This window comes from Dendrobates tinctorius, unplaced genomic scaffold (genome assembly GCF_039654945.1).
Source record: "Dendrobates tinctorius isolate UK_male_01 unplaced genomic scaffold, ASM3965494v1 ptg000009l, whole genome shotgun sequence".
NCBI classification, from domain to species: domain Eukaryota; kingdom Metazoa; phylum Chordata; class Amphibia; order Anura; family Dendrobatidae; genus Dendrobates; species Dendrobates tinctorius.
The window spans coordinates 6,217,647-6,506,004 of NW_027361677.1; the positions used below are offsets into that span (position 1 = coordinate 6,217,647).

A 288,358-nucleotide genomic window follows, 5' to 3' on the forward strand; every position below is an offset into this window, starting at 1 on the left:
CCATTCTCCCTGCTCTGCCGGCGAGCAGGAGAGAATGAATGAATGAATGAATGAATGAAAAACTGACCTGCTGTGACCTCAGGACCGTCGGAGAATGCAAGTGATGAGGTCACGGCAGTTCAAGCTCTGACTCAGTGACCTCATCACTTGCATTCTCAGGTCACAGCAGGTCAGTTTTTCATTCATTCTCCTCTGCTCGTGCTGATTGTGGCAGAGCAGGGGAGAATGGATGACAGCCGGCTTCAGCACCAGCGGCTTACAGTAGCGCTACTTCCCTGGCGGCCGTCCGTGTTGTCCTTATGGGGCACACGGACATCTCCGGTACTGGAATATCAGGACATGTGATACTGGCCTCAGATGTATAGTTACGTCTAAGGTGGCCTCCTGTCTGCTGCAGGCTCCGGCGATGAGCCCGTAACTTTTCCGGCATATGTCAGCTGATTTCATCAGTAAATATCGGACGGCACTCGCATGGCCCATCTGCCGTCCTGATTTTTTTCTCGCACCTGTTGTCTTGCATTGGTGAGTCTCGCCCGGCAGCATGATGCGATTTTTTATTTTTTTTCCCCTCAGTCTGATTCCAGCTGAGTAACAAGGCTCGCGGATGAGCAGGGGCGCGTAGATTAACATTAGTGCGAGTACAATCCAATTTTTTTTTATCACATTGCGCTCGGCGTATTTATGTGCAGACGTGAGCGAATCCTTACTTTGCAGATACAAGTAGTGTGAATATCAAAGTGTTTTTTTTTTTTTTTTTAAAGAAAACTTTGATCTTTTCATACTGAGGGAAGATATTTACTATTCTAAGGGTACCGTTACACCTAGCGATGCACCAGCGATATGACGCGGTCAGGATCGCTGGTACATCGCTAAGTGGTTGCTAGTGAGCTGCCACACAGGCAGATCTCACCAGCGACATCGCAGGGGTCGGGGGTCGCTACTTACCTGTCAGACGCGGCGATCCTGCGTCCTCCCGCCCGGCTCCACGCGTCGCTCGTCGTCACAGCAGGAAGCGCCGTAGGAAGCTGACGACGAGAAACAGTCCTGGACGTTCTCGCGCGATCAGCAATAACCAGCGGGGGAGCCGGTCGGAGGTAAGTATCAGACACAGCGATATCGCTAGCAATATCACTGCTGTGTCACAAAATCGGTGACTTTACAGCGATATTGCTAGCGATATCGCAGTGTGTAACGGGGCCTTAGGCTATGTGCACACGGTGCGGATCCGCAGCAGAACTGCAGGTGATGTACAGTACCATTCTAGCCTATGGAAAATTGAAACCGCTGTGCAGACAGTGTGGATTTCCCCTGTGTTTTTACACCTGCGGATTCCTATAATGGAGCAGGTGTAAAACCGCTGCGGATTCCGCACAAAGAATTGACATGCTGTGGATTCAAATCCGCAGCAAATCTGCGTGGAAAAATCCACAGCATGTGCACAGCAGCTTTTGTTTTCCATAGAATATAATGGTACTGTACACCACAACAGAATCTGCTGCGGATCTCCAGGGCTGGATCCGCAACGTGTGCACATACCATCAGGCTTGTTCACATGTTGCGTTTTGCACAGGAAAAAAAAACGCAGCTCTTAGCCTAAGTGCACACATTGCAGAAGATTTCTGCTCAAAAACCCGAATCCCTTCCCAGAAACAGCACCTATTTTTCCGCGGTGTTTTTTGCGCGGTTTTGATGCGTTTTTTTCCGCAGCAGTTTCTAAATGCATGGAAGAAGCCAAAACCGCGGAAAAATCCGCAAAATTAATGTGCATGCTGCGTTTTTTTACCGCGATGCATTTTTTCGCGGTTAAAAACGCATCAATGTGCACAAAAAGTGCAAAATGCATAGAAATGATTGTGCAGCTTATTTTTAGCGGTTTTATAGTGAAAATCGCGGTAAAAACCGCTAAAAAAAGCTGTGTGTGAACACAGCCTTAATAGCACCAGAAATGAGAGCGCATACCCAGATCTATGTAGAGCTGGCTCCCTCTAGTGGTGGCTGGAGGAATAATGTACTGAGTTCTATGGCAGCCTGCAGGCAGACTGTGTGCGCCGGGTTGCTATGGACAACTGCTCTAGTTTTACGCTACTCCCGGCCCCCAACGAAGACCTCCTGTCAGACCCGGTCACCCTGAATGACAGCCGCCAGCACCCCCACCCTGCTGGTCACGTGACGGCCCCTCCACGCCTGCAGGCTTGTTTTGACACGTGGTTAGGGCGCTTTCTGATGACGTCATGCAGGCTGATCGGCAGCCAGAGCTGTGTGCGCCCGGCAGAGCGGCGGAGGGAGGAAGAGGAGCGGACCAGCAGCGCAGACTTCCGTGCGGGGCTGACGGTGCCTTTCTCTATGTACCGTAGTGGCCGCTCCTGAGCCCCGACCCTGCTTACAGGAGCCCATGTTATAGCTGCTGCCCGCTCAGGGGGCAGAGGTCAGTGTGCAGGGGGCAGCATGCTGCAGCTGAGGCAGAGCCCGGGTGTAACGTCAGCCTTGTAGCCCTGTGCACCAATTATAGAGCGTCCATTACCCCTGTATACCCTCTATAGAGCGTCCATTACCCCTGTATACCCTCTATAGAGCGTCCATTACCCCTGTATACCCTCTATAGAGCGTCCATTACCCCTGTATACCCTCTATAGAGCAGTCATTACCCCTGTATACCCTCTATAGAGCGTCCATTACCCCTGTATACCCTCTAGAGCAGTCATTACCCCTGTATACCCTCTATAGAGCAGTCATTACCCCTGTATACCCTCTATAGAGCGCCCATTACCCCTGTATACCCTCTATAGAGCAGTCATTACCCCTGTATACCCTCTATAGAGCAGTCATTACCCCTGTATACCCTCTATAGAGCGTCCGTTACCCCTGTATACCCTCTATAGAGCGTCCGTTACCCCTGTATACCCTCTATAGAGCGTCCGTTACCCCTGTATACCCTCTATAGAGCGTCCGTTACCTCTGTATACCCTCTATAGAGCGTCCGTTACCTCTGTATACCCTCTATAGAGCGTCCATTACCCCTGTATACCCTCTGTAGAGCAGTCATTACCCCTGTATACCCTCTGTAGAGCAGTCATTACCCCTGTATACCCTCTATAGAGCAGTCATTACCCCTGTATACCCTCTATAGAGCAGTCATTACCCCTGTATACCCTCTATAGAGCAGTCATTACCCCTGTATACCCTCTATAGAGCGTCCGTTACCCCTGTATACCCTCTATAGAGCGTCCGTTACCTCTGTATACCCTCTATAGAGCGTCCGTTACCCCTGTATACCCTCTGTAGAGCAGTCATTACCCCTGTATACCCTCTATAGAGCAGTCATTACCCCTGTATACCCTCTATAGAGCGTCCGTTACCCCTGTATACCCTCTGTAGAGCAGTCATTACCCCTGTATACCCTCTATAGAGCGTCCGTTACCCCTGTATACCCTCTATAGAGCGTCCGTTACCCCTGTATACCCTCTATAGAGCGTCCGTTACCCCTGTATACCCTCTATAGAGCGTCCGTTACCCCTGTATACCCTCTATAGAGCGTCCGTTACCCCTGTATACCCTCTATAGAGCGTCCGTTACCCCTGTATACCCTCTATAGAGCGTCCGTTACCCCTGTATACCCTCTATAGAGCGTCCGTTACCCCTGTATACCCTCTATAGAGCGTCCGTTACCCCTGTATACCCTCTATAGAGCGTCCGTTACCCCTGTATACCCTCTATAGAGCGTCCGTTACCCCTGTATACCCTCTATAGAGCGTCCGTTACCCCTGTATACCCTCTATAGAGCGTCCGTTTCCTCTGTATACCCTCTATAGAACGTCCGTTACCCCTGTATACCCTCTATAGAGCAGTCATTACCCCTGTATACCCTCTGTAGAGCGTCCATTACCCCTGTATACCCTCTATAGAGCATTACCCCAGAATAGCTTTGATATAACATGACCCCTCTATATGCTATAGCCCCCTGATATAGCATTACCTCTGTATACCCCCTTTATAGTATTATCCCTGTATACCCTCTATATAGCATTGCCCCCCTACATACTATAACCCCTGTATACCCTCAGTGCAGCATTACTGATGGGCTGATTACTTCCATGTAATCCAGCCATTCTTCTCCCCCCAGCCCTCTGTGCTCAGTGCAGGGTTACATTCCATGCATATTGCATGGTCCCATCACCTGCAGCCTTAGATTAGCTCTGTAGACCTTGTGTATAGCATAGAGCCCCCCTTCTTCTGCCTCATCTGTTCCTGCAGCCTGTACACCAGCCAGTGTCCATTGTGAACATTGCATTCCTGTCCTGTGACCTGTCACACATCCCTATATTCTCCCACCATTCCGGCACAGCTGGACACAATCCATTCCTCTACTACATATATGACCGTTAGAGGGAATTCCTACCTGCATCGTCTTCCAGATCCCACCACTTCCCGCTCTATATCTGGTGGATGCAGCCCGCCACGCTCTAGGACTTTGTATTACTTGCTGTAGCTTTATTAGAGATTACTCCCATCCCCCTATTGCCCCAATTCCACCTTCCGTTACCAAAAATGTCAGAGACAAACTCCATGACAGTCGTGTCAGATCCCCAGCATGCTATTAAACTTCTTCGGGCTCTGGGCTGTTTTCGGGAAGAATCTGACTTCTGCGATGCCGTCCTGGTGGTCGAGGAGCAGGAGATCCCAGTACAGAAGAATATCTTGGCAGCTGCCAGTCCCTATATAAGGTAAATCATGGTTTCGGTGTGATGTTGGGAGTAGTAGTCCGGCGCGCTGCTGTCTTCCTTCCTTAAGCGGCCACTGTCGTTTTCACAAACTGATGCATAGATTAGGATAGTGTGAAACTTTGTAATGTATGTTCTCATAGAAATCTTATGAGCCTCTGCTCCCCCTCTCGTCTCAAGAGGTGAAACGAAGCAGAGCTAAAAAATAATGGGCACAGATAGTACTGCTTTCTTATACATTCGGGAACACCGCAGAAAAGGTAAATCCAAAACGGTTGGCTACAAGTACAAAGATGACTCAACGCCCCCCCCCCCCCCAATCAAAAAAAGTAGTATACAAAATTAGAGAAGAGCAGCACTGCAGAGAATAATCTCAGTGGTTTATTGCATCAAATCCTTCCACGACAAAAAAAAGGAGCATCGTTTCAGTTCTTCAGTAGGGCCAAAATTTTCTCTTGTGTTTAATACTACTGTTTAGTGCTGGATTCACAGCAACACTGCTCAATACTAGTAAGGTGCTTGTTTAGCTAGCATTGGCAGTGAAGCCATGGGGCCATATTTACAGCAAAGTGAGCATGACGAAGGAGTCGTGATCAGCATTGATCACAGGTAAAGGGGCTGGATGACAGTCTTGCAGGAGTTACCATGTGACCCCGACGGGGTGCAGATTGCCTTCACATTTTTAAGGATTTTGGCTCAGATTTTTCTGTAAAATTCCAATGCATATAACTGGGTCTGGTTAGGAAAAAATGTGGCTAAACAGCACCACCTCTGACCTGAGGTTGTTCGTGGTACTGTACCTCATACCAGACACTATATAGTCAGGGGTGCGGTGCCGTGTCTGAAAGAAAGCAGCCATGTTTGTCAAATTTTGAACAACCCCTTTAAACTGAAGGAGAATCGTCGCCGATGACAATTCAAGTCTGTGCACATCCTATAATTATAATCAATGTCCAATTTCCTAGCTACAGAATCAATCTAGGATGTTACCGTCCAGGTCAATAAGGAGGACGGACGTGTTTTGTTAAAAAAAAAAAGTCACTTTAATCTTCAGTAAAGAAAGTGTCTGCCTCCTCTTAGATCAGCCCTCTCCCATTTCCTACCTGCAGCACAATGGTGGCTGACGCAGCACAGAAGCGAATCCGGATTCCTCCCTATCCAGTGACTCATCAGGTGTTGGGTTCTGAGTAACCCCGCTGGCTGTGAAGTGGTTAAGCCTGTAGCTAAAAGTGGCTGACATTGCAAGTATTCAGAACAGGGAGTGTCCGCAAGAGCGCCCCTGCAGGGCGAGCCCTGGGCCGTGCAGAGCACCGTCTCCAATGTCAAGCTTTCTCACTCTTGTGTTACACACAGTGCAGTGTTGTTTGTTCTGTCGAGTTGTTACATTTTGCAACAAATTAACTTTTAAAGTTACACAGGGCAAGTCACTGTCTCTGGGGAGGGGGCCAAAATCACCACCTTAAAAGGAACTTGTTATCTGGTGCCCCCAGTGCAAAACTTGTGCTGTCCCTTTATTACTCATCGGGCATACCCTAGAAAAGTGCTTTTATGCTTCGGCAAGCAGTCCGAACGGTGGGCTCCGTGCACCTCCACCACCTCCAGGAGGTCAGAACTATGACTGACGTGGATGATGTCCCCCTACTAGCTCTAAACCACAACTCTAAAAAGTGCAAGGTCTACTCCTGGATTTGGGTGATGTTGGGACACGGCAGAATAGCTGGCTGTAGGTGCCAAGGGTGGTCCGGACTCGCCTTTTGGACCGGTGACATGCATCATCTTTCCATGCTATGCCAGACTCCAACTTAGAGAGCTGTTCAGGCGTCTAGCGAAGGGGAGACTTGGAAAGGCAAGAGTCACCCATTAATTTCAGTGGTGTAGTGGAAGCAGCTATCATGCCTCTGAGTATTTTTGGGGGGGGTTCTTCCTCTCTTGGATGAATGATCCGCACTTCAAGAACCCCTTTAGAAATGAATGGCACGTCCGCCTTGCTTATAAAGTTGCTTCATACATCGGCACCAGGTAATGACTGCTTTCAGATCTCCGTCCAGGGCAATTACAGCGCAGAGACTCACACGCTCAGCCCCAGCAGGGTGCGGCTCCCGTGTAGCTTCCAGATTAACCCTGGTGCTACTTTAGTAGAAGTTTGTCCCTGGTGTTAATTAATAATTGGCGTTATTTCTGTGCATTAAGCAAAAATCTGTCCCTGGGTGGCCGAGTGTCGTGGAGGGACTCCGGACCCTTGTGAGATGGCCGCGTCTCTGCTCAGAGACTCTCTGAACCCTAGATTCCTCCAGGTTGAGTCGTTCATATTGCTCAGGCTGGATTTTTTGCATAGTGTTTCTTTGCAATTTTCATGAATTTTTTATTTTTTGAAAAATGTTGTAGCGTTTGTTCCACTTTTTGGAGCAAAAGGAACAGGAAAGATGGACAGAATACCAGCAGTGTCGTGTTTAGGAGAAGACACCGTGTGTGAAAAGCGCCCTGACCATGTCTTACTGTTGTGTCTTGGGTTGGGTGTGTGTTTTTAATCGAGAGCTCCCTTCCCAGGGCAATAGAAATAAGCAGCCGGCCAACACCCCGACCTCAGATCTCCTAATCCAAGGTGGAGCGCAGAGAAAGAGCTTCAGTCAAAGGGAAATTGACAAGTGTTTGTCAAAAGTTTTCATGCCCCGTTAAAGGGGGTTGTCCCATCTCGTGCCCACCGGGTCATCAGTGACCATTATCTCCTGCAGTCTCTGCGAGTATATTCATTTATATCCAGTGTTCTAGCTCCGAGTCTTGAAGTCGTCCTTGGACAGATACCAATAATTGTTTAATTTGATGCATTTTTCTGCGGCGCTGCCAAGCCTTTGTTTATGTCATGCGCCCGGGCTAAACATAACTGATCTGCGAAGGGTGTCCCACCCGATGCGAAAAGACTGGACGGAATAAGGAGCTTCCCTCCTCCCCAGCAGGACCACGTGTCTCTGGCTGCATTGCTAACAATGAGACTGTCGGAGTCCTGGCTGCTCCCTGGGGCGTATGACAACACTTCCGGTCACTGCTCCGGCCCTATTCTAATGGTTCTCTACACACAGAACCATTAGACGACCACCAGTCGGCTTGCTGTCGTTTATTGGATGCAGTCGGCTTGTATAAATTAGCACTCTGGCTCTTTTATAGGGAATGTTAATATTTCCCTCAGAAGGGGACATAAACCGCAGTAGGGAAGAAGAGGATAAACTGCTGCAAGACCCCTCTGTTACGCATGCTATGACGTCAGTGGATGGGGCATGTTGAAATCCAGCATGCCTGATCGTTCTTTCTCACAACGTTTGTCATCGGGAGTCCCCCATATGCATTCAATAGACGTCCAGTCCCTCTGAAATTGACTGATTTGGCTATGGTTTTCTCCACTGTTTAGGGGCACGCTAAGTACTGCCGGTATTACTGTAATTAGGACTATTGGGGTTAGAGGGGTGCAGTTTCTCCTACACCTCATGTTTCCCCCAATGATTGGCTCAGAGAAAAGGATCTTCGGTGAGTACACAAAAATCCCTATTTTCTGACCCATCATAGCTTTTATTTGCTAAGAATTTTCCCTGAAAACGGCAACCTCATTACATAATAAGATGTGACACCGGACAACGATTCATTCTTCGTCTGACATTACCCTGCTTTTTTTTTTTTTTTTTATCATTGCAGAGCAAAGCTGAGCTATAACCCTCCCAAGTGTGACGGCTCGCCATACAGGATTGACATGGAAGGAATATCGGTGTCCATCATAAAGGAAATTCTGGATTACATATTCAGCGGACAGGTATTACATTAATGAGTGTGCAGGCTGCTTCCTAACTAGCAATTTGTGTCTTGTCAATTTTTGCATAGGAGGATAATATCTTTATTACAGAAATCTGCTTCTTTCTCCTCCTGGACTGATCACAGTTAAAATCTTCAGTCAATGTGTAATTTCCCATTACTGAGATAGGAGATGATAGTTGGTGCTCATAAAGTTCTATGGAACTTGCAGTAGCTCCTTCCCCCTCCATAGAATATCAAAAGCACCAACTGTCATCGCTATAATGAGAATATCTGTATTCGCTGATTACAGGTTTGACCGCTTTTATCCGTGAATTGAGACTGAAAGTAAGATAAAGTTTCTAATTTTCAGGAGTACTATTGATATATTACATATTAAAACGACTGGCTCTTGATCTAAAACCATGTAGAACGTGTATCATTTAACTCTTGCAATGCGTATAGAAATGTCGTCTTTTCTCTTCCTGGGTAGATCAGACTGAGCGAAGAGACGATCCAGGATGTGGTGCAGGCCGCCGACCTCTTGCTCCTCACCGACCTGAAGACCTTGTGCTGCGAGTTCCTGGAGGGCTGTATTACGGCTGACAACTGCATCGGCATCCGAGATTTCGCCCTGCATTATTGTCTGAACCACGTGTATCATCTGGCCACAGAGTACCTAGAAACCCACTTCAGAGACGTCAGCAGCACAGAGGAGTTCTTAGAACTGGGGCCAACAAAGCTGAAAGAGGTCCTGTCTCTGGAGAAGCTGAACGTGGGCAACGAAAAGTACGTGTTCGAAGCCGTGCTCAGGTGGCTTACCCATGACATCGAAGTGAGAAAGGTACGGGGCTAATCTTTACATCCTACACCCTTCACCTGATGGATATCCTATGTATAGGCCAACTCTTTTTTTTTTTTTAAATTTTGGAAAACCCATTTAACGTGTTTAATATTACAACAAACTTAAAGGGGGTATTCTAAACTAGAAAAAAAGTGATTTCCCCCTCCTCCTATTCACTGGAGAGGTGATAATTGTTAGATTGGTGTTAGAGCTTCACAGAGCTCCAGATCAGGGTGCAGTACTCTGGTCTTCCCTGCTCCTCTGACTGTGACCCTCCAGAACAAGGTACGGTATGCAGGTGTCTTCTGGCCATGACCCTCCAGAACAGGGCATCGTACACTGGTCTCCTCTGGCCATGACCCTCCAGAACAGGGCATGGTACACGGGTCTCCCTCTGGCCGTGACCCTCCAGAACAGGGCATGGTACACGGGTCTCCCTCTGGCCGTGACCCTCCAGAACAGGGCATGGTACACGGGTCTCCCTCTGGCCGTGACCCTCCAGAACAGGGCATGGTACACGGGTCTCCCTCTGGCCGTGACCCTCCAGAACAGGGCATGGTACACGGGTCTCCCTCTGGCCGTGACCCTCCAGAACAGGGCATGGTACACGGGTCTCCCTCTGGCCGTGACCCTCCAGAACAGGGCATGGTACACGGGTCTCCCTCTGGCCGTGACCCTCCAGAACAGGGCATGGTACACGGGTCTCCCTCTGGCCGTGACCCTCCAGAACAGGGCATGGTACACGGGTCTCCCTCTGGCCGTGACCCTCCAGAACAGGGCATGGTACACGGGTCTCCCTCTGGCCGTGACCCTCCAGAACAGGGCATGGTACACGGGTCTCCCTCTGGCCGTGACCCTCCAGAACAGGGCATGGTACACGGGTCTCCCTCTGGCCGTGACCCTCCAGAACAGGGCATGGTACACGGGTCTCCCTCTGGCCGTGACCCTCCAGAACAGGGCATGGTACACGGGTCTCCCTCTGGCCGTGACCCTCCAGAACAGGGCATGGTACACGGGTCTCCCTCTGGCCGTGACCCTCCAGAACAGGGCATGGTACACGGGTCTCCCTCTGGCCGTGACCCTCCAGAACAGGGCATGGTACATGGGTCTCCCTCTGGCCCTGATCCTCCAGAACAGGGTACCGTACACGGGTCTCCTCGGACCATGACCTTCATGAACAGGATACGGTAGACAGGTCTCTTCTTACTGTGACCCTCCAGAACAGGGTATGGTACATTGGTCTCATCTGGCCATGACCCTCTAGAACAGGATACGGTAGACAGGTCTCTTCTTACTGTGACCCTCCAGAACAGGGTACAGTACACGGGTCTCCTCTGACCATGACGTTCCTGAACAGGGTACAGTAGACAGTTCTCTTCTTACTGTGACCCTCCAGAACAGTGTACAGTACACTGGTCTCCTCTGACCATGACACTCCAGAACAGGGCATGGTACACGGGTCTCCTGCCCGTGACCCTCCAGAACAGGGCATGGTACACGGGTCTCCTTCTGCCCGTGACCCTCCAGAACAGGGCATGGTACACGGGTCTCCTTCTGCCCGCGACCCTCCAGAACAGGGCATGGTACACGGGTCTCCTTCTGCCCGCGACCCTCCAGAACAGGGCACGGTACACGGGTCTCCTTCTGCCCGTGACCCTCCAGAACAGGGCACGGTACATGGGTCTCCTTCTGCCCGTGACCCTCCAGAACAGGGCACGGTACACGGGTCTCCTTCTGCCCGTGACCCTCCAAAACAGGGCATGGTACACGGGTCTCCTTCTGCCCGTGACCCTCCAAAACAGGGCATGGTACACGGGTCTCCTTCTGCCCGTGACCCTCCAGAACAGGGCACGGTACACGGGTCTCCTTCTGCCCGCGACCCTCCAGAACAGGGCACGGTACACGGGTCTCCTTCTGCCCGCGACCCTCCAGAACAGGGCACGGTACACGGGTCTCCTTCTGCCCGTGACCCTCCAGAACAGGGCACGGTACATGGGTCTCCTTCTGCCCGTGACCCTCCAGAACAGGGCACGGTACACGGGTCTCCTTCTGCCCGTGACCCTCCAGAACAGGGCACGGTACATGGGTCTCCTCCTGCCTGTGACCCTCCAGAACAGGGCATGGTACACGGGTCTCTTCTTACTGTGACCTTCCAGAACAGGGTATGGTACATTGGTCACCTCTGGCCATGACCCTCCAAGAACAGGGTATGGTACATTGGTCTCCTATGGCCATGACCCTCCAGAACAGGATACGGTAGACAGGTCTCTTCTTACTGTGACCCTCCAGAACAGGGTATGGTACATGGGTCTCCTCTGACCATGACCCTCCAGAACAGGGTATGGGACACGGGTCTCCCCTGCTCCTCTGACCGTGACCTGGAGGCATTGATTAGTGCATATAATTGCACATACCCACTGCTCCAGTGATGACACCTAGGCTAGCACTCTGCGCTGGGTACCCTATGTCAGTGTCCTCTAACTTCTGTTGTCCAAAGAGCGGATATTACATTGGCGGCTTAGGTGCAGCTTTCTATGGTCTGTCATTAATTGTCATGGAGGCCATGCAAACTATTTCTCAAGGATAATGGTGTGACTGTCTTTCGTTCTTCAAGTGATGTCCGCAGACCAAGGTATAAAGAAGAACCCAGTCACTCACAGACGAGGCTGACACAATGGCTTACGTTTCCTTCTCTCACCCAATAAGTTCCTCCGCTCTTATTTCCGCAGGTTCATATGAAGGACGTGTCCTCCGCCTTGTGGGTGAATGGCCTGGATTGCAGCTACCTGCGAGAACAAATGCTCAATGAGCCATTGGTGCGGGAGATGGTCCGAGAATGTAACAACATACCCCTGAGCCAGCCGCAGCAAGGAGAAGCCGTTCTGGCATCTTTTAAACCGAGGGGCTACTCTGAATGTATTGTGACGGTTGGAGGAGAGGAGAGAGCGTAAGTCGTCCATTGTCTTGTGTGGAGGCTGAGCTGAGCCCACTCCATACCGGGCAGATGCCGGCTGCGTATCGCACCCAGCACCGGCCTCCAGCAGCAGCGATCGGAGCGATCTCTGATAGCTGCCGTATAACCATTTAAAGGGACTCTGTCAGCACAGAATGACTGTTCAAACCAAGCACAGGTTCTCGATGCACAATGGTGGGACCAAACATTTAAGTGCACCTTCCCACTATCGCAAACCACCTTTGATTGACAGCTCTAGCTTAAAAGCGACAGAAAAGGTCAAAGATTGATGAAAAGCAAGCAGGATGCACTTAAATGTTTGATCACACCCCAGCGCACCAAGCGCCTCTTCTTGGTTTGAGCAGTCATTCTATGTTCCCTTTAAATGCTGCTGTCGATTACTGACAGCAGCATTTAAGTGACTCGCCATCTTGAACCTGATTCTGGCCTGATAGAATGTCAGTCACACTATATTCTGCAATACTGTGGTATTTACTTTGAACAGTTGAATCGCAGGGTTAAGTCCCCTATGGGAACCTTAAAAAATACAGTAAAGATTTAAAAAAATTGTGAAAAATATTAAAGTTTAAAAACACCTTTTTCCCCATTCAGAAGTAAAAAAAAGAACATATTTGGTATCTTTGTGTCTTATCTATCAAAGCATAAAACTATTTCAGCAGTACACAAAAAAGCATAAATAGCCATTTTTTTTTTTTTTTAAGGATTTGATAAAAATGCAATAAAAATTGATCAAACTTTCAAAACCCAAAATATAATTTTAAAGTCAATTTTACAGCACAATGTACGCCATAAAAAGAAAGCATTAAAAGAAATAGAATTGCATTTTTGTTTCACTGCACATGGAATTTTTTTTCCTGTGTTTTTTTTTTTTTTTCTTTTTTTTAGTACAATATATGCTAACATTGAATATACGGTGGTCATGCAAAACAACGGTTTCACCCTGGGGAAAAAAAAGCCTTCAAATGTTTGAAAAAAAAAAAGTTATGGCACTTGAAAAAAGATTAAAAAAAAAACAAAACACTAAAACAAAAAATTAATAGGTTTTAAAAGGGGTTAATAATGACCAGAAAGGACGGGTTACTGAAAATGCCGCAGTACATGAATTCTATGTAATGGTGAACAATGGTGCAAATGATAAACCCTTTTGCTTGTAGATCCCGGAAGCCATTGGCCAACGTTCGATGTATGTGCCCACTTTATGATAGAAATAAACAGTTATGGATCGAGCTGGCCCCTCTCAGCACTCCGCGGATCAACCATGGCGTCCTGTCTGCAGGTATGTTATAGTTGATTAATTTAGATTAAATAAGTAATTTAAAGACCATTTAAAGGGGTACGCCTGCCGCCTGCGAGCGGGATGGGCCTGCCGCACATTTCGCCATGTAACCCCAGCCTAAATCTTACCCGTATTTTGCTTTTTGAAGGTTTCTTCTTTCCCTGTATGATCACAACACTCCTATAATCTACTGTGTATAATTTGGTCCGACTCTGTCCTATCTGCAGAGGGCTTCCTGTTCGTTCTCGGAGGTCAGAATGAAAACAGTGAGACGCTAAGTTCTGTTGAGCATTACGATCCAGACGCCAACTCTTGGAGCCCGCTATCACCGATGCTGGAGGTAACCTTGTATTGCCACTTGGGTATTTTGTCTTTTTAATGTTTAAATAAACTTAGGGGAAAAAAAAAACCCTTTCTCTCATAGCAGCTGTTAAGTCCTCTAGAACAGGGAGGGTCTGCAGCCTGAGACGCTTACTGATTGCACAAACCTAAGGGCAGAAGTGGTCGCTTATTAGTGAGTAGACCTATAGACTCACTGAGCGCTTCTACCTCTTCATAGGAGTCTCGGGACCTAGATGGTTACCGATCCCTGTACCAAAAATATTTAAACAGTCACCATCATTTTTATTTCAGAAATGAATAGTGCACATGAAAATAATCAACTTTGTAATAGATCTTATCAGAGATTTTAACTTCTTCTGTTCCTGGATTGTCTCTTCATTCCCAATTCATGGGTAAAATCTATATTCTGTGAAGATAAACATTCCTATTACTGAGATGGGAGATGACAGTTGGTGCTTCTAAAATTCTACGGTGAGAGGAGGAGCTAGAGGCGGACACTGACATTCTAGTGCAAGTTCTATAGAACTTTATGAGCACTAACTCTCCTATCTCAGAAATGGGAAAATCTGAATTTACTGAGGACAGATTTTACCCATGAATTGTGAATGATGAATTCAAGAGGAGAAAGAAGCAGCTTTCTCTGATTAAAATATATTACAAATTCTTGTATTCATGGTATATGTGTTTGTGTGTGTATGTGTGTGTGTGTGTATATGTATATATATATATATATATATATATATATATATATATATATATATATTTATGTGTGTACTTAACTTTGGATTTCCTGTACTATAGAGGTCCCTTATGTGTTCTCTTTAGGCACGGCACAGTTTTGGTGTGGTGGAAATTGACGGTGTCATCTATGTTCTGGGAGGAGAGGACGGGGATCATGAGTTGCTTTCTATGGAATCTTACAACATCTGTACAAAAACCTGGAGCAAGCAGCAAAACATGACTATGGTCAGAAAGGTACGTGTCTGCTCAATACACTGGGTCACGCTGCTATATATATGTTTTTTTTTTAAGAAGTAATTTCAGATCTATCAGGAACTTTAATTGCCTACGGATCCATGGAGGTCTGGGTCCCTGAGACACCCACCAATCGCTCCATAGACCCCCGAACAGCCGTGTCTACGAAGCCTGTCTCCTGAGGGTCTATTCAGTTTGGAGGTCTATTCAGTGATGCGTCCTGGCGATTTTGAGCGCAATCGCCGTCGGGTGTCAACTGATTTTGACAGCTGACACGCGTCACTCCCAGGGCTTTATCCCCCTAAATGCTGCAATTGATATCGATCACAGCATTTAGAAGCCACGCAGAGGAAGGGCGCCCCCTCTGCCCTCCAATCAGCACTCCCACGACGTCATCAAGGAGGTCCGATCGTTGCCATAATGGCCCTATGTCGTCCTGACTTTTCTAATGCATAGCAATGCTCCTTCATTTAAATGCTTTATAGCGGTGATCAGATTGCAAAAAGTGAGTGTCCAACTATGGGACTAAGTAAAAAAAAAAAGTTGTAAAAATATTTTTTAAAAAATAATAAAAATATATCGTACCCATAAATAAATATTTTTATGTAAAAAAAAAAAAAAAAATGCACACGAGTTATCACCGCGTCCGGAACGACCCAGCCTATGAAACTGTCTCACTATGGCTAGGTTCACATTTGCGGATGGGCGAGCTGCGGAGGTCTGCGAACTTCGTGAAGCTCCGCCCACTGACGCACCTCCTCCGGTCAGCTTCGCCTATGTACGCATACTTCTGCATGCGGCCTGCGTACCCTACCTTTAACATTGGGTATGCAGGTCGTGCGGATGTATGCGGATGCCTCCACATGCGTCGTTTTGACGATGCGGCAACCGCATCAAATTCCATCCTCAAAACGACGCATGCTGAGGCATCCGCATACATCCGCATGACCTGCGTACCCAATGTTAAAGGTAGGGTCTGTAGACCTCCGCAGCTCGCCCATCCGCAAATGTGAACCTAGCCTTACTGTTCCCCTTCAGTAAACAGCTTAAAATAAAAACCACTATGCTTTTTATCATACTGCTGAACAAAAAGAGGAATAATCACTATCAAAAAGACGAATGTAAATAAACATGGTATCATTGAAAACGTCATCTTGTCTTGCAAAAAAGAAGCCGCCATATAGCTCCATCACCAGAAAAATAAAAGTTATAGCTCTAAGAATAAAGCGAAGCAAACAAAATTTCATTGTTTAAAAGCACCATAACAGGAAAAAAGGTATTTGTTCATTCTGCCTCCCAAAAAATAGAAATCAAAAGCGATCAAAAATAAAAACATCAACTTTTCCCACACGAAAAAAACCATCACGGGAATCTGTTGCTAGAAATATGGAAAAAATTATAGCTCTCAAAATGTGGTGATGCAAAAACTAGTTTTTGTAATAAAAAGCATCTTAGTGTGTGACAGATGCCAAACATAAAAACTCAGTATAAATCTGGTATCGCTGTAATCGCACCGACCCGAAGAATAAAGTCCCCTAATCACTTATACTGCACGAGGAAAGATGTAAAAAATAAATGAAACCAATTCTTTACCTGCTGTTGATTTGTTCATTCTTCTCAAAGATCGAATTAAGGCTCGGCACACATTTATTCTTCGCTGAGCGCTTTTGTGTTAATCTATGAAATATGCGATTAATAGGGAACCCCCAGCTGAAGATTCCCTATAATGCGGCAGATCGAGGCACTGTGGACGCCGTCTGACCTGTGATCCAGCGGTGTCCGTCTTTTTAGGAATGCATAAAAGCGCGGTCCACCACAGTTTTGTGCATTTCTGAAAAGGACAACACTTACAGAGACCAGCCGGAGTCCAGAGTAAGTCTGCTGCCTCATTATAGTGAACGGATCCCTCGCGGGTTTCATCTGAATCATGTCACTCAGAGATTTAGATGGAAATCCCGATGTAAGCGCTCAGCGTAGAGCGCAGGATAAATGTGATACCAAATATTATGTAAAATGTTCCCAATAAAAGCTTCAACTCAATCCACAATAAAAGCAAGTCCCCACTCAGATCTGTCATCTGTTAACAGAAATATACGGGGATTCCACGTTATTGGTAGCACAAAGGCTCTGGAAAAAACACATTCAGCAGAAATTTGGGGACAAGTTTTGGTGACATTTTTGCCCAATTCCCCTTATGAAAATGTAAAATCTGGGGCTAGAACTAAATTTCTCCTTCGTCTCATTGGGGGACACAGACTGTGGGTGTGTGCTACTGCCGTCTGGAGGCCGACACTAAGTATACAAAAAACAAGTTAGCTCTTCCTCCGCCGCATACACCCTCGCCCCGATAGCGGGCGGAAACCAGTTTTTGCTTAGTGTCTGATGGAGGCACACGCAGTCTGGGTCTCTCCAGACTATTTTTTTTTTTTAAACATTTTCTTACTATGAAGAGGAGACAGGGGCGACGGACCCTATTGAAAGGGTCCGATCTCCCCCAAACAACAACGGGCGAGCACGCGCGAGTATCCCTCCGCGTATCCTTTCCCGCACCGAGGAACATCTCTGGGACTTTTCCCCAGACATCTATTTTTTCTTTTTTATTTTAAAGAAGATATGACAGGGGCAACGCATCCTATTGAAAGGATCCGATTTCCCCAAACCATCAACGGGCGACCACGTGCGAGTGTCCCTCCACGTTCTGTCTCCCGCGACGTGGGACAATAGGCCAGACTTAGCCCTGTCCACCCCTAGGTAGCGAAACCATGGGCTTGCACAGAGGCACAAGACTAGTCTGTGCGGCCCCACGGCTACACCAACGCCAGGTGGAGGTACTGCGTGGTGGCGGACGGTCCCTCTCCTCGCCCAGCCAAGGCGGACGGAGCTTAGGGTGCCTGCACCGTCCGAAGATATGGGTTACCTCAGGGTAAAGGTACTGTCACACTTAGCGATGTACCAGCGATCCCGACCAGCGATATGACGCGGTCAGAATCGCTGGTACATCGCTAAGTGGTCGCTAGTGAGCTGCCACACAGGCAGATCTCACCAGCGACATCACTGGGGACGGGGGTTGCTACTTACCTGTCACACTAGGCGATCCTGACGTCCTCCCGCCCGGCTCCACGCGTCGCTCGTCGTCACAGCAGGAAGCGCCGCAGGAAGCTGACGACGAGAAACAGTCCTGAACGTTCTCGCGCGATCAGCGATAACCAGCGGGTCGTAGGTAAGTATCACACACAGAGATATCGCTAGCAATATCGCTATAACGTCACTAGTTATAGCGATATTGCTAGCGATATCTCTTAGTGTGACTGGCCCTTAAGCAGGGCTCCTGGGCAGCGGGAGGTTTCCAGGCCAGGGCTGCGGCGTACTCTCCAGGGGCTGGAGTGGCTCCCCTCTCCTGCCTGCAGGCAGAGCAGGAGGGCTTCCTCAGCGCGGCAGGGGCAGCGGCGTGTTCCCCTTCTCCCTTGCCACGGCCGTCTACAGTGGCCGGGCTGGGGAAGGAGCGCACGTGGCTGAGTAGACGCCATTTAGAGCGCCAGTTCCGGGGCGAGGTAGGCCGTGGGGAAGAGGGCTCAAATTTAGCCCACGGCTTCGGCCTAGGCCGCGGGGGAGGCCCACCCCCCGGTGCGGCGGGGAAGGCCCGCCCCCCGGTGCGGCGGGCGGGCAGGGCCGAAATTTAGTCCGCGGCGTCGGCCTAGGACGCAGGGGGAAGGCCCGCCCCCCAGCGTGACGTCAGATCCGGCGCCCGCTCCCCGACGTGACATCAGATCCGGATAAAATGGAGGCCCCGGCGTCAGAATGGGATAGGCCGCGGTCAGGACGCATCACAGCCTACCCAGGGAGACCAGCAGCTGGGAGTGAGCAGCAGCAGCACGGGGAGACAGCAGGAGCTCGGGTAAGTGCGACCCCATCTTGGCCACACTAGGGCAGGTTGTCCTCCTTCTCATACCCCTGGATGCCGTAAGAAAAAAAAAAAATAGAAAAAGGGTTTTTTTCTGGCCGTTTGTTCCGCAGTATGTCTGGAAAAGGGAAGAAACACACCTTCCTTTATACCGCATGCGTTTCCTGTGGGGCTGTGTTCACGCGAGCGCAGACTATTAAGATATGTGAGGCCTGTAGTTCCGAACGCACCCAGGAGCCCTCCCCGCTAACGTAGCCCAGGGGGTCGGAGCCCCCGGAATGGGCGTTATCACTGTCTCGGTCTATGGCTTCACTTACGAAGGCGATCGAGACCCTTCAGGCCCCGGATAGGGGTAGAGACAACGGCTCTCCGGTTTGGGAAGGTTCATCCACCTCACATGAGCCGCCGGCCTGCAGGGGCCGTACCCTCTCTAAGGAGACGTACAGGGAAAGAACCCATATGGCGTCTCCGGGCCCCTCCGGTGCTTCGGCATCTGTGAGTGCGGCGTCTCGCTCTCCATCACCATTGTCTGAGAGCGAGCAGAGTTCGGATGAGGACAGGCAGGAAGCCTTGGATCTGGATATACCCGGGTGTCGGGAGACAGTAGACAGTCTCATTGAGGCCGTCAATCAGACTCTTGGTATTGAGGAGGACGTCTCCCTGACCGCAGGGCATAAAATATCTTTTAAAAAGGCCAGGCGCCCACATAGGGTGTTTAGCACTCATCCAGAATTCGAGGACACGGTGCAGCGGCACAGGGAACGCCCAGACAAGCGTTTTTCAGGGCAGAAAACGCTAGAGACAAGGTACCCGTTTGCACCAGAGTTCTGTAAAGAGTGGGCTGAATCTCCGATTGTGGATCCCCCAGTGTCACGCCTGGCTTCAAGATCGTTGTTATCGGTGCCTAGTGGTTCACGCCTGGCTTCAAGATCGTTGTTGTCGGTGCCTAGTGGTTCTTCCATTAAGGACCCACGGATCGGCTCATAGAGGGTCTAGCCCGCTCGGTGTATGAGGCATCGGGGTCAGCGCTTTTGTCTTCGTTCGCAGCAACATGGGTGGCCAAGGCCATGATGTCGTGGTCGGAGTCTTTGAACAAAGTCCTGCAGGACAGAGACTTGCCGGTAGAGGTGTCTGAGATAGCAAATCAGATCTCGATGGCAGGAGACTATCTAATTAATGCATCCTTGGATGCGGCTAATTGCGCGGCGCTAGCCGCTGCAAACGCTATCGCCATTAGGAGAGCCTTGTGGCTAAGGCTATGGCGGTCCTATTCGATTTCTAAAAAGTCGTTCACATCTCTGCCTTATCAGGGTAATCGGCTTTTTGGAGAGAAGCTAGACAAGCTTATTTTAGATGCCACAGGGGGAAAGAGTAGCTTTCTCCCACAGCAGAAGAGCAGACCGCCCTTTCGTCAACCACAGGTGCGCTTTCGAGCATTTTGCGCCCCAGGATGGGCATCAGCGGCCGGTTCTACTGCCCTGGCTCGTCACAACCAAGACAGAGAGCGCCAGGTCACGTATAGAGCCAACCCGCTGGGGAGGATGCGGGGCCGTCCACCCAGGTCAAGGGGAGCTAGGTCCCAAAGGCCCTCTACAAAATGACTTGAGGCATCAGGTACCCGAGGACAGCAGAGTAGGCGGTCGTCTGCTCAGGTTCCGCCACATCTGGGTCAAGGTGGCACACGGCGCATGGGTGGCGGAATTGGTGTCATTCGGGTACAAAATAGTTTATCGGACACCCTCCAAGGAGATTTTTTCAATCCCATCTTCCAAAATTGCAATCCCGGGCAGAGGCATTGCTAGGGGCCATCAGGATTCTTCTGTACAACAGGGTCATTATCCCGGTACCAGAGGGCGAAGAGGCCCAGGGATTTTATTCCAACCTGTTCGCAGTCCCCAAGAAGGACGGAACAGTAAGACCGGTTTTGGACCTAAAGCTCCTAAACAGGTTCATCAAGGTCAGGCACTTTCGGATGGAATCCCTCCGGTCAGTGATATCGGCCATGGAGCAGGGAGAATATTTGGCCTCAATCGATGTTCAGGATGCCTACCTGCACATCCCTATTTTTCATCCGCATCAGAAGTTCCTTCGTTTTGCGATAAATGGCCGGCATTTCCAGTTTGTGGCTCTGCCGTTCGGGTTGGCCACGGCACCCAGGGTTTTCATGAAGGTGATGGTGGTCGTTATGGCCATTCTTCATTCTCGGGGCATAGTAGTGCTGCCATACTTGGACGACCTGTTAGTGAAAGGACCGTCTTTTCAGGCATGCGAGGAGAATGTCGGCATCACGCTGGATACCCTATCCCGCCTGGGATGGTTAGTCAATGGGAAGAAGTCATGTCTTACCCCGGCTCAGAGGATTCCATTCCTAGGGATGATTTTCGACACTTCCCAAGGGTTGGTAATTCTCCCACAAAACAAGGCCCAGGCGCTCCGGCGGGGGGTTCGGAGTCTTCAGCGGCCAAGCCCTCACACGATTCGATTTGGGATGAGGGTGCTAGGGAGGATGGTAGCAGCAATAGAAGCAATCCCGTTTGCGCAGTTTCATCTTCTCCCCCTGCAGCATGCTCTTTTAGCAGCATGGGACAGGAGTCCTTTCTCCCTGGATCATCAGTGCAGGTTGTCCCTTCAGGTCCGGCGGGCACTGCAATGGTGGACGCGCGACTCCTCTCTCCTTCAGGGGAAACCCTTTCCTCCAGATCAATGGCTGGTGGTTACAACCGACGCAAGTCTTATCGGTTGGGGAGCAGTGTTTTGTCATCACACAGCACAGGGGCAGTGGTCTCCCCAGGAGGCCCTTCTGCCGATCAACTTGTTGGAGATTCGAGCAGTGCGGTTGGCGTTGCAGCATTTTCAGCACTGGCTAGTGGGTCGCCCAGTCCGGGTCCAGTCAGACAACGCCACGGCAGTGGCGTATGTGAATCACCAGGGAGGCACGCGCAGCAGGGCAGCCATGCGCGAGATAGAACACGTACTCCGTTGGGCCGAGAGGCACCACTCAGTAATTTCAGCGGTCCATATACCAGGCGTGGAAAATTGGGCAGCAGATTTCCTGAGTCGGCAGGGGGTCGTGGCCGGAGAATGGTCCCTGCACCCCGAGGTTTTCCAGCAGATTTGCCAACGGTGGGGAACTCCGGACGTGGATCTGATGGCTTCCAGAGAGAACGCCAAGGTAGACAGGTTTGTTGCCCTGTCTCAGGACCCGCGAGCGATTGCAGCGGATGCGTTGGTTTTTCCATGGAGCCAGTTTCGGCTCCCGTACCTGTTTCCCCCTCTGCCTCTTCTCCCGAGGATAATCAGGAAGATCAAGAGGGAGAGGGTTCCGGCAATTCTGCTGGCCCCAGACTGGCCCCGTCGAGCCTGGTACGCGGATCTGGTACAGCTCCTCGCAGACGTGCCATGGCGTCTACCGGAACGGCCAGACTTACTGTCCCAGGGGCCGAATCTACCGCCTGAACTTAGGGGCCCTGTGTTTGACGGCATGGCCGTTGAGTCCTGGGTCCTGACCCAGGCGGGGTTTGGGCGTGAGGTGGTAGCCACGATGATTAACGCCAGGAAGACGCCCTCGGCGAGGATCTGTCATGGTACCTGGAAGGTTTTCTTTCTCTGGTGTCGAGAGCACGGGGTTGCGCCTTTGTCCTTCTCGGTTCCCAACATTCTGGCCTTTCTGCAGTCAGGACTGGACGCAGGGTTGGCTCCGAGTTCCCGGAGGAGACAGATCTCGGCCTTGTCTGTTCTGTTCCAGCGAAAGATCGCTAGCATTATGCAGGTCAAAAGTTTCATTCAGGGAGTCTCGCATCTAGTGCCCCCCTTTAGAGCTCCCTTAGATGCCTGGGACCTTAATCTGGTGCTGGGGGCCCTGCAGGAAGCTCCTTTTGAGCCATTGCAGGAGGTCGGATTGCCATACCTTACCAGGAAGGTCGTGTTTTTGGTAGCAATAACCTCTATTAGGCGGGTCTCGGAGCTGGCAGCCCTATCCTGTAGAGCACCGTTTCTGACCCTGTTTAAGGATAAGGTAGTCTTGAGACCACCTCCACCGTTCCTGCCGAAGGTGGTGTCCTCGTTCCATATTAATGAGGACATCGTTTTGCCTTCATTTTGTCCAGCTCCAGTACACAGAGTTGAGAAGGCGCTCCACACGCTGGACCTGGTGAGGGCCCTCAGGAGGTATGTGTCGAGGACAGCGCCTTTTCGCCAGACAGATTCGTTGTTTGTGATCCCTGAAGGGCGCAGGAAGGGGTTCGCAGCCTCACAGTCGACCATAGCCAGATGGATTCGCCTTACTATTCAAGAGGCTTACCGTATTAGAGGCACGCCGGTTCCACCTGGAATAAGGGCACACTCGACTCGGGCAGTGGGCGCTTCGGCATCAGGCTTCGGCAGAGCAGGTATGCAAGGCGGCAACGTGGTCAAGCCTGCACACGTTCTCTAAACATTACAACGTACATACGCAGGCTTCGTCGGATGCGAGCCTGGGTAGGAAGATTCTCCAGGCAGCAGTGGCACACCTTTGAACAGGTAGGCATGCGGTGTAGATTGATGAGTTGCTCCCACCCAGAGACTGCTTTGGGACGTCCCACAGTCTCTGTGTCCCCCAATGAGACGAAGGAGAAACAGGGATTTTTGTGAGTACTCACTGTATAATCCTTTTCTCCGAGACGCTCATTGGGGGACACAGCACCCACCCTGATAGCCAGTTGGCTTTTGTTTATTTTTGATGGGTATAAACCCTGATTTTGTAGGGTGGTCCTTTTTTTTTTTTTCAGACATATAATTTTCTGCGGTAGAGCTAAATTGCTGTCAGCTTTTCCGACGGCTTTGGCACTAAACTGGTTTCCGCCCGCTATCGGGGCGAGGGTGTATGCGGCGGAGGAGGAGCTAACTTGTTTTTTTGTATACTTAGTGTCGGCCTCCAGACGGCAGTAGCACACACCCACAGTCTCTGTGTCCCCCAATGAGCGTCTCGGAGAAAAGGATTTTACGGTGAGTACTCACAAAAATCCCTGTTTTGATGGTAAAAATGTAATTCTTTTTTCTTCAATGCCCAATGGTATAAAATTCTGTGCCGTCACTATGATCACTGCACCCCTAGATGAATTCATTGAGCAGTATAATTCTTGGTTCTATAGTGCTAGGCATTTTTTAAACTTCTGCAGGAGAAAAAAAAAGTCTCAAAAACTCAGCAAAGTGGTGGGTTTCCCATAGAAATAGGGAGAGTTGTCCATGCGCCATTGAAGCGATTTTTGAGTAGGATTTTGAATGAGGTCCGTGCAAAGTCGACAGTCATTGCTGACAAACTCCGACTTTGAGGAGGAGAAATGTTGTCAATTCAAAAATTTCCAGGAGGAATTAGAGTAACGACAAAGAAATAGCGGTCCAGAGTTATTCCATGGGGAATACAATCATTTACTACAGCAGAGATGCCAGGAGAGGTGACAGATCCTTTTTAACTCTGTCCAAACGCAAGTATTAGTACATCCTGTGTCAGGTGTACATGTATGGAGCGGGATCAGGAGGTGAGCCTGTAACAGCAGCAACCAGAGCGTGCAACTTCCTGCTGTTTAGCCATTTAAATGCCACTGTTCATCTCTTAGAAGGGCTGTGTCCCCCTTTTGGTGACTCTGAAATAAATGTGAATTTCAGACACGACAGACCTTGTTGTTCACTTTTTTGGGGGGCTTTTGTGGATTGATTACAGATCGGCTGCTACGCAACAATGAAGAAGAAGATCTACGCCATGGGAGGGGGGTCCTACGGGAAGCTGTTTGAGTCCGTTGAGTGTTACGACCCCAAAACTCAGCAGTGGACGGCCATCTGCCCCCTGAAGGAGAGAAGGCGAGTATACCTGAAAAATGACTTTGTGCCAGGTCGCAGATTCGTGTTCTGTTTCTCATAGTGATCTCTCGACAGGTTTGGCGCAGTCGCCTGCGGAGTCGGCATGGAGCTTTACGTGTTCGGCGGGGTTAGAAGCCGTGAAAACGAACAGAACAGCGAGATGGTGGCCTGTAAATCCGAGTTCTACCATGACGACTTTAAACGGTGCGGTGACACATTAATAAGTATTGTGCTTTCTTGTAGAAGTCTTTAGGGGCTCGGTCGCGTGTAGTGGTATACCGCCATCTAGTGTTCAGGACGGTCACTGGTATAACTTGGTGTACAATGTTATATGTAACCTCACATCGTGTCACACTTGCCAAATGCAAGAAGTGTTTATAATATTTATTACAGATTTATACAATTATTGCTCCACCCTTAAGTGTTTCTTTTTCTTTATCGCCTTATTGGGGGACACAGAATACCATGGGTGTATGCTGCTGCTGCTAGGAGGCTGACACTATGCAAAAACAAGAAAATTAGCTCCTCCCCGGCAGTATACACCCACCGACAGGCACCAAGCACCTCAGTTTGTGCTTAGTTTCTGTAGGAGGCGGACCGGGATCTCCCCAGATCCGCAGTTATTAATCCAATTTTTCCTTTCAGGGTTTAGTTTGAACTTTTTAATCCTTTCTTCTTTTATCTTTTAGGTTTTTTCCGTTGGGAAACAGGGTATACTTATCACCCTGATTTCCTATATCATGCGGCTGAGCGAGCAGTGTGGTGTCACCCACATCGCAACTCTCAGTACCGCAGGCAGGACTTTTCCCTATCACCTTCCGGTGATAAGGGTTGCGGACAGGTGGCTGGTCCTTGCCGAATCCCCCTCCTCACCCCTCTCTCGGGACAGGGCTGAGAGGAAGACGGCGATCGCAGGTGGTTCAAGCCGTCTTCTGCAGGATGCGGGTACAGAGGACTCCCTTCCCCCCAGCGGCCTGCCGTTTCCCCGTGGGCCCCTGTGGTCATCCTCTTCAGGGACGTCAGGTAAGTGCCTGTACGTTCCCTCCGGCCCCGCATAGGCTTCAGTGCATGGGAGAAGTTGGACCTTGGGATTACAGGTCCACAGATTTTGAATCTCCCGCCCTTTCTGCCTGCCGCGCGCTCACACAGCTGTTTGCGTCCCTTCCCCTTTTCTCGTCAGGGAGACTCTGGGGATCCCTTCACTCACCGCAGCAGCGTCGCAAGCAGGGGACCGCTGTCATATTGCTTCCTGAGCGCGGTATGTCGGGGTAGGCATGGGTTGCAGCGCCGTCACTTTCACTTTCCCTCAGCGAGGGGAATTTCTCTGCTCCCTCCTCCCTTCCTGAGCGCGCTCTTTTCAGCGCGCCTTTTCTAGCCCATCACAGGGCTTCTTTCTCTTTGAGATGCCAGCCTCCCCTTTCTGTCATGCCCTCTCCGTCGCTGTTAGCCAATCACGGCGCAGCCGCTAAGCTCCGCCCCCATCTTCCAGCACAAGGATTTCCTGGTTTTTCACTCCTTCCTGCGCTGCTTGGGGGACACTTCGGCGTTTCTTCTGCTGCTCGCACAGAATCTCTGTAGGCTCGGCTCTGGGACAGGGATTAGCTCTCCTCGGCAGTTATTCCCTAATTTCTGCGGCCAGTCAGTGCAGTTCACTTATGCCCAACCCTTCAGGGGATCTCTGCTTCAGGCCCACCGCTACCTATTACGCCTGTGCGCGCTGTAAAAAGAAGTGGGCATCGTGTCAGTCGTCCCCATTCTGCCCCCCCTGCAGTCCTTCCAATATGTCAGCATCTCAGGAACGCACAGAGTCCCGGGCGGAGGGCGCTCTTCCCTCCTCTCTCCCCCCGGAGTGGGCCGTTACAATGTCACAGTCTGTCTCTGACTTGACAAAAGTATCACAGTCGCTGGTCCAGGTCTTAGAACGATTACCTCAGCTATCCTCAGCCACCTCTGCCCCGACCACCTCTCGGGGTGAGTCGTCCGCACCTGACCGCGACCTTCAGAGAGACAGACAGGGAAGGACTTCTAGGAAGCGGGCTCTGTCCACTTCGTCTTCAAGCTCGCAGGGCCCTTCCGCTCCCAGGCCTCCTTCCTCGGATGACAGCCTTCAGTCAGGCGATGATTCTCATTCGGAAGCTAGCTCAGAGGGGAACAGCGTTTCTAAAACGCGGGACATGGTCGATAGTCTTATTGCAGCTATCTTCCAGACACTGAAACTTAAACAGGATGAGGCTCCAGCTCAGGAAAGCTCGGTTCTCCTTAGACGAGCCAGACCTCCGTCCCGAACCTTTCCCAATCACAACGATTTCGATACTACCTTATCCAAACACTGGGAGCGCCCTGAGCAACGTTTCTCAGGCCGCAAGTATTTGGACGTTCTGTACCCCTTTGACGCAGAACTGCTCTCAATGTGGTCCAAGGCTCCAGAGGTAGATCCTCCAGTATCCCGGATAGCCTCTAAAACGGTGCTCTCTCTGCCAGACGGGGCATCGCTCAAAGATCCTACTGACAGGCAGATTGAATCTCTGGCTAAGTCTATCTTTGAGGCATCTGGCGCCTCTCTCTGCCCTATTTTCGCATCCGCCTGGGTGGCGAAGGTCATTTCCGCTTGGGCAAAAATTCTTCGCAGAGGCATCTTAGCGTCAGCTCCTCAAGACGAATTGGCAGATCTTGCAGATCAGATTAACCAGGCGGGAAAATACCTTTTGGCCGCCTCCTTGGACGCGGCCGGCTGCGTAGCAAGGGCTAACAGCAACATAGTAGCTGTACGCCGAGTCCTTTGGCTAAAATGGAATGCGGACACTACTTCGAAAAAGTCGCTTACCAATCTGCCATTCCATGGTTCTAGGCTCTTTGGAGCAAAGCTGGATCAGATAATTTCCAATGCCACTGGAGGTAAAAGTACTTCCCTTCCCCAGTCTCGACCAAAACGTCCCTTCAACAGAAGGGGGTTTCGACCATTCAGGCCCTTTCGTCCCTTCTCTGCCACGGAGAGAGCCACTCAACAGGATCGGCCGCCTGCCACCAGGGAGCGGGATCAGAGGAAACCTTCCTACAAACCCGCTCCTCGCTGGAGATCTAGAGGACAATATTCCAGATCTGCAGGAGCCAATTCCGGCAGATTTTCGTCTAAGTGACGGGTCACCCCCACCTGGAATTTCTTCCAGGGTGGGCGGCAGACTTTCCTTTTTCGCGGATGCTTGGCTGTCCGTTGTAGACGACGCTTGGGTCAGAGAACTCGTCGCATCCGGTTACAAAATCGAATTTGCTTCACTCCCGAACAGACGGTTTTTCCGGTCTCGGCCTCCGCGACAGCGGGCCCAGATTCCGGGTTTTCTGCAGGCCATTTCCTCCCTTCTTTCCGCCGGAGTCATTGTTCCCGTTCCCTCAGACGAACGGTTTTCCGGGTTCTACTCCAATCTCTTTGTAGTCCCGAAGAAAGACGGCTCTCTTCGTCCTATTCTGGACCTCAAATTGCTCAATCGCCACGTGAAGATTCTTCATTTCAGGATGGAGTCTCTTCGGTCAGTGATTGCTTCCATGGAGCCCGGGGAATTTCTCTGCTCGGTGGACATTCGGGATGCCTATCTGCACATTCCAATATGTGTGCAACGTCAGAAGTATCTTCGATTTGCGTTTCAGGGAGACCACTTTCAGTTCACAGCTCTTCCTTTCGGCCTGGCTTCAGCGCCCCGGGTTTTCACGAAGGTGATGGCGACCGTCATGGCCATCCTTCGCTCCAGAGGGATCCTCATCATCCCTTATCTGGACGATCTTTTGATCAAGGGTTTGTCTCGCCAGGACTGTCTCCGGAGCCTTCAGATAACCCTGGACACTCTCAGCCGCCTAGGTTGGCTGGTCAACAAGGAGAAGTCCATTCTGATCCCCACCCAGCGTCTGACCTTTCTGGGTATGGAATTCGACACGGAGCTAGCCCGTGTTTTTCTTCCAAAGGAAAAATTTACAACTCTGTCCAAGGGCATCAGAACTCTCAAGAGGCATGCTCCCATTCCCATTCGGTTCTACATGAAGGTCCTGGGGAAGATGGTGGCCTCCATGGAAGCAGTGCCCTTTGCGCAGTTTCACCTTCGCCCCCTCCAGCTGTCTCTGCTTTCAGCCTGGGACAAGACCACGAGGTCCTTGGACCGTCCTATTCGGCTTCCTCTCAGAGTGAGGCAGTCTCTCACTTGGTGGCTACAGCCAGCGTCAGTCCTCCAAGGGAGGTCCTTCCTTCCGCCTCAGTGGCGAATCATCACCACCGATGCGAGCCTTCTAGGATGGGGAGCCGTGTTCCATCAGAAAGCGGCCCAAGGCCGCTGGAAGCCACAGGAGTCTCTCCTTCCAATCAATCTTTTGGAGATCAGGGCAATTTTTCCTGGCCCTTCTTCACTGGCAGCCCCTCCTCTCCGGCAAGCCGGTCCGTATTCAGTCGGACAACGCCACGGCCGTGGCGTACATAAACCATCAGGGGGGCACGCGCAGCAAACAAGTAATGTTAGAAGTGGCCAAGATATTCCGCTGGGCAGAACGTTACGTTCCGACGATCTCCGCCGTCCATATTCCAGGGGTGGAAAATTGGGCAGCCGACTTTCTGAGTCGCCAGGGCCTAGCGTCCGGCGAATGGTCCCTGCACCCCGCGGTTTTCTCTCAGATATTCGACCGTTGGGGCACCCCGGATGTCGATCTCATGGCATCTCGGATGAACGACAAGGTTCCGCAGTTCGTAGCCAGGTCCAGGGACCCTCTAGCCGTCGCATGCGACGCACTGGTGACTCCGTGGTCCCAGTTTCAACTTCCGTATCTGTTCCCGCCTCTGGCATTGATCCCTCGGGTGGTCAAAAAGATAAAATCGGAAGGCGTACCAGTGATTCTAGTCGCTCCAGATTGGCCAAGACGGCCTTGGTACGCGGAACTGGTCAACATGCTCGCGGACGTTCCCTGGAGGCTTCCGGACCGTCCAGACCTTCTCTCGCAAGGCCCCCTTTACCACGAGAATTCTCAGTCTCTGAGTTTGACGGCATGGCCGTTGAGACCGCAATTCTGAAGGAATCCGGTCTGTCCAGTCAGGTTATTCAAACTATGATCAGAGCCAGGAAACCAGCCTCTTCCCGCATTTACTATAGGTACTGGAAGGCTTTTTTCCGTTGGTGCGATGATAAGAGTCTTTCCAATGTCTTTTTCTATCCCGTCTATCCTAGGGTTTCTTCAGGCTGGGTTAGACGCGGGTCTGTCCCTCAGTACGCTCAAGGGCCAGGTTTCCGCTCTCTCTATCCTCTTCCAAAGAGAGATAGCTTCTCTACCACAGGTCAAGACCTTTCTACAAGGGGTTTCCCACGTGGCTCCCCCTCATCATTCGCCAATAGACCCATGGGATCTCAACCTCGTCCTTAGCGCGCTCCAGAAGGCGCCGTTCGAGCCTCTCCAGGACATTCCTTTGTCCCTTCTCTCTTGTAAGGTCACCTTTCTGATCGCCATTTCATCCATCAGAAGAGTTTCTGAATTGGCGGCCTTGTCATGTCGTTCCCCTTACCTCATTCTCCATCAGGACAAAGCCGTCCTCAGGCCCGTTCCTTCTTTTCTTCCAAAGGTGGTTTCCGCTTTCCATATCAATGAGGATATCGTCCTTCCTTCTTTTTGTCCGGCTCCATCTCATCCTCTTGAGAAGTCTCTCCACAAACTGGACGTAGTTAGAGCCCTGCGTGTCTATCTTGCCAGGACCTCTTCCTTTCGTCTGTCCGATTCCTTGCTGATCATCTCTGAAGGTTGCCAGAAGGGCCTTCCGGCTTCCAAATCCACGATCGCTCGCTGGATTCGTTCTACCATTCTGGAAGCGTATCGTCTTCAGGAAAAGCGGCCCCCTCCGGGAGTAAGAGCTCATTCCACCCGGGCTGTGGCGGCTTCGTGGGCTGCTCGTCACCAGGCCTCGGCCATGCAAATTTGCAAGGCTGCAACCTGGTCATCTTTGCACACCTTCACGAGGTTCTACAGGGTTCATACCCAGGCTTCGTCTGATGCTGTGGTTGGTAGGAAGGTTCTGCAGGTGGCGGTGGCTCACCGGCCGACCTGAGCCTTTCGGTTACTTTCGTTCCTTTTTGCTGTTCCCACCCTTGGGACTGCTTTGGGACGTCCCATGGTATTCTGTGTCCCCCAATAAGGCGATAAAGAAAGATGGATTTTTGGTTCTTACCGTAAAATCTCTTTCTTGGAGCCTTCATTGGGGGACACAGCACCCTCCCTGTTTAAGTTGTACCGTGTTGGGTCTTAGAGTCCCTTGTTGGGTTGGTACATATGGTTCGAGTTTTTCTCGTTGCTTCTCCTACTGCTTTTTCACCAACTGAGGTGCTTGGTGCCTGTCGGTGGGTGTATACTGCCGGGGAGGAGCTAATTTTCTTGTTTTTGCATAGTGTCAGCCTCCTAGCAGCAGCAGCATACACCCATGGTATTCTGTGTCCCCCAATGAAGGCTCCAAGAAAGAGATTTTACGGTAAGAACCAAAAATCCATCTATTATGATCACCCATAAAACTCATTGCTGTGCCGCCAACTCTCTTGTATGGTTTGCACCGTTGGTAGGAGTTCTCAGCTCCATGTCATGTCCATTTTTCCCACAAGAAAAAACTTGTGCAGCATCTTTTCTTAGAATTTGATTATTCACTGTTCCTCTGTTACTCCTATTGCAAATGTATGAATAACCTGACAACTGGGCGTTACTAGATAGAGGTGCCCTCCAAACTTTCCCACGGTCCAATCAGTGTTGACTGTGTAGGGATGCGCCCACTTTGATAAGTAAAGATGGTGATACCCACTTGTCAATTTTTTTTTTTTTTCAAACATTTCTAAAAAGAATAACCGAGGAGCAATGCAATCATCACATCTACAAACACAACTATACAGTCATGCCCAGAAGTATTGGCACCCTTGAAATATATATAATATAAGTGTTTCTCCCAGAACATAATTGCAATTCCACATTTTTTGTTATACGCATGTTGCTTTCCTTTTGTGTGTATTGGAACAACAGGAAAAAAAGAAAAATTAAACATTTCATACAAACAACAAAAAATGGTCCGGAGAAAATTGTCGATATCTTTCCAAAATTGTGGGTAAACAACTTTGTTTCAAGCATGTAATGCTCGTTCCAAATAACCTGTGGCAAGTAACAGGTGTGGGCAATATGAAAATCACCTGATACCAGATAAAAGGGGGTGAAGCAGTCACAATCTTTGCATTGTGTCTGTGTGAGCCACACTAAGCATGGAGAACAGAAAGAGAAGAAAACTGACTGAGGACTAGGGAATCAAAATTATTGAACAATATCAACAATCTCAAAGTGACAAGTCCATCTCCAGAGATCTTGATGTTCATTTGTCCATGATGCACAACATACTCAAGACTACAACCCATTCCACTGGAGCTAATCCCACCCACCCGACATGGACCACAGAGAAAAATTTAGCTTGTCAAAATGTACGGTAGTAATCAATTCTTCTGGGAAAAGTGTCTAGTGGACAGATGAAAACAAGATAGAACTTTTTGGTAAAGAAAATCATTCTACTGTTCACTGAAAATGGAATGAAGCCTATAAAGAAAAGAACACAGTACCTACAGTCAAATATGGTGGAAGTTAAAAGATGTTTTGGGATTGCTTTGCTGCCTCTGGCACTGGATTCCTTGATGGTGTGCAAGGCATCATGAAATCTTAAGATTACTGAAGGATTTTGGGTGGCAATGTAGTGTGCAGTATCAGAAACCTGGATTTGCGACCTAGGTCAAGAAAATGACCCCATACATACTTCATGAAGCCCCAGAAATAGATGGAAACAAAGCGCTGGAGAATTCTGAAGTGGCAGCAATGAGTCCGGATCCAAATCCTGTTGGGAGATCTTACAATTGCTACTGGGAGAAGGTGCCTCCAAATAATAGAGACCTGGAGCAGTTTACAAAAGAAGAGTGCTCCAAAATTCTAGTTGAGAGGTGTTAGAAGCTTATTGATGGTTACAGTTATTTATTCCAAAGGGTGCACAACCAAATATTAAGTTGAGGGTGCCAACAATTTTGTGCGGCACATTTTGGGGGTTTAGTGTGAAATTATCTTTAATTTGCCCTTTTTTCTTCTGTTTTTTTTGTGCTGTTTATATAGACACAAAGGAAATAAACCTGAGTATAACATAACATGTGTAACTGCCTGATCACTGGCGTGGCTGATAGACGGCATTCTGCAAATTGATTTGCACCAACTCGAGTACCTAATCTTTACCAATAGTGACTGTGGCCTATAAGCGTTTGGGAAGAGGGGAGGTGCCTCCACTCTTTTACTACCTTGTTTAATAGCTAATCATTCTAATTATTAGACCTACCCAGACTAGTAATAAAAAGCACAATATTTCTTATGGTCCGTTCTGTGTGATAAATACTCCTCTTCAGACGTGGCCAAAACTTTTGAGAATAACACAAATTTGGGATTTCACAAAGTTTGCGGCTTCATTGCTTTTAGATCTTTTGTCAGGTGTTTCTATAAAGTACTAGAAGGGGGTAATGTTTCTCCTTGTGTAGAGTGACAAGCCCAGCCTGGCATGTCAGTTTGAGGAGACTTGGAGGCCATGCATGCTCCTCTGGGATATTAAATATGGCAATTGTCTCTTCAGAGAAGAAGAGGACTAGAATTCAGAAGCAGCTAGAGTTTTAGTCCTCTTCCTCTCTGAAGAGACAATTTACATATTTAATTTCCCAGAGGAGCATGCATGGCCTATAAGTCTCCTCACACTAACATGCCAGGCATGGCTTGTCACTCTGCACAAGGAGAAATGTTAACCCTTAGATCATAGTTGTATTGACAAATATATAAAGTGTGTGCAAAGACTCAATATTTAAAGTGATGACCCTTAGGTTTCCAGATTTCTGCCCTTCATCCTGGCAGCTGGATTATCAGCTTCTGGGCCAAATCCTCACTGATGTCAGCCCATTCTTATCTTATCAGCGCTTGGAGTTGATCATAGGTTTTGTTTTCCTTTTGTCCTCCTGATTTTTGAGTATTGTTCACAGGTTCTCAATTAGGTTGAGATCTGGGCAGTTTTTGGCCATTGACCCAAAATGTCAATGTTTTGTTCACCAAGCCACTTAATTTTAACTTTTGCCTTGTGACTTTGGGCTGCGTGTTAGATCCCATTCTTTATTCATGTCAGATTTGTAAGGAAGCCCCTAGACGAGTGATCTCAGGAGGCTTTACTGTTGGCGGACACATGACACATGATGGTGCTCACCTTTTCTTCTTCGGACAAAAATTCAAAATGTCCCAAGCTGTTTTAAGGGGCTTTGTCAGAGAAAGTAACATTACCCCCGTCCTCTGCAGTCCAATCCCTGTACTTCCTGCAAAGTTACTTTCTCTGATTATGTCCCACCAGAATGTTTGGGACATCTCAAAGACTCATTGTTCAGAGAAGAAAAGTTGAACTCTGCCATGCCAACAGTAAGGCTGAGTTTACACGTTGCATTTTTTCCGCGTTTCCGCGGCGGTTTTAACCGCGCGATTTTGCCGCGAAAAATAAGCATCCCATGCATTCCTATGGGATTCCGCAATGCTGTGCTAATGCTGCGGTTTTTACCGCGGCGGAATCGCTTCGCGGTAAAAACCGCAGCATGCTCATTAATTTGCGGAATCGCGGCGATCCCGCACCCATAGGAATGCATTGTTCCGCTTACTTCCCGCATGTGGCTGTGCACACCATGCGGAAAGTAAGCAGAACAATTGCGGATGGTACCCACAGTCCGGAGGAGAGGAGACGGTCCTCCGGGCTTTGGGTACCATATCCCTGTAAAAAATAGAATTTAAAATAAAAAATATTGTTATTCTCACCCTCCGACGTCCCGCGCAGCCTTCCCGCCTCTCTCCACGCTCCGGTCCCAGTAGTCCTTTGCGAAAATGCTCGCGATGACGTCCGTTCTCGCGGGATCGCGAAGTCTCACGGTCATTCGCGCGACGTCATCGCGAATTACCGCGAGAACTGACGTCATCGCTGGCATTTTCGCAAAGGATTACTGGGAACGGAGCGTGGAGAGAGGCGGGAAGGCTGCGCGGGACGTCGGAGGGTGAGAATAACACCGTTTTTTTTTTTGTTTTTTTTTACATTCTATATTTTACTACTGATGCTGCATAGGCGGCCTCAGTAGTAAAAAGTTGGTCACACTCGTCAAACACTATGTTTGACGAGTGTGACCAACCTGTCAATCAGTTCTCCAAGCGATGCTACAGATCGCTTGGAAAACGCTAGCATTTTGCAAGCTAATTACGCTTGCAAAATGCTAGTTTTTCCGCGGGAAAATCGCGGGAATTTAAAATGCGATTTTCCCGTGGACTGGAATTCCGGAATTCTCGCGGTAATTTCCGCGAGAGTTCCGGTACGTGTGCACTTAGCCTAAAGCATCCTGACCCCACTCGTGAGAACTTGGTGTGGTTCGCTCATAATTTTGCCTAACCATACTATCATTAATGGAGGATATAATCATCCTTCAACTTCTCCAAACCATCCAGGAGCAACTTGGTGATGGACAATGCATCCTCCAGCATGATGGAGACCATGTCATAAGGAAAAAGTGGCCGGGAGAACAAAATGTCACAAGCTCCAGATATTACTATGAGGCTGTTATGCTCGGGTCTGGAGAGCCGCGGCCATCCCGTGCTCAGACCAATTTTGCATGGATATCTGCATGAGCCCTTAGGGCTTCCAATCCTGTAAATATCTCTTGATTTTGTAGGGCCTGTATGAACGATTATGTCCAATAAAGGATCTGTGTCTTTATTTTGTATATCTGTATGTTTTGTGTTCACTTTTTATACAGTCATATGTAAAAGTTTGGGCACCCCTATTAATGTTAACCTTTTTTCTTTATAACAATTTTGTTTTTTGTAACAGCTATTTCAGTTTCATATATCTAATAACTGATGGACTCGGTTATATTTCTGGATTCAAATGAGGTTTATTGTACTAACAGAAAATGTGCAATCTGCATTTAAACAAAATTTGACCGGTGCAAAAGTATGGGCACCCTTATCATTTTCTTGATTTGAACACTCCTAGCTACTTTTTACTGACATCCTGAAGCACTAAATTGGTTTTGTAACCTCATTGAGCTTTGAACTTCATAGCCAGGTGTATCAAATCATGAGAAAAGGTATTTAACGTGGCCACTTGCAAGTAGTTCTCCTATTTGATTCTCCTATGAAGAGTGGCATCATGGGCTCCTCAAAACAACTCTCAAATGATCTGAAAACAAAGATTACACAGGTCAACGAAAAAAAATTTTTTTTCTGGTGTCCAAAATATTTTAATGAATTTGGGGTATTTTTGGGGTGCTGATTCTGAATATGTCATCAGTTTTGCCAGATTGGCTCAAGTTTTTGAGATTTTTGGTATCTTATTTATAGCACTTGTTGGTAAATGCGACGCATCATCTCATTAATTTCTTTGGATTAGTACTTGAACTGAGCAGTTCTCAATATAGTTTTGTGTTAATTAGTGTTCTAAAAGTTTGTTCATAGCTTGATTTTTGCACTAACTTTATGTTGTTGTCTGTTTTCCAGTGAAAAGCATGAACTCATCATGAAGAAGTTGTCTTAACGATCCAGACTCATTCTGTTACATTTGTGGTGAATATACACTGCCAAAACATAGAAGAAACATAACAGACTTCGTAAAAAAAGTGTATTTTGCCTATTTTGGGGTTATGCTTGGGGACCAAGACAAGTTTTGGGCACCACACATAGTGTGCAAAGCATGTATCGAATTATTACGAAAATGGAGCAAAGGACAAAGAAAAAGCTTCAAATTTGGTGTTCCAATGGTGTGGAGAGAGCCAAAAAATCATCATGATGACTGTTATTTCTGTGCAGTGCAAGTGCAAGGATTCAATAAGCATAAGAAACGAAAATGGGAGTAACATGGAATCTGCAAGAAGGCCTGTCCCTCATTGTGAAGATGTGCCTGTACCTGTGTTTACCATAAATAACAGTCATCATGATGATTTTTTGGCTCTCTCCACACCATTGGAACACCAAATTTGAAGCTTTTTCTTTGTCCTTTGCTCCATTTTCGTAATAATTCGATACATGCTTTGCACACTATGTGTGGTGCCCAAAACTTGTCTTGGTCCCCAAGCATAACCCCAAAATAGGCAAAATACACTTTTTTTACGAAGTCTGTTATGTTTCTTCTATGTTTTGGCAGTGTGTATTCACCACAAATGTAACAGAATGAGTCTGGATCGTTAAGACAACTTCTTCATGATGAGTTCATGCTTTTCACTGGAAAACAGACAACAACATAAAGTTAGTGCAAAAATCAAGCTATGAACAAACTTTTAGAACACTAATTAACACAAAACTATATTGAGAACTGCTCAGTTCAAGTACTAATCCAAAGAAATTAATGAGATGATGCGTCGCATTTACCAACAAGTGCTATAAATAAGATACCAAAAATCTCAAAAACTTGAGCCAATCTGGCAAAACTGATGACATATTCAGAATCAGCACCCCAAAAATACCCTAAATTCGATGAAATATCTTTGGCACCAAAAATGCTGTTGACCAGTGTTATTCAACATAGCTTTTCAGGGGAAGGATACAAAAAGTTGTCTCAGAGATTTAACCTGTCAGTTTCCACTGTGAGGAACATAGTAAGGAAATGGAAGAACACAGGTACAGTTCTTGTTAAGCCCAGAAGTGGCAGGCCAAGAAAAATATCAGAAAGGCAGAGAAGAATGGTGAGAACAGTCAAGGACAATCCACAGACCACCTCCAAAGACCTGCAGCATCATCTTGCTGCAGATGGTGTCACTGTGCATCGGTCAACAATACAGCGCACTTTGCACAGGGAGAAGCTCTATGGGAGAGTGATGCGAAAGAAGCCGTTTCTGCAAGCACGCCACAAACAGAGTCGCCTGAGGTATGCAAAAGCACATTTGGACAAGCCAGTTACATTTTGGAAGAAGGTCCTGTGGACTGATGAAACAAAGATTGAGTTGTTTGGTCATACAAAAGGCGTTATGCATGGAGGCTAAAAAACACAGCATTCCAAGAAAAACACTTGCTACCCACAGTAAAATTTGGTGGAGGTTCCATCATGCTTTGGGGCTGTGTGGCCAATGCCGGCACCGGGAATCTTGTTAAAGCTGAGGGTCGCATGGATTCAACTCAGTATCAGCAGATTCTTGACAATAATGTGCAAGAATCAGTGACGAAGTTGAAGTTACGCAGGGGATGGATATTTCAGCAAGTCAATGATCCAAAACACCGCTCCAAATCTACTCAGGCATTCATGCAGAGGAACAATTACAGTGTTCTGGAATGGCCATCCCAGTTCCCAGACCTGAATATCATTGAACATCTGTGGGATGATTTGAAGCGGGCTGTCCATGCTCGGCGACCATCAAACTTAACTGAACTGGAATTGATTTGTAAACAGGAATGGTCACAAATACCTTCATCCAGGATCCAGGAACTCATTAATAGCTACAGGAAGCGACTAGAGGCTGTTATTTTTGCAAAAGGAGGATCTACGAAATATTAATGTCACTTTTATGTTGAGGTGCCCATACTTTTGCACCGGTCAAATTTTATTAAAATGCAGATTGCACATTTTCTGTTAGTACAATAAACCTCATTTGAATCCAGAAATATAACTGAGTCCATCAGTTATTAGATATATGAAACTGAAATAGCTGTTGCAAAAACCAAAATTGTTATAAAGAAAAAAGGTTAACATTAATAGGGGGGCCCAAACTTTTACATATGACTGTATATTAGTTGCTTTACAAAGACTCCTTTTCTTCATATCTGCAGGTGGATTTACCTAAATGATCAAAACTTGTGCATCCCAACCAGCTCTTCCTTTGTATACGGAGCGGTGCCCATTGGTGCTAGCATCTATGTCATTGGTGATCTTGATACAGGTAACGAGATAGATATATATATTATTTTTACACGTTTTAGCACATATAAATATGATCACTAGAACGGGGAGGATTGGATTGGATGCTGTAATTGTGCGTGCATTCGCTGCCTACCGGTCTGGCGGAGCGCCGCACTCTTACATCTCCGTCCTTAGATTTTAATGCCCTTTAAGACGCAGGCATTCACTCTCTGGAGTGAGTGTATATAAGCCCCCCTATCTTATTCCACATTGTATATCTGTAACCGAGCAAGCGCATGTTCCGCTCTACTAGTCTTCCCTGGAGACATCTTTCCAAACATTTTGACGGACTGCTATACTTTTCCATTTTAGTTTCGCGCTACCAAATGTCTCATTTAACCAATATGCCTACCTGAAGACCCCGCAGGCGGACTGCACGCCTGCATCTGTGTTCCCAAGTCGCCATTGCTTAATTTGCGGCCGATGGATATGATGCAGAGCGATTGCAATAACCTATACAGAAGAGAGCAATCAACCTACATATGACGACCATGTATAAATAACTCATGGGCTCAATATATGGAAAGTCATTTTACTACGCGCTAAAAGCTTGCACAATTATACACACATTCAGCCGGCTTCTGAACTCCGCATTATCGCCTCATTGCTCTACTGACATTTCTATGGAACGCTATGTTGAAATAGCGCCTCTCCTGTCCACAGTCTGCATCAGGAATTGCAGTATTACAGCATTCACCGGAGCAGGACAGATGTACAATGCCAGATTAATATTTCTGCCATTTAGTTTTTCTTTTTCTGGGAAACCCAACAAGTGTTCCCATCCACTCCAGATAAATGGTGGCCAGAGCTGTCGATTATGGCCTGATTGACTCAACCATTTAATGAGTATAGGAATGGCGTGAACTCCCCCCCCCCCCCCCCCAAACGTCAGACTTTGCGGGAAAGAAGGATCAGGCATGTAGGGCTTCAAAATGCCCAAAGCATTTTTGGCAGAGTTGTCTAGCCATGGCTTATTCCACTCTGCCCATAGAGAATGCACGCACACTTAGCCAAGCTGAGGTTCCTTGGGAATGGAGTCGGGAAAAAATTAACACTTTGACGGGCTATTTAAAGTTTTATTCTCCTGCTCATTAAATGGTTGCAAAAAGCCACTCTGCAATTAACTCTTTTATTTAAAAAAAATCATCTATTTCCTTGGGAACAGAGGGATTCTCAATTTTTTTTGTTACTTTGTCAATCAGTGGTGGCTGAACATGTGCAGCACTTAAAAGTTTTCTATAGAAAGTGTAAGCACTTTTCTGAAACGCGCATCGGGGCGGGTGCATCCTTGTATTATACTTTGCTTTTGGGTTATAACCAGGTATATATACTTTATCTAATAAAGCTTGACAATTTCTCTATCGCTTCATTGGGGGACACAGGAACCATGAGTGTATGCTGCTGCCACTAGGAGGCTGACACTATGCAAATAAGAAAGTTAGCTCCTCCTCCGCAGTGTACACCCCACCGACTGGCGCTCAGTTACTTAGTTTAGCTTAGTGTCAGTAGGAGGTGGACACGGGTCTTTCATTAGACCCTTATCTACCTCAGTGTGGGTCGTTTCTTTACAGGTTCCGGAGGAATACAGAGTGAATAGTCACATCTGTACTCCCACAAAGAGACTGAGTACGGCGTGTACTTCTACCCCGTATCCTCATGTCTGCCGGCCAGGAACACGTATGCGTGTTCGCCTTCTGTCTCTCACCCACTTGCCTACCAGAGAAATGGGGCAAGTCAGGAGTGCAGGAGGGTAAGTATCAGCAGGCTGAACCCCTCTCTCCTTCCCATGATAGAACAAAGAAAACCATAAGGGGGCACCACTGACTTGTACACAGGGATCCAAACCAGACCTATAAACAAGTCCCTAACAACAAATGAGATTGTACTTTTCTATAAACCCAGGGTCATTGTGATTATATGGTATGCTATTTATATAGTTATAGGGCCATCTCATTCAAATGTTTGGAGTGTTTAGCCAAGGGGGTGTGGCTCTATTATGAGCCTAGTAATTTGTGTATGTCACATGAGTGACGAATTTTAATGTTTTTAAATTTGTGTATGTCTGTTATTTGTGTCTCAATAAAGATTAATATGCTATATTTTTGCTAAATCTCGCCTTGGGTGATCCCCTATATGTGACCTATACTTTTCTTTCTTATTATACGCCTTCCCATGATAGTAATCCCCCTGGGCGGTGGGAAACGGGCAAGCTTCCTTAAGCATTACCTGTATTTAGCATTCTCAGCGCCGCAAAACTGCGGTTCTCTTTAGACCTCCGCGCCGCCCCGCGCTCTCCGGCGGCCGCCGTTTCTAATCCAGGCCCCGGCTTCAGTTCGGGCCTAGTTCTGAGGCGAGGCCACGCCCCCATTTTCAGGCAGGCTTTTTCTTCTGAGGAACTGTCCCGCCCATGTGGCGCCGCCCGCCGCTTCTCTGAAGGTGAGAGGCGTCGCAGGGGCCCGCCCACTCCTCCCAGTATAGGAGGGAGTGGCGTTTTCTTATGCTCCTAACAGCGGTTAGCTCCGCCCTCTCTCTGGTGAGCTGATTCCCGCCCACAGCATTCAGGAGCGCGTTTTTACCTCAGTTTTTCCTCAGCCTGTGAGCTGCTCGTCTCCGCTTCAGCGTGCTGTGTACACAGTTTCCGTGAGTAGCTCTGCGCTGCAGACTGACACCCTCCTCAGCTCTCCGTCCCCTAACCGTCTGGCACTGATAGTGGGTTAGCTCATAATGTCTAATTCTAAACCAATTCGCTCTGCTTCTTCCTCTGTGGTAGTCAGTCATTTTGCATGTTGTTCTTGCAAACTCAAGTTTCCATCAGGTCAGTCCTCTTCCCTCTGTCAGGACTGCAGCAAGCCCACTGAACCCACCGCCCAGGAGCCCCCGGTTGTCCCGAGTGACGTTGAGGCCCCTATTCCAGGGTGGGTTTCCGCTCTGTCTCAATCTGTGGCGGATCTCACCAAGGTGTCCCAGACCTTGGTGTCCGTACTGGATAAGTTGCCACTACAGATTTCTGAAGGACCCAGCAGGTCACAGGATGCTTCGGTCGAGCCTGTTAACATTAGCCGCAAAAGAGCCAGACGGGAGCACCGGTCCTGTTCCTCTTCCCGTTCCGCATCGCCCCATAGTCCGTCCAAACAGCCTCCCTTATCAAGATCTTCCTCCCCTGAGCCAGGCGAGACTTTCTCGGATGGACCCTCCGAGGATGTTTTGGAGCTGGACTCGGACCAAATCGCTGATATGAGGGATATAGTTCAGAGCCTCATTGCAGCGATTAACTAGTCCTTTAATATCAAAGATTCTCCTGTGGAACCCGCGGACCAGGAGGTTTCTTTCAGACGATCGAAACCACCTTCCAAGGTCTTCGCTCATCATTCGGAGTTCCAGAAAATTCTTTCCAGAGAGAGAGAAAATCCGACCAGGCGTTTTCAAAGAGGAAAACGCCTTGGGGTGTTATATCCTTTCTCGCCGGAACTCATTGCAGACTGGTCAGCTTCACCGACCGTGGACCTTCCGGTTTCAAGACTATCTAACAGCACGGTCCTTCCGATTTCTCGGGGAGCATCTCTAGTAGACACTAATGACAGTCATAGAATCTTTTGCTAAGTCAGCCTTCGAAGCGGCGTCTTCTGTTCTAAGCCCGGCCTTCGCTTTTACTTGGGCTTCTAAGGCCATAGCGAAATGGGCTAAGGACCTCCGCCAAGGCATTTTGGCTGGAGACCAGCCAGAGCAGCTGGCGTATCTCGCCAACCAAATTTCACATGCAGGCGAATATTTAGTCTCAGGCTCCCTGGATGCCGCATCCTGCACAGCTCGGGCATCAAGCAACTTGGTGACTATCAGACGCACAGTTTGCCTTAAGGCCTGGCAAGCGGACTTTTCGTCAAAAAAGTCCCTCACCAGTTTACCGTTTCAGGGATCGCTTCTTTTCAGCGATAGGCTCGACCAAATCATTAAGGATGCCACTGAGGGCACAAGCTCCCTTCTTCCCCAGTCAAAATCTCGTCAACCTCCTCCGAAACGTCAGTTTCCACCCTATCGGCCTTTTCGTCGCTTCACGACAGCAGATAAATCTTCCCACCAGCTGAAGCCTCAACCGCGCCAAGATAGGAAAAGAGTCTCCTTTAGGCCCACTCCTTCCTGGCGATCTCATTCTTCCCAGGGTAGATCTACCAGACCTAGACCTGGAAGATCTTCCTCCGCATGACTGGAATCAGAACACCGGAGCATACTCCCAGGTGGGCGGCCGTCGTCTTGCCTTCAGGGGCGTATGGCTTGCTTCAGTGGAAGACGCTTGGGTCAGGGAAGTTGTATCTTCAGGATACAAAATAGAATTTGTTTCTCGTCCTCAGGATCGATTCTTTGAATCCCGACCCCCGAAAGACCCCACCTTGGTTCCGGGTTTCTTTACAGCCATCGACTCTCTTCTCAAGTCAGGAGTGATTGTTCCAGTACCAGAAAAAGAGCGATTCACAGGTTTCTATTCGAACCTGTTTGTAATGCCGAAAAAAGGAGGCACGGTTCGGCCCATTCTGGACTTAAAACTACTGAACAAAAGGGTCCATCTGCGATATTTCAGGATTGAGTCCCTTCGTTCAGTAATCGCTTCCATGGAGGCACAAGAATTCCTGTGCTCCATAGACATTCAAGACGCCTATCTACATGTCCCAATCTTCCTGGGTCATCAAAAATTCCTGCGTTTCGCGATACATCAGGATCACTTTCAGTTTGTCGCCCTGCCGTTCGGGCTTGCCACCGGCCCCAGGGTTTTTACAAAAATCATGGCAGCGTTGATGGCCATTTTGAGGATCGGAGGTCTCGTGCTCTTCCCGTACCTCGACGACATCCTCATCAAAGCTCCATCCTTGCCCCAGGCTCTCGAAAGTCTGACCATTGTCTGCGACACTCTTGCTTGATTCGGGTGGATCATCAACACAAAAAAGTCCTGCCTAGTTCCAACACAACTCCTTGTGTTTCTAGGCATACTTTTCGACACTCGTCGGGCAAAGGTCTTCCTTCCCGACGACAAAGAGAGTAACTCTTCAGCGGGATGTTCGTTTGCTTCAGGGCCCCCGACTCATTTCCCTCCGATCAGCCATGAGAGTTCTAGGGAGGATGGTTGCAACGTCGGAGGCGATTCCCTTCGCCCAATTCCACTCAAGACCGCTTCAGTTGGCCATTCTGTCGCAGTGGAACAAGTCTGTTTCCTCACTGGATCTTCCAATTCGACTCTCATTTCAGGTCAAGCTGTCCCTCAATTGGTGCCTAACATCTCCTCTTATCGCCCAGGGCCGATCGTTCCTTCCGGTACATTGGCAAGTGGTGACGACAGACGCCAGTCTTCTGGGCTGGGGCGCAGTGTTTCGCCATCTCACAGTACAGGGCTGTTGGTCAAGGCAGGAAGCGACTCTTCCTATCAACTTCCTAGAGATACGGGCTATTTTCCTGTCCCTGATTCATTGGGACAAGCTGCTCAAAGGTCTGCCAATCCGGATTTAGACGGAGAATGCCACAGCGGTGGCATATATCAACCACTAGGAAGGGACTTGGAGTTCCTCGACGTTGGCCGAGGTATCCAAGATACTTCATTGGGCAGAAATGTCAGTCCCAGTGATATCCGCCGTCACATTCCGGGTGTGGAAAATGAGGCTGCCGATTTTCTCAGCCGCAAAGGCCTTTTGGCAGGGGAATGGTCCCTGCATCAGGAAGTCTTCCAACAGATTTGCCTTCGTTGGGGTACTCCAGACGAGGATCTGATGGCGTCCCGTCTGAACAAGAAAGTTCCACGGTTCGTATCCAGGGCCCACGATCCCCTCGCGGTGGGCGCCGATGCTCTGACCATTCCTTGGTCACAGTTCGCGCTCCCCTTTCTGTTCCTTCCTCTTCCTCTTCTTCCCAAGCTGTTGAAGAAAATCAAGGCAGAAGGGGTACCAGTCATCCTCATCGCGCCGGATTGGCCCAGATGGTCTTGGTTCGCGGACATCGTCAACCTTCTCGCGGACGCTCCTTGGACACTTCCAGACAGACCAGATCTGCTGTCTCAGGGTCCGATTTACCACCCCAATTCTCGGTCGCTCAGTTTGACGGCGTGGCCATTGAGACCGCGGTACTGAAAAAGTCAGGGTTTTCAGATCGGGTAATTCACACAATGATTCAGGCTAGGAAGCCTTCGTCTTCCAAAATATACTATAGAACGTGGAAGGCATATTTTCGTTGGTGTGAGTCCAATCGCGTTGCGCCAATGTCTTTCTCGCTCCCTTCTATTCTAGCGTTCCTCCATGTAGGCCTGGACGGGGGTTTGGCCCTTAGTTCTCTAAAGGGGCAAGTTTTGGCGCTTTCAGTTCTTTTCCAGAAGACGCTATTCTCTCGGCCACAGGTAAAAACCCTTTTACAAGGGGCGACCCATGCAGTTCCTCCGTATCGGGCTCCAGTGGATCCCTGGGATCTCAATTTAGTCCTAGAGGCTCTACAAGGTTCCTCCTTTGAGCCTCTCAAGGAGGTTTCTCTATCCTCTCTTGGAAAGTGGCCTTTCTAGTGGCCATTACTTCCATCCGACGTGTCTCGGAGTTGGCAGCTCTTTCTTGTCAATTTCCTTTTTTAGTGATTCACCAAGATAAAGTTGTTCTACGACCTCCGCCGTCCTTTCTTCCCAAGGTGGTATCTGCTTTCTACTTGAAGACATCGTTCTACCTTCTTTCTGCTCCAGTTCATCCCCGGGAACTCTCCTTGAACAGACTGGACCTGGTCAGGGCAACGAAGGTCTACTTGGCTAGAACCGATGCGTTCTGGAAGACACACTCTTTTCGTCATCCCAGATGGGGCTCGAAAAGGCTTGTCAGCCTCCAAGGCGACTATTGCGCGCTGGATCAGATCGGCTATCTTAGAGGCTTACCGGATAAAGAACAGAGTGCCCCCTTCTGGGATTAAGGCTCACTCCACTCAGGCAGTGGGTGCATCCTGGGCAGTGCACCACAGGGCTTCTGCGATGCAGCTTTGTAAAGCTGCAACCTGGTCCTCTGTTCACACTTTTGTAAAATTTTTACAAGGTCCACACCTACGCTTCGGCGGATGCCAGCCTAGGAAGAAGGATCTTGCAGGCGGCGGTGGTGAGTCCGCTTACCTGATGGAAGTTTTGTTTCCCACCCCAGGGACTGCTTTGGGACGTCCCATGGTTCCTGTGTCCCCCAATGAAGTGATAGAGAAAACAGGATTTTTAGTTGCTTACCGTAAAATCTGTTTCTCGGAGCCTTCGTTGGGGGACACAGCACCCTCCCATGTTTTCAACTTCTGTACTTTGTTCTATGTAATATAGTTCTAGTTGAATTGTTGGTTTACTTTATTTTCTATTGCTTCTCCTACTGCTTTCTTACTAACTGAGTAATTGAGCGCCAGTCGGTGGGGTGTATACTGCGGAGGAGGAGCTAACTTTCTTATTTGCATAGTGTCAGCCACCTAGTGGCAGCAGCATACACCCATGGTTCCTGTGTACCCCAATGAAGGCTCCGAGAAACAGATTTTACGGTAAGCAACTAAAAATCCCGTTTTTTACCACCATTTTGGCCTTCAGTTGGTTTCTCTTTCTTATTTGGAGGTGCTAGTGGGCCCCCTTATCTCTTGGACCACTGCTCTCGATTACACTGTTTAGTACAACCATGCATCTGCTTTCTGCATTGGAGAGTTCGGGCCAGCAGCTTGACAATGCCACTGTCAATCGGGAGCACCCCAATCCCCAGCAAGCATGAAACCTGGGGTGTGATGCACTCCTGCAGAAGATGAGACAACCCCTTTGAAAACCTAATTTAGTAGTGATTTTTGAATTTTAGGTTTAATATTCTTTACATTTTTTTTAGAAAATATGAATGAGTGTCTGCCTCCAATGCCTAATCAATCTTCGATGTCCATAAATGTTTTTGTTTCCTGCCCCATACCCACTGTCTAAATCCTGTTTGTACTCATCAGGTACAAATTACGACTACGTGAGAGAATTTAAGAGGAGCACCGGCATCTGGCATCACACCAAGCAGTTGCTGCCGTCCGACCTCCGCCGGACAGGATGCGCAGCGCTGCGCATCGCAAACTGCCGTCTTTTCCGGCTCCAACTGCAGCAAGGATTCTTTCGCATCAGAGTCACACCCTCGTGATCGGCTGGTAGAGACTGCACGACAACCCAACCCATCGCAAGCCAGCCAGCTTCATTATGGGGGTAAAAAAAAAAAAAACGCACGAGAGAACCAGTGAAATAAAAAATGGCGCCTGCCATGCTTCAGCCTTCACATACAGCCGGTATGTAGACGTGGAGTACCGCTGAGACTCCACGCAGGTGCTGTAAAGGCTCGGGTGTTGGGGTCATTCTATATCCTGTCTGTACTGATATCTTGTATCACATTGCTTTATGCTTTCTGGGGTTTGGTAATTTAGTTTTTAAGCATGAGGCAATGTCCGTAGTTTAGCAAGCTTAATATGCACAATACCGGAGAGGACGTATATCAGCACAGCTGGAAAAGACAATCTCGTTTGCGTCGTCAACTGCACTTTTCGTGCCTTTAAAGGGTAGCGTCGTATTTTGTTTTTAAAGGGGAGCTCCTATTTTCTCCCCTGTGCTAGTTCAAGTCCTGATTGGTGGTTACAAGGTGTTGCGTCCCCACTAGAACTCTGGTAGGGAAGTGTTATCATAGGGACATGGGTGCAAAAGAAACTTTACTTTTGACCAGAATCGCATTTAAAAGGACATAGATTATAGGATGAGTTCCCCTTTAAGACTGCTGGATAGTAGCGGTAAGGGTTTAGAAGAATATCCTGCAACATGTTTTTTTTATTTTTCCTTTTAAATTCAGATTTTATTCTACTGTTTTTTTGTTTTCTTTGTTCTGTTTTTAATTCATATTTTATTATACTGACGAATCACAAAATCAATTCTTAGGGCTCGTTCACACTTGGCGTTTTTTTTTATAATATATATTAATATATGAGATTTCTGAAAACTCATTCACACGCCGCTTTATTTCCTTTGCGGGTTTGAACTGTCATTTTTCCTTTTTTTTTTTTTCCAAACTCACGACACGTCTTTTTTTTTTTTTTTTCAGCATTTTTTTTTAACTTGGTGCAGTACAAAAAAACATGGCAAAAATGCCACGTGTGAACGAACCCCTACTGTATTCCTCCGAGCTGACCACTTCATTGCTCGGAATGACTGCGACTAACCGATCCGCTCTTCAATTTTCCATTTATTTTGGGACTACAGAAATGGGGCCAAAATGACCTCCATGATTGGCGAATGGTGAAAATTACATGGCTACAAGATATGACGCTATGCGCGACACATAAGGGGGACTTCACACACTGCAGCGGCTACACGGTGCAAATGACGAGAGGTCACATCATCTAAAAAAAAATCGTTAAAACTAAGGCTGTCTGCAAAAGTCCAACCTATCAAAAAATATGATTATTTACATTCTGTAAATATTTTTTTTTTTCTAAAAAGTGCGACCATTCCTTCCTTAAAATGCAGGCGTCGCTGTCTGCTCCTCGACAGGTTACGTGCCGTTTTAAAGGTTGCTTCCTTTTGGAAACAGTGCCCCCTCGTAGCCACAGGCCATGTTTGGTATTGCAGCTGAGTCCTATTCCTCTGCATTGGACTGAACTCCAATACGGGTCATAAAAGCCCATAGAAAAGCATTTGTGGAAGAAAGCAGCCATGTTTTTCTAATCTGTTAATTTTTCCTTTTGTCTTGATTTTTAATATTGATATTATGATGGATTTTCTTTCTTTCCAGCTGCGTGTTTTGTTTGATTTGTCAGGACAAGTCGTCTCCCAGTCCTGATCTGGAGGCACATTTCTTATTCTGCGCCTGCCCCCGATGATTTATTTTATCAGCAGCGCCAGAAATAAATCTGGCGGAGTTGCATTCTTGTTTGCGATGCGTGTCCCGTCGGTTTCTGTATTCTTAGGCCTCAGGGTGAATTCTGTAGTGTCGAATACTGATTCAGGTATTCCACGAAAAGGAATGCTTGCGATCTTGACTATGAGGTGTCGGAGAGCTGTGTCCCCATTCACACTGTCTTGCTGCAGAGCAGCGCTCTCGGGCACTTGGCAATTTGTCTTTGTATCTTGCACTGTGATCGGTCGTCCTAAATCAGTCGAGGAGCTCAGAAAAAGTCAGATAAGTGAGTTATAAACTCTCTCCCACCAGAATGAGCTCACTGACAGATTCTCAGTTAACTCATCTGCAGACAATGTTAGATGGTGCAGCATAGTGGTTAAAGTAGGCAATCTGGCAAAATGTTCAATGAATTTTTTTTTTTTAGCCCAAGATGCCATTGCTTTAACCACCTTGCAATACGTAGATCTACAGTGATACAAATCTAGTCAAGTCGTAGAGAAAAATTCACTACAAAGTTTCCCTTTAGAATATTTTTTTTTTTTTTTAAAGTCGTTTTATTGAAGGATCCCGCAGAATTAAATTTTAGTAAGAAACCTAACAAGAGGGAAAGCGTTTCTATGAAGCCCTGGGGGACTGTAACAAAATGAATTCCTTACAAAGGACCGGCAGACCTTCATTATGTGTGGAGGAAAGGATTCTCTACAGTTAGAGCAGCATTCATTATGTGTGGAGGAAAGGATTCTTTACAGTTAGAGCAGCATTCATTGTGTGAAGGAAAGGATTCTTTACAATTAGAGCAGCATTCATTATGTGTGGAGGAAAGGATTCTCTACAGTTAGAGCAGCATTTATTATGCGTGGAGGAAAGGATTCTTTATAGTTAAGCCCCCGTCACACATAGCGATCTCACTAGCGAGATCGCTGTGTGTGACACTTATCAGCGACCGGGCCCCCTGCCGGGTATCGCTGATCGTCCTGGAATGGCTTGGACATTTTTTGATCGTTGGTCTCCTGCGGCCAGCACGCATCGCTTCGTGTGGCAGGCGGGATATCAGCGAGCTGAAGCTGGTAAGCAAGGTAAACATCGGGTTTCTAAGCACCGCACGGTGCTTAGAAACCCGATGTGTACGTTAGATACCAGCGCGCTGGTGCAGGGAGCTGGTAACCGCGGGTATCTTAACGTATACTGCGGGTAACTAAGCGACGTGCGTCGCTTGTTACCCGCGTGTCGCTGTCCTGATCGCTGCTGAGATCTGCCTGTTTGGCAGCTCACCAGCGATCATGTAGCGACACACCAGCGATCCTGACAAGTTCATATCGTTGTCGGGATCACTGGTGAGTCGCTATGTGTGACGGGGCCCTTAGAGCAGCATTGATTAGGCATGGAGGAAAGGATTGATTACAGTCAGAGCAACAATGATTATACGTGGAGGAAAGGATTCTTTACAGTTAGAGCAGCATTTATCATGGGAGCTGCATGCATTTCTTATGTGATAGAAATGGTTGAACTTCACGGACCTGGGTCTTTTTTTTTTTTTTTTTTTCTATCTATACTCCAGTATGGCTGACAAAGAAGATTAGGATCTTTGTTGGTGAACACAAGGAAAAACCCAGCATGCAGTTAAGTAATTTTACTGGCTATAAACAGAGTTCTGGAGGTAGTCCATGTATTGCTGTATAGGTGTTCTGCTTCTTGGCAGTATACAGCACAGTGCCTCATCCCGGGTATATAGTGTACAGTGCCTCCATTCTGTCCTCTCGCCTTTCTTCTGCACATACTCATTACTGTTTGTACTTTCCTATTCTTTACTCATTGGTAATGTTGCTTTCCTTGTCTCCCTGCCAGATTGTCTAACAAACCTATTCGTAGGATTACAAAAGGTTGGCAACAGACGGGAGACAGCGTAACATCGCTCCATCCTCCCAAAGGCCTATTCATTGTTGTTGGGAAGGGCTAAAAAGGCAACAAATATTTCTTTAACCCGAGCAGCAAACAATGCGGGCATTGATGAGGCACGAGGCTGAAGGGCATTTCTAGGTAGGCCACAGATGCCTCGCTCTTACGCCGTTCTGCGGAACACGAAATCCATATATATATAGGTTTTTTTTAGCCACCCTGAAAAAAAAATCCTAGTTTTGTTAATGTATTCTAACATACATTGAAGTAACATTATCAAATTGACTTTTTATGTGCTTTGCATTCTCGTGAAATGAAAGAAAGAGGGATTTAAAAAAAAACTTTAATGTTCCCCTAGACACAGCGCCACCTTTGTCCGTAGGTCCTGACTGGTATTGCAGTCCAAGACCATTGAAATGAATGTGGCTGACCTGATGAGAATATTAATTGTTGTCATTCTTATCATGAAGAACTATATATATGTCAAAACTATATACGGTGTGTGTGTATATATATATATATATATATATATATATATATATATATATATATATATATATATATATATATCTCTTTGGCATATCCAGAAAAGAAAGATCCATCTTTAAAGAAAAAAAAAAGTTGATACTTTACTGGGAGACATCTATGCTCCATGAACCCTTATTTGGTCACCGTGTGGTGGTTGTAATAAATCTTGCAGCCCCAAAATGGATGTGCTTGTAAAATAAAAATTCCAGTCGGGCTGTTACTGCTCTAAAATAATTAAATGACACCATATTCACCAGGTTAATCGCTCCCGGATCTTCAGTCACCGATTTTACTGAGGTCTGCGATTGGCTGCAGTGGTCAAATGCCTAGAATGGGCTGGCCAGCTAATGACGTCCCTTTTTAGTTAAGATCGACATAATAACCTGGCATGTAAATTTTGGAGGTGTAGATATACCGGGTGATTTGCTTCCTTCTCCCATTCTGAGTGCCTGCTCTTTTAAGCAATACTTGAGAAATATTATGACTAAAATGGTTGTCGTGTAATAATGTAAAAAATAGAAAACGGAACAATAAATGGAAATCAAAGTTTCAGCATAGATTTTTAATTGATAAAAAAGAGGACTCTAGTCTCTGTAACCCTCTGTATGACTATGTGAAATATTTGTTACTCTTGCCCGGCATTGAAAGGGTTGTGCCTTGGTTCAGTCGTTTCGCAATGGATACGGCTGCCAGAGTTCTGTCACCACCTCCTGACAGATTGGCAAATGTTTCCAATTTTCCTTACAAAGTCAACATACTGCGGCCTTACTACAGTCCTGGGTGCAAACACGAAGAAGCTTCACAGTATTATACACTTAATATACAGTATTAGTGGGAAGAGGTGGCTTTGGTTGAGGTCGCTGGGCTTTGGTTGAGGTCGCTGGGCTTTGGTTGAGGTCGCTGGGCTTTGGTTGAGGTCGCTGGGCTTTGGTTGAGGTCGCTGGGCTTTGGTTGAGGTCGCTGGGCTTTGGTTGAGGTCGCTGGGCTTTGGTTGAGGTCGCTGGGCTTCGGTTGAGGTTGCTGGGCTTTGGTTGAGGTTGCTGGGCTTTGGTTGAGGTTGCTGGGCTTTGGTTGAGGTCGCTGGGCTTTGGTTGAGGTCGCTGGGCTTTGGCTGGGGTCGCTGGGCATTGGCTGAGGTCGCTGGGCATTGGCTGAGGTCGCTGGGCATTGGCTGAGGTCGCTGGGCATTGGCTGAGGTCGCTGGGCTTTGGCTGAGGTCGCTGGGCTTTGGTTGAGGTCGCTGGGCTTTGGTTGAGGTTGCTGGGCTTTGGTTGAGGTTGCTGGGCTTTGGTTGAGGTTGCTGGGCTTTGGTTGAGGTCGCTGGGCTTTGGCTGGGGTCGCTGGGCTTTGGCTGGGGTCGCTGGGCTTTGGCTGAGGTCGCTGGGCTTTGGCTGAGGTCGCTGGGCTTTGGCTGAGGTCGCTGGGCTTTGGCTGAGGTCGCTGGGCTTTGGCTGAGGTCGCTGGGCTTTGGCTGAGGTCGCTGGGCTTGCGTTTATTACATTTACTTTTGCTCAGGGTCTTAAAATTTTACATACGGCCCATGACCTATTCTTTCTGTTTTGGACTTGGGCTCATTTTGTCTTTTACTTTTCAGATGTAAGAAACAGTTTGTATTTTGAGTGTGTTGACGATGATTAAATTGTCCTTTTTGCGTCACCATGGAGATGGGGAATTTCTGACTAGAGATCAAATGGTGCGCAGCACATACAAAACCGGGTGAGACGGGAACAATCACAATGCTCCCCACGACTGGTAGTACTAAGGAACACTTCACAAGGGCCATGAAATATATTTCATAGTTAGACCTTTTTATTTTTATTTTTTGTGAGGTAAAATCACTTATAAATCTACTAGGAATAAAATTAAGAAATAAAACATTAACTCGATTATAATGTTTTGTTTTTTTTGTTTGTTTTTTATAGGCTTCTCTTATTACCACTAGGCCCGAAAGCTCTCGTTGCCTATAGCAACCAGGCCTTTTCACAGGACCTGAAATGAAAGCTGAACTCTGATTGGTTTTCATAGGTGAGGTAGTGATTCAGGTTTTTGTTCATGGGGTCGACGGAGACATTCTGTCGGTCTCCATATTTGAGTAAAATTTATCAGACACGGTCTAACATAAGAACTGTCTTTCTCACCTACAGTAACCAATCACAGCGCAGCTTACATTGCACCACAGCAGTTAAAGAAATGAAAGCTGAGTGCCGATTGGTTGCTATGGACAAGGAGGTCCGATTTGAGAAATGAGGCCCATCTTTTTAACAGAATGTCACTTTACTTCATTCGGCAACAACCGTCGTCCTCCATTACATAGTCATTGGTCTGGAAAGAGCCATTCCGGTTTACAAACCCCTACTTTTTAATAAAAATTTTAGGGATGGTAAATTTTGCTCAAATTCCACTAAATTTACCAAAATGATGCACATAGTATTCAAATGTTCAGTCTTTTCTTGGGATATTTACACTTCTCTAAAGCTTTTTACCTGGGAGACCGACCACCGCTGCTAGGTAGCAGACTACGTACAGTGCTTACAAGCGCTTTAATATTGAGCTTGTAAGCACGGTTTTCAAGCTGGTTGGCCATGATTGCTGGTAGGCGCTGTTACCTCCTGATCACGGCCAGCTTCAGTGTGACGCTCACAAAATACACAGCAGCGGTGGTCAGTCTCCTGAGCAACCAGCTGTAAACAAAAGAAAAATGTTAATATCTGTAAATTTTAATAAGCGGTAAATTGCAAAAGTGCTTGGATTTACTTGCCCGATCCATCTATGAAGATGGGAATAACATTTTAATGGTTGCCATTCACCTGCTACAGCTCCGATCACATCAAGATGGTCCCTGGAAAATGGAGACTGTTAGCAGCAAGTAGGCTGTATTACTGAGGTACTCTATCCTAGAAGCTTTGCTGTAAAGAGGCATCATATAGCGGCACAGGCCCTTACATACTGTTGTGCAGTATTATAGGTACCTTATTTGCCTCTAGAGGCTAAATGCCCGTGGTTTTGTCGTGTACATGAAGCTCCATTGTGATAAATGGAGGACGTGTTCCTTGCAGTGAATTATTTAAAGAGAACCTGATGGCTAAGGCTATGTGCACACGCTGCGGGTTTTTCCGCGCGGATCCGCAGGTAAAACCTGCAGTTTGGCACCTGGACAATGGAATAGGTGCCAAACCGCTGCGGAATCCGCAGAAACAATTGACATGCTGCGGTTTGTAAACCGCGCGGAAAAAACCGCAGCGTGACCACAGCGGTTTTTAAAACCCATAGGGTAACATGGTACTGTACCATGTCTGCGGAACTGCTGCGGTTCCGCAGGGCCAAAAACGCTGCGGAAACGCAGCAGAATCCGCAACGTGTGCACATAGCCTTAATCTTGCCGTCTGAGCGATGGGAGGCATGAATCCGCTGTTAGGTTGCATATTCTTCCAGCACTGCTTAAATGCTTCTGGTCCTAGCACCTGCCTTAATATATGTTGTATTTATAATGCTGGGAGTGCGCAATATTCTTTATTTTATGTTGGCGTCAGTATTGCATTGTACTCACATCATCAGATCAGGGCTCTGGTCGTCTGATGTTTACCAAAAATGACAGCTGGAATTTAGCCGTAACTTTTCCCATTTTATTTGCACCAATGAATGGGGTTCTGGGACCCAATTTTGTCATAATCCTTGATGTTTATGGGCGTTAAAGAGGAACAATTCAGTACTGTATTTTTGATGTTTTTACCTTATGCACATTTATTTTAGATAGATGGAGATCGAGCAGCAATTGTCAACCAACAGTAATTTTCCCCTCATGCGTAACCTTCCCACGGCTTCTGCGTTCATGCACACTGCTGTTTTACAGCTCCATTTTTCACGGAGATCTAAGGCTACCTCCCCACGTTGAGCTTTTTGATGATGCTGATTTTCTGCACCCATTAAGTAAAATGGGTTACCTTTTTTTTTTTTTTTTTCCCAGAAAAACCGCTGTGTAAAAACTCAAACTTTGCTTAATAGGGTTGGAAGTGTCCTGGGAAAAAAGAATGGAAATAGGGAGTAAGGAGGGGTGCCATATGTAAAGACCACTGTCCCAGTGAAGGAGACAGGCGACAGCCACCCTTCGGAGCCTTGCCTGATAGAAAAATATTTACTTGCTAGCTAAACCTAGCCAAAAACAGCTCTGAAACTCAGACCGGTCTGCCTCCTATATGATACTAAGCTAAACTGAATATCCAGGTGACGGGAGGCCAGGTGTAGGCTGTTGGGGAGGAGGCAATGTTTTTCTTAAGATGTCGTTCCCACATCGTATCCGCAAGCAAGTGTATTTTTTTTTTTCATTGATTGGAAAGGGCTGGGATATAAATTGAACAATGTAATGCATTTGTGTGACGCACTTATACACATTCAGCACTTTAATTATTTCATCGATTCTTGAAAGCTATGTCACATGTCAAAGCCTATTAGATTACTACTGATAGTGTTACTGTTTTGACCGACCTCCTTTGTACTGAGTGGGTTTTTCTATACGTGGGAGAAAAAAAAAGTTGTAACCTTAACTTTTTGTGTATGCTAGAGAAGAATTGCGCTGTTTGTGCTGCGTGTCTGATTCAAAACTTGAAATCTTTCTAAAAGAGGTGCACACCAAAGTTTGTCTGTCCGTCTTAAAATGTGCTTTTTTTCATAAGAAAAATTAATAAAAATATTCACATTACACTTATGTTTTTTTTTTTTTTTATTATTATGAAGTGTCATTTGTTATATGGATATCAGGAAAAAAACATTTACGCATGGTAAGGCTATGTCGGTCTTTCTGAATCCCTTTGGTATTGCTCGGAGATATTGGTCCAGACAGCACCATCATTTTCCAGGATGATTACTAAACCGGAGATTTTCAATCACGGAAATTCAGTTATTTCAGGTTGTTTGTTCTTCTGCTCACGGTCATGTTAGGGGAGATATTCAAAAGGATTCAAGATTCCATTGTTGGGCCTTATTTGGACAGAGCATTTTAGCACCCATATTACAGCTGCAAATTCTGGCCTGATTCTGAGTCTACTGGCTGAAATTATTGATCTGTATGATATTACTAGTTCTGGTGATAAAACCCCTAATTATAATACGGATGCTAAAATGCACCTGTGTTACGGCACTCCCAATGAGGCCTTATTGGAAGTTTGTCAGCGCAAAATGACTGTTCACACCAAGCACACGCACTTGATACACCCTTGGCTTGGCTGATCAGCTCAATTATCTTCTCATCTACAGTGGCATGTAAAAGTTTGGGCACCCCTGGTCAAAATGACGTTTTTTGTAAACAGTTTAGCCCTTTTAGAGATCATTTCATCTTCAACTTGCTTAAGTTAAATGACACACATCCTCTGTATTTTAGGCAAAAAAATACAATTTTTTTTTTTTACATTTTAAAAAATAGAATACGGAGAATGGGGAGATGCAAAAGATTGTTGACCCTTGGAGAATTGTGTGCTCAGATAACTTTGACCAAGGTTTCAGACCTTCATCAGCCTGTTAGATTTATGGCTTGTTCACCATCATCATTAGGAAAGGCCAGGTAATAAAAATTTCCCAGCTTTATAAAAATCCAACTTCGTGCCATATAATAGCAGCCATGGATTCTTCTAAAGCAGCTGCCTAGCACTCTGAAAATGGTGGAGGCCTGCAAAGCGGGAGAAGGCTATAAGAAGATTGCAAAACGTTTTCAAGTTGCCCTTTCCTGAGTTCAAAATGGAACAGTGGATGTTAAGATAAGGTCTGGAAGACCAAGCAAAATTTCAGTGAGAGCTGTTAGTCGGATTGCTAGAGAGGCAAATCAGAACCCCCGCTTGACTGCAAAAGACATTTAGAAAGATTTAACAGACTGTGGAGTTGTTATACATTGTTTTACTGTTCAGAGACCATGCACAAATATGACATTCATAGAAGAATCATCAGAAGAAAACGTCTCCTGCGTCCTCCCCATAAAATTCAGTGTCAAAAGTATGTAAAAGAACATGTAAACAAGCCTGGTGCATTTTAGAAACAAGTCCTGTGGACTGATGAGGATAAACTAGAACTCTTTGGACACAATGATCAAAGGTATGTGTGGAGAAAAAAGGGCACAGAATTTCAGGAAAAGAACATCTCTCCAACCATTAATCATGGGGATGGATCAATCATGCTTTGGGGTTCTGTTGTAGCCAATGGCATGGGGAACATTTCACGAGTAGAGGGAAGAATGGATTCAATGACATTTCAACAAATTCTTGTTGCAAACATAACACCATCTGTAAAAAAAAAAAAGCTGAAGTTGAAAAGAGGATGGCTTCTACAAATGGATAATGATCCTAAACACACATCAGAATCCACAATAGACGACCACAAAAGGCGCAAGCTGAAGGTTTTACAATGGCCCTCACTGTCCCCTGATCTGAACATCATTGAAAATCTGTGACTAGACCTCAAAATAGCAGAGGAAGGAAGATGACCCAGGAATCTCACAGAGCTGGAAGAATATTCCATGGAAGAATGGAGGAAAATCCCTAAAACAAGAAATGAGACTCTTTGCTGTCTAGAAAAAGGGTTCACAATCTGTGATAACTTGATCCATTTTAGAGAACATTTTATCTTCAACTTAACTGTTCACAGTAACGGTAATTTTGACAAGGGGTGACCGAACTTTTACTTGCCACTGTACTTGTCTCCCCTCTTGTTATACCTTCCTCTCGCTCTTGTAAAGCTGAAGCTGTCAATGAATGAAGAGGGTGCTGGCATAAGAAGTTGGCTGGAAGGTGCCCTGAACTGTTTGACCACGCCTAGGGTGCACTGAGCGCCTGACCTTTGAACAGTCATTTTGTTCTGTCTGCCCAAACTCTGCCTTTTAAAGATCCATGCAGTATTCATCTGTAATATGAGGCCTGTAGCCTGCTCTGGACCCGTTTCGTACCTCCACATGCTTTTAATTTTACGTTGAACACATCCTGGGAACGTCGGATGCTTAAAAGGAAGCGACTCCCAGAACACCGATGGACCTCATGGGGCCTAGGCTTAGTGAATGTGGAAATGTACTGTAATTCCAAGAAAGCATGGAAATAATAGCATTTAATGAAAAATGATATAAAAAGAGTGGTTGCTCATGGCAATCAGATTCCAGCTCTATTTTTTGAAAGTTTTTTTGATTAGTTTGTTCTGCGTCGGTTGTAGAAGTTAAGTTTTTAGAAAGTTTCAAAACTTTATTTTGTTGCCAAAAAAGATCAATTTACATATAAATATTAAAAAAAACAACTTCATGGGTACTTCTCTACTGTGCTCAAGGCCCCTAAATGGATCAGAGCCTAGAAGCCGGACCGACTGTAGCGATCGCTCATTTAACATATGCGTTTGATCAGTCATCATGTGCTTTACTTGACAAACCCTTCACGACAATAGCCTGATAACTCATGGCATTCATGTCCTAATGATAGTTGAGACAAAATATGTGAAAAATGATTTCCAGGTGCTTTTTAAAGACCAAAAGTAACTGGTATTTCAATAACCTCCATTTAAGTGAATCTACGTCTTTACTCGCGGTTGATGTCGGAAGTGTCATATAAAACACATGTTCTGAAAGCTTAAACTGAACCTTCCCATCATTGACTTTAAATGAAACAGAAGCATTCTTGTTGAGGAAATGTCAGCCTACAACTTGAGAAAGCGTTTTATACCTCTCCGCAGATTACATGGGCTCAAGGAGCCATTTCCTTCAAAAGTCTTTAAGTGAAGAGCTTCTTTGCTTTTGATCAGCGAACAAAGAGAGAAGAGGAGAGAGAAACCAGAATCTAAAGGCATCAAATATTGGCCAAGGTTGGAGAACGTTGACTACTTAAAGGTTCCTCACGACTACTTAAAGGTTCCTCACGAGAGTTTAGCCTCCTACGAGCGGCAAATCTGTTAGTAATATGGTAAAACAATTTAACATTTATACTGGAAAGAGATTGTAATAATTGAGTCTATTCAGGTATATGAGCAAATGATTGAGATCCTCTGGTAAGTACATAAGATATTCTGTATTAATTAAGACAGTTTAGTATGAGTTTCAGGCAACCTGTCATACTCTCCAATCTTTATATAAAGTTTGACTATTCATTAACCTATTTATTACACTTTTTATTTAACTACTTCTGGACTGCCCATAATCTATAATTGTCTGCGCACTCCACACCTTTATCTGTATTGCCGTTCTAAAACGTCACTGCAGTGTAAAAAGCTTGCACAAGATCATGTGGAGGTGGGAGGAAGGCAGTGAGACTCTTCAAAGAGAAGAGAAATATGGTTTATTACAATGTTTACATTCTCTATCTGACTCTACAATAATAGCACTGAGCAAACCCTTGTGTATAAAGATTAGCAATCACTGACTGTGCTTCCTCCTCCAGACCCAGTGATTGTGATCGCTGGATGAAGGGAGGGAACCAAAGCTGCTAGGTTCTAGGACAGGAGAAGGGAACCGTTTTTTCTTCCAATGGTCATTTGGAAACTTCTACCATAATTCGGGGGTTGCACAAAATTATTAACTTGAAAATTACCCTACTATATTTGGTTAAACAATTAACTCACATCTAATGTGGTGGCTGGATCTGCTTCTCTTTGGTGCGGCTGTGATGTTGGGTGATATTGAGCATATTGCTTCTAACAACTGCTTGACCAGGTTTCCTTTGGTCTAGAACGTAGGCAACTCTTTAAGATAAGTTTTGTAAAGCAAATACATCACAGGAGACGCTGGGCCTGCTGTATATACATCACACAGGAGACGCTGGGCCTGCTGTATATACATCACACAGGAGACGCTGGGCCTGCTGTATATACATCACACAGGAGACGCTGGGCCTGCTGTATATACATCACACAGGAGACGCTGGGCCTGCTGTATATACATCACACAGGAGACGCTGGGACTGCTGAATATACATCACACAGGAGACGCTGGGACTGCTGTATATAGATCGCATAGTAGATGCTGGGGTTATATATGTCACTTAGGATGGCTGTGGGGCATAGACAGCACTGGGGATGATGGGGCTGCTGCTTTTTTATTCTGTAAGATGGGAGCGCAATCCTTCAATACATATGCACTCAGCGCAAGTGAGGGTCTAAAAGCCTGGCAGTCAGCACGAGCACTGCGGTTCCTGAGGTCTGCAGAAAATGTCATAGCGAGTTTCATATGGCCCATCACACCTGTCCTAGGAGAACCAATCAGCTCTATTATGAAGTCAGGAGTCCGAATTTCCCCTATAACTCAGTGATTTCCATAACTCTACAAGTTTCCCTCCTTGGTATTGCAATTTTGATGTTGAGGATTATATGTGTTTATATATTAAAAGAATTTCCTTTAATCTGGAGTGTAATAATCCACCAAATTATATAATTTGTTAGTTGTCTGCGATTTGCATTATTATAACTGGACCAGAATCCGAAGACAGAACCAAGGAGCAAATTCTAGTTGCTAAAATGGGGATAGCTGCATATTTGGCGTATTACTCTGTTTGGGTTCTCCACCCTTACAAGTGCTTTTATAGACTTTTCTTTACAGTCTGATAATCCAGCATCTGTCAGTTCCCAAAAATATAATTCCAAGTAGGAATCAAGACGAATTCTGCTACTGTAATGAATGGAGTAAGACTCCTACTACCAAGCCGTGCTGACACAAATGTCTTCTCCACAAAAGACAAAGATTCCTTTCTGCCCCGACGTGGTGTACTCACTTAGCTGATGAGTGGCAATCGCTGTTTGGATCATGTGTTGTTCTGAAAGCCTTCGAGAAAATATATCTAGCAGGAAATTTGTTCTGCCAGCAGCTGTCACATGGTCGCCTGATAATGACGACTCAATTCACATCCTGTTCTCCTGTGTGCAATTAAGAAAATAATGGAATAATAGCCAGAAGTGTGGTTCCTCTGAACTCCCTACGTGCGAGGGTGGACAATCCACCAAAAAGACAATGCGCTCATTAATTCGTACGTGGCTCTCATCAATAGGTAGAACATCTGACATCCGTACATGATGGCATCTTACCAGGGGAAAGTGGCGTTTTCTCACCTTTCTGGACTCTAAATCCTCAGTTACCAAAAAATCTACATAGCTTAAAACTCTACATACTCTTTATGGACAAAGGATTTGGACAATGACTTCAGGCTTTTCATCCAGCCCTGCTGGTCTTGATGTCTAACATCTGGCCCCCCACCACGTCATCTGCCTATACCAATATGTACGGACAGAAATCACTGATACCAGCGCGGGCCTGTACTTTGAGCAACAAGTCCGGTCTGGACATTTTTCCCCCCATCACCTGTGAGTGATATTACTGAGAAGTGGAAAGAAGAGCAGCAACTCGGCCATGAAGTGGAGACCCCGTAATGTTACAGGGTAGGGTCACCGAGTGTTGAGTATAGGGCAGAAGAGTCACCAATGCTCTGCTGACTCCATAACTGCAGAATCCAGACCTTATCTGGCAGTAACATCAGCACAATCACTGCACCCTCACCAGGAGCTTCATGGCCAAGGAGCTGCATGCAGCCGTACATCATCAACCACAATGCCATTTGTCGGATAGAGTGGTGTAAAGCGGCCACCACTGATTTCCAGAGGAAATGTGATCTGTGCAGTGACGGATCACACTTCTGTATCTGGCATCTCATGGTTAAGTCTGGGTTTGGTGAATGCCAGAACATTATCTGCTAGACTGCAATGTGACAACAGTACCATTTGTTGGAGAAGGGATGATGGTATGGGGTTGTTTTTCAGGGGTCAGCCTCAACCCCTTAGATTTAGTGAAGCAAAATAAGTGTTTGGACATACAAGACATTTTGGACAATTGTAGCTTCCAGCTTTGCTTGAACAGTTTGGAGAAGGCCCTTTTTATTCGGACTCCCATGACAGCACCACGAGAGAGGGGATCCGCCCCATAGGAACAGGAAACCTACAGATACAAAAGGGCGGTACCTCTCCCACGCATCAGTTGGTTTCCTGTTCCTGAGGGGACGGGATCCTACAGAAGAATGGGATCCCAGGCCGGCCAGCCGACACCGGTAGCGAGGGGGTCTCCTACCTCGGCTTGGTTCGGATTTTCTGGAAGACGCCACGGTGGCCCAGGATGGGTATCACGGCGGTGGCGTGGACAGCAGGGAGCGGCGTCCGGAGGATGGCCGTCTCCGGAATTAAGCCGCCGCCGGTAAGTATTTTCCCCCCCGGGATTCCCGGCTCCGGCGGCGCAGATAGGTTGCCAGCGCTGTGCAGAGGGCTGCGACCGGGCGCTGCTCCGGAGCTCCCGGGCGTCACGCGGAGCTTCCGGCGTTTCCGGGGTAGCGGTGACGTCAGGGGGCGGGCGGAGGAGGCGCTTCCGGGTCAGCGCGCTACTGCGCATGCGCGGCGATCCCAAGATGGCGGCGCCCATCGGAAACACCGATGGCGCGCGGTGGGGCGCCAGCTGGGGTAGGGAGATCCATTAAGGGGGGGGAGGGGCGCGGCATGGAAACTGCTGACCGGAGGAGGGGTATTTAGGCGGGACCCGGGCAGGGTGCCTTGCCTTGGCCACATTACTACATGCAGCAGTGTGCAGCAGCAGCAGCAGCAGCAGCAGTGGTGATGGAAAGCGATCGAGAGCAGCAGCGACAGAAGCAAGGGCAGCAGCGGCAGACATCACTGCCGCCCCTGGATGACCTTCGGCAGGTCAAACAGAAAAAGAAAGGGTCCCGTGACAGTAATGCGGGACGAAGTGACCAGTCCACTCGTAAAAGCTCCTCCAGGCAGACAGGAGTATCGGCTGAAAGAAATCCCCCTCGTTCTCCGGTACTTGATTGTGGCACTGGTAAGTGATCTTCGTGAAAGTTCACTCAGTGACGGGACCCCCCTTCTGTGTTTTTCTTTTTCTAGGGAAAAAAAGCTACAAATAAAAATAAACATAGGGAATGCGCACTCTGTGCATGCCCATTACCAGACGCGTGCCTCAAAAGATTGTGCCCCCCCTGTATTCAGCAGACGGTGGCAGAAGAGTCGCCTGCAGTAGCGGCGAGTTTGAGAGACATTGTCAGGGTAGAAATGAGGGAAACCCTAAAGTCCTTGTCTCAGCCGCAAAGTCTAAGGGGCGAGGTCCCGGCGGAGTCTGATTCCTCAGCAGAGTGGAGAAAAAGCAGAGACTCCCAGGCTTCATCTCCCTCGTCCTCTTCAGGAGAAGAGGACTCGGGGCGATTTTGTCTGCCTCTTGACCGGGTAGACAAGCTGGTCAAAGCAGTCAGAGGGACAATGGAGGTAGAGGAGCCTAAGCCCCATTTATCCATGCAGGATGTCATGTTCGGTGGGCTGGAACAGAGGAAGCGGAGAGTCTTTCCGTTAAACCAAAAGATACAGGATCTGATCCACAGAGAGTGGAAAAGACTGGACAAAAGAGGGTCGCTACCACCAGCCCTCAAAAGGAGATACCCCTTCGACGATCCGGCAGTAAGTTCTTGGGACAGAGCCCCCAAATTAGACGCTGCCATTGCGAAGGCATCAAAAAAATCCTCGCTCCCCTTTGAGGACATGGGATCCCTTAAAGATCCCTTAGACAGGAAAGCTGATACCTTCCTGAAAAACACCTGGGAGATGGCGGCCGGGTCCTTAAGACCAGCAGTGGCTTCAACGTGCACGGCCAGGTCCATGATGGTCTGGTTGGAGCAGTTGGAGTCACAACTAAAGCAGGGTACATCAAGACAAACAATTCTTGGGGCCCTACCGACCATCCAAGAGGGAGCAGCTTTCCTAGCGGATGCCTCAGCGGATGCAATGAGAATGGCCGCCAGAGCAGCAGGTCTCTCTAACGCAGCTCGCAGAGCCCTGTGGCTAAAGTGCTGGCAGGGAGACATCCAGTCCAGAGCAAAGCTCTGTGCGATTCCATGTGAGGGCGAATACTTATTTGGAACTGTCCTAGACGAGCTGCTTGAAAAGGCGGGGGACGACAAGAAAAAGTTCCCAAACCTTTCATCAGCGTCCTACCGTCGCCCATTTGGTAGAAGGAGATTTGGCCAGGGGAGAAGGCGCAACTCTTCACCTGTTAGAGATCGACCCAGATGGGAAGACAGAAGGAGACGAGGTACGGGCTATATGTTTACACGCTCGTCAAGAGATCAAAAGAAACCAAATCAATGACTAGCGGTTCCCGTAGGGGGTAGACTGTCATCCTTCCCGGCATGGTCGCAGATTACGAATAGTGACTGGGCGCGCAAGGTAATATCCACCGGGCTTAGGTTGGAATTTACCCAGATCCCGCGGGACACCTTTAAACTGACCCCCTTAAGATCTTCTCATCTTGAACAAGCGGCTTTAGAAGCGGAAGTCTTGAGCCTATGTCAGAAAAATGTTCTGGTAGAGGTCCCAGAGGCTGAAAGAGGAAGAGGGTTTTACTCTCCCCTGTTTCTAATCCAGAAACCTGATAACACATTCAGAACGATTCTAAACCTTCGTTCCCTTAACGAATTTTTGATTAATCATAAATTCAAAATGGAGTCCATTAATACAACAATAAAAATATTGTTTAAAGGTTGTTTTATGGCAGTCATAGATTTGAAAGACGCGTACTATCACGTACCTATCCATACAGACTTCCAGCAGTTCCTGAGGGTGGCAGTTTCAGTAGAGGGCACAGTACATCATTTTCAGTATAGAGCCCTTCCCTTTGGTCTCTCAGCAGCACCCAGGGTTTTTACAAAATTAGTGGCCGAAGTTATGGCTCACTTACGAGAGGTTGACGTCTTAATCATTCCATATTTAGACGATTTCTTGATTGTAGGAAAATCGATGGGTCATTGTAAATCCCAGATAGAAAAAGCTAGATCCAGGTTAGAAAACCTAGGATGGATTTTAAACTACGAGAAATCCCGACTCCAGCCCTTAAAAATACAGAAATTTTTAGGATTGATACTAAATTCAGACACTCAGCGGTGCCTGCTACCACTAGATAAATTACAAAAGATACAGGAGCAGGTTCTTCGGGCAATGGATAATCCATCGATGACCCTCAGACAGGCCATGTCCCTGTTAGGTTCTCTAACTTTATGCATCCCAGCAGTAAGGTGGGCACAGTTCCATACCAGAACCCTTCAAAACGACGTCTTGATTAATAGCAGGGCCCTTGGAGGCTCCTTACAAGGTCGGATGTGTCTAAGCCCCTCAACTGTTACATCACTAAGATGGTGGCTTCAGAGCGAGAACCTAGCGTCAGGGGTGCCCTGGATAGCACAGATAACCCGTATTATAACCACAGACGCTAGTTCCTTTGGTTGGGGAGCCCATATGGGGGACATAGTGGTACAGGGCCAGTGGGATTCTAATTCTGAAATCTCATCCAACCAGAGAGAACTATTGGCGATAGAGCGAGCAGTCAAGAAACTCATTATCTACCTGCAGGGCCATCATGTGAGGATACACTCGGACAACCAGGTAGCGGTAGCATATGTCAACCACCAAGGTGGAACCCGCTCCAGCGCTCTGATGCAGATAACAGAACGGCTCCTCCAGATAGCAGAGAGAAATTGTCTATCTTTGACAGCGCTCCACATCAGCGGAAAGGACAATGTAAGAGCAGACTTTTTAAGCCGCAAGGCTCTAAGACAAGGAGAATGGGCTTTGAACAAAGACATTTACCGCCAGATTGTCCGCAGATGGGGCCAGCCAGAGATAGACCTCTTTGCCACCAGAGAAAACAGAAAAGAAAGATTGTTCTGCTCTCTGAACCCCAGGGAAAATCCCCTGGCGGTGGATGCCCTACTGATAAGATGGGACTTTTCTCTGGCATACGCCTTCCCACCATTGAATCTTCTTCCCCTGGTAGTCAGGAAGATCAGAGAGGATCAGGCAAGAGTCATACTGATTGCCCCCTTTTGGCCCAGGAGGACCTGGTTCGCGTGGTTGAGGACCATGTCGGTAGGCGATCCCTGGGTACTACCGAACCTTCCGGATCTCCTCTACCAGGGGCCAGTCAGCCACCCACAAGTAGCGAGACTTCATTTGACGGCGTGGTGTTTGAAAGGTCACTATTAAAAAATAGAGGGTTCTCCAAGAACTTAATTGACACCCTCCTAAGAAGCAGAAAATTAACCACCACTAATATTTATGCTAGGACCTGGAAACGCTTCCTATCCACCTTTCACTTTGACATCAGAGATGGAATTCCCACGAAACATATTCTGGAATTTCTCCAGAAAGGTTTCGAATTGGGTCTCTCCACAAGTACGCTAAAAGTACAGGTTTCAGCCTTAGGGGCCCTGTTTGCAGCTGATATTGCAAAAGATTATTGGGTAGCAAGGTTCATCAGAGCAGCGGCCAGATCGAGACCTATACACAAAGACAGATGCGTACTGTGGGACTTAAACTTAGTCCTTACAGCCATGACAGAAAGTCCGTTTGAACCTTTAGATTCCGCCTCACTAAAGATTATATCCCTTAAAACAGCATTCCTGGTAGCAATAACATCCGCACGTAGGGTGAGCGACATACAGGCACTCTCCAGATTGCCTCCTTACACAGAGTTCTTACAGGATAGAGTGATCCTAAGGCCAGATCCAGCATACCTTCCCAAGGTAGCAACACAATTCCACAGGACACAGGAGATAGTTCTGCCTTCCTTCCTCCCTAATCCAACCAACCCTAAAGAGCAGAAACTTCAGGCATTAGATATTAGGCGGTGCTTACTGACATATTTAGCAGCCACGGATCCTTGGAAGAAGGAGAACGCATTATTCCTATCCTTCCAAGGTTCCAGAAAAGGATACAGAGTATCAAAACGCACATTAGCAGGGTGGATTAGGGAGGCTATCTCTCTTGCCTACACAGCAGGTGGCGGTCCGGCTCCACAGAACCTGAGGGCACATTCCACTCGGGCCATGGCATCATCCTGGGCAGAGAGATCTGGAGTATCAATTGATCAAATATGTAAGGCGGCCACCTGGTCATCTCCTTCCACCTTTTTTAACCACTATCGGTTAGACATGGGTGCCTCCTCAGACCTCACCTTCGGGCTAAGGGTGCTGCAGGCTGTAGTCCCTCCCTAAGTTAGTTTACATCTCTGTAATTCTCTCGTGGTGCTGTCATGGGAGTCCGAATAAAGTATTAAGTTACGTACCGGTAACGGTATTTTTCGGAGGCCCATGACCGCACCCTTAGTTCCCTCCCTTGTTCACATATAGGGGTGCACTCCTTAGAAGTTTGTTCATAGAATCACCTTATGTGGGAGATGGTATGAAATAATTCTGTTAAATAGGGTAGATAGGTTGTATATATCATATGTTGTGTACTAACCATGGTAGCCTCTCAAGCTCTGTAATCCAACTGATGCGTGGGAGAGGTACCGCCCTTTTGTATCTGTAGGTTTCCTGTTCCTATGGGGCGGATCCCCTCTCTCGTGGTGCTGTCATGGGCTTCCGAAAAATACCGTTACCGGTACGTAACTTAATACTTTCTGTTCCTCATGTCTGTGTCCAGTACCCAAGGTCCATACAGACATGGAGGGGGAGTTTGGTGGAAAGTACACCACCTCTGGCCACACAGAACCTACACCACTAGAATGGAGATTGTGAACCTGACCCTCTCCTCCAACATTGATGTCCGACCTCAAAAATGAAGGGGCAAAACTTCTCACCGTTACCTCCAAAACTGTTCTAGAAGAGCGGGACTCGCTCCATATTCATGTTTATGGATTCAGAATGAGATGTCATAAAAGCTCCTGCCGGTGTTTCAGTACTTTTCCCATATAGTGTACGTCCTGACTTTCAACAGCGTTCTTAAAGTGACCTTGGATGCTATTCCTCTAACTCGCCTGCGATGTCTTACAGGGTGAAATCCGCTGCAGACACGGGCAGACTTTGTCTTGGATCTGCGGAATTACACAAAAGAACCGTAAGGGAATGACACATGATCCCTATAGGACTATAATACGTACCTGTAGGGGCGGTGAGTGCCCGTACAGGTAGTTTTGTTCTGTACAGGACTTCTTAAAGGGGTTTTCTGGTTTTGGAATTTCGCTCTCCCCCTGGCATAGTTTGTTTAAAATACAAACTGCATCTTACCCACCCTCCCCAGGTCCAGCTCTAAGTCTCTGCCTCCACTCTGTGTCTGTAATGATCTGCAGTGCTGACGTAACATCTACAGTTGTGGCCAAAAGTATTGACACCCCTGCAATTCTGTCAGATATAATACTCAGTTTCTTCCTGAAAATGATTGCAAACACAAATTCTTTGGTATTTTTATCTTCATTTAATTTGTCTTAAATGAAAAAAACACAAAAAGAATTGTCCTAAAGCCAAATTGGATATAATTCCACACCAAACATAAAAAAGTGGGTGGACAAAAGTATTGGCACTGTTCGAAAAATCATGTGATGCTTCTCTAATTTGTGTATTTAACAGCACCTGTAACTTACCTGTGGCACCTAACAGGTGTTGGCAATAACTAAATCACATTTGCAGCCAGTTGACATGGATTAAAGTTGACTCAACCTCTGTCCTGTGTCCTTGTGTGCACCACATTGAGCATGGAGAAAAGAAAGAAGACCAAAGAACTGTCTGAGGACTTGAGAAACCAAATTGTGAGGAAGCATGAGCAATCTCAAGGCTACAAGTCCATCTCCAAAGACCTGAATGTTCTTGTGTCTACCGTGCGCAGTGTCATCAAGAAGTTTAAAGCCCATGGCACTGTGGCTAACCTCCCTAGATGTGGACGGAAAAGAAAAATTGACAAGAGATTACAACGAAAGATTGTGCGGATGTTGGATAAAGAACCTCGACTAACATCCAAACAAGTTCAAGCTGCCCTGCAGTCCGAGGGTACAACGGTGTCAACCCGTACCATCCGTCGGCGTCTGAATGAAAAGGGACTGTATGGTAGGAGACCCAGGAAGACCCCACTTCTTACCCCGAGACATAAAAAAGCCAGGCTGGAGTTTGCCAAAACTTACCTGAAAAAGCCTAAAACGTTTTGGAAGAATGTTCTCTGGTCAGATGAGACAAAAGTAGAGCTTTTTGGGCAAAGGCATCAACATAGAGTTTACAGGAGAAAAAAAGAGGCATTCAATGAAAAAAAACAGTCCCTACAATCAAGCATGGCGGAGGTTCCCTGATGTTTTGGGGTTGCTTTGCTGCCTCTGGCACTGGACTGCTTGACCGTGTGCATGGCATTATGAAGTCTGAAGACTACCAACAAATTTTGCAGCATAATGTAGGGCCCAGTGTGAGAAAGCTGGGTCTCCCTCAGAGGTCATGGGTCTTCCAGCAGGACAATGACCCAAAACACACTTCAAAAAGCACTAGAAAATGGTTTGAGAGAGAGCACTACAGACTTCTAAGGTGGCCAGCAATGAGTCCAGACCTGAATCCCATAGAACACCTGTGGAGAGATCTAAAAATGGCAGTTTGGAGAAGGCACCCTTCAAATATCAGGGACCTGGAGCAGTTTGCCAAAGAAGAATGGTCTAAAATTCCAGCAGAGCATTGTAAGAAACTCAATGATGGTTACCGGAAGCGGTTGGTCAGTTATTTTGGCTAAAGGTTGTGCAACCAAGTATTTGGCTGAGGGTGCCAATACTTTTGTCTGACCCATTTTTGGAGTTTTGTGTGAAATGATCAATGTTTTGCTTTTTGCTTCATTCTCTTTTGTGCTTTTTCTTTTAAGACAAATTAAATGAAGATAATACCAAAGAATTTGTGTTTGCAATCATTTTCAGGAAGAAACTGAGTATTATCTGACAGAATTGCAGGGGTGTCAATACTTTTGGCCACAACTGTACACCACTGCAGCCAATCGGTGAGCTCAGTAGCTTTGCTCAGAGCCGCTGATTGCCTGCAGCGCTGTCAATGTGATGTCAGCGCTGCAGACAATAACAGACTCTGGGAGCAGATCTGGACCCCTAAAACGAAATCAAACTTGGGGAGAGGGTTTTTCCGAAACTAGAAAACCCTTTTAAGGTTGACTTGCGCTTGGATCCATTCTTACGGTATGTTCACGCATGGCAGATTTTCTGCAGCATTTTCTTGCAGCAAAATCCACAGATTTTGTCGCCTGCATACTTTTTCTTCCGATTTTCTGCTGATAATTCCCAACTAAGAATTGACGTGTCGCGTGTCCATTTCCGTGCAGAAATTTTCGTTACGGTATTACGCTGCAGATGTTTCTGAAAAGCCTCAATGTCCGAACATCGACTTATGACAGTGCACCCTAATGCTAGCCTGTCCGAAGGAATTTGGGAACCTTGAGACGGATCTTCCTGTTAGATAACGTGTTATTTCTTCACAAAAGGTGATGTCCTGTGCCAAGGGGCGCTGTAAGCCGGACGCGCGTCGTGGCAGCCAGAGCGGTACATGCGCCCAGATAACAGCTGCAGCTGTGCTTCTTTAGTGCCCCCGCTATCTGTTCTGCATATGCGGTATCTAATGCAATCATTCCCTGTAAAAGCAGAAGAAAAATATTTATACAAGTGAATGGCCGGAGCGCAGGCGCTGCGGTTCACGGCTTATCTGAACGCCAAGTGGTATGTTTTGCTTCCAACAATACAGAAACAGTTCTCTCTGCGACAATCCTTGTGATCACATCCACTCCGAGTCACATTGCTCGAGCAGCCACGTGCCACATTAAAGTCCTCCTCTCCCCACCCTCCTTTGTGTTTCAGAGGGAAACTTGCCCGCGTTTTACGTCTTCATGTGCACAATTGATCAATGCGCTTTGTTCCGGCAGACGTGTTTCTGCCGTCGTAGTCCGCCGAGATGACCTAAAAGAAAAAAAAAAAATGGGAATTACAAAACTACGTGTTTTATAGGGAAACAAAATTGTGTTCATTGTAGGACACCGTGTACTTCATGGCAGGCAAATCCGATGACGATAGATCAGCAGTTTATTTTCTGTCCTCCCTTTACACAAAGTTCTTACTCCCGTCAGTCACGTCTGCAGCCAGCAGGGGTGGAATGACATTTTGGTGTGCTGGTGGGTGTGATAAGCATATCGCTCCTCCTGCCCGCTAAGGTGTCATTTGGACGTCCATTTGCACCACGGCGGACTGGCGTGAGACCTCCATTTGGACTTTGGTGGACTGGTGTAGTGCTGTTGTTTTTTTAATAAATGGGTGAAAGAGGAATTTTGTTGGAGAGGTGTTTTTTTTTTTTTTCAAACTTTTTTTTCTGTATTTTTTCAAATATATATTTTTTTGTCTTTTTCTCATTTTAGTTACTGTGTTAGTGGGCTTGGGGTGTCTGATAAGACACCTCTCCATTACTATCCTGTGGGTTTTATGTCAGTGGACATTACACAGCTGAAATCACCATATTCCCATTGCTCCGATTGCCACAGCACCAGGGCAATCTCTAAAAGCTGAGGCTAAGTACCAGGATTGGCACATCTAATGAATGTGACATTACTGGGGCGGCTGGGAAGGGTAAAATATCCATGGCACTTACCAGTCTATTATCAGTCCTCGGCTGTCTGCTTTGCCTTAGCTGGTTATTTAAAATATGGAACCCCACATCATTTTTTAGGGTCTCCCCATTTTTAAACCGGCAAAGGAAAAGCACAAGCTGTGAGTTTATAGTAATAGGCTGGAAAGGTCAATGGACATTGGCTCCTTCCCAGCATAAGACCTGCTCACAGCTGTCTCCTTTCCCTTGCCAGTTATTAGAAATAAGGGTGACCCCACATCATTTTTTCATTTATTTTTTTTATTTATTAACAAATACAAGATACTGTCATGTGACTTTCACTTTACCGAGCCTGTGCACCGAGGGCATATGGCTTAGTAGTACTCAGCCGACCATGTGTTGGTGTACAAATGTGTTGTGCACATTAAAAAAAAAAAAAACATCTTTCGGAAATTCTCAGTTTAAGGGTTTGCTGACAATGGGGTATAACACAGAGGAGTACAAGGCGAGAAAACATCACATTGCACTCTGACCAATGTTATTCAATGAGTCAGTGCTCATCTGCGAGTTTTTCCTCAGCTCTAATCATATGAGAAAAAAATCGCAGCATGCTGCGAGTGGCCGTGTATATCATATGGGACTTGCCAGTGCAAGTCTACAGGTGTGAGTCAAAAAATCGACAGCACACAGACCATACGTATGCCAAGCGACTTTTATGTACACATCTCAAAGGAAACCCAACATTTCATCAGAAAAGTACAGTAAATTCACTGCAAGAACCCTCAGAACAGAAGATATATAGATGTCCTGTAGATATGTCACAAGCCCTTACATATAATAAACTTGCACCCTTTACTGCCTTTCATGTAGCAAGTATGTTTAGCTTTATTTAACCCATTAAATAAATAATTTAAAAAAAATGATGTGGGGTCTTCCCTATTTTTGATAACCAGCTAAGGCAAAGCAGACAGCTGGGGCTGATATCAGGTTGGAAAGGTCAATGGTTATTGGGTCATTCCTAAAAAATACCAGCCCGCAGCCACCCCAGAAGTGGAACATCACATTAGATGTCCCAATTCGGGTGCTTTGCCCAGCTCTTCACGATTGCCCTGGTGCAGTGGCAATTGGGGTAATGGGAGTTGGGGTTGATGACAGCTGTGCTTTATCAAAAAGCACAACTGCAATCAAGCTCTGAGGTTAGTAATGGAGAGGTGTCTATCAGACACCCCCCCGATTACTAACCCAGTGATCAAAAACACACACACAGAAAAAAAAACCTTTATTAGAATAAAGACTCCCTCACACTATCCCTCATTCACCACTTTATTGAAAAACATAAGAAAATACCATGCTGGTCCGAAGTAATCCACTGAATCCGAAGTATTCCAGAAATGGATAGCTGAAAAACTTAAAAAGACACAAATAGAAACAAGAGTCCACCAGTTTATTACCAAAAATGTTGACACGAAGTTCCGCCGTAGTCCACGTTCTCCTATCCGCTCTGACGACTGTGAATAGCAGTAAAGTGACCTCTATTCACAGCCGCCCCGTAGTGACAATGCTCATCAGACCCTCCAGCTCAATGCTACTCTCAGTGACACCGTGCTCTCTGATGAGCGTTGTCGCTACCGGGCGCCTGTGAATAGCGGTCACTTTACTGCTATTCACAGTCGTCAGAGCCAGATTGGGGAATATGGACAACAGCGGAGCTTTGTGTCAACATTTTTGGTAATAAATCAGTGAATAAGGGATGATCTCTGTATTTATGTATTTTTCTCTTATGTTTTTCAGCTTTCCATTTCAGGACTACTTCGCATTGGGTGGATTATGTCAGACCTGCATGGGATTTTTTAATTTTTTTTCAATAAAGTGGTGAATGAGGGATAGTGTGGGGAGTTTTTATTCTAATAAAGTATTTTTTTTTCTGGGTGTGTGTTTTTATATTTTATTACTGGGTTAGTAATGGGGGTGTCTGGTAGATACCTCCCCATTACTAACCCCAGGAGTTGATGGCAGTTGTGATCACAGCTGTCGGCAACCGCAATTACCATTACCCCAATTGACCTGGTGCGGTGGTAATCATGAAGAGTCGGGCAAAGTGCCAAAATTAGCACATCTAGTGTGAGGCACCAATTCCGGGGCAGCTCCTGGCTGGTATTTTTAGGCTGGGAAGGGACCAATATCCATGACCTTCCCAGCCTGATAATATCAGCTCCCTGATGTCTGCTTTACCCTGGCTGGTTATTAAAATAGGGAGAGGGGTAAGGGTGACCGAAAATCATACCACACTCCTGGACGAGAAAGGGACTGATGTTTTTTATACGTAAGTGTGAGCGTACACTCAGGCTGCAGCCACACGAGCGTATGCTCTCCCATGCGAGAAAATCGGGGACGATTATGTAAATGACACTTGGCTCAAACTCTGCTGCAAGCGTGAGCCGAGTGTCAGTGCACTGTGCTCCGATCCTCACGCACGAGAGAATGGCAGTACAGGTGCGGAGGAGATGGAGAAAGTAACTTCTCCATTGCCGACGTTCATGGGAAATCGCACTACACTTGCACGACATCTGAGTGCAGTCCAATGTCTCACATGCACCAATAGACTTGTATGGGTGTGTGCGATCCGATTCTCAGATGCACTTGGAGATTATTTTCTCATAATAATGTGCATGCCCCATAGAATAACACTGGGCTGAGTGCAGTTTGATAAAACATTGCCTATCTCTCAGCTATGTTATACGGCAGTGTGAACGAGCCCTAAGGAGACAGTAAAAATTGGATGAGTGGTGTCTGTGGTTATAATATTCCATTGGACCGATCTGCACATTGGATTAAGTGTATAATAAAAACCGATACTAAGAAGTGCGCTGTATAATTGGGAGATATGTTGCTTTTCAAGGTGCAGTAGGGTAGAATTACCAGCAGAGGGCAGCAGTTTTGCTTAGTATCAGTCACTGTACACCAACACCATAGTATAGGGCGGCTGCACAAGTATAAAATCCATTTGTGCATTAAAGGCGTATATTTGCTGATAGCGTCAATAATCGCAAATACTGAACTTGTAGAGTCACTTCCAGAGTTCAGTAAACAGCTGCAAATGTTCAAGTGGCAGATTACTAAAAGGGTAAACAAATAAAAGCTGTATCATCGGGGTCCAGCTACTAGAACCCCTGCTATCACCAGGAGAAGCCGTGCTTGGCTGTGCCCTGGCCATGTACAGTGAACCATATACCGTACGGATTGGCTGAGCTGAGTTTATATAGGGAGACCCCAAGCTGAGGCTGCAGGATATAAGGACAAAGGTTCACGCCATAAGTCAGATTTAAAGGGAATCTGTCACCAGTATTTATGCCAGCTAATCTGAGTGCAGTACAATGTAGAGCCAGAGACCCCGATTCCAGTGATATGTCACTTACTGGGCTGCTTGCTGTAGTTTTGACACAACAATCACAGTTTTATCAGCAGGAGATTATTACTAAAGGACTAGTAAAACTGCTGCAACCCCTTCCCCCACTGCTGATTGGCAGCTTTCTGCCTGTGTACACAGAAAGCAGCTAATCAGGGGTGTGGGCGGGGTTATACAGAGCTCAGCATTCCAAGCTCTGCTAGATCTGCAGCAGAGAAAGCTATGACTTTATTAAAACTGCAGCAAGCAGCCTAGTAAGTGATATAGTTAGAAACAGGGTCTCTGCCCCTATATCATGCTGCTCTCGGATCGGGAAGCAAAAACCTGCTGAGAGATTCCACATAAGGAAATTGAGAAAGAGGCTTCCATTGGAAATGATCTAAAACCTCCGAGACGATGATTCACCGTAACTTCAGAAGTAATCTGACCGCGTAATAATCACACAGGAATAGGGAGAATGTCTGAGCAATATGTTTCTAGTTATTCTGACTATCGCTACGTTTCCCACACTATCAAACAAGTAAGAGATGCGACATCTGCAGTGCTCAGAAGCAACGTTAGTAGTCTACTGCGCGCTGCGTAAGGAAACAATACCTGCTGCTCTGAGAGTGGTCATTATTGGGTGGACCATAAGCAATTTTTCAATTTTTTTTCATTACCGCTGTGAGTGCTCACGAATAGTCATGTAGGCGGTACTACAGTGGGGACTAGTCACAGTCTTCACTGTTGGCACGTCCACTTTGCCTTGATTGACATCCAGCAGGCTTGTTGCCTCCCTTCTAGGACTTTTTTCTTTCTACTTACTCGTGTATTTTGGGGCTGAAAATCATTTTTGCAATATGGTTTCATTGAAAAGTGTTGCACCGTTTGCCTGCTACGGCCTCTGTATTGCTGACTGCAGAATGAGCGAACCGAGAACCCATCAGCGAGCTCCCTATGACGGTCTAACTCCTTTATCTGTCTTTTTCTGAGCTCTTCTCAGCTGATTGATGACCAGGCTCTACATAGAAGTCTTTAAGGAAAAATGCACCAAAAAAACCCCACTCGAGTTCCGCAGTATCCTTTTAACACAAGTTTTTAGGAAATTGCATCCACTTTGCATGCACGGTAAAATACAAAAACAATGCGGAAAATGCACTTTTTGAGTTTCTTCTGCATGAATCAGAGGGCTGTAGTTCACAGTCCGTCTACTGCCGCAACACCGGGACTCTCCGCAGGTTCCCTGACCCCATCAGACAACCTCCCATATCCCTGCGAGGCTGTAAATTCAGGTCAGGAGACTCTTGGTCAAAAAACACTTGAAAATCTCTTCCAGTTCATTTCATGGTTAGTCCTCCTTTGCAGTTGCATTTTTTTTCCCATTTTAGGAATTCCATTCCAATTCCACAACTGGCGGGAAAAAAAAAGTGCATTTTATTTCTTTGGAGCGGATTCTGATGGAAAATGCTCCTAAAAAGGCACTAAGGCTGCAAAAAAACCTCTTCCAAAATGCTTCAAAACTGCTTCCGGAAAAGAAAAACTCATCGAAAAACACAATAGGTTTACACCTGATTAAAAAACATCAGAAAATATTCACAACAACTCTGAAAATAATATATATAAGATATTAGGACACCTACCTTCACTACAATATTTCTGTTAGAAATCATCCTATCTCCATAGATAGATACTTGTAAAAATAGCCTTTTTATTCACTTTTTTTTTGGTTTACAGCTCGTTGTCTAGAAGATCGACCGCTACTGCTGCATAGCAGCGATGGCCGAAAAGGCAGAATACTTACAAAATTGTTTCTATTATGTTTGCAGTCTTTTGAAGTTGGAAAGGATCTTTGGAGTGCACTGTCACATTTGGAGGTCACTGTCACTTTCGGAGGTCACTCACTTTCACAATTGGAATGCACTGTCACATTTGGATTGCACTGTCACATTTGAAGCATACTGTCACTTTCATAATTGGAATGCACTGTCACATTTGGAGTGCACTGTCACATTGGAGTGTACTGTCACATTTGGAGTGCACTGTCACAATTTGAATGCACTGTCAAATTTGGAATGCACTGTCACTGTCACATTTGGATTTCACTGTCACATTTGGAGTGCACTGTTACTTTCACAATTGGAATGCACTGTCAGATTTGGAGTGTACTATCTGTCACATTTGGAGTGCACTGTCACTTTCACAATTGGAATGCATTGTCAAATTTGGAATGCACTGTCACATTTGGAGTACAGTGTCACTGTCAAATATGGATTGCACTGTCACATTGGAGTGCACTGTCACTTTCACATTTGGAGCGCACTGTCACTTTCACATTTGGAATGCACTGTCACATTTGGAGTGCACTGTCACATTTGGAGTGCATTGTCAGTCACATTCGGAGTGCACTGTCACTTTCACAATTGGAATGCACTGTCACATTTGGAGTGCATTGTCACATTCGGAGTGCACTGTCACATTTGGAGTGCACTATCACTTTCACAATTGGAATGCACTGTCACATTTGGAGTGCATTGTCACATTGGAGTGCGCTGTAACATTTGGAGTGCACTGTCACATCCTAGTCTTAGCTAGCTTTAGTGCAGTGCTTACAAGCTAGACAGCAGCTTTGGTCGGATTCCTAGGCAATGAGCTATAAACAAAAGAAAAGCGTAAATATAAAAAAAAAAGCTGCACTTTTTTAATAAACTGTAAAGTGCAAAAGTGCTTATTTTTACAAGCGCTATCCAACAATATCCATACACGGGCCGTGCTGTCAATATTAACGTTCAGTAAGGGATTGTTAGTTAAGCAATTGCTTCATGGCATTATGTAAGTGGCTGTTTTAGGAAAAGCTTGACGGATCTGCTGGCGCTCTCCCAGTCTGTCGAGAAAAGAACACAGCCAAAATCAAATCAAAGGTTATTGAAAAATTTACTAAACAAAAACCACACAGTGTAAGTGATAGACATCTAAAGTGCCCGCGCCGATGCTCCCGCCGGGCAAGAGATGCAAAACGTCAGCGCTGCGATTCAGAGACTGCTTCTAGAAATTAAATGATTCACACGATCGGGATAAACTGCGATTGTCAACATCGAATTGATCCGCGCTTCCTTTTGTGTTGGTCATGTCGGTGGTCGCAGCCCGGGAGACGGACCGTGGATTATGTGCTATTTACAAACAACTTTTCCCAAGAATAAACAAAGGGAAATGTTGCCATTCTCTTATATGGAGTCAATGGGAACCAAAGTCCTAAATCGCAGTCGTCGACTTCCAGGGAAAAGCGCGGCCCCCATTCAGGGTAGCACAGACCAGGCTTTATAGGTCGCACCCGCCCGGAGTATTTTAGGCTCTGCAATCTCCAGATGCCAGTCAGTCAAAACATAGGTCACACACCCGGAAGTCACGTGGATGGATCTATGTCTATTCCTAAAAGCGTCTTGGCTTAACCCTGAATACGCTGGGTTACAATTTACCTCGGCGTGGCGAAAAGCGAAATCGGAGATTATTATTTCTCAGCTGTCAAAGAAGTCTCACTTTGAAATGGATTAGAAAAACCTGGCTGCTTTATTCCAGAAACTGTCGCAAGTTGTTTGGGTTTTTTTTTTGGGGGGGGCGGCGTTTCAGTTCGACCCCAATTCGGTTGAGCTGCAATACCACACATAACCTATGGAGAGAGGTGGCGCTATTTCTAAAAAGCAGCCATGTTTTTTCTAAACTTGTACAGTCTCGGAGCACATGGAGATGGACATTGAAAGTGTTAAACATTCGCTGCCCGAACTGTGCGCTCTCCGATGCCGCCTCGGAGGAGAAAGGTGGTCGGTCCATGTCCGGCCACCACTGGTAGCCAGCATAAGGATACGTCGGGCCTCGGTGGCAATATCCAAACTAAATTATGCAGATTTTAAAGAGAGTAAAATCCATGGTGAAAATCCGGATTTTCTCAGCAGTGTGTGTGAAGTTTTGTAAAATTTTGCAAAATTTTGAAAAATGTCGTAAAATTTCATCCAAATGAAAAATCGGCCAAGGGCAAAACGGATCCATATGCCTTCCGTGAGCGGTCCGTGGCGCACAAACACCAATTATAGACTCATTTGAACGAGCTGTAGAAGATTTTCATCTGGATTTAAAGGGGTTTTCTCATTCTTCCCCCTCCACTGCAGTCAATCACATCACATGCGGCCCAAACGTACGTTTTGGTTGCCTCCTATCCTCCAGGGTTTGGGTGTTTAGTCACACCCCTGCAGCGTGAACTTCAATGGTTGCTCATGAAAGCAAAAAAGAGCTGAAATATTTCCCCAAGGCCACATTCCCACCATGAGTATTTGCTGAGGTTTTGATGTTGCAGATTTTTTGCACTTTTTTTTTAATTGTATTTTCTTGATTCTGTGATTTTTCTCTCTTTTTGATATGTCACGTTTCTCAATAATGGAAGTGGATTAGTACATAATGTCAATATCAAGGCGCAGACACCAACCCAAGGTAGATAACCCTTATATTATACAGCACTGTGTACTTACAATTGCTCATTTTGCCTTTCTACCCAGTAATTCTTCTCTGCTCTGTGTAGAAACAGGAAGTCTCTTGTCCCTGCATTTATCATCCCCCCCCTTCCCCAGCTGCTTCCTTCCTCCCCCCTGCCAGGGACTTTTACAGTGATGACTCATGCAGGGAAAATTGGCCTCCTGTTTCTACATAGAGCTTAGAAGGAGTCACTTATTAATCACGTGACGTCATAGCTCTAATGAAAAAGAATTACTGGGTAGAAGGCAAAATGAGCAATTGTAAGTGCACAGTGCTGTATAATATGGTGACTGGAGGAGGAGGACGGCTTTTTTAAGGTCAGCTGCAGACGACCATATGTTCCCCATAAACGGAAAAAGGTCTGATTATGCTAATCCCAGTTTGATCAGAGAAGGATAATTTTTTTTTCTTCGATATGGAGGATTACAAAAAAAAAAAAGATACGTTTGCTCCATCTTCTCCATTCTGGCAGTCCGTAAAAATCAGACTGCACTCAGATGTCATCCGAGTGCAGCCCAATGTTCTCGAAGGACCCACAGACACGAATGGGAAAGTGATGGAAGAAACTTGTGTCTGTTGCGATCTTTTGCCTCGGACATGAGCACGGCCCCATAGACAAACATCAATCCGAAACTATGACCCGAGTCCGAATCCGAAAAAAAAAACCCTGGAGAGGTTTTTTTTTGCAGCTTTACTATTGAACATTGACTGAATTCCATCAGACAAGTGACAGGCGCTGTTTTTTTTCTCCTATCCGGCGTTTTTTTTTAAACCTATTCCAGGGGGAACAAAAATAAAAAAGCGCTAAAAAAAAACCTCCTATGGACAACAAAGTGGACTTCCTATAGGAATGAATAGGAAGAGTTTTCGGATTTGTTTTTTTTTTTTGTTTTTTTTTAGAAGGATTTTGGAGCAGATTTGTTCTCCCCCCCCCCCCCCCCCAAAAAAAAAAAAAACTCACATAGCCTTATGGGGGTGATTAGTGGGAATGATAGGAGGGTGGGAACCACTTCTGGGGGGGGGGGGACGCTGAAGAAGTCCTCCTACGGACAACAAAGTGGGCTTACTATAGGAATGAATAGGAAGAGTTTTCGGATGGCTTTTTGAGAAGGATTTTGGAGCAGATTCGTTCACGTCGCCTTATGAGGGGCCCGCTTACTGGGAATGATGGGCGGGGAGGGGCTGCTAATGCATTTCTACTGGAAGTCTGCTACTACATGCTGCTAAAGGAGAAGAGCTGCAATCCCTAGGAGTCATAGTATTGCATGATGGCTATGGAATGCACACATATATATGCACTGTGCACACTGTATACCTGTGCCCGTGCCTTGCCATGGCCCTGGAGCCCTCAGGTGCTGTACAGATGGAGGCCTGGCTGTGCCCTGTCCCCAGCTCCCCCTCTCCTCCTCCTCCCCTGCAGCACACACACATGTATATATAAATATATATATATATGTGTACTGTGCACACTGTATACCTGTGCCCGTGCCCTACCATGGCCCTGGAGCCCTCAGGTGCTGCACAGATGGAGGTCTGGCTGTGCCCTGTCCCCGGCTCTCCCTCTCCTCCTCCTCCCCTGCAGCACACACACATGTGTATATATATATATATATATATATGTACTGTGCACACTGTATACCTGTGCCCGTGCCTTGCCATGGCCCTGGAGCCCTCAGGTGCTGCACAGATGGAGGCCTGGCTGTGCCCTGTCCCCAGCTCCCCCTCTCCTCCTCCTCCCCTGCAGCACACACACGTGTATATATATATATATGTAGCTGTGCACACTGTATACCCGTGCCTGGCCATGGCCCTGGAGCCCTCAGGTGCTGCACAGATGGAGGCCTGGCTGTGCCCTGTCCCCGGCTCCCCCTCTCCTCCTCCTCCCCTGCAGCACACACACATGTATATATATATATGTACTGTGCACACTGTATACATGTGCCCGTGCCTTGCCATGGCCCTGGAGCCCTCAGGTGCTGTACAGATGGAGGCCTGGCTGTGCCCTGTCCCCAGCTCCCTCTCCTCCTCCTCCCCTGCAGCACACACACATGTATATATATATGTATATATATGTAGCTGTGCACACTGTATACCTGTGCCCGTGCCCTGCCATGGCCCTGGAGCCCTCAGGTGCTGTACAGATGGAGGCCTGGCTGTGCCCTGTCCCCGGCTCCCCCTCTCCTCCTCCTCCCCTGCAGCACACACACATGTGTGTATATATATGTACTGTGCACACTGTATACCTGTGCCCGTGCCTGGCCATGGCCCTGGAGCCCTCAGGTGCTGCACAGATGGAGGCCTGGCTGTGCCCTGTCCCCAGCTCCCCCTCTCCTCCTCCTCCCCTGCAGCACACACACGTGTATATATATATATATATATATATATATATATATGTACTGTGCACACTGTATACCTGTGCCCGTGCCCTGCCATGTCCCTGGAGCCCTCAGGTGCTGCACAGATGGAGGCCTGGCTGTGCCCTGTCCCCAGCTCCCCCTCCTCCCCTGCAGCACACACGTGTATATATATATATGTAGCTGTGCACACTGTATACCTGTGCCCGTGCCTTGCCATGGCCCTGGAGCCCTCAGGTGCTGTATAGATGGAGGCCTGGCTGTGCCCTGTCCCCAGCTCCCCCTCTCCTCCTCCTCCCCTGCAGCACACACACATGTATATATATACAGTGGGGCAAAAAAGTATTTAGTCAGTCAGCAATAGTGCAAGTTCCACCACTTAAAAAGATGAGAGGCGTCTGTAATTTACATCATAGGTAGACCTCAACTATGGGAGACAAACTGAGAAAAAAAAATCCAGAAAATCACATTGTCTGTTTTTTTTTCATTTTATTTGCATATTATGGTGGAAAATAAGTATTTGGTCAGAAACAAGCAATCGAGATTTCTGGCTCTCACAGATCTGTAACTTCTTCTTTAAGAGTCTCCTCTTTCCTCCACTCATTACCTGTAGTAATGGCACCTGTTTAAACTTGTTATCAGTATAAAAAGACACCTGTGCACACCCTCAAACAGTCTGACTCCAAACTCCACTATGGTGAAGACCAAAGAGCTGTCAAAGGACACCAGAAACAAAATTGTAGCCCTGCACCAGGCTGGGAAGACTGAATCTGCAATAGCCAACCAGCTTGGAGTGAAGAAATCAACTGTGGGAGCAATAATTAGAAAATGGAAGACATACAAGACCACTGATAATCTCCCTCGATCTGGTGCTCCACGCAAAATCCCACCCCGTGGGGTCAGAATGATCACAAGAACGGTGAGCAAAAATCCCAGAACCACGCGGGGGGACCTAGTGAATGAACTGCAGAGAGCTGGGACCAATGTAACAAGGCCTACCATAAGTAACACACTACGCCACCATGGACTCAGATCCTGCAGTGCCAGATGTGTCCCACTGCTTAAGCCTGTACATGTCCGGGCCCGTCTGAAGTTTGCTAGAGAGCATTTGGATTGATCCAGAGGAGTTTTGGGATAATGTCCTATGGTCTGATGAAACCAAACTGGAACTGTTTGGTAGAAACACAGCTTGTCGTGTTTGGAGGAAAAAGAATACTGAGTTGCATCCATCAAACACCATACCTACTGTAAAGCATGATGGTGGAAACATCATGCTTTGGGGCTGTTTCTCTGCAAAGGGGCCAGGACGACTGATCCGGGTACATGAAAGAATGAATGGGGCCATGTATCGTGAGATTTTGAGTGCAAACCTCCTTCCATCAGCAAGGGCATTGATGATGAAACGTGGCTGGGTCTTTCAACATGACAATGATCCAAAGCACACCGCCAGGGCAACGAAGGAGTGGCTTCGTAAGAAGCATTTCAAGGTCCTGGAGTGGCCTAGCCAGTCTCCAGATCTCAACCCTATAGAAAACCTTTGGAGGGAGTTGAAAGTCCGTGTTGCCAAGCGAAAAGCCAAAAACATCACTGCTCTAGAGGAGATCTGCATGGAGGAATGGGCCAACATACCAACAACAGTGTGTGGCCACCTTGTGAAGACTTACAGAAAACGTTTGACCTCTGTTATTGCCAACAAAGGATATATCACAAAGTATTGAGATGAAATTTTGTTTCTGACCAAATACTTATTTTCCACCATAATATGCAAATAAAATGAAAAAAACCAGACAATGTGATTTTCTGGATTTTTTTTTTCTCAGTTTGTCTCCCATAGTTGAGGTCTACCTATGATGTAAATTACAGACGCCTCTCATCTTTTTAAGTGGTGGAACTTGCACTATTGCTGACTAAATACTTTTTTGCCCCACTGTATATATGTAGCTGTGCACACTGTATATCTGTGCCCGTGCCTGGCCATGGCCCTGGAGCCCTCAGGTGCTGCACAGATGGAGGCCTGGCTGTGCCCTGTCCCCAGCTCTCCCTCTCCTCCTCCTCCCCTGCAGCACACACACATGTGTAGGTATATATATATATATATATATGTAGCTGTGCACACTGTATACCTGTGCCCGTGCCTTGCCATGGCCCTGGAGCCCTCAGGTGCTGTATAGATGGAGGCCTGGCTGTGCCCTGTCCCCAGCTCCCCCTCTCCTCCTCCCCTGCAGCACACACACGTGTATATATATATATGTAGCTGTGCACACTGTATACCTGTGCCCGTGCCTTGCCATGGCCCTGGAGCCCTCAGGTGCTGCACAGATGGAGGCCTGGCTGTGCCCTGTCCCCGGCTCCCCCTCCTCCCCTGCAGCACACACACATGTATATATATATATATATATGTAGCTGTGCACACTGTATACCTGTGCCCGTGCCTTGCCATGGCCCTGGAGCACTCAGGTGCTGCACAGATGGAGGCCTGGCTGTGCCCTGTCCCCAGCTCCCCCTCTCCTCCTCCTCCCCTGCAGCACACACACATGTATATATACAGTGGGGAAAAAAAGTATTTAGTCAGTCAGCAATAGTGCAAGTTCCACCACTTAAAAAGATGAGAGGCGTCTGTAATTTACATCATAGGTAGACCTCAACTATGGGAGACAAACTGAGAAAAAAAAATCCAGAAAATCACATTGTCTGTTTTTTTTTCATTTTATTTGCATATTATGGTGGAAAATAAGTATTTGGTCAGAAACAAAATTTCATCTCAATACTTTGTGATATATCCTTTGTTGGCAATGACAGAGGTCAAACGTTTTCTGTAAGTCTTCACAAGGTTGCCACACACTGTTGTTGGTATGTTGGCCCATTCCTCCATGCAGATCTCCTCTAGAGCAGTGATGTTTTTGGCTTTTCGCTTGGCAACACGGACTTTCAACTCCCTCCAAAGGTTTTCTATAGGGTTGAGATCTGGAGACTGGCTAGGCCACTCCAGGACCTTGAAATGCTTCTTACGAAGCCACTCCTTCGTTGCCCTGGCGGTGTGCTTTGGATCATTGTCATGTTGAAAGACCCAGCCACATTTCATCTTCAATGCCCTTGCTGATGGAAGGAGGTTTGCACTCAAAATCTCACGATACATGGCCCCATTCATTCTTTCATGTACCCGGATCAGTCGTCCTGGCCCCTTTGCAGAGAAACAGCCCCAAAGCATGATGTTTCCACCACCATGCTTTACAGTAGGTATGGTGTTTGATGGATGCAACTCAGTATTCTTTTTCCTCCAAACACGACAAATTGTGTTTCTACCAAATAGTTCCAGTTTGGTTTCATCAGACCATAGGACATTCTCCCAAAACTCCTCTGGATCATCCAAATGCTCTCTAGCAAACTTCAGACGGGCCCGGACATGTACAGGCTTAAGCAGTGGGATACGTCTGGCACTGCAGGATCTGAGTGCATGGTGGCGTAGTGTGTTACTTATGGTAGGCCTTGTTACATTGGTCCCAGCTCTCTGCAGTTCATTCACTAGGTCCCCCCGCGTGGTTCTGGGATTTTTGCTCACCGTTCTTGTGATCATTCTGACCCCACGGGGTGGGATTTTGCGTGGAGCACCAGATCGAGGGAGATTATCAGTGGTCTTGTATGTCTTCCATTTTCTAATTATTGCTCCCACAGTTGATTTCTTCACTCCAAGCTGGTTGGCTATTGCAGATTCAGTCTTCCCAGCCTGGTGCAGGGCTACAATTTTGTTTCTGGTGTCCTTTGACAGCTCTTTGGTCTTCACCATAGTGGAGTTTGGAGTCAGACTGTTTGAGGGTGTGCACAGGTGTCTTTTTATACTGATAACAAGTTTAAACAGGTGCCATTACTACAGGTAATGAGTGGAGGAAAGAGGAGACTATTAAAGAAGAAGTTACAGGTCTGTGAGAGCCAGAAATCTTGATTGCTTGTTTCTGACCAAATACTTATTTTCCACCATAATATGCAAATAAAATGAAAAAAAACAGACAATGTGATTTTCTGGATTTTTTTTTTCTCAGTTTGTCTCCCATAGTTGAGGTCTACCTATGATGTAAATTACAGACACCTCTCATCTTTTTAAGTGGTGGAACTTGCACTATTGCTGACTGACTAAATACTTTTTTTCCCCACTGTATATATATGTAGCTGTGCACACTGTATACCCGTGCCTTGCCCCTGGAGCACTCAGGTGCTGCACAGATTGAGGCCTGGCTGTGCCCTGTCCCCAGCTCCCCCTCTCCTCCTCCTCCTCCCCTGCAGCACATACACGTGTATATATATATATATATGTAGCTGTGCACACTGTATACCTGTGCCCGTGCCTTGCCATGGCCCTGGAGCCCTCAGGTGCTGTACAGATGGAGGCCTGGCTGTGCCCTGTCCCCAGCTCCCCCTCTCCTCCTCCTCCTCCCCTGCAGCACATACACGTGTATATATATATATGTAGCTGTGCACACTGTATACCTGTGCCCGTGCCCTGCCATGTCCCTGGAGCCCTCAGGTGCTGTACAGATGGAGGCCTGGCTGTGCCCTGTCCCCAGCTCCCCCTCTCCCCCTCCTCCCCTGCAGCACACACGTGTATATATATATATATGTAGCTGTGCACACTGTATACCTGTGCCCGTGCCCTGCCATGGCCCTGGAGCCCTCAGGTGCTGCACAGATGGAGGCCTGGCTGTGCCCTGTCCCCAGCTCCCCCTCTCCTCCTCCTCCCCTGCAGCACACACACATGTATATATATATATATATATATATATATATATATATATATATATATGCACTGTGCACACTGTATACCTGTGCCCGTGCCTTGCCATGGCCCTGGAGCCCTCAGGTGCTGCACAGATGGAGGCCTGGCTGTGCCCTGTCCCCGGCTCCCCCTCTCCTCCTCAGCAGCACACACACGTGTGTATATATATATATATGTAGCTGTGCACACTGTATACCTGTGCCCGTGCCTTGCCATGGCCCTGGAGCCCTCAGGTGCTGCACAGATGGAGGCCTGGCTGTGCCCTGTCCCCAGCTCCCCCTCTCCTCCTCCTCCTCCCCTGCAGCACACACACATGTATATATATGTATATATATATATATGTACTGTGCACACTGTATACCTGTGCCCGTGCCTGGCCATGGCCCTGGAGCCCTCAGGTGCTGTACGGATGGAGGCCTGGCTGTGCCCTGTCCCCAGCTCCCCCTCTCCTCCTCCTCCTCCCCTGCAGCACACACACATGTATATATATGTATATATATATATGTACTGTGCACACTGTATACCTGTGCCCGTGCCTTGCCATGGCCCTGGAGCCCTCAGGTGCTGTACAGATGGAGGCCTGGCTGTGCCCTGTCCCCAGCTCCCCCTCTCCTCCTCCTCCCCAGCAGCACACACACGTGTATATATATATATATGTAGCTGTGCACACTGTATACCTGTGCCCGTGCCTTGCCATGGCCCTGGAGCCCTCAGGTGCTGCACAGATGGAGGCCTGGCTGTGCCCTGTCCCCGGCTCCCCCTCTCCCCCTCCTCCCCTGCAGCACACACGTGTATATATATATATGTACTGTGCACACTGTATACCTGTGCCCGTGCCTTGCCATGGCCCTGGAGCCCTCAGGTGCTGTACGGATGGAGGCCTGGCTGTGCCCTGTCCCCAGCTCCCCCTCTCCTCCTCCTCCTCCCCTGCAGCACACACACATGTATATATATGTATATATATATATGTACTGTGCACACTGTATACCTGTGCCCGTGCCTTGCCATGGCCCTGGAGCCCTCAGGTGCTGTACGGATGGAGGCCTGGCTGTGCCCTGTCCCCAGCTCCCCCTCTCCTCCTCCTCCTCCCCTGCAGCACACACACATGTATATATATGTATATATATATATGTACTGTGCACACTGTATACCTGTGCCCGTGCCTGGCCATGGCCCTGGAGCCCTCAGGTGCTGTACGGATGGAGGCCTGGCTGTGCCCTGTCCCCAGCTCCCCCTCTCCTCCCCCTCCTCCCCTGCAGCACACACACATGTATATATATATGTATATATATATATGTACTGTGCACACTGTATACCTGTGCCCGTGCCTTGCCATGGCCCTGGAGCACTCAGGTGCTGTACGGATGGAGGCCTGGCTGTGCCCTGTCTCCCCCTCTCCTCCTCCTCCCCTGCAGCACACACGTGTATATATATATATGTACTGTGCACACTGTATACCTGTGCCCGTGCCTTGCCATGGCCCTGGAGCCCTCAGGTGCTGCACAGATGGAGGCCTGGCTGTGCCCTGTCCCCGGCTCCCCCTCTCCCCCTCCTCCCCTGCAGCACACACGTGTATATATATATATATGTACTGTGCACACTGTATACCTGTGCCCGTGCCTTGCCATGGCCCTGGAGCCCTCAGGTGCTGTACGGATGGAGGCCTGGCTGTGCCCTGTCCCCAGCTCCCCCTCTCCTCCTCCTCCTCCCCTGCAGCACACACACATGTATATATATGTATATATATATATATATGTACTGTGCACACTGTATACCTGTGCCCGTGCCTGGCCATGGCCCTGGAGCCCTCAGGTGCTGTACGGATGGAGGCCTGGCTGTGCCCTGTCCCCAGCTCCCCCTCTCCTCCTCCTCCTCCCCTGCAGCACACACACATGTATATATATGTATATATATATATGTACTGTGCACACTGTATACCTGTGCCCGTGCCTTGCCATGGCCCTGGAGCCCTCAGGTGCTGTACGGATGGAGGCCTGGCTGTGCCCTGTCTCCCCCTCTCCTCCTCCTCCTCCCCTGCAGCACACACACGTGTATATATATATATATGTAGCTGTGCACACTGTATACCTGTGCCCGTGCCTTGCCATGGCCCTGGAGCCCTCAGGTGCTGTACAGATGGAGGCCTGGCTGTGCCCTGTCCCCAGCTCCCCCTCTCCTCCTCCTCCCCTGCAGCACACACGTGTATATATATATATATATATGTACTGTGCACACTGTATACCTGTGCCCGTGCCTTGCCATGGCCCTGGAGCACTCAGGTGCTGTACGGATGGAGGCCTGGCTGTGCCCTGTCTCCCCCTCTCCTCCTCCTCCCCTGCAGCACACACGTGTATATATATATATGTACTGTGCACACTGTATACCTGTGCCCGTGCCTTGCCATGGCCCTGGAGCCCTCAGGTGCTGCACAGATGGAGGCCTGGCTGTGCCCTGTCCCCAGCTCCCCCTCTCCTCCTCCTCCCCTGCAGCACACACGTGTATATATATATATATATATGTACTGTGCACACTGTATACCTGTGCCCGTGCCTTGCCATGGCCCTGGAGCCCTCAGGTGCTGTACAGATGGAGGCCTGGCTGTGCCCTGTCCCCAGCTCCCCCTCTCCTCCTCCTCCCCTGCAGCACACACACATGTATATATATATATGTAGCTGTGCACACTGTATACCTGTGCCCTGTCCCCAGCTCTCCCTCTCCTCCTCCTCCCCTGCAGCACACACACGTGTGTATATATATATATATATATATGTACTGTGCACACTGTATACCTGTGCCCGTGCCTTGCCATGGCCCTGGAGCCCTCAGGTGCTGTACGGATGGAGGCCTGGCTGAGCCCTGTCTCCCCCTCTCCTCCTCCTCCCCTGCAGCACGCACACAGTCACACACACACAATGTGCATCCTGATCTGCTGCTTGCCTCTGCCATTGACGTCATCGGGCAGTCACATGACCCTGGCTCGGCCAATCCCCGCGGAGGCGCTGCTGCAATCTTCTGGTGCTTGCTATTCTGTGGCACACACCGCTCAGCCCCATCACACAGATACATGCTGCACCCCGAGCCCGGCCGCCATCCCGGGGGCTTCTGGCTGCTTCCCCCCCACAATCCTTGTGGATAAAGTAATGGATTTAATCAAGTAGCAGCCACTGGCAATGCTCAGGACCCTGTGAGCTCTGGAATCCGGGGACTTTCTTTTTTGTTGCAGTTTCCTTCCTGGCTTCTTGGATTTTCTGTTGCATTTTTTCTGTAGGAGACAGAGCTGAATCTGCTATGGATTGTACTGACAGCTCCTGTGGGGAGAGCGATCACAGACAGATAGAGGAGAGCAAGCCCCTGCTGGGGGGGGAGATGTCTGCTCCGGAGGGGGGCAGGCTGGGGGCTGTGCCCTGCAGGAGGGCCATGCTGCACCTCAGCGGGATGAGGTACAAGCTGCTGCAGGAGGGCGACATCCAGGTCTGTGTGATCAGGCACCCCAGGACCTTCCTGAGCAAGATCCTCACCTCCAAATTCCTGAGGAGATGGGAGCCCCACCACCTGACCCTGGCAGACACCAGCCTCACCTCGGCTACAGTAAGTGCTCGTACACACTGGATGCGGCTTCTTGTCAGGATTGTCTGCAGCCATGTGTGTGCACCCTCTGCAGAACCTCTCTAACCCCGCTGTCAATCAATGGGATGATTGGCACTATGGCTTCCTAAGATGTTCCGCATCAGTGACCGAGAGGCGAGAGAAATCCTGTGCGGTTTTATTTTTTTGGCACCGTGGTGAAATGTGTCCGGTATCTGTGTTGTCCTGGTGTAGATGATGGGTTTTCATACATTGCGATAGGCCTCCGAGACTTATTACAAACGGGTGTATTTTATGTGGCCGGCGGGGCCTGTTGGTGGGCATTTATATGGTTAATGGTGGATCATCAGTGATGTGGTGTTGGTTTTGTCAGGAGTGTATGTGTATATATTATATGTATATATGTGTGTGTATGTATAAAATATATATATAGTGTAGTGTGTGTGTGTGTGTGTGTATATATATATATATATATCAAAAGAAAAAAATATATATACATACTTTATATATTTATTATTGTGTATGTGTGTTTCTATTGACCTTTCCCTGAATGTTTCGCCCCGGTGATGGAGCCCCCCCAGCTTGTATGTGCTGTACGGATCGGTCACTGCAGCACATTACTGTAGCCCCAGTATAATATAGCCACAAAGGATTCTGGGTACGGCACATTATAAGCCGTGGCGGTGGATGTAGTATGACGGTTACATGGACCAGATAGGTTGCAGTGTAATTATTGTGCAGTGTCGTCCTGTTCTGGTGGACCATTAGATACGATTTATTATTGTATACCGTGCATGGCTTTTCTTGCATTGTTACATTTCTGCCTATTGATAGGAGGGGGATGATTTACAAATAGATTTTTATTTTCAAGATAGTAAGATATTTTTTTTTTCTTAAGTGGATAATTGGCCAAATCTAATATCCTTGTGATTGTTCCTACACAGATGTGATGGACTCCATGTAGACCTGGTCCCCTCCGATCGGTAGCGTCAGTGACCTAGACCTGGTCCCCTCCGATCGGTTGCGTCAGTGTCCTAGACCTGGTCCCCTCCGATCGGTAGCGTCAGTGACCTAGACCTGGTCCCCTCCGATCGGTTGCGTCAGTGTCCTAGACCTGGTCCCCTCCGATCGGTAGCGTCAGTGTCCTAGACCTGGTCCCCTCCGATCGGTAGCGTCAGTGTCCTAGACCTGGTCCCCTCCGATCGGTAGCGTCAGTGTCCTAGACCTGGTCCCCTCCGATCGGTAGCGTCAGTGACCTAGACCTGGTCCCCTCCGATCGGTTGCGTCAGTGTCCTAGACCTGGTCCCCTCCGATCGGTAGCGTCAGTGTCCTAGACCTGGTCCCCTCCGATCGGTAGCGTCAGTGTCCTAGACCTGGTCCCCTCCGATCGGTAGCGTCAGTGTCCTAGACCTGGTCCCCTCCGATCGGTAGCGTCAGTGTCCTAAACCTGGTCCCCTCCGATCGGTAGCGTCGGTGTCCTAGACCTGGTCCCCTCCGATCGGTAGCGTCAGTGTCCTAGACCTGGTCCCCTCCGATCGGTAGCGTCAGTGACCTAGACCTGGTCCCCTCCGATCGGTAGCGTCAGTGTCCTAGACCTGGTCCCCTCCGATCGGTAGCGTCAGTGACCTAGACCTGGTCCCCTCCGATCGGTAGCGTCAGTGACCTAGACCTGGTCCCCTCCGATCGGTAGCGTCAGTGACCTAGACCTGGTCCCCTCCGATCGGTTGCGTCAGTGTCCTAGACCTGGTCCCCTCCGATCGGTTGCATCAGTGTCCTAGACCTGGTCCCCTCCGATCGGTTGCGTCAGTGTCCTAGACCTGGTCCCCTCCGATCGGTAGCGTCAGTGTCCTAGACCTGGTCCCCTCCGATCGGTAGCGTCAGTGTCCTAGACCTGGTCCCCTCCGATCGGTAGCGTCAGTGTCCTATCACCGATTATCATTCACGACTCGTCTTTAGCGGATTTCAGGTTATTGGACATCGGAGGAAGAATGTAAAATATCTATCCTCCTATGACTGTATCCTCTGACAATCCTGTAAGGCCCTCGCCCCGGTCTCTATAGGGTCTCTGCTATCCATGAGTCCATCGGTTGCCTTTTTCGCCGTTGCACTTGTTGTATATATGGTGGCATCGTGTCACGAAATATGGAAACTCCACTTAATGGAATTGCGCCTATTCCTGTGCAGAAAACGGATGGGGACACTTTGCCGTGACAGTTTCACTAACATTGTAAAAGAGAAAAAAGAAAGAAAAATTAAACTGATTGGGCATTGTAGTCTAAATCCGCTCCGCACAATGGTCTTCATCTTCGGGCCGTGTGCCGGCCGCCGCAGCTCTAGAATGCTTTACTAAACGGCGACCTCCATATGTCAGAAAGTTACCGCATAGGATGGCAGCCCCAGAAAACGTGACAAAAATTAGTTACCTACGAAACAATGTGGATCCTTCTTCTGGAAAAGCTGCTATTAGGCCACATGAGGCAGTCGGCAATAGTTATACCATGTCTAGTGTGAAAATGGCCTGGGATCCCATGGATTCTCGCCATAGGAGCTGTTATAGTTACTAGATTACTACAGGAATACGGGCATGAAGAAAATGGAATATACAACGTTATTTTAGTGTTTTAGAATGATCTTACATTTATTGGGCAGGATGACTTTATCTATTAATTTATTCTTTTAAATTCTCACCATTAAAAATGTATGTATATAATGTGTGTATGTATAATATGAATGTGTGTATATAATATGTGTGTATTTATATAATACGCGTGTGTGGATAATTATGATATGCATGTATATAATGTGTGTGTGTGTATAATATATATGTGTGCCTGCATATAATATATGGACGTGTGGGTGTGTATGTGTACAGTTTGTGTGTAATATATATATTCACTATCCAATGGACCGAAATAAATGTAAATGAACATGATATAGAATTAATTACTTTGGGAAAAAATGCCGTGTGTGAGGCTATAATATATTCCGGTTTCTGGTAATTATACAATACCGAGCCCACATTGCATGCAGTATATCACTATATGGCGCTGCCAGTTGCTCCAGTAGATTGGTAGCGGCATTAGGCTATGTGCACACGTTGCGGATTGCACTGCGGATTTTTTTCGCTCAGTTTTTGTGAAATCCGCAGGACAAAAGTCCTGCGGTTTATCTGCGGTTTTGCCCTGCGGTTTCACACCTCGTAATGATAAGGTGTGAAACCGCTGCGGAATCCGCACAAAGAATTGACATGCTGCGGATTGTAACCCACGGCAAAACTGCGCGGAAAAATCTGCAGCATCTGCACATCGGTTTTTGTTTTTCATAGGCTAACATGGTACTGATCACCGCTGCGGGTCCACAGGGCCGGATCCGCAGCAGAATCCGCAATGTGTGCACATAGCCTTAGTGTTTCACTAACGCCTTGATGTTTCTTCTAGGGGAATTTCTATAGGTCACACACATAACGTAAGGCCGGATTCACACATCCGTGTTTTGCGGTCTGTGCGCGCATGGTTGGGGCTACGCGTTGAATTTGGCAGCAACACATGGATCTGTAAAACAAAAACCATGACGTCCACATTGTATCCTTTTTTTTGTTGTTGCACCCTTTGTGTTTTAATTAGCGAGATTGAGCTGAAAACCGGATCAGACCAATGCACGCTGCCCATTTGTAATTATTTTTTTAGATTTGATTTGCATTGGTCAGTGTGTTGTCCGTCTACAGACGTGTCACCCGCCCGTCCTCCGCTGTGTCCTGCACTGGCAGGTTGTCCCTACGATGAAGGACCAGGGTAGTAGGAAAGTGCTTATTGTTTACACCGTGAAGCCATCATTGACGTTTGTTACTTGGTCGCGTTCACATCTGAAATTTTGATGGAAACAACAGAAAGTCAGTGGTGTCTCGTGATAAGATGTTCCATAGAACAAACGTTTCTTCACGTCCTCCTCAAAATTAGAGACATCTTTACTGTTAAACTCTTGTCACTTAGAGGCCCTTCCATGGTACAAGCCCTTTTTACCATCACATAGACCATATTGTATCCAATGACATTGGATTCTTAGAGATAAGGACTTCTTGCCTGCTGGACCACAAGTTCTATTCGGGCCCATTAGGTCACCACCGGCAATCGGAAGACAACCAGTGTTGGTCAGTTTCCTGCCTGTAAAATCGAGTCCCGGTGTGATATGGACAGTTCTTATACTCTTCTCTTGGATGTTTACCGTAGAACATGATGGCGGTACATAAGGAACGTTGGAGACATTACCTTGGTCTGATGAACCCTCAGAAGGCAAAGTTTCAGAAGTTATGATCTAGCGAATGTCATAAAAACTCCTTGTATGTCACATTGGGGACAAGTATTAAGGTGCCCACACACATTGGATTGGCGTTGGCCTAACGCAACGATTTTGGTAGGACTTAGCACGACCACCTGATTTATATGGGTGTGGCTTGACTATTACTCCAATGGCAGATGTTTGGCGAAAGAAGGGTTGGACATGTTGGATTTCAGCTGAGCATGAAGAAGATTGACTGCAAACTAAAGGCTATGGCCACCTTTATAACAGAGGTTTTGTTATTTAACAGCCTTCAGCTCAATCTCAAGCCATGGCGAATTGATGGGTGAATGATCTGTAGGAAGATCGATCTAGTGCAACCCTACATAGGTCCACCAGGGTCTTCTACTCTGTTATTTTGATAGTATCAAACCACTTTATAACAGTACTGTTTACAATTCAATGTCTGGCATCATGTTTACAGTGGGGAAAATAAGTCTTTGTTAGGCTAGTTTCACACTAGCGTTTATTCCATGCAGCGCACGGTGCCGCTAAGCCCCGCCCCCTGCCGGCTCCCTTCCCGCCCCATCCGGTCATCGCCGCCTACTATCGCACATGGACGCATGCGATCTGCGCACCCTAGCTTTAGCATAGGGTGTGCAGATCGTGCGCTGGCCGTGCGCTAGTAGGATTTTAGCGTGCGCTGCGCACTTTTGAAGGTGTGCCATGCGCACCGAAATGCAACATGCTGCGTTCGGCGCACCTTCAAAAGTGCGCAGCGCACGCTAAAATCCTACTAGCGCAGATCGCATGCGTCCATGTGCGATAGTAGGCGGCTATGACTAGATGGGGCGGGCAGGGAGCCGGCAGGGGGCGGGGCTTAGCGGCGCCGTGGGCTGCATGGAATAAACGCTAGTGTGGAACTAGCCTTACACTGACAATTTTGCACGTTTTCCCACCTACAAAGAAAGGAGAGGTTGGTAATTTTTATCATAGGTACACTTCACCTGTGAGAGACAGATTCTAAAAACAATGCAGAAAATCTCTTTGTAGGATTTCTACTTAATTAATTTGCATTTTATGGCATGCAATAAGTTTTTGATACAATAGAAAACAGAACTTGATATTTGGTACAGAAACCTTTGTTTGCAATTACAGAGGTCAGATGTTTCCTGTAGTTCTTGACCAGGTTTGCACACACTGCAGCAGGGAGTTTGGCCCACTCCTCCACACACATCTTCTCCAGATCTTTCAGGTTTCGGAACTGTCGCTGGGCAACATTGAGTTTCTGCTCCCTCCAAATATTTTCTCTTGGGGTCAGGTCTGGAGTCTGGCTAGGCCACTCCAGGACCTTGAAATGCTTCTTACGGAGCCACTCCTTAGTTGCAGTGGCTGTGTGTTTCGGGTCATTGTCTTGCTGGAAAACCCAGCCACCACCCATGTTCCATGCTCTTTCTGAGGGAAGAAGATTGTTGGCCAGAATCTCGCGATACATGACTCCATCTATCCTTCATTCAGTACAGTGTAGTCGTCCTGTCCCCTTTGCAGAAAAGCACGCCCAAAGTATGATTTTTTTTTTTTCCCCACCATGCTTCATGGTTGGGATGGTGTTGTTGGAGTTGTACTCATCCTTTTTTGTTCCTCCAAACACAGCAAGTGGAGTTGATACGAAAAAGATCTATTTTGGTCTCCTCTGACCACATGACCTTCTCCCATGCCTCCTCTGGATCATCCAAATGGTCATTGGCGAATCTTAAACAGGCCCGGACATGTGCTGTCATGAGCAGGTGGACCTTACGTTCCCTTCGGGATTTTAATCCATGATGGTGTAGTGTGTTACTAATGGTCATGTTTGATACTGTGGTCCAAACTTTCTTCAGGTCATTGACCAGGTCCTCAATTGTAGTTCTTGGCTGATTCCTGACCTTTGTCAGAATCATCCTTATCCCACGAGGCAAGAGCCTGCATGGAGCCCCAGACCGAGGAAGATTGAAAGTCATCTTGTGTTTCTTCCATTTTCTAATAATTGCTCCAACAGTTGTTCCCTTCTCACCAAGCTGCTTGCCTATAGTCCTGTAGCCCATCCCAGCCTTGTGTAGGTCTCCAATATTGTCCCTGGTGTCCTTACAGCTATTTGGTCTTGGCCATGGTGGAGAGGTTGGAGTGTGATTGAGTGTGTGGACAGGTGTCTTTTATACAGGTAATGAGTTCAAACAGGTGCAGTTAATACCGGTAATTAGTGCAGAGAAGGAGACTTCTTAAAGGAAAACTAACAGGTCTGTGAGAGCCAGAAATCTTGCTGGTTGGTCGGTCATCAAATACCTGTTTCATGCAATAAAATGCTAATTAATTATGTAAAAATCCTACAATGTGATTTTTCTGGTTTTCATTTTTAGATTCTGTCTCTCATAGGTGAAGTGTACCTACGATAAAAATTACACATCTCGCCATTCTTCGTAGGTGGGAAAACTTGCAAAATCGGTAGTGTATCAAATACTTAAGAAAAAAAAATGGAACTATAGTCGGCTCACCCTTCTGTGAAGTCTTCATTAGGCAGCTGGCACTCAGCACGGGTCCACAGAGCAAAAGTACTTGGGAAGAGAGAGAAAAAAACCAGCGAGTAGATCGCAGACTAAAATATAACCTTTAATCCATTAGGTTAAAACATGAATGGCCCAGGATTGCCAAATACTTATTATCCCCACTCTATTTGGCATCATAGGTTGTTAGACACAAATGTATGGCTTCCCTACATCCCTCCCTTGATAGTCATTACATCAGTTTACAATAACACCTCATTGAAGTCCTTGGGTTCCCAATTAAAGCTTCGTCTAAGTTTCCCAGTGCTTGAGGCCCAAGGCAAATGCTCCCCAATAGCCCGGCATTGAATATTTTCCCCCCCATCATAAGCAATCTTATGGAGTCCTGCCCCAACTTTTGCCTTTTTTACCCCAACATTGTATGTTCGCCCTTACACTTTACACTTCCTCCAAAGAAAACTGCGACTTATTCTCCCTTTTGCTGTGTGTGTCTCACTGATGCTAGAAAAGATTATCTGTGTATCTTGTTGATAATTCTTCATCTTGGTTTGACACTTTAGGTTCCAGTGTGCGGTGACTGGAGAAATAAAGCTAAATATGGTAACCCATCTACCCGCCATCACTTTACCAGCATTGATAGCCTGCGGCATCACTTGTTTCTTTGAATATGCAAAACACAAGCCGTGGAGACACCATCACATGTTTCTCAACGCAAGCAATGACCAGCCAGGTCTTTCGCCAGGAAGGAACAACCACGGGAAGGGCAGTCTCCAATGAAGGAAACCACCTATGCCAAAACATGGTATCCATCCACAGACAGCTGTTTCGGGGTGTTGCCCCTCATCAGTGTGGAGTAGGAAACTGGCCAGTAGGAGCAATGCCTAGTAGAAGACAGCTGTCTGTGGATGGATACCATGTTTTGGCATAGGTGGTTTCCTTCATTGGAGACTGCCCTTCCCGTGGTTGTTCCCTCCCGGGGAAAGACCTGGCTAGTCATTGCTTGCGTTGAGAAACGTGATGGTGTCTCCACAGTGTTGGATGTTGATCTCCTTGAGTTCATTCATCCTCATTTTTCACTTGTTTCTTTGAAGTCCTAAGTCCTCCATCTACAGGGGGCATTTGATGCCGGGTGACAACCATTGCATTGTGAGACCTAGAAATTTTAAGGGGGTGTCCTTTTTTTTTTTTTTTTTAAGAAAACTTTATGCTGTGTGCTGCCATAGTTCTTACAAAGAAAAAAACCCTGAGCATAACTTACTCTTCCTGAGTACTGTGCCGACTCTCCTGGTGTGTCTATCAGTAGTGGTCACTTGTTCCTTTTGAAGTCCTAAATCCTCCATCTACACCGGGCATACTTGACGCCGAGTGACAACACACTCCTGGTGTGTCTGTCTGTAGCGATGAAATCCCATGGACAGCACTGCAGCCATTCACTACTCGGGAGGAGCGGCAGCACTTTTGCCGGGAAGTCACCGCTGCCGGGAAGGCAACAGCGCTGTGGAAAAAAGTTAATGCCGGACCTGGGGAGGTTTTATTTTTTAAATAACGCTGCATGTAAAGTTTTCTAAAAGAGGGTGACCCTGTTAAAGTAGAAATTCACTACATTAACCCTTTCTCTCTTTGTAAAATGGTTGTATTCTTACCCTGAACCAAGGCGCTCCGGGTGATTTTAGAGTACGGGTTTAACACCTTGGTCCTGTCGCAAACTTTTGCATTTAATCAGAAGCGAATGCCCTAAAGCAATAGGAATAGGTTAGATACTCGGTCTGCCCAGCAATAGGAATAGGTTAGATACTCGGTCTGCCCAGCAATAGGAATAGGTTAGATACTCGGTCTGCCAAGCAATAGGAATAGGTTAGATACTCGGTCTGCCCAGCAATAGGAATAGGTTAGATACTTGGTCTGCCCAGCAATAGGAATAGGTTAGATACTCGGTCTGCCAAGCAATAGGAATAGGTTAGATACTCGGTCTGCCCAGGAACAGCATGGACGTAAGCCATTCCATGGCATCCTTGTATCTCTGCGCCAAGGTGTATAGTTAGAAATGTTCATTATTGGAAACAATGGCGGCATACATTATCATAAGATTGAATTTGGATCCTCCAGTTTTGTTCCACCAGAACCTCCGGTGAAGACGTGACACACAGCAGAAGCGATAGAACGGACGTGGCCACAATTATGGCTACATTTCTGCCAATCCTCTGTGATCCCGTGTTCTCTTCATACGTGATACCCGATGGTTCCAATATAAGCAAGTCTTAGACTTTTTAATTTTTTATTCTTTAGCACCCGGCGATGACATGTCACACAGGGACATCTGTTGTAAAATTAATTTTTAACCAAGGTGCTATGAGCGCAGATGGCAAACACTGTGATATACTGAAATGGCAGTAATAAAACCATCATTCCTCATGGTTTATGGCACTCGTTTCAGCACTGGCCATATTTATATATATATTATTTTTTTTTTTTAAGTATGAAGCCCAAGGGGTAATAGCAGTGATTAGTATAGCGATGGAAAGTGCTGTTTCCCTTTAGATTAGTCTGTCTCTACCATGCCTCATCAGTCAGAGAACAGTTCTCACTAAGTGGACCCAAGAAGTGCCATGCTCCTCCCCATTGACCCTTTAGGAAGACCTCATTCGGGGTCATGTGACATCTCTGTGTCTTGTTGACTGGTTGGAGAGCTACAAGGTAGTGTCATGTGACCACTCTCAGCCTGCTAAATGGCTGGAGAGCTACAAGACAGTGTCATGTGACCACTCTAAGCCTACTAAATGGCTGGAGAGCTACAAGACAGTGTCATGTGACTACTCTCAGCCTACTAAATGGCTGGAGAGCTACAAGGTAGTGTCATGTGACCACTCTCAGCCTACTAAATGGCTGGAGAGCTACAAGACAGTGTCATGTGACTACTCTCAGCCTACTAAATGGCTGGAGAGCTACAAGACAGTGTCATGTGACCACTCTAAGCCTACTAAATGGCTGGAGAGCTACAAGGAAGTGTCACATGACCACTCTCAGCCTACTGAATGTCTGAAGAGCTACAAGGTAGTGTCATGTGACCACTCTCGGCCTACTAAATGGCTGGAGAGCTACAAGACAGTGTCATGTGACTACTCTCAGCCTACTAAATGGCTGGAGAGCTACAAGACAGTGTCATGTGACCACTCAAAGCCTACTAAATGGCTGGAGAGCTACAAGGTAGTGTCATGTGACCACTCTCAGCCTACTAAATGGCTGGAGAGCTACAAGGAAGTGTCACATGACCACTCTCAGCCTACTGAATGGCTGGAGAGCTACAAGACAGTGTCATGTGACCACTCTAAGCCTACTAAATGGCTGGAGAGCTACAAGGAAGTGTCACATGACCACTCTCAGCCTACTGAATGTCTGAAGAGCTACAAGGCAGTGTCATGTGACCACTCTCAGCCTACTAAATGGCTGGAGAGCTACAAGGTAGTGTCATGTGACCACTCTCAGCCTACTGAATGGCTGGAGAGCTACAAGACAGTGTCATGTGACCACTCTCAGCCTACTAAATGGCTGGAGAGCTACAAGGTAGTGTCATGTGACCACTCTCAGCCTACTGAATGGCTGGAGAGCTACAAGACAGTGTCATGTGACCACTCTCAGCCTACTAAATGGCTGGAGAGCTACAAGGTAGTGTCATGTGACCACTCTAAGCCTACTAAATGGCTGGAGAGCTACAAGGTAGTGTCATGTGACCACTCTCAGCCTACTGAATGGCTGGAGAGCTACGAGGTAGTGTCATGTGACCACTCTCAGCCTACTAAATGGCTGGAGAGCTACGAGGTAGTGTCATGTGACCACTCTCAGCCTACTGAATGGCTGGAGAGCTACAAGGCAGTGTCATGTGACCACTCTCAGCCTACTAAATGGCTGGAGAGCTACAAGGCAGTGTCATGTGACCACTCTCAGCCTACTAAATGGCTGGAGAGCTACAAGGAAGTGTCATGTGACCACTCTCAGCCTACTGAATGGCTGGAGAGCTACAAGGAAGTGTCACATGACCACTCTCAGCCTACTGAATGGCTGGAGAGCTACAAGGCAGTGTCACGTGACCACTCTCAGCCTACTGAATGGCTGGAGAGCTACAAGGCAGTGTCATGTGACCACTATCAGCCTACTGAATGGCTGGAGAGCTACAAGGCAATGTCATGTGACCACTCTCAGCCTACTAAATGGCTGTAGAGCTACAAGGAAGTGTCATGTGACCACTCAGCCTTCTCAATGGCTGTAGAGCTACAAGGCAGTGTCATGTGACCACTCTCAGCCTTCTCAATGGCTGGAGAGCTACAAGGCAGTGTCATGTGACCACTCTCAGCCTACTGAATGGCTGGAGAGCTACAAGGCAGTGTCACATGACCACTCTCAGCCTACTGAATGGCTGGAGAGCTACAAGGCAGTGTCACATGACCACTCTCAGCCTACTGAATGGCTTTAGAGCTACAAGGAAGTTTCCAATAACTACTTGGTCTATTGAATGGTTGGAGAACTACACGGAATGTTCACATGACCACTCTCGGCCTATTGAATGGCTGGAGAGCTGCAGGGAAGTGTCATGTGACCACTCTCGGCCTATTGAATGGCTGCAGGGAAGTGTCATGTGACCACTCTCGGTCCATTGGATGGCAGACACAGCCTGCTTGGGTTAAGGGCACATGTGGCCCTTACAGTCCAATGCTTGGCGCTATGGTGGGCATTTTATTTCCTAGGGACAGTTTTTTTCCCTGTAAAGATGAGCATTGCGGTTGGTAGGTTCTCATTTGCTCCCCCCATTTTGGCTGTGGTACACACATGATCACTATCTGTCACGTTTTAATGTTTTTATATTTTTTTCTCCTCTTGATCGTTGATTCCTGCAGAAATTAAAATGAGCCTGAGAGGACGAGCGGAGCGCAGCAATTGTTAGGACAACGGGCACCGTCACCATAGCGATGCAGGCTTTCTGTGTAGGCCTTTTCAGGCCTTCTTTTATAACAGAGCCAGAGACCATATTTGCATTTGTTTGTGGAAGTAAATTAAATCTTTAACCCTTTTTGCTACCGAAAGCAAAAACCCATAGCAAAAGAATACCATAATAACCCCACTGTCCCTGGTAGTGCAAGGGAGACCCTTTTATGTAGGGGAATCAACAGGAAAGCACCCTTCTTTGTGTCCCATTAATTTGATAAAATATCAGCCAGGTGCCTTCCATAGAGAGACACTTGATACTGGAAGTGCCTGTGGCCCACCAGAGCTGTAGGGGACACACCTGTGGCCCATTACGGCTGTAGGGAGCATACTTGTGACCCACAAGGGCTGTAGGGGACACACCTCTGGCCCCCCAGAGCTGTAGGGGGCACTGTTGTGGCCCATCAGGGTTGTAGGGAGCATGCCTGTGGCACACCAGGGCTGTTGGGGGCACGCCTTTAGCCCACCAGAGCTGTAGGAATGGTCACGCATGTGTCCCACCAGAGCTGTAGGAGTCACGAATGTGGCCCACCAGAGCTATAGGGGTACACGCCTGTGGTCCGGAGGAGCTGCGGGGGGGGGGACCTCAAACACCATTGTGTACCCTGCATAAATGGGTGCTTCCACGTTGCATTTATGCACCCGTTTAGTGGCCCTGTCGAGACTTAAGTCAAACCCCCCTGACAGGGCCATAGACTATAATGGTTCTGACAGAGCGAATGTGCCCCCTGACATGCATGATTTTCGGTCATCTTCGCCTACTAGAGGTGGGCACTCGGTATTAGTAACCACAAGATGAACATTTAGCAACTGTATTTTTTTGTTGTCCCTTTAAATCCTTTAAATCCTGCTGGTGATCGAATAGTGACTGGGGACTGTAGGCGCTTACCTGATCCCTCGAACTAGGGGGTGCCCTAGTCTATCCCTGTCCCCTGGATTACGATGGATAGTGGAGATGCAGGGGGTGACATATCTTGTTATGCTCCTATCTTTGCCCTTATCTGTTCCCTACCCCACTGAGGGAGGTGTGAGGCCGAAGTGTATAGTCAAACCCTAACCAGACAGACTGGGATAAAAGAAAACCACAATCATACAAATACACTCACAGAACAACAGAGGGGAACACAGGGGAGGGAATAGTAGGAGAAACCAAATAAGTGAGGATAAGGATAAACCATCAACCAACCCCACTCGGCAATCTCCAGAACAACTCTCCAAACACAAACTACTCCTCCCAACACCAAACCAGGCAGAATGAGCTATCACTGGCAAAGTCAGAAGAAGGGAGGAGGGTTCTTATATCTGCTGGGAGTAACCAACTCAGAACAGCTGCTATAACCCAAAGCGGAGAACGCCAACTAAGCAGTTTAACACTTGCAGCACCAGAGCAAAGAAAGCCAGAAGAGCTAATAGGACGTTGAAGCCGCTGTTCTAATTGCCGCAGGTGTATGTGTCACCAGACTCTGCGATCGTCTGACCCCACTCAGTTGCAGACTCCCCCTTGACATCTACTTTAATGAATTGTGTCTGATACTCTCAGGTTTGCCTAACTCCTTCTGGCTGTAGAGGGGTTAAACCACACAGTTATCTTTACTGGCTCTCTCACATCCTGTTTTCATTGTCCCTGCAATTACAGCAAGTCCTCTGTTCTGCCCTGCAGATAGATAACACTCAGCCTCCAGGCTCTGTCAGGGCCACTGTCCCAATGGTGCCTTTTAATATTTGCAAACTCCATTTGCCAGATAACTGCTCTCTTGGGGACAAAACCTGATCCACTCCCTAAGGGAGAATGGGATGTTTGTTATGTCAACACAGTTAAAACGGTTACAGCACTTAAGTAATATCAGCTCAGCAGCCGCCATCATTGGATCCTGTTCGTTTTTTTGTTTTAATAAAAAATGTAGCTTAATGGGTCGTCTTTATGACAAAGAATGTCTGCTGGAACTGCTGCACCCAGCGACCAATCAGATCGCAGCTTTTATGTTTTTAGAGCAGGTTTGACCTAATTGGTTGTCTTTTGCACCGGTTTACATACTTGAGGCTCATTGTATATCTCACCTATACCTTTAAGCTATGTGTACATGCATAAAAGCTTGGCACTCCCTCAAGCCTCATATGACCGAAGTCAAGAGAAGAATACTTATACTCACAGTGATTTTTTTTTTTTTTAAATGGATTTTGAAGCTTATTCTCTTCAAAATCAACATTTAAAAAATGCTTCAAATGCTCCTTGGATACTCCTTGCTATGTATTCTGTAGCGGATCAGCTTTAAAATCCACTTTGAAGAAAAAAAAACCTCTCCTGATTCTGCCATACACTGACGAGGGTTGTTTCTGTGTTCTGTATGAAAGAGCCGCTGCCAGATTCCTTTGGCGGAGGCTTATGTCAAGGGAAAACAAAAGGATCGGGTGGGGAAATTCTATAGACTGGATCCGTCTCTTCTCGATGCATACACATGAGATTGTTGGCTGATCCTGTATCAATGGGTTCGGCCGACTTCAGTCTAATGTGTAAAGGGCTCTTAGTACAAACTTTATTAAGATTAAGCCACATTAGTTACTATTTTTTTAATAGGCTAGCATTTGCATTTTATATCATTTTGCCAATGTCTATTTTCATTCTTTCATGCATAGGAGAGAAAGGCATTGTAAAACAGCTCTGGTGGCAACTTATCTCCTCTAGGATCAAAAGGATTGGACATACTAAAACCCAATATGCCCAATCTGTCTTTTGGGATGACTAAGAAGCCTCATATGCATGGATGGATCAGCCAATCCTGCTGAACACAACGGTTTCCATGTTTTTTCTTTTAACAATTGGGAGTGTGATATTTTGGAATAGATTATTTTTAGCACGGTTTGGATATGAAGCGAGTTAAGAATCGTGCTCTGGACTTGGCAATTTGTATCATCTGAAGAGTTTGTATTTTCGGCAGAATGGCATTTGCTCTTAGGTCACATCTCTATTTCTGAATTATTAGTCTACAATTCCAAATCTGTAATAATGTCATTGACTCTGCTTTTTTGAGATTTTATCTGCCTAGGGTAAAGCCAAAAGATTGTATGTTGTCCCCACAGTAGACATGTCTGATCGTTTGTGATCAGGGAGATGCGGGTTCCCCAGTGCTGAGAATGTGTTTCGAACACCAGACACATAGAGGCCAAACATACAGTACGTAGTTATGATTTTCTATTGAGATAAGAATATTCCAGAGTAGGTAAAACTTTAAAATATGGAAAGTAAGTGTTCCCATTGTTCATCTTCAGGAGCTACTGTAAGCTTCCTAGTTTCAAGTGCAGTGTTAAAAACATCTAAAGTTGGACAACCCTACGGATCTAAAGTTCGACAACCCTATGGATCTAAAGTTGGAACAACCCTACGGATCTAAAGTTCGACAACCCTACGGCTCTAAAGCTGGACAACGCTACGGCTCTAAAGCTGGACAACCCTACGGCTCTAAAGTTGGACAACCCTACGGCTCTAAAGCTGGACAACCCTATGGATCTAAAGTTGGAACAACCCTACGGCTCTAAAGTTGGACAACCCTACGGCTCTAAAGTTGGACAACCCTACGGCTCTAAAGTTGGACAACCCTACGGCTCTAAAGTTGGACAACCCTACGGCTCTAAAGTTGGACAACCCTACGGCTCTAAAGTTGGACAACCCTACGGAACTAAAGCTGGACAACCCTACGGCTGTAAAGTTGGACAAGCTTACGGCTGTAAAGTTGGACAAGCTTACGGCTGTAAAGTTGGACAAGCTTACGGCTGTAAAGTTGGACAAGCTTACGGCTGTAAAGTTGGACAAGCTTACGGCTGTAAAGTTGGACAAGCTTACGGCTGTAAAGTTGGACAAGCTTACGGCTGTAAAGTTGGACAAGCTTACGGATACTATCTTCAGGAACTACTGTAAGTTTCCTAGTCTCCAACGCAGCTGTAAAATCATCTAAAGTTGGATATCCCTACGGCTCTAAAGTTGGACAACCCTACAGATACTCACATGTATAGAAAAGAGGACCTGGTACTAAAAGAAGGGAATCTATTGTAGGGACTAGTCCAGGCAGTACAAGTCCTATAGATAGAACCATGGTGCATAATCCAGTAGAGCTGACCACTTGCTCAGAAATCTTCAGAACTTTTAGAAAGTGATTGAACAACGCTCCATACTTAGCATGTTTACCTCAAAACATCCTTATTCATCATTTTGCTATCAATATACTTTTTTGTCAGCACAACATTTTGAGTCACAGATCCTTCGTTAGTCATGAACGAGTTGTGAGATACATCAAAAGATCATGGTGGTATCAATGAGACAGCATAGAGGGTTGTCCCCTTTCAGTTATTCTTAGTCCCCAGGTGCAATTTGGCATGTAAACAAAACCCAAAACAGGTTCTATTCACCACCCATGGTCCACCATCTAGTCTCTACTGCAGCTCCTGGTGCCTGGCAATGGCACGTTGACAATGCTGCCACCAATAAGTGAGCTCCGCAGCTCTGCAAGTGTAGATGGAACACGTTTAGAGCCGCTGAGCTTACTAAGAGGTGGCGGAGACCTGTTAAGAGCCGTTGAGCTCTCACCGAGAGAGGTGGGTGAGACTCGCCAGTGGACCCGGGGACAGTTAGTACAGCATATACATGCCAAAATGAAGATTAACTGAAAGGGGACATTGCCTTTAAGTCTCAGACCATGTAGAAGAAAAGATAGAGGGTTGTGGAAGTACTGCTAATACTCACATGTATAGAAAAGAGGACCTGGAACTGAAAGAACAACCGTTTTGGTATCATTTTTTGGTGATATGGAAACTGTCTTGCCTCCAAAAACTAGAAGATAACAACCAGGCGTGTTTATGTCAGAGAAGGCATCATTTTGGTGTTTGAAGTCCTGAGTTGCGTCAGAACCGAATTATCCATGGAGAAGCAGAAGTCCTTGGTTCTCTCTGCACTTGAGTTATGATAAGACAAGAGCTGTTTTGATGTAACGCTACGGCTTGAGGTTTCATGTTAGAGAGCAGACTAGAACAGCTGCATCCTGGAGACACGGTCTCTTCTCCTGTCCAAGAGGAAGTTGCATAGTGTAGATCTGTATTAAAGCATTTTCCCCTATACTCTAGTTACATATATACTATGAACTGTACACCACTTGGGAACCTTATAAATTCCCGTACCTGACGAGTAGTTGGGCTGAATGCACGCCTGATAATTTTTGTTAAGTTTTTGGGCGAACCAGAACCCTCACCACCTCCTGTGTACGAAGCTTCACAGCCATACAAGTAGGACTTATGTGTGGATGGATGATAGTCCTCCTTGGAAGTAATACTTCTAGACCAGAGTAAGACTTGCTTATCATGTTCAGAATTCTGGAGGAAAGAGATCATGAAGTTTGCTCTTGAAAAATGTTTCAATATCTCCACAGCCTTTTCTGGCCAAACTCTTCCATTTGGGTACCACTAAGTCCTCCTGAATTCCTTGGTCAAGGTGGTTTTGGGAGGATTTGGCAACTCCTTTGGCAGCTTACTAAACATTGCAGGATGGTTGACACAAATGGGAAGAATACTCCTATATATACTAAGTCCGATGGGACATGCCATAATTGTTTTATGTTGGACATTGGTGTCAAACCAAAGGTACAGTAGAGTTCTGGTACACCGCCATGTAAGCCCTAGTATGCTTTTGATGAAAATGGACCTGTACTATGGCCATGACTTCCCAGGTTAAAGCTCACAGAGTAAAGCTGGTCATAATAAGATGATTGTCAGTAGCAATTTATTGTTTTTCTTTTTTGCATATTTCCTAGGCCTCTTTCATATGTCGGCACTTTTTCTTGTACGCAAAGAACTGGACTGATTTTTTTCCTCCATGTGGTCATGGTGTCAGTTGGATTTGCCAGTAGTGTTTCGTGGCATCCTTATTCCACTCCTCGTTCAAGAGAAGGATCCGGCCTGTCAGTTTGAAAGTCCGATCCTTTTGTTCTCCTGGGAGAAAAGCCGCTGCCAGAGGATTCTGGCAGCTGCTCTCTTACGGACGACATGGGAGCACTCGGCCGAACGCTTCGTCGTTGAGACCAGTCATTTAGACTTTGGATGGTTGTTAGTGTCGAGCTGGGTTGGTCTTTCCGAGTATAATTGATATGTTTGTGCTCTGGTACGGTGTCCGTGCTCAGAAGCTGGTTTCTGGGAAGTGAACATTTTAATGATATGTTTATGTCAAGTAAAAATGTCATGTCCCCATCAATAAATATCTTCCATGAAATCTGTAGGACCGTGCGGCTCATTTACTACTCTGTAAAATGGTGGTCTTCTTTGAAGCTTTAAGATACTGTCATAACTTTGAGCTCTTGTATGAACTTGTGTCCAGGTGCCTTTACCGTGATGTGAAATTGTTATTAATGGTGTGAAAGTCTTGCATTGCTCTCTCTCTATGCAGCTGGTGTTAAGGCACCGTTATAGGGTACGGCAATGGATGTGTGTAGAGCTAAACCTAGTAGTAAAGCAGGATTGGCCGTACAAAAATTGGACATGCTGGATCCTTGTGAACATCATCTGTTTGGGGCCCCAATATACATCAAGCTTGGGTCACACCACTGTATTTTCTCTCATTTGAGAGAATCGGTCTGATTATGGTGATCAAGGGTGTGATCAAGGGTGTGATCAAGGGTGTGATCAAGGGTGTGATCAAGGGTGTGATCAAGGGTGTGATCAAGAGTGTGATCAAGAGTGTGATCAAGAGTGTGATCAAGAGTGTGATCAAGCTTAGTCGCTTTAGAAAGCTTGTTTCTCCTACCCCCAAACACAAGTATGCTTGACATAGATGTGTTCTGTATAGGGAAAGGAGCTTATCTCCTTTGTGAGCAAAGGATTGGGCATGTTGAACTCTAACAGGCCCCATCCCTCTTCTTTCATCTTGGACACTGCCCCGTACAAGTTAGGTGGTCGGCCAATGGACCACTCTACTTTCTCTAGAAAATAGCTTGTGTATTCACATACGTCACATTTGATGCAAACATCTTTGCTCCTTTCCTATTCATTAGATTTTGCAGAAATCCATGCACATGCTGCTGAAATTATTCACATGTAAGTAGATTACACAGTCACGTAAATTTCTACGTTTAATGCACCCATGCAGGGTCAGAAATGGATATTAAGGGGTCCCTGTTTGGACTGAACAAATTATTCGCAATTGAATTTCATTAAAAATTTGCCCCGTTTGCTTTCTATAGCTTTTGCGTTACACTGTCTGTTGCTGGCTGCAGAATGAGTTAACTGAGAACCCATCAGTGAGCTGGTCTGACTAAGAGTTGGAAAGTCATTGATGTCTTTTTCTGGGCTCCTCCTAGCTGATTTATGGCCACACACAACATTAAAATTAATCGTGCAGGGAAGTAAAGAGCCTTTAAAAGTCTAACGGTGCAACATTTTTAATGGAACCCAATTGCAAAAATGATTTTTAGCACCAAATACATGCTTTTGGGGGGAAATTACAAATTGTTCCCAAAAGGTGGTCAAACCCTTTAAGGGGAGCTGTTCTATATAAATGCATTAGAGTACCATTTGTATAAAATATGTCAAACCATAGGCAGAAAGCACAAAGATGCCCTCCATTGCAGTATGTGTTAAAGTCGTTCCCAATCTTTTATTTTATGGTTCATATCACCGTTGTTTCTTCTGCTGGTGATAAGGAGGTATGGAAGCAGAACTCCTATCGGAGGGGAAGTGTTACAAATTTCTGGCTCCTGGGGAAGTTGTCCCTCATAGGATGGTACCTGACGCATTCCGCCGCTATCTCGCTTTGACTTTTATTTTCTCCTATCCAATTTCCTCCATAAAATCCGAGTTATTTGTGAGTCCTGTTATATCACCATCTTATCATTACAATTAGTAGTAAATCGTTAGTGAATACATTTTTAAGATGATTACTCGGACCTATTTTTCTTAAAGGGGTTATTCCCATCATCATAAATGGGTATTGTCGGATAGTGCTTGTAGAAAGTAGCACTTTTGCAAGTTACAGCTTTTTAAAATTTTCAGCCGTTCTTAAGATATTAACCATTTTCTTTTGTTTACAGCCTTTTTGTCTTGGAGACCGACCACTGCTGCTAGACAGCAGAATATTTGCAGTGCTTACAAGCTCTTTTCTGTTGACCTTGTAAACACTGTATGGAAGCTAGGCAGGATCATTGGAGCGCACTGGTACCTTCTAGTCTCAGCTCTCACCCATCTTCACTGCTGTGCTTACAAGCTAGACAGCGGCGATGGTCGGTCTCCTTGGCAACAAACTGTAAACAAAAGAAGTGTTAATATCTCAAGAACGGCTGCAAATTTTAATAAAGATTAAATTGCAAAAGTGCTTATTTTTACAACAATACCCATCTATAAGTTATGGCGTTTGTAGTCTGGCCATAGTCATGTGCATCTCATCTCCATGCACTCATTGGGTGAAGGAGCTGCCTGCCATTGCATGCAATATTTAAAGGACTGGACTGGTGCGTACTGATGATAGCCTATAGGCTACCATTAAAAAAAAATAAATGATCGACATGTATAGCTACCTTAAGGCCAGACGATCATGGCCTTAAGGTAGTTATACACCGTGTCGAAACACTGTGAATTTTTTCCATTGAGATTACAGATGTTTGGGATTATATAAATCTCATCTATACTACTTTTTTTATCCTAGAAGTTGACGTGCCTTGCAGCTTCTTAAATCCATGTCAATTTTTTTGTGGGTTGAGTGTGGATTTTTCTGTGGATTACCCACTCAGGAAAATCTGCACATTTCGATTCAGATTTCATTTGTGGATTTATGTTGATTTTCTGTGAAAATATTGTAAAGAAAATCTGATTTGTGTTGACCTAGGTTGGCCATATACATTAGATGACCGTTGGTCGAATGATGCTTCATCCAATCATTTGGCCGACAGCCATCTCAGTTGACTCTCCCATATTCAAGAGCGCTCGTTTGGCTGAGCATGCCTGTGTTCTCGATGAGAAAGCCTCCGACTGACCCGTCGGCCGGCGGTGAAGGCCAGGGAGAAGAAAGACATCAGGAGTCCAACATCAGACATGCGTGATCGACGTCTCTCCTAAACCTGTTGACATTAGTGTAAGTGTGTATGGAGACCTTTAGCCTACAGTCCGGACCCCAATGCCTGGACTGACCAAGGCTTTCCCGTCCTGAGCTTGGTTATTTATTGTACTTGCCTATATATCACCATTAATTCCTGTTTGGGCTCACAATCTAAATCCGTAAATCAGTATATCTTTGGAGTATGGGAGGAAACTGGAGAACCCAGAGGAAACTCGCGCAAACCAAGTCCATTCATGTCCGCGGGGTGCTGTTGGAAGGTTATGGCACGCGGAAACTATTTTTACTGGAATTCATCTTAATTTGACGGAACAGAAGACGCAGTAATGGCTGTTTTTCTATGTTTGCGCCCCATTGGGTAGGGCAGCACTGATAGTTCCCAGTATTCCCAGCCCATTTAGAGACAATTGTTGGTGAATCCTGCCCTGTAGTACATCACTTCACATCGCTCCCAGGTCTTGTAAACAGTTCAGCCTAGGACTTTTTCCTTGGCACTAAAAGAGGATTTTGGAAGGTGTTAGATGTTAAAATACCTGGCAAGGAACCAGTTTACTTATCAGCTTCCTGAGTTTCCAGCCCTGCTTAGAATTTATTCAATCATTGCTAACTGGGTGCTCCAGATTTAGGTTAGATATTTCTTGTCCTTATATAATGCCCATCACTGTAAGAACCAGTCTTGGACAGGAGCGAGGCTCCGATATTGGACAAGAGTGCCGATCGTTTCTGTAGCCATAGCCCGGAGTGATACTGTAGCTTCGGTGGTTTTCATAGTAGAACTTTCGGGTTCTCTGACCCTCTTGTCTTGTGTATGGGACTGACTGAGGGTCCTCAGGTATAGGTAGGATATATTAGATTGGTCTTTTGGAGGCCAAGACATGGAGCTACCAACTTTGACAAATAGGTGATACATGTTTAACCAGATGATGAGAGATTTGTGCAGCAGTTGTTGGCTTTAGAAGTTAACCGGTGAAGTTGGACATGGACGTCTTGACACAAGTCTGTGAAATTATTGTCTCTCAAGTGAAAACTGAAAAGTAATGGGATCAACTCAAGTGTTTGCTGTGAAAGTTGAAAAAGATAAATCTTAACGGGAACCTGTCATCTCATTCACGTTGTCTGAAATACAGGTGGCACTGGCTCGGTATGTTTTAATGTAGAGTAAGAAAACAAGAAAAGTCGGCCAGGGACAATGTGTCTCGGCTGATTATTCCAAGGAAGGAACATGGTGGCTTCTCTCTTCTCCGATCCCTTTGAAAGGTCTTTCCGTATGCACTCACATTGGTCTAGTCATGGCCTACTCACATTCTTCAGCTATCGGGGGGGTCTCCAGAACAGTTGTATAAGGGTTATTAGACTCTTTCTGAGCTGTAGGTAACCATTACCTTATAACAATATTATTTTTTTTCTTTTTAGTTTCCTGCTTCAGAATTTTAAAGACGTTTTCCGATTTCTAAAAATCCTTGTCGCTCCGGCTGCAGTTTTTTAAAAAATTGAACAAATTGAGTGTTATTCACCCTCTGCGGGTCCGACACAGAGTCTCCGCTGCTGCTCTCTGTGTCTTTTGTTGTCTGCAGCACTGACGTCACTTCGACAGCACTTCAGCCAATAACTGAACTTGTGCCATCATCTTGGGTAGAGCCGCTAAGTGTGACGTTAGTGCTACAGACGGAAATAGATGCTGGGAGGCTCAGCGCTGTGGTCAGTAAAGGGCTTTTTGTTTTTTTACAAACTGCAGCTAGCCAAGGTTTTTCTGAAACCGGTAGCACCTTTAGATATTTCATCCTACAGGAGCTTTATTGTGAAGAATGCCGTTGGCTAAAACAATGCTTATCTAAAAGTTATAAGCCCCTGTGCCCCTTGAAACCATCTTTGACTTCCATCTACAGTCTTATTTCGAATTCCTTCCAGCTGGCATCAAAGTCTTATCTTTGAGCAGGGATATGGACTAGGTCTGTTTTTTCGTAGACCGTGCTCTTGAGCTTCCAGATTATGTTGGACAGTCGTTAGTTATTTCTTGGGTTGACATGGTCCATATTTAATGATGTTGATTGTTTTGTATGTACGTATGGTGGAGAACAAGGAAAGCATAGGGTCACGTGGAACCTAATTTCATATATGAAGACTTTTTGTTCGGGTAAAGAACTTGAATGAGCCTAAATCTCAAGCTGTTTTACATCATAAAGAAGAGGCAAGAGATGGTTCCATGGTGGAGACTAACGCAAACCAGATGTTTTTCATCTTTAACATTCCTTCATTATGTTCTCCCCACAAGATATTTGGTCTTAAGTTGTAGCACACGTGCCAAGTCTAGAAATAAAGAGAGATTTTTTTTTTAAGCTGATCTTAAGACATTTCATCTTAATCCAAACCCAAATAAAGCATAAGTGACAACCTCACGACTGTGCAGTCAAATTTTTCCTTATTCCATTCCTTCAAGTCACTGTAGGTCAAGCTTTTATTTTTTCCCAAAATCTCTTTGAGTACCAGTAATAGAGAGGCCTCTATAGCATCAATAATAAAACTATTTATGACCCTCTTTTTGGCTTTTTCTGGACTTCAGTTCTATATTCTATTTTAATACTTTGTAAAGTTTGGAGTATACAGAGAAGCCTCACTGGTGGATAAAGATCATTGTTGGCTTGTGGGTGATATTTATATTTTAAAATGTTCATTCAATTATCTGAACCCATTTCAATCTGATCCAGGCGTTCTTAGATTTTGGGAAGCCATAGTGATGTGCCTAAAGTATGTACTTCATTTCTGGAAATTTAAAACGAGTTCCGTAAAGTTTGACCTTTCCTTCAAGGCTTTTCTGGACTGGATTCCAATTCCATCCATGTAACTAAACACATAGCTCCTACACAGATCTATAATATTACCGATAAAAGAGCCCTTAAGGGACCTCAAAAGTCCATGTTTCCAACATATTCATTATTGAAACATCGTTATGGTCCCAGTTTATAACTAAAATTGCGAAAAATGAGTCACAGGACCCTAGGCATCTCCATGTCCTCCGGCCAGAGCCATGCAAATCCTCTACATTCTGACATCTACGGCTGCTCCTCTTCTATTTTTTAGGTCCGGTGCGACATTATCGTTGCAGAGTAGCGCAGGCATGAAGTCACAAAGGATCAACTAATCAAAACAGGAGTTGAGGATGTTGGCAGATAGGAGGATGTTCACAGGGCTCTCGTCCGGTGGTCATGGACAGTCTATATGGTTGTTGGACCAAGTTCCTATTAATAATTTCTCTCCAATCCTTTAATAACTAGAGTCCTTGAGGTCCCCACCTTACCCTATTAGGGTATGTAGACATCATAGAGAGGAGAAGTTCTTGCTTTGGACATTGCGAGTGGAGAGAAGATCATAAAGGGCAGCAGAACTTACAGTGCATCTCAAGGGAAAATGTATGGTTGTTGACGTCTTCTCACAACAACTGTTAGCCTTCAAAATCAGAACCATAAGCCTGTTGGCACCTTGCTCTTGATATAAAAATGGGTTGTCGGCAGAGTAACTACTCTTAATTAGACGGGCACCACAGAAAGGACATTTTTTTTTTAGATTGTCTTCTCCAGAAAGATGAACAACCTTGAATCTGAGGGTCCCTTCCACCTTCAGGCTGTACAGTGGCTGCTGGGGCTTTAGTCACGGCCATGCTCTAATCCCATGGTTGTCAGATCAATAGAATATTTCTTCATAGATGAAATTATATATTGTTGCACAATTCAAAGTTGGAGGATTTTTTTTGACACGTATGTTGGAGATTGTATTAATAGCTTCTTTGTGTAACGCCATGTATTTATAGCCTTTAACTAAAATAGCTAAAATACCATATATTTATTCATCTGTGCTTTGAAAATTCTTTTAAAATCTGAACGTTTGCCTTTTGAACACACAGGGGACACATGAACTTGCTAAAAATACATATTTAACTCCGCTGTATTTATCCGAGGCCTGTAGAGAGTGATTACGCTCTCGTCTCCCCCCATGTCCTGGTGACGTCTGTTGGAAGTATTCTAATTTGGCAGTCGAAGCTGCTCGCATAACCCTTCACTCTGCCCTCAGCTCTGTCTGTGCCATTGGTTAAACTCCATGGGTTTGAATAGACGATTCCATAAACTCCTCGTCTAGAGCTTCCAAAACCACTGTGGCAGATCGGTTGTGTAGTGACTAGAGGATTTTGTTTGCATTTCCTTTCACCTGTTGTCCTTTAGGGTGTGTTAGGTTTACGCATAACGTTCTCACTTCAGCTGGTGACCAACGTCTTCTGTTTAGACCAAGATTACTCATTTGACCTTTTTGCTTAGCATTCGTGGAATTTCTTAGCAAAAGTTTTGCCTGTTTTGACATTACAAGAAGCTCATAGCATGGTCAGGTGGTCCACCAGTGGTGGTTACAGGTTCTTCTATCATGCCAATGTCTGTGGAGATGACAACTCTACTTTTGACCTACCGTATTTCTCCACCAGTGGTGGTTCTAGGTTCTTCTATCATGCCAATGTCTATGGAGATAGCAACTCTACTTTTGACCTACCGTATTTCTCCACCAGTGGTGGTTCTAGGTTCTTCTATCATGCCAATGTCTATGGAGATAGCAACTCTACTTTTGACTTATTTCTCCACCAGTGGTGGTTCTAGGTTCTTCTATCATGCCAATGTCTATGGAGATAGCAACTCTACTTTTGACTTATTTCTCCACCAGTGGTGGTTCTAGGTTCTTCTATCATGCCGATGTCTGTGGAGATGACAACTCTACTTTTGACTTATTTCTCCAGCAGTGGTGGTTCCAGGTTCTTCTATCATGCCAATGTCTGTGGAGATGACAACTCTACTTTTGACTTATTTGAACAAATAACCTTTGCTGAACAAGTGAATCTGTTGTGTATAGTGAATAGACCAGCTTCTTGTGCAGATGTTTGCTTGATTTTCTCCTCTGTTGTCCTAAGATAGTCCAATCCAACGTCACTCAGGAGGTGTCTCTCCTTCACCTTAATAGCTTGTAATGCAAAGATCTCCATGACTGGGTATTGGTCTTGCCAATGCTTTAAAGTGAATCTGTCTGCAGGATTAAACCTCCTAAGCTATCTACATGGGCATGTAGGTCTTAGGAAGCTGACTAAAATGATACCTTCATATCTGTTGTCTGATTTATTATTCCTGAGAAATCCAAATTTTTCTTAATATGTAAATGAGCTGTTAAGATCTATGGGCCGGACATAGATCTCCCTGAGAATCTGCCATCAGAGCTTATTACCAGTGTGAGACATGTAGATCAGGAGAGCAGACTGTCAGTCATTACATGTTTCACACTGGAAATGCTCTATTTCATTTACAGTAAGCTTTGGAGTCAAATTCTCAGGGAGATCTATGTCCGGCCCATAGATCTTAACAGCTCATTTACATATTAAAAAAAATGTGTATTTCTCGGGGATAAGACATCAGATTGCAGATATCAAGGTATCATTTTATCCAGCTTTCTATGACCTACATGCCCATATAGGCGGCTTAGGAGGATTGAGGCCACAGGCAGATTCCCTTTATGATGTTGCATAGGTCCTAATGTAGGACTATGAAAAGTTATTTATGACCATTCAAGGATCCCATACACAAAGATGATGTGGTTAACAATTTTGGCATCACGGAATAACTAACGTGCGGGGAATCCTTCCTACTCTTCTCCACGAGGAGATTCCAATGCCCCTTTTCTTCTGTTTATCAAAGAGAGAACGCCTCCGCACATGCGCGCTCAGCTGAACGAGTGTGCACGTGTATGGGAGTGTCTTGCGGGATAGTTGTTGGCCGGACGCTATTGGTGTATGGATGCCTTTTATTGGACCCCATCATTCCTGTAAAGATGCTAGTACTAGGAATGGTTTGCAAGAAAGTGAATCCTTTATGGGGAAACTCACACTAGGGCGTAAAGATAATAGTAAAGTAAATATCACCTTGAGAATTGACGTAACTGAGCTAAATGTCATCTTTAGCGGAGGGAGATTACCTAGTTTTATGGAGGGTTTGTTTATTTCAGATACTTGCTGGGAAATGGAGACATAAAGCCAATGCTGAATATAGCTGTGCAAAGGGGCCGGTAACAAAGGTTATAGAAAGGAGGAAGGGGAATGGGTGACAACAGGTGGATGGGCTGAAGTGACACTTTTGTGTCCCCCGTTGTGCTTGTAGCTGGCGCTGGTATAAAGTATCACACCGGGTTAATGATAATATACTTCCTATCGATACCATATATGTATCAGATGGCTGTAGGACTTCTTGATGGAGGAAAGTGACACCCGCTACGGGAGCAGAATGGACCTCAGACCAGTTGTCATTTTTTTTTTCGGGAGCTGCTCTTAAAGGGGCATCCGAAAAATGAGATGTGCTGTTGATGTGATGTCATTTGGGGTTATGTGAAATCAAAACAGAGGGGCTTCTTTTTGCCCCTTATTAATGCTTGCTACGCTGGTATGTACTCCTGCTCTATTCTGAAGGGTATGACAGGTGCATGATACCTCCACAAGACCTGACAAGTGGTGGACGGGCACCTCTTTAAAGGGAATGTGTCACCAGGTTTTTGTTTCCCAAGAAATAGGGACTCTGATTCCAGTGATGTGTCAAATACTTGCTATTATTTTAATAAAATCTTTGTTTTCCCTGCTGCAGATCTAGCAGTTCTCTGAATGCTGAGCTCTGTATAACCCCGCCCACACCACTGATTGGCAGTGTCCAATCAGTGGTGTGGGCGGGGTTATGCAGAGCTCATCATTCAGAGAACTGCTAGTTGTAGCAGTAACAGTGTACACGGAAAGCTGCCAATCAGTGGTGTGTTATACAGAGCTCATAAATATGGAGGACTACCTAGTCCTCTAGCGATAATCTCCTGCTGATAAAATAGTGATTTTATCAAAACTACAGCAAGCAGCCCAGTAAGTGACACATCACTGGAATCACTGTCTATTCCCCTACTTCATGCTGCCCTCCGATTAGGTGGAAAAAACCTGGTGACAGATTCCCTTTTAAATAACTATTCGGGCAGATATTACGTCTGACCGCACTCACAATAACACAAATTCATACGTTTTCAGGAGGAATAACAGAGGAATAAGATGACACAGCATTCTAAGAACAGATCCCCCAGAAATTTATTTGTTAATACCAGTTGAGATGACCCGTTTCCTCAAAAGAATTATTGTAGGGGTTTTTTTTCCCCCCCATAAATCTATAATACACAAGAAAATAAGAAACTTTGTATATATCTAATGACAGAAATCCGTTTTCATTCTAGAAATTGTCAAGTCACAGGTAAAATGTGTCTTCCGTAAATACGGATTTTCCTATTCCTGAGATAGGAGATGGCACTTGGTGCTCATAAAGTTCTATGGAGATCTGTCTCCGCCTCTAGCTCCTCCTACCTCAATAGAATGTTATAAGCACCAACTGTCATCTCCTATCTCGGTAACGGGGAGGTCTGTCTTGACTGAATATAGATTTTACCTATGAGTTGAGAGATAAAGATCAGTCCAGGAGGACAAAGAAGCAGATTTCTCTGATAACATATATTACAATTTTTCTTATTTTCATGTGCACTATTGATTTATAAAATAAAAAAAAACTTACTTTTTAGTGTTTTTTTTTTTTTTTTATAATAAAAAAGACCACATCTGTATGGGTTAATTCAGTTTATTTTGCTTTATGGTCAAAAAATGCTTTGATTTTTCTTTTCTTTTCAAAATATCATACAAGGTGTGAATCTTCTTGAAAAAGGAGGCCCTGGATTTTGGCCTAAAAATAAGCTGGCATGTGTGTCTCATCGCTAGAAAAAAAAATAAGATGAGCTGTGCGGCTTTGTTTCCATGGCGACGATGGAAGATGTAGTTTCTATGGAAACAGAGCGCAGTAAAGACCAGGGAATGTATCACTGTTGCTGCTGTGTCTACGTCTGCAGTCCGCGCGGACCTGCTGCAACCTCTCGAGGTGTCATGTACGGCGCCCAATGATCCGGGGGATCTTTTTGACTCGAGTGTCCTATAAATGGCACTTGTAGGTCGCAAAGTGTGGGACGCCGGCTCCGGAGCCAAGAATGGAAATACTAAAGGGTTAATGTAAAATAAAAGCAGAGGGGCTTCTTTTGCCCCTTATTAACAGCTTCAGTCTTGTCACTTCTGACAATGCCCAGCCATTGCAAGTGAATGGGGCTAACCTGCAATACTAGGCAGAGCCAGTGGACAAGGATGGTGCTATTTCAGCAAAGGAAACAACTTTTTATTTATTTTTATTTTATAACACCCCCTTATTTTTTTATTTTATATACCATAACCCTATTATTTTTTTTTGTTATTTAACCCCCTTATTTATTTTTATTTATTTTATATAACCCCCTTATTTATATATTTTTTTTATTGTATATAACCCCCTTATTTTTTATTTTATATAACCCCATATTTATGTATTTTTTATTTTATGTACCCCACCTTATTTATATATTTTTGTTATTGTATCTAACCCCCTTTTTTATACTATATAACCCTTTATTTATTTTTTTATTTATGTAACCCCCTTATTTATATATTTCTTATTGTATATACCCCCTTATTTTTTTATACAACCCCTTATTTATATATTTTTATTGTATATAACCCCTTATTTTTTATATAACCCCTTATTTATATATTTTTTTTATGTAACCCACTTTTTTATTTTCATATAACCCCCTTATTTATATATTTTTGTATCTAACTCCCTTTACCCCTTATTTATTTTTTATTTTATATAACCCCCTTATTTATATATTTTTATTGTATATAGCCCCTTTTTTATTCTATATAACCCCTTATTTTATTTATTATGTTATATAACACCCTTATTTATTTTATGTAACGCCTTTTTTTTTTTAATAAAATCCCCCTTATTTTTAATTTTATATAACTCCTGTGGTGTAGTAACCACTGAGTCCACTAGGGGGCGCTGTGTGGATGTCCCAGGAGAAAGGATGAATGGCAGAATACTGAATGGCCATTGTGTATCCCAAAGTGGGTGGCTTTGGGATGGAGACTTATGTGTTGATAAGCAGTGATACTGCTGAGGTGTTGTTTCAATGTGTAAGGGAGATGTCTCCAGGTAACTAGAGAGATGGGCGGCCCTGGTTACCTACAAACCCACCCAGGGGGTGTGTTTAAAGCACTGTTGGAAAGAGTGTGTAAAGGCTTGAAAGGACCTGTGATGAGGTCAGTCATGTGACCCGGTGGGCGTGGCTATGAACCATATAATGTGGTGAGTGCTTGGACCCGGTTGGTCCAGTGTGGAAGATCCCGCTGAGATGGGGCTTCCTGCCTGACAGCACGTGTGGACGCTGTGAGTAATGGCTGCAAGTGCCTGAGAGTTCCCTGGAGGGAATGAATGTCTGCAGTATGGAGAAGCAGCCATGAGAGAACCCTGACGGGGTGAGATATAACTGAGGCTGAAAGCCTGCGTATTGAAAAAAAAAGGGGGAGACAGGGCGCTGATGCAAGAAGAGTCTGCTCACACTGCTGTCCATCCTGTATATCTGATCTAATATGTGAGATATCAGAAGTCCTGAGATAAGAGGCTGCTCACACTACTGTCCATCCTGTCTATCTGATCTAATACTGGAGATACCAGGAGAGCTGAGATAAGAAGAGGCTGCTCACACTGCTGTCTACCCTGTGTATCTGATCTGATACTGGAGAAACCAGGGTTGCTAAAGTAAAAAGAGGCTGCTCACACTACTGTCCACCCTGTCTATCTGATCCAATACTGGAGATACCAGGGGTGCAAAAGTAAGAAGAGGCTGCTCACATTGCTGTCTACCCTGTCTGTCTGATCTAATACTGGAGATGCCAGAGGTGCTGATGCAAGAAGAGTCTGCTCACACTGCTGTCCATCGTGTATATCTGATCTAATATGTGAGATATCAGGAGTCCTGAGATAAGAAGAGGCTGCTCACACTACTGTCCAACCTGTCTGTCTGCTGTAATACTAGAGATACCATGGGTGCTGAGGCAAGAAGAGGCTGCTCACACTGCTGTCCTCCCTAGAGTGGCTGCTGTGACCCATAGAACAATTTTAAGGTGACTTTTGGATGTGGTAGCTCTAGTAGTGGTTTATGTAAAATTACCATTGTGTAATTCAATTTTTAGAAGGATTCAGTGAGGGGTTTTCTGAAGATCGAGTGGATCATTGTATGTCTCCCAGAAATCAAGCTTAGCTAGTCGGAGCAAGTGTTTAATTTCCCTACAGCACCTCCAGAGGGAAAATTAAGCATTACACAATTCCTTTTGAAATAATGGTGCTGGGATAATTGAGAAAATATGTGAGCGGGAAACCAATAAATTTTTGCCATTTTTTTTCTTTTCGACTCATGTAGATAATTGCAGAAAGGAAGATGCTTGAATGTTCTAAATATGGTTTCCCTGTTAATGAATCCATGTGGTTAGGTCTGTAAAGCAGAGCTAAATGTGCGCAAATGGCATCGGAACTCGAAATGGCAACGATTTTCCAGGCATTTCCTTGTAAATAAAAAAAAAAATGTGGAAAGTAACTGCTGAGGTCCCAAACAATTTTTCTTATTGTTTGTGCGTGTTTTTCCTTTTCTAGTCCCTTGTCATGTTCCATATTTCCCATGTCTCGATATCTAAGTACAAGGAAGGTCAGTCTGACTAATCTGATCTGCTCTTTCCTTCAGTTTCCCTTCCATTGTATAAAAAGGCAAAAAATACCTCGTTGATCCAAAGCAATTAATCATTCTGATGTGCAGAATAAAAAAATTTTTTAAAAAGCCATGGCCGCTTTTATCTAGAATTTGTCCATGGGTTCTGTTAGAAGTTACGACTCAGCTCCCTAAGAAAGCGAATGGGGCTATGCTGCAATACCACACATGACCTGAGGACAGACGAGGGCGCTGTTTTGAAGAAAGATGTGTCCAACTCCTTTAATACATACATACGTTGAGTTTTGGATCCATCAGGGATATTACAGGGATGGATCTGGGGGACATTTATTAGGACTTCCGAGATTTCGTTTCCTGCACAGAAAGCTTAGTCATTGGGTACTAAAAGGTCCTGCACATTTCTAATACACTGAATGCATCGGTTAGATCTGTGCTTGCCATAATTCACAGGGAACCGCCATTGATTTGCTGTAACGGTCTATTGCATGATCCGACAGCTACGTGGCCCCAGGGAATAACCGCTGACTGTCTCTTTAAATGAGAGCGATCGGTGATCTCTGAGAGTTTACACATACAAGTAGGAAATTGCGTAACTTCTCATCGGACAACTTGCAGAAACCGCAAAACCCTGTTTTACGTCAGTCAACCACTCGCCCGCCTGAAAAAGCTGATAACAGAGAACAGTAGCGGCCATTGAACGCTGAGAAACGTTTCCTCTAATATGGCCACTTTTCCTGTCTAGTTATAGCTCGCTATATAATTGCTTAAAGGGATGGTCCATTTTTTTCCCCCCACAGATATGTTAGGGACGCGTTTTTGTAGCACTTGATAAGTATTAAAGGTTGCCCTTGTTTGTAAAGCACGGCCTCCTAGTTAGCGCCGACTTCCTCGCTGTTCTCAAAATGGCTGCTGATGGAGGAGCATGTGACCAGACATGTCATCAGCCTCCTCCAATTGGAAAACGTCATGTGGGAAGGCTGCTTTTCTATTGGAGGAGGGTGATGGGCAGGTCTGGGTCACATGCTCCTCCATTACTAGCCATTACGAGGACAGGAGAGCTGTGTAATCTGAATGGAAGGCCAGGGACATAACATTAGTGGTCACAGAAGGTGTGGACACAAATGGACCCATGCAGGACGTGGGCCTGCCAACACCTATTTCAGCTGGATGTGCGTCCAAGGAATGGGATGAGGATAGGGGACGTTATACTAGGACAAGACACGGGAGGGGGGAGGCATTATACCATGAAAGGACCTTACACCAGAATAGGGACATTATTTCAGGAAGAGGCTCATGATGGAGGACATTAAATCAGGAAGGGGGCAAGGATGGGGACATTATACCAGGAAGGAGCCCAGGATGAAGACCTTACACCAGAATAGGGACATTATTACAGGAAGGGGCTTATGATGGAGGACATTAAAGCAGGAAGGGGGCAAAGATGGGGACATTATCCTATGAAGGAGCCCAGGATGAGGACATTACACCAGAATAGGAACATTATTACAAGAAGGGGCACGGGGTAGGGGACATTTATAGTAGGATGTGGCTCACGATGGGGAAGAGTAAAGCAGGCAGGGGGCCCACAGGATGTTGGACATTAGTACTGGAAGCGGCCCAGGATGGGGATATTATTTTAAGAAGGAGCACAGGATAAGGGGACATTATAGTAGGAAGTGTCTCATGGTGGGGACAATAAAGCAGGTAGGGAGCCCAGGATGTTGGAAGTTAGTCCTGGAAGGGGCCCAGGATGGGGGCATTATTATAAGAAGGGGCACAAAAAAAGGGAACATTGTATTATAGTAGGAAGTATCTCATGATGGGGGACCATGATGTTGGACATTATTACTGCAAGAGGCACTGGATGTTGGACATTATTACTGCAAGAGGCCCAGGATGGGGGACATTATTACTGGGAGGGGTCCAAGATGAAGGACAATATACCAGGTAGAGGCCCAGGATTGGTGACATTAGTACAGGGTTGGGGACATTACTACATTATGGATGGGGAATAACACTAATGTCTTTAGAACTCTACAAGGGCCCATACATGTAACCAACATGTAGGTGGGGGTCCAGGTCCAAATTGTGCACTGGGGCCCTTTAGACTCTAGTTACGCCGCTGTGGAAGGCTGTACTAATGGGTAGGATCAGAACCTGTAATGCTAATGTATTAGTAAGTGCCACAAATCATGTCCCCAGTACATCTATCAAAATAAAAATAAAGTGGACAACCCCTTTAAGTAGACATTTTTTTTTTCCCATTTTGGACTGTCGGAAGCCTTTTTTTAAGGTAAAGGTATCTTCCAGTGTTGGGTATCTACATAAGTTTGTGTCACCATACAAGATGACCGCGCCGTGTACCCTCGGGTTCTCCTGCCTTTGTTCCTTAATGCCTGTTATTAAAGCCATCTATAAATTATAGTTGTGCGTCGTCGCTCTGAAACATTCGAAACCATATAGAGGAACTGCAGGAGTGGAATAGGAACAGTAAATTAGAGAACACGCTCCACGGATACCTTCAGACTTTGTTTAATCTTTGCTTTTTTGTCTTCTTTCCCTTGCTTTGATTGTGAGGTTGCTTAAGTGTTGGTTTATATTTGTTGGACAGGATTCCTCTATGTGATGAATGAGGCGCAGGGGATGTATGGAAAATTTGATACTGCCCCTGAATTTAACCCCTCCTTTGCTTTATCATTCACTTTTTTTTTTCTTCATAATATCCCATAATAACCTGATGGATGGGATCTCCTGCATAGGGTCACACACATTCTACATGGAGAGTGTGAATGCAGCACAAGTCTCTTCCCACACCCCATTAGGAGTTCACATTTGCTGTAGGAAAAGTTAAAGGGGATCTTTCATCAGTTTGAGCAGGTTTAATGAGCCACATCACGGTATAGTGGCTTCAAGAGGTTAATAAAAAAATTTTTTTTAAATTTCTACTCGCTGTTGCGAAGATATTAGCTTGTAAAGTTTAGGCTATAATTTATGATGAGCGTGATTACAAACACTTCCAGATATCCTCCCATGGTAGTCTGACTTTTTGGGGGGATAATACAGCTAATGTGAATGTGATTTTAAACCCTTCCGGATCTCCTCACACTGCAGTTAGTGTTGTGAGGGGGTAGGACATGATGACCCTGGAGGTACCTTCCAACTCTTAACATTCTGTGATTCCATGAATACAGCAGAGCTGAGTGTGATTACAAACACTTCCATATCTCCTCTCCCAGCAATATTAGTGTGGTGGGAGTCGGATACAGCAGAGCTGAGTGTCTTTACAAACACTTCCAGATCTCTGCTCACAACAGTGTTAGTGTGGTGGGAGGGGGATATAGCAGAGCTGAGTGTCTTTAAAAACACTTCCTGATCTCTGCTCACAACAGTGTTAGTGTGGTGGGAGGGGGATACAGCAGATCTGAATGTGATTACAAACCCTTCCAGATTTCCGCTCACAACAGTATTAGTGTGGTGGTACGGGCATACAGCAGAGTTGAGTGTCATTACAAACACTTTTAGATCTCCTCTCTTGATAGTTAGTCTGGGAGAGGATAACATAACCAATGTGAATGTGATTACAAACGCTTCCTGTTCTCCCCTCTCTCCATTCAGTGTGAGAAGAGAGAGAATACAGCAGAGCTGAGTGTGGTAACAAACATTTCCAAATCTCCCCTCACAACAATATTAGTGTTGTGGGATGAGGATACAGCAAAACCGAGTGTAATTATAAACACTTCTAGATCTCCTCTTGTGGTGGTCAGTGTGGGGGAGATTGAGAATACAGCAGAGCTGAGTGTGATTACAAACACTGTCAGATCTATTGTCGGGTCAGTCAGAGTGGGGTGGGGGTGGTACAAAAAAGCTGAGTGTGATTTACAAGCACTTACAGATCTCCTCTCACAACAGGATTAGTGATGGAATGGGGGGGATGCAGAGCTAAGTGTCATTGTAAACACTTCCAGATCTTCTCTCATGGTGGTCATTGCTGGGGAAGGGAGAATATAGCTATGCTGAGTGTGATTACAAACACTTCCGTGTCTCTTCTCACAACAGTTCCACAGATTTCACAATGTTTGATGACAGGGCCAGTGTAACATGCTGAAACTGGTGAAGGGTTCTCTTTAAAGGGGTTGCCCTGCTTCAGATTTTATTAGTCTGTAGACTTCTATTATGAGCTTTAACTCACCCTCCTTACTTCCAGTGATACCTCTTCAAAATTGCTCTGCCAAGTGATTGGCTGCAGCAGTCATGAGTGCTATAGACTTAATGTCACCACTGCAGCTGATCAACAAACACTTGAGCTGCGGTGGAGAGGCACCACTGAACCCGAGGAGGGTGAGGAAAGGCAAAGTTTATTATTTTACAAGAACATTTTTAACAGAACAAGTTGTTTAAAGGGAACTTGTCGGGATCCCTGACTACCCCTAACTATTACTACAGCATCATCGTTTCTTATTCCGATGTGTGTTTCTATTTCTCATACTGCACCTTTATTCTGTGGCTCACTCTAGTCCTGCCCCTGAATAATCCTGCCCCAGATCCTCTAATCACTCCTCCATAGGAGATATTGACAGTCTCCATATGATCTTTGGAAATCTCGCACGTGCGTGTGTCCTACCATACATGTGGAGTGTATGGAGGATGTCAGTCATGCCTAGGGGAGCATGATGAGAGGATCCAAGGTGGGAACTAATCTGGGGAAGAGACGCCCCCGCGGAACCCTTCATGCCTCATACCTTATTGGAATATGGACTCATGTTTCATACCGCCATCACGGTGGTTGGGAACAGTCAGGGCAGAGGCAAACATACCATTGATGCAACCCAAGAGGTAAGGGGACCACATCCACTTCCAAAACAGGAGAAATTGTGCATTATAATGAGCTTATTGGACAATAGAGGGGTCATTTTTCTGTCCTTGCACCGGGACCCTTCTCTGTTTGTGTCCGCCAGTGAATCGGGGGACCTGATGGGCTCCCTTTAGGGTGCGATCCGGTGACCATATTATATAGATGTGTACGGTCTGTGAGCACCATGTCCCATTATAGCCAATGTATCAGTGCACACGGCTGATTGAAAAGCAGAGACAGAACTGGTAGGTGAAGCATGGACGTCTGAATGAGGCTTTGTTCTGGAAAAGGTTCTTCTCCTTAAGTAAAGTGCTCTGTAGGTGCCCGGCGTGGAGGAATGTATATACCAGATGGAGCTGTATATTTCCCACTGTTTTATTTCTTGTTGAGTCTGCCACTTCTTCCTGTCCGCTGTTACGCCTTGTTACTTTCCAGACCCGGTCTTGATGCCATACCACATCCCAGTGATGTCACACGTATATATCGCTATTAAGTGGACCAAAGAAACGCCATCCTGCGGAACATAACATTTGTGTCGTAGGTTTATGCATGGAAATGTCTCATTAGCGATGTAAAAACATTTATCCGGAGGAATGGTTTCTAAGTAAAGAGCTTTATCTGCTTAAAAACAAAAAAAACTATTAAAAAAAAGCTTGTAATACACATTAGTAAAAGGATTGACCGGATATGCAGTCGGTTTTATGTAAAAGGGACTCCTGACTCTCTTACCCGTGCGGCACATATCGGGCGAGCATGTTGAATTTCAGTATGCGTAATCTTTTTCTTGGGGTAAGCTTTTTTTCCATTTTTAGCTCCCTTAGTTGAATGTAGAAGTTGCTTCTAGAGATGATGTCACACACAGTGTAGGAAAGACTAAGTGCAACACGAAGGGATGAGAGAAGGGAGTGGAGACCCCAGGCAGATCTAAAGTCACCCTGTCTGCCCTAAATGTCCCTATATCGGTTCTGCACCTATCGCCAAGCAGGAACCTAATCCCTGCCTGACTTTGGCAATAAGCCCTGCTTAGGGAAGGACTGGGTGAGCACTAGTCGGTCCCCACTACTATTAAAGACAGCTGGGATAGACAAAGAAGGTGAACATTTATCTTGAGTAGACTCGGACATGTAACACAGACGTTCACCAGCAACACCAAAGAGGAAGATGGCTGACTGCTATAGCTCCAAGCCTCAACTGGGCAAATGGAAATATCACCGGCAATTCCCAGCAGCAGGCTGGGAGTCTATAAACACCCAGGTCCAGGTGTGTAAATTAGAGCTGGAGAAAGGTTGCTACTGGGTCAAAGAGTCAGAAGGGTTAAGAAGCAAAGCCAAATGCAGAGACCTTCTGCAGCTATATGCAGTGCGACTGTCTGCAGCTTCTGACATACCCGTGACAGATCACTTTGTGTTGATGAATTGAGCAAAAAGATTACAGAACCCTGTTCCAATGGCCACTTTGGTAGACCGTGACTTCTGGACCAGATCCCTGCAAACCTCCTACTACCTGCGGCATGCCTCTTCTGATTAGTAGTGTCCATTTTACCCAGGCAGACCGCAGTTCAGATGTGCACAGAATGCTGTGTAATTAATCGTTCAGCGCTCATAAGCTGCCATTGCTCTCGACAGCACAGGTCCTGTCGATGTACGGTGATCATTTCACCCAATGAACGAGAATTTTGCTAGTGCGTCAGATGTCCGACAGCTTGTTTATCCTGCAGAATTATTGGGAAACGAGCTCTCCTAGAAACTGTGGTTCATGATCGGTCAGTGTAAAGGGAACTTACACTACGCTTTCAAAACTGTATAAAAACTGCTAGAAATTGACACCAATTTGTCATACTGTTATGTGCATTAAGTCTAAAGGCTTCTAATGTTTGCCTTTTTTTACGCATAGGAATTGCTGGTTAAGCAAGGTCTTTATATTCTTCATTTTAGAGTGCAACCTAGAATGTGCTCAGCTACTGAGTGTCACAAATGGCTGAAGACCCTGGAACATGCGCCCCCCTTTATCTAGTCCACGGTTGTTGTCATTGCTATTATTATTGGTTTGTAAAGGGCCGACTCCTGCAGCGCTCCTCCGCATAATATCCCGGGCCGGCTGTGACCACAAGAATGGTGGCACAATAGCAAATGTGTCTTTCCCTTTCTTGTTAGATGACACTTTGACCTGAAACAAAGGATGAGAAATAAGTCACGGACTTGTCTTCCTCCATCATATATAACATTTTATTCAATGGCTTCTTGGTTCTATGTAAATATTGGAAAGTTGAGGTGACCACCAATATGGCAGTCATCACATCCCCCATAGAGATTGGTAGCCAGTTTTCTCCAACTACTAGTTTTATGGCAATACATCCTGATTTCCAATATCCCTACATAACCGGTTCGATGTCCACCAGTAGTTTAGAAAGTTTGGGTATCAAATGCTATAGGACCTGTAGTGGACCCTACTGGGAGTCAATGAATGAATCGAGTTTGCTGAATTTAGGAACCCCAACTTTTGATAACCTTTTAGTGAATTCTGAGTCATTGAAAAGGAGGTTCTCTGTTAAGCCCCTCCATACACATTAGACTAACATTGACCAATATTGCAGGGTTCGGCTGACAGTCTGTGTCGCGGGAGTTAAGGATCTGGCGTGTCGTTTAGTTCTCTAAGGCCTCATTCACACATCAGTATTGTTCCATCAGTGTTTTTATGCCAAAAGCAGGAGTCTCAGAGAAGGTGACAGTCTTTCAATTATAGGTTTGGTTTTTTTCCGCTATAAGTTCTACTCCTGGCTTTGGCATATTATCATGGATGTAAAAATACTGACGTGTGAATGAGGCCTAAGGTTCTCTCTCAAAGAGAACATCCTGTGTACGGGTTTTGGGTGAGATTGCTGTCTGCCAAATCATCAGTCATCTAAGGTGTATGAGGGTCTTTAGTAGATCCTCATTTATTAGCCAGAGTGGAAAGTGGCTAATAGGTGAAGATGAATAATGAGAGTTCTTTGCTTTGGAGGCCCTGAAATATCTGTGGATTACATTTATACCATATAAAGTGTAATACTTCCTTTCACCTGTGGAGGCAGTGCTGTAAAGTTGAATACTTACTAATTCCCCATTTCAGCTGATCACTGGAGTTCACAGCATCTGGACACCCTTTGATCATTGTTTAAGGATAATCCTTCTCAAGGCCCCCATACACATTAGACTGGTGATAGTGGGATGGGCCGACAGTCTAATGGATTTTGAGGCCCCCTAGAGATGATGTCGGAGAAGATAAGGATCCAACATGTCTGATTTCTTTTTGTTTGTGTGTTAGGGCTGCAGGAGAGCAGCTTAGGGGATTCTATGAACTGGAAACCTATTTCTTTCATTTTAGTATGGAAATTCTGTCTTAGTGGTGGGCTTGTAGGGCTCCATATAAGCCCCTTTCTTGCTAAGCATTGGCTCCGCACTGTACTTAATGTGCTAAACACGAAGGCACAAAGGTCACGTTGTGTGTGCTGTATTTAATATACATGAAAGGACAAAGTGTGTCAATGTTTTATTGCCAGGGTGAGGCTCGGAGCGGTGCGATGATCGAGCTGTAATTGGCGTAAGTATTGTGCAGTGAACTCTGACAGCGCACACCTGGCTTGTGGGGTTTTATAAAACTACAATCTTCAGATCAAATTAATCTCGTAAATCTGAAATGCTCATTTCTTCTAGTAGCGTTATGTTCGGTAGAACCGTCGGATTGGTTGCGGATGGTTGGGCGTCTGCGATGATCACTGCAGTATGATGGACGCATCAGGCTGGTCTTTCAGTCTGGTTTTGGCTCCAAACACATATAGAAAAACTGTGGCAATGAACACAGCCTAAAACTGCAGGTTTAGGCTGAGGCTACGCGAGGACATGAAATCACAGGCCGGTGCCGGAGTGTTGCACAAAATGTCACAGTCAGCCATAGTTGTGCTTTCTTTATTTTGGGGCAAATGGGCATGAAGGACCATGAGATTATACTTTAGTTCCTTTTGCTTGAACCTTTCATGCAGGAAGCAAGTAACTTACGAGTATGTAACTACGGTAATTGTTTACGGTATACGGGATGGTGCCCAAATAGTAGCGCCATAGGTTGGCTGAACATTAAAGATGAGCAAATCACGAAAACAACCAGGAAAGAGGTTAAAAAAAGAATACTTTGCCCTTAACCAATTCCAAAGCCGTCCAGTCCTCCTGGAAGCTTGGTCTGAAATCCTCAGATTAGACCTTTTGCGTTACGGTGTGCGGCAACCGAGGCACTGATTTAAACTTTGAACTCAGAACATCGTGATTTCAGAAGACCACTCCGTTTCGGAAGATGCTGAAGGAAAGAATGGGTAAATGAGAGAAGAGTGCGGTGGATCCCGAGCGCTGCCGGAGACAAATATTAATCCAGACAGCAAGTATGAAAACTTCCAATTTATTGCAACGCGTTTTGCAGTAGAACCGTCTCCACTCTCAGTAGGTTCTACTTTTGAAATGCGTTGCAATAAATTTAAAGGTTTTTTTATACTTTGTCAGCGGCAACGCCCATGAACTCCTCTCTCCTTTACTTCTTATGTCCATTTGGTGTGAGTACAGTGGCCGGAGAAGCAACCACTATTGGATCGTACATCACTCTTCATGTAGTTGTGCCGCGCACAATCTGATCAGGTGAGTGACCAACGAACCCTCCGACTCGCCTTCACCTGTTGCCCACGGTGTTATACAGGGAGTACCTTTTTGTTTTTTAACTTTCTACAATTGTGGTATATTATAGTGATTGGAGCGGATTTTGGAGGAACCCGTGATGAGCAGGTAATGTATCACTCCGCAGGATCCTCCATTCTCTGACGTTAGCGCCCCTAACCCGGGAGGAGGTCACCGAACAGCCACAGTCACACCCTGCCCGATCACGTTAAATATTTTACTTGTTATTTTTATTTTTGCATATTTCGCAGGCCGGCCAAGAATCACATGATAAGTTGGGATGATTTTCACTCCCCGGTTAAAATAATACCCGACACTCCATAAAGCATCCCTTTATATCTCGCTACATATTTGCCTTTGTTAGTTTGCTCGACCTCTTGTTAAGTGATCACATGGCATATTCTGCCATTCCTAACCAGTCATGCCATCACCGTGAGTTACTAGCCTCAAAATAGTCTGCATTTTGTGCACGGTCTGGGATTTTGGCTGAGGAGGGACAGTATAGAGATTTGATGTGAATATGACTAGCATCATAGTGCAAACCCCAATATTAGAAATTGGGGTGTGCTTTTTTTATATAGAAATATTTCTTATACTTTTTTCTTCTCTGTTCCCATTGGTTTATAGTAGTTTTCTGTTACTTGTGACTCTCCAATAGTCTCAAAGCAAAAACTCCGGCTGACAACGCAACGGGTTAAACCCAACTTTTAAAACTACGCCGCTCAAGGTCCATCTGGTTTAGGGCTCGTTCACACTTCCGATTTTCACGTTTGTGGTTTTTATGGATCGCACTCGTACCTGTGATAATCCATGGGGTTGTGCACATGTCCAATTTTGGACCAAGTGGTCGGCGGAAAATGTAGGGGACATGTCTGATTTTGGGCCGAGTGGCCGACATAAAATATAGGGGACATGTCTGATTTTGGGCCGAGTGGCCGACATAAAATATAGGGGACATGTCTGATTTTGGGCCGAGTGGCCGACATAAAATATAGGGGACATGTCTGATTTTGGGCCGAGTGGTCGTCGACATAAAATATAGGGGACATGTTTGATTTTAATCTGAAGGGCGGTAGAAAATATAGGAGACATGTCTGATTTTGTTATGAGGGTCGGCGAAATATACAGGAGACATGTTTGATTTTGTTCCGAGGGTTGGTGGAAAATGTAGGGGACATGTCTGATTTTAGGCCGAGTAGTCGACATAAAATATAAGGGACGTGTTTGATTTTGATCTGAAGGTCGGTGGAAAATATAGGTGACGTCTGATTTTTTTTTTTTTTTTTTTGGTCGGATCAAAATCGGTAATGCAAGTTAATGGGTCCATGAAAAAAATTGGATCACACTTGGATTACATCCAAGTGGGGATTTTCACTGATGGTCAGAATGGAGAAGGGGGAAAAATTTTGGTTTTTTATTTCTCCACATATGCGAAAAATGGATGACAATTGGACCACACTCTGATCAAAGTTATTGATCCGTTTTTGAGTTGTTTGCCGCTGTTTTGTATTGTGCAGCGCTGCTACTTGGGCACTGTTTGGCGGCATTATTTTACAACTGTATTCCGTTTCTATTTATTTTAGAGAACCGTTTTGGATGTTTCACTCAGAATTTTGGCAACAGATGACAAAGCAGTTTATTAAGCCTATTACCAAACACATAAACCTCTTATTTGCCCAGGTTAAGAGGACAGGGGATTATATGAAATTCCAAGGAAAGAAGGTTTTACTGAAGCGTGAAAGTTCCTAATTGGACGGCAAACGGTGACTGGGGCGCGGCATGTCAGGAATATAAATCATGTGAACTTTCTGATCTGGGAGCATTAGTTCTTATGTAGTATGTAGTCACCGTTTTGGAATTTACTATTTTTTTGCATCCTTTGTATAGATATTTTTAGGACTTTTATTCCTTGTATATCCATTGTCTTACCCCTATGGGGTTGTGTATTCCGCAGTTGTCATTAAAGACTAGTGATGAGCGAGCGTGCTGGGGTAAGATGTTATCTGAGCATGCTCAGGTGCTAACTGCGTGACTTCTGTGTGCTCGAAAAATCTGAATGACAGCCCGGGTATATTCTCTTCATTTACTGTAAACTTTTTAATCTAGTGATAGGGAGAGAAGTTGTAGGGAGTTTAATGTCCCCTGCAGCTTTCCTCGCATATTACATGATGTATCCGAGAAATGCGAGTAGTAGGAAGATCTTGTCTGTGCAAGTTTGAATGGGTCGATCAAGTTAAGCCGTAGTAAGATTAGGAATTCCCGAACAGAGGCTAATTCCAAAACTGTGCCTCATTCAGACATCACATTTTCACAAACATGTTTGTCACCCATTTTAGCCTATCGAGCTCTTCACAGGTTTATGTCTTTTGTGCACCAAGAGTTCAAAATGCACCCGTTCTAAAACAGACCACACTTAACACGCCATCCATGGTCATCCTAGTGCTTTTTCACAGACCGTGGAGATCTGCCCACCTATCTGGTGCCACATTTCTCCTGGGAAATTAATCATTGGCATTTTTGAAATCCATCTAGTCTACAAATATCCGATATGTTTGGGCACCGGAGAAGAGGAGTTTTGTTTGTAAGAGTCGAGACTTTTTGCTTTTCTTTTGTATCGCTGGATACTTTATAATTTCTAAACAGTGTTATTTTCGGCAGCCTTTTCTTTCTCCTCTTGGATTGCCGCCGGTGTGTTAGGACCTCGTTTACCGATGAATGATGGCCAGCGCTGCTTACAGGGCACAATGCCCTGCAGGGATAGGGCAAGGGACCTCGCGATCTTGAGTTTGGCAAGGTTTCTTAAGTAGTAAGGAGGGCAGGTTGCCAGTAGACTTGACTCTCTTGCGCTTTCAAACAGCTGTGTTTAATGCAGGCAGGATGTCAAGGCTGACGCCATGGTCTGGATCAGTCTCCCGGACTTTTGCGAGGGGGTCGATCTAGGAATCCATTCCCAGACATTAACATTGGGCCGCAGGGTTTACCTTGTGATAACTTTTGTTTGTGTTACGTTAAAATCTGAAACTCTTGGGTCCAAGTAATTACACTTGTGCCCTTATTTATTTTTTTTTATACTGTGCCTTTGTTCATCCTGATCTTCCTGGTTCTTGTAAAAAAAAAAAAAATGTCCAAAGCTATCGGTAGCATTGTGACAAAAAAGGGCAAAGCTTTGGGGGGCGATAAATAATGTTGTACGGTTAAACGCATTTATCTTTGATCATCCTGATCGCCCTGGTTCATGAATAAAATGGCAGCAGCACTGTAAAGACTGACACAGGAGAGAGGCAGGTGATGAAATGTGGCTGTAACAGTAACGTAGATGTTGTTATAGTCACTTTTAGGTCTATCAAAATGTTTGTTTTTTTTTGTTCTCTGCTCCCAGGGGCTTTGTGATGGCTGCTATTACATGCATGTTGTCACCCGCCATCTATTATCCACATAGGAGATGAGCTACATAAAAGCTGCTATACACAATAGATTTATATTTCCATCTTACTTTTGGGAAATGCCTTTTAATTGTGAACACGATTTCCTACTGGAAATTATGAGCCTATGATGAGTCAGCCATGCCGCCTTTAGCTACTCCGGCAAGTTTCTGGTTGTGTCCAATGTCGTATTCAGCCCTGCATCATCTTCATGAGTCGTTGAGGGTGAAGGTGGGATCCATAAAATTGCTTCTAGTGAAAAATGTACATGGGTCCTGTATGACAGAACTTAAAGGCTATATGAAGCCGGTCCATTACCAAAGGATCCTGAAAGGCTCTGTGCCAGTGAGCAAGAGAACAAGGGGCTAAAGAGATTGTCATGGGGGACATTTTAAAAAATGTTTTAAAAAAGAGAAGACGTGATGGTTGCCCACACTGATCCGCTGCAGATCCCGTCTATGCCCATAACATGCAGTGAAAATGCCGCTATGTCAATCACTGGCTCAGAGGGTCATTGCCATCTGGTGAATTAGTTGTAAAGTTGAACAAAAAGCTTCACACTGCCGTAGTCCGGCATCCAATTCAGTCCACCATGGCAGCTGGACCAGATGTTGGCAATCCTGTACCGAAAATCCTGGGCGCCTCCGCCGCTTACTATGCCCCTGCAACACCTTGTCATCCTGGGGACCTAGGAAGCGGCACAAGATCTACAGTGTAGAGGTGAACGCTACCTTGGTCCAGCGGCCATGTAGGTCCAAACTGGACGCCACACCAAGGTAGTCCGACTTTTTTTACTGACTGGGCATTTCCAGTGTGTCGAAACCTGTCTAGCAAATGGAGATCATTGGGGAGCAACAGAACAAGATCACTGTAGGATCGATTTTCTCCTTTTTGTGTTTTTTTCATTCCATAAAAAAACTGATCGTCTGGTCAATCCCAATCTCTCACGAAAAGCCTGAGGTATATGGTTTGGAGATGATTTTGTGGTGTGAACAAGCATCTTTTTCTAGAAGAGTCCATTAAAAAGAATTGACCACTCCCATGGACGCCCCTTGCCCCGATGCTGCATTTCATTGGTACGGCCATACCAGCCTGCTAAAGCCGAATTATACGGTCCAGGCTTTACTACTTAGAAATTTTAAGGGTGCCGCCTCTGTGTACAGGGGAAAAAAAAACTCTTGTAGTCCATCTGTGCACTTATAGGGTTAAAAGGGAAAAAAGGGAACCAACAAAATGAGAAACATATTGCATTAGATAAGAGGGCTGAGCAAATATCCAAGTGGACTTTGAGGTCCTGTTTGTGAATAATTTGCCTGTCTCTCGGTATCTGCGCCCTGATAATGGCGGTATTGTATGTTCGCTCCTCGGAGATGCTCTGACCCAGATGTTTAGTTACCATATTTTGACCATTGACAAAGGATCCTCCGTTGCTCGGGTCTTGGTGTTTTGGCTTCTATGGTGACCTCAAGTTGGCAGTGCGCATCACTGTTGTAGCCAATCGTTTAGGTTGGCTGTACTGAACTATACTACACGAGCCACCAATTTCAGAGATTGGCCACAGCGGTGATGCGCACTGTCAACAATTACAGCCAAAACATCGAGAACTGAGCAGCATCGGACAGCCGGCGCTTGTCCTAGGGAGGGTGGAGAATAGCTTTGTTTGGTATTTTTGAACTTTTGGGATCCCGCTCTCCTGCAAACCATGCACGATTATTGTGAGCGAGCATTCCTGGGAAAGTTTGGTTCCCGACAACCATGCCTTGTAAACCCGTTGCCGATGGCCCTTCAAACCATGAAAACTCTTGTTCGTCGCGCAAAGTTATCTTTTAGCTTGTTCAAAGATCATTGTTCCCTGCAGCACATCATCCTATTCAGGTTTAGCACTATTATATCTCTCTTGATCCCCAATTAAAGAGCTGTGTGCTTAAAGGGGTTGTCCCAAGTACTCTTGGCAATTTTCAAAGCTACCATAGAAATGAAAAGAGCCGCCTCACCATTTCTGACCATGCAGATTGGGGGCCATCCTTGAGATGGATATGGGTCTCTGTGATAGGACCCACATTTGATTTCTACATCCCTGATGAGATCACCTCTTTGAGACCACTCTTCGTCTCACACTCCGAGTATGAGCTTCTAAGTCCAAACCGTGGGTCTCCTGACCCAAGCTGATGAGCCATATCTGATTACTTTGGGTTAGGAAACCTTCAGCCATCCAGACATTGCTGTTCGTACTCAAATTGCAAAAGTCAAATGTGTGAAACTGGCTATGTTTTCCTTGTCAGACGGTCGTATAAATCGGACCAAAATTGGACCACAATGCTAGGACTGGTCGGCAGTTCTACCTACCCGAGCGTGACCGCTTCATTTATTTCTATGCAACTGTGATGCTCGGGTCAGGAGAGCTGCCGACCATTCCGCGCCTTATGATCCAACCTCAGTCTGATTTATACGGCAGTCTGACTGAGCCCTGAAGGTGGCTGATGAGTATGCCACCAATACAACCACAACAACCGCTGCATCACGCCAAGAGCAAACATCACAAAAAGCTGTTGCATCATGCCATGAGCCGCCATCCCAGCAAAGCACGGCATCATGCTATGATCCGCCATCCCAACAAGCCACTGCATCATGCCATGAACCGCCATCCCAACAAGCCACTGCATCGTGCCATGAACCGCCATCCCAACAAGCCGCTGCATCATGCCATGAGCCGCCATCCCAACAAACCGCGACATCATTAAATGATCCGCCATCCCAACAAGCCGTTGCATCATGCCAAGAGCCGCCATCCCAATAAGCCGCTGCATCATGCCATGAGCCGCCATCCCAACAAGCCGCTGCATCATGCCATGAGCCACCATCCCAACAAGCCGCTGCATCATGCCATGATTCGCCATCCCATCAAGCCGCTGCATCATGCCATGAGCCGCCATCCCAACAATCCGCTGCATCATGCCATGAGCCGCCATCCCAACAAGCCGCTGCATCATGCACTGAGCCACCATCCCAACAAGTCGCTGCATCATGCCATGAGCCGCCATCCCAACAAGCCGCTGCATCATGCCATGAGCCACCATCCCAACAAGCCGCTGCATCATGCCATGAGTCGCCATCCCAACAAGCCGCTGCATCATGCCATGAGCCGCCATCCCAACAAGCCGCTGCATCATGCCATGAGCCGCCATCCCAACAATCCGCTGCATCATGCCATGAGCCGCCATCCCAACAATCCGCTGCATCATGCCATGAGCCGCCATCCCAACAATCCGCTGCATCATGCCATGAGCCGCCATCCCAACAATCCGCTGCATCATGCCATGAGCCGCCATCCCAACAATCCGCTGCATCATGCCATGAGCCGCCATCCCAACAAGCCGCTGCATCATGCCATGAGCCGCCATCCCAACAAGCCGCTGCATCATGCCATGAGCCGCCATCCCAACAATCCGCTGCATCATGCCATGAGCCGCCATCCCAACAATCCGCTGCATCATGCCATGAGCCGCCATCCCAACAATCCGCTGCATCATGCCATGAGCCGCCATCCCAACAAGCCGCTGCATCATGCCATGAGCCGCCATCCCAACAAGCCGCTGCATCATGCCATGAGCCGCCATCCCAACAATCCGCTGCATCATGCCATGAGCCGCCATCCCAACAATCCGCTGCATCATGCCATGAGCCGCCATCCCAACAATCCGCTGCATCATGCCATGAGCCGCCATCCCAACAATCCGCTGCATCATGCCATGAGCCGCCATCCCAACAAGCCGCTGCATCATGCCATGAGCCGCCATCCCAACAATCCGCTGCATCATGCCATGAGCCGCCATCCCAACAAGCCGCTGCATCATGCCATGAGCCGCCATCCCAACAATCCGCTGCATCATGCCATGAGCCGCCATCCCAACAAGCCGCTGCATCATGCCATGAGCCGCCATCCCAACAATCCGCTGCATCATGCCATGAGCCGCCATCCCAACAATCCGCTGCATCATGCCATGAGCCGCCATCCCAACAATCCGCTGCATCATGCCATGAGCCGCCATCCCAACAAGCCGCTGCATCATGCCATGAGCCGCCATCCCAACAATCCGCTGCATCATGCCATGAGCCGCCATCCCAACAATCCGCTGCATCATGCCATGAGCCGCCATCCCAACAAGCCGCTGCATCATGCCATGAGCCGCCATCCCAACAATCCGCTGCATCATGCCATGAGCGGCCATCCCAACAAGCCGCTGCATCATGCCATGAGCCGCCATCCCAACAAGCCGCTGCATCATGCCATGAGCCGCCATCCCAACAATCCGCTGCATCATGCCATGAGCCGCCATCCCAACAAGCCGCTGCATCATGCCATGAGCCACCATCCCAACAATCCGCTGCATCATGCCATGAGCCGCCATCCCAACAATCCGCTGCATCATGCCATGAGCCGCCATCCCAACAAGCCGCTGCATCATGCCATGAGCCGCCATCCCAACAAGCCGCTGCATCATGCCATGAGCCGCCATCCCAACAAGCCGCTGCATCATGCCATGAGCCGCCATCCCAACAATCCGCTGCATCATGCCATGAGCCGCCATCCCAACAAGCCGCTGCATCATGCCATGAGCCGCCATCCCAACAATCCGCTGCATCATGCCATGAGCCGCCATCCCAACAATCCGCTGCATCATGCCATGAGCCGCCATCCCAACAATCCGCTGCATCATGCCATGAGCCGCCATCCCAACAAGCCGCTGCATCATGCCATGAGCCGCCATCCCAACAATCCGCTGCATCATGCCATGAGCCGCCATCCCAACAATCCGCTGCATCATGCCATGAGCCGCCATCCCAACAATCCGCTGCATCATGCCATGAGCCGCCATCCCAACAAGCCGCTGCATCATGCCATGAGCCGCCATCCCAACAAGCCGCTGCATCATGCCATGAGCCGCCATCCCAACAATCCGCTGCATCATGCCATGAGCCGCCATCCCAACAAGCCGCTGCATCATGCCATGAGCCGCCATCCCAACAATCCGCTGCATCATGCCATGAGCGGCCATCCCAACAAGCCGCTGCATCATGCCATGAGCCGCCATCCCAACAAGCCGCTGCATCATGCCATGAGCCGCCATCCCAACAATCCGCTGCATCATGCCATGAGCCGCCATCCCAACAAGCCGCTGCATCATGCCATGAGCCACCATCCCAACAATCCGCTGCATCATGCCATGAGCCGCCATCCCAACAATCCGCTGCATCATGCCATGAGCCGCCATCCCAACAAGCCGCTGCATCATGCCATGAGCCACCATCCCAACAAGCCGCTGCATCATGCCATGAGCCACCATCCCAACAATCCGCTGCATCATGCCATGAGCCGCCATCCCAACAATCCGCTGCATCATGCCATGAGCCGCCATCCCAACAAGCCGCTGCATCATGCCATGAGCCGCCATCCCAACAATCCGCTGCATCATGCCATGAGCGGCCATCCCAACAAGCCGCTGCATCATGCCATGAGCCGCCATCCCAACAAGCCGCTGCATCATGCCATGAGCCGCCATCCCAACAATCCGCTGCATCATGCCATGAGCCGCCATCCCAACAAGCCGCTGCATCATGCCATGAGCCGCCATCCCAACAATCCGCTGCATCATGCCATGAGCCGCCATCCCAACAAGCCGCTGCATCATGCCATGAGCCGCCATCCCAACAAGCCGCTGCATCATGCCATGAGCCACCATCCCAACAAGCCGCTGCATCATGCCATGAGCCGCCATCCCAACAAGCCGCTGCATCATGCCATGAGCCGCCATCCCAACAAGCCGCTGCATCATGCCATGAGCCGCCATCCCTTTTTATTTCTTTCCATCTATGCTTTTTGAGACTCCAGTAAAGCTGGGCACACGGCTTCTTCATCGGTACGCTTAGTGGCTCTTTACTCCTGCACGTCACGTGAAGTCTCGGCGGTTGGAAATCTTCTGCGCTCAACGACAGTTTCTGCTTTTTTCTTCTATGTTATTTCTCTTAAAGCTGTTTTCTCGCTGGTAATTATTGAGGGGGAGGCTAGCGGCTGCATGATTTCTCTTCCTGTACAAAACAGTATCGGTACAAGCTGTTAAATGCCGCAGTCAGCTGCCACTGAGCGATCGCCATGTATGTACACGGGGTGGAGTATGCTGCGCTTAACCCTACACACGCCGACGCTGGACAACAATGCATCGCGTCAGGGATGAATCATAAGACAATCTCTCTCTCTTTATGAATCTGCTATATTATTCAATGTGTCACCCTTGGAAAGTCGCAAATTGAATACAAAACAGGCCGATGGCCTGCAGGTCTGGGAATAACTAATGAAATTAAAGGGGTTGTCTTGGCATATGATATGGAAAGGTCAATGTTTACATACGGCCACCAATTTGATACAGTATAGGTCATCAATATATGCCTGGACAACCCCTTTAAGGAGGCATTGCAGAATTTAACATATCTCCTTTTATCCAGCATTACCCCACCTCACCTGTCCATTGTTTGTTTGTTTTTTCATGATCGTATAGCTCATCTCCATTTATATAGCGCTGACCTGCAATACCACACATAACCTGTGGAATGGTGTGGCGCTGTGTTTTTGGAAGAAACTGGCTGTTTTTAAAGAGGTATTGCCTTCAAATGGTCTAAGTGATATGACTTGTCGTAAAAATGTTGTGGTTTTTGGCTGCTGGGACCGTTATGGTCATAAGTATGGGCCAGTTTTAGTCACGGCTGAAAATCACTTCAATAAAGAATGAGCTGCAGTACAAAAGGAGTTGTCGGATCCTTGAATGATGAGTAACTTATATGTAGATGTTGTAGCCACTGTAAACCACGGCACCAAAGTCCAAGAGCATCCTTGGCCCCTCAGATTAACCTTTTTTTTACACAGTCAATGAAATGATGTCTATGTTCTACTAGTTCGAAACTATAAGGGAAATCCTTGATGATCACCGGCGATCAATGGGGAATCTCAGCCGTAAGTAGTGGATTTCCCCACAGTGCCACAGCAGGATAAATTAAGTATTACACACTTCTCATAGAAATACATGAATGTGTTTGGTCATCCCACAGAAAAGATGTTCATTGGGGCCGATCTGGGTTGACCGGGAAACCCTTATATTGTCTCAGAACATCCTAACATAGTATTAGAAACTAGACAATCCCAATTAATTCTTGATGTTCCTCTACGTAGCATGATGTGTGGGACAATTTGTTTTCAGCCTACATAGTAAAGAGTGAAGCAGCGCAATAAATACCTGAGAAACTGATGAGAATGAAGCAGCTTATCGGAAAATAATCAGATTATCAGTGTTGCGTCTTTTGTGTTTGGCACCAGTTACATGTTAACATCTTCACCTAAAGAAAGGAAAGTTCTGAAGGATTTCCCCAGAGCAGTAAATGTTACACAGTGATGCTGTTCTTCCAAGATCATGGAATTATCCGACTTGTCTACGTCATAGGATCCTTCCTCAGCAATTAGGGAGGATACTGTGCGGAGAAACATTGCTCTGATGATACTTACCAGCTCTTGAAGGCCATGTGGAGGAGTCATTCTACTCTGTTCCGAAGTCTTAACCCTCTGTGGGAACGATCCTTTGGTTACAAAATAAATATAGTGCTCATGCCACGACCACAAAAATGATACCAAGGTTCCCGGATCCAAATACGCCTGACTTTATTCCATCCGTAGCCTATAAAGGACATTGAGGCATATTTGGACCTGGTGTCTTGGTAACTCTTTCTGTTGGATGGACTTTGTGGTTCATTTAGTAGAGAATTCTTCCAGCCGTTTACAACGGAAAAAAAATAAAATGTGGCTGCGGAAAATAGTCAATAGTTGGGTACATGTTTGCGAAGTAGGAGTGTTTTGTAATTCATTTTTATTATGTCGTCTGGAATTGATGGAGGTCGGAGTCAATGATGTTTCGGAATAATATAAAGGTTGTGAATAAGTTACAAAGAGTCATGGGCGTTGATTGGCATAACTCTCCTTGGGGACCTGAAGAGTAGATTGGGCAATACATGATGATGTAGAAGGACCTGTTTCTAAAGAAGGCCATACACATTACAGTTGACGGCTGAACGATGCCCTGGCCGATCCTTTGGCCAACAGCCGACTCTCCCATACACAAGACTGCTTGTTCGGCTGAGTGCTCCTGTGTTCCCAATGAGAAAGCCATTGACTAACTTGTTGGCCAGTGGCTTATCTCGAGGAGAACAAAGTGATTGGCATTCCAAAATTAGACATGTCTGATCGACATCTCCCCCAATCATCAGTTGGCCAACGCCACCAGTACGAAATTAGACATGTCCAATCGACATCTCCCCCAATCATCAGTTGGCCAATGCCACCATTACGAAATTAGACTTGTCCGATCGACATCTCCCCCAATCATCAGTTGGCCAATGCCACCATTACGAAATTAGACTTGTCCGATCGACATCTCCCCCAATCATCAGTTGGCCAACGCCACCATACACAAGGAGTGTCGGCCAAACCCATAGATATTGGCTGATTCATCCAACACTAGTCTAATATGTATGGGGGGGGTCTTTGGTCTCTGGTGCCAACCATTTGGGTCATTTCTTGCTCTAGTCATACGATTGTCTTGAATCAGATCGGAAACTTATGTTAATATCTCGTTAACATGGCTAATATCTAGAGTAGATGGGCTCGAAATACTGAAGCTAAACAGGTGGTAATCCTATCCATGGCTAAAACTGTCAGGTTCTTGTATAAACGGGCAACTCGGAAATGTTAAACTTATTAAAAATTATCTCCATTGTCGATGACTCTTTTGGACATTGCTGCAGCGAGGCCGAGCATCTACAGTGTTTACAGGCTCTTTTCAATAAAGCTTGTAAGCTCTGATGTAGCTTTAGTGTTGGTGTCCTTCTCCGATACAGCTGCAGCATCGGAGAGCGCACCGTTCGTACCAGCGGCTCAACCATACCTCTGGTCCAATCTGCCAATCTTGAGGAGTGCACCACCTCTAGCAACCAGGAAGCCGTGAGGCAGAGGTGACAAGTAAGAACAACCCTTTAAGGCTTCTTTTCATAGACTAATTAGCATTCCTAATCATTGGCCCTTGTCAACATGCCATCAGTCCTTCAACGGCCAATAGGGGTTTGCATGTTCGTTGGCTGATCTGATGTAGATGTTGTCGACAGCTCCTCCAATTAATAATCATTTGCTGTCATAAAATTTGCATTGGGCTTTTAAAGGATTGTTTTAAATTCAATGATCAGGAGCACAGCACTCCCCAGCTTCTTTCCCTTCCTTTCGGCAGGGAGCAATGTGCTCCTGATGATTGACTGACCCCAACTGTGTGCCCATGGATGCTGCAAACAGAAGTAGCTTTACCTCTGCAGCACTGGAGGAGTGCAGGTGCACTGACGCTACCCGGATCCAGCGGTCTGGCCAATTTTGGAGCAGTATTTACAAGCTCTATAGCAAAGAGCTTGTAAGCACTTTTTCAGACCGTAAAGGATTTTTATTAAGATGCTTTCACACTATGCAATTTTACTTATTTAAGAAGATGACATCACTTAAAATCGAATTCTTATCGGCCACAACATAGGCAGAAATCTACACATGTAAACCCAGCGTTGTCTTCTCTCGTGCTGCAGTTTTGACATTTTTCTATACTACACCTTTTCACGCATTCAAATTTATTTAAGTAGTGGACCATAAAAATGTTCTCTTGTCCGAGGTCTCGTTCCAGATGCAAACACTTTAGCTGCATCTCTTGCCGAAGTTCTCTTGGGGCTTGGCTTGGTGAGTGGCCAAGGCTGGAGTTTGCAAAGTTCGGGAGGAGACTTGGGGGGCACAGAGCGTGCACCTTCACTCCGTTCTCGTAGGCCAAGTTGATCTTACTTCTTCCTGTTCTGCCTTCTCACTTGTTTTCAATGTGGAACTGTTGAACAAAAGACGTGAAATAAAGGAAGTGGTGTGTTAATCTTTGCTGGGGTTGAGCCCATTGTTGATCCAGAGTTTGACATGGAGGAAGTGGGTATCCAAATTATTTTCAGTGTGGTAACTTTTCTGATAAAAGCATGTCTGTTTATTTGTGCTTTTATACAGCGGGCAAGACATTGCCAAGATATAGCAAGCAGACAGCGGGCTAAAAGCGATTGACGGGTGAGGCCCGCCATCCATATACTAATAATGGCTCCATGAATGCAGATCCAGTTAATCATACGATAATTATATGACACACAAAAAAAAAAGCAAAATCATATAATGACTGCACCTTGAGCAATAGGGAAAGTTCTTCACTCTGTTTAGGGCATAGAAAAACTCAAAATCATAGTAATCCATGGTAAAAAATAGAAATATGCACGGAAAATATATTTAGAGGCAATTTCAGGCATTAAAACTTAGGAGTATGTTCACACAGAGATTTTAGAGGCGTTTTTGGAACATAAACTGAGTGAAGACTCTCTAAACTCAGGATTTTATTTATTTATTTATTTTTAACTGCGGTCCTAAAACTGTTATCTAGCAGCTGGTTCTACCTGAGTGGTCACGGACCGCTCCTGCCGGCGATTCATCTGCACCACATTAACTGACTCTTCTTTCGATGGGGCCTGACTGCCAACGTTGTGCTGATTGGCAGGCAAGTCTCAGGGGTCCGGCTGTTAGTCAGCACAACGATTTGTCAGCAGAGCTGAGCGGAAGAGAAGCTGCCTCTCTGTCAATGTGATGCAGGCGTATGCTGCAGATTCGCCAGCAGGAGCTGTCTGTGACAAGTTGTGAGCCTTTAGATGAACTATCTTCCATCTAATATGTATGAGTGGGGGTTATACTCAGTGCGGGATCTGTGGGGGTGGAGCTTGACTCTGTGGAGGTGGGGAGTGACTCTGCAGGGGTGGAGCTGGATGGTGACACTGCGGGGGTGGATCAAGAATTAGGGATACTTTTCTTAGTTCTCGTTCATTTCTTTTGTCATGTTCCACCCCCTCTAGCCTGGAGAAGGTATAATGGCTCTGCATGAACTATTCCTTTAATTAGTTTTATATAAACTTGTGCATTGTCCGTATGTGAGAAAGGGAAATTTAAATAGTAAGCGTCACTACAGGCTGCGGCCGGTGTGAATGATTACATTCCCTGTACAGGAAGTTTATATATAGGTACATAAAGGACGACGATGATAATGATGATGATAAAAGTCTCTGTATCATTGTTAGTAGGGATGTGAGTCATGCTTCTTCACAAGTAGGACAGCATGAAGCAAGCAACACCTGAATCATTATTCTATGCAGACGGCGCAGGGATGAGTCGGTAGCATCCAATCACCTACCTCATATGACGTTTACATGGGTAACACCGAGCGGGAGAGAGATGCTCACTACTGGGAGTCCCTTCTTAAAGGGATTGTACCGCCATGAATACCCCTTTTGCTAAAGGTCGCTGACACTGCTATGAAATATAGGGTTCATTTTAGGAGAGGCCACCCTTGCCCATTAGCTCTGCACATGTCATTATTTACTTTTTGTGTGCTGTGCTATCAGTTTGTAAGTGGGTAGATAAATTGTTTTTTTTTATGCACTTTTTTTTTGCATGCGAGAAAATAACTTATGGTGAAATGTTGATGAAAATCAGTTTTTTTTTCTCCACCTACAACAAAAATCACTGAGCCCTTAAAGTGGGGTTTCCGTGCTACTATAGATACATTTGGTTCATCGTCACTTACTGGATGTAACAAACAGGAACCGATGATATTCTCAGTTCTGCTTCCAGGGACTTTATTACTGGGCATGATCCAGTAATGTCAAAAAGTTTTAGGCAGGCGTGGGGAAGAAAAAATGTGAATGAATGAAACCGAGATCTAAATCAAATCAGAATCTGGGGGTGTGGCTACATCGGCAGCAGACTCCACCCACGAGGAGCCAACGGAATCTGACTTTTTGTATCTCGCTTATGGCAGTTGCAGTAATTTGCCGGTGGCAATGTCGCCCCATTCAGTTTCAATTATGCTAAGCCCCCATGACCTGTGTCGCTTCCAAAGTCGCCCCTCTTCGAATTTGGGTGATACGGGGATTCTTGCTCTTTGCTGGATGGTTCACATCTAGTCTGAGAATTGTGCAGAGGGAGGAAGCTTGTGTGTGTGTTCCTAACCTCTGTACGTAAAAAGTGGTTTCTTGTGACTGCAGACGCTCGCTGAGAATACCGCAGAGGAGAGGGCTGAGGGCGGTGGAACATATTTGTTTAATTTGCCTGTCACTTCTTATGCTGTACAGTATGGCGGCCGGACCTGGACTCGTTTGTGTTTCATTTGTTTGCGATGTGATGTGTGAGAAATGATGCGGTCGCTTATATTTTGCATTCAGCGGGGTCATAGATTTGCAAAATATAAATTTGTGTATCATTTTTGGAGCAATTTCCTCTCCGTCACTTTAAAGGGGTTGCCAGGGATTAGTGTAGCTGAGAAGGTCCCCTGCCCAATTTCAGTATTTTTAGTATCACGCAGCTTCCAAATAGAGCCGCTTCATTATGGGGAATGTATGCGGTAATATTAATTGCTTAAATAGTAACTTCTTAAAGGGACAGTTTCATTGAGAATGCTCTGGCTGGCTATAAATAGGGGAATATAAACCACATTAAATGGAATCTGTCAGCAAATGTTGCTATGTAATCTGACAGCAGTATGTGTGCTGTAGGTATAGAGACCCTGGTTCCAGCGATATGTCACTTAGTTTACAGGATGCAGCAGTTGTGATAGAATCAATTTTTGTGATAGAATCAGTTTTTTACTGCCGCAGATCTCACAGTGCTGAGTATAACTCTGCCCTCACCACTGATTGGCTGCTTTCTGTGTGTATTAATAGCTGCCAATCAGTGTTGGGGGAGTGGTCAGACTAGCAGGCACAAGACACCTAGTCCTGCAGTGATAATCTCCTGCTTATAAAACACTGATTGTACCGAAACAGCAAAACTCGGCTTGGTAAAGTGACACATCTCTGGAAGGTTTGATTTAGTTGCGGATTTCATTGACTAGGGTTAACTCCACCATGAAAACGGCATAACACTTCAGCATTACACCCTATTTATTTCCGCGCGTCATTATCTCTGTGTATTATTTGATAAGAATTTGCGAAGAAAATGCTGTGGTTTATTCCGACATCGCCGCCGCCGCATCAATGGGCTCAGACGGAACATAGAATTCTATTTTGCTTACTAGATGGGACAGCGGGCAGAGCTATTTTCATACGGGATGTTAAGTTACAGGCAAATAATTTGGCTTTCGGCACTTTGGGCTCGTGTCTGGACCTCTGCTTTCCATAGGGTGGAATTTTGGGGAAATCAGGAGAAATATTAGAACGACCATTCGGTATGGAAATGTAATGTCTGGATCTTGTGTCCTGTCCTCACCTCCTGGTGCACCTGCTCCCTGACACTATTTTTCGGCATGACACAAGCCGTCGCTGAAGAAGACAACTAAGGAATTGCCCTGGTGCCTTGGATCCAAAGCTATTGACTGTCCTGCCGGGTGACACCTCATACAGGGCCCTGGGCAAAAGTTTAAAGTGGGGCCCTAAATGCTAACATAGTGCTACTACTATTATCATTGGGGGCCAAACAAGGATGTGGGTGCTTCGGGCAACTGCCCAGTCTGTTCTCCCGTAACGCTGGCCACCAAAATTCTGGATGACATTTTAGTAAATCTCATTCATACGCTGCGGCAAAGGACAAAACTGCAGAACACTCATGATTTAGCGGGGATTAGTCCTGTTTAGGCCTCATTCACACGTGGCGTAAACACTGCCTTGTTTTTTTTTTTCTGACTCTTATTTTATTCCCATGTTTTCTGCATCAAAATACGACAAGAACAATATTTTTTATGCATTTTTTTTTATACATTTTCACCATTATTTTGTTGTTGTTTTTTTTTTACTTTTAAGTACAGAAAAGCTTTTTTTTTTTTTCTTTTGCATTTTTCTGACATTAATTTTTTTTTCGGGCTCCCCATAAGGAGGAAAAAAAAACAGACAGTAATGGGCAGAAATTTTCATGACATCACATCCATTTTCCTTGGACAGTTAAATGTGCAATAAAACCGCAGACGGCGGGAATGCAGTACTTGCGCTACGTGGGAACATGGCCTTATAATCAAACGCAATGATTTTTTGCAGCATTTTTCCTGCCAATATAGAAAAATCTGCCACAAAAAAAAAAAATAATAAAATATATATATAATTACACCTAGGGTTTATACCAAATCACATGCAGAATAGACCAGGTGGTGGCCAGCTTTCCCATCATGATCTCAGGAGCCCCCACCATCACAGATACAATGTATCATGAGTAACACGAATCAGACGTCGGCTTCAGCTGTCGGTGTCAATTTCCTGTGCCACACATGAAAACCTCGTACGGTGCCCACACCGCGATGATGCAAGCACATGATCTCGGTTTATGTGGGTGTCAGCCTCGTAAGCAGGATGCAGCATCGCTGAGCCCTGACTCCTCGGCCCTGTGCAGTCAGCTGTGATTCATTTCAAATAATCTGCTTTCGGAGCGACAAGATGAAGAGTGTGAATTATTTTCACTGCGGAAGCGAGCGGCGTCATCTCGCATTAATGAAATTCACTTCGCTGGCAATTTATTTAATAACAAGATGAAGAAAAAAAACGACGTATGATTAAAGAGGACCTGTTGCCCTGGGCAGTTTTTGCTTTTGTTCGCACAATTCCCCTTATCAGTATGTTGTTTACTTTCTTTAAATCCACCGTACGGTTCCTGAGATATGAGCCTTTTCATTTTGTGCTGTTTTCTTCTTGGTCTTTACGAGGGGGCGTGGCTCGCTGGATCCTCTAGGGTGTGTCTTTAGGCTCCACCTATCTTATAACACAGTGAGACACGCCCCCTAGGAAAAGACCATAAAATTAGCACTAATTAAAAAGGTCCTTATCTCAGGAACCGTAGGGCGGATTTGTAAAAAGAAAAAAGCAAAATACTCAGGGAAGCAGTGGGAATAAAATAAGATCAAAAACTGGTCACTTTTGACTTCCTGACATGTCCTCTTTAAAGGGAATGTGATTATAGGAACCCCCCTTCTTACCTATTTCTTAACTACCAGCGTAAATAGCGCAGGTTGGCTATATGTGGTTTGAGAGAAGTTTTTTTCACCCCCTTAGAAACAGCACCACTTTTTTTCCTACAGGTTATGTCAGGTATTGAACTTTGGCCTACATCGGGTCTAATTGGAGCACACATTCCCTTTAAACCAGATACCAAAACACTAGTGTCTGGAGGGCAAAAATGTCAGCCTTTAAATATTTTTTTTTGCACGTGATGCAGTAGATAACCCATTTTGGTAGGGCAGCTATCACTGTAACTAGCCAAATATTGAGGGTCCGGCTGCTTGGGAAAGATGCAGCCTGCTTGCTATACAGTTTACCTACAGCACCTCTACAGGGGAAGTGTAGTACTGCATGTAGCCATTGAAATAAATGGCGCTGTATGTAATACATGGATAGACTGGGTCTAGAGTACTGACTTTCTATTCTTCCCCCCTCTCTCCATGATGTCCCTAGATCCTAAAGTAACATATGGAGAGGGGGTGTCTCATCTTGACTCCAAGACTAAATCCAGCCACAGATTTTACACAGTTGGTGGATCCCAATGGAAGCTGAAATTTCGGTGTCCAGTGTAGACGATAAGTATGAGGCTGGGTTCAGATGGCAATTTTTCACAGTCCGTATACAGACCGCAATGCCGTGACGGACCATGGGTCTCTGGATCCAAACTTGACAGACTCCTGTATCCCTATGAGGTTGTCAGATTTGGGTAGGAGACCCACGGCCGGTCCGGACACTTTGATCCTTACTCGGACTGTGTTTTGCAAATTTCTAAATTTGGCCTTACAAAGAAAAGCCGTTTCGAATGTAACAGCCACTTATCTAACTTAATTCCTAAGAAATATTCGGGGGGAAAAAAAAAAAGTTTTATCTCTGTTTGAAAAGTTTTTTTTCACCACCAATATGGCTGCCATTTCTGCCCTGAAAGATGTAGCCACTTATTTTACCATCTAAAGGAAAAAAAAAAAAACAGCAGAAGTACGGTAATTTTTTTTTTTTTGCCAAAATTTCCTTTGAGTGTATATGCAAATTGCTTCTTTAGAGAGAAAGAGGAGTTGAACTCTATAGCGCCACCTGTTGGTAGTAGCGATCCTACAAGTCACTATAGACCCTTTAACGAGCCTTGCAATATGACTTAGGATAAAAGTGTATAGTGTAGGAGTGTATAGGGTCCGGTGCCATTTTTGCCCATTTTTCCAATTTCCTTGCACGTTTTCTTTCTGAGCATATGTGTGAGATGTGTAACGTCCGGAGAAGAGGCCCTCGCTTGTCGCAAGAACGTTGTTTTGAGGTCACCAGGCAACGGAGCCAAGGAAAAAATGTATTACACAGACCCCCTTTCACACAAACATGTGCTTAGTAAATCATCGTAAACAGCCATACGTCCTCTGCTTGACTCCTGCGAGTTCCAGAGCCTAAGTCCGCGCCAAAGCCCCGGATTGTGCTGGGCGGCAGCATTTGCGTAAGGGCGGATTAAATTACCGTCTTGTAACTTAAGTACAGACGAGTTCTGGACTGGGCTGCTGTGTGCCGGGATCCGCTCCACACACACGGGGCAGCTGCCTTTGAAGATCCCTGCATAGCCCAAGTGCACTGTGAGTGGAGATACGCCGGCGACTTTCGTCTCTTCTGCGTACGAAACCTGTGGGAATCCAGAACCAAGGCCAGCAACTGCCGACAACTATGGTGGTTATCATCTTATAGATATGTACTGTCCCATTCCGGTCCGATTCAGAAATATTGTAAATTCTGATTACCTGCCGTCACCTCTAGGGGGAGCTTTTAGACCCGACTGTCTACATGGTTATTCAGGTCCCCTTGAGATGGATAGTGCTGGTAAAATCAAGCACTTTTGCAATTTACTGCTTATTAAAATTTTCAACCGTTCTTGAGATATTAACACTTTTTCTTTTGTCTGCCGCTTGTTGTCTAGGAGACCGGCTGCCACTGCTGCTGCTGGTGGTTGGTTTCCCAGGCAATGAGCTATAAACAAAAAGAAAAGTGTTAATATCTCAAGAACGGTTGAAAATTTTAACCCCTTAGTGACAGAGCCAAATTTTAAAAAATCTGACCCGTATCACTTTACGTGGTAATAACTCTGGAACGCTTTGACAAAATCCAGTGATTTTGAGATTGTTTTTTTTCGTGACACATTATACTTTATGATCATGGTAAATTTAGGTTCACACATTTTGTGTTTATAAAAAAACAGAAATTTGACAAAAATGTTAAAAAAAAATAGCAATTTTCAAACTTTGAATGATTATCCCTTTAATCCAGATAGTTCTACCATAAGAAAAACTTTAATAAATAACATTTCCCACATGTCTGCTCTACATCAGCACCATCAGAAAAATGTTATTTTATTTTGTTAGCATTTTAGGAGGTTGAAACATGTAGCTGTAATTTATCATTTTTTTTCATGGAAATTTACAAAATAATTTTTTTTTAGGGACCTCTCCAGGTTTGAAGTGACTTTGGGGGGGGCCTTCATATTGGAAAAAATCCCAAAAGTGACACCGTTTTAAAAACAGCACCCCCAATGAAAGGTCTCCATCAGGGCCACCAGCTATCACAGGTCCTAAAAAGCTTCTCGTTGTCTTTTCCTATTGGCATAATGGATCTTTTGGGTTCCCCCTAGGTTACAGTATCCCCTGCACCCACTTGCGCCATGCTTCCTCTTTGCGCCATCTTGTTAACAGTTCACCCGTAACGGGACATACTGGATCTTAGAGTGGATTAAATGTCTACAGGAGTCAACTGTGGTGTTTTCATGTCGCTCTGTTGTGACTTCAAAGGGATAATAGTTTCTGTTTTTCTCTTTCCAGCCTACAGGATACATGGAAAATAGCATGCCATACAGCGCCATTGAGGATGTCCAGCTGCTGTCCTGGGAGAACGCCCCAAAATACTGTTTACAACTAACGTTTCCGGGGGGGACTGTTCTGCTTCAGGTAGGTAAACTTTTTTTGGATTTTGACTTGACTACTCACCTTCAATCTCTGTGTAGATTTTGTGTTTAGCATTTTGTGCGGTTTAGGGCGAATCCTTTGTTCTAATCTCCTAATTTTTTGTTCTTTTCAGTGAGTTCAGAGATTCTGAGCAATTGTAGTCAGTGCAATAATAGCCAGGGAAATAATAAGAGTTACCGTAATAGAAAATTTTAACTTTTTTTTAATGGTGTATGCAAAGAAAAACTATGGGTATGCTGTAATAATGTGGGATTTCAATGCGGTGATTTTTAAGAAAAAAGTTGTATGCTGCGTAACAATCGATTAGTTACAAAAAATAAATGTGTGATGGAAAAAGGAACTAACTTTTATGCCATGACTAAGAACCGGACGTACTTCTAGGTTCGAAATTTGTGTGTTTTTCATATCTTTTTAATGGATCAATAAAGTTCTTTTTTTTTTAACATGGAAGTTTAGAGATTAAGCGTTGGAGAAGATTATCCTTTTTCGTCTTACCTGGTTTTCCTCCCTCTAACAAAGAAAAAACGTTAAAAGAATAGACACAAAAAAGCAATAAAAGTTATGGAATGTTTTAGTATTCCATTATTTTAGTCTGCATGTCATGTTCTATCCCCCCTCTACCCTTCCAGCTTGGTGGCGGTCCGGATCTTGAAAACGCTAAAATCCCCCAGCTTTGTATTGATCTGCAGTGCGCTGTTTGCACTCGCTCATGAAAGAGAGCAGTTTTTGGAGCAATTGGTCTGTGTCTCGGGAATCTGAGCTCTAGCTATTAAAATAAATAGTAAAGATAGTTATTCGCTTTATTTAGGGGATATTGGTTGTTACTGTAGCGGCTTCTTAATTGCTAGTGTTTTCCTGTTAGCAAATAACAGTCTCTTCTAAGGAAATAATACCCTGCAGATATCTCCAGAAAGTAAGGAGTTAACCTAATTTTCTGTCCAGAAGGTATTATTCATAGTTAATTTTCCCTGAGTAAATGTTTTGCGCAGACACGTGGGTCCTCTCACCCCCCTCCTTCTCCTCTTAATAATCAGCAGGTAACCAGATGGAAAAATAAACAGGGGAGAAGCCCTCGGAAAGCACAATGAGGAGACACGGGAGCTCGTTCGCCAGCGCGGCTACGGGTCATGGGAGATGCAGTCGTGTGCTGCAGGTGGACAGGGCCGGCTTCTGCTCCTCTCTGGCTTTACCCGTTTTCTTTGTATGTTAGGAATTCAGCTGTTTATCTTGTGAGGCGAAAAAAGCCAAAGCAAAACAATAAATGAAAATATGCAAATGTCAAAATAATAAGCATGCATAATGTAGTATAGATATATGCTAATCACCAGGGAGAAGCTGGAATCACATGGTTAAACTTTCAATAGCAGGTATGCAGCAAAGGGGTGACTTAAATAGCCATCACCTGCTGCCTGCAGCGTTCCCACCGCCCCAACGTACGTTTCGTGAATTCTTCATCAGGAGGCGTGTGAATATATATACACGGCATATAGCACAGAAGTGAGTACACCCTCTTGCATTTTTGTAAATATTTTATTATGTCTTTTCATGGGACACCACTGAAGATCTGACACTTTACTCTAATTAATGTACAGTAGTCAGTGTACAGCTTGTATAGCATTGTAAAATAACTCGACACACAGCCATTGATGTCTAAACCGCTGACAAGAAACGTGAGTACACCCCTAAGTGAAAATAGGCAAATCGTGCCCAAAGTGTCAATATTTTGCGTGGTTACAATTATTTTCAGGCACGGCCGTAACTCTCTTGGGCATAGAGCTTCGCGAGTTGCTACTGGAATCCTCTTCCACTCCTCCATGGTAACATCACTGAGATGGTAGATGTTGAGACTTTGAGCTCCTCCACTTCCGTTTGAGGACGCCCCACAGATCCTCAATAGGATTTAGGTCTGGAGACATGCTTGGCCAGTCCAGCACCCTCACCCTCAGATTTTTTGACTAAAGCTGAGATGACTGTGCTTGGTGGTGGCCCCAGCAGACAGAACCCAATGGTGTTTTATGATCAGTAGGCCATAATTCCTGATGGCGTCACCAAGTTGTATCCCGAGATTTAGCCTATATTTTTCTGTACTCTCTGCGTTTACAGATCCTTAATATTGGACTCGGGTGACAATGGGGTCCGGGAGATGCTGTGTGCCGCGCTCTTTCCACTAGTGTAAGACGCTGTCTGGTCCTGCAAACAAAACGTTCGCCCCTTCTATATTTAAGCTCGCGCCGTCCCTCGAAGTAACGAGATACTGAAAGTACACAAACGGGTCACCGGTCCGGAACGTTTTTTCTGTGCTATCTGTGTGTGCTTTGTTACAGTGAGATTCCCCTCGCTGCCTGTTTTTGGACGGAAGCCATTGTGCTTTGATGCAAGCAAATTCAGCATGAAGCGAGGATTTATGGGGGCCCCGCATTAACGCCTCGGTGACAGGCGCTCCAGAAATCCTCTGAATTGTCGACTTTTCCAAAGGAGCGATCGGGACCGAGCGGAATACTCCCGACAGTTCTGCTTCGTTCAGCAGAATTGACGCCTTCTGAGCAGCGCTTCTTCCAGCTGGTTAAAAATTACAATACTCCTTGGCCGCCCAGGTGATAAATCTTTCTGGGAGCATTAAAGCCTCCTAATTGCCTGCTATGTTGTTTAGTTTACACGTAAAGAGCCATTTGTACACGCGTTAATTTATCATGTGATCCCTGTAATGGCAGAACTGGCCTTGTACACTATTAATGGCTAGGGGGTGAGGTGTGCTCGGCGTATGATGGAGATGCGGCCTCGGCGGCTAGTGTCAGGGTGTCGTAGTTGAGATAATCTATGTATGACACGCACCGCATCATTATGGACAGACCACACTGCATCGGCTTTCAGTGTGGTTGCCTGATCAGGTTTTACCATGCTGACTAATTATAACGGGATGGGGCTCTAAAAAGAGGGGACAGAAAGCAACATGTATAGCTTTTTATAGGTGACTCTCCACTGACCATGATGTTGGGGGAAACCAGGATTGGACCATTTTGTTCTCAGAGATGACAAGCCACTGCTAGAACTCTCCCCTCCCCCCAACGCTAACACATTTGCATGTGTATGAAAGGGGTTGGGAGGAATGGCGATTATTGAAGATGTATTCAGGGAAGGTAATGACCTAAACAAGTGCCAGGATCCGGAGGTTCACTCGGCTCAGTTTTCCATCAGCCATACATATAGCGCACACTGTGTGTGTGTGTGTGTGTGTGTGTGTGTGTGTGTGTATATATATATATATATATATATATATATATATATATATATATATATATATATATATATGTATATGTATATGTATATATATATATATATAAACAACTTTTTCTGGAATGTAAATACAATATAATCAATAGTTGAATAAACATATTTGGTATTGCCACATATAACTGTTCGAGCTTAAAAATATCAAATTATTTATTCCCTACGGTAGATAACAAAACCAAATTTAAAAAAAAAAAAGTTTTCTGGTTAAACTTCTTTAAAAAAAATTGAATAGAAAGGGATCAGAAAATTGTACGGACCCCAAATTGGCAATGATGAAAATGACAGCTTGTACCCCTAGAAATAATCCCTCATGCAGCTTTATCAACCAAAATATTAAAAATTGATAGTCAAGAAGGAAAAAAAAAATCAGTATCAAAGAGAGGCCCACTGAGACTCAAGTCGCAAGAGGGTCCTCCTAAATCTGGAGCCTGAGATTGCTGTATGGGCTGGTGTCTAGGTCTAGTATGACATGTAGAGTAGTCACTTTAGAGATAATCACTAGATTTTTGCCACCTAATCTGAGCGCAGCATGATGTAGGAGCAGAGACCCCCCGATTCCAGCGATGTGTCACTTACCAGGCTGCCTGGTGTAATTGTGATAAAATCACATCTTATTAATCGCAGATTATCACTAAAGGACTAGTAAACCTGCTGCCATGTAGTCCAGTCCCGCCTCCAACATGGGCAGCTTTCTGTGTACCAATCAGTGATTGGGGCGGGGCTATACGGAGCTCAGCAGCAGCAGATAAAACAGTGATTTTTATCAAAACTGAAGCAAGCAGCCCAGTAAGTGATACATCCTTGGAATCGGGGTCTCTGCCCCTACATCATGCTGCTTTCAGATTACAAACCTGGGGACAGATTTCCTTTCAGGGCCGGACTCTTACCTTGAGGTATAAAAAAAGGTAAAACAAACTCGCTCTTGGCAAACCGTCAGGTTTACTTCTCAGTTGAACGCCGGGTCTATAATGTGAACCTGTGATCGAATTCTGTTCCCTCATCAATTGTTGTCACTGAAAAAAAAAAAAATAAGGCCGTATTGTTCATTTTTCAATAAGAGACTTTGCTGCCCTGATTAAATGTGTACCCAGCGCGGAGCAAATATTGACATGCACTGCAGGAAGCAGATACTAAAGAGCCATTGTTATTTGTGCGCCACACCAATTCTGCCTGGCGGCCACTAATGTGTCCATGGCAGGAAGAGGAGATATTTACCTGACGGGTGATTCCAGGAAATACATATGAACTGATTGTGATTATGGGGGTGGGCCGCGTTCACAGCTATTGAAAGGAGGTTCTAGCCTGCAACAGATGATATCAGCGGATTTGTGTCTGGTTATTCTAGAAAATCTAGTCTTGTTCAATAATTAGAAGAAATGGCTGCTTTCTTCTTACAAGTGGATAGGTTGTGTCAGGTTATTGCAGCACTTCCCTATTGAATTGCCTGAGGTGCAGTACCATACATAACCAGGTGTGGCGCTGTGGTTTTTTTCCTTTTTGTAATAGAAGGCAGTCAAATTATTTTAATTTTTTTTGCCTTTGTATCAATTTGCTGAAAACCTGACTAATCAAGGAGAAACCAGTAAATATAAGCATTTTACCTAAAAGGACTCTGGCAGTAGGATCTACCCTCTAAGACATTTATATGGGCATGTAGGTCATAAGAAGCCGAACAAAATGATACCTTGATATCTTTGATCTGATGTCTTATTCCAGAGAAATCCACATTTTTCTTAATATGTATATTAGCTCTTAAGATCTATGGGCAGACATAGATCTTCCCGAGAATCTGCCTCCAGAGATTATTTTAAAGGAAAAGGGAGACATGTAGATGAGGAGAGCAGACTGTCTGTCATTACATGTCTCTCATTGGTAAGGTCTCCTTTCTTTTACAATAAGCTCTGGAAGATCTATGTCCCACCCATAGATCTTAATAGCTCATTTACATATTTAAAAAAATGTGGATTTCTCTGGAATGACATCAGATCACAGATATCAAGGTATCATTTTGTTTAGCTATCTATGACCTACATGCCCATGTAGACGGCTTGGGAGGGTACTCATTAACTACTTTGTCTCAAATGAATTCTCCCTATACCCATGCAACCATTATTTTTAGTGTCTCCGCACATCTAAAATTCAAAATGAAGCAGGTTTGAAAATGGTCCTAAGTTTCCTACTGTCTAGTGTTTAACAGCGATGCAGAACCCTTGTGTTTCCATGGTAACAGACTACAAACATATTTTGCGTAGTCGGACGCCATTCCGTCAGACCCTTAGGGATTAGGAATACATGCAGGGTTTTTTTTTTTAATATTGCCTAATTTTGTATTTACCGCCTTGTTCTTCCTTTTCCAGGCTGCAAACAGCTATCTGAGAGACCAGTGGTTCCATTCTCTGCAATGGAAGGTGAGTAGTAACCCCTCAAATACCTGGTTAAATGGACACAAACCTGTTTAATGCTCATTTATAGTGGAAAGTTTACACCATGGTTAATTGCTGTCATTCTAATACTTTGTCATGGTAAGTAATTTTGATCTTGATTTAAAGGGGCTGTACAGGACTAATTTTTTTTTTTTTTTTTACTATGGGTCTAAAATCTAGCAGGCAGGTAGTTGGTAACAGAGGCAATTGCCTGCCTGTTCTACCCGCAGAGCAGTCACAGACCTCTCCTGCTGGAAATTCAGCTGCTCCATGTCAACAGAGCGGCTCTTCTTCTTTTTGCTCTGCTCTCTTGATGGGGCGTGACTGCAGACGTCATGCTGATTGACTGCCAGCTCCCCGCAGTTAGGCAGTGGGGAGCCGGACATTAATCAGCATGACATCGGCAATCATGCCCAATCGAAAGAGCAGGCGCTGCCCTGTCGGCGTGACGTCAGCAGAAGCAGCTGAATCGCCGGCATGAGCGGTCTTTGGCCTCTCAGGTACAACAGGCAAATAATAAGCAACGGCCTGCCTGTTAGTTCTTAGACCCGTGTTAAAAAAAATAGTCTTTAATAACCACATATATATATTGGAGAGCTGTCAGCATTGAGCGGAGGTGCGTCTGCCCACCCTGCTCTCCATTCATCGCCTATGGGACTGCCCTCAGCGCTTTTCTCCAGCCCCATATAGAATGAATGGAGCGGCGGTTAAGGTGCGCCATCTTGTAAATAAAAGTTCTGTGTCTTTGGTAAAAATTCCCGATCTGATGATTGGTGTGGGATTCCAGTGGTCGTACTCCCACCGATCCACCCATCACTGAATTACCCCTTTAAATGACCCCTTTAAATAGCCCATCTGCTGAATTTTCTGTAGCTTTTATCATTTAATAGTGGAAACTTGTGCTATATTATCTCAGAAGATGACATTACTGGAGTTGTGGGGGCTGAGACTCTTACCGAGGGTTTTTGTAAAATCTGGACGAGCGTGATTGAAATATGACGTAGAGTCAGAGATTCTGATTCCTGGCAATATAGTTTGTGATTAGTTTGATGTATTTAAAGGGGAACTCCACTTCTGAGCAACATCCTTATAAAGTTTCACAGTTCAACTCTCCATACATTCGTAAAGAATAATTTCCGTTTACGAAGCTAATTTCAGAGTTTGACGTTTCTGAAAAGATAGAGTATTGCATTGTGAGTGCTTAAAGGGAATGTGTTGTCAGAATTTTTTTTCTTGTGTTATGTTTTTTTTTTTTTCATAAAAATGTTTACAATTTTTTTCCCCTAGCTCAGTCTTTCAGTCTTATAGTAATCTTGCAATTTTCACACTGACCACTGGGGCTATTTTAGACTTGTTCTTCTTTCAGAAACCGTTTCCAGCAGTTTCCTTATCATCACAGACAGGATTACAATGACAGCTGATAATCCACCAATCACAATAGATGATGTCACAGCTCCTCCTCCTCCCTTCACAATGACCTTTGCACACACTTAGATGCGTCTGTACAAAAAATGCGGTCTGAATCTGTTTATTGCAGCTACTGTACATGTGAAGTTCCTGAAATATAAACTTAGAGTCTAAAAATGGCCTTAGAATCCAATGTGAAAATTGGAAGATTTCAAATTTTTTTTTTAATACAGACTGTGATATGTGAAAGAAATAGCCAAAAAATACTAAAGAAACTGATCTAAACAGATAAAACAATCTGTATAAAAAATAATTAGTAATCTTACAATATCCACACTGGACACAGGCTATTTTAAACTTATACTTACTGTTCTTTACAAAAAAAATTTTCAGCAGCCTCGTTGTCATCAGAGGCAGGATTGCAATGATAGATAACAAGTCTATACACAACTGATAACACAGGATCCACCAATCACAATAGGTGATGAGCTCCCCCTCCTTCTCACGTCACAATGACCTTTGCAGGAGCTTTGATACAAAATATAGGGCTTGAGTCAGTCTGTTGCTACTAAGTACATGTGTTATTTCCTGAAACAGCAGGAAGCAGGAGTCTACACTAGCCCCTGTGGCCAGTGTGAAAGTTGCAAGAAACATATATTATTTATTATTTATTCCATGGCTCTTTACATGTGAGGAGAGGTATACATAATAAAAAACAAGTTAAATAATCTTAACGCAAATCATGACTGGTACAGGAGCAAAGATTAACCTGCCCACGAGGGCTCACAGTGTACAATATATATTCCTATTGTTTCTGAAAATAACACAGGTACATATATTATCTCTCTCTTGCAGTTTCCACACTGGCCACCGAGGCTACTCTAGATTTCTACTTCCTGTTGTTTTAAGGAAATAACACATGCACATAGATTATAGCTCTCTTGCATTTTCACACAGGGCACAGAGGCTACTTTAGACTTCTACTTCCTGTTGTTTTAAGGAAAAACACATGCACATAGATTATAGCTCTCTTGCATTTTCACACTGGCCACCGAGGCTACTCTAGATTTCTACTTCCTGTTGTTTTAAGGAAAAACACATGCACATAGATTATAGCTCTCTTGCATTTTCACACAGGGCACCGAGGCTACTCTAGATTTCTACTTCCTGTTGTTTTAAGGAAAGAACACATGCACATAGATTATATCTCTCGCAATATTCACATTGGCCACTGGGGCTACTCTAGACTCCTACTTCCTGTTGATTCAGGAAATAACACATGTACATTAACAGCAATAGACTCATTTATTATTTTTATTAATAAATAGTCAAAATAAAAAAATACATTTATCATGATTTAAATAATAGGTAATTTTCTGATGGCGTATTCCCTTTTACGAATGACTGATTACGAGAAGGTTGGGATGAATGATGGAAAATGATTAAATCTGTATACTGTAGTAAAGCGAGCATGTCAGCTCTTGTGTAGCTGTAAATATTCATTATTCTGCCAGCACTGGAGGCTGCCGAAGGCTTTAGGTCTCCGGCAGTGCGCAAACAGGAAGCTGTGTACCATGACCAATCAGGTAGTCGCTAAAACAAGGCATCATTTAGTATGGTAATTATATAAAGTTCTTTTCAAATGGGTGTTATCAACTGTCTAATGAACCTTTGCCCCTCTACTCTGTAATTATCAGCAATTTCTGGATTCCGAGAAGCCAAGATCTGACATCACAGTGTCCTAAACACAATCTAAAATTGTCACCTCGCCCTCCTGAATTAAACAGTAATTCTTTCTCTGCTAGGAACCACTCTGTAACTCTCTCGTTTGCCTTTACCTGTCTCACGGTTTGTGGTTATATCTATTTCTACAGAAAATATTGGTTTCCACAAACTGAGCCTTGGGAAAGTTGATTTGCGTGATGGAGTTGAGCTGTAGCATCAAACATGGTGGCAGGAGCGATGGCGGTGTTGTGTCTAGTACTGCAGGAAAGGTGTTGGTGGGTTTATTGGCTGTTCATTGGGATTCCCTTGACTAGAGTTTCGCTGATTGATCATACGGACTTCTTATTTTTTTTTTTTAGGGTGAATTTGCCAATAATCTAATATAACAGCCCACCAGTCAACACTGGTGGCAGCTATTTTGGGATGAAACCATAACAGTTAGATCAAAGTGGGCTAGTTTATCCTATGAATGATTATTGTCCGGTTTGGTGAATGGTGATGAGCGAACGTGCTTGGATAAGGTGTCATCTGAGCATTCTCATATGCTAATCGTGTGTCTTCGGCATGCTCAAAAAATATGTTGGGAGTCCCCGAGGCTGCATGTCTAACGGTTGTTTAACAGCCACAAGCTGTTAAACATACGTTTCGAGCATACTGAAGACACTCAGAACACAAGGATGCTCAGTCAGGACATTCGTTCCTTTCAACTTATCGACCATTTTGTTATTGTTCAAAGCAAAAAAAGAAAAGGTCTTGGTCTGATCTCCTATGACTGCATCATCAAAAAAAATCCAGTGTTGTCCAACGTGGCTTGGAAAGTGTTTTGAGGCCAATGATTGTTCACCGGCCCATTTTCACCTAAGATGTATGGGGCCTTAAGCCTCAGGGTTTACACTATTGTCGACAATGAGCTTTCCTTGGATCTTCCGATAATAAATCTGTGTAAACAGGCTGCCAATCGACCAACATAGAAGATCATCTAAAGATCTAAGATCATCCCACATGATCTTTCTTTGAGCGGAATATTTTGCTTTGGTAAAAAGAGTATAGTTCTCGGCAGCACATAGTTCTATGACAAGCTGTCGAGAACAATGACAGCCTAAGCGAACCCACCATCGGGTAAATGGCGAGAAACCCTCTCCTTTGTAACGGCCACAGGCCACATTCCGAAGGAATGGACCATTTGCATCGATTGGCACCAATTCTAGTGTAGAGTCATACATCTTGGATGGAAGAAGGTTGAACCATGGAATCAATGAATGAAAGGTGAACAATCATTAGACAGACTCATCCGTAAACCTTTCCTCCATACTGACCACACTGATGACACCAAGTGATATACAGTCTTGCTTCGAAAAGTTCTGGGAACCTTCTTTCCGAAAGAAAACTTTTGCGGACAGGGACTCTTGTACAATTTTTGCTTAGCAAATTATCGTATGATGATGGCCTGAAATCGGTTGGCTGTAAGAACGTTTCAATTTCACCCCATGAATGAATTTTCTAGTTGACTTTGACCAGTTTCATCACCTTTATTTTTTTTTTTTAAATTCATGCGTGTCTGCTCCTTTAATCTAGACTGACACAGAGCTGAAAAAATCTTTGATCTCAGGTAGACAATGCACCTAGACATTTGCTGCTTGAGAATATAAATAGGAACTTTTTTACGCAAACGCCAAAATACTTGTACATTGTGATCACAATCAATCTGGAGTTCTGAAGCAATGTTCAAAGAAGTGGAGGAGGTGTCGGTGTGAGCTGGCTACGTTGGTTTGCCAGCTAATTTTTCAGTGACGCCTGGCTTTGAGCTATTGTGTGCTATGACCTCATGAAGATGGCCACTCTCTTTTAGATGATCTTCTTGTACTCCTTCAAAAGTCAATTAGATACTGGACTTATTGTCCAAGAGCGCCATTCATTTCTTCTGATATATTGCTAGGAAGAAAAATGGACTCAAGATAGCTGTCGGCTGACCTCTATTCCTTCCAGCTCCGCTATAAACATGCACACTCGCTTCAGCATAATAGCATTCATGTTTTTTCGGGAACATGAAGATCTTTCTGGCAAGAGGACTATAGGTTCGATCTTGTTGAAATACAACATACTCAATTCTTCTCTACCTTACACGAAAATTGGCTGGTTCAGATAACAGCCAAATAAAAAGATCTCTAAACTTCTAAAGAGCCATCAGAAGGGCTGAAAAAGTATCTGTAAATCTGTCACATGGATCCAGTATATAAATGATGAGCTGATATGGAATAACCAAAAATATGGGGATATTGATGAGAATGTAGTTACGGTGCTAGTACAGTTGTGGCCAAAAGTATTGACACCCCTGCAATTCTGTCAGATAATACTCAGTTTCTTCCTGAAGATGATTGCAAACACAAATTCTTTGGTATTATTATCTTCATTGAATTTGTCTTAAATGAAAAAACACAAAAGAGAATGAAGCAAAAAGCAAAACATTGATCATTTCACACAAAACTCCAAAAATGGGCCAGACAAAAGTATTGGCACCCTCAGCCTAATACTTGGTTGCACAACCTTTAGCCAAAATAACTGCGACCAGCCACTTCCGGTAGCCATCAATGAGTTTCTTACAATGCTCTGCTGGAATTTTACACCATTCTTCTTTGGCAAACTGCTCCAGGTCCCTGATATTAGAAGGGTGCCTTCTCCAAACTGCCATTTTTAGATCTCTCCACAGGTGTTCTATGGGATTCAGGTCTGGACTCATTGCTGGCCACCTTAGAAGTCTCCAGTGCTTTCTCTCAAACCATTTTCTAGTGCTTTTTGAAGTGTGTTTTGGGTCATTGTCCTGCTGGAAGACCCATGATCTCTGAGGGAGACCCGGCTTTCTCACACTGGGCCCTACATTATGCTGCAAAATTTGTTGGTACTCTTCAGACTTCATAATGCCATGCACACGGTCAAGCAGTCCAGTGCCAGAGGCAGCAAAGCAACCCCAAAACATCAGGGAACCTCCGCCATGTTTGACTGTAGGGACCGTGTTCTTTTCTTTGAATGCCTCTTGTTTTCTCCTGTAAACTCTATGTTGATGCCTTTGCCCAAAAAGCTCTACTTTTGTCTCATCTGACCAGAGAACATTCTTCCAAAACGTTTTAGGCTTTTTCAGGTAAGTTTTGGCAAACTCCAGCCTGGCTTTTTTATGTCTCGGCGTAAGAAGTGGGGTCTTCCTGGGTCTCCCACCATACAGTCCCTTTTCATTCAGACGCAGACGGATGGTACGGGTTGACATTGTTGTACCCTCGGACTGCAGGGCAGCTTGAACTTGTTTGGATGTTAGTCGAGGTTCTTTATCCAACATCCGCACAATCTTGCGTTGAAATCTCTTGTCAATTTTTCTTTTCCGTCCACATCTAGGGAGGTTAGCCACAGTGCCATGGGCTTTAAACTTCTTGATGACACTGCGCACGGTAGACACAGGAACATTCAGGTCTTTGGAGATGGACTCGTAGCCTTGAGATTGCTCATGCTTCCTCACAATTTGGTTTCTCAAGTCCTCAGACAGTTCTTTGGTCTTCTTTCTTTTCTCCATGCTCAATGTGGTACACACAAGGACACAAGACAGAGTTTGAGTCAACTTTAATCCATGTCAACTGGCTGCAAGTGTGATTTAGTTATTGCCAACACCTGTTAGGTGCCACAGGTTAGTTACAGGTGCTGTTAATTACACAAATTAGAGAAGCATCACATGATTTTTCGAACAGTGCCAATACTTTTGTCCACCCTCTTTTTTATGTTTGGTGTGGAATTATATCCAATTTGGCTTTAGGACAATTCTTTTTGTGTTTTTTCATTTAAGACAAATTAAATGAAGATAATAATAACAAAGAATTTGTGTTTGCAATCATTCTCAGGAAGAAACTGAGTATTATCTGACAGAATTGCAGGGGTGTCAATACTTTTGGCCACAACTGTATATCTGCATTAGTGAGAAGGGTTTTCACCATTATTACGTGGAACTGGTGAACTTCTTGAGTGTTTTGTAGAAGTACTCCAAGAATTAACAATGTACGGTAATAAGGTTTTTTTTCCATTTTCTCTAAAATTTCTATAAGCCAGGTTTATGCATTTTCTTCTGGCTAGATGCCTTGGTTGACTTTCTAATTTCGGGCCTCCGTAACTGTTGCCATTTTTGCAGTTTATTGGTAGATGTTTCTCCATTGTTTGTTATACCCGTTCTTCTGACCAAGTTGGTCTTCACCTACCATAAATTTAGACTCAATGGCTTTCTCTTGTTCTTTGAGCACTGGAAACCTCCACCAATACATGAAGATCCTCGGACAAGTGTTACTTACATATTGCCAGCCATCTATTCCTCAGTAGGCCTCGCTAATTATGATCGCAAGTGAATTAGCAATTGCTATGTTCTTCAGTGACCACACTTGGAACAAATTTGTTTTTCTTGCAGTTGCAGAATAAAGGTTTAGTTACACAGATTAAGGTTTGGTCTGGCGTGTGACCAGGAACCTCGGTCTTAGAATTACAATAGCTGGAGGAAGCACATGGAGAAAGGGAGAATACTCTGAGCTCAGAATCCTTTGTGAAAGTCAGAGGAACTAGTGTCTGTACCACTGTATTCGATCACACAAAAATTGAAGCCAAGACATCTTCTGATGGCCATCATGTTATGGATACATAGAGTCACATGCATTGTGGGGGCTACGTTTTGCCATGTAATCCAGGGTGTAGGACCTTGGATCATCGGTGCTGCAGCGTATGCTTGATGTGATAAGAGCAATTGGTAAGGACTTGTATAAGATTCATAGTGCACCAAGCGTTTCAATGCTTTAGCAAATGCACTATTAATGAAAACCTTAAAAGAAGAAATTGCTTCTCAAATGTGTCTACTTAGGTTATGCTCATCACATCAAGAAAACCATCCAGCACCAATGATTTTGGACACCAGATTCCTCTTAAAGACTTGATTTAAATAGTAGGTCATTTTTTGATGATGGCTTCCTTCTAACAATGGATCTCCATTCCCAATGCAACAGTTACTGTTTATTAGCAGTGATGAGCAAACATGCTGGGATAAAGTGTTATCAGAGCATGTTTGGGTTCTAACCCAGTTTCTTCATTGTACTCGGAAAAAATATGTTCGAGTCCTCATGGTTACATGTCTCCCTGCTGTTCAACAGGGATTGCCTGTTTGACATTCCCAAACTTAAAGGTTTCTTCTTGTGCCTCATCGAGCTATCAATCTCTATCAAGGATTGATCTTGCCTTATGTAATTCTCATATTACTCCATGAATTTCCAAAGTTGAATATCTTCCTAGATCTCTATCGGATCACTCTCCCCTCTGGTTACAGTGGCTCATTAAGATCCAGGTATTCAATAGGTTGGAAACTTAATCCATTCTGGCTTAAAATTATTAATTGCACTATCATTAGGGAGAAACTTGGGGAATGCTTTGAAATCAATTCCAGCTCTGCCCCTAATAATGTGATCTGGGACACTTTGAAGGCCTTTTTATGGGGGTTACTGGTCAGAGAGATTAAACTGTTAAAAAATAATTTTCAGAAAAGAGGTGTTGAATTGGAAAGTAAGGTATGAGAAACCAAAACATTGTTCAACCAGGAGAATAGAAAGCTTTGGAAAGAGGCCCCCAAACAGCATATGAGGAGGGAAAAACTACTGGTGCCTACCAAAATGGCCCAAGTTCAATTTGTATTCGTCTAGGGTGAAGATCTTGTTAGAGTTTTGATCTTTTTAGATGATCAAGGCAAGGCTGCCCTTTGTCCCCCTACTTTTCACTATTGCAATAGAACCTGCCTATATCATTAGACAACACCCGGGTGTTAGGGGCTTTAAGTATGGTGGCAAAAAGGAATGGATCGCCCTGTATGCGGATGACTTGTTGTTTCTTGGCAATTTGAACATCTTTCTCCCAGTAATAATGGGTAGAATTTCTAAATTTGGGGTATTTTCTGGTCTAAACATTAATTGGTTGAAGTTGGTTTTGCTCCCGCTGGATAATAATGTACCGTACATCTTCAACCAAATTAATCTTTTCGAAATCCCGGTGGTGCAAAAGTTCAAATACCTAGGTAAGGTTAATGACTACATCCCTTTAAACCTGAATCCTCTGGTAGTTAAGTCAAGAAGTAAACTTGGAGCCTGGAGTAAATTGCCTCTCCGCCCTTAGATGAACAAACCTCATTAAAATGTGCCTCATGCCCCTCTGTAGTCTATGCTCTCCATACTTCTCCCCTTTGGATCCCAAAGTATTGGTATAATTAAATGCATAATATCTTCTGGGACTTGGTCTGGAAAAAAAGGTGTCTCTAGAATATAGCTTGAAAAATTACAGTTGTCCAAGGGTCAGGGTGACTTAGCCCTTCCTAATGCATGTGGGTATGTTCTGGCCTTTCAGCTCCACTATTTCTGGGGCTGGGCCATTGGAGAACACTATGGATGCCGGGGCTGTGGTACTGAAATACCTGGGGAGAGGGGATAATATTTTGGAACTTCTAGAGCCAAATAAACTCCCAAAGCCAAATCCAGAAACATCCCAACCTTGACCCTGATACATAAAGTGTGATGGACCTGTAAATAGCTGTGGGTTATGGGGGCCTACTCTAAATATACTCCTTTGTGGAATAATCCAGGCTTGAGGGAGCTTTGTCATCTAGAAGGGTTTGGGGAATGGAAGAAACAAGGTCTGAAATATTTATATCAGTTATATTTGGACAGACACTTCTGTACGTTTGGGTCCGGTTACGGAACTACAATAAGGGCCCAAGAAAGTATATCTGATCTCACTGTTTCTTGCATCGGGCTTCTGGACAATGTTGTACAAGTAAACGCAACTCGAGGCCTATCTTTGCTATTTAATATTTTAGTTGACCCTATGGTTTTGATCAGGTCTAGGATGGGAAAGCGATATAGGTCACATTTCCCCTGAAGAATAAGAATGCATTTTGGAATCAACTGGAAAGGTGTCTATTAACATGTCCCCGAGAAGATCCCAATTATTTCTTATCAATAGAGCATATAGGACTCCCAAAATTATGCTTAAAATTCATCTCAGATTGGATGATCAATGTCCAAAATGAAGCGAAGAAGGGGCAAATGTAGTCACTATGTTCTAGTCATTGTTCTTGGCGGCATGTTGTCCTATGAAAACAGAACATGTCCTGCCGTGGACATTGATGATCTATGTGCAAAGAACGATCATATTAATCTGTTCTCACGGAAGTCTAAACAGGCTTGTGTTGGTACTAGATGTGATAAGATGCCCTTAGAGGTCTTGTGAAGTCCATGTTTTGTCAACACAAAGGGGCAGCTGGTTTTATATTTCTGGCTGGGCGTTGGAGTAAATGTGATGCCTTGTCCATGCGTGCACGAGTGGAAAATACACTTGGCCTCTTTAGAATTGTAATTCCTGTAAGCCTGTGTCTTTTAAGGTCTTTTGTAGCTTTGCAAACACGAAGGCTCGGAAATGTTCCTTATACCGTAACTCCCAAACCAAACACCGAGATACTTCCTGATGCAGAACTGAATCACCGAACAAACTGAGGTTTAGAAGCAACGCTGAATTTCTTCCAGCCTCCATCACTATTTCGTAGGCTGTTCTTCTTCATGCACAAATCACTCCCAGCTGCATGTGCTTTTCAAGCTATTGTAATTCTAGATCCAAGGCCTCTGGTCATGCGCCAGACCACGCATTAATCTCTGTAACTAATGGCTACGTGCATGTGCTGAAGGCCTCAAACACAAAGGGATGGAAGACATGCACTAGATGAGGAAGGAAACAAAAGAATTACGTACTTCTTCTATCGTATATATAAATGGGACCAGACAACACATTACCCACCAGGTCCCCGCTAGTATTCTGCAGAGAATCAATATGACTTCCATGGTTATAAACTTAAAAAAAACAAACAAGCAAAACATATTAGAAGGCTGGCCAGATTGGTGGAAAAGGGGTCTAGGGTGGGGCAGTATGGTGGCTCAGTGGTTAGCACTGTTGCTTTCTAGCACTGGGGTCTTGGGTTCAAATCAAGGACAACATCTCCAAAGAGTCAATATTTTCTCCCTGGGTTTGTGTGGGTTTCCTAAGTTTACACCCAAAGATATACTGATAGTGAATTTAGATTGTGAGCCCCAATGGGGACAGTGATGATGTTTGTAAAGTGCTGTGGAATTAATGGTGCTATAGTGAGCATGATAAATAGTAAAAGGACAGTTGCTGATTTGGATTTGGGTAGGAGGAAGTGGGTGATCATGCTGAAAACCACTTCCGAGTCATTGCTTTTATCTGAAAAGCAAAGTAAATATTCTTGAGCTAGAAGATGCTATTTATTAGTGGTGATCTGGCAAGGTGAACCAAACCGGGCACTAGAATATGCACTATGCAACACTCTAGACTCTTTATTTAAGGAATTTTGTTTGTGTGGACATGGACCAATAAGGAGAAATACGACCCTCCCCCATCACTAAACTAAAAGGGCTACCTCATATCGTTGTGTTTCACTCTGTCACTTAATTTAAACATTGGTGGTCCCACAATACAACTTGTTAGGCTCATGGTCCGGTTGGGCACACGGACCACAGATGTCAGTGCAGCAGGCAGGTGCGGCATGCGGTATACAGGAAGCTGGAAGAATGGGTACTGGAGACCTCAGGCAGACAGGATACTGGGAAGCTGGTAGCAGAGGCACTAGAGACCTCAGGCAGACACGGTATCGGGAATCTGATAGCAGGGGTACTGGAGACCTCAGGCAGACAGGATACTGGGAAGCTGGTAGCAGGGGTACAGGATGCCGCAGGCAGACAGGATACTGGGAAGCTGGTAGCATGGATACTGGAGGCCTCAGGCAGACTGGATACCGGGAAGCTGGTAGCAGGGGTACTGGATGCCGCAGGCAGACAGGATATCGGGAAGCTGGTAGCATGGGTACTGGAGACCTCAGGCAGACAGGGTACTGGGAAGCTGGTATCTGGGGTACTGGAGGCCGCAGGCAGACAGGATACCGGGAAGCTGGTAGCAGAGGTACTAGAGACCTCAGGCAGACAGGGTACCGGGAATCTGGTATCAGAGGTACTGGAGGCTGCAGGCAGACAGGATACCGGGAAGCTGGTAGCAGAGGTACTGGAGACCTTAGGCAGACAGGGTACCGGGAATATGGTAGCAGGGGTACTGGATGCCGCAGGAAGACAGGATACAGAGAAGCTGGTAGCTTGGGTACTGGAGACCTCAGGCAGACTGGATACCGGGAAGCTGGTATCAGGGGTACTGGAGGCCGCAGGAAGACAGGATACCGGGAAGCTGGTAGCAGAGGTACTAGAGACCCCAGGCAGACAGGGTACCGGGAAGCTAGTAGCAGAGGTACTGGAGACCGCAGCTGGACAGGATACCAGGAAGCTGGTAGCAGAGGTACTGGAGACCGCAGCTGGACAGGATACCGGGAAGCTGGTAGCTGTACTAGAGGCCTCACGCGGACAGGTACCAGAAGTCCTGGAGACCAGGAACAGGTAGTTGAAGCACAAACAAACTAAAAATCTTTATATAAGGACACAGGTGTGTTTCTTGGTAGGCCTTAGGCCTAGGTAGATGATTACACGGCAGCATGTCGGGCTACATGCAAAGACTGACAGTGGAGCACAAGAGAGTCTAGCAGACCGGGGTGAAGGGAGTAGAGCCCTGACCCAGGACAGGTGTGTATTGTAACAGTCCTGTTCTTTACGGATACCATCTCCTGACATAGCTCTATGATGTGTCAAAACTTTAAGAATATGTGATACATGGCGCCCTATATCTATACCGGCATAGTAATAACTATTCATCTTGTTTTGATGCCAGATCAGTTCAGTCATGTGCATTTCCTATAAGTGTGGATGGACACGGTTGGTCAATGAATAACTAACTTATTATCTGAGGGTGTTCTCGGTATTATAGTGTAGATGGGTATCTGGGTAGGCATCCATGACAAAACCAGGCTTGTGTTCAGTACATTAATCCTCTGGCATGGCAACAAGTGTTGTACATATATTCTAATCTTAATCGTGTTTCCTACTATCTTTCTAGAAAATCTTGTAGGCGCACGTGCACGAAATCAGGTATGTCCTGAAATCACCAGAAACTAGAAGTCTTGAGTTGTACTAGCAGCTCAATAGAGAAACAGTCAGCACAAAATGAATGTCCAAATCAAGCAGAGGCGCTCGGTGCACTCTCAGCGTGGCCAAACAGTTCAGTGCAACTTTCCACCTAATTGTGTTCCATCTATTGCCACTTTTTCATCTTTTCCTGGAAAACATGGGTGACCATATGTGGAAACTCTTGAGAAGTGACACAGAGCCTCACAAATATTCTCTTTTCTGCCCTGCCCATTTCCACAAGACATGCTCCTTAATTTAAATTACAAGTAGAAAATATGACCCCATTCATCATGTCCTAAAGAAGAAGAATACAAATTCCAGGCTAGATGCAGCAGATATTACTCTTCCTCATTTCTTGCAGCTTGTAAACTTCTTTGCTTTTGGGAGGCACCACAATGCTCTGATGCTGGTCCCGAAATCGGGATGTTGGTTGTGGCAGTGCACTCTGCACCTGCGATATTCGCTTGCTCTTCCATGAGGTTTTCCAATTTTTGCCAGTTTTTGAGTCAGGATATTTGCTATGGCAATGCTCAAGAGTGGAGAGGACTGTGAAACTAGGAGAGGAGATAATTTTCTCAGGACATGCTCTGCAACTAGGAGATTTGCTTGCTCTTCTAGGAGTTTTTCTGTTTTTTTTTCTGGTCCCCGAGTCAGGATGTTGGCCATGGCAGAACTCAGGAAGAAAAAGTAGAGGTGAGTATTTTGTTAGGGCATGCTATACCCGGGAGATTAGCTTGCTCTTCCAGTAGGTCTTCCAATTTTTGCTGGTTCTAGAGTTGGGATGTTGGCTGTGGCAGTAGCCCGGAGTGAAGAGGACCTGGAAATGAGGAGCGGTGAGTACTTTGTTAGGACATGCTATACCTGGGAGATTTGCTTGCTCTTCCAGTAGGTCTTCCAATTTTTGCTGGTTCTAGAGTTGGGATGTTGGCTGTGACAGTACCCCGGAGTCAAGAGGACTTGGGAATGAGGAGCGGTGAGTACTTTGTTAGGACATACTATACCTGGGAGATTAGCTTGCTCTTCCAGTAGGTCTTCCAATTATTGCTGGTTCTAGAGTTGGGATGTTGGCTGTGACAGTACTCCGGAGTCAAGAGGACTTGGGAATGAGGAGCGGTGAGTACTTTGTTAGGACATACTATACCTGGGAGATTTACTTGCTCTTCCAGTAGGTCTTCCAATTTTTGCTGGTTCTAGAGTTGGGATGTTGGCTGTGGCAGTAGCCCGGAGTGAAGAGGACCTGGAAATGAGGAGCGGTGAGTACTTTGTTAGGACATGCTATACCTGGGAGATTTGCTTGCTCTTCCAGTAGGTCTTCCAATTTTTGCTGGTTCTAGAGTTGGGATGTTGGCTGTGGCAGTAGCCCGGAGTGAAGAGGACCTGGAAACGAGGAGCGGTGAGTACTTTGTTAGGACATGCTATACCTGGGAGATTTGCTTGCTCTTCCAAGAGGTCCTCAAATTTTCCAGGAGATTCCTTGTTGCCCCACAACACATGAGTGCCTTTTTATTTTCCTGGATGGGCATCCAGCTTTCTTGGTTCACCAACTGTTATATATTCCCACTTCTATTTTACTGCATTACTAGACAGATTTGCCATTCAGGACTCTAGGAGAGCTGGTGGGAGCTTTAATGGCGTTTTTTTCCCCCAAACGTGTAAGAAACTTTTACAATAGTTTTATGTTGTTTTTTTTGTTGTTTTTTTTGGAGAAAATGCCAGTACTTTTTGATTGTAGGAGGCACTGCTCTATAAATAACAGGTGGAGTGGCACTCAGTGAAGCAGATCATTGCTCTTACGAGTCAACAGTGAATAACGTCGTTCTACCCGGGAACAGAATAAAATCTATTCCTGCAATGTCTGGCTGCGCGATGTTTGCCTGCTCTGTTGTAAGGTGATCGCTCCTCTAGAATGAATGACTCTCAGGCTAGGAAATTATACAGATAAGGTTTTTTTTTTCTCATCATCACGCGATTCGGCATGTGACAGCAGGGACCACAGCAACCAATGAAACCAGCAGAGCCATTTTATAAGATGCAGATCTTTCAACGCTGATCAAACATTTTTGGGTGAAGGCGGAGAGCGGCATTTTATTTGGTTTTGTCCTGCTAATCGGTGAACGGGAGCTTTTGTAGGTCCCTTTTGCATTGCCTGAAATAAGAGAAAATCCGGAGAACGTATCCGCAGCCTGTCTGGTAAGAAATCATTTTCTGGTGGGAATTTTAACCAGTTCATTTGCAGTGGGAAGTGATTTTTTTCCATATATGAGGGGCGCACACTTGCATTCTTGGCATCATATTTGGCATTGACTTGAGATCTTGGTAGCCAAAGTTTCCATTCTCCTCTTCTTTTAATTTGATCTAGCTCATAGATATTGCAGGTTTTTACGCCTGCATAGTGTAGATATCAAACACAAAGGGGGTCATCGGCAACAGTAAGACAGATGTCGCGGAGATGAATTCATTGTTTAACTCTTGATAAGCTTGATTTTTGCATCGTTTTGGGGGTAGAATCGGGTGCCTCATAGGACAACTCCCTTATATTGCAGGTTCCCCCGTATTTAGCAGATCACTGGGGTATTGTAGCAGAGTAAATATCCTTCTGCAAGGAATACAAAGCACTGCATGGCATCCGTTGAATCTTGTGGACACCTTCTAGAATTGGGCACGGCTTTATACAGTCTAGAACTGACTTTACTAACAGCCCCAGACTTCACGATTATCACCACGACTGCTCTTGTGTAGACTTTCCTTACATTCCCAATTGAGACGGTTGACTCTGGCCTTTAGAGTGTCTAGGTATATCCTTGGGTCCTTTAATTTCATGACACTAGTACCGCATGGACAACATGGGATGTGGTTGCAGATGATGTAGGCGGACCAATGATAACATTATCACCTATTTTAGGAAAATGTAACATTCCATCTGCATTGTTTAAGATTGTGCCCTGCAGTCTAAAGACTAAAATATGGAAACCCTCTGATTTCTTGATAAGGGCATGCGTTCATTTAGTTATATGTCAAAATGCCGTAGACTAACATGAACAAAGCACTGCATGCCATCTGTTGAATCTTGCGAACACCTTCTACCCTCTATAATTTATACAGTATGTCCGCCAGAAGTCTAGACCTCACTTTACTAACAACCCCAGACTTCACGAATATCACCACGACTATTCTTGTGTAGATTTTTCTTCAATTTCCAATTGAGAAGGTTGACTCTGGCCTTTAGGGTGTCTAGGTATATCCTTGGGTCCTTTAATTTCATGACACTAGTATTATTATTATTATGCATTTATATAGCGCCATTTATTCCATGGCGCTTTACATGTGAAAAGGGGAAATATAGACAAGTATAGTAAACATGTTTAAGACAAGGGACACACAAGTACATAAGGAGAGGGGACCCTGCCCGCGAGGGCTCACAGTCTACAAGGGTGGGTGAGGATACAGTAGGAGAGGGTAGAGCAGGTCGTGCGGTGGTTCAGTAGACCGAGGATCATTGCAGGCTAGTATCACCTAGACCATTGTTCCCCAACTCCAGTCTTCAAGAGCCACCAACAGGTCATGTGTTCAGGATTTCCTTAGTATTGCCCAGGTGATAATTGCATTACCTGGACAGACAAGCATTTCATCACCTGGGCAATACTAAGAAAAACCTGAAAATGTGACCCGTTGGTGGCTCCTGAGGACCGGACATGGGAAACACTGACCTAGACAATATGAGATGTGGTTGCAGATGACGTAAACGGATCAATGTTACTTGTCTGCCACATTATCATCTATTTTAGAAGAACTTCTCATTCCACCTACAATGTTAAGATGGTGCCCTGCAGTCCAAAGACTAAAATATGGAAACCCTCCAATTTCTTGATAACGGCATGCGTTTATTTAGCTATATGTCAAAATGCCGTTGACTAACATAAAATGATTCTGGCAGCAAACTTGGTGGAAATCTTGTTTTCGGGCCAAAAACAATCTAAAATTTTCAAAGTAACATAAATAACGATAAAAACGATAAAAAAGTAATGTAAATGGACTCATAAAACATGCAAATTGACAGTAGAAAAATAAACTGCTTGGGTGCTCATGTCTCTGTATCATTTAATTATGTTGTACCAGGCTTATTTTTCATGTGATGTATGTGCCAGCCACGTCTGAATAGTCATCGAGTGCCAAGTAAGCTCCCATAGAGACATGTCGTATGCCTTTTATCGCTCATCCGGGTTCACTTAATTTCATTGCTCCAAAATAGCTACTTTTTTCATGAAGATCTGTTTCTTTAATCCTTTGTTCCTGGCATACAACTTCTGGATAATCCATTAGCTCAAAAATGTTGAACTTGGCATGAAGCACAATGAGAACGTGAATCATTGAAGGTTGTTCTAGGTACTGTCCTACAAAAGAACAGCACCACACCAGTCCACTGGTTATTTGTTTTATTGCACTTCAACCCCATTCACTTCAAGGCAATTGAGCTCCAATTCCAGACACAACCAATGAACTCTTTAGCACTTTTTCTCGTGTTTTTTTTTTTTTCTAAATGTAAACTTAGTATCTGCTCTAATTGGGGTTGCTCCACTGATTCTGGAATAGTTCTTTTTTTTTCTGGGCCCCTCCTTTCCGAAGTTATGCCCACTGAAAGTAAAGATGCAAAGTTTCCCTTCAACCAACAAGTTGTATAACACAAAAGTTCTTCGTGGGCGTGGCTGTGTTTTGATTGGCCAGCGTCAGGGGAGAAAAAGGCCAATGCCCCAAAAAAAAGGCCAAGGGCATACGCCCAGTTGGTTGAAGGGAACATTTGCTCCATTACTGGAGGCATAACTTTGGAACAAAGGGGCACAGAAAAAAAAGAAAAACTGTTCCAGAATCAGTGGATCAGTGTCAATTTAAAGAGATACCAAGTTTAAATAAAAAATCCAGTGAAAAGTCCTATTTAGTACGAAGTGTGCACATATTCTATGGCTTCTGAAGATTTTCTAAGGACCATGGTCTCAGAATTAATAGAAAGTGAAATGAGCATTGGATATGAAAAATGTAGAATATTAGGTGATTTATGACAAATGTGTAATTTTATCTTCTAGAAAAAGATCTACAAGTACAAAAAGGTTCTGAGTAACCCGAATCGTTGGGAGGTTGTACTGAAGGAGATTAGATCCTTGGTGGATATGGCACTGACATCCCCACTGCAAGATGACTCAATCCACCAGGCACCACTAGAAATTGTCTCCAAGTTACTATCAGAGGTAAGCCGTTACCCCGTTACTTTACTCAGCCTTGTGTCCATCTATTCTACGTGCTAGCAGATGGCAGGCTATGTCAGCCTGTTGTTTGCCTCCCATTCACAGTAATCTGCTGATGGATACTCCGGGCAACTAAGAGGAATTTGTTTTTGTTTTTTTTAATTTTTGCATAATTTTATTTTTTTTCTATGTAATATAAGAGCAATATTATTTAGGAGGAGAGACCCTGATTCCAGCAAAGTATCACTTACTGGGCTACTTGTTGCTGTTTCAATACAACCACTGTTTAATTAGCAGGAGATTATCGCTAGAGGACTAGGTGTCGTTCCTCCTAGTCCAACCCTCCCATCACCACTGATTAAGCTACTTACTGCCTATGCACAGTGGACACAGACAACCACCAATCAGTGTTGTGGGCGGGGTTATCTATTTTCTGCCTATGCACTGTAAGGCACCAATCAGTGTTGTGGGTGGAGTTCTGCCCAGAAAACCGTGAGTTTATCAATCAGCCCATCATTGGAATAATCGGAATTGGGCTCTCAGTCCCTAAATCATGCTGCTTTCAGATTTCATTGCAAAAACTTGGTGACTGATTCCCTTAAAGAAGCTGTGGAATAATACCAAACTTTTCAATCAATGCCTTCATTGCCTGGGGATCTGAGTGTCCCCTAGAGACCTTGGTTTCCATCCAGATGAATATGACGTTCCTCTAAGATTCAAGCTCTTGGAACAAGACCAAACTAAGAGTTTCCAAAGAACGTAAATGTAAGGATTGAGAAACGGTGGTTAAGGTTAAGTACTCAAAAAGGAAATGTTTTGATCACTGTCCGCCTGTAAACCTATTCAAGATCTGAAATTTATTGAGCACAAAGAAATCAGACCAAATGGTGAAGAGCGCGTGATATGCTCTTGTGTTCTTCTCGATAACCGGTAGTGTCACCAGTCATCCACCAGTGACCGCATTATCCTCTAGTAATATCGTGACTCATTCCTATAAATCTGTCAGTAAAATAAATGTCCTTAGTTCTTTGTAAAACACACACACACAAAAAAGTTTGCCCTATCGAGGAAGAAGCATTTTAATATGCTTGGCACAATTAATTTTGTACACAATGATGTGTCCAAAGAAAGGAACAATTTGTTTTTCTGTTCTCCATCTGGGACTGGTTGAGAATCCAACGATTTTCGTGTTAACTGAAAACACTTTAGTCTCTTCCGTTCACACTCGGTGGCAGAAGGCTGGAAAAACAATTCCTATCGAGTATTAAGCTATTTTTTTCAGAAATGTAGAGATCGTTCACATTTTAAAGACGAGTCATGATACTGTTATTGGTAAGAGAGTGAATTTAGGTGTTAGGGGGCGTTTTGTGAATCTTTTTTTTTTAAATATTGGGGGAATTTCAATTTTCCTTAAAAGTAATGGTATCAGTTGTTCTCTTTCGTAACAGAAGTGTGACAATAGGTGTGGTTTTCAGGAATATAGCTTTCCTATTGTTTGTGTGGTGAGGGTGGGACGTTTTCTCGTCAAATTTTTGCTCCATTGACCAACTAAAAACTTCTTCAGATTGCATCCTGTATTGGTTTTTAGGTCTTTAACTTGCTTTTATTGGACAACCCCTTGTTCATCTCTCCACAGGTTAGGTGATAACTAACTGATCCGTGGCGGTCCAACCACTGAGACCTGCACAGATCAGTAGAACGGGAAATTTTTATCTCCGACTAGGCACTTTTCTCTCCAATACAAAATTTAACGACAGATCAGATACCCAATCCTGCTCATTCATTATTTCTTAAAAATCCAAACACAATCGAGCGTTGGTCAAGTATGTGCACTGCCAATGGAGATAAAGGTTTCCTGCTCTGCCAATGGGTGCAGATCCCAGTGATCGGACCTCCACTGATTACCAAGGTGGTTAGATGATGACTTATTTTCACTGGACAACCCTTTTTATTCCGTTATTGTTTAGTTTCTTGCATTTAGAACATGGTTTTGGAAATTGCCACACGTTAATGCTTTTTCAGATGGAGATTTCTATCAGTCAGATCGTCTTTGGCACCGTGTGGTCATCAAAAAAAATTTTTGGGATGGATAATAACAATCTTTTCATCTTGATAAGTTAGTCAATAGGTTAGAAACTTGAAGTACAACTTCATTTGTCGTTTTGATGACCAAAAAGTTGTCATATCATAGACAAAACCTGTATACCAATTGTGGTCAACCTCCGCGTTAAGGACGTGGCCATCGACTCCATAGGAGGATGTATTTACATGGCCACATTGGTCAACTCTTCTTTTGAAGATTAAAGCCTAAAAAACAGCATCCTACATAAATGTTGATGTAGGTGTCGTCTTCTAGTGTGCGTGCCACACGGTACCCTGAAATACAGATGGCCTCTTGACCATGACTGAGACCTTACGTTGACATGTATCTACATCTTAGGTTGCTCTTTGAGATCTCACTACTTTTGATACATGGTATTCTGTGGATTGCCATGACGAGACCCTGTTTGATCTAGGCCCATGAACTAATAAATAGCTTTTGGTTTTTTTTTTCTTATACGTTATCATAGTTAAAAGCACTTGCTAATGTTCTAAAGCGACTTTCCTCCTGAAAATTGGGTGAGTCACTATAATCATCGTTACACATAGGACCCCAGACCTCTAATCCAGTAAATTTATATTTAGGGTGAATTTGCTCGTTTTACCAAGTGTCCTGTCTTTTTGATCTGTGATGTCTCAGTTGTGCAGAGATGTTTGGAAGATAATTGTTGGTGGCTTATTCCTACAGAACATTAACCTAACCACTCAGGAGCATGAGAGCATCATTGTGGTGAGTCAAGATATTTCTATATTAATATTACTGCTTACATGGGTTTGGGTTTTGTAGGGCTCCACTTTACATACGATTGGTCAATGGGTAGATCTGTTTTAACACTTTACTTCAATAGTAGAAATAGGCAGCCGTATTATTGTTTGGTCTTTGGCGCAACACATTAATCTGGTCATGTTGCTTAGATTTTGAGGGAATTGATAACCTATCTCTAGTCATGTCATCAATCAATCTTTGACCTCTGCCGATCGGTATGATGATGGACCGAACTTTTGTGAAGGAAATTGCGTTGCGATCCCTGATGTCAAATTCCTTCCAATCAAAGATTGATGGCTTCTCCTAAGAAGCCATTAATGTCTCGGAGAACCTCTTCAAAATCCTGGACGAAAAAATTGCCAGCTAAACTTTTGATGTGTTAGCAAATAATTTTTTAGTCTTGCATCTTGGACAACTAGATCCCAGAATACGCTTCCGTGCAGCACCTTCCTCCAGCGGGAATTAATTGTTACGTCTAGCAATACGATAGCATTGCAATGGAGGCGAGAAGAGTAGCTGAGACCTTCCCCGGTATTTACAAAACCACATTTGGTTGCTTGGTTATGGGGTAATTAGGTGACCTGAGTTTTCTGAAAGTTTGACAGTTGTTTAAAAGAAACAAGAAATAAACAAACCGTCTGTGCTCGTAAAGTATCGTCTGTTGTAGGACTAGTAATGGAAAATGGAAAAACACCATAATTTTTAGAGCGCTCTGGTAGTCTGGTGTGAAGACTGAAGTGACAGCGTTAAACACAGCTCAAACCATTAACTTGATTTTTGTGTCTTTAAAATTTCATGATTTGCGCGGCGTCAGAGTCCTATGTAACAACGATAATGCCGATGTCTTCAGCGGTCATGTAAAAGTAGAGTAGGCTGCCAATCTCAGCCGCTTTCCAAGATGCATAGGAATATTTACCAACAATATTTGCCTTTTAAAGAAATTCACCGGAATATATCAAAGTAGACCTTATAGTGGACTTCAAGGCCATCAGGTGAATGGGAGTCCTAAGGGAACTTAGGATTTCTAAGCAAAGTATGAGATTTTTTTTCTCATTTTTTTTTTAGCGATCGACAATTCCAAGGCTACTTATGGATTTTTTTCTAAAATTGTATTTTTTAATTCTGCTAGAGGTGGGTGTGCTGCTGCAGTGATAGAGAAACTGTACATTTACTTGCTGTCTCCTCCATCTTTTATGTCAGTAATGGGTAAATGACATGGGTAAGAAAACAGTTCTTCTCTTCCCAGAGACAATTTTTAATTAAGTCAAACAAGTAGATGGCTGCCTCCACCTTAAGTAGGTGTCAGGTCAGAAGACGTAGGAGTATAATCTGAAGATTGACGTAATCCACAGTTTGTTCTGTGTTGTATAACATGCTTTTGTTATTTTATTTCTTTTAGGCTATTGCTCCTCTCTTGGAAAACAACCACCCTCCTCCTGATCTCTGTGAATTCTTCTGCAAGGTATGACATTTACGTGACCATGTTGGACAACATGTGTGTGTAAAACTGAAATAGGCAATATGATTGATTGTTGATTGATGGTTACCACCCAAGTTAATGACTGTGAATATTCTCTCTTTGCAGCACTGTAGAGAGCGCCCCCGTTCCATGGTGGTCATTGAGGTCTTTACCCCAGTTGTTCAAAGAATCCTCAAACACAACATGGTCAGTATTTCCTTCTAATACATGTTTATATTAGTTTATACATGACCGTTGACCCAAAAACTTTCATCATGGCTTAATGCTTCTTTCTTCCAAGGTTACTGTAGGTGACCCCTCCAAAATTTCTCGTAAGGCAGAGATTGCAATCGGCATTTGTTAAATCATCATCGTCTTGATTAGCTAAGTTTGACCTAAGGTATCCAAACCCAATAGATGAATGTCAGCCCAATCCTTCGATTTCAGCTGCTGACGAAGGTGTATTGTGATGTCTTGACTCTCCCCTGGGGGCAGGGAAAAGAAGGATTGGACATTAAGTTTCTACTTGCCCCATCCTTTTCTTATTTATATGATAAGCTGCCACCAGAGATGTTTGACATCAGCTTATTTTCCTCTCTTTTGAGAACAGATGGCGAACCAGTATGTTTACGTTGGGTTGGGAGGAATAAATCTAAGGCTTAAACCATAGACATCAGATACAATCTGACATTCCATATCAGATTTAATATTCCGATCCTAAAAAGCCACTGGTTGCCCAGACAGATGACTGGTGCCCAGCTCTGATGAAATTGGCCACACAGAGTCCACACAGAGTCCAACTCTATTGGTCATCCATGGAACTGGTGTGATACTTGATTCTCCAATGTAGTTTGTAAGATCTCTGCTTTCCACCAGAAAAATGTAAACCTTCATCCAAAGGTTGAGATCCTAATCTCTTCTCACCCTACCCAAACAGGCGTCGGCCTCAATAGATGTATCCAAAATCTCTCTCTCATGTTTTATGGATGGTTTTCAGCCATTGCATGGGTCCCACAAACTAACCACATATAGAGATCTTGAAAATGCTGAGAAATGGACAAACAAAGTATATAAGAAGAGATTGCAGAACTTTTCTATTACGCTATTAATATGTGTATGCATGAAGCCAGAAATACTATTTTTTAATATTTGGGTGACCTATTCACACCCCAACGTTATAACTGTAAAAGAACATCCAACACCGACACCGTTGGACATGTCCAGTTGATCCAGTCCTGGCCTTTGGGTTGTCCACCTCAATCTAAAGTAGTATTCATGATTCATCCTGTAACAAGTGCCAGGCTACTTCTATGGCACGGGTCTACTTATTTCTGCTCTCGAGTACCATCTAAAAGTCTAAGATCTGAACAAAGTAGATGGCTACATCCTTACTCATTCATCCACTTGCGCTCAAGTGAAAGGTATTCAAGAGGAATCTCTATAACATATTGCTAAACCTCTTGGAATGTAAGAAATGAGGACGCAACGTACCAGATGACTTCCATGGATGGTTAAAGGACTTCTGCCCTGAATTGCACCAGCTCAGCTTCTCCGCAAACATTTTTGTCGTATTGATGCAACCTTGAAAAATCAATGTAGTTGGGCAAGATGTTCAATGTGGAAGCATCTAATGGGCTTTAGATGGTCAGCCAGTTCCGCTAACATTTCAGTAGCGTAGAGGTCTTTTTTAATCACACCTTTTATAAAGTTAAAACATACTTAGCTTTTATTGAACAGGGTTGGTCTTTGATCTCATATGAGATACTGGTTATTGGGCAGGTAATAGTCTAAATTCAGCAGTGCTTTTCATTTTGGCTAAACCATGCCCCAAAAAGAGGCCCAGGCCTATTCTTAAGGCCCCAGAGACAAAAGGTCAAAAATCTCTGATTTAGAGAAATCCATTGGGTGAGGCGAGTGAATGTTTTCCCGAATCTAGATGACTATGTCTGTACTTTAGAGATGAGTGAATAAATTCACAGCTTCCTGGTCCAGCGGTGAGGTCATGATTCCTTTGAGCTACCTCTTACCTACTGGCATCCTGGGGCTCTTCTTTTGACTTGCTGGCCTGGCACAACGTTGTCTGGGTATCATGCTACAATGATGATATTACACTAGGCCAGCTAATCAAAAGTGGACTCCGATAGTAGCGCGTTTGTAGGGCTCTCCTGTCCAGTGGCCATGGAATACTGACCTTTCCTGCTGGACGGTGGTTCTGCAAATTTATTTATTCTTCACGGTCAAGTTTTTGGACAATGAACATCATCTTCTGGCCTCCCGTTCGCTACCTATATGCGGACTCTTATTTCTACGTAACTTTAAAAGTCCTCATACACATAATACTAGTGTTGGCCCAATATGCCGAGTTTGGCCAACCATTGTGAATGAGGACCTCCCAACTGTCCCCCCAATAGATGAAGTCAGGGTCATAAGGATCTGGCTGCCAAAACTTTTCTTCTCAAAGCACTAAGCTGCCGCCAGCAGAGATGTATGGCAGCGACTCTTTCTTAGAGAACGCAGGATGTATGGAGGACGCGAACAAACCATCATTTCTTTATAGAGGGATCTCCAACTGTGCTTGGTCTACAGCTTACAAAATCTTCTACCCAAGCTCCAAAATGGTAACAGTTATAGTTTAGCACTAGCCGGCGATAAAAAAATTTTTTGCTGGCGCACGACTATGACATAACCTGTATGCAAAGAACAGCGGGGACTCATATGCAAAAATTAAAGGAGAGCCACTCTCCAAATGATACGAACTGCTGTTTTAAAATGAATATCTATTTGCCCAATTCCAATAATTGAAGGGTATCAAATGAATTGCAGATGTACTGGATCTGTTTTACCGGCTTGGATACCTCTCTCTATCTGCTGGTGGAGGTTGGAAAACACCTGCATTTGCAGGTAATATTGTGTGTCGAATATCTGTTATGTCACATGTAATAGATATTTAGTTTTGTGTCAGGTGGATAGTTATTATATGTACATGTGAGAAAATCAGGCTCTTGTGAAATTTTTTTCTGAAAATGTGGTTTTTTTTTTTCTTCCCCCTCCCCCTCGGTTACATTATCCTTTACTATTGTGAAATCTAAACCTAAAGGCAAAATCTTACCGAACATAATAGTTTGTTTAGATTGTTGGTAATTTTACATTATTTTTGATTTTATAGTAAAATTCACCTTTCTTGGACTTTTGGTACATTTACAGGCTCCAAAAATGGCAGCCCCCGCGGACTGATAAAAATTTTCCCAAAAATCTACATCTTGGTTGTAGAAACTTATCACATATCGTGAAGTGTCTTAAGTCTATTTGTTGATCTGAATTCTGGAATTTATTTCACTCCTTCCCAAAAGTTTGCCTTCTTTTTTTTTTTTTCCCTTTAGGGCTGCAGAGAATTTCCTGATCTTGTGAAATGTAACTTTTGATCCAATTTTCTTATCTTCTCCAATTTCCAAAGTTTTTTTTTTAATTTTTAAATCCATTGGATAGGTGTTTGATTGCTGGGACCCCCGTCCATCACTGGGACAGGGTTCCAGAACCCCCATTTTTCTTCACTGCAGTTAGAGAACAGCATTAAAAAGAATCTGTAATCAGGTTTTTGGTGTCTTAAGTTGTGAAAGGGACCCCGATTCCAGCGGTGTATCACTTACTAGTTTTGATGAATCACATGATCTGCTGCAGCTCTGCTATTCTTCTCAATTATGAACTCTTGAAATGTAATCCATGGTATTCATGAGTTCAGGCTATCCAACTATTTGCAGGTTTCTGCCTATGCACGTGTAGACAGAAAACTGTGAGTCAGTGGTGTGGGCGGGGTGATACAGAGCTCAGCAGTGTGAAGACTAGCAGAGCTGCAGCAGGTGATACACAGTGATTTCAGCAAAACTACAGCAATAAGCCAATTAAAACTGTTTCAACCAAAGAGTTTTTTTGGCAGGGTAAAAATTAAAATTCCATTTATAAATTAGACTGATGTCATCTGAATCCACTGATTATCGACGAGTTCAGATGTCCGTCATGCGTAGGGGGGCGCCGGCCGACTGATGGTTGAGAGGGATGTCGAGATTTTGCACTGTCGATCGCATTGATCTCCCGGAGATAAAACATCGGCCGATGTGTCAGTCAGCGGCTTTCTCATAGAGAACATAGGAGCGCTTACATGCAGTTCTGTGCTTCCTTCACCCTCCCTAGGTCCAGCGCTGAGTCCCCACCGCTGCTGCCAGTGTCTGATATTGTCACGTCAGTAGCACTGCCGTTAATCACTGAGCTTCAGGGCCTCTTGCCCAAGTAGATGGCACAAGCCGCTCAGAGATGAAGAGCTTACTGAATGGCTGCAGTTCAACGTGACATCTGGAGCGTCGGTGGAAACTCAGTCCTGGAACGGGGAAGGGTGAGTAATAATCGTTTTGGGTTTTTTTTGGTCAAAAAAAGGATTTTCTGAAACAGGAAAACCCTTTTAATGGGAACGACTAAATACAGCGCTCAACAGTTTCCATAAGTCTCATATAGAAGAAAAGAAGCAGCAGCATGTATGCGCCACCTTGGCACTCCATCCAGTCTCCAAGTACAGTGATCAAGAAAGGTTCTACCGATCAGGGAGGTGTCAGCGAGGAAACCCCCAGCGATCAGACATTTATCATCCACTATGTAGATAGAGTATGTGATACATGTCATTTACAGGGGAAAATGCTTTAGGGGTGGGTTCACATGTTGCATTTATTTTGCTGTACTCCTCCGAAATAGCAGTAGCGGGATGACTGGACATAGGTACGCCGCATTGTGTGGCGACGTTGGCCGGACACAGGAGAATGGACGCCTCTCCGGGACTCTGGTGTCACCAATCTTTCAAACAGACTTTTTTGTTTTCTTCTCCTTGTTCTTGTGCAGGACTTTGGAAAGTGTCCTCGGTTACGGCTGTTCACTCAGGAGTATATTCTGGCACTGAACGAACTGAATGCGGGAATGGAGGTGGTGAAGAAATTTATACACAGGTCAGTGGCGGCTCGGCACGATTCGGTTTCTCGTGAAATAGAAATTCCTCGACCTCCATATTGGTGGGCAGCCTGTATGCTGACAACAGATCCCATCGTCCGGTAGTGCTCTGATAGATTATAGGCGGCCATTTTTGGATCTCCACCTTGACAAAGTTGACATCCTAAAGGTTTTTCTACTTTGCTTTATATCGAGGAATAACTATTTATACAGTTATCTAATATCACTAACCTTGGCCAGGCGCTTATTCCGCCACCCTCCATCTTTTCCCTACCGTAGGATGCTGTTCACATTGCCGTCACATTGACCCCCAAACTCGTCATTATCTGGTTCTATAGCCCTCCTGCCCCTAGTCCACTCAAGAACAATACGAGTAAAGCGAAAATGTCTTCTTATTGTTTTCATGAAATGCTTTAAATTCCTGGAAGGTTTGAACTCTGCTTTTTTTTTTTTGGCCTGACAATGATCATTAAATATAAAAAGTGCACCCGCACCAATCAATACCGCACAATGGCCTTGGGTGGCTGTTTGCTCTGCCCGGTAGGATTAGGCCGGGACAACATGTATAGATTTTGGCCTTAATCCGACCGTCATGAGGTCGGAACGTAATTCTAGACACAATGGGTTCAGTCATTTTGTTCACTTCACATTCAAATTTTTGATAGACGAATATCATCAAGGATACTTATTGGGTGGTGAATTCCAATCTCTGTTGTTTCTTTCCATAGCATGCACGGACCCACCGCAAACTGTCCACACCCTAGAGTCCTACCAAATCTGGTCGCCGTGTGCCTAGCTGCCATTTACTCTTGCTATGAAGAATTTATTAACAGGTTAGTATTTATTATGGTATTTTGTTAAAACTATCATAAAATTCTGATTGTTACGGGCTTGGCTTCTTAGACCTCCTAAAATTGGGCAAGTTTTGGGTCGTCTGTGGTAGGTGTGGTAGGACAAAGCCCTTAAATTGGCCATGCACATGCAATGGCTGTCGGCCACAAATTTGTTCAAAGTTGTACATGGCAGATCCTTACCTCTCATTTGTTGGGAGAGAGTCAGAGGCCACCATACACACTAGAATAAACTTCGATATCGGCGGCTTTGCCCAATGTTAGTCTAGTGGGCACGTGGCCTTTAATAGAATGCTCTCAGTGAGAAAAACAAGATAATTTTGTAGTTATGATACCTTTTAATGTCTTACTAGTAAGTAGTGCTGTTCAGTACATGTCTGCCCATAGTAACCTCTTACCGTAATATGGGTAAAAATGTCTGTTTTGGTTGGCTTTGTACGATCACTGGCCAAGGCTCTCAAAAAGATGCAATTTTTGTGGACCTTAGCCAGAAAATTGAGATCCAGGTGCTTGGAGATCTGGTGTTGACCTCTCTAGCCTGTGACTTCCATGTCAAACATATTCTGCTTCCTATAGCCAATGCATGGAAACACCCTAAAGACATTACATGGGTTGAAGGCCTCTTCATGTTCCTTAGATTAAGGGTTGGAAAAGCCAAAATGACTGTTGAATGTCTCCACCTAACGGAAAATTAATGTTTCTGATGGGTCTACCAGCAATAGAGCCGTGTCGATCTGGAGAAGAGAATTTTGGGAAGACCTAAGTAAATATTTATAAGATGACTTGGCTGTATAAGTTAATACTGCAAACCCACAATATTGAAATCCTATGGAAACCCACCAAATAAAATATATCCATATTTATTTTAAAGCCGGGACAATTCTCCGAGTCTGAAAGAAATCCGGAACGGGTGCCAGCAGCAGTGTGATCGTAAACCCAATATTCCCCTACGGCTTCTTCATACCAACCCGGACCTTGTCTCTCAAGAGGTGACGACAGCAGAATCTCGACAGAAGTCTGTCATCGTAACGTCAAACGAGATCCACGTGGAGGTTGAGCGCAACAACACAGTTAATCAGAAGCTAAAGGCCAACACCGGTAATGACAGCGAGCCCAACTTGATTGACTGTCTGCTCATCAGTCCAGCTTGTAGCACCATGAGTATAGAACTGAGCCCACAGGCTGAACGTGTGCTGGGGTGCTATGTGGAAATTCTGAAAATGCTGTAAGTAGCTGTCTATATATTATGTTATTGTTTAATGCCCATCTATTTGTAAATAAACTGGGTGACCACCAGTGTAACTCCCTAGCTGGGTGACCACCGGTATGACCCCGAGTGTACCCTCCGAAGTGGGTGATAAACGGTATGACCACTAGTATAGACCCCAAGCTGGATAACCACCAGTGTAGCTCCCAAGTGGTTACCACCAGTCTGAGTGACCTGGTATGACCACCAGTATGAATCCCAAACTATAGGTGACACCGATATGACCACCAGTGGAGCTCCCAAGGTTGGATGACAACCAGTGTAGTTCCCAAGTGGGTTACCACCAATCTGAGTGACCTGGTAAGACCACCAGTATAACTCCCAAACTAGGTGACCACCGATATGACCACCAGTGTAGCTCCAAAGGTGGATGACCACCAATATAACCCCTAGTGTTCCCGCCACAGTGGGTGATAATCGATATGACCTCTAGTATAGCCCCCAAGCTGGGTAACCACTGGTATGACTACCAGTGTAGCTTTCAAGTGGGTTACCACCAGTATTACCACCAGTCTGAGTGACCCAGTATGACCACCAGTATAACTCCCAAACTAGGTGACCACCAATATGACCACCAGTGGAGCTCCTAAGGTTGGATGACCACCAGTGTAGCTTCCAAGTGGGTTGCCACCAGTCTGAGTGACTTGGTATGACCACCAGTATAACTCTCAAACTAGGTGACCACTGATATGACCACCAGTGGAGCTCCTAAGGTTGGATGACCACCAGTGTAGCTTCCAAGTGGGTTGCCACCAGTCTGAGTGACTGGTTATGACCACCAGTATAACTCTCAAACTAGGTGACCACTGATATGACCAACAGTGTAGCTCCCAAGCTTGGTGATCAACGTTAAAACCACCAGTGTAGCTCCCAAGCTTGGTGACCTGTGTAGCTCCCTTTTTACTTGTACTATGTTATTTTTATACACTGCTCCTTTTACAATTCTGTACTCTGCAGGTCAGATCTCCCCCACCTTCTAAAAAAACACCAAGTTCCCAATTTATGCTCCTCAAAAGTAGATGTAGAGAGTGGCTTAATTTAACTAATTGTTTATTCTCTGAAAGCATATTATCCCTTATCCATAGGATAGAGGATAACGTGCTGATCGCTGGGTTTTCGACCACTGGAACCCCTACCTATCCTCGAAGCTATGTTGAAGAGCCTCGTCTTGAGTGGAGTGAAAGTTTGTATGCTCAACCTCCATTCATTGTCTATGGGATTGCTGGAAATAGCAGAGTACAGCACCCAGTTTTCTTCTGCAGTACTACTGGCGATGGTTGGAGCGGAGATCGAGCTAACGCACTTCCAAGCCATTCAAGACAGGGCTCCCAGTGGTAGGACTCCCAGCAATCTGCAAGTTATCCCCTAAGGTTAGGGAATTTCTTTTTTTCTCTTTATTTTTTGTTTTATACCATTTGGTGCTGAAAGTAAAAATAATTTATATCCTGGACAACTACCTCAATATGGTGACCTTGGTAATATGTTGCTGCATTGACCTAGTTTTTGTGCTTTGCGGGTAATATACGGGCGAGGACGTAAATATTTTTGGACTAAGGTTGTAAACTCGGTTTAATGTAAAGGAATGTGTCCTCGTGATAAGAGAGGACGGAGGGAGTGGTTCGGAGGGAGCCCTTGCGCTCTCAGCACTGGTAAATCCAGTGTCACCGGTCATCTCTCACTATGAAGGAAGTATTGGTTTCATTCCCTCGCTGACGTCTTTCCTTCATTTTATGGGAATGACAACACCCGGCCATTAATCCATTTTATACGCCTACGGTTTGACACTTATAAATAAAATACCCAGGTTATATATAGATATAGCAGATACGGGAGTGCAGGCTGAGCGTCTTCATCCATGGGCGACCTCTATAGTGGGTGCGGAGGTTGTAATCGTACATGTGCACTGTTGTTGCCCACAAAGCCCTTTGCCCCTTTGACTCCAGTACCATAGATAGTTGGGTCCCTGTTTTTTTTATGTTTTTTTTTTTACTTTCTTTTTTGAATAGGCCGTAGAACTTTAAAAGATATGTTCATCACCTTATTATTTTTGTGTTCATTTGCGTCTAAAATGGAAAGTTAAGCACATTTCTAAATAGTCTTCCATTCAATTTTTTATACCATTTTGCTGCTGCAAAGTGTCTGTAAATCCTTTATCTAAGCCGAGAGACCTACAAAAAATGCAAATCCATCAGCTCCTGATCCTCATGGCTCTCTGGTTTTCTCCTTTCTTTTCTCAGTGTTAGAGATAGCAGAGGGATGTGATTATACACAGTTCTTCGTTGGAGAGAGGGGAGAAAGTATGTAAAGTTTTATGGAGAGAGGGTGTAAAGTTTTATGACGAGAGGGGAAGAAAGGATGTAAAGTTTTATGGAGAGAGGGAAGAAAGGATGTAAAGTTTTATGGAGAGAGGGAAGAAAGGATGTAAAGTTTTATGGAGAGGTAAGAAAGGATGTAAAGTTTTATGGAGAGCAGGAGAAAGGATGTAAAGTTTTATGGAGAGGTAAGAAAGGATGTAAAGTTTTATGGAGAGAGGAAAGAAAGGATGTACAGTTTTATGGAGAGCAGGAGAAAGGATGTAAAGTTTAATGGAGAGGTAAGAAAGGATGTAAAGTTTTATGGAGAGAGGAAAGAAAGGATGTAAAGTTTTATGGAGAGCAGGAGAAAGGATGTAAAGTTTTATGGAGAGGTAAGAAAGGATGTAAAGTTTTATAGAGAGGGGGAGAAAAGATGTAAAGTTTTATGGAGAGAGGGGAGAAAGGATGTAAAGTTTTATGGAGAAAGGATGTAGAGTTTTATGGAGAGCAGTCTATAAGCAAAGAAAGGAGAAAAAAAAGTGCAGTTCTGTATCTGTGCTTGATACCTAAAAGCAAGTGAAAACAGCAACTCTTCGCATCCAGCATGTATTACTGAGAAGGACACTCCCACCAGAAAAATTAAATTCAAATCAGACTGTAAACTGCATATCAAGGGATCTAAAAATGTGGTCTGAAACTTAGTGAGGTTTTATTAATGCAAAGTAACCACTAAAAATGTAACAATTACTTTCAATTTTTCCATGTCAGTACAGCGGTTGGGTAACTTAAAGACTATGGACATGACCCCCTTTGGTTGCAAACTGTAGGGGGTTGAGGGGTAAAATCTGCATTAATTCTGAAGCCAAATATCTAATCTACGCATATTGCTGCAGATTTTCTGCAAAATGTATCTGGTCCTATTTCTGTACTGCTCAAAACTGTGAGGATTTGCCAAGAAAGTCTGAAGAAGTCATAATAGTGACCGTTACGTACCACCCAACTCTTGTCATTAACTTCTGAAAGGAAACAACCTAGACGTCTGTTTTATTTTATTTTTTTTAATTTCGGGTGGCCCCTTTAAGGACAGTTCTGCTTTTTTCCTATCTGGTAACATGTCGCTTGTTTTAGGAAATCAGATTTTTTTTTTTTTTTATGTGTGTGCCTCATTGTTGGGAAAATGCTGCGTTTCGTTATATTGCCAGGAAATATACGTCTCAAAAAGAAGGTCTAGCTGACCCTGCGTGATAGAGACGAGCGCCGGTTGAATATTCAGCCCTGCTCTGTGAATCACCATCTCCCAAACTGTAACCCCTATCAGGTGTTATGTCTGGGAGTGTTCCAGTTATAGCCCGTGTTACACGCCTTGCTCTTATAAAACAATATAAAAGTTATATCAATAGCTTCACGGGCTAGAAAGGTCATCTTTCCAACCAGAAATAGCGCCACCCTTGTCTATAGGTTGTGTCTGGTATTGCGATTCAGCTATAGTCGTAAGACTAGGGCAAAGCTGCAGTACCTGACTCAACCATGAAAAAAATCGGCGCTGTTTCTGAACGCTTTCCAGCTGCTAGTTCCTGAGGGTCGATGACGGCAGTGACATTTTGACCCTGCGTATATCAGACATTGTGAGCACCGATCTCTACGGTCAAATGAAGTTGAGTTATTGCAGCGAGCGACGCAAATTAAGTTGCGCAGGATGAGTTGTGCAATCATTTCCTGCTCAAGTCACATTCTTACTAAAGGGGTATTCCATATTCCGTAAATGTCTGGTAGCTGCAGCCCTCGGGGGTGGGACATATGTGGAGAGCTGGGATCCGCCTACTTGTCTGGTGAAGGCGCAGCCTCAAAGGATCACCATCATCATCATCATCGCTAGAAACGGTTAAGATTACAAAAGGCTTGTAAAAAAACGATTTACAGTTTATCAAGAAATTCTATAGGTTTACTGCTCATTGCCTAGGTTACCAGCCGCCTCTGCAGTCTTATCAGCGGCGGCCGATCTCCAAGAAGAGAAGCGCTAACAAGCTCATTGCTAGAGATCTTGCAAGTGAAGCAGGTCGTATTAAAGTAAGAAGGCTGGCCTGTAGTTCCACACCCAACCTGTGCACAGGAGTGGCACTGTTTTTTTTTTTTCTTTTTAAAGAATGCATCTATGTATTTTCTAATCCTGTACAACCTCTTAACATCACTCATTTTCAACAAGATCGCTTTACTACATAGATCCCAAGAGATAGAAGGGGATATTTTACCAGGCAGAGCTCTCTCGCAGCATAAGGTTTCTTAGTTGCATTAATGTAATTTCCTAATCTGTTTCCTAACCGTGCAGACTAATACTAACCACATACCCCTAGACTTTGTACTTACAGCTTATATGTGTATATTCGGCCATTTGCTCTTCCAGGTTGGTCTCTGTTATCATCTGTTGCTTTAAAGGGAATATTTCAGCAGATTTTTGATGTATAATCTGAGAGCAGTATGATGTAGAGACTGAGACCCTGATTCCAGCGATATATCACTTACTGGGCTGCTGATAAAATCAATGTTGTCTCTGCTGCAGAACCCGGAATGCTGAGCTGTGTATAACCCCGCCCACATCACTGATTGGTCGCTTTCTTTGTAGACTTAAAAGTGACAGAAAGCTGCCAATCAGTGCTGGGGGCGTGGTTGGACCAGGAGGCACGAGACACCTAGTCCTATAGTGATAATCTCCTGCTGATAAAAGATTGATTTTATTGAAATAACAACACCCTACCCAGTAAGTGATACGTCACTGGAATCAGGGTCTCTTCCCCTACATCATGCTGTTCTCAGGTTACATAGCAAAATCTTGCTAACAGATTCCCTTTAAGGATTTTTGTGCTCCATCAGTGTCTTGGTTATGCCCATTTGTAAGATAGGGAAATACATACGCACATATGCACTTTCTGGGAAACCAGTTCTTAAAAAGGAAATTGCGCAAGTCTATGGGATTTTGGTTTGAAGCTGTCAGATCTTTCAGCAGCAGAGGAAATGGGGTCAGGATTGCAGAGGGGTCACAATTTCATATAAAGAAGCGCATGGACTGAGAACAGGGTGTACCTTATCATCGGGACGAATAGAGGGAAATAAATCCTTATTTTATTTCCAGGGCACCCGCCATGTCATTGCTACTATACCTCTGCTCTCCTCTCATCTGATATAGGGCCATTGGGCCCATCAGGTTGGTGGTGCGGCTCCTCCACACGTGAGCCCGGCCTCACAGAACAAGGCTACAGTAAATCTATTCTCGGAGGGAGCAGCTGCTTTACATTCCCTAATGCCCATCATAAACACAAATCTCATGTGTTGGGCACAGTAGTAGTGGAAAGTTCTCCATGAGGTACAGTATCAGGCGATTCCATTATCTGCGCGGTGGTCACCTGCTGTGGCAGTCATTTACAAGAATCTTAGGCACAGTTATGGTATCTCGCACTCTCCGGTGACATTATTCCAGGCTCTGCTTTCAGGCAGTCCTTGTTTAAAAGTAAATGACCAGGAACGTTTCCCAGCATTTGCCTCTGGTGTCTTCCAAGGGACATCAGAGCTTCCTGGATCACTGGTTGGGAAATTCTGTCATAGAGATACATCAAATGTTCCAGTCCATGGGGGTCAATCTGCTGTGAACCCACTGATCCCCCGGCGTGCGTCAGTTTACTGTGACCCCTCTTATCCCCCTGCGTCAGTCTGCTGTGACCCCACTTATCCCCCTGGGTCAGTCTGCTGTGGGACCACTTATCTCTCTGGGTCAGTCTGCTGTGACCCCACTGATCTCACTGCGTCAGCCTGCTCTGACCCCACTGATCCCTCTACGTCAGTCTGCTGTGACCACACTGATCCCCCTGTGGCAGTCTGCTGTGAACCCACTGATCCCCCGGCGTGCGTCAGTTTACTGTGACCCCTCTTATCCCCCTGCGTCAGTCTGCTGTGACCCCACTTATCCCCCTGGGTCAGTCTGCTGTGGGACCACTTATCTCTCTGGGTCAGTCTGCTGTGACCCCACTGATCTCACTGTGTCAGCCTGCTCTGACCCCACTGATCCCTCTACGTCAGTCTGCTGTGACCACACTTATCCCCCTGTGGCAGTCTGCTGTGAACCCACTGATCCCCCGGCGTGCGTCAGTTTACTGTGACCTCTCTTATCCCCCTGCGTCAGTCTGCTGTGACCCCACTGATCTCCCTGCGTCAGCCTGCTCTGCTCCCTCTACGTCAGTCTGCTGTGACCACACTGATCCCCCTGCGGCAGTCTGCTGTTTCCCCACAGATCCCCTTGGGGTCAGTTTGCTGTCTCCCCACTGATCTCCGTGGGTCAGTCTATGACCTCACTTTCCCCCCTGGGTCTGTCTGCTGTGACCCCGCTGATTCCTTTGGGTCAGTCTGCTGTGACCCCACTGACCCCCCTGGGTTAGTCTGCTATTTCCCCATTGATCCTCGTAGGTCAGTTTTCTGTGACCCCACTGTTTCCCCTCTGTCAGTCTTCTGTGACCCCCACTGATCTCCTTAGGTTAGTTGTATGTAATCCCACTGATCCTCCTGGGTCAGTCTGCTGTGACCCCACTGATCCCCCTGGTTTAGTTTGCTGTGACCCCGCTGATCCCCCAGGGTCAGTCTGCTGTGTTCCCAAGGATAGCCTGCAGCTACTCATTCAAGTGCCATGTGACCTTGGCCTTTATTGTGATGAAGAAGGGACATAACCTTACATTATTGTCCATGGCAACTGTCTTAAATGAAGCCATGAGGGCATGGTCCCATAACGGTGGCCACAGTCTCTCCATTGACTGCTGGAGGACGTTATGGGAAATCCTAGCATTCCCATATATGTAGCCCATGGCTGTTTGGTAGCAATATTTAACATTACCATAAAGGTTTGCAGGAACCCTGCTTCTGCATCAGTGTCGTTACTCGATGGCGGTCAGACCAGGGTAGTGTTATCCATCTTCGGTTAGCACTCAAATGCCGGCATCATCATGACGGCTACAATGCCAGTATTCGAGTGCTTGAAGTTCACACGGTCCTGTCCCAGCTACCATTGTGTACTGGCATGGCAGATTTACTGATGTTGAACCTAATATAGCCATTCTGGCAGGGATTTTCAAAGTAAGTACACCAGCTTCACTGGGTCCAAGAGACCAATTTCCGAGTGTATGCAGTTTGTATTGTGAAATCTGGTGACAAATGCACTTTAAATGGGTTTCCCGAGATTTTTCTCTAGCCTTCATGGGCTGTGTGGCCCAAGGACAGGAACGCCAGTGTCTCTCTTAGGGTGGCTTCACATTAGCGTTCTTGAGTGCAGCGCCTGCGGCGCATCCATGCGCCATGCGCCCCTTTCTTTAACATGGGGGGCGCATGGTCTTGCGTTTGCACACGTTCATATGCGTTTTCGTGCGCATGTGTTTTTTAGTCGTGTGTGCCTTTGCACTCCAGACGCAATATGTTGTATTTTTGGGTGCACCGAAATTTGTCAAAAAAACGCTTGCGCACGGAATGCGACAAAAAAACGCATTACAGTCTATGGGAACGCAGGCGTGCACATGGAAATGCGCACGCCTGCGTATTGATGAACATGCGTTTTTGTCGTAAAAATGTGTAGACACTGGGTTTACCCATAAAGAACGAATGCGCCTAAAAAATGCAAACGCATGCAGAAACGCATGATGCGCTGCGCACAAACGTGCTAATGTGAAACCACCCTTAAAGTGCCCGAAGGGTCTGTGACACCACCCCGACCTCCAGATGATCATCGATAATTCCGGCCGAGTTCACGCCATAGCAATGGCCCCAATGTTTCCACGAATAACCCATACTGGTTCAGTAACAAAAAGGCTCATCCATTTTATTTGCTTCATGATTGGGCTGGTATTGCACATATGTATTTTATGATGTTTTCTTTGTATAAATATTACTTGGCAGAAAGGCTCACGACGAAATTATATTTGTCTTGCAGGTCAGACTACGATGATTGGCGGCCAGCCCTGGCCAGTTTGCTGCAACCCATCCCATTTCCAAAGGAGTGAGTAAAGCCTAGTAACAGCTGCCTTAATGCAAGAAATGTTATTTTATGCTTCGTTTAGCTTTATTTTGTGTTGTTGTTGTTGTTGTTTTTTTTTTTTGAGTCTGAAGTTGGAATATCCAAAAAAAGTCTCCAATCTCTTAGTAATGGGCACACGGAGGTAGGAAAAAAAATAGAACTGTCCCAACTTGGCACCACTCCCCCGTAATCATTGCAGCCTCCCCCCAACACTCCTCTGGCGATCTGCTGTGTATGGGGGCGCCGGCCGACTGATGGGTGAGAGAGATGTCTATCAGACATGTGCGATTTCAGATTGGCTTTGTCATAGAGCGCTCCGGTGTATGGGAGAGTCGGCTGAGAAGGCTGTCGGCCAACAGGCATCTATGGCCGGCTTTGCGGGAGCAGCGGAGGAGACTCGGCATTGGACCCGTGGAGGTTGGGCACAGTTTGTTTTGGCATACAATGTGATCAGTTACTGTACTTAGACCTCCTTACATTTTGGGAAGAGTGGGGGACATGGATTGTGGACTCTCCTTGGCGCTCCTGATCAGGAGCGGAGAGTCTCCGGTCGGGTCCTTCGGTATCGGCATAGGAAGCATAGAGTCACTCCTTGTTTTGACGGAGTTGAAGTGGATATTTGCCTCTGAAACAACAGGACTCCTCCAGGACTGGACTAATGAGCGTTTGTAAAAAAAAAAATCTTCTCCATGGAGAACGGCTATTAACAGCGGTAATTGTCCCATTTACCAACCAACTGCACTCAAGGGTCCCGGTTACTTGGCACGTGGATCGGGCGCGGCCAGGTGACTGCAGGTATTAAAGTTATAGGCAGCAAAAAAACCACCCTGGCGTCATTTGGCCGAATTTGTCTTCCCGCGATGCACCGGGGACGGCATTATTCCACTGTGATGCAAGGCGCTCCTCCGCAATGTCACCTCTAATTGCGTTGTCATTCTCATTAATGAAGATGTGACCGAGGTTTAATTAAGTCACTTGGGCTCTCCGACAAAATAAAAGTAGTCACAGAATAAAGTTTATGTGCGAGCGGCAAGGGAAGGGAAGCCGCTGAAATGGAAACAGTCGAACCCGGAAAACAAAAATTCCACTCTTGTGACGGTTTGGCTACAATACGAGCCCTTCCTATAATGTTCCGGCATCATTGAAACAAGGATTGAGTATATATATATATTTTTTTTTTTTTATTTTTTTTTTTTAATTTTTGGAAATGTATTTTTTTCATGTCACAATTTGTATTTTAAAAAGATAGATAAATCTTGCAATTTTCACACTGGTCATTTTAAACTTGTTGGCACAGAAGACTCCCGAGTTGCGCTGAAATTTTTAGACTTTTCAAAGCAATTTACACCAGAATTCTGGCAAAATTGCTTTGATGAATCGAGGCCACACTTTCTGTTCTTTACGAAAGATTTTTGAGATGTCTCATTGTCTTCACAGTCAGGTCTACAATTACTGATAGCACCTCTCTCTACACAGTTGATAACCCAACAGTGGAGTTTACAGTAGACGATGGCACAGCTCCATCACCTTTCACACGCTCATTAGATGCTTCAGGGTATTGCTGCTAATGTGCATGGGCATTTCTTCTTGTTTCAGTCTAGAATTATTTTATATCTACCAGCACCAATTAGGCAGCCATAACCAGATATCCTTAACTGTTTAGGGTAGACACAGGGTGTCTTACCTTTCTGAATTTTTACCTTTTTGTTGGGTTTCTAAGGGCTATAATAGTTTGAAACGTGTAAGCTTTTCCCACCATGCTGTTTTTTTTAAAGGGGATCCGTCAGGACTATTTTACCACTGAAATGATTAGACAGGGCCTATTATAACAATAAAAATGATACCAGTCTTGTAGTAATCCGATATGACTGCCCTGAGAAAAAAAGCTTTGAGCTCCACTTGCAAATTAACCAGGAAATGCATTGGGGGCGTGTCAGTGCACTCAGTGTATCAACACACCCCCATGCACTTCCTGGCTAATTTGCATGCGGCATCAAAGCTTAATATTCAAGCACTAGCACATTGAATTACTACAAGACAGGTATCATTTTTATTGTCTCATTAAGGCCCACACATCCAGATCACTACTTTCAGTAATCAACAGATTCCCTTTAAAAATATATATATATTAACCCAATTATTTAAATGCTGGTGGACTTCTTCATGAATAGTTTCCTTTACCGGGGCATAATTAGGTCTGGATAATAACTAAATAAATTTATATCATTTTTTTTTTTTCAATTTGCTTTTCCTGCTGCTACCTGACATTGGGAACTCGTTTTTTTTTTTTTCAATAATACTTCTGTATAAAATGCTTGATGATGAGTTTTAAGAAATATTGGATAGTGGGGTCTATCCAAGTTCATCAGTATCTGAAAAAAACATGGCCCCTGGGTAATATGTGATTAATATGGAGAACATCACGATTATAAGTAATATCTGTTCCTTTCTGTTACAGAGCTCTCGCCCATGAAACCTTTACAAAGTAAGTATTAATTACTGCCGGTTATAAAAACACCAAGAGCTACGTAATACTTCAATGTAGTAAAAAATAAATAAATAAAAATCTAAAATATTTCCTCTGTAACTTTGGACGTGACATTCTTTTCATCTCGTACAATACAACCATTGTGATCTATCAGTAGGAATGAGTCTATAGGAAAACACGCTCTCGGGAAATGACCTGTTATTATGTATACCTAATGAACGCAGAACCTTCCCAGCTGAGCCAAGTAACCCGTGTTTTCTTGTCCTGCCCATGTAGAGAACTGAAATACGTCATTCAGAGATTTGCAGAGGACCCCAGGCAAGAGGTAAGAGTTTCCCGTGGGTCCAATAATGGTGAGAAGAGATGGATCCTTTGTATTATTGTGGGATATTGCAGGGCAGCTATGATAAAAGCATGTTCTCGCCTTGTATGAAATTATGGAGATAATGTCATTGTCCAAATCTGCCATAATGGCTATTAAATTACATTTGCCACTAAGCCTATCTAATTTGCATAAAGATATTCTAGTTGTCGAAGAGCTTGTTCACACAGAGTTGTCGTTTTTTCATGCGCCTACAGTTTAACGTTCCCAATGGAAAAACCAGGTTGCTATCATTTCATTAAAGGGGCTCTCCGGGAATGAAAAAAAAAAATGCCATTATAAATAGCTGCCTCTGAGTGTATGTAGTGGGAACCTCCGATACTGTGACCTGGAGATAGCCTGACATATTGTGATATCTAATCTCCAGTTCATGGCAGCCACTCAGCATTTAGAAAGACAGAGTGGACAGCAGTGTGAGCAGCCTCTTCTTACTTCAGCACCCCTGGTATCTCTAGTATTAGATCAGATAGACATGGAGGACATCAGTGTGATTGGCCTCGTCTTACCTCAACACCCATGGTATCTTCAGTTTTAGATGAGAAAGACAGGGTGAACAGCAGTGTGAGGGGTGTCTTCTTACCTCAGCATTTCTGGTTTCTCCTCTATTAGATGAGATAGACAGGGTGGACAGCAGTGTGAACAGCCTTGGTATTTGCAGTATTAGATCAGAAAGACAGGGTGGACAGTGGTTTGAGCATCATCTACTTGTCTTAGCACCCCTGGTATCTCCATTGTTAGACCAGATAAAGCAGAGTGGACAGCAGTGTGAGCAGCCTCTTTTTACCTCAGCACCCCTGTTATCTCTAGTATTAGGTCAGATAGACAAGAAGGACAGCAGTGTGAGCAGCCTCTTTTTATCTCAGCACCACTGGTATCTCCATTGTTAGGTCAGATAGACAGGAAGGACAGCAGTGTGAGCAGCCTCTTTTTACCTCAGCACCCCTGGTATCTCCAGTATCAGGGTAGATAGACAGGAAGGACAGCAGTGTGAGCAGCCTCTTCTTACCTCAACATCCCTAGTATCTCTAGTATTAGGTCAGATAAACAGGAAGGACAGCAGTGTGAGCAGCCTCTCCTTACCTCAGCATCCCTGTTATCTCCAGTATTAGGTCAGATAGACAGGAAGGACAGCAGTGTGAGCAGCCTCTTCTTACCTCAACATCCCTGTTATCTCCAGTATTAGGTCAGATAGACAGGAAGGACAGCAGTGTGAGCAGCCTCTTCTTACCTCAGCACCCCTGGTATCTCCAGTGTTAGGTCAGATAGACAGGAAGGACAGCAGTGTGAGCAGCCTCTTCTTACCTCAACATCCCTGGTATCTCCAGTATTAGGTCAGATAAACAGGAAGGACAGCAGTGTGAGCAGCCTCTCCTTACCTCAGCATCCTTGATATCTCCAGTAGTAGATCGGATAGACAGGGAGGACAGCAGTGTGAGCAGCCTCCCCTTACCTTAGCACCCCTGGTTTATCCAATATTTGGTCAGATAGACTGGGTGGACAGCAGTGTGAGCAGCCTGTCCTTACCTCAGCACCCCTGGTATATCCAGTATTTGGTCAGATAGACTGGGAGGACAGCAGAGTGAGCAACCTCTCCTTACCTCAGCACCCCTGGTATCTTCAGTATTTGGTCAGATAGACTGGGAGGACAGCAGTGTGAGCAACCTCTCCTTACCTCAGCACCCCTGGTATCTTCAGTATTTGGTCAGATAGACTGGGTGGACAGCAGTGTGAGCAGCCTCTCCTTACCTCAGCACCCCTGGTATATCCAGTATTTGGTCAGATAGACTGGGTGGACAGCAGTGTGAGCAGCCTCTCCTTACCTCAGCACCCCTGGTATCTTCAGTATTTGGTCAGATAGACTGGGAGGACAGCAGTGTGAGCAACCTCTCCTTACCTCAGCACCCCTGGTATCTTCAGTATGAGGTCAGCTAGACAGTGTGGACAGCAATTTTAGCAGCCGCTTCTTACCTCAACAATATCCACAAGGTGAAATTCCAGTAGTCGAGACATGACTTGGTGAGGTCTGCCCAAGTGGCACAATTAGAGGACACATATTACTAAAAAGGGTCACCTGAGTCTCTGCAGGAGGAGGAGATGACATGAATGTCACTTTTCCTCCACTTGCTATGCAAGGACTGTAACATGGCTCTATTGAAGTGAATGGGTGGCTGGGGGCCACCACTATGTTGAGAAAATATGTCTTTCATTTTTAGGATAGGTGGGGGTCCTATCAGTCAGGTCCTTATTGATCAAAAAGTGGTTGCATATTTGTTTTACTTAAATAGCGCCATCATATTCCACAGCACTTTACAGATGTTATCATTGTCCCCATCGGGACTCACTATCTAAGCTCTCGATCAGTATGTCTTTGGAGTCCCAGTGACATTCTATAACATAGGAAAAGCCCCTTTAAATTTCCTGTGCAAAGTCTGCATTGAGCTTCAGGAACCAATGATAGGTCTGGTGTACCCGAAATCGCTAACATTACACCTTTACATTAAGAAACTTCTAGCAAGCTCTGTGTGACTTGTGACCATTCTCTCACAGCATGTGAGACGATGTGCAACGGTAGTCTGAGGTTAGCGGATGATCTCATAGCGTTACCACTGTCATTAAGAAATACTTCTCGTTTCCTGTAAACTGGGTCAGATGTTTAAGCACAAAGAACATGTTTGTTAAAAGATGATCTGAATTGTCGGCCCCCATCCTCAGCAATTACGGGAACATTTACACTTCTTTGTTAAAGAGGGGTCAAGGAGAGAAATGCTTAAAATTACACTGACCGATTTCTGTGCCCCCTGCATCTCCCTGACTAAAATGTTACCTTTTTGAATGCCGCATGTTAAGTGATTGTATATTTTTTTTATTTCTTTTTCTGCCCTAAAGGTGTGTCTTCCTTCTTTAACATTTGTGGTCTACCGGTGACAGGTGTCCAGTTGGCCCCCATATATCTACAATCGATTTCATTATGCTGAAGCTTGTGTATTCTTACTACCATCTATATATTAAACTCCAGTTGTCCTTCAAGTGTGAACTTTTTATATACGTCACTTTAAATGGGTTGACCACCATTAATTTGTATGATAAAAACTGCTCCAGGGTGGTGTAAAAATACAGATTCATAATTTTAAATGGGTTGACCACTATTAATACACCTCACTCCCCCCACTGAAAAGCTGTTATCAGCTCTGTAGTCAGTGTATGGGATAGAACAGCACAGCTCTGTAACAAGTGTATGGGCTGGAACAGCACAGCTCTGTAACCAGTGTATGGGCTGGAACAGCACAGCTCTGTAACCAGTGTATGGGCTGGAACAGCACAGCTCCGTAACCAGTGTATGGGCTGGAACAGCACAGCTCTGTAACCAGTGTATGGGCTGGAACAGCACAGCTCTGTAACCAGTGTATGGGCTGGAACAGCACAGCTCTGTAACCAGTGTATGGGCTGGAACAGCACAGCTCTGTAACCAGTGTATGGGCTGGAACAGCACAACTTCGTAACCAGTGTATGGGCTGGAACAGCACAACTTCGTAACCAGTGTATGGGCTGGAACAGCATAACTCCGTAACCAGACTTTTTATATACGTCACTTTAAATGGGTTGACCACCATTAATTTGTATGATAAAAACAGCTCCAGGGTGGTGTAAAAATACAAATCCATAATTTTAAATGGGTTTACCACTATTAATACACCTGACTCCCCCCACTTATCAGCTGTTATCAGCTCTGTAGCCAGTGTATGGGCTAGAACAGCACAGCTCTGTAACAAGTGTATGGGCTGGAACAGCACAGCTCTGTAACAAGTGTATGGGCTGGAACAGCACAGCTCCGTATCCAGTGTATGGGCTGGAACAGCACAACGCCGTAACCAGTGTATGAGCTGGAACAGCACAACTCCGTAACCAGTGTATGGGCTGTAACAGCACAGCTCCATAAACTGTGTACTGGCAGCTCCCAGATATTGCAGCTTGTGTACAATTAATTAGGATCTGAGCTGTAGTTGTTGACAGACGCCATTACAAAGTGCTGTCCGTGTGTGTTTATTTCCTCCTCTAAAATCTCACACATAAGCCATGATTGGCATCGTAATTTTGCCTCTTTGGATTTTTTTCTTTTAGGCAGAATATAAATGCGTTCAGTTTTGCATTTTCTGTTTTCTTAATAAACCATATTATTTTTTTCCCACAGTGGAAATGTTATTTTTTACATCTGTTTTTGTAGAAAAAAAAATTGTTGTGTTGTAGTTGGATGACTTTTAATAAGTGCATTTTTTGCAACTGTAATTACCATTGAAGAATGACTCGGTGGGGTATTATTTTAATGACTATACTGGGGATTCTTCTCCAAATGTAATGGAAAACATGTTTGGAGTGATGTTCTTTTTTTGGAAGCTTTACACTTTTTTTGTCATTTTTATTGTCCTGGGGCTTTTTTAGAGATAGATACAAAAATTAGGATTTTCTACAAGCTTTCTCATTTTATATACATTCGAAGCAAATACTGTGGCACAGGTAAAGTTCCATTTACACTGCATGTTGTGCAGCAGTCGTTTAATAGCAATCATTCTGTGTGCATAGGCTGCCATTATTCTCGGCAACGCGAGTCCTGTTTATACATGTGCTGCCAAGAATGATGAGCTTTTGTCTAAGCCTAAAGATCGTTTCACCCTACGAACAAGCGTTTTGCTTTTTTGTCGGGTGATCGGAAACCTGTTTAGACCGCAATATTATCAGGATCGAGTGTTCCTAAGAAGGATTGCAGCGTAAACGGACCTTAAAGAGAAACTGTCAGCAAGTTTGTGCTATGTAACCTGACAGCAGCATGATGTAAAGTCAGAGACCCTGATTCCAGCGATGTGTCACTTAGTTTGCTCAGTGCAGCAGTTGTAGCACAATCACAGTTTTCTCTGCTGCAGCTTTAGCAGAGCTCTGAATGCTGAGCTCTATATAACTCCACCCACATCCCTGATTGGCAGTTTTCAGTGTATACTGTGCATAGTCAGAAAGTTGATAATTGTTGGCGGGGGCGTGGTTGGACCAGGAGGCACTAAACAGTTCTGTAGTGATAATCTCCTGCTGATAAAACACTGATTTTATTGAAACAGCAAAACATGGATTAGGAAGTGATACATCACTGGAATCAGGGTTTCTGCCCCTACATCATCCTGCTCTCAGATTACATGACAACAAACCTGCTCTCAGACTCCCTTTAAGTCTTACACATCCTAACGTTTGGGGGAGATTTCTGCAAGAAAATTGACCTTATTGTTCACATTGGGGCTTGTGTATTCAAAATAGCATTTAGATGCCAGCAGGAGTTTTTTCTCAGAAGGAAAGGTGCTAGAGAAAATAATTCTGGAAATCTGCCACCAAAATACGTTCTCATTCTAAATCTCTTCATTGTCTAAAGTCATTTCCAATGTCTGAAATTATCACCTTCCTCCCCCCGCAGGTCCATTCATGTCTCTTAAGCGTCAGAGCTGGGAAAGATGGCTGGTTCCAGCTGTACAGCCCCGGAGGGGTTGCCTGCGATGACGATGGTGAACTTTTTGCCAGTATGGTACGTGTCTGCAATAATGTGAGTTTGATCTTTTAACGATTTGATGAGATGTTGGGGAAATATCCATTCATTGTTCATGACACATGGGTGTCACAGTTTTGGAAATTGTCGGAAGCTTATTTAGATTAGTCGACAATCGCTTCCTAAGAATTCCCGTATGCCCATTACCACCTTGTGTAAATTTGCCGGCAATCACCCAACAAGCTTGCTTGTTTGTCGGGTGATTGGATAGTTTACGCCGACATTAAAATCCTCCTTCTCGGCAGCACATTGTCCTGTGTAAATAGGTGATGCTGCCAGACTCTTCTAGTGGTGACTTAGAATCCTAGAATGGTAGAGTTGGAAGGGACCTCCTGGGCCATCTGGTCCAACCCCCTGCTCAAAGCAGGATTCGCTAAATCATCCCAGTCAGATGTCTGTCCAGCCTCTGTTTGAAGACTTCCATTGAAGGAGAACTCACCACTTCTCGTGGCAGCCTGTTCCACTCATTGATCACTCTAACTGTCAAAAAGTTTTTTCTAATATCTAATCTGTGTCTCCTCCCATTCAGTTTCATCCCATTGCTTCTAGTCTTTCCTTGTGCAAATGAGAATAAAGTTGATCCTTCTACAATGTGACAGCCCTTTAGATATTTGTAGACAGCTATTAAGTCTCCTCTCAGTCTTCTCTTTTGCAAACTAAACATTCCCAAATCCTGCAACCTTTCCTCATAAGACAGGGTTTGCAGACCGGTCACCATTCTGGTCGCTCTTTTCTGAACTTGCTCCAGTTTGTTGATGTCTTTTTTAAAATGTGGTGCCCAAAACTGGACACAATATTCCAGATGAGGTCTGACCAAAGAGGAGTAGAGGGAAATAATGACTTCACGTGATCTAGACTGTATGCTTCTGTTAATACATCCTAGAATTGCATTTGCCTTTTTTGCTGCTGCATCACACTGTTGACTCATATTCAGTCTGTGATCTATTAGTATACCGAAGTCTTTTTCCCATGTGCTGTTGCTTAGCCCTATTCCTCCCATTCTGTATATGCTTTTTTCATTTTTATTGCCCAGATGTAGTACTTTGCATTTTTCCCTGTTAAAAACCATTCTGTTAGTTGCTGCCCACTGCTCCAGTTTATTTATATCTTTTTGAATCCTCTCTCTCTCTTCTCTAGTATTAGCTATCCCTCCTAGCTTTGTGTCATCAGCAAATTTAATCAGTTTACCCTCAATTCCATCATCTAAATTGTTGATAAAGATGCTGAATTATACAGGGCCCAGGACAGAGCCCTGTGGTACCCCACTTGAGACATTCTTCCAACTGGATGTACAGCCATTTACGACCACTCTTTGGGTCCGATCACTAAGCCAGTTATGAATCCATCTAACAGTTGCCCTGTCCATTCCATACTTAGTCAATTTTTCAATAAGGATTCTATGAGATACTTTGTCAAATGCTTTGCTGAAGTCAAGATATACTATATCTACAGCATTTCCTTGATCCACCCAATCAGTGATTACGTCATAGAAGGAAATTAAGTTAGTCTGACATGACTTATTAGTTACAAACCCATGCTGACTCCGTTTAATCACTTCATTCTTATCCAGGTACTGACATACATGTTGTTTAATAATTTGTTCAAAGATCTTTCCTGGAATAGAAGTCAGACTCACCGGCCTATAATTGCCTGGGTCCACCTTGTTCCCCTTTTTGAAGATAGGAACAACATTTGCTCTTCTCCAGTCTTCTGGGACTTCTCCTGTTCTCCAAGAATTTTCAAAGATTATGGAGAGGGGTTCAAAAATTTCTTCTGCTATCTCCTTCAGTACTCTGGGGTGTAATTCATCTGGACCTGGAGACTTGAATTCATTTAGGTTAGCTAAGTGTCCCCTCACTATCTTTCTGTTTATAGATATCCTGGATTCTTCTATTCCCTTAATAGGACAGTGAAGAACAGTTGATGTTACATTTCCTTTAAAGAGAAAACAGATGCAAAATAGGAATTTAAAAGATCGGCCTTCTCAACATCCTGTCTTACCATTTCATCATTTTCATCCTGTAAGAATCCTATAGCATCTTTGACTTTTCTTTTACTTTTGACATATCCCCAAAATCCTTTATTATTACTTTTGACATCTCTTGCAAGCCTCAATTCATTGTCAGCTTTAGATAATCTGATTTGTGCCCTGCAGGTTCTGCAGACAGCATTATATTCTTTAGATATGCCTCCCTTTTTCCATTTTATAAACATTTTTTTCTTCCTTTTTAGCATGTGCTTAAGTTCTGTGTTCATCCATCCTGGTTTCCTTAAATGCTTCCTATTCTTCCCTCTTTTCGGAATTGTTAACAATTGTGCTTTGAGAATTTTATTTTTCAAGATTTCCCATCCTTCCTGGACGTTTTTGTCTTTAAGGATATCCAGCCATTGGATCCCTTAAAATCTGCCTTTCTGAAATCTAACCTTGACGTCTGAGTCTTCACAGGTCTTCCTCCTCTAGTTATCGAAAATTCTAAAATAGCATGGTCGCTACCTCCTAGGGTCCCAGCCACTTTTACCTCCTCAACCATTTCCTCCCTGTTTATAAGGATTAGATCCAAGGTAGCAGATCCCCTTGTTTTCTTTCCTTCCTTTTGGAAGATAAAGTTGTCAGCAAGAGAGGATAAGAATTTCCTTGACCTGTTAGTTTTGCCTGAGAGAGATTCACAACAAATGTCTGGATAGTTGAAATCTCCCATGACAACTATGTCATATTTTTTGGAGAACTTGGCCATTTGATGCATAAAGAGTTCATCCATATCTTCAGCTTGCACAGGCGGCCTGTAGTAAATGCCTACAATGGTGTCCTTTCCATTGTTCTGTCCTTGTATTCTTACCCAAACAGTTTCCACAGAACTCCCAGTCTCTGAAGCTTCAATCTCTGTGCAGATAAACGCGTTTCTAACATACAATGCAACACCTCCTCCTCGTTTATCAAGTCTGTTTCTTGCAAATAAGTTGTATCCTTCTAGTCTTGTATTCCAATCATGTGTATTGTCCCACCAAGTTTCAGAGATTCCAATGACATCATATTTCTTTTCCTGTGTTAGTAGTTCCAATTCTCCTTGTTTGTTGCCCATGCTTTGTGCATTAGTATAGAAACATTTTAGTTTGTGATTGGTTTCTCTTTCTCCAATATTTTTATTATTTTGATTCTTTTGTCTTTGTTCTTCCTTTCCACTTCTAATAGCAGAGTTCTCAGTAGCATTTGTCAGGTGTATGGCTTTTTCTGGTCTTTTGCTTCCCTTCCCACGTTGTTCTAGTTTAAAGCTCTCCTTACAAGTGTAGCAAGGCGACTTCCAAATACTTGCTTTCCAGTCTTCATAAGGTGCACCCCATCTCTAGCAAGTAGTCCATCGTATAGGTAATTCGCTTATCTAGGAAGAACAAAAGGATCGGCAGTCCGGAACGTTGGATACTTCTTAACCACGACACCATCTTTGGGAGAAGAGTTTGTAGGCCTTCATGTACATTAGACTGTTGGTCAATCCTGCTGTCATGGGTGAAGGTTTAATATTTGTTAGAGCTTCTAAAGGAAATGGAAACCACCAAGTTGCAAAAATTTAGGAAATTTTGGCACATTTTACCACAATAATTGGTATCAAGGGTCCTGATTTGTTAAATGTTGACTTGATGAGAAGTGGTGACCTTTAGAGCCGCCATACAGATTGGATGAAAGCCATCGATTTTTGGTGAGACCATCTTTCCATCTGATATGTACCGGGGGCTTCTCAGCTCTCTCCCGACATGATGAAGTTGGGGAAGTTGAAATTTTAACTCCCGATGCCTTTATTTTCAGAGGAGATAAGCCACTTCCAGAGGACTCTGGTCGCGGCTTTCTCTTCTCTCCCCAAAATCTCCTACGTATCAGGAAATCTGGAGAGTTAGCGGTCTGCCAAACGAATGTTCAACCGGCAAATTTATGGCCAACTTTAATGATCGGCATGGAAGAAATTAAGTCTTCTAGAAATTAGTGTGCCGTTCGTGAAATACAGGTCCATGTTGGGTCCTCCAGGATGTACAGAACATGACCTCAGTCCATATATGGAAAACAAGCAATTTCACGGATGCAAAACTAAAACAAAAATGTAATTTTTTTTTGTTGATAAAAGTGGAAAATGTATGGAGGAATCAATGTTTCCAGACATTTATACAAATTTGTCCGTAGTCCCCTCTGCCAAAACTACAGCCGTGCCTCTGTACATCATCTCCAGCAGCCCAGGATTTGGAAGGAATGTTGATAAATGTTTGCCATTAGAATTTATGGCTGGTTACCGTATACCGTGTATGTTAGCTTGTCGGACTACAACCTGAAACGCAACACCCACTAGAGTTTCCATCTCAAAAAAAGAATTTATGTCCTGCGGATGACACCGGTGTAAATCCTGGTCACAGCTGCTGGTGCCGAGTAACAGAAATCTGCTTCCCCTTTGTAGACAATCTATGTCATGGAGAATAAAAAGTAAAATATTTAGCAACCAAAAGGGGAATATTGGTCATCGGGAAGTAATTTCCAATCTGGATTTTATAGTTGTCATCTGACTATATTCACTGTGTGAACAGATACTGAAAAATTGATTTAGGGTCCCCCATACTCATGAAAGTTGTCCAAATCCATGGGATTAACCAATCTTCTAATATCAGTTGGAGGAGAGTTGGGTGGTCCACATGCACATCGGGAATTCCCCACCCAATCCTTTTGTTTCCACTGGACAGAAGTGTCTGGCAATGGCTTTCTCCTTCCTCCCCATTGAAAACACAGGAACGCTTGGCCAAATTGAGGAGATAGCAGTTGGCCAAAAAAGTGGTCGGACAACACCTATCTAAGGTGTTGGGCACTTAGTCCACCACTCGGCTACTTCTATGATGTGCGTCTAAGTGTCACCGTCAAAGAACGTTAGACATTGATAATAATGAACCCCTCAATCTTATAAGTTTTGTTTTGGAGCCTGCAACACCAATTTACTCGTATTTAGTGGGAACAAATAGCGCAACGTGCAGAATATTTTTTACGGTAAAATTATAGCATCATGACGAAAAATCCGACTGACACTAATATCGTCAATGAGGTCTATCAGATGCTGCCGGTGTTGTCATATGATGTATCCGGCACTGCTGTTAGTTTTGTTGTTCTGTTACCAGCAAAACTGAATAACACAGATGTGAACATAACCTTATACCAAACACACCTGTGGCAAGTAACAGGTGTGGGCAATATGAAAAATCACACCTGAAACCAGATAAAAATGGGAGAAGTTGACTCAGTCTTTGCATTGTGTGTCTGTGTGTGCCACACTGAGCATGGAGAACAGACAGAGGAGAAGAGAACTGTCTGAGGACTTGAGAAACTATATTGTTGAACAATATCAACAATCTCAAGGTTACAAGTCCATCTCCACAGATCTTGATGTTTCTTTGTCCAGATTCAAGGGTGCCAACTCTTTCGGCCATGACTGTTTCCTTCATGCTAGTATTAATAAAAATTGATGTAGATTTCAGCACATATCTAACAAAATTTCTAAAAGGAAGAATAAAATTGTCTGTATTTGTTCTGCATTTTTGCCAATATGGCTGCACTTTCTGATTAATCAATTTGTACAATATTTTTATTTTAAAAAGGGACTGGGATGGGGGCTTTCTAATCCGGCGCTCACCTGTGCTGGCAGCACATCCACATTAACCATAACACTATGATTGTTTCCCATGCATCTCATCTGTAAGGACTGGCAGAATGTACCTAATCCTGCTGCCAGGAAGAGATTGGGATATGAGAGCGATCCTTGTGCTCTATTACTTATATTCAGCAGATCGGGGTGAGGTCAAGGCTCGGCACACAAGATCAAACCGCTCACATGGTTCTGCCTGCTATGAGGGTCAATTAGAGGTGATTTTTATCGTGGCTTCCGAGTTTAGTGACCAATGCTCCGAGATCTCATTTCTGTGAAGTTGAGAAACAGGAAGTTGGGGAGCGATTGAATAGGCGAGTCTCATCCGAAATGCGGAAGACATTAGTGCATGCTGCATTTTGTTTTCCACACGGTCCATCAAAAAAAAAAAAAAAAAAAACAGTCCAATTGCATAACAATGATTTGAGTTTTCGACATCAGTAAAACCAACCAAATATACGGTGTTCGGAACGCAGCCTCGGTGTGATACTTTTAGATAATAATGGTTTTATTTTCCAGGTTGCGCCTTTCTAAGCACAGAACAATTAGAAAAATGTTCACAAATGGTCGTGTAAATGTATTTATTATCTGTGTCAAAATTACAAAACAAAAAAAAAAGAAAAAAGTTTTCTCTAGATTAAAGGTGATGTGCTATCTTTAATAACTATTGGACTATCCACCACTGGACATCCCTGATCAATGGTCCCAGGGAGGTGAAAAAAATAAAATTGAAAAATTGTCCGACGTTGCTGATGATGGCCGGCTTCTTGGCATCAACCAACATCCGATAGGAGTGGCCTGTGAGCGCTGCAGCCAGTCAGCAGCAACTGAATGGCTGCAGCATTCAAATTTCTTCCAAGCAGAGGGTGAGCCCTGAAGCCCTGTACGAGCTGAAGAGTAAGTCAATGGGTCACTTCCGCTCGAGTGATAGACGGACCCCATGGACTTACTACTGAGCTGTCCAGTGATAACTTGCTGATCGGTGGAGGTCTGACCGCAGGGAGCCATGCAATGGGAACATTTATCCCTGTTATCAAATGGATTAGCAGGTCAGATGTCCGACCACCCCTCTATTCCTCCTCTATAGGACTGCCAGAAAAAGTCACGATCAGCTCCGTAAGGAATGACTAGAGCGGCAGTCGGGCATACCCACTGACGAGGATAAAAGTTACCCATTCTACTAAACGGGACAAGCCCTCTAAGGCTCTGTCTGATTAAAAAACAAATGTACTAGCAATATATTAGATGTCTAGTCTTGTCTGTAGGTGTTTTAATTAATTTAATTAATTTTATTTTTAGGTTCACATTTTAATGGGCTCATGCTATAAGACTAAGAAATTCCTTCTGTCGCTGGCCGAAAACAAGCTGGGGCCGTGCATGTTACTCGCCCTGCGTGGAAACCAGACCATGGTGGAGGTAGGAGAACCCGAGGACTGTGTATCTGAGCACACGCCACGTTAATGATTTGCAGCAAACAGAGCACAGATGGCCACGTTCGTTGCATATCTGGCAACGTTTCCTGTATCCCCCCATTATATCTCGGCTGTGCTGTAGAATAGGAAGGAGGGGAGGACAGATAAAGGATACGGGAGAAAGGGTGGAAACGATTACAAAGAGCGGACTCGGGAAGCAGAGACATAATGGCAGAAGGGTGACGTAAAATATACTTCACTAGGCAAACACAGCGAGATACTGTAATTTACAGGCTCAGATAATCTTCTGCACTAAGTCGTAATGTCCACGGCCTGTAAAGTGCCGCCTATATGGAGAGCTGGCGATATCAGCCACGTACAGTACCGTGCGAAAGGTTTAAGAAAATGTGAAAAAATGCTGCAACGTAAGAATGTTTTCAACTATAGACGTGTCAATAGTTTGTTTTTATCAGTTAAAATGCAAAACGAAAAATCTAAATCAGATCAATATTTGTTGACAGCTCTTTATCTTCAAAGGAGCACTAATTCCTCTCGGTATTGGGACACAGGTTTGAAGGACCTCAGCAGGGAGGTTGTTCCAAACATCTTGGGGATCTAACCATAGATCTTCTGTGGATGTCAGCTTGCACAAGTCCCTCTCGCCAGTTCTGAGTTGATGGAACTGCTAGACATCTTCTGATTTTGAAAGAAATTAAGCATGATGTGTCTTTCATCTGCTCCTCCAAGTTTCTTTGGATGATCACTGTATCTACAGTCCTCATTGTTGCCTATATCATAATGGGAAAAACAGGAAGATACTTGAGCGTCCTGCAATATAATCAGGGAGGCGTCTGATTGTCTTCAAATTTATTCCGCATCTGTACAATGACCCAAAACATCCAGTCAATGTCATTAAAAATTATCTTTAATGTAAAGAAAAACAAGGAGTTCTGGAAGTGATGATAACAGATCCCTGATCTCATCATCCAGTCTGTCTGGGATTACAAGAAGACAGGAAGACACAGAAGGATTTTCACAAGTGACATCTATAGAAGATCTGCGGCCAGTTCTCCAAGATGTTGGAGCAAGCTCCCTGCTGAGGTCTTTCAAAAACTGTGATCAAGTGACCGAGAAGAAGTGATGCTATTTTGAAGGCAAATCATGGTCACAGAAAACAATGATTTCATTGTTTAATCTTTTGTTCATTCACTTTGCATTTTGTTAATTTAGAAAAATAAACTATTAACACTTCTATTTTTGAAAGTGTTCTAACTTTGCAATAATTTTTCAGCACCTGCCTAAAACTTTTGCAGAATAATGTATATGTATATATTTTTCGAACTATAAGATGCACCTAGGTTTTAGAGTAGAAAATTAGAAAAAACATTGAAGCAAAAAATGTGGTCAATTCTGTACTTATATCTCCTATCCTGGTATGCACAGCCCCCTCATTCCCATCCTGGTATATAGGGCCCTCATCTCCGTCCTAGTATGCATGGTGGCCCCATCCTTATGCTGGTATGTATGGCCCCCATGAGAAAAATATAAAAAAAAAACATAAACCATTATACTCACCTTCCTGCGCTCCCTCGCAGCGTCTTGCTCCAGTTCCAGCAGCTGCTTTATGCTTGTGCGCATGGCAGTAACGTCTTGCGCTGCTTACTAGCCGAGGTCAGCTTCCAGAATACTCACTGCTCTCCATGCCAGGACTATGTGCGTGGGGAGAAGTGAATATTCATTGCTCTTTAATAGCAAGCACAGTTTTAGCCACAGTCGACGGCTTCCTGCAGCCATCGGGCGGTCACGTGGTCCGCTACTAAAAGGAATGAATATTCACTGCATTCCAATCTTACGGGAGTGGAGAGGAGTTGAATATTCATTGCTTTAAGTAGCGGGCACACGTGCACACCTGTGTCCGCTGCTACAGAGAAATGAATATTCACTAACCTCCGCCTCCAAGGGCGTGGAATGCAGTGAATATTCATTTCTCTGTAGCAGCGGGCACAGGAGTTAACCACAGCTCCTGCATCCTGTGACCCGCTGCTCCGCCGCTGACGCTCCCCCACCTCCCCACCACAGCCAGAGCAGGTACATCTGGACTATAAGACGCACCCCCCATTTTCCTCCACATTTTGGGAGGAAAAAAGTGCGTCTTGTAGTTTGAAAACTACGGTACTTCGAAAAAACTGGACATGGAAATGTTCATATAAATGTATTAAGTACTGTAGAGATGATCAAAAAGATTTGCAAGACATTGATCTAGCAGCTACATCAGCTTTCAACCAGAGGCCTGCCAACTTTCTCACACCTTGGCTTCCAACCTGCTCACACCTTGGCTTCCAACCTGCTCACACCTTGGCTTCCAACTAGAGGCCTGCCAACTTTCTTACACCTTGGCTTCCTACCTGCTCGTACCTTGGCTTCCAACCAGAGGTCTGCCAATCTCCTCCTTGCTGTCAGAATGCTTGGCGCCTCTTCTGATTTTTAGACCTGGCATGACTTCTTCATTGCAGCACAACACATGCACGACGTTGCAGTTCCTACTAATCAGAAGAGGCATCGATGACACCTGCAGGTAGGAGGAGGTTCACATGGTTTTGGATGCTGGTCATGGACTACTGTTGTGGCTGCTGGACCAGGGTCCTGTGAATCTTTTTAATCATCTATATGATTTAAAAACATAAAAAGTTGTTGTGATGCCCTAAGCCAGACGACCCCTTTTTTATCTCTGTATCAGTGATGACAGACAAAGGGGCTAGCTTAGCCTACGATCCCAACTTGATAAACAGTCATCCTCAAAATGTGATGAAAAGAATGTTGGGACTGCCTGCCGTGCCGAAACGAAGGTTGGACCTAGAGATTCTTGGACTCTGGGACTTTTATAGAAAGTGTGACATTGGTGGAACTTTTATATTCAAAGTATATTATTAATTTAAACTAATTTCCATTTGGTGCTGTTGGATGACCCTTTTTTTTTGGGGGGGGGGGAAATTACTTTTCTGATATTCCCTTTTTGTAATTTTCCTAGATTCTTTGTCTGATGTTGGAATACAACATCATAGAAAACAACGACACCCAACTGCAGATCATCTCTACCCTGGAGAGCACAGACGTAGGGAAAAAGATGTACGAGCAGCTGTGTGACCGACAGCGGGAACTAAAGGAGTTGGTAAGTTTAATTCTCTACGTAATGGAGGAGAACGGAATAAGTAAAATCGTCAGGCCTAGATTATTATTGCAAAAACAGAAATTCAAGTTTACTTGTTCACGACTCAAGAGTGTCCTATACACATCAATCCTTTATTGCAATGACCTTGATGAACATGGAGAACTAGGACCTTCCGTCCACCCGTTGCAAAGGATACGTGTCAGAAGTGAGAGATCATAGTGTGCTCACATCCACACCGAGTGCGCACATTCCCCTAACACTACGAGTGCGCTTGCTGGGCTCCAACAGTTTCTGTCTTCAAGAATAGGGATTGAGTTTGGAGCGCACTGTCAATCAAGATCAGGGACACTTCTAGATCGGAAGGCGTAACGGTGCACCGAGACATTGGCCATGCCAAGAATACCCCTGACGCGCCATCATTTTCACATGGGTTAAAGTTAAATTTTTTTGGCAATGCTGAAAAATATTTTACTTGTATGGATTTTTACAGGGTCTAAGTCCCCTATATAAACCTTTAAGTTCCTAAATTTGCAGTTTGGGGGTGACAGACTCACTTTACGGAAAAGGGATCCAGGGTTTGAATATACAAAATTTTTGTGCCTTTTATAGTTTACAGACCTAGACCTAAAATCTTCAAATATATTTCATCACTACATCTGGGTTATATATTTGTGGTATTCAATTAATTCCTGGAGGACCGCGCAGTATTATCGGCTCTATGAAGGGTCGATTGGAACAGTTATTGCCATTCTGGATACATTTTCTTGCAGTTCTTAGCTACATAATTGTAGTGTAAACTGTTGTATTAAGTCGTGTGTTTACTTTGATTTCAGCAAAGAAAAGGAGGACCCACCCGCCTAACACTGCCGTCCAAGTCTACGGTGAGTGCCTGCCAAGAACGTCGTTGGGTCCATAGTTCATCTCGGACTTGTTCTAGTACTTATCGCAAAGTACGCCTTACCCTGTGATATCCTAATAGATCCAAACGCCAAATATTCTCTACTCTGCCCAACAAGGTTTCGAAGGTCAGGTCATTACCGAAGAATAACCATAAGGATATCCAAAAATTATATCATCATAATTGTAGGGGCTAGAGATTTATCAAAATTCGTCTCCCCACCGTTATTGATTTGGTAACAAGGTCGGTTACTCTAATATACATCCTATAGAAGGATACAAGGTATCCAAAAACAACATTCAGAAAAATATGAAATTAAAATACATGCAAATTTTATTACAAACTAATTCATATTAAAAACATGAACGAAGTAGTAGCGGATACACATTGAAGGATTCAAAGGAGGTTGATCAAGTATGGAAAAGGAGTGGTAAAGTGAGGTGAAGTCATGCTGCGTGTAAAAAATAGCATTTGTATATATTTCAGTCAAACCAAGGGAGCTGAAAGGATTCGTAAATCATATATAGATAATTAAATATATAAATAACTAAGTATAAGTGAAGTTAATCAGTCCACACGAAGAGAAATGCAGTGTATTGCTTACCCATAATGGAGTCAATAGACCTTACACAATGCCACAGACGCCCCAACGCGCGTTTCGATGTTCTGCTTTTTCGAAGGGAGTGTAACTAAGAATGCTGACTCTGCCAACTCATCCGTACACATTAGGCCGGTTTCACATTTGCGTTAAAGGCCGCAGCGTCGGCCTGCGCACGGCCGCCGCTAAGCCCCGCCCCTGCCGTGCTTCCTCTGGTAGCTCCGCCTACCGGCGCATGACACTGCATGCGTCCTGCGTCCCCTATCTTTATCACTGGGGACGCAGGCCGTGCGCAGTATGCGTTTGGCGGCGCATGCGTCCTTTGACGGTGCACCGAGCGCAACCAAATTGCAACAGGTTGCGTTTGGCGCTGGTCGGCGCACAGTCAAAAGGACGCATGCGCCGCCAAACGCATACTGCGCACGGCCTGCGTCCCCAGTGATAAAGATAGGGGATGCATGCAGCGTCATGCTCTGGTAGGCGGAGCTAACTGAGGAGGCGCGGCAGGGGGCGGGGCTTAGCCGTGCGCAGGCCGACGCTGCGGCCTTTAACGCAAATGTGAAACCGGCCTTAGTGGCTGAGAATGTTGTGTTTTCAATAGGAAGAGGAATGAAAGCCGCTCCCGGACAGCCCTGGCGGTGGCTTATCGCTCCTCAGACAAAAATCAGACATTTAAATGGTTGTCCAATACTAGAGAACCTCTGCTCGATCATAATAAAAAACAATCTGTTCTCCCCTTCTGCAGCATCCCTACAATTCCAATGGGATCCCGTGACATTGTTGGGATTGGTGCAGCCAATCGGTGGCCCTTGATTACTCTTTCACCAGAGTGTACATCCACTCTGATGGAATAATGATGAGCTTCAGCTGATTAGCAGCTACTGATTGGCTGCGGCAGTCACATGACCCAACAATGTCATGGGGTCCACTGGCAATAGTAGAGTCGACATCACTGGGAGATGGGGTCTTGACGTGTCATGTAGTGGACAACCCCTTAAATTGAAATTTTCCAACTCCTCTATCCTCAACGTCATCTGTTAGAAATAGTTGGGAGGCCCCTGTACACATGAGGGGTGTTGTGACCTGATGCCGCAGGGGGGCTGTGCATGGGTGTTATGGAGCACCTGGATCTGCCCACCTGCTAATGTGGTGTCGCGGCTGTGGTAGATATAGCGCTGTACGACAAGCCTCAGGTTTGGGACCCACTAAGAGTTTTGCGGTGCTATGGCAGTGTACTTATACCTTTTGGTTACGTTTGCCTCCTCCTTTATAAGCTCAGTCCTCTTGGGTAGTCCTTGGCCACTGGACCAGAGCCTTGCCAATCTCCTCCTATCTGCTGGCATTCCCATAGGTCTGGAGCGACATCATGACTGATGACATGCCACTGACCCTACTAATCAGAAGGCACCAGGGATGCCGTCATTAAGAGGAGTTTTGCACGGATCTGGTCCAGGGTCCATGGACTACCAACGTGGCTGATGCGCCAGGGGCCTGCAAATCTTGTTGCTTAAGGTTGGACCTGACCTATATTTCTGCTCTATTGGAATATGTAATAAAGTTATGGAACATATTTAATGGTAAAATAGTGTTTTATAAGTTATTTTACTATGTAGGCGACCAATCTATCCAAACCTGAAATATATACATCTTACCTGCAGGATGCCGACCTGGCCAGACTACTCAGCTCTGGCTCTTTTGGAAACCTAGAAAACCTCAGTCTGGCCTTCACCAATGTAACGAGTGCCTGCGCTGAACAACTTATCAAGCTGCCTTCTCTCAAACAGCTCAACCTGTGGTCAACTCAGGTAGGAGGCTCTCATGATGGGGCTGAGGCCACACAGAAGGTTGTGGGAACCCAACCAAGTTCTAGAAACGAGTCACATCTTGTGTCGACCCGATAAACCACAGAGAAATGTGACGTGCCTCCACCTGACATGTGCACAGCAATTATCGTAGAGGTGGAATTAGTAATTAGTCCATTTGTAATTTATGGAAAAATTGGGAAAATGACTGTTTAGCTTTCGCAAAGTTTAATTCTGTCATGTTTGATAATTTGCGGTCTTGTCTTATTGAACATCTCCAGTTTGGCGGGTGCCCTGGATTTTCAGGGTTAAAATGTAACTGTCGTTTTAGGAGAACTTGCAGCAGAACATATGTCTCCGCCTCTAACTCTTCCCCCCTCCATAGAACTTTATGAGCACCAGCTGTCATCTCCTATCTCGGTAATGGGAAAGTTGAACGCAGCTTTTACCCTTGATTTTGCGAAAGACGCAGATTTACCGGATAAGATATTGCAAAGTTTCTTATCTGCACTTTTACTATTGAGTCTTGAAAAGAAAATTAAAACGACAGTTACTCTTTAAACTCAACTTTAGAGCTGATACCAGGAATTGCCACCTATATATAATATACATCTAGTTCCTCTTTACCCAGACTTATAATTGAAGTAAACAAGGAAAACTGCATCAACTAACACCTTCTCTTCTTCCTCTACAGTTCGGAGATGCCGGGCTGCGGGTTTTGTCCGAGCATCTCACTGCGCTGCAAGTTCTCAACCTGTGTGAAACCCCTGTTACGGATGCTGGGCTGCTGGCACTGAGCTGTAAGGATCTTATCTATCCATTATTCTCTTCTAAGGGGCCTTTGTGTTCTTTGACGACTGTAGGGCCAGATTATATGGCCTCCACCACTATATAATCGTATCCAACCCAGAAGAGGTGGCCTCAAATATGTGCGACCTTCTCATTTTTTGGAGTCAGATGACGTTGCTTGCTTGACGACGTTAATAACCCCCCATTCTTCAGTGGAGAGGGCCATATCTCTGTAATAGATGGTCGTCCTAATTTCCAGAGGTGGGATCGGCCGTCCACTAACCTTAAGATCGGCTATGGGTCTCCTGACCGGAAGTCAACAGCCTCATTGGCACATATGAAGCTATCGAGTTTGGATCAGGAGACTTGTGGCCGATCCGGACATTGCCGCACATACTCGGACTTTTGAAGCCAGCTTAATCCAGCCAGACCCATTACTTTCTGATACTCCTCATCAGCAGGAAAGAAAACTAAAAAGACTTCTGTTTTTGTTTTATATCACAGCTATGAAGAGTCTCTGCAGCTTAAATATGAACAGCACCAAACTGTCAGCGGACACTTACGAGGATCTGAAGGTAAACACACGAGACGTCACGTTACGGTCAAACGACGTTCACCGTGGAAAGAAAATATATTACAGCGCATGGCTATCTACGTCAGTTCCATAAACCGTGAATGGAGCCGTGATGCGCATGCTTGATCGTGCTCATGCTGATCGTGAGCGTGCTTGACCTTGCGCATGCTTGACCTTGCGCATGCTTGACCATGTGCATTCTTGATCTTGCACATGCTTGATCGTGCTCATGCTTGGTCGTGCTCATGCTTGATTCTTGATCTTGCACATGCTTGACCGTGTGCATTCTTGATCTTGCACATGCTTGATTGTGCTCATGCTTGGTCGTGCTCATGCTTGGTCATGCTCATGCTTGATCTTGCACATGCTTGACCGTGCTCATGCTTGGTCGTGCTCATGCTTGATTCTTGATCTTGCACATGCTTGGTCGTGCTCATGCTTGGTCGTGCTCATGCTTGGTCGTGCTCATGCTTGGTCATGCTCATGCTTGATTCTTGATCTTGCACATGCTTGACCGTGCTCATGCTTGGTCGTGCTCATGCTTGGTCGTGCTCATGCTTGATTCTTGATCTTGCACATGCTTGGTCGTGCTCATGCTTGGTCGTGCTCATGCTTGGTCGTGCTCATGCTTGGTCATGCTCATGCTTGATTCTTGATCTTGCACATGCTTGACCGTGCTCATGCTTGGTCGTTCACATGCTTGGTCTTGCTCATACTTGATCGTGCTCCTGCTTGATTATTGATCTTGCACATGCTTGATCGTGCGCATGCTGGTCAACACTTGTTGGGATCAGCATTCTGTTACCTATCCTGTGGATAGGTGATATGTTCTTATGATGGGTCAGCCCATTTAACTGAGTGGTCGGCACAAGTTTAGTTATTTGAAAGTGGTTTCACCTTTTGAAATCTATTTTACATTGTGAATATCAAAAGTATAAAAAAAAGTTGAGTCATTTTGCATATACACTACAGTATGGATTGTATGGCTCAGAGCTACAGTTACAAAGTGCAGGCTTCAGAGCAGAAATCTCCCAGCATTCCTTGCAGATCCAAAGTCTACAGAGGAGTAGTCCATCCACCGGGTACTATAAATCCCAAGCCGGTCTGACCAGCGTTGCGTACAAGGCAGGCGATATTGGCCAATTTATCATCTTGCTAATGAAAACATGGAGACCTTTAATTGTCAAGACTTCCATTAATGAGCGGAGGTCTGGAGTGACCTTAATCTTCTCCCAGACGCTAATTATCCGAGCACACCCACTGTTCTTCTCCGGTCGTCAGCACACCCAGAGATGTGACCCACATTTTATTTTTGTTCAGGATCCTGTTCTATATTTAACATTTCCCGGGAGTTAAGTATCTTTAGGCTCGTCATGTATCATTAAGAATAGAATCTAAATCCCCGCACCCCAGTGTAACATGCAGCATAGCGGTGACTATACTGTCTTGGGTACGGCATTATTACTAGCCCCTGATTTTCACTTTCCTTGTTTTAACCTCTTACCAACATTGGATGTCTTATTACGCCAATGTCGGTATCCCTCCCTTTGATGAGGGCTCCAGCAGTGAGCCCACATCTTTCCCGGGACATGTCAGCTGTTTTGAAGAGCTGACATGTGTCCGCAATAGCCACGGGTAGAATTGCGATCCACCCGCGGCTATTAACTAGTTAAATGCCACTGTCAAGCGCTGACAGCGGCTTTTAAATGGCGCTTCTGGCCATCGGGCCGGAAATACACACACCGGTGACCCCCCGTCACGTGATCGTGAGTCACCAGTGTGTCGGTATGACAACCGGACATCTCCTGGAGACCTCCATGGTTGTCAGTACCGGATTGCTGTAAGCGCCACCCAGTGGTCGGCGCTCATAGCAAGTCAGTAATTCAGCTACATAGAGGCGATCTGCTCATCACCTCTATGTAGCAGAGTCAATCGAGTTGTGGCAGCTTCTAGTCTCCCATGGAGGCTATTAAAGCATGGCAAAAGTAAAAAAAAAAAAAAAAAAAGTTTTAAAAGTATAAAAAAAAAACAAATATAAAAGTTCAAATCACTCACCTTTTGCCACATTCAAAATAAAACAAAAAAATATAATCACACATACACATATTTGGTATCGTCGCGTTCAGAATTGCCCAATCTATCAATAAAAAAAAGGATTAACCCGTTCGCTAAATGGCGTAGCGAAAAAAACAGTCAAAACGCCAGAATTACGTTTTTTGGTTGCCGCGACATTGTATTAAAAAGCAATGACGGGTGATCAAAAGATCGTATCTGCACAAAAATGGTGTCATTAAAAACGTCAGCTCGGCACACAAAAAATAAGCCCTCACCCGACCCCAGATCACGAAAAATGGAGACGCTCGGGTCTCAGAAAATGGCGCAATTTTTTTTGTTTTTTTAAGCAAAGTTTGGAATTTTTTTTTGGTTTCTATGAACTCGTAATGACCTGGAGAATCATAATGGCAGGGCAGTTTTAGCATTTAGTGAACCTAGCAAAAAACAGCCAAACAAAAAAACAAGTGTGGGATTGCACTTTTTTTGCAATTTTACCGCACTTGGAATTTTTTTCCCGTTTTTGAGTACACGACATGGGAAAACCAATGGTGTCGTTCAAAAGTACAACTCGTCCTGCAAAAATTAAGCCCTCACATGGCGACGGAAAAATAAAAAAGTTATGGCTTTGGGAAGGAGGGGAGCGAAAAGCAAAAATGCAAAACCGAAAAAAGCTCCGGGGGTTAAGGGGTTAAAGGACGAGTAAAATGTAACTTAACTGGTGAAATCATGTTGCCTTTTTAGTAAGTATCTACTGTATTCATTGTACTCCAGAGCTGCATACATGTATTTGCGGGCTTCACAGTTAAAATTACACAGAATTTCCTGCCTCAAATTTGCATTTTTCTGATAATCGGACAGTTTAAATGGACTGCTGAGGAACCGATTGGGAGTTGTTAGGCCCTTCTTGCGGTTATTAAGTGAATCGACCATTACTGTATCATGTGGCAAAGAGTTTCATAACCTCACTGCTCTCACAGTAAAGATTTCACAATCTCGCTGCTCTTACAGCAAAGAATCCATAATCTCACTGCTCTTACAGCAAAGAATCCATAATCTCACTGCTCTTACAGCAAAGAATCCATAATCTCACTGCTCTTACAGCAAACAATCCATAATCTCAGTACTCTTACAGTAGAATCCATAGTCTCACTGCTCTTACAGTAAAGAATCCATAGTGTCACTGCTCTACAGTAAAGAATCCATAGTTTCACTGCTCTTACAGTAAAAAATCCACAGTCTCACTGTTCTTACAGTAAAGATGTCACAATCTCTCTGCTCTTACATTAAAGAATCCATAATCTCACTTCTCTTACAGCAAAGAATCCATAATCTCACTGCTCTTACAGCAAAGAATCCATAATCTCACTGCTCTTACAGCAAAGAATTCATAATCTCATTGCTCTTACAGCAAAGAATCCATGATCTCACTTCTCTTACATCAAAGAGTCCATAATCTCACTGCTCTTACAGCAAAGAATCCATAATCTCACTTCTCTTACAGCAAAGAATCCATAATCTCACTGCTCTTACAGCAAACAATCCATAATCTCAGTACTCTTACAGTAGAATCCATAGTCTCACTGCTCTTACAGTAAAGAATCCATAGTGTCACTGCTCTACAGTAAAGAATCCATAGTCTCACTGCTCTTACAGTAAAAAATCCACAGTCTCACTGTTCTTACAGTAAAGATGTCACAATCTCTCTGCTCTTACATTAAAGAATCCATAATCTCACTTCTCTTACAGCAAAGAATCCATAATCTCACTGCTCTTACAGCAAAGAATCCATAATCTCACTGCTCTTACAGCAAAGAATTCATAATCTCATTGCTCTTACAGCAAAGAATCCATGATCTCACTTCTCTTACATCAAAGAGTCCATAATCTCACTGCTCTTACAGCAAAGAATTCATAATCTCACTGCTCTTACAGCAAAGAATCCATAATCTCAATACTCTTACCGTAAAGAATCCATAGTCTCACTGCTCTGAGTAGAATCCATAGTCTCACTACTCTTACAGTAAAAAATCCATAGTCTCACTACTCACCAGTAAATAATCCTTAGTCTCACTGCTCTTACACAGTAAAGAATCCATAGTCTCACTGCTCTTACAGTAAATAATCCATAGTCTAACTGCTCCTACAGTAAAGAATCCAGAACCTCACTGCTCTTATAGTAAAGAATCCTTAGTCTCACTGCTCTTACAGTAAATAATCCATAGTCTCACTGCTCTTCTAGTAAAGAATCCACAGTCTCACTGCTCCTACAGTAAAGAATCCATAGTCTCACTGCTCTTATAGTAAAGAATCCACAGTCTCACAGCCCTTTCAGCAAAGAATTGCCGCTTGTGATTATAATTAAAAGTTCTTTCCTGTAAACGTAGAGGATGCCCCCTTGTCACCATTGTAGGCCTAGGTATAAAACGTTCATTCGAAAGATCTCTGTGCTGTCCATTTATTTTTCCAAACTGAATAACCCCAAGTTTGATACCCTGTCTACTGCATTTCACCCATTCCCTTAATACCCTTGGTTGCTCTTATCTGCATCCGCCCTAGTTCAGCTATGTCCATCTTATACACCTGAACCTAAATTTGCACAAAGCATGTTCTTGTCATGAACATCTATGCCTATTTTATTGAATCCCATATTCTTTTTTATGCCTTGGCAGCAGCTGCCTGACACTGATCTCTAGGGCTGGCTGTCAGTCAGGACGGGGGATGTAGTTCTGAACTCGCATCGGCGTTCTCCCCCCCCATGGCTGAAACCCGAATGAAGTTAATTTGAACCCGGGTCTAAGTGTCAGCACTGGGAAGCTTCAGAATGCTATTAACCTGCAGATTAACCCCATATCTGCAGGTTAATAGCGTTTTTTTCAGGTGACTGGTTCCCTTTATACAAGTCCCTAATATTAAACTATCTTCTTCTATATTGATTACCTTGATGAGGTTTACTGTCATCTGCAAATATGGAAATTTTACACTGTATGTCCTTTATAAGGTCATTAATAATTACCGTATATTAAAAAGAAGAGGGCCCAATACTAACCCCTAAGGTCATTAATAACTATATTGAAAAGAAGAGGGCCCAATACTAACCCCTAAGGTCATTAATAACTATATTGAAAAGAAGAGGGCCCAATACTAACCCCTAAGGTCATTAATAACTATATTGAAAAGAAGAGGGCCCAATACTAACCCCTGTGGTTCCTTATGTTAACTATGACCCAGTCAGAAGTGTGTCCAATTAATAATCCATCTCTGTTTCTTTCCAAGGAGCTTGTTGTTAACCCAGTTAACCCTATTTCCTCTCGTCCCATTGTTCTCATTTTACGTACCAACCTTTTATGTGGCACCGTATCGAATGCCTTTTTATTTTTCCTCTCTACAGGCAAAATTGCCAAACCTTAAAGAAGTGGACGTCCGCTATACAGAAGCCTGGTGATTCCCTGCTAGCCTTGAAGAAGGATGTTTTTCATTTTTGGCTACCAGTCGGGGGAAAAAAAATGAAAAAAATGAAAAACTTAACTGTAGAGCAAGAAACGTCTTGGACTACAATTGTGTCTTTTTAAGTTTAGAGGTCATTTTTAACGTAGGGGAGGATGGACTCGTACAGATACTTACAAGCTTAAGAAAAAAAAGAATTTCAAGAGTAATCTTAATTTAAGGGATAACGAGACTTTGTAGCTGCGAGAAGACTATACAGAGGAAACTAAAAGAAAATCTTCGTGGATTTTTTTTTTTATTTTATTTGCCTACGTGTTCATGCTGTTCGGGGGAAGCATTAAGAACGTTTTATGTATTTTTTTTATTATTATTATTCAGTTTGATCTGATGGACTCAAAAAAAAAAAAAATCTTTTTTTTTTTTTAATTTTTGCGCCGCGCAACGAGAACGAGCAAGTTCCGAAGCGCGACGAGAATGATTGTCATTACCTTTGCACCTTTTTTTTCTCGCCCTGCAAATTCATATTGTTGTAAATAGGATTTACGTCATTCAACTATTTAAAAAAAAAAAAAAAGAAAACGGTCGACACTCAGCGGGTCTGGGACCTGCTTTTTATTTATAAAAAAAAAAAATGTTCATTTTTTTTTTTTTTTGCAGATAGAACTGTACAAAAGTAGTTTGTCGCTGTCTTGTTGACTGTGTTATTATCGTATGTGTATTGGTTTGTTTTTTTTTTTTGCTTTTGATTTCAGAAGAGGAAGCTTTCTTGAATAAATATCATGGTTAATGTACTGTGTATTTGATATATATATATTATCCCGTTAAGCTATATGCCGTGGCGATAGCTTGGGATACAGGAAAAAATGAATCATTGCACTTCTTGGTCATTGGCTATAATCATTTAACATTGTGGCCCGTGTTCATGCATCTGTGCCCTGTTACATCATCTTTAATTTTGCTTTTTTTTTAATTCAATTATTTATTATTTTTAGTGAGGGGATATATATATATATATATATATATATATATATATATATATATATATATATATATATAGAGAGAGAGAGAGAGAGTATATAATATACAAGGTGGGATAAGAGTCCCGGGACCGCTCAAATACTGCAAAACAAAAAAATTAGAAAGAGACATTCCCAGAAAAAAGTGATTGTATCTAAGTACAGGGCAAGATGTAGAAGCCCGAATCCCATCACAAACGCCGATCTGATGACCATGATCGGAGACATATACGAGTCAGTCGTTCAGGTCCCAAGACCTGCAGTCGGGATGGGACTTGTAGCCTTAAAGGGAATCTGTTAGAAGAAATGACTGTTCAAACCAAGCACGGGCTCAGCCAGATCAGTGCCCCTTACCACCTACTTGTCTATTGATAGCTCTGGCCTTATAAGAGGCAGGTGAACTGAACTGTAGTGAGCGCCCGTGTTTAGTTTGAACAGTCATTTTGTGCCCACACATTCCTTTTAAAAGGAATAGGACAGAAGATTTTTGTTAGTTAATCCAAGCACAGCAAGTGAGTCCGATTCCAAGGATGTGTCACTTAACTACGCTGTGTGTTGCAGTTCCTTTACAAATCAGTGTTTTATCGGCAGGAGATTATCACTGCAGGACTAGGTCTCACGTGCCAGGCAGTCCAGCTAATCTGTGTAACCCCGCCCCCCCGCCACTGATTGGCAGCTTGCTGATAGTGTACACAGGAAGCTTCCAATCAGAGGTGTGGGCGGGGTAGCACACAGCTCAGGATTTGCTCACTGCTGCATCTACAGCAGAGAAAACAGGGATTCTATCAAAACTGCGCCCAGTAAGTGATACATCACTGGAATCAGATGCCTGTGCCCGTTAATACAGAAGAAAAAATCGGGCCGCTCTATACTTTTGATCATTAGTCCTTACTTCTATTTTTGTGTCATACAGCACCCTCTTTAGGTTCTCCACTAGGCATAATAGTATCAATCAGTTTGTTTGGCGGTTTTCAACATGCCTTGGTGTTGGGTAAGGAACTGATCTAGCGCCATATTTTTTTTAATAATCAGCTATCTATTAGAGATTGGGAAGGACTTGCTATATAAAATGTGCATAGCATATACTTGAGTGGTTTCAGACTTATGGCGCACCCTGTGTATGTATGTATATATATATATATATATATATATATATCTCCTCACTTCAAAGAAAAAGGACCTTTTTTCTCCCCTCCCTTTAAACATGCTGCAAGTTTCCATACCAGTTGCTTATATATATATATATATATATATATCTCCGTACACACACATGTTGTGGTAACAGGGCACATCTTGCATCCGGAATATCTATTCACTGTCTATCAAATTCATGGGTAATGTTTATACTGTGATAATTCCTGTACATTATGTTGTCCTATTGGAACTTATGGTGTCATCACACGTGACATCACTTTTTTTTTTTTTTTTTTAATTTTTTTTTAATTTTTTTTTTTTGCCTCTTGCTGTAGATAAGGTCACGGCAAGTCACGTCATTGTGTGGTGACCTGTCTTAACGGAGCCTCAAAAAAAAAAAAAAAAAAGGTATATTTATGTTAACAGAACTCCCGGGTTGACTTGTAATATCCTTATAATATTCAGTAGCGTTTATGTAATCCATTGTAATTATCTCCGCTTGTAGCCTGTTGTAAAGGAATATATAGAAGGAGTTTTTTTTATATATTTTCCAACACTGACTTCTAGAAACCTGGATTTCCAATTGGCTGAGGCTACTACGCAGAGCGGCGGCATGTATATTTCAACCTCCTATCAGGCTTACAGAATTGTTCTTAATTATCTATTCGTTATTTTGCATAATTTTGTTCTTGGGAAGAATTTTTGGGAAGTTTTTGGAGAAAAACGAGACAAAAATCCGAGCTATCGATGGCTACTGATGTTTTAGTCCTATACAAATGTGAGGATCTTAATCATGCATGTACAATTGCAAGTCTCTTTTCAAGGTTTCAAAAAAAAAAAAAAAAGACATGGAATATATCAGTGATAGATATGAGTGCTGCCTTCTCCCTGGCTAAAGAATATCGCCAAAGTGTGCTTTCTTTTAAAATAAAATGAAACTGTTGCCTTTGTTTTCACACCGGGAGTATCATTTGTATGTTCTGTCTCATTTTGTATGGTGCTGGAGTGCGATTGGGGCGACTGAGCCTAGATAACTTACATTATAGCGGTCAGTAACTTGCTGCTGAATTGCAGCATTCGTTATAAAAGAAAAGATAGACTTAAAGGAAATTTGACATCTGGTAAAAAGTAGCCGGTTTTTGATCTTGTTTTATTTCTGCTTCTCCCAGGAGTAATCCGGTTTTTATTTTTTTTAAATCCGTCATATGATTCCAAAGATGTGGGGCTTTTAATTTAGTCCTTATTTTTTATGGTCTTTACTAAAAGGGCGTGGCCCACAGGGTAATTATGCAGAGCAGCCTAAAGACACACCCCCATCTAATGTGAGACACGCCCTCTTGTGAAGACCATAAAAAAATCAGCACTAACTAAACAGACCCCATATCTCTGGAACTGTATGACGGAATCAAAAAATACAAAAACCGGAATACTCGGGGGAAGCAGAAGGAAAAAAGTAAGAGCAAAAACTGACCACTTTTTACTGTGTGACATGAACTATGGCATAAGGGCTGTACAGCTGGTACCTCAATATGTTGCCAAAAACTAAGAGACCTCACAAGGGCCGCATCTGTCACACTTTAGGGGAGATTTCGGACTAGCCCCCGCTATTGGTATATATTTATGTATGAAGTTTATTTTCTGCTGGTATTTACGCACACATAGGGATTGTCCATGTTAAGCGTCAGAAATACAATTTTTAGATTTTATTTACTGAAAATGGTGAAGGGTCCCACCAGGCCCAGGAAACTTGATTGTATAGAGCTGATAAATTTCTGATGGCAACCCTCCCTGATTGTGTATAGCACCAATATATTCTGAGGGTTTGTGCCAAAGTTGTCACCATTCACAATGGGGTTTCTAATCTAATTTATTTGTGTCAGTCAGACACACACTGTACCAGTCTCATAGGAAGCTAATTCAAAGGGTTATCTAGTGTTTTGGACTTCAGAGTCAGGGGGTGAGAGGTGCTGCTGACCTTACGTTGACTGGCTGCTTGGCAAGACTTGAGTCATCGACACCATGTCAGCAGTGCCTCTCGTCAGGTTTTGTCCCTTTTGCTTCTCGTCGGGATTTGTCCTTTTTGCCTCTCGTCAGGTTTTGTCCTTTTTGCCTCTCGTCAGGTTTTGTCCTTTTTGCCTCTCGTCAGGTTTTGTCCTTTTTGCCTCTCGTCAGGTTTTGTCCTTTTTGCCTCTCATCAGGTTTTGTCCTTTTTGCCTCTCGTCAGGTTTTTTACCTTTTTGACTCTCGTCAGGTTTTGTCCTTTTTGCCTCTAGTCAGGTTTTGTCCTTTTTGCCTCTAGTCAGGTTTTGTCCTTTTTGCCTCTCGTCAGGTTTTGTCCTTTTTGCCTCTCGTCAGGTTTTGTCCTTTTTGCCTCTCATCAGGTTTTGTCCTTTTTGCCTCTTGTCAGGTTTTTTACCTTTTTGACTCTCATCAGGATTTGTCCTTTTTGCCTCTCGTCAGGTTTTGTCCTTTTTGCCTCTCGTCAGGTTTTGTCCTTTTTGCCTCTCGTCAGGTTTTGTCCTTTTTGCCTCTCGTCAGGTTTTGTCCTTTTTGCCTCTCGTCAGGTTTTGTCCTTTTTGCCTCTAGTCAGGTTTTGTCCTTTTTGCCTCTAGTCAGGTTTTGTCCTTTTTGCCTCTAGTCAGGTTTTGTCCTTTTTGCCTCTCGTCAGGTTTTGTCCTTTTTGCCTCGTCAGGTTTTGTCCTTTTTGCGCCTCGTCAGGATTTGTCCTTTTTGCCTCTAGTCAGGATTTGTCCTTTTTGCCTCTCGTCAGGTGTTGTCCATTTTGCCTCTCGTCAGGTGTTGTCCATTTTGCCTCTCGTCAGGTGTTGTCCTTTTTGCCTCTCCTCAGGATTTGTCCTCTTTGCCTCTAGTCAGGTTTTGTCCTTTTTGCCTCTCGTCAGGTTTTGTCCTTTTTGCCTCTCGTCAGGTTTTGTCCTTTTTGCCTCTCGTCAGGTTTTGTCCTTTTTGCCTCTCGTCAGGATTTGTCCTTTTTGCCTCTCGTCAGGATTTGTCCTTTTTGCCTCTCGTCAGGATTTGTCCTTTTTGCCTCTCGTCAGGTGTTGCCCTTTTTGCCTCTCGTCAGGTGTTGTCCTTTTTGCCTCTCGTCAGGTGTTGCCCTTTTTGCCTCTCGTCAGGTGTTGCCCTTTTTGCCTCTCGTCAGGTGTTGCCCTTTTTGCCTCTCGTCAGGTGTTGCCCATTTTGCCTCTCGTCAGGTGTTGCCCATTTTTGCCTCTCGTCAGGTGTTGTACTTTTTTGCCTCTCGTCAGGTGTTGTACTTTTTTGCCTCTCGTCAGGTGTTGTACTTTTTTGCCTCTCGTCAGGTGTTGTACTTTTTTGCCTCTCGTCAGGTTTTGTACTTTTTTGCCTCTCGTCAGGTTTTGTACTTTTTTGCCTCGTCAGGTTTTGTACTTTTTGCCTCTCGTCAGGTTTTGTACTTTTTGCCTCTCGTCAGGTTTTGTACTTTTTGCCTCTCGTCAGGTTTTGTACTTTTTGCCTCTCGTCAGGTTTTGTACTTTTTGCCTCTCGTCAGGTTTTGTCCTTTTTGCCTCTCGTCAGGTTTTGTACTTTTTGCCTCGTCAGGTTTTGTCCTTTTTGCCTCTCGTCAGGTTTTGTACTTTTTGCCTCTCGTCAGGTTTTGTTCTTTTTGGTTGTGACATCAACCAAATCAATATACTAATTATTGGTCTAGATATAAAAACAGTAACTAAATATGGTGATTAGTCTTGTCGCATGGTGACACAAGACATACCTACCAACAACAGCTTTTAGGAACGCTACAGGGCACATATCCGAAAGCTATAGAATTCGTCCAAGCAGGGGCAGGGTTTTACTATACAGATGTAAAATAGGCAATGTTACATTGCAAAAAAAAATTGTATAATTAAATTTAAATTAAAAACAGTTGACCAGAGTCATAAAAATAGCTAGTGAAAAGTTGTTCAGTCTTCAGTTATCACCCCCACACAAAATTAAAAAAGCCATGAGCGTTTTCATTATCTGCAGATTCCTAAAACCTGGAAAGTCCACATCCTGTAGACATCTCCTTCACAAATAAATGGAAAAAAAACAATCAGAAAAGCCAACCATCAATATCATCATCATCAACTACAAACTCCTAGATCCTGACATCTATAAAACATCATCTTGTAAGATCTGTTTCTCAACATACAATTCTCTGTTTCCAAACACAGACAGCCCCCTCATGCTCTTTCCTTCTCCCACCTACTAACACTTTCTCTGCTCCTCCTCACTGCAGGCGACATCTCTTCAAATCCTGTCCCTCCACACCACATCACCACAGTCACTTCTACCTCCCATCCACAATCCACCACAAATTTTTTTCGCAACCTTTCTAACCTTATACCCGTGACCTCAGTCCCCTCTTCCCCAGTCCCTCTAACAGGAGCTCTATGGAACGCTCGTTCTATCTGCAACAAACTTTCCTTCATCCATGATTTTTTCATCACTAACAAACTTTCCTTCTTTCGTTATCACAGAAACCTGGCTCACCTCCTCTGACACAGCCTCTCCTGCACTTTTGTATGGTGGATTCCACCTTTCTCACACCCCCCCACCCCCCCTGCCCCAGCAGCAAGCATGGTGGATGAGTTGGTTTTCTCCTGCCAGCTGTTCCATCACCCAAATACCACTTCCACCCTCCATTACGCTTCATCACAGTAAAACAGTCCCTCACTAAGTTCAAGTCCACACTCACTGCGGCAAAACATACTTCTTTCCTCTCATATCCTCCCTGTCTCATAACCCTAAACATCTATTAAACACTTTCAATTCTCTCATCTGTCCCCTAGCACCTTCTTCCTTTGCTTTCATTTTAGCTGAAGACTTTGCCTTATTCTTCAAACAGAAGATTGACAACATCAGGTTAAATTTTGCCTAAAATTCTCACAGCCCTCAACCCTCCTCCAAAACCAGCTTCTCTGGCATTATGGAAGATCAACTTTCCCCTTTATGGCCCCTTTACATTTAGCGATGCACCAGTGATCCCGACCACGATACGACCCGGTCAGGATCGCTGGTACATCGCTAAGTGGTCGCTAGTGAGCTGCCAAACAGGCAGATCTCACCAGCGATGCAGCAGTGGTCGGTGGTCGTACTTACCTTTCAGATGCGGCGAGGGTGTCCATCTTCCGCCTGTGTCCATGGCTTGCTCGTCAGCGCCAGCAGGAAGCTGACGACGAGAAATGGACCAGGCCGATCTTGCGCGATCAGCGATAACAAGCGGGGGAGCCGGTCTGAGGTAAGTATCACATGTAGCGATATCGCTAGTAATATCGCTGCTGCGTCACAAAATCAGTGACGCTTTAGTCCTTGTAAAGCCCCGTTTACTCCCCAAATTACATCTCACCACCTGTGAACTTGACCGGATCCCGTCCCACCTCATCTGAAACCTTACCACAGTCTTCATCCAACTTAACCCATCTCCTCAACCTATCACAACTAGTGTTTTCCCCTCATGCTTCAAACATGCTTCAATCATACCCATCCTCCAAAAGCTGTTCCTTGACTCATCCTCTCCGTCTAGCTATCACCCCATATCACTTCTCCCCTATGCCTCAAAACTACTGGAACAACACGTCCATTTTTAACTGTTCTCCCTCCGCTCCTCATGCCCCCTCTTTGACCGCTTACAGTCTAGCTTCCATTCCACTGAAAACTGCCCCGACCAAAGTCACCAATGACCTAACTGCCAAATCCAAGTGACATTACTCTGTCCTCCTCCTCCTAGACCTATCATTCTCCTTCACAGTGGACTATTCCCTCTTACTGTAGATTCTCTTATCTCTTGGACCTATACTAGATATTCTCATACAGACCGGACATTCAGCGTATCCCACTCACACACCACCTCCTCACTTCGCCCCCTAACTAAAACTTAGCATGGATAATCCAGAATTCATCATCATTCCACCATCTTACTCAAACCCCCCAACAGACCTATCCATCAAAGTCGATGCCTGCCTACTCCAGTCTTGCAAGCTCGCTGTCTTGGGGTAACCCTTGACTCTGATCTCTCCTTGAAACTACACATCCAAGCCCTTTCCACTTCCTGCTGACTCCAACTCAAAAATATTTCCCGGATCCACACATTTGACTTATATAGGAAACCCCAAGAAAAATTATATAAAATATAACTTCTAATGCATTAATTATAAAACCAGCACAGACACTATACATAAATAGTGCACACTGAGGTCACCCTGGGTGTAGAACCCTCAAGCTTGATCACCGCCTACCAGCACCCTAATTTTAGTTGATACGAGAATGGCGCCCCCGCTCCTGCCCTGTTACACCCTACAGATAAGTGAAGTCAATCACCCGCTCATGTATTAGCGAGGATAGCGGTCAGCTGAAATTTAAAGATGTGGGTAGGTCAGTGTCAACAGGAGAAATATGGGTGAGTGAACCCCAAATCATCGTTTGGATAAGGGATGGTGAGCTCCACCCATCTCTTGTCTCGTAATAGGGGCCTCTTTTCCTGAATGATGAGTGAGTCTAGTACACTCACTATCACCACGCAAAATGGAGGTCGCAGGGAGAACTATAGCTTCACCTGCATGTCGACAGACCTGGCCATATCACAAACATCCTCCAGAGTGTGCGGCTCATGACGGAAGTGACTAAAAACTGGCAGAAAATAAAACAAATGAACCCCAAAACAATGGGGCTGCTTTCATTTACGTTGGTTATGCAAATGGATACTTTTACATATGAATTCCATTTGTTCCTCTAAACATGGGGTGGGGAATATATACGTTAGAGCCTCAATGTATTCTATTACATAGGATACACCAAAACTGCTGTATACATCACATGGGATACACCAAAACTGCTGTATACATCACATGGGATACACTGAAACTACTGTATACATCACATGGGATACACCGAAACTACTGTATAGATCACATGGGAAACAAACTGCTGTATACATCACATGGGATACACCGAAACTACTGTATAGATCACATGGGAAACTGAAACTGCTGTATACATAACATGGGATACACCGAAACTGCTGTATACTTCACATGGGATACACCGAAACTGCTGTATACTTCACATGGGATACACCGAAACCACTGTATACGTCACATGGGATACACCGAAACCACTATACATCACATGGGATACACTGAAACCACTGTATACATCACATAGGATACACAAACTGCAGTATACATCACATAGGATACACTGAAACTGCAGTATACATCACATGGGATACACCAAAAATTCTGTAGACGGGATACACTGAAATTGCTGTATACATCACAAAGGATACACTGTGACTGCTGTATTCATCACATAGGATACACAGACTGCTGTATACATCACATAGGATAGACTAAGATACGGTTCCTGCAACCAATCGCCGACCATCAGCACTTGTAGCCAGTGATTAGTTATAAATCGGAGGGAAATTAACAGTCAAGTCATGTTATAGATAACGTGTATAGGTCCCTGCTGGTGTTTGCAATATGTTGAATCTCTTGGTTCTAAGGGAAGAAAAGCCGCTGTCAGAGGTGTTTAGAACACATGCACACGGCACTAAATGAGCATGCATGTGTATTGGGGGGAGTCAGGAGAGAACTGCTGGCTGTATGGTGTTAGGTGTATGGCTAGCTTTCCAAGACATTAGGGTGGAGCGTTATCTGTTTATCTTGCTTCATGGAACATAATGTAAGAATACATAATCCTCATGGATTAACCTGGGACTGACCTCGATAGTCAATTAATAGTGTTTTGAGGCTATTTTATAGTTGGCAAGCATATTGTTCTTATAAAGTTGTGACCTGCCTTTTACCCGTGAGTGTTGACATTTTAATTGGGTGCGGATAACGGGTGGCCACTCTCTCGGGAGGAGGTTGGTTTTTAGAAACTTGGACAGTTTTCCTAAAATGCTGAATTCTGCTTTCAAACACGCGGCAACACTTTCCCGTCTTCTAGAATTAGCTGTGCATTGATCTGGAGCTGAAATGAATGCTTTATGATTAAACAGATGTGGGTTCACACAGCCGAGTGCGATTTATAAGTCGGCACATGATCCAGACTGACGTTCTTCAGCTCTTAGGACTGAGGAGTCTTGGCCTCTTCCAGGACTTCTGAAGACCTCCAGATGTACACAAGAGATGCCTGGAACGCGCTTTGCCACTCCATCACTATATATCTTGGATTGTAATGGTTATTTTGCCTGTTAAAAATAGATCCTACGTAATCACCATTGCGATTGTGCCATGCACAATAGACTGCTTTTTCCATTAGGTTGGAATGTGAAAAGACAAATAAAAAAAAATAAAGGGAAAATAAACTCCAAGCGAATGTGGAGCTAATCCCTTTTAGGAACCCTCATAAATAAGAAAGCTTTGAGGTTGTAACATCACTTTATAGTGCTTTTGTATGTTGTTTGTTTTTTTTTGGTTACCTGATGAAGGCTGCACTGTAAAAACAGCAGCCGAAATGCGTTGTACTGTATTTTAAGAATTATTAAAAATATTTTTTTTTTCCTTTTTTTCTTTTGAGAAAATAAATGAACTTTTAGTAACAGTTTTTCCTGGAAGTGGATGTGTTCGCTTGGAGTTTATTTTCCCTATATATTCACCATCTATGTAGACTGAGACTGCCATATATACATTACTTATATGATACACAGACTGTTGTATATGCATCACAAAGGATACACATACTGCTGTATACATCACATAAAATACACAGACTGCTTTGGACACACAGGATACACAGCCTTCCATATATACATTACACATATGATGTATAGACTGTTGTATATGCATCACAAAGGATACACATACTGCTGTATACATCACATAAAATAAACACTTCTGTATACACACAGGATACACAGCCTTCCATATATACAATACACATGATATATAGACTGTTGTATATACATCACAAAGGATACACATACTGCTGTATACATCACATAAAATAAACAGACTGCTGTATACACACAGGATACACAGCCTTCCATATATACAATACACATGATATATAGACTGTTGTATATACATCACAAAGGATACACATACTGCTGTATACATCACATAAAACACACAGATTGCTGTATACACACAGGATACACAGCCTTCCATATATACAATACACATGATATATAGACTGTTGTATATACATCACAAAGGATACACATACTGCTGTATACATCACATAAAACACAGATTGCTGTATACACACAGGATACACAGCCTTCCATATATACAATACTACACATATATATAGACTGTTGTATATACATCACAAAGGATACACATACTGCTGTATACACCACATAAGAATAGTATTAAAGTTCTGCAAACATAACTAAGAATACACTACAACTGCAGTATATACATTATGTAGGATACAGTGAGACTCTGCTGAATACATGGCATAGGATACAATGAGACCTCTGTATATATCACATAGGATACACCAAGACTTGGTTGTATACAATATATAGGACACACTGGACTGCTGAATACATCATATAGGATACACGCCAACTGCTGTATATACACCACATAGGATACACTGCCATCAAGTCTAATGCTCATAGTTCCTGTTCAGATAATTTCTCAGCAGTCTCATTATCATCACAGATGGGATATTAAAGACCTGTAGATTTATTTAAATATTGTCTGTCAGTAGGGTCAACCCTTCTAAGCCGTCTGTATGGGCATGTAGAGCATAGGAAGCTGAATAAAATGATACCATGATATCTGCGATCCGATGTTTTATTCTGAGAAATCCATGTTTTTCTTAATATGTAAATGATCTGTTAAGATCTATGGGCCGGACGTAGATCTCCCAGAGAATCTGCCTCCAAACATTATTGTAAATATAATACATAGTAGAATGCTCTGATATGTGGCCCGATCTTTTTCTCAGAATACAATTTCTATTTGTAAAATGTGAATGCCAGATGATAGCGCTTCCACCACAATGAAAAAAAAAAAATCAGCAATAGATTAATGAGAAGAATAATTTTGTGCTGGAGGTACCAACTATTGATTAAAAAAAAAATAGAAGTGCAAAGCAGGCGTGCTCAAGCAACATTTATTTTATTAAAACCAGGAATAAAAAAAACCGACGCGTTTCGGCTACAACTAGCCTTCCTCAGGTGCCTCAACTTCTATTTGTAATGATTCATTAGTATCAATGGAAAAGTTGGTCCTGGTGTTTTTAAATTAGCAGGAGAATGGAAAATGAGCCTGCCTAGCTTTCTCATGAGACCACATGGAAGGTGAGATTTTTAGGACTGCTTCACCTGGTTCTGGTGCTGTGTCTGTGTTGTGGTGTGGCCCGGAGCAATGAGGATTTGGACTATCAGCATAGGTTGTCTGGCACCTGGGTCACTAGTCATCCTGGCCGGTGAGCCTGGCAGGTTTAGGGTCCCACCAAAAAGGTCCATAGATACATGGCAGTGGGATATACACTTTTTGATCAAAATGTTAACTAAGAAACTGATCTTCATTTTTGTAAATTTTCCTTAGCTGCAGTAGATCAATGTTGAAAAACTGATTGACATGTCTTTTCCAATTATTTTTTTTTTTTACCAATTTGATGGTAATTTATGGTTTCCCATAAACATTATAAGGTTTTATGTTATCTTGGTTTGCTTATTGTCCGTTGACTAGTAAAAACTGCTTTTCTACCACGTATGTATGCCAAATCTAAAAATTACGGAATAGTTTATTTTGATGTTTTCACTTTTGGAAAGCTGAGAAACGAGCTGATTTTTTTTTTTTTCGCAATAGACATAATTTTGTTGACATCTTAGTGATGACGACAAACATTTTTGAGATACTACAGAGGCCAAAAAGTTATCCGCAGATTACAGTGTTTTCTTAATAATTTCACAAAGATCGCAAATGACTTTATTTTACATGTTTTTATTGGTTTGGATTTTATTTCCTAGAAAAGCTTACAAATTCTTATAATTCCTTAGTGAAAAGTCTATGAGAACCTCGGTCACAATTCTAGTAGGTCACGCTGTCCCGATACATGGAAAAAAAACCCATGACGAATTCATCTTTTCCATTTAGTCATGGATATCCTGCGGTGGACCCATAAAACGAGCTTCATCACCATCAGTAACATTGCATTTCTAAGAACAAGGATCACTGGTGTCGCATTGTGACGTTGGCCATGGGAAGAGTACTGAGATCTTCAACTTTTAAGTGTTTAACTGTGTTACTGCATCCAAAAGCAGGCTAAGTTCTCCTTATAGGCGGAGGGTTTTGATAGTCTAAGGTCACCTTTGCCTCAACATTCAGTGGCTCCATAACGGTTTACATCTGAATCCAACAAAACCGGGCCATAGAGGACTATAGTGGCACTGAATCCTGTACACCCGAATCCAATTTTGCAGGGGTTCGAACATAAACCCCGACAGAACATTGGGGTAAACGTGCTGTGAACATAGCCTTCAACCTTAGCACAGATGAACCGCCATGTAAACTGCTCATTTTCTGGTTGCCCTACTTCTAGATGATCATAATCAACACCTAAGACTACAAATTTTTCTTTTAGAACCTTCAAGAATTTCCCATTTTGTTGGCTTCACCCAAACAGCATTAGTACATTACTGGGCAACGTTTCAGGTCAAGAAGTTTTTGGTGGGCTAGTCCCACTTTCAGGTACCTAACATCCTGGATGCCTGTGTCGCTTACTGTAGTTTTGATAAAATTAGTTTTTTTATCAGCAGGATATTATTATTCAAGGACTAGTAAACCTGCTGTCATGTAGTCCTCCATATTCATGAGTTCTGTATAATTCCGCCACCACTACTTCTGCCCGTACATTATGCTGTTCTCAGATGGGATAGCAAAAGCCTGGTGACAAATTCTCTTTAAAGGACAAGGACAACTTTTTTCTTAAATGCATGTATTTTTTATTATAAAGCATCTTTGCTACAGGGTTTTATCAGAGTACGTTGCAGACTTCAGAATCAATTCCAAGCTATACAAATCAATGAGCTTGGCTACAACTCTTATCTCTGCTCTCCTGATCAATCTTCTAAGTTGAGTTATACTAAAGGATCCCCTTTCAAATTAGAAGAAAGTCCTCCAAATCCACCTATTTTGACCTCATTGGCAGGCCATCTCATGTGTTTGGGGGCCTCTCGATTGTCCCTTTTGTTCGTAGGGAGGCAATTTGGAAGTGGCTTTATCGTGAAGAACACAGCAACGAACGTTCCTCTGCATGAAGGAAATCGGAAGAGAAAGTCTTAAACCAAATGATAGCCAACGACTAATGTGTACAGCCAGCTTGAATCAAACTTCAGCTTTCGTTCCCCTGATCACGTCTCGGAGGATCTGCCAAATAGAGCGGCCAACATCTGAAGGCCTTCAGTGCTTCTGGAACTTCATTTCAGCAATTGGTGGAGTTTAAGTAGTAACCAGTCGTTCAACTCTCAAATCTTCTGAAAGTAGAGGTTCTCTTTATGGAAATTTGCTGCCCTACAACATAGCAAGAATGCCTTCTGCTTACTCATCTCTACTCTTCACCCTTTTCACAGCATGTCTAGGCACACCATCAAAAAAGGTGTGCACCATGTCACCACGAAGACATGTATCACGAACGAGATCTCCTAAGAAGGAACATTGCAAAACAGGAACACGGGTTTATTATTAACTTAGAGGAGCACAAAATCATAAATCAGCAGGCGTTTATGTTGGTTTTTGAGCATTATATTCATTCGTATCCAATTTATTTTGGATTCGTTCTGCTAACTTTGGCAAAAGTAGAAAGGAAAAGTGTGGTCTGCTTTCAGCATGGCTTTTGCAGACCACCCAGTTGGCTGTAGAGGAGAAGCACATGGTAATCAGATAACTGCTAATCAAGGTTGTGGTTGGGCTTTCCTCTAACCGACGAGTTTTCCGCTTGACATGAGTATCTTGGCATCCAATACTGAAACAGCCTCCGAGCTCGGCTGGTGGTTTGAGTAATGTACTGAACATTGAAAACAATAATTCTGGTAGGAAGAGGTGGAAATTGATAACTTTAACGTCATTAAGAAACATCTGATGAACGTCACGATGAAGCTGAATGGGTACCTGTCACCAATCCACCTTTCAGCCCCATGTGACCACGTCTATAATGCCGCATATATGACTCCAATTCACCCCGCAAGGCAAAAAAGGAGACCTTTTATTATACTCCCCTACGGGGAGGTCAAGTCTGATGGACGTTGCTGGTCTTGGACTGGCACCTCCTCTCTTCTTGCGATGCCATCCTCCTTCTGTGCTTCATATGGATGAAGGGTCCTGCACCATTCACACAGTATGTCCCTTCGCGAGTCTACTTCTCTCTCACCTGCTGAGGGCAGAGCAAAGCACTGAAGTGCGCATGCGATGGCGCTCTTTTGACTTTCCCGGCGCATGTGCATTGCAGTACTTTGCTCTGCCCCCCCCGGCAAGGCAAACAGAAATGGACATTAGCAGAAGCGCAAAGGGTAAGACTGGGTGGATGATGTAGGACGCGTCATCCACACAAAGCACAGAAGAAGGCAGCATCGCCAGAAGAGAGGAGGTACCGGTGACCAGCGATGCCCCTCGGACTGGACCAGCCCATAGGCGGGTGTAATAAGAGATATTTTTTTTATTTGCAGGACGAATTGTAGTCATATGTACAGCCTTATAGAATGCTGTCAGATAGGGATGAAAGGTGGTGGCCGTAGGTTATATCAGAAAAAAATGGTGACAGGTTCCCTATAAATTTGGTGTCACCACCACCTGCCATTCTGGTCAATAGGTTTTTCTCAGAAAAACAAGAACAGCCAAAGAGAACATGTGTAGACATCCTATATCCATGACTGGGAATCAGAGATATAGATGAACCAAAGGAAAGAAGAAGTCTATTAATGATGGTGCTGCGCCCAATGCCAGGAAGCTGCGGTAAAGCTAACTAACAACTCTCATTTAAGTGCAGGGGATTTTATATTCTTAAATGTTAGCATTAATGAAGATAAGATATTAAGCAATTAATCCTAAAAAATTAGTGCGAGTCTCTTCCCGTAAAATGCAGTGTGCATAAAGATTTACTTGCCTGTCCATGGTGTATATATACAGGTGTATTGTCATGCCAAAGAATAAATTAGTCTCCTCTAACCTTTAATACAAAGTTGGAAGTACACATTCGATTAAAGTAACCCTTAGGCCCCACTGTCACTCCTGCTCCTCCTCACTTCACAATGACCTTTGCACACGCACATTAGACGCTTCAATACAAATGATAGGGTTAGTCTGTTCATTGCTGTTAATGTACATGTACTGATTTCTAAAACAATAGGAAATTAGAACCTAAAAAAGCCCCAGTGACCGGTGTGAAAGATTTCTATTTTTTTTTTTACCAAATGGCACATTTTTGGGAGGCATCTTACTCCATTTCCCTCCCCCGGGGGTAAGGTTTCTTACTAATCTTTGAAGGATTTGTGACTTTTGGTGCTAAAAAGTCATAAAATCTAGTTAAAAGAAGGGTATTTTTAATTTTGATCAAACGAGATCAAGTTGTGTGAAAGGTTTGTGATCATTTCAATTAATAAAATAACATTTATGTTTTGAGCAAAACTTGTGGAGGTTCCCATTAAGGAATGGTGAGGCTGAGAAGCATAAAAAAGTATAAAATACATAAAACGAGCTGTTGGATAAAAGCAGGAAAACAAACAGCTCGCGACTCTTAAAAACTATATCTATGAAAGAAGAACAAGCAAAATTAAAATATGCTGTGCGTGATGATATGCCTCCATATAAACTACAGCGGTATAAGCACAAAAACTACGTTTTAAAAGAACAAGTCCTAAAATAGATAATTATCTGCGGAAAAAAATCATAAAACTATTTATAACTTGATCACTGTTATAAAAGTCTTTTATTAATATATAACCTTGAAAGCACCCACACATTCCAGTGACTGAAATAGAAAAAGTTACACACCTCACATAGTTAAAGGTAAATGTTAGTATAGTTGACATTTGAGCAAGGGTGAGGGGGTAAATCGTGAACTTTACACATTTTAACTTTAGAGTGGATATGTTACCAGATTTCACAATACAAACTGCATAAATTACCAAATACATCTCTTCGACCTGATGAGGCTGGTGTATTTACTTTGAAAATCTATGTAAGAGAGGCTGTATAATTTGTTATGAAAGTTTAACTCAGTCTCCTCCCTCTTACCTTGATTGACATCTCTTCAGTGTCCCTGCTCCCTGATGATGAGATCTCACACCACTCAGTACACACTGCAGCTTTCAGTAAGGCTGGGTGGATAAACTTGGATTCATGAGCTCTTTGTGACGCCAGTCACTACTCACGGACAAGCCGTGAGGCAGAGTAGTCACAAGTTCCTGGGTCACATCCCAAGAGAGCACGCCGTAAACTAAAAGGGAAAGACAAAGGATTAGTTAGGTCACGGTCCGAGGTCAGAATTCCAGGAAGATAGTGGATAAGAGCAAACGGATGGTCAGAACAAGATCAAAGGTCAAAGGTCAGGCAACAACAGATCAACAAACAGAGCATAGGAAAACAGCGAAAACCACCGAGAAGATGCTATGTCTGGCAGAGATCTGGGACTGACAGCTTAGCTAAGAAACTCATTATGTGCAAAATAAAATGTTAATTCTGTGATATCAAAAAAAGAATGAAATTAAAAAGTATTTCTGTAAAAATAAAAAATGCAATATTTGTTTTATTTATTTTTTTTAATTTTAAACGGTGCCTACGTACACTTTTTGGTCAGCAGGTTGTCGGTGTGTACAATGGAGTACCCATAGGAAAAAAATAGGTGCACCAGTAAAATAAGTCCCATCCTAAAAATTATTATGAATAGAATATCAACAATTATAAAAAAAAAATATTTATTGTAAATACTAAGTAATACAAACTGAAAATTTTTAAAAACTTCTAAAATTTTACATATGGAAGAACTTAGCCAAACCTGAAATAAGGCTGACGATTCACCACATGGATTGGTATGATATGTTGGAGCAATAATGAGCACTGATAAGGCAATCTATCAATGTTCTATAGAAATCACCAACAATAAAACATAAAAGAACATAGACCAATAGATATGGCAAGGAGCATAGGAATGTGGTATTATGATTACTAATGCCATATTCGAGGCTCCAAAATAAGGAGAATAAAGCCCAAGAGGGATCGAGAATCCTCACGTGTTTCGCTAGTACCAACCAGCTTCCTCAGGGGGCAACGGCTACACATAGAATGGACGGTGACCAGAGTTAGTGATGTCCTGATTTCTACAATAGTCATCTAAGCCCGGCCTTAAAAACCCCATCCCACTCGCTGCTCTGCACTCAACATACAGGGAGGCCCTCAGACCCAGGTATGGCCAAAACAATTGAATAACACAACTAATCCCACAAAAGAATTTTACGGAGCTTTGAATAAGAATGTCTATATAATCTCTATTAACCCCTCATGGTAATAATTTAAAGGGCCAGTACTGATTGTTGTATATATTTGGGCACCCATAAATTACATATTGTAGTGATCTATAGCCATTTATTGTCCCGCCATAGAGATAATTTGGCTTGTGCAATTTTTCTTTATTTGTTTGTGAGAATTTTAATAATTTTCCATGTGGATTAATAAAAATATTTTATACTTGGATTTAAAATTGTGCCAGTTTCTGTTATGTTTCTTTTGGATAAATATGTAACAGATTGGTTGGTTTGAGTATTTATGTGAGGCACATTTATTAATTTTTGCTGGATCTTTTAGTTTGATTCTAAGATACTTCACACAAGCATGTAATCAAAAGGAGGATATAATTACCTAAATAACAGTAGTGATGTGCGTGGTGTCTCCTCACCCCGACGCGCGTTTCGCTCCTGCTTCTTTCTTAATGAAAGCTTTGGCTTTGGGGCTTTTCTGTAATCGGTTTTGTTACATATCACTCTTTAATCGTAAGGGTTTTATGGGGGGTTCTGGTTTTATTGTTTTCATTATTTGTATTTTGTATTGATTTTATTTTGTTATTTATGTAGGATTGTCCTTACTGTCCTTATCATCCGGTGTCCTTTGGTATCCTTGGACCCTTTTGAAGACCCTATGTTACTTTGGATCATTTACAGCCGGTGTCTGTTGGTGTTCCTGGACTCCTTTCTGAAGATCCTAGGATATTTTTTAAATCTGGTGTCCGTTGGTGTCCCTGGACTCTCCTTTGAAGATCCTATGTGATTTGAATATCTTGGTGAAGATTTGCCTCAAATTGCCTCTCCTGGAAGTTGCTTCAATTATAGTGACTAATCTACTAGCTTGCTCCAATAGGACCTTTTATATATTTCATGAGGTTTGGTAATAGTCCAGACAGTGCATGAGGGCAGTATTTTATTGCCGTAGTCTAAGTATCTTCAAGGTATGTTAATGATCTGGACATCATTCTGGTCTAGGTATTCTGTATGCGGTGTTTCAAAGATAATACGGGATTGGTATGTGGGTAGATTACTAGTTAGGACCTTTACAGCAGTTTATGGGTAATATGGTGTTATCCTATAATATGAGTATTATTTCTTTGGGTTAAATATTACAGCTTTGCACTTAATATATTCACCTCATTCACATTGATATGCGGTATTCACGCGAATTTAGATGGGTATATATTTGCCTGAGTTAATACACAAAGAAACAGTTAAAAAAACATTACATTTTGAGCCTTAAGCTTGTTTTAATATTTGTACGGTATGTGAAGTTTAGCTTAGCTTATTTTAATTTATGCATGAGGCACTTTTTATAATACATTTTTTATAATACATTACAGCTCACTAGGCACTAAAGCACTTTCATTGCCAGTTTTGTGCTCATGCGCTGCCTGGATCGCCCTGAGTCTCCCAGTCCCGGCACCAAGATGGTATCGCTGTACTTCCGCCCGGTTGTCGGCGGTCCATTGTCCGGAGGTGGGTGGCTCCATGGGGTGCGATCTCGGCGCCGGTATTCCTGGCTTTACACTGACACACGCCACATCAATTAACATGTGGGCCGCTACCTTTACGTGATTGGTCACCGGTTATTTATAAGGACATCCAGCCTCCTTGTAGACATGCCCCCGGAAGAAGTACAGGCGAAACGCGCGTCGGGGTAGGTCGCGGTGACAGCTTGGACACACACTCAGGTACTATTCAATTATATTTCAGTAGTGCTTCTATGGTTTATTACCCACCACATGGATAAGATCTTGTCCGCAGTGTAGGGATCCAGGCACTATGTTTAGGATATGAATTGCCATTGTAGCATTGTATATTATATGGATTTCTTATATAGATTTCTTAGCGGTATCATTTCTTGATTGAATGGGCAATCCATTTATGCACTGGTTCAATGTTTTTATGTAGTGAACACGGAAGTGTTTTTTGTCCTAAGCTGCCAGACATTTTTTTGATATTTTGAGGCTACTATACAGTGGGGAAAAAAAGTATTTAGTCAGTCAGCAATAGTGCAAGTTCCACCACTTAAAAAGATGAGAGGCGGCTGTAATTTACATCATAGGTAGACCTCAACTATGGGAGACAAACTGAGAAAAAAAAAATCCAGAAAATCACATTGTCTTTTTTTTTTCATTTTATTTGCATATTATGGTGGAAAATAAGTATTTGGTCAGAAACAAGCAATCAAGATTTCTGGCTCTCACAGACCTGTAACTTCTTCTTTAAGAGTCTCCTCTTTCCTCCACTCATTACCTGTAGTAATGGCACCTGTTTAAACTTGTTATCAGTATAAAAAGACACCTGTGCACACCCTCAAACAGTCTGACTCCAAACTCCACTATGGTGAAGACCAAAGAGCTGTCAAAGGACACCAGAAACAAAATTGTAGCCCTGCACCAGGCTGGGAAGACTGAATCTGCAATAGCCAACCAGCTTGGAGTGAAGAAATCAACTGTGGGAGCAATAATTAGAAAATGGAAGACATACAAGACCACTGATAATCTCCCTCGATCTGGTGCTCCACGCAAAATCCCACCCCGTGGGGTCAGAATGATCACAAGAACGGTGAGCAAAAATCCCAGAACCACGCGGGGGGACCTAGTGAATGAACTGCAGAGAGCTGGTACCAATGTAACAAGGCCTACCATAAGTAACACACTGCGCCACCATGGACTCAGATCCTGCAGTGCCAGACGTGTCCCACTGCTTAAGCCTGTACATGTCCGGGCCCGTCTGAAGTTTGCTAGAGAGCATTTGGATGATCCAGAGGAGTTTTGGGAGAATGTCCTATGGTCTGATGAAACCAAACTGGAACTGTTTGGTAGAAACACAACTTGTCGTGTTTGGAGGAAAAAGAATACTGAGTTACATCCATCAAACACCATACCTACTGTAAAGCATGGTGGTGGAAACATCATGCTTTGGGGCTGTTTCTCTGCAAAGGGGCCAGGACGACTGATCCGGGTACATGAAAGAATGAATGGGGCCATGTATCGTGAGATTTTGAGTGCAAACCTCCTTCCATCAGCAAGGGCATTGAAGATGAAACGTGGCTGGGTCTTTCAACATGACAATGATCCAAAGCACACCGCCAGGGCAACGAAGGAGTGGCTTCGTAAGAAGCATTTCAAGGTCCTGGAGTGGCCTAGCCAGTCTCCAGATCTCAACCCTATAGAAAACCTTTGGAGGGAGTTGAAAGTCCGTGTTGCCAAGCGAAAAGCCAAAAACATCACTGCTCTAGAGGAGATCTGCATGGAGGAATGGGCCAACATACCAACAACAGTGTGTGGCAACCTTGTGAAGACTTACAGAAAACGTTTGACCTCTGTCATTGCCAACAAAGGATATATCACAAAGTATTGAGATGAAATTTTGTTTCTGACCAAATACTTATTTTCCACCATAATATGCAAATAAAAGGAAAAAAAAACAGACAATGTGATTTTCTGGATTTTTTTTTCTCAGTTTGTCTCCCATAGTTGAGGTCTACCTATGATGTAAATTACAGACGCCTCTCATCTTTTTAAGTGGTGGAACTTGCACTATTGCTGACTGACTAAATACTTTTTTTCCCCACTGTATGTTATTGTATGTAATACGAATTTCAGTAAAAATAAAAATATTTTTACTTGTACTTCGCATTCCTTGTGCCATTTAATGGTTTATTTGGCATTTTGTGTTAATTAGTCATCACAGAATGTACCCATAGTTGGTTTGGGTTTTAAGGACTAATATGTATACACGTTCTTTACATGGACTGATGCAACCCCTAAAAAAAGGGAAATACCAGATTATGAGATAGCAAAACATGAAAAATGCCAAGGGGGTGGTGAATACTTTTGCAATCCACTGTATGGGTTTATATGATATGTTGTGGCGTTTTCTGTCTAAAACAGAACTAATCAAGACAGGGACTCCTAGGAGAGCCAGTGAGAGTCCTGATGATTTACAACTTTCCTTACGACAGTGAGTTTACAGAAAGGGCAGCCAATCAGTGTGTAGAGATGGGGTAAATGGGACTCTCACTGTCAACATTTATTTTGTTTTTCTAACCTGCAATCTTGCTTTAAATCATACAGAGTAAACCCATCTATCACTGAGCTCAGCTTCTTTCACTCTCAGATAGGGCAGGACAAATCATCTGACTCCAATGGCTCCGCTACTTGCATCTACGTATAAACTGCATTTTATGTTCTTGCACCATCACTGCAGAGTGAATAGTAAAAGTTACGAATTAAACTAAAATTTTGTCTACTGTTCAGATTGCTCTAAAATATCATAGGTCGTCCCTGTATAAGAAGAGTGGAAAGGCGCCACAAAAACAATACAAATAAAACAATAATACAGTGTACTCCAACCCTTGAATATAGGATGTCTTATCAAACAAGAAAGAAAAAGGTACGGGGGCAAAGTGAGGCACCCAACAACATCCATTCTAAGAAAAATATCATCAAAAATCCGTTATTTCATACATAAAGTTATATACATTACAAATATTTAAAGGGGCCAGGTGTATACACAGACATCATTGCGCCCCATAGCAAAAGTCCTAAATGGGCCCTCTCTCCCCCCACCAAAAAAATACATCCAACACACTGTATGATACCCACACAGTGAACTCCCACACAGTGTTATCAAAATGCACAGTGGAAATATTCCACCATGGCCACTGCAAAGTATGAAACCCCTACAGTTCTCCCCCACACATTATGAGGCCCCTACAGTGACTTCCAACACAGTATGATGCCCCCACATCACCCCATACAGTATTGTCTCTCCACAGAATGATGTCCCACAGTCCTCACGTAGTATGATTGCCCCTAAAGCCCCCCACACAGTATGTTTCCCTCACAGTCCTCCCACACACATTATGAGGCCCCTACAGTGACTTCCAACACAGTATGATGCCCCCACATCACCCCATACAGTATTGTCTCTCCACAGAATGATGTCCCACAGTCCTCACGTAGTATGATTGCCCCTAAAGCCCCCCACACAGTATGTTTCCCCCACAGTCCTCCCACACACATTATGAGACCCCTACAGTGACTTCCAACACAGTATGATGCCCCCACATCACCCCATACAGTATTGTCTCTTCACAGAATGATGTCCCACAGTCCTCACGTAGTATGATTGCCCCTAATGCCCTCCACACAGTATGTTTCCCCCACAGTCCTCCCACACACATTATGAGGCCCCTACAGTGACTTCCAACACAGTATGATGCCCAAACATCACCCCATACAGTATTGCCCCCCACAGAATGATGTCCCACAGTCCTCACATAGTATGATTGCCCCTAAAGCCCGCCACACAGTATGTTTCCCCCACAGTCCTCCCACACACATTATGAGACCCCTACAGTGACTTCCAACACAGTATGATGCCCCCATATCACCTCAAACAGTATTGTCTCTTCACAGAATGATGTCCCACAGTCCTCACGTAGTATGATTGCCCCTAATGCCCTCCACACAGTATGTTTCCCCCACAGTCCTCCCACACACATTATGAGGCCCCTACAGTGACTTCCAACACAGTATGATGCCCCCACATCACCCCATACAGTATTGTCTCTCCACAGAATGATGTCCCACAGTCCTCACGTAGTATGATTGCCCCTAAAGCCCCCCACACAGTATGTTTCCCCCTCAGTCCTCCCACACACATTATGAGACCCCTACAGTGACTTCCAACACAGTATGATGCCCCCACATCACCCCATACAGTATTGTCTCTCCACAGAATGATGTCCCACAGTCCTCACGTAGTATGATTGCCCCTAATGCCCTCCACACAGTATGTTTCCCCCACAGTCCTCCCACACACATTATGAGGCTCCTACAGTGACTTCCAACACAGTATGATGCCCCCACATCACCCCATACAGTATTGTCTCTTCACAGAATGATGTCCCACAGTCCTCACGTAGTATGATTGCCCCTAAAGCCCTCCACACAGTATGTTTCCCCCACAGTCCTCCCACACACATTATGAGGCCCCTACAGTGACTTCCAACACAGTATGATGCCCAAACATCACCCCATACAGTATTGCCCCCCCACAGAATGATGTCCCACAGTCCTCACGTAGTATGATTGCCCCTAAAGCCCCCCACACAGTATGTTTCCCCTACAGTCCTCCCACACACATTATGAGACCCCTACAGTGACTTCCAACACAGTATGATGCCCCCACATCACCCCATACAGTATTGTCTCTTCACAGAATGATGTCCCACAGTCCTCACGTAGTATGATTGCCCCTAAAGCCCGCCACACATTATGTTTCCCCCACAGTCCTCCCACACACATTATGAGACCCCTACAGTGACTTCCAACACAGTATGATGCCCCCATATCACCTCAAACAGTATTGTCTCTTCACAGAATGATGTCCCACAGTCCTCACATAGTATGATTGCCCCTAAAGCCCTCCACACAGTATGTTTCCCCCACAGTCCTCCCACACACATTATGAGGCCCCTACAGTGACTTCCAACACAGTATGATGCCCCCACATCACCCCATACAGTATTGCCCCCCCACAGAATGATGTCCCACAGTCCTCACGTAGTATGATTTCCCCTAAAGCCCGCCACACAGTATGTTTCCCCCACAGTCCTCCCACACACATTATGAGACCCCTACAGTGACTTCCAACACAGTATGATGCCCCCATATCACCTCAAACAGTATTGTCTCTTCACAGAATGATGTCCCACAGTCCTCACATAGTATGATTGCCCCTAATGTCCTCCACACAGTATGTTTCCCCCACAGTCCTCCCACACACATTATGAGACCCCTACAGTGACTTCCAACACAGTATGATGCCCCCACATCACCCCATACAGTATTGCCCCCCCACAGAATGATGTCCCACAGTCCTCACGTAGTATGATTGCCCCTAAAGCCCCCCACACAGTATGTTTCCCCCACAGTCCTCCCACACACATTATGAGGCCCCTACAGTGACTTCCAACACAGTATGATGCCCCCACATCACCCATACAGTATTGCACCCCCACAGTATAATGCCCCCACATCACCTCAAACAGTATTGTCTCTTCACAGAATGATGTCCCACAGCCCTCACTTAGTATGATTGCCCCTAAAGCCCTCCACACAAAATGATTCCCCCACAGTCCTCCCACGCACATTGAGTCCCCTACAGTGACTTCCAATCCAGTATTACGCCCTCACAGCACCCCATACATCTTGTGACATCATCGTACCTTCTGCTATGAGACTCAGAAGCAAAAGCTAAATGGTGGCGAAGGACGCCAGTTCCGAAACGCGCGTCGAGGAGTGCCTTGCACCGCTTTCGGGGACCTCCACTGTACCTGACTGACTCAATTGAAATCGATGGGTGAAAAACGCTGCAGAAACACACAAAGAATTGACATGCTGCAGAAAATAAAACGCACTGCAAATACTCAAAGAAACTTGCTGATCATGTGCACAACACTTCAGGAATGTCATGCAATTAGTTTGCATAAGGATTCCATAGCGGTTTTAGCCCATTTCTGCACGGAAAAACCGAAGCGAAAACGCATTAAAAAATGCACTGTGTGCACATAGCCTGACAGCGAAGTCTATGAGATTTCAGAAATCTCATCCACACAGCTTGGGTTTTTTTTTTTCTTTGTCAGCAGGATTTTACGCTTTGTATGTTTTGTTTTTTTTTTGCACAATGGAGCATGTCACTTCTTTCAGGGTTTTTCACCCATTGAACTGAATGGGTGGTGAAAGAAAATGCTGAAAAAACACAGGTATCAGACTTTGCTGCATTTTTTGTCCCCAAACCTGATTCTGTAGAACAGGAATTTTTTTTCCAACACTAAACTTTATCCGCATGCACAAGAGACAAATCTAACATGCCAAATACACAGCAACAAAAAAAAACAAGAAAAAAAACAAGGAAAACCTTTTTTTTCCCTGCAGCTTCTTTCCTGCCAGGAGATCAGGTTTTGCTGCAGAAAAGGAACGCTAAAAAAAGCCTAATGTGAACTTAACCTAAAGGGAAAATGAGCCGCACCAAAAACTGGGCATGCCTTTTTTCGAAAATTGCGGACGACAAGAAATGCATGGCCATGTACGTGCGATTAACCCCTACATAACCGATTAGAACGAGTAACCCGCACATGAACAATAACACAGAACGGAAAACAATTTAAAAAAAACAATTTTCTTTGGGTCTAGCTGGTTTATGAAGGGTATATGAGCAGGTAATTAGCGGTAATCACAAGATCTACAGCCTGATATGGCACTTGGCATGTAGGACCACCGGACTTGGTTTGTGCCCGTAGCAACCAAGCAACTTCAATGCTATCTAGTGCAGGCTGGAAAGTGACAGCTAAACGCTGACTGGTTGCTATTGGCGACAGGGGCCTTGTTGGTGTTTCGCCTCCATAATCAAGGCTCAATATCACTTCACCAATTATTAAAACGCTGCAAAATGGACGGACAGCGAAAGCAAAACCTCAACCTGATAAGACAACTGCTTCTGTAGTCGGTGCTCGGGTCTATGGCAGTGACGCAATAGCGCACCACACCATTATAAGCCACGCGATAATAGTGGGAGATGGACTCCTACCCGCCACACCGAGCAGCTGCTTTCTATTCACTGAGGCTTGTGCAGTGTGAATATAAAAATGGCTATTTTGAGTCCATATTGAAATATACAGAATGAATTCAGGCCATGACAGAGCAGCATTGCTGGTCATCCATTCACAGGCAGACAATGCTCACAGTGACACCATCTTGAGAACTGTTCGCCTCATGAACAGTTCTAAGTTTAGGTTTATTTAACCTCTGTCTGTGGTGGTTTGATCTAATCCTTGTGGGCTTTTTTTGCATCTATGGGTTTATTGCCCATTGTCTGATGTATAACTGGTATCTCTGTTTCATCTATCTTGAAAGCTGGCCACTGGATGGGGAAAAAGTTACACAGTGTAAATCACTATATAAGGCCAGAGAAACATGAGACTAAGGCTGGAGTCACACATAGCGATGCACTAGCGATCCCGACAACGATATCAATGTGTCAGGATCGCTGGTGAGCTGTCACACAGACAGCTTCACCAGCGATCAGCACAGCGACGCCAAGCGCGCGGCATCGCTGTGCACGTTAGTAACCAGCGCGCTGATGCAGGGAGCTGGTAACCTATGTACACATCGGGTATCTAAGGGACGCACGTCACTTGGATACCTGATGTGTACATTAGTTACCAGCAGATCGCTGGTCTCCCACCTGTCACTCGCAGCGATGCGTGCTGGCCAGCGGGAGACCAGCGACCAAAAAAAGTCCTGGCCTTTCCTGCAGCGATCAGCGATACCGGCAGGGGGGCCGGTCACTGATCGCTGTCACACACAGCGATCTCGCTGTGGTGTCACAAAAATTGTGACTCAGCAGCGATCTCGCTAGCGAGACCGCTATGTGTGACGGGGCCTTAAGACACATGCATATACTGGGGTACCTGTACACGTGTACACCTGCCTATGTGGGGACGCCCGTGCAGGGTTGTGAGTTTCACCACGGATCTCTGCTTTGTTGTTGCTTCTCTGATTTTCCAGACAGATGATGGTTAAAAGCCTCTTAGTGATGGATGATGTGAGTATGCGAGCTTAATCATTACATGTATTTAATCTTTATATGGACTTAACCTTGGTATCTTAAATATACAAAAGTGTACGCCATCATACTATTCAATCATTCTATTCCTTTAATGTAGTACTTTAAAATAAAATGGCATGATATCACAAGTAGTAGCTTTCTTTAAAGCCGTATCCAAACGTTAGCGCTAAAATCTTCGCAATACAACTTGGTGCAACCAGCAGAAAGTTCCCTCCGGAAACCTACTGTCTAGTTCCTTCTACATTGCTCAACATCAACACTGTAACACCAACAAGGAAAAGTCACAAATTTTAGGAATCACAGGAAGGATAGACATGTAAGTAAATGATGGAAAAATGGAAACAGTTTTTTTAAACATCTTGATTTATTCAGAAATCCGGGCACTTACAGCCTCAGCTGTGATCAGTGGGGTTATAAATGGTCATAGGAGGAAGGCTCTGCAACACTGAATGCACTTGGGCAAAACTATCAAGATCCACTGTTGGCAGCTCCCTTTGGACTTGTCCATCAGTGATGTCCTCTATGTGTTCGATGAGAGACTAGTCAGGAGATGCTGCAGCCATGGAAGCACGTTTAGGCCACACAGGCTGCTCACAGTAGCACGGGCAAGGTGCAGCCTGATTTTGTCGTGTTGAAAAAATGGCTCCTGGGACACCTTGGTGAAATGGCCGCACCAATGGTTCTACGATTGACCCATTCTGTACTGCAAATGAAAACTGGACGTCACATAGTAACACTTGCACATTACATGCCTCACCTAATATATTACATAAGACATGCACATTACATGCCTCACATAATATATTAAATAACACATGTACATTACATGCCTCACATACTATAGTACATAACACATGCACATTACATGCCTCACCTAATATATTACATAACACATGCACATTACATACCTCACATAATATAACACATGCACATTACATACCTCACATACTATATTACATAACACATGCACATTACATGCCTCACATAATATAACACATGCACATTACATGTCTCACATACTATATTACATAACACATGCACATCACATGCACATTACATACCTCACATAAGGCCTCTTTCAAACAGCAGTGTCTCCGGTACATGTGGTGACAGTTTTCACATGTACCGGAGACACTGACACACGGAGACCCATTCAAATGAATGGGTATGTGCACATATCTGTTTTTTTCTCACGGACTCTGTGTTCGTGTGCTCCACACATCGACATGTCAGTTTTTATGCATCTGCACGGATCACACGGACCTATACAAGTCAATGGGTCCATGTAATCACATACTGCACACGGATGGCGTCCGTGTGCCATCCGTGTGCGTTTTTAAAGTCATAGGGTTAAAATTGAAACAAATTGTTTTAATACTAGGCTCTGGTTACGTATCCACATGGACAGCACATGGATCACACGCGGATGGTACACACGGCCACACGGATAGCACACGGATGTGACAAATGGACACACGGACACACATACATTGATATCTCCGGTACTGTTTTTTCCAGTACTGGAAATATCAGGACATGTGAAACCAGCCTCATATATTACATGACACATGCACATTACATGCCTCACATGGTGACAATCCAGGAGCAATGGCTATAGATATTAAAACTGTTTTGATATCCAGCCCAGAAGTTCTTCCAGCAAATGGCACATGGTAGGTGTGGGCCTTGTTCAGGTACGGACTGGGGTTGAAATTCTGTCCTGGCATTTGAAATCACACAGGCCCATGTCGTCCCCGTCCCCTTGAACCAGATGGGATATATTACTAATATTACCCTGGATGGAGGAAAGGAAGATTTTCTACAAGACCAATATTTCTAATGATAGCCGTGGCCTGATGGGGTAAGTGATGGAGTCAGGATCTTTGTGCTTCATTGTGGTGTGGGGCCGGGCTGGGGGGTGGACCACTGCTTACCCTATTCGGACACCGCAGACACCAGGTGATACAAAGGACGAGGCGGAGACAGATTTCACGTGTAACAGTTCCGGATTTATTTGTCGTCCTCCTGACGACCACCAAACACGCACTGCAGCTTCTTCACACTGTCTCCAGGCCCGGGTACCTGCACCTTCGTTCCAGTCACAGTAACGCACCTCGCGGATCTTTCACTGGGGGCTGTCCTAGACCAATCTACCCCCAGTGCTTCACCTGCCCGAGGTCGTCATCCAGTCAGTACCCCCGGGGCCTCGTCTGTCCTGCAGTCCGTCAGGTCAGGGCCACCCCCCTGACTGTCTCTTCTCTGTCCGTCCCCTGGCCGAGCTCTTCTCTCTTCCCTGTCTTCTTCTGAACTCCTCCGGGGACTAAACTGCTCTAGAGCCCCGCCTACTTCTATTTATCCCCTCTCCCACAGGGGAATTCCCCTCCCGGGCTCCTATCTTCCTGCCCCCCATGACTAAGCATATCCTGAGCCATAAGCTGATGTATAGTCCTGCACTACTCTCCCCTGCCATCTTGTGGTCACTTCTCAGTACTACACCCTCCTATCCTGCCTTTCCTAGCTGTCACTCTTCTATCCTGTCAGTCTCTGTCTCTGGTGTACAAACCGTCCCCTCCTACTGCCAGTCACGTCTGTCCGTCAAGTCACCTTCCCCACACTCCCCCTTCCTTTGTCCATTGTCGTCCCGACAATCATCCCACCTACGTAGTTCTAAAGCTTATCCACAGTCTGTTGTCGGACCGGTCGTTGGTAGCACCCGCCACCCACGGGGGCCGAACTAAACCGGGAGCACCATGCTACGAGCAGCCTACCGCTACTCGCCAGAGCGCACGCCACGTGACAACTTCTTTTGGGTTGGCGAGGTCCACCCAGACTACTCTACGGCGTGAACCTCCCACTGCTCTCCCCTTCCACTACCTTCAGTTGTCCGGAACGCCATGACCGAGGCCTTTCGCCTACCAGGTCATTGACGCCTGCTCATCCTTTTGGGGTGTCCGTGGTCTTGGGGACCTGACTGGCGGACCACTGTCTGGCTCAATGTTCCTCGCTTCTTCGTCTTCCACTTAAAAAAGTCATGGTCGGCGCATTCGTCACCTCTACCTCGCACCCGGAACCTGTTACACATACATTTTTGCCAAACACATTGCTCACTAAATCAACTCTTAACAGACTATTACTCTTACTTTAATAACATAAGGAGTCACGTAACTGGAGCAACCCCTTTTCTTTTTTTTTTCTTTTTTTTCTCTTTTTTTCCAAACACGTTAACATATTTTTCCAAAACATTTTCCGTACAGCATTCTTAAAATAAAGACTCCCCCTCCCTTTAACGTTAGTACTCCCTTTTACGCATCCGCGCTATGTCAGGAAAAACAAACTTAGCCATATAAAAAACATTTTCTTTCAACCTGGACGAACACTGTCCTCGTGGCCTGCACAACGGTGCAGCGAAATCCCGACAGTCCAAGCCATCTCCTGGTGGCCGGTAGCAAGGGGCCCCACAGCCGTGGAGCTCCCAGGATGCAGGGAGTGTCTTTAAGGGTCCTTTCTACGGGGGCTCGTGAGCTTCGGGTTCAGCGATTATGGCTAGTGCATAGTAGCCGCGGGGACAGTATTCCTTGTAGTATGACACCATATCCCCCTCTCGCAACGCCCGGCCGTGACGAATGGAGGTCACATTAATGTACACCTTGTGGCCATTTGCAAGGTCTCGGATGAACCCGTAACCTTTCTGCAAGTTAGTATACACGAGCCGTCCCATAGATCGTGCGGCCGCCATGCCAGCCTCCCCTCTCATGGAGCAGGTTCCAGACCTCCTGCTCCCTGGCCTTTTTCTTCCGGATGACCTCCGCGACCCAAACGGAGGGTCCGGTGTAGGCCCCGGAGTCCGATGGGCGGGACACCACCGGGGTTGAGAGCGGGGCAGAGGCGGCCATAGATGTCGGCGGCCCGGCAGCCGCTGGGGCCGGGGCGACGGGTAGGGGCAGCCGTAGATCCTGATGAATAGGCCGCAGAGCCCGACAAGCAGGCCGCAGCGGACTCTGGTGATGACACAGATGCGGCCGCGGGGCGGGCTGCAACCGGAGTTGCAAACGGGGCCGGAGTAGCGGCCGGCTTCAGGGACGGGGCCGCCGCTGCCAGGTGGAACGCAGCAGCGTCGGCCGTGGGCTGGCTCCGCACCGGCGACACCGGACATGGCGCCACCGGGCGAGGTGGCTCGGGGACGGGAGCAGTGGCTTTGCTCAGCCCGGCGGAGGCCGCAGAGCCCTCCGCAGCCGGGCTTCCAGGAGCATAGGAGGCCGCGCGCTGTGGCCGAGTGGTGGGGGCCGCTTGCGGAGCTGCCGGCAGAGCCGGGGGAACTCTCGCCTTCCCCAGCGCCGCGGCCGCCGACACGTCATCCCGTGGCTCCTCCCGTAGCCTCCGTTCTTCGCCCCGCCATCTGGCAGGGCTAGCCTCCAGGCTCGGGGATCCCGCGGGGAGGCTCCCCGGTGGTGTCTTCGGCGGCTGCTCCCGCGGGGCCTGCCGTCGCTCCTCTTCTCCGCCCGAAGTCTGGAGGACTGTCCGTGACTCCAAGAAGCTGGTCTCCCAGCGAGACTCGATCTCCCGACGCCATTGCCACTCCAGGCGTCCGAGGCCACGGCAGCTGCAGCGTCGCATCCCGTCCGGTGGGCAACAATCGAATGGCGCCAAGCAGCCGCAGCCGGCATTCTCTCCCGGGCCACTCCCGCTCCTGGGTGGGGCGATGGCCGACTTCTCCACCCAGCTGCCCGGGTCCAGTATGAGGGGAGGCGGTCCCCAGACACACACTGCTCCCCCCAGGGGTATGTTGGAGGGGGCCCCAGTCCATCCAGAACAATTGCAAACGCCCCGGCCTCTCCCCGACATTGGAGTACCACTGCCATCTTGGACGGAATCTGGCGCCGCCCCGGATCCTCTGTTGGCAACGCAGATCCGAAACAGCGTCCCCAATTTGTAATCCACAGGTCAGCGATTTGTAATCCACAGGTGTTTGTAACCCACAGGCACTTGTAATCCACAGAGGAACAGTCCACGTCATTCGAGGTTCTTCAAACGCAGGCCTGCCGCGGAAGGTGTCGTATTAGCGGCAGCGATCCTGCCGACTACGCCAAATGTGGTAGGGGCCGGGATTGGGGGTGGACCACTGCTTACCCTGTTTGGACGCCGCAGACACCAGGCGACTCAAAGGACGAGGCGGAGACAGATTTCACGTGTAACAGTTCCGGATTTATTCGTCGTCCTCCTGATGACCACCAAACACGCACCGCAGCTTCTTCACACTGTCTCCAGGCCCGGGTACCTGCACCTTCGTGCCAGTCACAGTAACGCACCTCGCGGATCTTTCACTGGGGGCTGTCCTAGACCAATCTACCCCCAGCGCTTCACCTGTCCGAGGTCGTCGTCTAGTCGGTACCCCCCGGGGCCTTGTCTGTCCTGCGGTCAGTTGGGTCAGGGCCACCCCCCTGACTGTCTCTTCTCTGTCCGTCCCGTGGCCGAGCTCTTCTTTCTTCCCTGTCTTCTTCTGAGTTCCTTCCGGGACTAAACTGTTCTCGAGCCCCGCCTACTTCTATCTATCTCCTCTCCCACAGGGGAATTCCCCTCCCGGGCTCTTATCTCCCCGCCCCCATGACTAAGCATATCCTGAGCCATAAGCTGATGTATAGTCCTGCACTACTCTCCCCTGCCATCTTGTGGTTACTTCTCAGTACTACACCCTCCTATCCTGCTTTTCCTAGCTGTCACCCTTCTATCCTGTCAGTCTCCGTCTCTGGTGTACAAACCGTCCCCTCCTGCTGCCAGTCACGTCTATCCATCAAGTCACCTTCCCCACAACATCACAACTCTTAAAAGTATGGGTATCTTGAGAACACCGATTCTGTTAACACCGTAGCAGACAAGGCAGCCCAAGACCAGGCAGGCCCTTCAGGCATTTGCCAGAATTGCCAGATGGCCAGTTCGGCCCTGTTTTCCACCTCACTTTAGAAATTGAAATTAATGAATAGATTGGTTAGATGTGTTGGGAAGCTATGTCTATTTTTCTTGACCTTCTCATAGGTGCCGGGAGTCATATAGATGACTTACCCAGAAGTTAGCACTTGGGCAGCATCATGGTCCAGTGGTTAGCACTGCTGGTGCCCTGGGTTCAACTCTGACTGAGGACAATGAGATTCCTCCTCTCAGGTGAATTTTAGAAATTGTAATCAGTGATCGTAATGGTACCTGCTCTAGTCTTTCCTAACTTTTCCATAAATGCTGAGAGTCCTATTGATGATCTGGCCAGAAATAAGCTCTCATGCAGCACAGTGGCTCAGTGATTGCCGCCATTGCGATCTTACACTTGGGTTCTTAGTTCAACTCTGACTGAGGTCCATGAGATTCCTCATCTCAGACAAATCTTAGAAAATGAAATCAGAGACCTCAAATGAAACCAGAGTATATCTTAATTGCCCAGACGACTATGTTTTACCAGGCCTGGAGGAATTGATTTTTTGTCTGTATAATTGACTTGTGGATTTAAGCGTGAATTCTGGTGGGTCAAGAAGGCTGACGAACAATGATATACCATGTAACAGTGTGTGCTTATCTGATGTTTGTTTATATTCTGGAATCAGTTTGTTGACTTGATTGTAGATAGGGAAAGGGTGAGGGTGTACTGAAGGACACTGGGTAATTCTAACAATAGCTTACCTGCCTTGGGTATAAAAGACCCTGAGACAGAGAGACGGTGTCTCATCTCACCACTTAGAACTACTAGCCAGACATTCTGCTAAACACCCAATGGACAAGAAACTCTTCAGGATCCCAGCAGAGGGTATGTCAGACTCGGCTGAAAGAACGCTGGACTGCTCTCGGTTATCTCCCTACGCTTGTCGTGACCTCCTCTCTGTGTGTTAACACAGGTGGAATAGCGACCCTGGGAGCTCGGACATAACATCCACTAGCATCTCGGTGAGTCAGCGGAGGGGTGAGACCCTGTGGTGTGCACCATTTTGGGTAATTGCTGAAATGGGACCTGTTGAAGTGCATTGTGCACGAAACGGCTGTCGTCCGTCTTTTTGCATTTCTCCCGTGCCATTACCTATGCTTTATTAATATGAAATAAAGTGAATCATTTCAAGAGAACGGTGAGTGCCATCCTGCTGTCTTTTTCTACGCTGAAATGGTTCTGTTTGCTAATGGGTGTTGTGGTTCAATAAAGCTTGGCCACACTGTTTTACCCTAACCCTGTGTTGTCTGTGTAGTGTTCTGCCCACAAGGAAATAGAGCAGGCGTTCAGTGGTATGAGCCTTGGTCCATGCAGTCTTTCTAAAGGGAGTCAGGCCAGCGGACGAGAGCACCCACTGCCCCCGTTTCTCCACACCTGCTCTTCCTTTTCATGACCTGTCAGTGGCTACGGGAGAAATGCAAAAAGACGGGCGACAGCCGTTTCGTGCACAATGCACTTCAACAGGTCCCATTTCAGCAATTACCCAAAATGGTGCACACCACAGAGTCTCACCCCTCCGCTGACTCACCGAGATGCTAGTGGATGTTATATCCGAGCTCCCAGGGTCGCTATTCCACCTGTGTTAACACACAGAGAGGAGGTCACGACAAGCGTAGGGAGATAACCGAGAGCAGTCCAGCGTTCTTTCAGCCGAGTCTGACATACCCTCTGCTTGGTCCATGCAGTCTTTAAAGGGAGTCAGGCCAGCGGACGAGAGCACCCACTGCCCCCGTTTCTCCACACCTGCTCTTCCTTTTCATGACCTGTCAGTGGCTACTGATAGGCATATTGATGACCTAACCATCAGGTAATCCTGTGGTGGCTCAGTGGTTAGTTCGATGCCCTTTCAATTTTTGGGTCCTTAGTTCTATTCTGACTGAGGATTGCATAATTCTACCTCTCTGTTGTACTTCAGAAATTGCAAATGGAACTGCTCTAATTTTTCCTGATCTTCCCATAGGTGCTGGTAGTAATATCAATGACTTTAGCAAAGATTATCTTCTGAGCAGCACGGTAGCTCAGTGGAAAGCACTAGTCCTTTGCAGCATGGGACACCAGGGTTCAAATCCCACCATGGATGACATCTGCAAGGAGTTTGTACTCTATTTTTCCTGATCTTCTCATAGGTTCTGGTAGTAATATCAATGACTTTGTAAACAAAGACTCATTGAGCAGCACAGTAGCTCAGTGGAAAGCACTGGTGCTTTACAGTATGGGAGTCCAGGGTTCGACTCCCACCATGGATGACATCTGTGAGAAGTTTGTACTCTAGTTTTTCCTGATCTTCCCATAGGTGCTGGTAGTAATATCAATGACTTTGGCAAAAGACATCTTCCGAGCAGCACGGTGGCCCAGTGGAAAGCACTGGTGCTTTGTAGCACTGGAGTCCAGGGTTCAAGTCCCACCATGGATGACATCTGCAAGGAGTTTGTATGTTCTCCCTGTGCTCAGGTGGTCTGCCACCCATGCTCCAAAGACATACAGGTAGGGGCCAGTGATGGTGTTACCTGTGCAGCATCCAGGAGGGCTGCTTGTCCTCTTCATTGGGCAAGTAGCCTGAGTCCTTATTGGATGAATGTCCTGATACAAGTAGCAAGAAATTAGCTTGCTATATAGACAGCTCAGGTGCACCTGAGCTGTCAACACCTTTTAAAACTGTGAAAATTTAGTATCTAATTTTGAAATGGTGTTGACAGCTCAGGTGCACCTGAGCTGTCTATATAGCAAGCTAATTTCTTGCTACTTGTATCAGGACATTCATCCAATAAGGACTCAGGCTACTTGCCCAATGAAGAGGACAAGCAGCCCTGCTGGAGGAGGGCACAGATAACACCAACAGCCATCACTGGCCCCTACCTGTATGTCTTTCTTTGGAGCATGGGTGGAAGACCACCTGAGCACAGGGAGAACATACAAACTCCTTGCAGATGTCATCCGTGGTGGGACTCAAACCCTGGACTCCAATGCTTCAAAGCACCTGTGCTTTCCACTGGGCCACCGTGCTGCTCGGAAGATGTCTTTTGCCAAAGTCATTGATATTACTACCAGCACCTATGGGAAGATCAGGAAAAACTAGAGTACAAACTTCTCACAGATGTCATCCATGGTGGGAGTCGAACCCTAGACTCCCATACTGTAAAGCACCAGTGCTTTCCACTGAGCCACTGTGCTGCTCAATGAGTCTTTGTTTACAAAGTCATTGATATTACTACCAGAACCTATGAGAAGATCAGGAAAAACTAGAGTACAAACTCCTTGCAGGTGTCATCCATGGTAGAATTTGAACCCTAGTATCCCATGCTGCAAAGGGCTAGTGCTTTCCACTGAGCCACCATGCTGCTTGGAAGTTGTCTTTTGCCAAAGTCATTGATATTACTACCAGCACCTATGGGAAGATCAGGAAAAACTAGAGTACAAACTTCTCGCAGATGTCATCCATGGTGGGAGTCGAACCCTGGACTCTCATACTATAAAGCAACAGTGCTTTTCACTGAGCCACTGTGCTGCTCAAAAAATCTTTTTTGACAAAGTCATTGATATTAATACCAGTACCTATGAGACGATCAGGAAAAACTAGAGCAGGTCCCTTTGCAATTTCTGAAGTACAACAGAGAGGTAGAATTACTCAGAATTGAACTAAGGACCAAGGATTGAAAAGTAATTGAGCTAACCACTGAGCCACCGTGCTACATGATAATTACTTGATGGCTAAATCATCAATATGTCTTATCAGTGCCCACCGACAGGTCATGAAAAACTAGAGTAGGTCCATTTGCAATTTCTAAAGAAAACCTGTGAGGAGGAATTACTCCACCCTTAGCCAGAAATGAACTAAGGACCCAAACGTTAAAATGTAATTAAGCCACCATAGAGTTACCTGATGGCTAGATCATCAATATGCCTATCAGTGCCCACCGACAGGTCATGATAAGGAGGAGCAGGCTCCCTTGTGGTCACTGATTTCATTTTCTGAGATGTGTCTGAGAGGAGGAATCTCATTGTTCTTGGTCAGAGCTGAACCAATGAAAACAGCAAAAGAAAATGAAAGCCCCGGTGTCACCATGCTGCCCCATGGGTGCTTAACCACCAGCAACAGCCGGCTGTACCGAGCTATGAGATGGGAACAAAAGGCTTTTAGTTTCTGTGTTCTCAGACAGGAGACCGGCGAGGGCGGCTGTTCACTGTGGGACATTTCTGACACGTCCACGTACAAGAAAACATCACGTAATAATCTCCCTGACACATTCTCCAGAGCTTGGTGCACAAGTGTCCTAGATCCATCCTATTCTTGAATGGAGCAGAGGTGCGCGAGCTTATCCTCCACTACATGACCTAGGAATGTTTGACTCAGCTCCCCTTTCAACCTCCATCTTACGTAACCCCTACACCTACAATAACCACATACACATTCTGAGCCTTTTGTATAAATAGGCCACAGCAGTCCTGTTTATTAACATATTTACATACAAAAATGAACATATCAATATAACATTGACAAATAAGGAACAGGGTCTATGGAAACCGTGCACCAGCTTTGTAGCACCATCAGCCACACCTTAGGCCCTCAACCGCACCACACCGGTTCAAGGACCTTCCTGCTTATGCCCTTAATTGCACCACACTGGTTTGAGGATCCTACTGAATGGCGCCACCAATTAAATTGTCCCGCTGAGACCCCAGCCCAGTAGGGACCCCTTTTATTTAAATTATACTCTGACCACCAAATGAAGCAAAAGAGGGGAGGGGTAGGTAACTGCCCCACCAAAACGGGCCCCCTACTCCCCACTCTGCTACCATCACCTGGCTCTCCACAGACTCGTTCCCGCCACGACAGCCATGCATGACACCTTATGCATGAATGTCCCTCCACACCTTAACAGCCTTCTTTAAACCCTCTCTCAAACCCAGTGCCCAGACCTTTAGATGTCAAATGTACCCCATCCCGACGTATATGCTCCCTGGAAGACACTTCCAGATTGTGATACTGCACTACAACCGCCCCGTTCCTAGCCAAAAAATGCAACACCTCCCGATTCACCTTAATCTGGGCCTTATTTATGCGTTCCACTGAACGACCATATTACCATGCCAAACAAGCAATATCGGGCCAAACAATGACCATCCCCGAGTGAGCAGACATGAGCCGCAAGCAGTTAAACTTAATGTCCCGAACCAAATCCCTGGAAGTGCGGACCCCCAAATTATTACCCTCCGCGTGAATCAATAAAACATCCGGGGTCTATCCAAACCCACATGAAAATAAAATTCTGGAACCAACCTTCACCATAGCTTTCCACTAATCCCAATATACCTGATCGTCGCCTCATCCTGTCTAAACCCAAGCTGCCAGGCGGCCGGTCTGACGTCAGCCCATAAAGCTCCCCACACCACATATGAGTGTCCTAAAACCCACACCAACAGCAGACCACCTGCAAAAGAAAACAACCAAAATTGTACCTTGTAACCCCACAGACAAACCCCATTTTCCACTGTTAAATATCCAGCATTCCTGTACGGACATATGACGCAAAATGTAATGACTCCCGTCTCCCAATCTTGCGCACCGCCACTGCACTAAGGCCCCACCTGCCCGCTTCCGTCGCTGCCCCTATACAAAGCGAATAGGACCCGAATTTTGAATCATCCATGCCAATCGAACCTAAGCATCTCCTGAATATGGCTATAAACTGGAATTTAGACAAAGCCGAACCATCCTGAAGAATCAACAAAGAACCTCCGGCAGCGCCCCTTCCCATCAAAAATTGAGACGTTCTATATACCGAGCACTCCATTAATTCTTCCACCACCCACAGTTCTACAATACAACCATTGCTATAGATATCTGTCTTCGACCTCCGAAGTGTGCAACGGATAACCACAGGTTCACATACCCCATCACGGAATTGCAAATCCCCTTGATAACATTTCTTACTAATTTACTTATTCGAAACGCACCAAAGAAAGCCAAACTAAAAGCCGTCTGAAACAACAGTGTCTCATATTTAGACCGACACACATTATTCTGCCCATTTTGTGCAGCTAGATATTTTTAAGTGCTGTTCCAGCTATCGCCAGTAGATGTCATAAGTTGCCCTTCTCCTTTTATTCCTGTGTTTGGAATTTTCTGTTCCCCGAATGGTTAATTGTTCAGAACCGCCCCTTCTTCTAGCCTTGGTCAACAACATGTAACCAATCTCCAGCATCTCCTGAGCAGCCCACGTGTGTGTAGCTCAGCTCTTTGCAAAACCATTGTTATAACAAGTGGATTCCGGTAAGGATAATGCAATTATGAATTATGCATCTCTGTTAGAAGCCATAATGCAGCCCCCTATGATGTTTGCACTGCATGCTCAGCTCCTGTGATGTTATTTCACTGCATGTTTGTTATAAGCATCCTCTAGTTATGCATCCTCTGTTCAGTGAGTGTAAGGCTGGCAGCCGCTAGTTGTGTTGGATATTTCTCTCCTTTGCTGCTGTGTATGTTGTATTGCTCAGCTCTTGTGTGATGCATGATGACAGCATCCTGTGTCATTGCTACTGTTGTGATAATACTCTGCATTGCTATTACCTGCCAGTATTCGTGTATTGTATACTGTCTAAGTACTGACATGCTGTATTGTCTGTCTTTTGTAGTTTTTACCTGAATCATCCACATTTTGTACAACAATCTGCTGAATTATCCATCTGTTATCATCTCCCATCATTGTCCATATCATCCCAATAAATAATAGACTTAAGCACCCATACAGTCTTGTTTCTGGGAGAGGATGAAAGGTTAAGCCGAATGTTGGAATCCACACAGCATCACACGTGGAAGAAGGCAGAACACACGTTCTCCAACGCTGCTTAACAGTTTACCCAACATATGAAATGAGATCGGATGCCTCCAATCCTGATCTATCCTTCCTTTCCTGCACCCCTTCAATACTTGTCGTATCACAAAAGCCTTGGTAACGTCTTCCACGCCAGACAATTTGAACAAAAATGCCAATGCTGCCATTTGACCTTCCTCACATGACCTGCCGATCATGTATAACTTCAGATCTACTATCTTCATCTGACTGACAACTCCCTGTGCTCGACTCCAACCTATACCAATAGTCCCACACCGAATTATATTGATGCCTCGTCCCAGGAGCCACCAATGCTGCAATCAACCTCATTACTATTCCGATACCAGATTCCAGGGGTGGACACCTTGGGGATCCTGTGCAAGAAATGTGTCTCCTTCTACGGTGACAAAGCTGCATCTACAGCTTTGGCAAAAATTAAGAGATCACTTTCAAATGTTCACTTTATCTGAGTTTTGTCTTTCTAGGTATATTTTTTAGTAAAATGTAAATTGTTCTTTTAGTCTATAAACTTATGTCAACATGTCACCAAATTTGCAAGCAATAAATTTTGTATTTATTTTCTGAAAAGGAGAAATGGTCAAAATTAAAAATAACAACAACCCACTGCTTTCAGACCTCAAATAATGCAAAGAAAACAAGCCCATAATCATTTAGAAACAATAATAATTTTTTTTAACTCAGGAAGAGTTCAGAAATCAATATTTTGTCGAATATGTGGGTCTGAAATAAAACCACATTTTTTTCTCTTTGAAAAGGAGTGCTGCCTTCAGTTTTATATATATATATATATATATATATATATATATATATATATACAGTTGTGGCCAAAAGTATTGACACCCCTGCAATTCTAAATCACTTATAGAATTGCCTCTGTGATCAAAAAGTAAATACCATAACTATTGATATAAATCACAATGTCCCACTGAAAAAATGAATAAATCAGGATGGAGGACCAATTGGTATAAAAAGATATATTTTTATTAACAAAGAATTAAAAAATATACAAATGGAGAGATGCACATATCAATGAAGGGACGTTGTGAACCCATTATTTACATATATCAAACACCAAATTAATTCACCATTATCAAAAATAGTTATAGGTAAACAATAGCTGCAAAATCCCTTATCCTATAAAAACATCCACATAAATGTGAAAACTGTGCAATTTGTTATAATAAATATCCATAAATTAGTACGATAAGGGTTCTCAAAAATATAAGGGCTCTCAAGTCTATATTACCACTGCAAATTGCCAAAAACTGCCAATAATCTAAACTATGGCGATTCCCATAGATATGTATTATCATGCCTCCCGTTGAAGCAAAAGCAAAACGCGCGTCGGGGCAGAGGGACGCCCGAGGAGACTTCTTATCAATCACTGGTAATGGCTGCTTTGCTCCATGACATTATTTGTTCTATTGTTACATGATTACTGCAATTATGCCGGTGCATGGATTTACATTCCATGCCAATCACTACGCCTGACAGGCGGATTTTGGCCTGTTTTTTCTTTGTGTGCTGTATTATACAGCCAAAGAGGGTGGTTATCACCTTTTATATTGGGAGAGCGGTCTTGAATGCCGCTAACAAAGATCGACATTGCCATACGGATGGTTATTATATTGGCCCAGCTTAATACATATCTATGGGAATCGCCATAGTTTAGATTATTGGCGTTTTTTGGCAATTTGCAGTGGTAATATAGACTTGAGAGCCCTTATATTTTTGAGAACCCTTATCGTACTAATTTATGGATATTTATTATAACAAATTGCACAGTTTTCACATTTATGTGGATGTTTTTATAGGATAAGGGATTTTGCAGCTATTGTTTACCTATAACTATTTTTGATAATGGTGAATTAATTTGGTGTTTGATATATGTAAATAATGGGTTCACAACGTCCCTTCATTGATATGTGCATCTCTCCATTTGTATATTTTTTAATTCTTTGTTAATAAAAATATATCTTTTTATACCAATTGGTCCTCCATCCTGATTTATTCATTTTTTCAGTGGGACATTGTGATTTATACCCCTGCAATTCTGTCAGATAATACTCAGTTTCTTCCTGAAAATGATTGCAATCACAAATTCTTTGGTATTATTATCTTCATTTAATTTGTCTTAAATGAAAAAATGAAAAAAAACACAAAAATAATTGTCCTAAAGCCAAATTGGATATAATTCCACACCAAACATAAAAGAGAGGGTGGACAAAAGTATTGGCACTGTTCAAAAAATCATTGATGCTTCTCTAATTTGTGTAATTAACAGCACCTGTAACTTACCTGTGGCACCTAACAGGTGTTGGCAACAGCTAAATCACACTTGCAGCCAGTTGACATGGATTAAAGTTGACTCAACCTCTGTCCTGTGTCCTTGTGTGCACCACATTGAGCATGGAGAAAAGAAAGAAGACCAAAGAACTGTCTGAGGACTTGAGAAACCAAATTGTGAGGAAGCATGAGCAATCTCAAGGCTACAAGTCCATCTCCAAAGACCTGAATGTTCCTGTGTCTACCGTGCGCAGTGTCATCAAGAAGTTTAAAGCCCATGGCACTGTGGCTAACCTCCCTAGATGTGGACGGAAAAGAAAAATTGACAAGAGATTTCAACGCAAGATTGTGCGGATGTTGGATAAAGAACCTCGACTAACATCCAAACAAGTTCAAGCTGCCCTGCAGTCCGAGGGTTCGACACTGTCAACCCATTCTATCCGTCGGCGTCTGAATGAAAAGGGACCGTATGGTAGGAGACCCTGGAAGACCCGACTTCTTACCCCTAGACATAAAAAAGCCAGGCTGGAGTTTGCCAAAACTTACCTGAAAAAGCCTAAAACGTTTTGGAAAAATGTTCTCTGGTCAGATGAGACAAAAGTAGAGCTTTTTGGGCAAAGGCATCAGCATAGAGTTTACAGGAGAAAAAAGAGGCATTCAAAGAAAAGAACACGGTCCCTACAGTCAAACATGGCGGAGCTTCCCTGATGTTTTGGGGTTGCTTTGCTGCCTCTGGCACTGGACTGCTTGACCGTGTGCATGGCATTATGAAGTCAGAAGACTACCAACAAATTTTGCAGCATAATGTAGGGCCCAGTGTGAGAAAGCTGGGTCTCACTCAGAGGTCATGGGTCTTCCAGCAGGACAATGACCCAAAACACACTTCAAAAAGCACTAGAAAATGGTTTGAGAGAAAGCACTGGAGACTTCTAAGGTGGCCAGCAATGAGTCCAGACCTGAATCCCATAGAACACCTGTGGAGAGATCTAAAAATGGCAGTTTGGAGAAGGCACCCTTCTAATATCAGGGACCTGGAGCAGTTTGCCAAAGAAGAATGGTCTAAAATTCCAGAAGAGCATTGTAAGAAACTCATTGATGGTTACCGAAAGAGGTTGGTCGCAGTTATTTTGGCTAAAGGTTGTGCAACCAAGTATTAGGCTGAGGGTGCCAATACTTTTGTGTGCCCCATTTTTGGAGTTTTGTGTGAAATGATCAATGTTTTGCTTTTTGCTTCATTCTCTTTTGTGTTTTTTCATTTAAGACAAATTAAATGAAGATAATACCAAAGAATTTGTGGTTGCAATCATTTTCAGGAAGAAACTGAGTATTATCTGACAGAATTGCAGGGGTGTCAATACTTTTGGCCACAACTGTATATATATATATATATATATATATATATATATATATATATATGCAATGCTCAAAAACATAAAGGGAACACTTAAACAACAGAATATAACTCCAAGTAAATCAAACTTCTGTGAAATCAAACTGACCACTTAGGAAGCAACACTGATTGACAATCAATTTCACATGCTGTTGTGCAAATGGAATTGACAACAGATGGAAATTATTGGCAATTATCAAGGCACCCTCAATAAAGGAGTGGTTCTGCAGGTTGGGACCACAGACCACATCTCAGTACCAATGCTTTCTGGCTGATCTTTTGGTCATTGTTGAATGTTGGTTGTGCTTTCACACTCGTGGTAGCATGAGATGGACTCTACAACTCACACAAGTGGCTCAGGTAGTGCAGCTCATCCAGGATGGCACATCAATGTGAGCTGTGGCAAGAAGGTTTGCTGTGTCTGTCAGCGTAGTGTCCAGAGGCTGGAGGCGCTTCCAGGAGACAGGCCAGTACACCAGGAGATGTGGAGGGGGCCGTAGGAGGGCAACAACCCAGCAGCAGGACCGCTACCTCCAGCTTTGTGCAACTAGGAACAGGAGGAGCAGTGCCAGAGCCCTGCAAAATGACCTCCAGCAGGCCACAAATGTGCATGTGTCTGCACAAACGGTTAGAAACTGACTCTATGAGGATGGTCTGAGTGCCCGACATCCACAGATGGGTGTTGTGCTCACTGCCCAACACCATGCAGAATGCTTGATATTTGCCACAGAACACCAGGGTTGGCAAATTCGCCACTGGCACCCTGTGCTCTTCACAGATAAAAGCAGGTTCACACTGAGCACATGTGACAGACGTGACAGAGTCTGGAGATGCCGTGGAGAGCGATCTGCTGCCCGCAACATCCTTCAGCATGACCGATTTGGCAGTGGGTCAGTAATGGTGTTGGGTGGCATTTCTTTGGGGGGCCACACAGCCCTCCATACAGCGACGCTTCGGTCCTGGGAGTTGTGGACCTTTCTCAAGGTCCACAACTCCCAGGACCGAAACGTCGCCGTATGAGCAACTAGCCAGATGGGCTAATAAATAGCACTTTGACTGGATTTCTTTTGGTGTGCTGCTTTCATCTTGAGGACTATTTTTCAGGTTTGGTATATACTTGGAAGGCTTGCACCCGCATTGTCTGTTCAATTTTTGTGCTGCTTTTTCCATATATATATATATATATATATATATATATATATATATATAGTCACACACACCTAAATGTACTGTATATATATTACATAGTCTCCTTTATTATGTGTATTGCCATCCCTTATTATATAGTGCCATCTCTTGTTATGTACAGCACCATCCCTTACGTGTTGGATTATATAGAGCCCTGTTTTTTATTACATGCTGTCCTGTCTTGTTAGCTGTATAATGCAATGATGGCTGATGGAGCATGGGAAAGCTTCTTTTCTAATGGAGGAGCTGATGGACTGGTAGTCTTGTCACCGGCTCCTCCATCAGCAGTCATTTTATATCTAACAAGAGAGGGGACTATGTAATAAAAGAAGGCGCTGTGAATATCAAAAATAACAAGAATACACTATGTAAGAAACAGCACTGTACATAACAGCAGAGGAAGCTATATAATAAGGGACGTCATCATAAAACATGACTACACTATATACTGAGGGATGGCGCAATATATAATAAGCAAGTACACTATATACTAAGGGATTGTCTTAGACATAATAAGCGATAACAACATCTTTCTCCACCTCCCCTGTTCCTAAATCCATTATAAATTCCCCTTCCTCCCATCTCAATCCCCCACACCCCTCACTGTCCTCCTCATCCCGCATCCCATTATTGTCCTCTCTCCCACCCCAATCATTGCCCTCTTCACCACCTCCATCATTGCTTTCTCCCCCACCACCTTCATCATTGCCTTCTCCCCCATCATTTCCCATTCCGCCACCTCCATCATTTCCTCCTCCCCCACCACCCTCATCATTGCCCTTCCCACCAACATTGTCCTTTTAACTACCACCCCATTATTGCCTATTCCACTACCTCCATTGCCCTTTCCACCACAGTCATCATTGTCCTTCCCACCATCATTGCCCATTCTACCACCTCCATCATTGCTTTCTCCCCACCACCCCATCATTGTCCTTTCCACCACCTCCATCATTGCTTTCTCCCCCACCACCCCCATCATTGCCCTTTTCACCACCTCCATCATTGGCCTCTCCATCACCCCATCACTGCCTTCTCCCCCACCACCCCCATCATTTCCATTCTCTCCACCACCTCCATCATTGCCTTCTCCCCCACCATCTCCATCATTGTCCTCTCCATCACCCCATCAATGCCTTCTCCCCCACCACCCCATCATTGCCCATTCCACCACCATCATTTCCTCCTCCCCCACCACTCTCATCATTGCCCTTTCCACCAACATTGTCCTATTAACTACCACCCCATCATTGCCCATTCCACCACCTCCATTATTGCCCTTTCCACCACCACCATCATTGCCTTTTCCCCACCACCCCATCATTGCCTATTCCACCACCTCATTCATTGCTTTCTCCTCCACCACCCTCATCATTGCCCTTCCCATCACCTCCATCATTTCCTCCTCCCCACCACACCCATCAGTGTCCTTTCAACTGCCACCATCATTGCCTTCCCATCCACCCCATCATTGCCCTTTCCATCACCTCCATAATTGCCTTCTCCCCCACCACCTCCATCATTGCCCTCTCCATCACCCCCATCATTATCTGCTTACCCACCACCCCCATCATTGCCCTTTCCACTGCCACCATCATTGCCCATTCCACCACCTCCATCATTTCCTCCTCCCCCACCACCCCATCATTGTTCTTTCATCTGCCACCATCATTGCCTTCACCCCCACCACCCTCATCTTTGTCCTTTTCCACTGCCACAATCATTGCCTTCTCCCCACCACCCCTATCATTGCCCATTCCACTACCTACATCATTTTCTCCTCCCCCACCACCCCCATCATTGTCCTTTGAACTGCCACCATCATTGCTTTCTCCCGCACCACCCCCATCATTGCCTTCTCCCCTATCACTGCCCTCTCCACCTACACACACAGCATCATTCACCTCTCTGCACGTTCCCTCGCAGCGACACACACACACAGACACAGCACCTCTCCACAACTCTCACCTCTCCGCACACTCTCCCGCAGCATCACCATCGCCAGCAGCTTCCTCCTTCTGGCACTGCTTCGGCGCTGAATGATGACATCATACAGCCGCACCGCTGACTGTGTGAGAGATAGGAAGCGCGGACAGGGTGCAGGACGGATCGCTGCAGCTCCGCTTAGCGGCCATTTTCTCTTGTATTCAGCGGAGTGGAGCTGTCTGCAAGAGAAAATGGCAGCAGAGCGGAGCTGCAGGGATCTCTCCCTGCCCGCCACACATGAGGGCAATCTGGCCAGGGGCCCCCTGGAGCCTAGGGGCCAGATAAACAGGCCAGATTGCCCTCACTATTAGCTATCCTGCAGGGGCCCCCCTCCACCTCCGGGCCCCGATGCAGCCACACCGTCTGCACATGCGGTATGTCCGCCAGTGCCAGATTCCATAATCTCACTGGCCATTGTGTTCCTTGTTGCACCGACTCCGGCACTAGCTTCCATATCAGACCCCACTGAAAGCGAGAAATTGCATCAGCAAAGGAATTTTTGACTCCTGGGACATGCTTCGCCCTCAACCACACATTCAAATGCAAGCATCGAAGTGCCAAATGATGCATCAAATTCACCACAGGAGAATGAGCTGACAAGTGATTAATACTTTGCACCACGCTCATGTGATCACACAAAAACCTCACCTTCTTGTTTTGCAAAGCCTCCCCCCACATGCCACGGCTACCACAATGAGACCACTAAATTCTTTGTCAGCCCTTTCACTCTCCACTTGTCTAGCCACTTCCCGGTCAACCATTTACCTTGAAAATAGGCTCCAAATCCCAATGATCCTGCTGCATCCGAAACCAACTGCAAGTCAATATAGTCAACCACCTCGTTCATCCACACTGATCGTCAGTTATAACTGCCCAAAAACTGCTCCCACATGTGTAAATCCGCTTTTTGCCCTGCATTTAAACGAATAAAATGCCGTGGGCAAGTCGCACCCGCCGTTGCTACAGCCAACCTCCTGGTAAATATTCTACCCATGAGTAAAATCCTGCTCGCAAAATTCAATTTACCCAGTAAAGATTGCAACTGGCACAACCGAATCTTGCGGGCTCTCAACACCTCGTGTATGACCATTTTCAAATCCTCCAGTTTCTCAACTGACAAACGACATTCCATTAACACCGTATCTATCTCAATGCCCAGAAAACACAGCGTGGTGGTTGGACCCACAGTCTTCTCTTTGGCCAAAGGAATCCCAAACCTCTCTGCTTATTGTTCCATTGTTCGCAATAATATTTTGCACACTGGAGACCCCGCTGTTCCAATACGCAAAACATCACCAAGATAGTGAATAATAGAATCTGCGTCTGCCTCCGTACGAACCACCCATTCCAAAAAGGAACTAAACTTCTCAAAATACACACATGAGATAGAACCCATGGGCAAGCAAAAATCAACGTAATAATGTCCTACCCAAAAACAACCCAACAGGTGAAAACTGTCGGGATGAATCGGCAGCAATCGAAAAGCCGCCTCTATGTCCAACTTGGCCAACAGTGCACCATGACCACACCGCCTTACCCACTCCACCGCCTTATCGAGTGACATGTAAGACACCGAGACCAACTCGGGATCAATGCCATCATTGACCGACTCCCTCTCTGGGTACGATAAATGGTGTATCAACCGATACTTATTTGGTTCCTTCTTTGGGACCAATCCCAACGGAGAAATCTTTAATACGGTAATGGTAATTCCCGAAACAGACCGTACATCCTGCCCAACTCCACTTCTTTACCCAATTTTTGACCAACTAACTCCGGTTGCTCCATAGCAGACCTCAAATTCCAAACCAAAACCAATACTTCCTTCACAACTGAAGGGATCATGAAACCAAAGCGAAAACCCTCCTTCAACAAACATGCTGCCTCCCTATCAGGGTAATTATCTAAATACTGCTCCATCCGCTCTACCCTCACCAGAGTCGTCCTTCTTGCTTGCAGCTTCCCCAGGCTTTCCCTTTCCTCTCTTAAAACACTTTTGTGAAGCTGTGGTGTCCCCCGCAACCAGCACATTCGTGCTTAAAGCGAGCGATTGTTTGAGCTGAAACCCTTCCTTGTAGATATGGCCACCCTCAGCAAACACTACATGAAGGTCAATGGACACAGTTGGCTAAATTGAAGGAATTTCTTCATCACCCATTTACAATGACTAAAAATTTAAAAGCTGGGGATTTAACTCCTGGCATTTTTATAAAGGAGTGGAAGAACTTGTTGTTTTGCCTGTCCCAAAGAGGAGGTTTAATCGCAGATGGGATTGCTGCTTCAATGCAACGGAGAGAAACACTGCTATTAGAAAATACAATTCTTCTGGCAGCTGTTTATGTGGACCCGAGTCATCGTATATTGCTGGATGATCGATCGACAGTCAAGCAATCCAGTCCTGCAAATGCATATGTATGATGCCATATACAAAGCGCTGTGCCCTGCGGCCGCCTGTCCCTGTCCCGAAATGTAGCAACCCCACAGGGGGAAGCTAAGCGGACGCCACAACACACATAATGGGATGGAAATGGGGAGAGGAAGGCCCTACTGATAGGGAAATGAGGGATGGACACCTCCTTCTAAAACCTGAGACTGACCCTGCACTCCCCTAACGCCCTAAGTGGGTTCTTCCCCCTCACCACTGTCAGGAACCTCACCCCTTGCTGTCACCTATCACTGCCCTTTATAGTGCACTGGCCAGCTAGGTTGCTAGCCTCATCACTGCAGATGGAGCAACACAGGGGACAGTGACATACACGAGACAGATAAAGAAAAAAACACCAAACTTAGCTTAATAGCCTTCTCTGCTGCAAAGCACCCAGACCATGGAACCAGCTGATACCCCAGGGCAGCCAGAGAGCTCCTTCCTCCAGGCTTGGTCAATATAGAATGCTGTATCACCGACAGTCAGCTGATGCATCAGTTGTAGAGTTGAGCGACTTTTGGTTTTTTAGGGTCGCGTTTCGTTTCGTGAAACCCGACTTTTCCAAAAGTCGGGTCGCGCAAGATCGTCCGATTATAGGGAAAAGTCGGGGTCGTCCCGAAACACGAAACCCAATGTAAGTCAATGGGGAATAAAAGTCGGCAGTGAGAGGAGGACAGGAAACACACCTACAGTGCCCATTTGAATGCCAAAAGCATCAATTCTTCTTACTTAAGCTTGTCAACCTTAATTAACTTCATAATACAAGTTACGCACTGAAAAATGGGGGTTATTTGGCTAAAGTTGTGGGGGGGGGAGGGCTGGCTGCAGGTTTTCATGTGCCCTGGGCGAAAGAGCGCCCCTTTAACACATACCAAAACTCATCATGCTCCGATACGGCAGAGAAATAGCGGTATAGTACAATGAAAAATACTTCACTTTTTACATCTCATGACGAGGCCCATCTATTTCCCCATACAGAATCATTGGTCCCATATAATGTTTGAAACAGTATATGATGAGCTCCACATAATGCTACAGTATATGTTGGTCCCCATGGATGAAGCTCCACTGTCTTATGGGCCCAAATAATGCTCAAAACATAATGGGCCCCATTTCTAATGCTCTAGTGTATAATGGGCCCTGTAAATGCTGCTCCAGTGTCTGATGTCCACCTTTGGAATGTTCCAGTGTATGGTGGGCCCCATCTATCATTCTCAAGAGTAACGTGCTCCCCAAAAATTGCTGTCCCAACATTGAAAACAATCAAATAAGTCTCCTCGCTAGGGAATCCCTGTACTAGTCTGGACTCCTCGTCGTCCCCATCTTCCATCTCACTGCACAGTATTTCAACCTTACAAGTCCTGTGATCCTGAGCAAGCAGGGGGGGCCCACTCGTTGGCGACGGCACTGGCACAGGGCCCCTGATAGTACGGTGGTGTGTCTGATGGCGGGTGGGCCGAACCTGCACTTTCATCTGCAGCTTCCTCTTTGTCACCGTGTAAGATGGAACTGTATATGGGAAGGGTAACCTGAGTTTCATCAGGGTCAGATTCAGGCCGTGTAGCGTGCGAGGGGAATGTAGTGGTCTGGGTCAATGTACCAGCAGATTCATCGAGCAGTGGCTGGGCATCAGTGCACTTGTGTCGCCCCCAGGAGTACGGTCTCCACAGTGGCATTACCTTCCTCCTAGGGAGTGTGATGTCATGCTTGGGAGCAACGAAGGATCTCTCTAGCAGGTTATCTGATTGGGCGGCGTTATTCCCACGAGTCATGACCCTCCAAACAGCGTTCATGAAGGCAAAGTGTTTGTTTTACGTGGGCAGTATGGTTGCAAAGCTGAACCTTAAAGGAATGTCCAGAAGGGCACCACCAGGAGTGGAGCCTACGGTTAAATTCGACTCCACCTGGGAAACCTCAACCATGCCAGCTACAGAACAGATGCACACATTGCAAGCTTAATTCCGTTAACGAACGAGACTCCGTCATGCCCCGCGGTCCGAGTCCGGCTTACTAGAGGGACACGTGAGGCTCTGGAACATGAAATTGGCCAAAAACTGGTGTGTCATGCCCTTACATGTCCGTGGCTGCATGTGCGCTACACTGAAAAGGCCAGCGTTTGTCGCTTACAGGTGCAGATAACCCGCTGAACAACGTTAGTGATGGGGATCACTGATTACAATTATTACCCGCGAACAATGATTTCCCAGTAAGTGCAGGTCAACTGCAGTTCCGGAATTAGGCCTAACCGTCATTCCTGAAAAAATGAAAAACTTACGTGTGCAAACCACAGGTGCTGTAGCTTGCTTAACAGCTCGCCAGCCGTTCTCACGCCCAGTATGGATTACACGTGATTGTACAAAGGTTAGAAAGGGTACCGTATCCCCGGATAACATGTATGGATAGCGTACACATTCAAAATATATGTCTCAGGAGGCAGGCTCAGACGGTGTTAGGCCCAGTATGGATTGCACGTGATTGCACAAAGGTTAGAAAGGGTACCGTATCCCTGGATAACATGTATGGATAGCGTACACATTCAAAATATATGTCTCAGGAGGCAGGCTCAGACGGTGTTAGGCCCAGTATGGATTGCACGTGATTGCACAAAGGTTAGAAAGGGTACCGTATCCCTGGATAACATGTATGGATAGCGTACACATTCAAAATATATGTCTCAGGAGGCAGGCTCAGACGGTGTTAGGCCCAGTATGGATTGCACGTGATTGCACAAAGGTTAGAAAGGGTACCGTATCCCTGGATAACATGTATGGATAGCGTACACATTCAAAATATATGTCTCAGGAGGCAGGCTCAGACGGTGTTAGGCCCAGTATGGATTGCACGTGATTGCACAAAGGTTAGAAAGGGTACCGTATCCCCGGATAACATGTATGGATAGCGTACACATTCAAAATATATGTCTCAGGAGGCAGGCTCAGACGGTGTCAGGCACAGTATGGATTTGACGGCCCAGATTACACAGCGGAGAAGCAGGGAGAGGTAAAGATTGCAAATGCTGGGGCCCTGCCCAAGCAAGGGGGGCCCACTCGTGGGCGTCGGTACTGGCACTGGGCCCCTCATAGTACAGCGGTGTGTCTGACGGCGGGTGTGCACCACCACCATCAAAGACACTTGATTGCACTATGAGGGACCCTGTGCCAGTGCCCGCGCCCAAGAGTCAGCCTACCCACCTGTCCAGGGCAACGGCACTCGCACGGTGTCGTGCGCTAGGTGGTGACCCCGGCCATGGGGGAGGAGGCAGCACAGTTAGGGAGTTTTAGAAAGTGGCATATGTTGATGTTGGACATTCAGCTGATGCAAAAGGCGAAATAGGTGAAGTCCCAGGAAGAGGTGGACCAAAGCAAGCCATTTTTCTGTCACCCTATGTGTCATCAGGGGAAGGTGGGACAAAATCCTTGGAAACCCATGCATGGTTCATTTTAATGAAGGTTAGATCATCCACATTTTGGGTTGACAGACGGGTCCTTTTTTCTGTCAGGATTGATCCAGCTGCACTGAAGACTCTTTCCGATAGCACACTTGCAGCTGGGCAAGCGAGCTCCTGTAAGGCATATTGGGCCAATTCAGGCCAGGTGTCCAGTTTAGCGGCCCAATAGTCAAAGGGGAATGACCTGTGTGGGAGAACATCGATATGGGAGGAAAAGTAGTTTGTAACCATGGTTGTCAACTGCTGTCTCCTGTCACTTTCCATCGATGCAGTATTACCAGTTGTGTGAGCGGTATTTGAAAAATCAGTCCACAACATTGTCATGAAACCCCTGTCTCCAACGCCACTTCTGCTGTGTGCACCACGAACACCTCTGCCAAGCTGCCCCCGGCCCGTACGGCTCGTGTGAGAACCATCACCGCTGCTGTGTGCTGGGAATGCCTCAAGCAACCGATTTACCAGAGTTGCTTGTTTATTAGCCAATATTAGGTCAAGGTTCTCCTGTGGCATGATGTTTTGTAATTTGCCTTTATAGCGTGGATCCAGGATGCTGGCCAACCAGTAGTCGTCATCGTTCATCATTTTGGCAATGCGGGGGTCCCTTTTTAGGATCCGCAAGGCATAATCTGACATGTGGGCCAATGTTCCCGGTGTCAATGATGCACTGCGAGTGCTGGGTGGAGGAGCACTTTCTGGCAAATCCACATCCCTCCAGTCACGCACAAACCCTGTACCAGACCTTGCCATGCCAACATTTTCACTTGCCCCACGAGATGCATCCTCCTCCCCTAAGTAATCATCCCCATCATCAGCCTCCTCCTCCTCTTCTTCCTCCACCTCGTCCAGGAGAGGTCCCTGAGCAGACAATGGCTGAATGTCATCAAGGATTCCCTCCTCCACTTCCTCCTCATCAACATTGGCTGCAGACGCCTGCTCCTTAAGGTGCGTCAAAGTTTGCATGAGCAGACGCATAAGTGGGATGCTCATGCTTAGGATGGCGTCGTCTGCGCTTACCAGCCGTGTGCATTCCTCAAAACACTGAAGGACTTTACAGAGGTCTTTCAGCTTTGACCACTGCACACCTGTCAACTCCATGTCTGCTCTCAAAGTGCCTGGCCGTGTATCCTCCCACAAATGCATTATGGCCTGCCTCTGCTCGCACAGCCGCTCCACCATGTGCAGGGTGGAGTTCCACCTTGTTGCAATGTCGATAATGAGGCGGTGGTTGGGAAGGTGGAGCAATCGCTGCAGCTTCTGCATACGAACGGAGTGTACAGGCGACCGGCGGATGTGCGCGCACAGTCTTCGCACCTTCTGGAGCAGGGCTGTTAACTCCGGATAATTTTTGAGGTAGCACTGCACCACCAGGTTCAAGGTGTGAGCCAAGCAAGGTATGTGGCTGAGTTTTGAAAGGGCTATGGCTGCCACAAAATTACGGCCGTTATCACTAACTACCTTGCCTGCCTCAAGATGTACACTGCCCAGCCATGACTCAGTTTGTCGCTTCAAGTACTCGGCCAGCACCTCGGCGGTGTGTCTGTCGCCCAAACACATCATCTGCAACACAGCCTGCTGACGTTTTCCACTAGCTGCTCGATAGGGGGACACATCGTGTGCAACAGTGGCAGCTGCAGATGGAGTGCTCGTACGACTGCGCTCTGTGGACGAGCTTTCGCTTCTGGAGGAGGAGGAGGAGGGTGGAACGCCTACAGCCAACTGTTTCCTATACCGTGGGCTAGGCAGCACTGTCCCACCACCGCTGTCCCCTGTGGACCCTGCATCCACCACATTAACCCAGTGCGCAGTGATGGACACGTAACGGCCCTGGCCATGCCGACTGGACCATGCATCAGTTGCGAGGTGCACCTTTCCGCTCACTGACTGCTTGAGTGCATGGACAATGCGGTCTTTCACATGATGGTGGAGGGCTGGGATGGCTTTGCGAGAGAAGAAGTGGCGACTGGGTAGGTCATAGCGTGGTACTGCATAGGCCATGAGTTCGCGGAAAGCTGTGCTTTCCACCAACCGAAAGGGCATCATCTCAAACGAGATTAGTTTGGCAATGTGGGCATTCAAACCCAGTGTACGCGGATGAGAGACTGAGTACTTTCTTGACCTACTCATAGTGTCTGGGAGGGTGAGCTGGACTTGAAAGCTGCATATGGTGGAAGTAGCGGTGGACAGGGCGGACTGAGAGAGGGTTGATGATGGTGATGGAGTTGGTGTTCTTTCTGATGGCCTAGAATCAGTATTTCGTTGATATAACAGTGGGATTCCCTGACTGCTGTGGTCTTGCAACGACACCTCAACATTTGCTGCTGTGCTAACCGGTGGGCTTACAGTGGGGGAAACAATGTAGCGTTGCTGACTACCTTCGTTGTGATCAGTTGCACATGTGGCACTTGAGGTTTGGTGTTGTGTCCACGCTTGCAAGTGCATGCTGGTTAAATGTCTAAGCATGCAACTGGTATTCAAATTTTTCAGATTTTTCCCTCGGCTAAAGGTCTTTGCGCACTTCTTACAGATAACCTTGGCCTGATCATGAGGATTTTGTTCAAAAAAGTGCCACACTGCACTCTTCCTACTTTGGCAGACATTTTGCGGCCTAGCACGCTGTGATCTTTTGACCCTCTGGACAAGCTGTCCAGCAACTCTTTTGATGTTTGGAACCTGTCTTTGGAGTGCTCCGGGCCTGCCAGATAACAGCTGTTGCGATGTCGATGTCTGCTGTGGATGCTCCTCATCTGAGCTATTGGAAGCAGCACCCTCTTCCCCCAATGGATGCCAATCTGGGTCAACAACTGGGTCATCCATCACCTCCTCTTCTATGTCATGTGCACCTTCCTCTGTGTCACCGTGTATGGTGGTATAGTGTGCGGGAAGGGGCACCTGAGTCTCATCAGGGTCAGAATCTGGCTCTGTACACTGCGAGGACAATGTAGTGCTCTGAGTGAATGTACCAGCAGAATCATCCATCAGCGGCTGTGCATCAGTGCACTCCATGTCAGATTCATCTTGGCCTGGGTAATTCACCATTTGACTTGATAATCCAGGCATGGTATGTGAAAACAGCTCCATGGAGTAATCAGTAGTATGGCCTGCGTCATCCTTCAATCTTGGTTGGGGTGAAGGACACAAGGAAAGGTGTGGTTCATGAACATGAGCCTCCAATGACGACTCAGTGCTTTTACTTTTTACAACTGAAGAAGAGGAGGCGATAGAGCTGGAGGCTGAGTCAGCAATGTAAGACAAAACTTTTTCCTGATGCTCTGGCTTTAAAAGCGGTTTGCCAACTCCTAGAAAACTAAGCGTTCGAGGCCTTATGTAGCCAGACGATTACGCAGGCTCAACACCTCCTGCATTCGGTCCTATTTTGCTCTTGCCACTACCATCAGATCCACCACCAACACCATCATTACCAGCTGCCAACCCCCGCCCAATTCCACGGCCTCTTCCACCAGCCTTCCTCATTTTTGGTAGAAATGTAGACAAAATCCAACAAACTATATAGTATGTAAAACAAGGTACAAGGTGTCTATAGGACAGGGGAGATTTTGAATTTCTGCACACACTTTTGGACACTGGACACTTTTGGATTGTGTGAGGCCCAATGAATATCTGAGCGCTATGTGACAGGCTCGATGGCACAGCTGTGACCTAAGTGACTAGAGGATAAGTGAGATTTTGAATCTCTGCACACACTTTTGGACACTGGACACTTTTGGATTGTGTGAGGCCCACTGATATCTGAGCGCTATGTGACAGGCTCGATGGCACAGCTGTGACCTAAGTGACTAGAGGATAAGTGAGATTTTGAATCTCTGCACACACTTTTGGACACTGGACACTTTTGGATTGTGTGAGGCCCACTGATATCTGAGCTCTATGTGACAGGTCACAGCTGTGCCATCGAGCCTAAGTGACTAGAGGATAAGTGAGATTTTGAATCTCTGCACACACTTTTGGACACTGGACACTTTTGGATTGTGTGAGGCCCCATGAATATCTGAGCGCTATGTGACAGGCTCGATGGCACAGCTGTGACCTAAGTGACTAGAGGATAAGTGAGATTTTGAATCTCTGCACACACTTTTGGACACTGGACACTTTTGGATTGTGTGAGGCCCAATGAATATCTGAGCGCTATGTGACAGGCTCGATGGCACAGCTGTGACCTAAGTGACTAGAGGATAAGTGAGATTTTGAATCTCTGCACACACTTTTGGACACTGGACACTTTTGGATTGTGTGAGGCCCAATGAATATCTGAGCGCTATGTGACAGGCTCGATGGCACAGCTGTGACCTAAGTGACTAGAGGATAAGTGAGATTTTGAATCTCTGCACACCCTTTTGGACACTGGACACTTTTGGATTGTGTGAGGCCCACTGATATCTGAGCGCTATGTGACAGGCTTGATGGCACAGCTGTGACCTAAGTGACTAGAGGATAATTGAGATTTTGAATCTCTGCACACACTTTTGGACACTGGACACTTTTGGATTGTGTGAGGTCCAATGAATATCTGAGCGCTATGTGACAGGCTCGATGGCACAGCTGTGACCTTAGTGACTAGAGGATAAGTGAGATTTTGAATCTCTGCACATACTTTTGGACACTGGACACTTTTGGATTGTGTGAGGCCCACTGATATCTGAGCGCTATGTTACAGGCTCGATGGCACAGCTGTGACAAAAGTGACTAGAGGATAAGGGAGATTGGATTGCTTTTAAAAAAGCAGTTTGCGGAGCAGTGGGTAAACAGCAATGCCAGCCTGTCAGGAAGCCTTAGAAGGCAGCCCAACAACCAACACCACTGATACACCACTATATAGCCTCCCCTTGCACTGCACACACAGTGACTGGTGTGTTGTGCAGGCCAAATCGCTAGCAGCAGAAGCAGTTTTTTGGTCTTCTTCCCTGCCTAACGCTCTCCCTACAGAATCAGCAGCAACCTCTCCCTATACTGAGATCGGCAGAAGTAAGATGGCGGTCGGCGTGCACGCCCTTTTATACCCCCTGTGACGCCCACCAAAGCAAGCCAATCACTTGCATGCCCTTCTGAAAGATGGTGGTGACCCGTGCCTATGTCATCATGTTGCCCACAGTGTCCGTGGATCCTGATTGGCTGAAAAAGAGCGCAAAACAAACTTTTGAAACGCGACTTTGGCACGTAAGTCGCCGACCTCGTGGCCGACCTCATCCTAGGGTCGGGTTTCGTTTCATGAAACCCGACTTTGCCAAAAGTCGGCGACTTTTGAATTTTTTCGACCCGTTTCGCTCAACTCTAATCAGTTGAAGAACAAAAAAACGCATATACTGAACATGCCAAAATTTTATTATCATATAAATCCATTACACACAAATCTTTAAAAAGTATCCAATGGTGCATGATAGTGAGTCCACAACAAAATAAGCGGCATCATATTAGAGCAAGGAAATCTATTATACTAACAAGAATCTCATTGATTACGGGGATAATATGTAAAAAATTATTTATTCCAAAACATTGATTGTTTATACCCCCCCAATGGCAACAGACTTAATCACACATAGTCCCTAACTAAAGGGGTTACTTACAAGGTGAGCCATTGACTAAAAAATACGAGTAGTTTTCATATAGATCTACATACCAAAGCTCCAAAGATGGTGCCGCTTCCCCTACGCGCGTTTCGGCAGCGTGCCTTCGTCAGGGGGAGTGGCATGATGTCCTCAAACAGCTCATTAAACCCCCTTCAACCAATCACAATCACCCATAATTAAACAATGTGCAATCGCTCCAAACGTATGAGCGATATTACATGCAGGAAGTGCTTTCCAAAGGATCATGGTAGTTGTAGTCTCATTGTATGGCTAAATATCGGCGCATGCGCACTCCATACTTCCGGAGCAATACCGTCAAGATCCAAAAGATAATGGTAGTTGTAGTTTCATTACGCAGATGAATATCGGCGCATGCGCACTCCATACTTCCGGAGCAATACCGTCAAGATCCAAAAAATCATGGTAGTTGTAGTTTCATTACGCAGCTGAATATCGGCGCATGCGCACTCCATACTTCCGGATCAGTGTCATCAGGGAGTGTGTCTTACTGAGGGCCGGACCTGCAACCCGTCATCACCTCCCATATACATGGGCAGGGACATCGGGGCCACACGCCCACCCCCACCATAAGTAGACACCGTCACTGAGGACACGTCCGGAGTACAGGACGCATGCGCACCAGCCGCTAAAAAGTATATAGACAAAAGAGGCATAAAACATCTAATCCTTACTTAAACCATCTGAATATATCCAAAACAACTTATACCTAACCGAAGTGCAACAAACATACCACATTATGAATAGTGAAGAAATAATGATACTCACACCAGAAAGTGAAAAACGATGAAAAGACAGGCTTACAAAGTGAAGCGATTAAGTATGAAAATAAGGGATTTTAATTCATATTAATAAAGTGCAATATAAAATGTTCTATGAACATATCATTGCATCATAATGAGTGTTATATCTCAATATAGTGATGGTGCACAATGAATAAATAATCAAAAATCCTACAAATAAAAAAATTAAAGTGCACATAGTGCCTACAGTGCAACATAGTGTAACAACAGATACAATAACATGGATACTCTAAGATTATCCATAGCATAAAATTACAATATACAAAGTGCATAAAGTGCATTGAATAATCTAGTATATAACAGTATAACATTATACAATATTCAAAATCACCCAAAATAGGGCATACTATAAAATACAAGTGTTAAAAATCCTCAAAGCCTCTTATATTCCACATAATGACAACAATGATATGAAGAATATATTCCTATATAGCACAAAGTGTAACCATTTTTTATATAAACATAATTTCAAATCTTGAAGTTGATGACTGTAACTTCCTCCAAAAGTGTTTCTGCTTCCACATACAACTGGATCCATTCCATAGTCAATAAATCAGATTTTTCAATAATAGGATAACAAGGGTTTTTTTTTTTTTTAAGTGAGCTGCAAGAAAAATAGCACAATTAATACCAAAATAAAATAAAAAAAAAAAAATGTAAAAACAATACATAAACCACCCAGACACATAAAAAAAACATAATAACCACTTTTATATATAAAAACAAATATAAAAACAGCAATGTGCGGGGTTGGAGTTCAAATAAAAGGAACGAAACTTAATGACTCATTTAATCCCTGTGGTTGTAATGTGCGTAATACCCAGATCCATCTAGATTCCCTCTGAGCCAGCAATCGACTCTGGTTTCCCCCACGGAGATTGGAAGGGATATGGTCAATACCCTTAATACGAAGTCCCACTGGATTACATGCATGAGATTGCTTGAAATGTCTTGGAATTGTTTTTAGTTTATCCCAATCATCTTCGTTTGCTGCTGCCAGGATGTCACGCACATGCTCCCGTGCTCTCACCTTTAACCCCTTCACCCCCAAGGGTGGTTTGCACGTTCATGACCGGGCCAATTTTTACAATTCTGACCACTGTACCTTTATGAGGTCGTAACTCTGGAACGCTTCCATGGATCCCGATGATTCTGACATTGTTTTCTCGTGACATATTGTACTTCATGTTAGTGGTAAAATTTAATTCAAAGAACTTGCGTTTATTTGTGAAAAAAACGGAAATTTGGCGAAAATTTTGAAAATTTCGCAATTTTCCAACTTTGAATTTTTATGCCCTTAAATCACAGAGATACAGCACACAAAAAACTTGATATCTAACATTTCCCACATGTTTACTTTACATCAGCACAATTTTGGAACCAAAATTTTTTTTTGTTAGGAAGTTATAAGGGTTAAAAGTTGACCAGCGATTTCTCATTTTTACAACACCATTTTATTTTTAGGACCACATCACATTTGAAGCCACTTTGAGGGGTCTATATGATAGAAAATACCCAAAAGTGACACAATTCTAAAAACTGCACCCCTTAAAGTGCTCAAAACCACATTCAAGAAGTTTATTAACCCTTTAGGTGCGTCACAGGAATTTTTTTGAATATTTAAAAAAAAATGAACATCTAACTTTTTTTCATAAAAAAAATACTTCAGGTTCAATTTTTTTTATTTTACCAAGGGTAACAGGAGAAATTGGACTGCAAAAGTTATTGTGCAATTTGTCCTGAGTACGCAGATACCTGATATGTGGGGGGGAACCACTGTTTCGGTGCATGGCAGAGCTCAGAATGGAAGGAGCGCCGTTTAACTTTTTCAATGCAAAATTGGCTGGAATTCAGATTGGACGCCATGTCACGTTTGGAGAGTCCCTGATGTACCTAAACAGTGGAAACCCCCTAAAAGTGACCCCATTTTGGAAACTAGACCCCCCAAGGAACCTATCTAGATATGTGGTGAGAACTTTGAACCCACAAGGGCTTTACAGAAGTTTATAACGTACAGCGGTACAATTAAAAAATCATATTTTTTCCACAAAAATGATCTTTTCACCCCAATTTTTATTTTCCCAAGGGTAACAGGACCCTAAAAGTTATTGTGCAATTTGTCCTGAGTACGCTGATACCCCACATGTGGGGGTAAACCACTATTTGGGCGCATGGCAGAGCTCGGAAGGGAAGCAGCGCCATTTGACGTTTTTGGCTGGAATTGAGATCGGACACCATGTCGCGTTTGGAAAACCCCTGATGTACCAAAACAGTGGAAACCCCCCACAAATGACACCATTTTGGAAACTAGACCCCCTAGGGAACTTATCTAGATGTGTGGTGAGAACTTTGAACCCCCATGGGCTTCACAGAAGTTTACAACATAAAGCCATACAATTAAAAAATCATATTTTTTCCACAAAAATGATCTTTTCACCCCAATTTTTATTTTCCCAAGGGTAACAGGACCCTAAAAGTTATTGTGCAATTTGTCCTGAGTACGCTGATACCCCACATGTGGGGGTAAACCACTATTTGGGCGCATGGCAGAGCTCGGAAGGGAAGCAGCGCCATTTGACGTTTTTGGCTGGAATTGAGATCGGACACCATGTCGCGTTTGGAAAACCCCTGATGTACCAAAACAGTGGAAACCCCCCACAAATGACACCATTTTGGAAACTAGACCCCCTAAGGAACTTATCTAGATGTGTGGTGAGAACTTTGAACCCCCATGGGCTTCACAGAAGTTTATAACATAAAGCCATACAATTAAAAAATCATATTTTTTC

General features: G+C 44.8%; 2 protein-coding genes across 7 annotated transcripts; both read left to right on the plus strand.

The window, feature by feature from the left end:
* The first annotated feature begins 2,219 nt into the window (after nucleotides 1-2,219).
* GAN (gigaxonin) lies at nucleotides 2,220-55,605 on the plus strand. 3 transcript variants are annotated; one of them, XM_073582501.1, is made up of 13 exons: nucleotides 3,660-4,721; nucleotides 8,403-8,517; nucleotides 8,989-9,339; nucleotides 12,069-12,286; nucleotides 13,468-13,589; nucleotides 13,817-13,929; nucleotides 14,757-14,906; nucleotides 24,506-24,642; nucleotides 24,718-24,846; nucleotides 38,479-38,588; nucleotides 46,562-49,588; nucleotides 49,850-52,003; nucleotides 52,104-55,605. In XM_073582501.1, the coding sequence occupies exons 1-11, from the start codon at nucleotides 4,546-4,548 to the stop codon at nucleotides 46,741-46,743; spliced, it is 1,803 nt and encodes a 600-aa protein (XP_073438602.1). In that variant the 5' UTR covers nucleotides 3,660-4,545; the 3' UTR covers nucleotides 46,744-49,588; nucleotides 49,850-52,003; nucleotides 52,104-55,605. The 3 variants fall into 3 exon arrangements, with proteins under 3 accessions (XP_073438612.1, XP_073438602.1, XP_073438596.1); XM_073582511.1 differs by lacking the exon at nucleotides 3,660-4,721 and adding an exon at nucleotides 2,220-2,425 and having other exon boundaries at nucleotides 49,850-55,605; XM_073582495.1 differs by having other exon boundaries at nucleotides 49,850-55,605.
* A 33,707-nt stretch (nucleotides 55,606-89,312) lies between these two features.
* Nucleotides 89,313-228,458, plus strand: CMIP (c-Maf inducing protein). 4 transcript variants are annotated; one of them, XM_073582518.1, is made up of 22 exons: nucleotides 89,313-89,907; nucleotides 152,369-152,494; nucleotides 158,161-158,211; nucleotides 176,567-176,728; nucleotides 179,514-179,555; nucleotides 180,991-181,053; nucleotides 181,177-181,257; nucleotides 183,874-183,951; nucleotides 185,935-186,038; nucleotides 186,768-186,872; nucleotides 187,762-188,115; nucleotides 196,411-196,476; nucleotides 198,953-198,979; nucleotides 199,259-199,307; nucleotides 204,817-204,942; nucleotides 211,911-212,027; nucleotides 215,052-215,192; nucleotides 216,026-216,073; nucleotides 218,347-218,493; nucleotides 219,185-219,290; nucleotides 219,784-219,854; nucleotides 225,297-228,458. In XM_073582518.1, the coding sequence occupies exons 1-22, from the start codon at nucleotides 89,608-89,610 to the stop codon at nucleotides 225,348-225,350; spliced, it is 2,418 nt and encodes an 805-aa protein (XP_073438619.1). In that variant the 5' UTR covers nucleotides 89,313-89,607; the 3' UTR covers nucleotides 225,351-228,458. The 4 variants fall into 4 exon arrangements, with proteins under 4 accessions (XP_073438619.1, XP_073438624.1, XP_073438626.1 ...); XM_073582523.1 differs by having other exon boundaries at nucleotides 89,316-89,907; nucleotides 204,817-204,924; XM_073582525.1 differs by lacking the exon at nucleotides 183,874-183,951 and having other exon boundaries at nucleotides 89,316-89,907.
* Nucleotides 228,459-288,358: the final 59,900 nt, after the last annotated feature.

What these genes read in the sequence shown, in the direction of transcription:
- GAN (XM_073582495.1), top strand. Translation starts at nt 4,546, where the DNA reads ATGTCAGAGACAAACTCCATGACAGTCGTGTCAGATCCCCAGCATGCT. An exon ending in ATTACATATTCAGCGGACAG is followed by an intron (nt 8,518 to 8,988) that starts GTATTACATTAA and finishes CTTCCTGGGTAG; the next exon opens with ATCAGACTGAGCGAAGAGAC. An exon ending in ACATGACTATGGTCAGAAAG is followed by an intron (nt 14,907 to 24,505) that starts GTACGTGTCTGC and finishes GATTGATTACAG; the next exon opens with ATCGGCTGCTACGCAACAAT.
- CMIP (XM_073582518.1), top strand. Translation starts at nt 89,608, where the DNA reads ATGGATTGTACTGACAGCTCCTGTGGGGAGAGCGATCACAGACAGATA. An exon ending in GTGAAGAAATTTATACACAG is followed by an intron (nt 186,039 to 186,767) that starts GTCAGTGGCGGC and finishes TTCTTTCCATAG; the next exon opens with CATGCACGGACCCACCGCAA. An exon ending in TGGTACGTGTCTGCAATAAT is followed by an intron (nt 204,943 to 211,910) that starts GTGAGTTTGATC and finishes TTTTATTTTTAG; the next exon opens with GTTCACATTTTAATGGGCTC.